General features: G+C 31.8%; 13 protein-coding genes and 1 pseudogene across 19 annotated transcripts; 8 read left to right on the forward strand and 6 right to left on the reverse strand.

Annotated features, from left to right (window-relative positions):
• Positions 1-1,992: 1,992 nt before the first annotated feature.
• LOC129944642 (protein phosphatase PTC7 homolog) lies at positions 1,993-32,720 on the reverse strand. Of its 2 annotated transcripts, XR_008781470.1 has the most exons (6): positions 32,090-32,720; positions 12,553-12,732; positions 4,203-4,519; positions 3,996-4,134; positions 3,742-3,914; positions 1,993-2,426 (listed from the first exon to the last, which is right to left on the reverse strand). XR_008781470.1 is itself a non-coding variant. In XM_056054208.1 (5 exons), the coding sequence occupies exons 1-5, from the start codon at positions 32,304-32,306 to the stop codon at positions 3,865-3,867; spliced, it is 903 nt and encodes a 300-aa protein (XP_055910183.1). In that variant the 5' UTR covers positions 32,307-32,720; the 3' UTR covers positions 1,993-3,864. The 2 variants fall into 2 exon arrangements, 1 of the variants encoding a protein (XP_055910183.1); XM_056054208.1 differs by having other exon boundaries at positions 1,993-3,914.
• Positions 32,721-36,298: 3,578 nt separating this feature from the next.
• LOC129945986 (uncharacterized) lies at positions 36,299-37,397 on the forward strand. The gene is made up of 4 exons (XM_056055983.1): positions 36,299-36,641; positions 36,702-36,874; positions 36,946-37,194; positions 37,258-37,397. Exons 1-4 carry the CDS (start codon positions 36,441-36,443, stop codon positions 37,334-37,336), a joined length of 702 nt encoding a protein of 233 aa, XP_055911958.1. The 5' UTR covers positions 36,299-36,440; the 3' UTR covers positions 37,337-37,397.
• Positions 37,394-39,650, reverse strand: LOC129945985 (transcription initiation factor TFIID subunit 5). Its single transcript, XM_056055982.1, has one exon. The coding sequence runs from the start codon at positions 39,466-39,468 to the stop codon at positions 37,471-37,473; it is 1,998 nt and encodes a 665-aa protein (XP_055911957.1). The 5' UTR covers positions 39,469-39,650; the 3' UTR covers positions 37,394-37,470.
• A 7,545-nt stretch (positions 39,651-47,195) lies between these two features.
• LOC129946807 (vesicle-associated membrane protein 7) lies at positions 47,196-62,170 on the forward strand. 3 transcript variants are annotated; one of them, XM_056057150.1, is made up of 5 exons: positions 47,196-47,516; positions 47,683-47,953; positions 48,022-48,250; positions 57,023-57,090; positions 57,153-57,924. In XM_056057150.1, exons 2-5 carry the CDS (start codon positions 47,750-47,752, stop codon positions 57,315-57,317), a joined length of 666 nt encoding a protein of 221 aa, XP_055913125.1. In that variant the 5' UTR covers positions 47,196-47,516; positions 47,683-47,749; the 3' UTR covers positions 57,318-57,924. The 3 variants fall into 3 exon arrangements, with proteins under 3 accessions (XP_055913125.1, XP_055913126.1, XP_055913124.1); XM_056057151.1 differs by lacking the exons at positions 57,023-57,090; positions 57,153-57,924 and adding exons at positions 61,693-61,760; positions 61,831-62,170 and having other exon boundaries at positions 47,197-47,516; positions 47,699-47,953; XM_056057149.1 differs by having other exon boundaries at positions 47,197-47,516; positions 47,699-47,953.
• Positions 62,171-68,760: 6,590 nt separating this feature from the next.
• Positions 68,761-70,336, forward strand: LOC129945407 (mitochondrial amidoxime-reducing component 1-like). Its single transcript, XM_056055144.1, has 4 exons — positions 68,761-68,918; positions 68,986-69,591; positions 69,658-69,947; positions 70,008-70,336. Exons 1-4 carry the CDS (start codon positions 68,916-68,918, stop codon positions 70,123-70,125), a joined length of 1,017 nt encoding a protein of 338 aa, XP_055911119.1. The 5' UTR covers positions 68,761-68,915; the 3' UTR covers positions 70,126-70,336.
• Positions 70,337-79,602: 9,266 nt separating this feature from the next.
• Positions 79,603-81,478, reverse strand: LOC129945764 (mitochondrial amidoxime reducing component 2-like). The gene is made up of 4 exons (XM_056055677.1): positions 81,150-81,478; positions 80,167-80,762; positions 79,820-80,103; positions 79,603-79,751 (listed from the first exon to the last, which is right to left on the reverse strand). Exons 1-4 carry the CDS (start codon positions 81,154-81,156, stop codon positions 79,631-79,633), a joined length of 1,008 nt encoding a protein of 335 aa, XP_055911652.1. The 5' UTR covers positions 81,157-81,478; the 3' UTR covers positions 79,603-79,630.
• A 7,009-nt stretch (positions 81,479-88,487) lies between these two features.
• Positions 88,488-90,065, reverse strand: LOC129945541 (mitochondrial amidoxime reducing component 2-like). Its single transcript, XM_056055350.1, has 4 exons — positions 89,939-90,065; positions 89,264-89,856; positions 88,920-89,200; positions 88,488-88,686 (listed from the first exon to the last, which is right to left on the reverse strand). Exons 1-4 carry the CDS (start codon positions 89,949-89,951, stop codon positions 88,569-88,571), a joined length of 1,005 nt encoding a protein of 334 aa, XP_055911325.1. The 5' UTR covers positions 89,952-90,065; the 3' UTR covers positions 88,488-88,568.
• A 3,982-nt stretch (positions 90,066-94,047) lies between these two features.
• LOC129946541 (mitochondrial amidoxime reducing component 2-like) lies at positions 94,048-95,248 on the forward strand. Its single transcript, XM_056056766.1, has 3 exons — positions 94,048-94,623; positions 94,678-94,952; positions 95,093-95,248. Exons 1-3 carry the CDS (start codon positions 94,048-94,050, stop codon positions 95,196-95,198), a joined length of 957 nt encoding a protein of 318 aa, XP_055912741.1. The 3' UTR covers positions 95,199-95,248.
• A 4,702-nt stretch (positions 95,249-99,950) lies between these two features.
• Positions 99,951-109,961, forward strand: LOC129948031 (mitochondrial amidoxime reducing component 2-like). The gene is made up of 5 exons (XM_056058840.1): positions 99,951-100,220; positions 108,602-108,851; positions 108,914-109,265; positions 109,329-109,534; positions 109,597-109,961. Exons 1-5 carry the CDS (start codon positions 100,214-100,216, stop codon positions 109,778-109,780), a joined length of 999 nt encoding a protein of 332 aa, XP_055914815.1. The 5' UTR covers positions 99,951-100,213; the 3' UTR covers positions 109,781-109,961.
• Positions 109,962-117,767: 7,806 nt separating this feature from the next.
• LOC129944291 (uncharacterized) lies at positions 117,768-142,249 on the reverse strand. Its single transcript, XM_056053638.1, has 7 exons — positions 141,923-142,249; positions 140,806-141,077; positions 125,544-125,642; positions 120,208-120,470; positions 120,047-120,137; positions 118,855-119,058; positions 117,768-118,789 (listed from the first exon to the last, which is right to left on the reverse strand). Exons 2-7 carry the CDS (start codon positions 140,926-140,928, stop codon positions 118,724-118,726), a joined length of 846 nt encoding a protein of 281 aa, XP_055909613.1. The 5' UTR covers positions 140,929-141,077; positions 141,923-142,249; the 3' UTR covers positions 117,768-118,723.
• A 4,385-nt stretch (positions 142,250-146,634) lies between these two features.
• LOC129944121 (ubiquitin-60S ribosomal protein L40-like) lies at positions 146,635-156,379 on the reverse strand (annotated as a pseudogene).
• Positions 156,380-156,981: 602 nt separating this feature from the next.
• LOC129946389 (uncharacterized) lies at positions 156,982-167,828 on the forward strand. 2 transcript variants are annotated; one of them, XR_008781574.1, is made up of 8 exons: positions 156,982-158,033; positions 158,099-158,197; positions 166,602-166,742; positions 166,812-166,880; positions 166,939-167,004; positions 167,066-167,143; positions 167,204-167,356; positions 167,428-167,568. XR_008781574.1 is itself a non-coding variant. In XM_056056552.1 (8 exons), the coding sequence occupies exons 1-8, from the start codon at positions 157,272-157,274 to the stop codon at positions 167,743-167,745; spliced, it is 1,593 nt and encodes a 530-aa protein (XP_055912527.1). In that variant the 5' UTR covers positions 156,984-157,271; the 3' UTR covers positions 167,746-167,828. The 2 variants fall into 2 exon arrangements, 1 of the variants encoding a protein (XP_055912527.1); XM_056056552.1 differs by having other exon boundaries at positions 156,984-158,033; positions 167,204-167,263; positions 167,428-167,828.
• Positions 167,829-168,405: 577 nt separating this feature from the next.
• On the forward strand, positions 168,406-202,448 carry LOC129948010 (uncharacterized). Of its 3 annotated transcripts, none has more exons than XM_056058811.1 (4): positions 168,406-168,818; positions 195,872-196,082; positions 201,365-201,457; positions 201,534-202,448. In XM_056058811.1, exons 2-4 carry the CDS (start codon positions 195,903-195,905, stop codon positions 201,891-201,893), a joined length of 633 nt encoding a protein of 210 aa, XP_055914786.1. In that variant the 5' UTR covers positions 168,406-168,818; positions 195,872-195,902; the 3' UTR covers positions 201,894-202,448. The 3 variants fall into 3 exon arrangements, with proteins under 3 accessions (XP_055914786.1, XP_055914787.1, XP_055914785.1); XM_056058812.1 differs by lacking the exon at positions 168,406-168,818 and adding an exon at positions 195,500-195,633; XM_056058810.1 differs by lacking the exon at positions 168,406-168,818 and adding an exon at positions 195,640-195,786.
• Positions 202,449-220,277: 17,829 nt separating this feature from the next.
• On the forward strand, positions 220,278-278,600 carry LOC129948331 (uncharacterized). The gene is made up of 5 exons (XM_056059288.1): positions 220,278-220,627; positions 277,318-277,513; positions 277,585-277,701; positions 277,768-277,896; positions 277,989-278,600. The coding sequence occupies exons 2-5, from the start codon at positions 277,355-277,357 to the stop codon at positions 278,148-278,150; spliced, it is 567 nt and encodes a 188-aa protein (XP_055915263.1). The 5' UTR covers positions 220,278-220,627; positions 277,318-277,354; the 3' UTR covers positions 278,151-278,600.
• Positions 278,601-288,358: the final 9,758 nt, after the last annotated feature.

The raw sequence follows: 288,358 nt of genomic DNA on the forward strand, positions 1-288,358 counted from the left end.
TATCCCCTTGCCATTATCCATAAAGGGCACTTGCATCGAGGAGACTGAACATCTCGATATTCTCGGTATGTGTATCACCAACCACTTTTTGATGAACAATCACATACATATGTGATGTTGCCAAATATGCCGCAAGGTGTTTGGGTTTTTTAAGGCGATGCAAGAAGTTTTTCTCCTCCTCTGATCTGGCTGTTATCTACAAAACTTATATACGTCCAAACTTTGAGAATAACTCCTGGGCTGGTGCTTCTGCAACTTATTTAAGCCGCTTGGACGGTATTGAACGTCGAGCATTTAGTTTGATTGGTGATATTACCATCATAAGATCATTTACGTAGCTTGAACATAGTCGAAATGTTTCTTTTCTCACCCACTTTTACCCTTATTTTAACGGTTTATGCTCTAGAGAAATAGCCAATTCGTTCCTCCCCTTAAACAGTTCAACCGTAATACACGCTCTTCTAAGAATGCTCATCAATATACCCTCGAGCCCAACTCCGGTCGTACTGTCAAGTGCATAGATTCGTTCTTTAGCCGTACTAAGCGAATGTGGAATGCCTTGCCACACTCTGTCCTTCCCAGCCATTGCAATATTCAGGAATTCAAAACCAATGTGCACCGACACCTCCTTTCAACCCCTCTCTCCCTTTCCTAGAGTTCACACTGTGTCTATATAATAAGGGTAGTATTATCTCCTTGAGTGTGCGCTTATTATTAAAAAAAGCTTTAGTTTCTTTAAATAAAAAATGGTTTTGTTTTAAAGGTATCTTGGAAGGGCTATAGGAAAGTATGTAAGTGGCCATACAATTATGACCGATTGAAAATTCCAACAATATTTTATTTTGACCCCTCAGAAAAAGCAAGGATCAATTTTTTACATTTAATTTTATTGTTTCAAAATATTTGTTTGAAAAGGGATCTAAACCATAACTTTCGTTAGAATTGTATGTATTCGCCTCGGACTTTTATAACTGCCTCTATTCTTCTCAATGGGGTTGACGTCTCGCCTGATGAATTCCTTGGCCAAGGCAGCACATTAAGTTTCAAAGAGTCCATCTTACATAAAAATACATACATTTATTCTTTCGTAACCTTAGACTACCCAATATAAACGCCCATCTACGAAATAAATTGCTCAAGGCCCTTTTACTCATATTTCGCTTCAAATCAATAATACTCAATGGATGTTTGACCTTGGGAGCCATGCAACAATTTAAAACCTGTATATTTATTTTACGGCGGACATTTATTTGACGGTTACTGCCCTTAAGCCGACTTTAATCGCTAAATATAACCTTCAAATACAAATATTTTTAAAAATGAGTTGGCTTGAGACAGATTCATACAAAAAAATGTAACGACTTAATTTAATGGAATTCACTTGCTCTAATATTTTGAAGGCATGTTTCTATGCATTTTAAACAGCTCTAAAAGTTTCACGCGCACATTTCGAAGCTTTGGCTTTTCAGCTGCCCGCCTACAAAAAATCTTAGATTCTTTTAAACGTCGGCCCACTGTTCTAACGCATATATTAATGCCAGATGCAATTCGACGTTTTAACCCTTTGTTGCAAAGGTGTCAATTAAATTTTGCACAAATGGATTTGATTTTCGTCATGAAAATTCTAGGAACATATTAGTAATGTAACAATTTTGTAGTTCCACATCGAAACCACAGTAACAGTAACAAAAGGTTAAACAGTATTTACTATTTTTATGTGTTATCGTCGTGTAGTTTTACTGGCGAATTTCGTTCGCGTTTATTCAAAGTGAAATTTTATTTACAACTGAATAATTTTACATTTCTGCTCTTTGGGCTATTTGTGCATAAGAGAAATTACACTTTTAAGCAAAATGTGAGCTTTCATCTTTAGAAGATACAATTTAAAACCCACAAAGAAAATAAAGAAAGAAAAAAAATATTACTCAAAAATAACTCTTACAACTGCTGAAAAAAGTCCTACTGTTGAATTAAAATGAAACACAAAAGTAATATTATTTTTAATTTGTTTTTATTTATTGTTTTTTCAATTTGATCTTTATTGTTATTTTCTATTTTAATGTATATATCTCATTGATCTAGCTAGCTTAACATGATCGCATTATAATAATTAATTAATAATCGTTTAAATTTGTTTTTCTTTAATACATAATTAGTTTTATTTTGTTTTTCTTAAATTTTAATCTTGTTTCCAATAATTTGTTGGGTATCAATCTGCATAATTTTATGTTGTGTGGTTTTCCGAAAAAAAATTATTCATAGGTCTATTTTTAAATTTAACAATGTTTTGAAAGTTATTTGATATAATTTATTATGGATTACTATTTTTTCTCGAATATCTCTGTTAATGATTTTTTTATTTAAACAACTGAACTACATACTCACATTCATTCAAACCGCATTTTTCTTCCTTGCAGGTGAAGTATCTTTGTGTAATTATAAACAAATAAAAAAAATAGCCACAAAAACACAAATCAGTATCAATATTATCAACAAAAACCTAAATATTAGGCAGACTGAATTATAATTATAAAAAAAAGAATAAAGAAGAACTAATAATAATTATTGACAGTCAAAAAATGAAACGAAATTTTATTTTAAGGTAGCTCTAATTGACAAAATAGTTACTTTCAGAAATGTTAAATTCATCATGAATTCAATCATCATAATCGAAAACTATTCCGAGTCACAGAAAAGCTATTTTTTGGGACTCGTAGTAAAAAGTTTCCAATCACAATGGAATTCGGGAGAAGGCTGATATCATGAAATACATAATGCAATGGAATGAAAAATACTCGTAAGATGATTTGAAAGTGAAGATTTCAATTGAGAGGAACAAATGAGTAAATTTATTGCATTGGCAAGTTGTTAAGCAAGAATACAAATTCTCTGTCATCCAAGCTTAAGTTAAGAATTCCATCATTCTAGAGCTAATTTTGTTCGGGAGTTTCCAAGATGAAAAAAAAAGCAAAAGGTTCAAGTTCTAGATTGAAAAAGTTCTTCGACTATCATCATGGAGAAATGATTCAAATCTCACAAAAAAAAAATAAAATAAAACATTTACTCACACATAATACAAACATAGTCTTAAATCAAATTTAAAAAAATACTTAAAGTTCTATTTTGCATGTATAGGAAGCAATTATTATAACCAAACTAAAATGATTTGAAAATAGCACTCGTTCGATTATATCAGCGTTACGGAACAACACGACGATGAAGACAGACGCTCCTCTGTCATCATCCTCATCATCATCATCATTATCATCACTTTTATAACTCGCTTATGAAACTAAGGTTTTTCTTTAATTTTCTAAATTCTAATTAATAACTATGCATATATGTTTTATTATTATGTTTGCCATTCTATAGCGAGCTTCGTTTTCTTTTGTTTTTGTTTACTTTTTTAAATGTATATTTATGTTCTGTGCTTGCGTTCAGTCCTTTAATTTGTGTATTTTTGTTTTTTTTTTTTTTAATTTATCGCTTCTACTTTTTGTTTTTTGTATATTTAAAGTTATATTTACTGCTACTAACTTATGAGCTAAAAAAAAAGAAAAATAATATACAACAGTGGGAGAAGGGGGGGAGGGGTTTAAGGGAAAGTAAGTAATAATGGAACAACAGTCGTTTGGTTATGAAAAAATCACAAAAATAAAGTAACAACGTTGAACCAAAGTTACTACGCTCGAAAAAAGAAAGCTTATGGATCTTTTTTTTTCACTTTTGCAAATCGATTACCACGAATTTAAGACGCTACGCCACGCCGGCCACATCGCCCCAGTTTTTCAGGTGGTGAATATTTTATCTTAATCAATTTGCCTTTTAAGAATATAAACTAGTAAGTGTTACAAAATATTATTTTCACATCGAAACGGTTGCTAGTACCACGGTGATATCGTCTGGCTTTCCACCTTTAAAATACAAATTTGAAGAAAAAAGTTGTTAGTAGTTTTTAAGAAAAGGTTTAAAGATTTTTGTAAGGTTTAACTAACCGGTTGCATTGATATTGTTTCGCCTTGCATTAATTGCAAAAGGCGACATAAATTCACTATCAAAAGACAAAGAGCGTGCCATTAACGCAAGTGAATTTGCAGTCATTTGAAGTTTCACGGGATCGGTAACCCCCTCGACCTTAAAAAGAAAGAAAATAGTTAACATCTTGATTAAGAGACTAGGATTTTTTTTAAAGGTTAACTTACATCTTTAAGGACATCAAGTATAAGCTTCTCGGGCACGTTATCAAAAACTCCATCAGTCGCCACAAGAATCACATCACCATCCTTCACTGGGAAGCTGAGGGTGTCTGCTGATTCAGGACTATCGCTTAGGACATTGTGTCCATGTCCGGGTGGTGGTAACGATAGTTGGAACGGTGTGTTGAAATAATGTTGTTGCTCTTCAGATTTATGAATAATTTCACCTTCACGAACAACAATAAAGCCACTATCACCAATATTAGCTGTGTAAACTGTGCTATTCTCCCGATTTAGTACCAAAACACAAGCTGTACTGCTTCCTAAAATTAACAATAAAAAAAAAAACAAAACAATGTTAAAAAACATTTGAAAATTAAAAAAACAAACAAATTTAAAAAAATGTTGGATTTATGCCAAAACAGTTGAGTTCATCTCCAGCTATTTTATTTTTGTATATTTTTATATAGACAAAATAAAAGTCCATTTGAAATATAAAGTTAAAAGTGTTTTGAATTATAAAAATAGAATTAAATTTGGGACATGCAAATGAGTCAGGCTAGAAAAAGATGATTTTTAGCGAACAATACTTTTATATAAGAAAGTCAAACGCAGGTACAAAATTTGTGATATTTTCAACGATGAGAATCAAAAGGGCTTAGAAAGGATTTCAGCATCAAATCCGATTTTGGGTTAATTTTCATACCTGTTCTGATTGAAAACAATAGGTACTTCTAACTAGCACTAATACAAACTAAACAGATTCAGGATAAGAAGGCAATGGAAAAGGAGATCAAAATAAATGAAGCTTGTACCGCGATTTGTCATACTACTTAATACTTTGATGTAAACAAAGCAAACAAAGGACTTTTTATACATGTTTAAGGATGTTAAGATTAGAATTCTTAATTATAGAGCAGCAGTTCTCACAAAGGCCATGCAAAGTGTTTTGACCTAATGATCGACATTATTCTATTTTTAGCTCACATGGAAATGTTTTGTATACCTTTGACATTCCAAAGACTCCCTACAAGCATGACGAACAAAGTAAAGGATTAAAAAGGAGGTGTCAGTCTACATTAGTTTTGAACTCTAAAATATGGCAATTGCAGGCAATTATATGGCAGGGCAATCCACATTCGCATATTAAGGCTAAAGAACGAATCTCTGTACTTCACAGCAGTGCCGAAGTAAGGCTCAAGGGTAAAATGATGGGCATTCCTAGACGCACGAATATTACGATTGAAAGCCCGTTCAAATAATGGTAAAAATAGGTTAAGCCAAGAAAATTAACGAAAATAATGATTGTCACAAATTATTTTGAAATCTCTTCTTTAAACAATTTCCAAGAGGCTAAAGTAAGTTTCTGGAGCATCAGACTAAATTTAATCGTTGCAGCTCAACATCCGAAGAGGAGGGATGTGAATCTGTAATAAAGTTTAGTGGATGATATTGAAATGAGAAAGAGTGTCGGAGACAGGAAAGAGCCATGAGACACACCAGCATTTATTTTGTGGTTTTCAGACTTAAATAAGTCCATAAATACTTGTTTTAAACGGTTCGAAAGAAAATTATTGATCAAACGATTTTCGATAAAATATTCTGATGACAAAATCTATCAAATGCTTTTTAAATATTAATAAAATAATCATACTTTCTCCAAAATGATGTAAAGATGTGTTCACTGCTCAGTGAGAACGACCATGAGATCAGCAGTAACCTGTACTGCCGATCAATATCAGAAGCTTTTGTTCATGAAGATAATTAATTTCCATAACATTGGAAAGAAGGGACGTAAGTCCTTTAACTGTAGACAGTTAAGAGGGGGGGGGGGTGGTTGTTCGCTTTTTTGGGAATGGGCTGGAGAAATTTCCATCTACTGGAAACGAGCCAAGAAGATTTATTAAAAAGATTACGCAGGAGATGAATCCGGGCCAGCGGATTTATGTACGTTGAAATCTAGTACAAAAAGTACAAACAAATTGGTTCCATATAATCATTAGAACAATAAAGAACTGGAGAAACTATTACACTATAAGGCAACGTTGTATTTGCGTCAAACTGCTTTCCAAACAATTTAGTTTTTTCAATGGAAATGAATAAAGGAGTGCCAATGAAAAGAAGGGGCCGAGAAAGCAATAATCAAGGCGAATAATATTTTCTGTCGTCGTAATTTTTGATCAAGCATAAATTTGTATCCCCGAGTGTGTGAGTTACAAGCCTTCAGGCTTCCTTGAACTTTTTCCGGTTTTCTTTAGTTGCAGAGAATTACTGAAATTTAGCTCTTTAGCTATAATAACCTCACACCTTTGCAGCTCAAAACTAAACCATGCGTTTTCTTTATAAAAGTTCTTATTCCCAAAAGAATAAACTTCTAATCCTATCAGCACTGGAGCTAACGTCACTATCGAGGAAGCATAATGATCTCTTAAAGATGCTGAAAAACTATTGACTCCATCCCAGTTGGCTCTCTCATATTGGCAAAGGGTTCTTTCAGAAGCGCTTTCTCTAACTAAATTGTTCATAGAGGCTTCAATACACTTTTTTTGGAAGGAACTTTCAGCTCCTTTGAACTGACATATTTGGGGAAAACTTAATTTTTTTTTGTAAATTATTGCAACAATTTTCAAATTTAAACAACATAAAACAGCACATAACTGGATTTGACTTTATCGAAAGCATGCAAAAAAGTACTTCATAAATAAAAACTAGTTTTATCAGACTAAAATGAGATTTAAGGTCGTGATAAGCTAACCATTATTACCCCCATGTAAAAAAAAAAACACTAAACAATGATATGGACTTTGTATCATAAAGTTAACAAACATCCACCTACGATGCTTTGGTTAGAGAAAACGAATGCATACACAAATTGATTAATTATAATTTAATTTGATTGAAAAACGTTATTGAGATGTGCATGAGATTGTTGAGTGCACTTTGGATTTCAACAACAACAACAATATACAAATATATAGAGATGCATGAAAGTTAAATGTTAAGCACACGAATCGGTTTAGACATTTTTAAGAGAGTTCTATTATATAATCTCAAAAGATTTACTACTGAATTCGTTCTGAACCAAAAGTGCGACAGAGTATATCAATTTCAAATCATATTAAACTAACATTTTTTATTCTTTGTAAGAAGCAAAATGCCCTGAACCAGAACCTACACCTTAACCACAGAACTATGATACTTGTGTGTGTTAACGTCTGGGGGCATGTGATCAAATTTCCTTTTTTTTTGATTTGATGCATCAAAAAAAAGTGCACTAAAAGAGCTAATAGTTGACATTTATATAAGAATGAATGTGATTTCGTTTACCTCCCACGGATTCAATGAAATTTTAACCACCACTTATACCCTTTAGAAGTATCGTTTTTGATAGATGCACTTTACTTTAAGAGAGGATTTAGGGGAAGAAGAAGAAACATGTGTTAAAAATTCATCAACATTTAGTTGGTCTGCTGGAAAACCCGAGTGGAAAATAAAATCTCTTTGAAGTGCTTATGATTTTAAGGAGTTTCATGTGTCTGTTTTATTATTGTTCAGATTATTTTTTAAGATTTGTAAACAAGGTAAATGGGATTTTATGAAATATGCATTGCAGTTGTTTTTAGATCTTTTTTCTTGAGAAAAACCACTTACTGTGAAAGGTAATGTTATCCTATGGACAATCTCGAGATCCGTTTTTAATCTTAGGTTATTCTACTTAAGCTGATGGATGATACAAAAATGTTTTTGGTTATGTTTCACAATTATAAAAGTTTGACCATAACCATTCTCAACTTTGGACATTTGGTTTCTGCTTCATTTTTATTCGATTTACTTTACTGTTGTTACTTCTATAGTGTGTTTTTTTTGTAACTGCATGCTGAGTTTTGATAGTTTGGCATTTAAGGATGTCTGTATTGATATTTTTGTTCAGCAAGAGGTTTATTTTGTTTAAGCTCAGAGCAAAGGATTGAGCTGTCAAAAAATGTCGTTGTTGCTTTTTAAGCTTAGACATATCAGATAGATCAAACTGTACTTCTTTTTTCAATCAGAACTAGCTCGAAACGCGCTCAATGAGCACTTAATAAAATAGTTAATGGAGATAAAAGCTTACCGCTGACTTTCAAGTTGATCACAAATTTTAAAGCATTTGACAGTTCAGCTCTACGTGAAACGTTTTTAGCTAGAGCAATGCTTCTACGCTTGTGAAAATTTACTTCGAACAAAATAAATCTGTGCACGAAGTTCTAAGAGAACTTTTTACATTACATACTACTCAGCGCTGTCATGTACAGAATAGAGACACTGCACCTTGAGCGGCTAGACTATATAAGGTGATAACTACATATACAAGACAGAATGACAGAGGAGAAAGAGCCCTTTCTTTGAACACTTATTTGTATTGACAAAGTTAATTTCTAGTTAAATGGTTCCGTCAATGAGCAAAATTGAAGTAAATAGAGGGCAAGCCATCAACGAATCACAATACCCGTGTTTTTGGCATTCTATAAATAGTATAGATAGGTAGATAGATAAGTTCTTTATTTTTTCAATTTTTTTTATAAGTACAATATTTCATGATAAAAGATATACAAAGCATGGCTATATAAGCCGTCTGCCGGGAAAAAAAACTAATTAAATAAACAACCAAAAAAAAAAAAAGTACAATTTGAGTAAAAAGAGAGAATATTTCACAAAATAAGTTTCATAGTTAAAAAAAAGAAAGTGTAAATATAAATATAAATATTAAAGAAAACAATTTTTTTTTTTAAATTATTATTTTTATAATGTGACTTTTAGTTTAGTCAAAACAAAAAAAAAAAGAAAACATTGAACCATATGAAATAATGTTCACCATTAAAGTATATTTTGATATATATATATAGTATAAAGCAAGCAATAACAGGTATTTATAAGTTTAATAAAAAATGTGACTTTTAGTTTAGTCAAAACAAAAAAATTAAGGAAAAAAGAAAAATATTGGTAATGGGCTTTTAGTTTAGCTAAAAACAGATAATGGTTTGTAAGTGAGAAAAAAAAAGCAAAAAGATAGGAAAAGAACTGTATATTTCTCAAGTTTTTTTTTTTTAATTTTAAGGACTTTTAATTTGGTTAAAAACAAAAAAAAAAGAAAGGAGAAGATACAATTACATTAACATCGTCTTACAACTCAAAACAAACTCAAACACTCGTTTCGATATTTTCGTGCATGTGAGACATAGCGTATAAGAGGCTTCCAGCCACGATCTCCGTTTAGTACACTGACACATTCCTCTTGAGAAAGAAAACTAGAATAAAAGTAGAGCCTTCGGATTTCCTGTAATATTGGACAAAGTGCTAAAAAATGCAAAACATCTTCGTTTTGACCAAGGTTGCAAAGAGAGCACACAGGGTTTAAGTCTGTTCTATGTGGTCTGTAATTCAAATCGAGCATTTCCGTTCTTATCTTGAAGATCAAGCTCATTTCAGAAACTGTAAACTCTTCTCTAAAATAGTTTCTTTCACCAAGTTTCAGATTAAGTTGTCTGTATATATTCCTCGATGTTGATGCAATCCCTCTCGCAACACAAAGCCTATACATCGAGTCATCTATAACAGAGATACATTCATATAATGCATTTTTTATTGCTTCCACATTGTCCACTGGCAATGATATTGAAAGGTTATGTGCTACAGCAAGATCATAACAATTTTTGACCGGACTATATCCACAACTAAAACAAATTTTAAGGAGTCTTTTTTGCAAGTTTTGGTCAGATCGCTTCATAACTCTGATCATAAAATCGGCGTTAGCCTTTAAGTTTTTCAAGAAAATTTGAGGTAAGCCTGTCTCTAGGTGGATAGCATAATTAGGAGTGTTAATAGGTAACCTAAAAATTCGCTTGAAAAAATACCTCTGTATATTTTCCATTTCCTCCAACTGTTCGAAACCATATACTTCATTACCATAGCAAAAACAAGTATTCACGGTGGCATTGAAGACTTTGAATTTTGAGATTGGATCTACGAGTTTATTTGCGAAGAACTGGGACCACATTGTATTTATTGCAATTTTTGCAGCGGTAGTTTTTTCTTTTATAAAGGTTTGAATTTTAAGATTATATGTCATTGTATACCCAAGATACTTAAATTCATTAACAACCTCAATTATCTCACCATCTAAAGTCCAATTCCGCCCATAGCCAGTTGATCTATTTCGAGATCTAAAAACCATTATTTTGGATTTGGTGGTATTTATTCTAAGATCCCATAGATCACAAAACTGTTTCAGCTTGTTTATCTGGAGCTGTAGAGTAAGCGGACTGTCTGATAAAATCACTAAATCATCAGCATAAAACAAGACTTTAAGTGTAATATCCCCGAACGAATAAATAGTATAGTAGAAAATTAAAAAGAAAACCCATCGACAATAGCCAGATTTTTGTATTCAAAACTGAAAGAAGACTTGTCAGAATAATAATAAAAACACAAATAGAAGAAAGTTTTGTTAAAATAAAACCTACCCTCAATACCCTACAAACGTATCAAAACAAAAAAATCTCTAACTACATCTGCTTAAGACTTGGTCATACCTCAGCAACTCACAACACCTTTTAAACAAAAACAATGCACCGATATGTTCCACCTGCAATACAACTCACCTCCTCGAAAACTGTCAATCATCGAAACCTGCTCTTTCATCAATCTTCAAAAATATATCGATGTATGACGTATTGAAAAACCCCACCAGCTCAATAATCGAAAATGTAAATAAATTTATTACAATCCTTAACTTAAATGTTTAACATTTTAATAACAAGCAGAGCCAATAGTCTTCGCAGCTAGGCTCTCTCCTTTTTTATGTATATTAACTTGTAATTTAAATTACTAGTTACACGGGTAATTTAAATTGACTGTTTAGTGCTATTTATACGCTTCGGCCATCATAGGACCTTAATTATTTTGAAATGAGGAAGGAGCTGTCATGCTGACTGATATTTTCTTTTCAAAAATTAATCAGTTAAACGAAGACGACAATCAAATGCAAATGAAGTGGTCCTGATAAGGGACCCTAACTAATTGGTTTATATCAATAACCTAGCAATTCTTGAAGCATTGGAAGCCACTATTTCAAGAAATTGTCAATGTCCAATACGAACACTTGGGAATTATGATATCCCCAGTAAATTCACAATTTCTACTGTTGAAATTGAAAATTGAGCACTAGGTCAAAAGAAAAAATATCTTATTAGTGGGCTTTTTAAAACTAAACGTTTTATTGGAAACCCCTATATTTCATCTTCTTGTGGAGTGGTGTAGGTTCAAAATTGAAACCTTACTCAAAAAGTAAAACTTAACTTAAGCGTGCAGTTTTATTAAGAACAATTAAAAGCATTTTCCCTATTTTTCTGATGAGATTAAAGAGATAGCATTTATAAACTATTTTTAGGTTTTGAAATTTCATTACCCTGCATAATATATTGGAATTGCATCTAATCTAATCCTTCATAGTGAGTTTTTCGCATTGTTTATACAAATATTGAACAACAAAATCAAACTAACTAAGTTCCTTATCTTTATTGTTTTTTTTTGTCTTTATTAAACTCAACTCAGTGTTATGAAATTATTAGGCTCTATTTACTTGTTTTGTTTTTCAAAAACAAATAGATTCCCATTTACCCTCATACTATCAACAATTTTATTAAAGATCATCAACGGAAAAGGTCAAACAATTCTGACGCCAATAGTCCACTGTCCGTGTCGAGATCCACCTCTCTTCTCTAACTTTCGTATATTTACTAAATAAAACATGTATGGAACAGTGTGTTGTGTATTAAATGAATGTTTAGAAAATGTAAACATACGCAAAACATTGATAAAAGAGACTGATCGTACTTTTCCCATTCGGGGTGTCTCTTGTTGTGTAAATAATGGAAACAAAAATCCACCAGACCAGACGTCAAGCAAACTTTGTGAAATGGTCAAATATAAGACAAGATGAAAGATACAAAAAAAGACCAAGTAAGTTCTTAAAGGAATCTTATTGTAGGCATCTACTTATATGTTTATAGCCTGCGCAATTAATTTTTTCTTTTATATTTGTTTAAATAATTTTTTTTAAGTGGACTGATATTTAATAAAACGTGATGTTATGTGAAACCTCTTATCTCACTTCAAAAGTTTCATATTCAAAATAATAAAAAAGATATAAGAGAGGAACAATAATAATTCATAACGTAACGACGACCGACGCCGCGCGCCGCCATCGTGTCGGTTCCCCAAGCCGCTTCAACGACCACCAACGACTAAATAAACTAAACTAAAAATGTGATTAGTGAGTAGATAAGACATAAATCCCAAGGAATGTTATACTACTTACCTAAGATAGGTTTTTTCTGTTCCAACAGCTCACAGTAACTATAAGCTAATAGGTTTACTGGTCGTTGTGGATTAAAATTAACACAATGGACTAGACGCTCGCAGGTTTTCATAAGGAAGGAGGAAAATTCACCTGGATCAATACCATAACTTCTCCATCCACCAACGCCATCAGCTACGCCTGTAAAATAGGAAACAAATATTCATTAGTCATTTGGAAAGGGGAAAGAAAATTAGACATAATGTTATCAAAAATAGAGCATGAAAATATCCGTATATTATGCAATGGAACTACTTTACTTTGTCCACATTTATCACGATGTTATTGATAGAAAATAAAATTTACTAAAAATACTTTAATAGCTGTGATGAGAGCACACTTTAGTTGAGGTAATAAATAAATAAAGAAATATTAAAAATAGGTACTTTTTTTACTTTGTGAAATATTACTGTCAACAGAATAATTATTATTCACCTAGAAGATAAAATCTTAGTTGTTATTGTTTTTTGTAACTATTATGATGGTCTAGCAGTCAGCCAGTAAAGTAATAAACTGGTGGATTCCAATTTCAATTAATTAAGGTCATTCACATTATTCCAGATTACACCGGTTTTTTACATGGATTGATGAAATAATTTTATCGAGTTTTATGCTGATTTACATCTTGTTTTGTTTGGGTAATTTATTTCAGAGTTGAAGAAAGGCGAGGATTATTTTTGAATAATGGGGTTTGGAAGTATCAATTAATTTTAGTTTTTTTTTTTTTTGGATTTTCTCTTTAATTATTATAAAACTATTCAAATTTTAAATGAGGTTTAAAGGTTTTCAAGACATTTTGTATGTTTACTTTGAAGACGAAATTTAAAATGTGTAGGATGATAAGGTAAAACAAGTCATTTTTGCCCTGTTTAGGCAATGTGTTAATGCTAATTTTTAATTTTTTGTTTAAATTTTATGGGGTTTTAATTTATTCCGCTTAGTTCAAGCTGCAAGTATAACTTAAATCTACAATTAAAACAACTTTGGAAATGGATGGGTCAAAAGGAGTTTGAGGTTTTAGTTGTTTTGATGTTAAAACTAAATGAATTTGGATTTGAATCGACCGAAGCATGCGAGTCAGAGGCTGGTTAAGACCATAGGTTGTGGGTGTTTTGGTAAATATAATAGGTGAATGTAAAGTGTATAAGTGTTGAAAGAAAGCGAAAAGGGAGCAGTCAACTGACCCAGAAAGAAGATTTGTATGAAAAAAAATGTCAGTAAATTCTCTACGTTACTGTAAGGAGCGGTCACGATATGGGGGTAAAATCAAAGGATTTTCCCAGAGAAGATGTTAAGTGCAAAACGAAGGAATCTTCATAGAGGCTGTTATTATTATAACTATGAGAAATTTTATCAAACGCTTCGCGGAAGTCAGTGGGGATATTATGAACTTTATGACTGTTTTCTAAAGCTCTTTGATTGAAGAACAAAGAGGATGTATACCCTCCTAAGTTTTCTACTGTGATTAACGAGTTAAAAGATGTATTTGGGATCGTTAATAAGGTTAGCTTGAATTTTAGGTAAAAATTCTTAGTAGAGAAGATTATACTGATCGGTGAAATGAATATAAGCACCAAGGTATTTCGAGTAGTCAGTGATTCAGAAAATATTGTAATTCTCATTCGTATGAGCAGCATGTCGAGAAAATGGAAAAACAGTACTATTAAAAGTGCCACATCAATTGGTCGAAAGTAAGTTCTTAGATATCAACAAATTTTTCTGTTTTTAGAATATTTTCCTCTTACCAAAAAACTTTATATAAAATAAGAAAAGAAGTCACAATCAAATCAGCTTTAAGGAGGCAGAAGATTTACTTTAGTTTAAGTCTTGAAGCCTTTGTGACATGTTTAATAAATTACTTTAAAAAAACTAAAGTCCCAGTTTCGGTTTTAAGTAAATTAGAAATAAATAATTTGAGAGAGGAAATAAGAATTTTCGTAAATCTATTTTTTTAATTATTGTAAACGGTCCCATAGAATTTCAAAAATTATATTTTTTCTAAAGTACATTATAGTTTTCTTTGTTTTGTAAGTTACGTTTGAACAACAAGACGAAGACAAATTTAAAGTCATATGAGGTCATTAATATAGGGATTTTAACTTGCATTTGACATCTCTCTGTCAAACTAAACTGTCATTTGAAGTGTCAAAATAGTATTTGAATGTTTTCCATTTGCTATTATTGATCGCTAAACAACCGAAAAATGCGTCGAAATTAATTAGATCTTACTAAAAATGTAATAGATTTAGATTAGATTTATTTTTTTAATGTTAAATATTCATGCATAACTATTACACATATACATATGTATATAGCATGGATGTTTGCCGTCTGCTTGATTTACAACTTTTTATTCTATAAACTTATGTATATGTCTTTTAACAATCTTTAAATATTTGTGTTAATAATTCTGTTTCTATATTCTAATACGATTTTACAATATTTATATAACAAGGGAGTATCTACTTCATTAAGATGATGACCGATCAGCTCTTCCGATAAAACATCGCTTTCAAAGACATTGCTTCTTGTTTTAAAAGTTAAAAAGTCATCTACCCATGATATAAAAAATGTTTAGTCTCTCTCCCATATTGCATAATTCGCACATCAAAGGTAAATCTCTATGGGGAATGAAATTTAGATTGAGCAGTTCTCCTCTAAGTCTAAATATCATAGATATTTGATCCGTTGTTAGGTCATCTTGGAAGTAATTCTTTTGATTAAGATTGTAGTCCAGCTTGCTGTAAGACATTCGGTAGATGGATTCTTTTGCTTCGGATGTGTACCTTAGTCTATATCGATCGTCTACTGCAGCAATTAATTGTTACAGAAGGGGTTTTCACCTAAGATAGTCTTCCGGTGCTAGATTTATACCTTCTACTTCAGCTAACTCTAGCCACTTTCTGAATCAACCTGATTTTCTCTGTATCACCTGCAGTGCTGTTTTTTCGGGAGACGCTCATCTGACATCAGAAGGACCTTTCAATTTCAGTGTTTTAATAAACAATGGAGAGATTTCTGTTTCCAGTATTAACATGTAGTTCGGTGCATTCGATGGTAATCGAAATAGCCTTTTTGTATAAAATCGGAGCAATTTCTCAACAGTTTCATATTTTTTGCTACCCCACACTTGAGTTGCATACGAGTACATTAACGTTGACTCCGCTAACGATTGAAATACTTTGTTTTTACTGCTGTGAGCTATATGCTTATTACTGAAGACGTTTTTACATGCAATATTTATAGTTTTCGCTTTTTGCTATTTATGTTTTTTAATGCTGTTCTTATTGTTTATATTGATGCCCAGATATTTATATTCCTTAACCACCTCTATTCTTTTATAATGGTAAGTATACCCTTCATGACTGCTTACTCTTTCTCCACCTTTTCGAAAAACCATTATCTTCGACTTCTCAAGACTAACCACTAATCTCCAGGTTTTACAGTAGATACATAGTTTATTAATCATGACTAGTAGCGATTCTGGTGAGTACGCAAACAACACTAAGTCATCCGCAAAAAAGAGAGCCTTGATGAGAATACCAGCATATTCTACTCCTCCTGGAAGACAATCCGTTATATCATCAATAAAGAGTGCAAATAAGCTTGGACTCAGCATACAACCTTGCCTTACTCCTGCCTTCGTTTCAAACCATGTCAAAATATTTTCTCCATCCCATACTGCAGCCTTTGTTTCCAGATAAAGATTCTGAAGTACCCGTCCGAACTTGTATGACATTCCTAATCCAAACATTTTGTAAATCAATGCATTGCGGTTGATCGTATCGAAAGCTGCCTTAAAATCGACGAAGAAAACTACAGCTTTTTGTTTCTTTTCAAATAGAAGTCAGCGATACTTCGTAGTACAAAGATGTTATCAATGGTGGAATATCCTTGTCTGATGCCAGCTTGAAATTCCTTCAATAGCTTGTGTTCGTCTATCCACATTTTAAGTCTACTATGCAAAATTGATTGAAATATTGTGTAGGATGTATTTAAGAAAGAAATTCCTCTATAGTTTGCAGGGTCCATTGTATTATCTTGTTTGTGGATTGGAAAAATAAGCGCTTCTTTGGATTATTGCGGTAAAAGGCCTGTATCCATGATGTTATAAAGTTATAATTCCAACGTTGTCAACGTAATTATGCACAAAGTTTAAGAGGGGTGTAGCGTTACTGATGTCGAAAGGGCTATTTTCCCTTGCTCGCAGCAATTAAACGTTTTGTAGATCACATCATCCTTGTAAAATTCAAATAAGCCAACAATTGAAGACTGCTGACCATTTGTAAATGTAACTCAATGATGAAGTCCGAACTTTATGTATAATAAAATACAATGTTCAACAAAGATGTATGGATGTGTATTTAATTTAGCTTCACATCCAAAATTCAAAAATGAAGAACCCTCTTTTATGGCTCGAATGTATGATTTGGAATCAAAAATCCACCGATTCAAATAGATCGTTTGTTAAAGAAGATCGCTGAGCAAAGAAATTTTAATGATATTCAATTTCCTAAAAATATATCTTTTTTAACAAGTAATGCAACTTTACGATATCTTCTTTTAAGTCATATTTATTTTGTATCAGTGGTGGCTGAAAATAGTACTGCAAAAGCAAATGCACAAGTCGGGATGGTAATATGGAACGCAGACCGCTAAAATACCCCACAATAGTTCAATACACTTATGTCATAATTCCAATACGATAAGGGGGTTACCCTATCCAAGTCGATATATTGTCCAGGTAACTTATTAGATCACTTTCACCTTGTGTGGGGGAGTATGTAATTGCATATTATACTAAAAACTAACAATTCCTACAGCTAACAACTTATACTCAGCTTATTATTAGCTCACTGCTTCCACGATTGCTTTCGTAATGAGACAATTGGATGTAAGTTGCATGTGTCTATTATATGCTATGTGATTTGCTCATGAAGCTCAAAAGCTTAGGACAGACAAAAAATTATAAATATTCTACCGGAGGGGCAGTGCGGCGGACGGGTAATTCAAGTGATAACCTTAACGTCATTCCCATATACTGTACTGCGCCACAAGTATTAAAATAATTCTAAACAAAACACTTATCATTTCATGTTTCGGCGGCGGCGGCGAAAACTTGTTTTATTTTTAACGCTTGAGTTTTTTATTTTATTTTTACATTCGATTACCTAAACAAGTGCAGCCTGTAAAATTACATGCCAGATGATTTTTATTATTTAAAGCCTTACTTTGCATAGACTTTGTGAAGTTCATTGACTACATTAGAAAGACACACCCTCTTTTTTATCGATACAAAAATTGATTATAGTGGCAAGTCATTCGATCTCTCCACGAGCTATCGACGGCGACAGAAGTTTTGAATTCTATTTTATCAACAAAAATCAAACAATAAGTAATTTGTCTAAATGAAAAAAAAAAGATTCTAGACAATTTGATATGACCGATCACCACACCATACTCGTATATACATACAAAAATTAATTTACCTTAAGGCTATATGAACAAGAATACAATTTGATTTTGATTTAATATTTTTTTTAAATATTTTTTTGTAGATTGTCTCAAGGCCAAGAAAAAGTAGCAGAAAACAAATAAATTAGAAAAAAAAAACAATCATCATCACATCATTAATCTACGCAGTTAATTCTTAACGAATTCTCAGCAATTTTGAATTTGGAAGTAGAGTTGAATTCGTTGTTGTTTAAAGTCAAACAAAATTAAACATTTTTTACACTGAGCTTTAAAAAGGTTTGAGATAGGCTTTTGAGTTATGTTTAAATCCAGTGGAACTAACAACATTAAATAATAATTTAAAATATTTATTTTGAGTTTAAATTCAGATCGTGATACTTTCCATCTCACATTAATATTTATGTGCATTGTTGCACAGATATAATAAACAATTTCAAATGTGGTATATATTTAAATAAACTACAGCTATGGCCAAAATAATAGGAACAAGGCTTAATCTTTGGTAATAACGTCTTTTAACACTTGTGTACGGCAACATTTTATTTGGTAAAAAGTTGTTAATAATTCAATTTTGTTTTTGTTATTAAAAAGAAAAATTCTAGAAACAATAAAATTCGGCAAAAATGTTTTTAGATTAGACTTTTCGACCAAAATAAATTTTACTTTTTTTAAAGTTTTAAGTCAAATCATATCTTGAAATTTGTTAAAAATATTAACCACTAAAAATAGTGTTTATAAAACACGACAGTTAGATAATGTTTTGCAAAGTACAAATTATTGTTTAGTGGAATACAATTTAAATCATTTTAGTATCTCAGTATTTTTTGGAAATTCTCATTAGACTTTTTATAAAGTATCGAGAATATTTGTGTTTAATGCTCTCATGGTTTTGAAAAATACGTTCTGCGTTTCTGAATCCGAACTCAATTAAAAAATACCCATTTTCAACAATATGTTTTTAATATATTACAAAAAATTTATTTAATAGCTTTGTTAGATGACGCGGAAAGCGCCAAAAGAAAAACAAACTTCTGTAGTGTGTTTGTTCTGAACATCCAGGACGGTAAATCAGTGCTAGAAAAAGAAAACATCGTGCAACGTAGCCGTTTCCAAAGTCCATAACATAACACGAAAAAATGATTCATAATGTCGGCGAAAAAACAAAATTTGATGTTCTAAAAGAACGAATACTTTTTAACTCAAACACTGTTCATAGAATAATTAAATTGTTTACACCTAATTCTGTTTCCCAATATCACAGCATTTGCATGTTTTTTATTTCTTCCCGAATTTTCTCGGTTCTTTTTAAACTCGTTTTTCATCAAAATTAAAGTAGGTGGAAAAGCAAATCAATTTTAAAACCTTTTTTTCGTCGGAATCTCCAAAAGTTGTTTTGAAAGAGACCAGGAACCAGATCACGTAAGATAATTAGATCGAATATTTCGTTTTGACTATTGTCCGACTTATCATTCCCAATAGATGTGGTAAAGAGAGCTAAAGTCAAGACGATAGTGGATTAATTAAATTTTCTTACGTGATCTAGGCCCAGTTCTCCGAATTATTGACCGAAATGGACGTTTAGCCGTTTGTACGCAGCAAGATTATAAATAAAGCTTTATTTACGGACGAAAGCAATTTTAACCTTAAAGGTTCAGATGGAAGAATATTCTTATGGCGGGAAGCAAATCAAGAATTATCTCATAAGCATACACGAACTACTGTGACTACTACTACTGTCAGTCATGATTCTGGTATTGGTAAATAAAATTTTGTGAAAGGTAAAATGTATCAAAAGGCTAATATCAATATTTTGAAACAACATTTGGACATATATCCAAATCACACATCTTATAAATCAATGTCGTTGTTTTTGTAACTGCCCTAAAGTACTTAAAACACACGCACAGTCAATTGACATGAATGCAATCAAGGCTATATGGGATGAACAGGGACGTCAAGCTGTGAAGATCTTAAGACGGGCCTCAAGAAGAATGCCAAAAATAATTCCTAAAGTATGCTAAAACTTTTCTCCTCACTACATCGATGCCTTAAGAACGATACAAAATGAAAGGATACACAACTAAGTAATAAGTGTCTAATTATGTGTGAGGTGTTAAATCTTAGAGTTGTTTAAAATTTTAATTTTGACTTATTTAAAATAAAAACGAATATAAATGTTATATCAAATGGATAAAAAGTTCTACACTCTACATACATTTTATTGGAGAAATTGCATTGCGAACATTTATATTGTATGTGTCCGATTAGTCGTGGGAATTATCGTATGTGTTTTTTTCGAACGTTAAAAAGTTATATCTCAAAAACCTGACATTATTTTGATTTAAGATTCGAATTTGAAGTTCATTAAAACCCTGGAAAAGTATGATTTGATTGCCAGGTTCAAAGCCCTACCAAAAAGTGTATTTAGTTGAAAATCATAACATTAATTTATTTTTTCATAAAGCCAGCTGGTATTAACATTTTTGTTGAGGAGTTGAATACCACATTTTACTGACAGTTCTCCTGAAGATTCGGTTTGTAAGAAGGCTTATGTATACACATTTTGGTCTTGCGCTTAACGAAAAGGTTTTCAATGAGATTCACTTTCAGTTATTGATAAGCTCACTCAAAAACATTAACTGTGTTTTTTTAAATTAGAGCTTCGTAAACATGAACATATGTAGAATTCGGGTCGGTATCCTGTCTGAAAATGCCATCTAAGGGACATGTTTTTATTAAAGCATTCAATATTATTTCAAAAAAAAAAATGTTTATAAATGTTGTAATCTCCAAATTCGAACATTGGGTTTATGAGATTCATTTTTTCAATCCATTCCAAATAAATACATTTTTCTTTAATCACTTAAAAGCGTATTTCGCCCTTCCCTTACATATTGAATGCATCATAGTTTATGTGGTTAATTTTAAATTAAAGTTTTTTTTTAAATTGCACCTTTTATGGAGATTGAGTGTTGAGGTAAGCATCCTGCAGGATACAAAAAAAATTCTCGAACTGAAATTTATGTCAAAATGCATTTCTTTTTACAGCAAAAATAAACTAGCGTTCGATTCTTTTACTAAAGTTTCTCTACCTTTAACAAAGTCATGTTAAGGAATATCTAATGATTTCTTTCGACTTTTTTTATTTGTATACAATTGTTTTTTAATTTTGCAGAACTACGGTATACTTTCAAGATGTCAACTATGAATATACCGTTGTAACTATTGCTAAATGACACATTTAAAGAAAACTTAGACATAATTTCAAAATCAATCATGGATTAAAAAATTCCAAAAAATTGAATTTTTAAACCATTTCGGAATATTTTATGAGAATTTACCTATTATTATGTAAATCTCAGTAAACGAAGTGAACTGCATGGAACACAACATTTGTGTACTCATTAAATTGAATTGAACTGAATTGATAGTTCAATATCATTTACTCAATTACAAAAAAAGTTAAACTCAAAAGTAAGAAATGTTCCTAATATATTGGCCATAGTAGTATTTAATCTAACACACCTCATACTCGTGAACTCTTAATTAGTGTTTATCAATATAAACCAGTTAGTACATACATATTTCCATTTGTAGACATCTGATTAAATTACTCTAACCAAACAGAACCGGCATCATCATCATTGTCATGATGTCATAAGAAAGAGCAACAATAATAAAATTATTCAAATTTTGTTAGTTAGACTTTGGACTGTTATTTATGCGATTTTAGATGATGTGATCTTTTGAACTTTTTCTCATTCACATAAGAATTCGCAGATCTTTAAAAATGAAATTACTCTAAATTCTATATAATTTAAATAATTGTTTACAAATCTACCACATCGTGCACATGGTCAAAATAATTACAAAAATGATTTAATTAATTACACATCATTAATGTAATTTTACTTTGTTTCAATATCAACAAATCGATCGATCGTTGAGTTTCAACGTTCTGCTTTTACTCATTCACTTCTTCTCTCTCTCTTTCCCTTTCTGGTTTTCGATCTTTGGTCTATTTGGAAATATTGTTTTATTTTTAATTCATTTACAACTTGTTGTTTGAAATAAATGTCTGAAAATTTATTTTTGGCAAATATTCAAACTCGTGATCAACCTTCCCAAAATTGTTTGTATATACAATAAGTTATTTACGGAGACAGAATTTTGTATGAGGGAGGTATTTAACAAACAAAAAATAAATATATATGCAAGTTCAGTGTACATTTGTATAATTATGATATTTTCTATTGTAACATTGTCGAAAATAAATATTTTATGTATGAAGGTAAAATAACAAAAATAAATGTTTATGTTAATTGTTTAAAAAATAAAGAAAACGTACATTTTTTTGAATAAAAAAATATGGTATTATGCACGACTGGACGCACAAATATTTGAAGAGCAAATCCATGGAAGTTTTTTTCTTATATATTTTTAAAAAGGGAATAATTCAAGTTTGGGGCACAATGTGAAATTCAAGTTATCCAAATTGTTGGCGTTACTTTTTAGTTATCATCCGCAAAAATATTGTTAGAAACTTAATTCTTAGCGGAGTGAGATATTTTATTCTGAATAGGAAACATCTATCAAGTCCGAGGAAAACTTATGGCTTGATTCAAATACGAAAAGACGTAAGTTTTCGATGTTATAGGTAGTTCAAACAACAAAGAAAGACCTGTTATGGTCATATTTGGTCATATTTGACGAACTTAATTCTTATATTGCGGAAAAAACTTCTACAATGTCCCAAAGGTCATTTGTAAAATATGTCATGAGCCTGTTTTTAAGACAGTACACGATTTAATTAGACGAGTTGGTAGAGTACTAAAATACATTGTCATTCAAGAATCCGATTGCCTAGATAATCTCTCCTATTGTTCTAAAGAGATGCTCTTCAACGCTAGCAACACCACTGCGTAAGCTTTCAAATCTGTCATACTGGAAAAAAGCAGGCCTGTCTCTAAAGAAGCACATGTTGTACATATGTTTAATTTTTTCGAGATTTAATGAAAGAGGAATTCATTTTCAGCTCAAGAAATATCTTGAAAAACAAAAGGTTCTTAATGGCCGACAATATGACTTTCGTAGCAATAGGTCTACTAGTGATCGAATGGTTTTTCTCACCGTACCATGGATTCAATCATAGGATAGGGTTATGTATGGAATAACACATCGGACAAATGGCCTCCACGGCTTTGCATGCACATGCGCACTCTTTTGTTGAAATTTTCCATGACCATTCTGCATAAATGTGGCTGAATTTCGTTAATGCAGCGTTGAATCTCCTCCTTTAATGCACGGGTGGTTGTGGGCTTGTTGACATAGACTTGTGATTTCAAATAACCCCATAAAAAGAAGTCTAATAGTGTTAAATCACACGATCTAGGAGGCCAATTTTGATCACCGAATCGAGAGAGTACACGACCTGGAAATGTCTCATGCAGTAATTCAATTGTTTCACGGGCTGTATGACATGTGGCACCGTCTTGTTGAAACCACATATTGGACACATCAATATCATCCAATTTTGGCAGAAAGAACTGTGTAATCATGTCGCGATATCGAGCACCAGTAACAGTCACTGCTTGACTAGCATCATTTTCAAAAAAATATGGCCCAATTATGCCTCCAGCCCAAAATCCACACCATACAGTCACGTGTTCTGGATGCATTTGTTTTTCGACAATCACATGTGGGTTCTCCGAACCCCAAATGCGGCAATTTTGGCGATTGACAAAGCCATCAAGATGAAAATGTGCTTCATCGCTTAGGATGATTTTGCTCGAAAAATCAGGTTCCATTTGTTGATGTTCAATAATCCATTCAACGAACTCTCTTCTCTGTCCATGGTCATTAGGCTTCAATTGTTGTGTTAATTGAATTTTGTAAGGATGAAGACACAGATCTTTGGTGAGTATACGCTGTAGAGAGGTTCTTGAAATTTGCAATTCTTGTCCACGACGTTGAATTGAGGTTCCTGGATTGTCAGCAACACTCTCACGCACTGCTTTGACATTCACATTTGAACGGCTTGTTTTTAGACCACCAGTGTGTTTGGCGTCTCCAACGGATCCAGTCTCTTTGAATTTTTCAATTAATCTCTTCACAGTTGACGAAGTTAAAACACTATTCCGACCATATTTTGTATGAAATTTTCGAACTGCAGCCGCCTAGCTTTCACTATTTTTGAAATATTCTTTAATAATGTAACGCTCCATTTTTAATAGCCCTATACTGTTAGCTGTCAAATTCCTTTTTTTCAGTGCTGCCAAGACTTCACTGCACAAATGGCGGCAAATTCATATCTTGCGTTAATTTTGGGACACCCTTTACTTGATATTTTAAACGCGATTGAAGAGTTTGGCATTTAAAGCTCTCGTATGGGAAATGAGTGCTTTTGGTAGCTACGAATGAATTCTAGTGGATAAGAAATTGCTTTTATTGTTTTCATGATTTCAAGTTTATGAAATTAACAAAATTAATGCTGGAGTTCAACCAGCAAAATCTCGCACTCTCTTCCTAAATTATCTCTTTTCTGCAGCTTCTAATGCATTAAAATCTTTCGTTGTACGTTTAGATTTTTATATTAATTTCTTTATTCCCAATTCAGTATTTCCTATGTTTAACTTATATGGCAACGGCTCATTAAATTCAGATCTCGACAGCATCCGGCCAATGGGAAATTATTAAACGTATAGAATTGAATGCTTCGAAAACTCAATTTTGTCTCGTCTCTTTCGTCAAAGGACAGAATACACAAAAAGGGATTTGATAATCGATAAAACTATAACCACCGGAATGCTTCATGTCTTTCGTTGTTTCATCTATGTTTTTGTGAGCAATGTTCTAGAGATTGTTTTTGAAGACCAAAATTTGGTCTTTGATTCAAAATCTAAAGATTGAAGCTGTGTGAAAGAAATTATGAACTTTTCCAAAACCGTCATACAATTTGGCTAGCATGAGTTTCTACACACTTTTAGAAAACCCTATCTTAAAATTAATCAGTCGTAGCGGTCTCCCTAAAGCTTCTGATTTTCTTTAATTTAACTTTTACTTTTAAGGCGTGCGAGTCCTTTAATTTGCATAAAATACTTTTTAATTACATTTAATTATAACATTTTGTATACAGCCAATAATCGTCGAAGATTTAAGCTTTGTATTTCTAATCATGGCTTAATTTTTCAATTTACGATTTTAACTAGTTGTAGATTATTTTGGATATTTTTCTTTGAAATAGTTTCAAAATCACAATTGAATAGACACCTTAACATTTTCTTCTGACAGACATTGTAGGTTTTAACATTTAGGACACGACCAAGTTGAAGAAAACAACCTTCCCCCTTCAACAGTTACTCAAAAACTCAAATATCTGAAAGAGCTAAACTTACAGAAAGAACTGTAAAATTAAGACCATGATCTATTTCTAGATGGGACACAATAGATCTTTAGTTCCTAGTGAAATTTTCCTGAAGTGGTACATTTTCGAGGTTGATTTTAAGATGCAATTTTAATCATCTACTCAATGCAACGCAAAAAACAGTAAGTCCCTGAGTTAATTTTAAAAGACACTACTTATAATATAAACATCAAGACTTTAGACAATAAATTTGCGAAAAAAAAAAACAATTATCTATCTTTAACATGAATAAAAATAAAACAGTCTAACTGCGTGTTTCCTCTATTTTGTCTATCGAATCCTTCCTTCTGTTTATTTTTATATTGTTAAAAAAAGAATTAGTATTCTATCGAAGAAGATACAACAAAAGTATAACATTTGTTTAAATTTTGTTTACAATGATAATAGACTATAATTATTTTGGCACATTTTTATGTATTAGTACTTGCAAGTTAATTTTTCGAACATATTTTGCATTTAATTAAATATCTCTTTAATTTAAAATCTAATATCAGTGAAGAAGTTTTGTCACGTTTTATGTTATTGGATTCCGGTACTTCTGCACATTTCATTTGTACTGCATTTGAAAGACATTTGGCTCGATGCCATAAATCACATATTTTTTTCTATGGTAAAACATTCGAGTACACTTTTCACACATAAGTGTAAATTGAAGAAAAACTAGCAGACAAACAAAAATAAAATTATCAACCAAAAAAAGGACTGGTGCTTGCATACAAAATAAAAAGCCGGAAAACACTCTCTGATGCATGAGTACACAGAAGATTGGAAAAGAAACTCAAATATAACAACTTTTTTGATATATTTACATACATACATACATAGATTGATGTTTCAAATAATGAAAATCGTGATTTAAAAAAAAATGTCGCATAGAGCAAAAGTGCTTCTTTTAAATTGTAGATTGTAACTGCATTCCGTGAACTTATTATAAATTTTGAAGGCCAACAAACCATCAAACGTTTTAATTCTTTCATTTTCATATGAACATGATTTAGATCCGTTCGTTCCAATCGTGTTCTTACCACTTCTTGTGTCTCTAAAGCTTGTAACTTAGGACTTCTTTTTTATATTTACAATAAAGCAAATAACAGACAACGACCTTTACCCATAGAGAATATAAGGCATCTTGACCATTTCTGTGACCGTGAACTCAAATTTCTTCTTAATATTGATGAAAGATGCCAGTTCTGAATTAGGTTTTGTTTAGCATTTGCGTTATCAGATCGTTTTACAAGACGTTTATATATCGTTTTGCAATTCAACATCTTCCTGAGAAAATCCTTTCGTTTTACTCCATATCGTGACTTCCTGTAACTTTTAAACCTTTAAAAAAATATTCATTCGAGGTGGACGAAATAATAAGACCAGGTGACTTCTGTTTGAATTTATGTTGAAATTATTGTGATTTATATAAAATATTCAATAAAACACCATTTTTGGAATAAAATAATTTTAAGAGAATTCACAAGAAAAAAGAAAAAATGGGTCGTGAAGTACTCTGCACTCAAACCATGAGGGAAATTATCCTCAACCTGGTACAAGATGGAAAGTCGCAGCGGGAAGTGTATAATGCACTACAGCTCAAAAAAACCAACGCAAAAACAGGCAGACCACAAAACTTGATGCTCAAATTAAACGTTTATCTAGGAAGGACCCGTTTAAGTCTTCTGGAGAAATTAAAAAGGTGCTAGATTTGCCTATCTGTGAAATAACAGTTAGAAGACAGTTTGAGGAGCAGCATCTCTTTGGAAGAAGTCCTAGGGAAGTACCACTTTTTACCAAAAGACACCGACAAAATAAAATTAATTTCGCCAAAGATCATTTAAATTGGGTATGCCCAGATAATGGACAGAAATGGGTAAACGTTTTATGATCCGACGAAACAAAAGTAAATTTAGTTGGATCAGACGGTAAGAGATGGGTACGACGTCCAAAAATATTGCACATTAACCTCGGTATACTAGGAAAACAGTAAAGCACGGAGGTGGAAACATCATGGTGTGGGGATGTTTTTCGTGGTACGTGGTAGGTCCAATTTGTCGGATCGAAAACAAAATGGACCAGCATCAGTACACAAAAATACTAGAGCAGGTAATGCTTCTGTATGCCGAGTATGAAATGTTGTTGTGGTGGAAGTTCATGCAAGACAACGACCCGAAGCATATATACATCTCGAGTCAAAAGCTGGATTGAAGAGAAAATGATCGATATAGTGTCCTGGCTTTCCCAATCTCCAGATTTAAATCCATTGGAAAACTTCTGGGCCATTGTAGAAAAATCACTCGCTGGCAAAAAATCAAGAAACAAGAAAGATTTGTGGAACAACTTTCAAAAAACTTGGTATGTAATACCAGAAAGTACCTGCAGTAAACTTGTGAATCAATGCCAAAAAGAATCCGAGATGTGATGCAAAACAAGGGTTATAGCACAAAATACTAACTGCCTAGTGTGAAAAGTGTAAAAATTCAAACAAAACAATTTATTCCATTAATGGTCCTATTGTTTTGTCCATTCACACATACCCTTTTTTTTATTTTATGTTTTAGTAAGGAAGTATACGTTCTGGAAATATTTAATGAAATAATTTACTCTTCACTCTTATAACAAATATCAAATAAAAAAAAATTGTTGATAAAACACAAAATATTTAAGTTTTTTGCGTTTTACTAAGAACTATAAAAATGGTCCTATTGTTTTGTCCATCACTGTAAGCTTGGATTTATGTAAGTAAGTTTTTAAGTTAGATTAGCTTAAATATAACGGAGTAAATAGGGGTAAAACTCCAACTAAAAATTAAAATTACAGGACTTTGGACAAAAATATTGTAGAAATTATAGCCAAAGAGCAAACAGAATTGTTTATGCTTTTTTGGATAACCTTTACTCCAGGTTGTTTTTCAAATACAAAACAATGTTACAAAATTCGAGTTTTTTTGGTCAACGGACCTTGAAACTCATTTAAATAACAACCACTAAAGAGCGACCGTTCGCAGGTATGAAATTCTTTATCTACCTGAAATATATCCTTAAATATGGTTTTTCTGGAAGTGAGGTTTTTCAGTTTTTCACATTGTAAATCCGATAAACTAGAAATTGAGACTGAGTACTTTTGAGTATATACATATATATTTTTTTTACTCTCTAAATACATACGTAGGACATTTTTCATTGTATGAAAATTGATGATTTGACATTGAAATACAAAAATTTGAAGATTAATAAAACAAAACTTTTTCTTAACAATGTCATTTGGTTATGATTTGTTTGAAAATCTAAGTTCATCAGACACCATTTTCTGTTAAACGAGTTGTTTAAAGATTCATCTAGAATCCGCAGTGAACAAGATTTGTTTTGCACCTTTCGAAGGTAGTAGCACAAGTCATTTATATTTCGGTTTTTCTACCTGAAAATATTATGGAATACAGATTCAAAATAACCAAATATATTTTCAAGTTCTCAAAAATTAAATTATTCTTAAATTTCTTCGAAAATAACTTAAATTTCCAGCGTTTGCATTGATACTGTTTCTTAGCACTTAAAACATCAGCACTCATTGTTAAACAACAGTCTGAGTATATAATTACCCAACATGATGAAATAGATGTTTAACATATTGAAATACACTGGCGAAGGTATGCGCAGCTACAATCTTTGCCTACAACAATAGAAACAAAACAAACAACAGCACGGTTTCGAAGTTAATACTACTATAAAAGAATAAAGGTTTTCTTTTCCCGTGTGCATATTTGCACGCTAGTCATAAGTGTTAAAATTCCTAAGAAAAATATTCCTAAATCCCGGTTCAGTTTTTATGCTGAGATTTGTCGCCATAATGGCGTCAACGACTTGACAGAGCGGAATGAAAGGAAATAGAAAACATCATAGAAGACCCATAAGTGCGGATCTGTTAAATTTGAGCCTACATCCATATAAAATTCTAATGAAAAACAAATAAACTATGTTATATGGTATTATCAGGGACGAAAGTATGAGTTTGTATATTGAGGTGGACGGGTAACCTAGCAAACAAACTGATTTTCTGAGTAAAGTAAACAATAAATACAGTCATTATTAAGGTGAACATAATTGAGAAGTGTTCGATTACAAATTCAGAGGTTTTGAACACCCTATAACTTTAGAATCATCAAACTTGGAACTCCAGATTTGCAACATTTACTATTTTCAGCTAAATAGCCAAAGTAGTTTTTGAGTTAAAATACCTCAGAAATCGCGAAAACCAAAACTGATCAATCGATCATCAAAATTATGAAGCACTTCCTAACTTCGTAGAATTTTGAAATTTCGTAGAAAGTTAGATCGCAGAAAAGAAAAAAATAAAGAATTGTGGTTTTCGATTAAATGGGTGTTGTATCCACCCACTTTTTTATTCATGGTATCACAGCATTGCAAGGAACTCTAGTGTATTTTTACTATCCAACATTGTGTTTCAAAACTTTGCGAGTAAACCCTTTAAATCTAAGAAACTAATCATTTAATAGCAAACATTTCATTTCATTTTCATTGTGTTGATATCACACTGCTAAATAAATTGATATTGGGTAGGTTCAGTCAATACAAGGGACTTTATTTGCATTCCTTGAACATACATTTTGACCAAGGCAATTATTTAAACTTCTAACTCGGAACTTAACTTCACTAACCTTCACTTTCAGTTGATCGTGGGAAAAATACCAAAAACATATATGTATGTCTTCAAAAAATTCCTCAGGCAAGCTACAAGTCTATCTCGACTTGTATTTGGTATTTTAAATTAATATTACTTAATCCTTTTTCAAATTAAAAAGGAACCCTTTTACACAAAAGATTAAACGGAAATGTGCAGAAATTAAATAAATCGTAGAGAAATAAAGGACAGCTTTCAATTAATAAAAAATCATGATCAATTGTCATTTTGGCATAAGTTGACTTGACTTGATAGTTAGGGCGATTTTTCTTGGCTAGCTTCAGTCCACTTTTCAATAAAGTTGTCTTATTTGGAAGGCAATTTTTTGTCAGCTGGCGATACAAGAAACTTGCCTTACTTTCAAGTCACTTATGTCGCCTGAACCTGCACATTGAACCACCTTCGTAAATTTAGAACTTGTCATCCTTTTAGATCGCATTGATTTTCAGTTTTTTTGTATGCAGCAGAACTACAACTTATGTTTTTGGGGTGCTTGACTTTTCGGTTCAGTTAAGTTTTCTTATCTTTTGTCTGAACAAACTGTGGGTTCTTTTCATTGCTTTCAATTGCTCCTTTGAAAAAGTGTCACTTTGCATATTTTGCTCAAAAATCTTATGTGCGAGAGTTTTCAATTCGATCTCACCTCTCTATATAATTAATTTGCGATAGACTAGCAGCTCTCGAAGCATTAGTAGTCAATATTCAAGCCTCCGTTGACGAAGTTATACCGTCAGATTTTTTGGAAAACATACTGAAAAATTGATATGATCGAATTGGGTATGTAACTCGTAGCTGCGGAGGACATATTTGAATAATAAATGTTATGAAATTTTCTGCCATATTACAAAATTCATTAAAAATATTCCAAACATTTTTATGATTCTTGTTTGCTTTTTCCATCAAAATTCACAAATAGAAAGGACTTCCGTGTGGAGAATTGTGTTTACATTAAATTCTCCTGCACTTGCAAACTTACTAGGTAAACAAAATTCTTGATGAGTTTTTGTTTAGAAATTAATCTTACCAAAATGACACCCACTCCAAAGGCATAAAATGTATAATTTGCAAAATATCACTTTAAAAACCCCCAAACCACATCCCAAACAGTGAGTGAATGAATAAAGCATTAAATTGAAATGTAAACAAAAAATAAATTGAATTTCAATAATACTTTGCCTTTCTCCATTGCACAGGCCACAGCTACACATAAAAATAAAATAAAAACCCCAATTGTACTTTGCCCCTTTTCGAGAACTGAGACAGAGCAAAGCTAATAATTCACTCATTTCAATAACTGACTGATTTCAAGTGACAACAAAATCACCATCTCCTCCTTCTCCTTCTACAAGTCCCCATTTAACTCTCGTAATTCACATAGCCTCAGGCTGAGGCTCTGATTTTGATTGTCATCATTCACGAGTGAGTGAACGACAAGCTAATGCAAATATATGTATATAAAATAAATAAATGAATTAATGCATTCCGCGTGACAAACTGGTTACCTACCAAATAAAACGCTTTAGAACTCATAATCACCTGCAACTTGTCCCCAATTCATGATAACATGGGAACAACACAGAAAAAAACAACCTCATTAAGTGCCTACCCAGTTCCAGAGCCTACGGAGACATCCGCATCCGTGGATATGAATTAAAGAAGACAGAACCTTCTCATACAAATTTTTGGGGAGAACTTCTACATAAAAGTAGGTACGCAACTTACTTAATGCGCAGAACTTTTCCATACAATAAAAAACCAAAAACGAAAGAAAAAATAGCAAAAATCCAAAAGAAGAAGAATAAATAAGAAAAAACTAGAGAACTCGATGTGTGATTACGAAATGAGTTTACTTTTCCAGATAAATCCTATTCTTTCTATGGAACACCAAAAGCAAATTAAAAAAAAAAAACTTACCTAAAACGTCTGCTGTGGATGTGGAAGCCTTAAACCAGGAATCTTCTCCGTATTTGCCGGGCTTATATTTAGATGTGAGGAAATCCTTTGGAAAACCACAAACGACCGAGACAAAGTGCGGTCGGGATTTGGTTGTCGTATTGGGCACTAATAAAGTCGAAAAACCACTGCGGAGCGCCCGTGAGATCAATCTCGATGTCCAGCTAAGCGAATGCATTTTATATTTTATTTTTTAATTATTTATGGAAACACAATTTGTTTGATTGTTCTTTTTTTTTAACTTTAAATTAACACAAAATCAATTCGTGGTCGATTGAGGGAGAAATGATTATGAATAAAAAATCCGTCGTGTCGAGGAAAAATTTGCTGGACATTTTCTTCTTTGCTTAAAATTGCTTTTTGACTTGAAATTGCGTTTTGAGTTGATTTAAAAAATTTATTGAGCACACTTTTTGTCGTTAATTTTAACTTCGAATTTGTTTTTTTGGGCGTTGAATAAACAATTATTTTTATTTCGATTTATTCGCTTGCTAACTAAACAGAGAATGATAACTACGAAATGAATTATAATTATTTTAAAAATCGACCTCCATCCAACAGAAGAAATATCTGTGAGTAAAGTGAAGTGAGTGGTGGACGGTGGTGGAAAATTTCATGAAAGAAATTAAGCTTGCTGAATGAGTTTTTTTTTGTGTTCTTTTAACGCAATTCAGCGGAGTGCCATGTGACTTTCTTGTAATTGGTTGTCAAATGTGAACTACATTGCCATGGTGGTAGGGTAGTTTCTGGAGAGTTTATGCCAAAAACACTCTAGTAAAGATATAAATCCTTCGTACGTATCACCCTCCAAAACCCATTTGTTTACATTGTTGTATTTGTAATGTGAACGAATTCAACGAGAAAAAATTGACGTGTTTTTACGCATACATAGACACACTTACTGAGTTTTTTGGGGAAATTTAATAAATTGGAGGAGAAATTACACGCACACTATGAAAAAGTTTATGAGGCTGATTTCCGGTTTAGCTTGTAGGCAAACCAAGATGTCTACCGGGGATTTATATCTTTATGTAGAGTGTTTTTGGTTTATGCGTTCAGGGTTGAAGAGCATTTATAAATGGTAAAAATGGTCGGCACATTAGTTCTTACTTAATTTTTACAGTTGGTTTACTATTTTTGGTTTTCAGTCATATAAACCAAATAAATTTTGGTATTTACTTATTGCTTCTAAGATATTCTTTTGAAAAAGTTTAATAGAAATAAATATAGTAGTTCTACGGCCCGTGGGTAACCAGGGCCTAGTAACTTTGAACTCTTTTCAATGACATCTTTGTTTATAAAACCTCTAGAACTAAAATCGGTGAAGCCAGCGCCACATGGTGTCTACAGCGAATGTAATAAAAACTAAAGGTATATACAAAAGGTGGCATAGGAAGATCTCTGATATGCAGTCTTCAGCACTAAATATCAAGAAAAGGATACTAGCTGCCTTTTACTATTGGAAATGACCTATAAAAGTTATCGTGAGAAATAAAACGATGTAGATCCAAGGTATTCAATTATTTCAAATTATCCACTAATCTGTTTTATGTAAAATTTTAACAAGAACTTTGGGTAATACTTAAAGCAAACAGTGAAAGTGTTTTTTTTTTTAATTGAGTTTGGCAAGAGACTTAAACATAAATGTCAGAATTCCTGCTACCAAGGGTGTTTTTCGTCAAAGCGGGACAGTTCACCTCCGCCGGTTTACCTCTGCCCATTGACATACTATCGAGCAACTTTTTAGTTTGTGTTTTGACACTCAAAATAATTGAGAGGTAAGATGACGATTTAAATCGATTAGAAATCCACGAACTGACTGACTGATTCTGAAATTAGATTTGTTTTCAGGGCTATATTACGCTTTGCGTACGATGACCTCGAGAGCTTCTATTCACGTTTTTTCTATCGGAAAGTTCGAGATTGCTGGAATCTCCGGTTTGTAGTGTCCTTGGGGCGGAGGTAACCCTCAAGGATCGTTGGACATTCGAGTTCACTGGAACAGAAACACGATGTCTAAACCTGGGGCCGTACAACTACTTGGGATTCGACACGGCCGAGGATCCCTGTGCCAAATAGTCTGAGCAGCGTTGCGAAAAATTTTATGTTAAAATTGAATTTTTGCTAGTTATGAAACGAACAGGTCAAAACAAAGAGAGCTTTAAACATGAAGAATCTTATAAACGACATCATCCGTATTCAAGGAACGATTCAGACTCCGAACCAAATTAGTTGGATGTGTAGCCATTCATTTTATTTTCTAAATTCTGATTTACATTTTATGTTAATTTATTGCATTAATAATTTGAATTTTTAATTAAAACGATATTTATTTGTTTTTGATATTGCTTTCCCCCACCTAGTATTTTTAAAAGTTATCAAAGGCTGTATCAAAAACAGAAGTTCATCAAAACTTCTGTCACTCATCCGCAAATAATTGAAGAACTTGCTTGGGTGGGATCGGAGGTCTAGATACATTTTTTGAAATCCTTTCACAAGGCGCTGTGAGTTCAACGGTTGAACCCAATATTGCCGTTTGGTTATAGGTTTATTCCGTCTTTTTATATGAAAGGCACATGTCAGTGTTAATCGTAAAAATCCATATCTAGAAGTTTTTATTGACTCTTTCAAAAAAACAAAAAATATATTTTATACAATTTTGTATTCCAACAATATATCTCCCTTTTTTTATAAGCAAAACAATAGGACAGATTTAAAACTATTTTGTTTCGTGTATATGAGATAGAAAATTAAATAAATGCTTCCTGTGTAGTAGTTTATTTCGTTGATTACTTATTGCTTATGTGCGCGATGTTTAATATTGGAAGATCAATTTGCAAAGAAAATCATGGATTTTCAATAAGCAAAATTACCACATTTGGGAGAATAATAATCCCAGAGTGATGCGGTTTATGGGCTACAATCATCATGGGGTCGTATTTTTTCCAACATAAGGCCGGTGAGGCAATTACTGTGAATGGTGTTCGCTATGTTGAGATAATAACGAACTTTGTATGGATCAAATTGGAAGATATGGATGCAGACGATTTAATGTCATTGTTTTCTCACGTGGTGACGATGTCAATTGGTATCCAAGGTCATTTAATTTGACACCATTGGACTTTTTCTGTAGTTGTTTTATTAAGTTAAAGTTAATTTTTTTTTAATTTTGTGTTAAATTATTTTGAAAAATGTTCAATTGTATAAACTTTCAAATATAAATGCTAAAAATACTATTGTGGAGCATATTTTTGTTTGCCAATTTAATTAAATGCCTTCGAAGTTAAGCTGATAGATTCTAAGAACTAAAAAATCCGTCTTCAGTAATTTTGCTTATGGGTGAAGTTTATTAACCAGAAATGAGTTTCATCACCAAAGACAATTTCTCGGATTTATTTGTTTTGTTTTCAAGTGAGTTTCCACAATTTGAAGCGTTAAATGATTGATGCTGAATTTCCAAACCTTACTGAAGAAAAATGTCAACACAATTTGACATTCTCAAATGTTAAACCATAGACAACAGCCATCGAAACTTCTGATGGAGTTAAAAAACACCTCATATTTAAGCCTAGTACATACTTGTGAACCATCTCGTGAACCCATACAAATTTCAGTTTTTGGTTCACTCGTGAACTTGCTTGTGAAGCTGAGTGGAGAACAAAGTGGAGAGTTTTCGTTCACGGGCAATTCACGTGCAAAATGTACGGGAACTGTTGGTGAAGCTTTGACATTTGGTTTGTTCATGTTCACAACGTGTACTAGGCTTAAAGCCTAGTACATACTTCCTCGTGAAGTGAACGTTCGCCAGTGGAGAAAGTGAACTTTTGACATTGCTCACTGGTACACACTTGTGAGTACACGTTGTGAACATGAACAAACCAAATGTCAAAGCTTCACCAACAGTTCCCGTACATTTTGCACGTGAATTGCCCGTGAACGAAAACTCTCCACTTTGTTCTCCACTCAGCTTCACGATCAAGTTCACTGGTGAACCAAAAACTGAAATTTGTATGGGTTCACGAGATGGTTCACAAGTATGTACTAGGCTTTAGCTTTAACATAAAGCAGCTTATATTAATCATTGGAGACTTACCGAGTGTACTAATAGCCTTATCCATACCAACATTCCTTTCAAATTGCCGGTAATGCAGTCAAACACATTTTGGTTGTCATTTTATAAATGACAGCTTTCTAAAAAAAACAAAACTACAAAATTTAACAAATTTCTATTAAATTCTTTTGTTTATAAAACATTTATTCAATTTTTCAAGTGTGTTTTTTAAATAAAATATCAACCCTGCAGGACTCAAGCATGTTAGACGGTTGGTATTGCCGTAGTTTGGCAAATGAACAGGCAGCTTCTTCGCAAAATCAAGACGAAGAAAATGATGGAAACGATAATGAATCTGGCTCCGAAGATAGCCAAGACGAGGGACAGGATAACTTTAATAATCCCGTCGATTATAAAACACAATCACGTTATTTAAAACGTAAATTAAAATTTCTCATATATGTAAGTTCTCATACTCAAACTCGCAAACCATAAAAATGAATCTTTCTTTTTTTGTTGAAGGAAAACGAATTCTTTCAAGACGCCCTTCGTTCGAGTCAACGTCGTTTGTTGAAAGTTTCACGCGATAGGTCATTTCTATTGGATCGCCTTTTGCAATATGAAAAACCAGAAATAACATCTTCCGAGAGTGAGGAAACTGAATCTTCAGATGACGAAGCCAAGGAAGCCAAAAAGTAAAAACATTTTTTGTCTTTTCTTTGTATTTTGATTCAAGTTAACGTTGATTTGCTTATTGTTGTTGCAGACGCAAGGCTGCAGAAGGCACTCCAGCAACTGGACCTGGTTCAGGTAGAGGCAGAAAAAAGAAAACCGGCCCAAAGGTCAAAACAGAGGCTCCCAAAAACAACACAAACAACCAACCCGAAGGTCATATGACTGCCGAGGAAGTCGAACGACATTTACAGTCGAGGCAATCTCTGGCAGAACTCGTACCCGAGAGAGCTCCTCCCACAGTTCCAACAGAGATGTTCAGCAATGAACCATCCCTGGATAGGTAGATTTTGAAGACCCTATTGCATAAACATTAATTTTCATGTTCCTTCCCTTCTCTTTTCAGCGAATCCAATGATCAAATGATTGAGACTTCCCCCAGTAACATAGGCGAAGAGTGCCTCAGCGTGGAATACAACAATTAAACCTTAAATCTTATAACTTTATCTTAAACTTCTCAATAAAAATTCATACAGTAAATCTTCAGTTACAATGCCTTCCCTTTATTGCTAAAAATACTTCATAATCAAAAGAAAATCCAAAAGAAAGATTAAATCTATTACTGGGCTTTAAAAACTCCCACGGCCAACAGAAGGTTCCTTCGGGTAAAGTGCAACGTCAAGAACGGAGACGATTTGGTTGGAAAAGCTCTCAGCAAATACTCTGTGCCATCGTTTATGTCCGGGTTGTGGGAGGCATGGTGTCCACTATTGGCGAGCTGGTAGTCTTCGGTTAGCTTCGAGAAATCCCACAGCGTGAGATAGCAGTCCAATCCTCCCACAGCAAGGATGTTTCCATCGCGACTAAACGACATCGTATGAATGGAGCCAGTGTGCTTGGACAGAGAGGCAACCAACTGACCGTGGGTTATGTCCCAAATGAGCACCTGATGGTCGGAAGATCCCGATGCCAGATATCGCCCGCAGATCGAGAATGCCAAACTGTAGACGGGTCCCTTGTGACCTGTCATTAAACGCACCAGCTGGCCATTGAGCACATCCCACAGACGAACAGTCCTATCGCTGGATCCGGTGGCAATGTAGTTGGAATTTGGATGGAACTGAACACAATCCACATCGGCCAGATGACCACAGAAGATCCTCAAAGGTTGGTTGCAGTCGGTGGCCCAGAGACGGGCACTTTTGTCGTAGGAACATGTCGCAAAGTAGTAGCCGTGTGGGGAGAAGCGCACATCCCACACGGGATAGAGGTGGCCCTTGTAGACGACGACGCATGTCCAAGTGTGTAGAGACCAAAGCCGAATGGTCGTATCCTCGGAGCAAGAGAGCAGAAGGTTCTTCTCTGGGGCGAATGCACATCTATACACCGGGCCGCTGTGTCCGAAGAAGGTGCGGGAAGTCTCTGCGGTTCTATCGTCCATCATGCGCACCAGGACATCTTCGGCGTCCTTGTCGATGTCCTTCAGCTGTTCAGCGGTCTTCATCTCACGTAACTTGGCCGGAGTCAAAGACCACACTTTGATGCTGGAGTCTGTGAAGCCAACGGCCACCATTGAGGAGTCCTCCGAAATTTCAGCGCACGTCACACTATTCGCTCCATTGAGGATTGTGTAGAAGCACACAGACGGGAAGGAGTCTTTCCCTAGAATGACCCTCTTCGAGGACTCACGCAGGGCTTTAAGTTTTTCCAATTTATCGGCGTCCTTCAGTTCTGGCAGAGGAATACGATCATGGGCGGGAGCGTTCGGATCGGATTTGGATTTCTTCGAGAACAGAGGGTCTTTTTTTGGTTTTTTCTTCTTGGGCCTGTCGGGAGCATCTGGATCATTCTCATCCTCCTCCTCGGCCGGTGGATTTGTGGTCGTAGTAGTAAGGCTCTGGAAGTCGACCTCTTTCAAAAGACCAAAGAAAACTCGAACTTTGTTGTCCTGGCGACGAGCTTCGCCAATTATTGCCCCAGCTGTGGCGTCACACTGAGCTTTGCTACGAGCTGTTCCTTCGTAGGTATCAATCAGGAGATACTTGGACACGATTTGAGACAGGATTTCCAGCTTCCTGTCCTGGATGTGTCTCTTGAAGAGCGAATGTGAGTCCCGAGACATCCGAATGATGAATTTGTCTTGCTCCATCGCCGTCACAAGATCGTTATTCTCCATTTGAGAGGGCTTCGTAATCAGCAGAATGTTCTGCAAGTCCTCCTGATAGTAATCATCTAGACCGGGTCCATATTTCTCGACGAACTTTCGCGCCTGAATTTCGTTCCCAGTTTGCACGAGTTTCAAATAGATTTGCACCAATATCGGGTACAAGACGAGTGACAACTCATGTTTGTAAATATCGAGGGATTCCTCAACGAAGTTTCTCAAATCATTGAATGCAATCTCGTAGAGTTCTTGGTCACCACCACTGCCCGAAGCCGGAGCGTGTTCGCCGTCCAAATCACCAACTAAAATATTACTCAAATCAGCGTCGTCAACAACGATATCATCTTTAATGTTGGCCTCCTTTCGCAAGAGGCCTTCGGTTTGCTTGAGATTGTACTTTTTGATGAGCTTGAGGATTGTTATGAGCTCGCGTTTATCCTGCGATAAACTCATTTTGGACAGCGGTGGAAAGATTTTCAATGATAAATTTGTTGAACTGATAGTTTATTGTTATGAATATTAGGAGAAATGTGATTTTAATTTAATTTTTTTATTTATAAACAATAAAACAATACAAAACTGCTGCAGCAGCCAAAACGATTTTTTCTCTTTTAGACACTTGACAGGACAACGAAAACGAAGCGTCAGATTAGGCTTTCGTTTGATTACTTGTAATTTGGCATTTACGGCATTGCCAGATGTGCACAAAATATGTTTGATTTTGTTTGGTACAGTTGTTAACAAAATAATTATTTCATTTTTATGAGATAATCGAATATAAATAACAATGAATTGAACTTAATTAAAGAGTTTTCCTGTTAATAAAGTTTTCTTTAAAAAAAGGTCGAAAAATAATTCAACAAAAGAATTAAATTGAATTTTTCCTGTGCAATTTGACGGTGAATTCCTATTTTTCTTTTTTAAGCAGATCTTGGAAGTGTCAAAAAAGCAAAACATTTTTACATTAATCTTAAAGAATATTCTCCGGATAAAAAGACCCAGAAAATCGAGTGAAATAAATTTCACTTATTTTTGTAGGGATTTGGATTAAAACTTTGAAATAATAACGCGAAGTCACAAGTCTACTTCCGTTTAACAACAAATTATTTTCAAACAAATGATGTTTGTGTTTTAGTGTCGAAAAAGATTCCAAATGACATTTAACAGCGTTCAATTGTATTTTTTTTAAATCCTAAATCTGAAATTTTGCCAAAGATACATTAATATCGTTTACAAGCAGAATCTCGGGTTGAAATAGGGTTCGATTTTCGGTTAAGGTTAAGGTTGAGTTGAATTGCTGTTGAAGTTATATTTAACGTCTCATGTATAATTTTAACGACATTTTATTAGATCGATAGGCGATAATAAGACGACGCGTAGCTGTCTCCAGTTTCACACGCCAAGTTTGTTGAGGTCTTCACCCACCTGCGTGCGCCACTTGAGTCACGGTCTTTCTCTCATGCGCCGTCCTTAGGGTTTGGATTCGACGACCTTCCGGGCTGAAGCGTTGATGTCCATTCGCTTTACATAACTAAGCCATCTAAGCCGTTAGACTTTAATTCTGCTAGCTAGGTCAGTGTTGCTGTACAGCCCGTACAGTTCGTCGTTATATCTTCTCCTCCATTCTCCATCTATGCGTACGGAACCAAAAATCACCCGAAGAACTTTTCTCTCGAAGTATCCTAAGACGCTCTCATCTTTCTTTGACATGGTCCAGGCCTCAGCGTCATAAATAAAAACCGGGATGATGAGTGTCCTATAGATGGTGATTTTAGATGAGGACTTTACTTCTCAATTGCCTCTAAGTCCAAAGAAGCAGCTATTTGCAAGAGTTATTCCTCGTTTGATTTCAGCGCTGGCGTCGTTGTCTATATTAATAGCGGTGCCTAGGTAGACAAAGTCCTTAACTACCTCGAAGTTAGCTGTCTATGATTACGTTTTGTCCAAGTCGTCGTTGTTCAATGATGTTTTTGATGACAGCATATACTTGGTCTTGCCCTCATTGACCATTAAATTAGCTTTTTTATTTTTTTATCGTTTCTCAGTTTATTTTTTAATGAAAGTTGTTATCAATTCGCAATTTGACAGTTCTCAATTTTGGTCCATATTCCTTTTGAGATCTGGATGAGAAATTTGACACTTTTCGGTTGAATTTTTGACATAAATCGAATTTTGTGGTTGAAAAATCCTCATAAGACGTTGCTCGAGGACTGATTACAATATGAGTTATTTTATGTTTTTATTGTACATATTTATATTGTTGCTTCCTTTTGTTTTCTTAAATAAATTTTTTTTATGAAACCAATAACTGCGCTTTGTAGCAAGTGCAAATATGGATGCATTTCTCAAATTGTAATTAACAGATTACTATCGGGATGTTTTGCCTTCTGTTTTCCTATGAACAAAAAGATTAAATAATTTTATTACTTACAATTATTAATTGTTTGGTTTCGATAATGGCAAAGGAGGTCATCAAGAAAACAAAACAACAACAAAAACAAAACAGTATTTTGCTTGATTTAAAAAAAAAATATTTTGAAGACAGTCTTTTGGAAAACATGATAGTAGGCTCGATTTAGTATTTACGAAGATTTTGTGGTAATTGGTCACTGATGTCCTTGATTTTTGAGAAAGAAATTTAAATAACAAGAAGCATATTTTAAATATTCAAGGTGCTAAAGTTTAAAAATAACATTAATTTAATCTAATAGAAGAAGACGAATCTATCAAAAGATTAACCTCACATTTTTCATAGTCTATAAAACTGCATGTTTTTTGAAATCATTGGACTCATTTAAATGAGTAACGACTACCTTAAAAAAAATTATCAATAAACGCACAGGAAAAAATTCAGATAAGCGACTTTGAAGCTGGATGCCGATGACCTTGGCCGTAAACTGTAGCTGCACCTTCCAAAAAAATATTTAAATCAAAATGAAAATCTTGTACAGTGTTATCTCTCTAGGAGACATCGTTCTCGCAGAATTCACCAAATGCACTGGGAATTTCGAAGAATTCTCAAAACAAATTATTCAAAAAATATCAGTGCTGGAAAATCATAGGAAAAGTTTTTCCCATGCCGAATACCTTATTCATTATATTTGTGAAAATAAAATAATTTATTTGTGCATAACTGACGGAGTAAGTTTAATTATTCCATCCATTATAAAAGTTTATATAATTTAAATAAATGTATTACTTTGTTAGGACTTAAAGCAGAAAAGGGCATTTATGTTTTTAGACTACATAAAACTGAAATTCACTCAGGCTTATGGCTCGATAGTGGAGAGCACAGTGGCTCCAGGAATGAGTTCGGACTTTAAAATAGTTCTTTCTACTCAAATGTTGTTCTTTAGTCGTTCAAAGGAAATTGATGCTCGCTTGTATATTGATGAGCTTAAAACAACCATGCTTGGATGTGTCGGTAAGTTTTTTCTATCCAAGTTTGATAAGTTTTAAGGGATAAAGTTTAGTTTTATTTAAGATTAATTATAGTAGACAGTTTTGAATTTTTTCTTTGGAAAGGGTGTTTAAGGTTTAGTTTGTTAAGAATAAGTTATATCTACATTATGAAAAATGTGGTTTTCATAAACAATTTAAAACTCAATTAAACATAAATATTAACTACTGTGAACAAACTGCAGTCCTCAAAAATTTGACCATGGCACACAATTTAGATCAAGAAAGAATTACAACTGCAAATAAATAGTTATTGAAAAAGAAGTCAGAATAAAACAAATTTCATATCTTGGGAAAATACCAAATTCAATAAACTTAAAAGCTGAATTTAAGTTTAAAATCATACATAATAAGGGTTAGTTATAAAAAAAACCGTTGAAAACCGGTAAGGAATTATCTCCTTATGGAAATTCAAGTAAAAAAAGAATGAAAAATAAACTTATCTCATCAAAAAACCATTTTTGTAAAGGGTATACGTAAGTGAGGGACGATTTTCATCTGATTCTAAAAATTAAGGGTTGTTTACGCTTTATCTTTTCTCTGCCATTCTTGGCATGTTCTTAAGTACAAATTTCAAAGAATGGAGTGAAAATATTTTGTCGTGAAAAAGTCTTTTTGACAGAGTTATCATTGCACTCTTTGCAGGTTACTCATTTTGAAATTTCATTATTTTAAATTTTTAAAAGCTGTTACTGTGAGAAATATTTAGACCAAAGGCTGAAAAAGGAATCTAATGTCACTTTTGACGTTTCTACTTTTTAAAAGAAGAGATAAATGATATTCACAAAAAATTACTCTTTGCTATTTGTTTACTTTTTCTTAGAATATTTAAAAGTTCTTCATTATCATGCAATAAAAGTTATTTGAAAATAAAATTATATCTTTCCAACTTAATGTTTATTTATCGAAATTGCAAACATTGGTCGTGTTTTATTTTCTCCGTAATCTAAATCATCTAGATCATCAACAAATCCTTCTTAATGCTTGCATCCATTTTTGGGATTTATAAATCAGTTTTTATATTTCACAACAGGTGCAAAACTTTAAACAATCTATTGCTAAGGGCTTAACATTTTACTCAGTACCAATTTTCTTAATATTTACCAATTAACTGAGCGGCTCCAAAACATTACACCTTTCTTTTTGTTCTGCTTACTACTTAATTGCTAATTTAATTTTATTAAAAAGCAGACATCCTAGGACTCGAAAATAAAAAAAAAAAACGAACAAACTGAATCGGAATTATTAATTGGTGTTTCCAACTGTAGGCTGGACCATTCCATTATGGCTCTTATAATGTTTATCAAATTCGCCATTCCTTAACTTTAACTAAATGTGAAGACAAAGTAACATGCAAAAATCGTTTAAAATTAACTAAAACTTAGTAAAGGGCGAGAAATAACTTATTTAATAATAACCGGTGATCTATAAAAGGATGTTGCTTTCTTGAGCTAGATCTTTTTTCCACACTTCTTTCTTTGAACTGTAATTTACAATATCTTATCATTTGCTATTGCCAAGCTGCTTGAAAAATGCAGACGGTTCCTGGACAAATTCAAGTAATGAATCGTTGAACTTACTATTGGAAACTCACTTTCCTGGTGGTTCTCTTACCGAAACTTGCAACAATTATATACGTTCAAGTTCAAATACAACATATCCACAAGGTCTGATTACAAGGAACAAGCTAAAATGGGCTCTCAACAGCTTCAAACCATTTAAATCGGAAGGACCAGATGGAATAATACCATTAACTCTCGTCTGGAACCTGGTGGTTAATGAAATCTTAACTGGTCTGGATGCGGAGGGCTTTAGAGTGATAGCTTATGCGGACGACGTTTCAGGAAAGCATCTTAATATCCTAAAAGAACTCTTTCGAAATGCCTTGGACAGACTAATACTTTGGGCTGATCGGTGTGGACAGGGTGTTAACCCACACAAACCCGATTTGGTCTTATTTTCGAGGAGATACAAAATTCCATTTGTCAACCCTCCCTATATTAAAGAATCCAATTAAAATTGTCAGACGAGGCTAAATACCTGGGTCTTGTCTAAGATAAAAACTTAATTGGAAACGCAACGAACAGGAAAGAGTCAAAAAAGCTCTCTTTTCTTGCAAAAATGATATTGGTAATAAATGGGGTTTACATCCCAGAATCACGCATTGGCTATACACATCGGTAATCAGACCGATTTCAATGAAAGGTTTTAAGTTAATAAAATTCTAACGTTCCGACTGAAATTAAGTCTATCATTCCGCCTTCCCAATCATTGTAGCGCGTTCCAGGCAGAACGTTTGACGAAAAAGGAAGCCTTGTCCTGGCTTAAAGAAAACGTGATATCAACATCTGATATCCGTATTTTCTCAGATAGCCAGGCAGCTATCAAATCTCTGTACTCTGTCTCTACAAACTCTATAACAGTCCATAACTGTCGATCATCTCTAATGGAGATAGCGCAACAGTTTAATATTCACCTTTGCTGGGTGCCGGGCCATAGAGACATTTAAGGTAACTGTAAGGCAGATGAACTTACCAGGAACGGTACAGTACAGCCCATCCTACCACTTTTGGCAAGTATTGGCATACCAATCGCTACTTGTAAAATGCTGCTAATGCAAAACGCTGTGAGGAGGGCAGGCACCTGGTGGAACCACGTGTCAAGTCACAAAAAACAACTGGCCAACACTGGATTTAAAACGTTCAAGGTGCTTGCTCTCTCTAGGCAGATCGCATATAAGCTCGATAATAGGCGTCTTAACCGGACACTGTCTAATAGGAAAGCACGCCACGAGACTAGGCGTATTCTCAAATGACTTTTGCAGAAGCTGTATCGACGAGGAAGAGGAAGAAACTCTTCATCTTCTCTGCACTTGCCCCGCTCTGGCTCGAAAACGCAAGAATTATCTAGGAGAATTCTTCTTTAACGATCTAAATTATATCGGTATAATCAGCCTCTCCCGTTTCGTAAGGGACTCAAGATGGTTCCATGAGCTTAGGAGGAAGCCTCAAGATTCATGTAGTATCGCAATGGGTCATTCAACTGGCCTAAGTGTGTCCGTTTCGATCATGGACAGCCACTTTAACCTAACATATCACTTGCTCACTTATTTTAAAACTTCTAAAACTAACCGAGACAAAATCAGAATTCAAAATAGTTGTTGTAACGTGTTCAAAAATAATCCAAAGGGTGATACAAAAACCTATAATGGATATTTTTGATAATAAAAAGTAACTAATCACATTGATTACAAAATCCAATGAAAAGACTTGTAAAGAAATGAAATGACAATTTTGACATATTCATATTAAAATTGACAAAATTTCACTTTAAAACCATCGGCAACCCGATCCAAACTTGACTGGCATACACGACCGTGACAGATGAGTTATTTTTATATTTTTCATTTTGAGCAGAATAATCAATCATAAAAAGAATTTTATAAATAAATTAAAAAATATCTATTAATTTGTTCAGATAATTATGTTAAAATCACGAAAAAATAGAATTTGGTAATCGAGGACCCAGAAAAAATAAAATAGAAAAGTGCCATTTAGGATTTGTTTTCTTATCGTAAGAGATAGACTGAGATAGCTAAATAGTTTGTATATGGTACGATAAAACTGCATGAACCAACAGAAATACTTGGCTCGTTGATTTCTCACACACAGTAGAGATGAACCTTGATTTTTGACTTAGGCGGCAGTTATAGCTATCATTGGTTTTCATCATTGAAAACAAACATTTTAATTTTGTTGATAGGTTGTTTATAGCTATCATTAAAAATTTCTGTCTATGAAAAAATATTTCCGGTTAAAATCCACCGACAAAGTTTTAGTGACAGAAATCGTGTAAAATTGGAACACAAATCAGCGGAACCATTTATTTTACTTTTGAACAAAAAAGTATGAGCTATTCAAGAAAATGAATTTCCGTCCGAAAAATAGAAAAATACATTTTAGAGAAAAATAAATGCGCAATAACACTTTTTTCTCAAATAAAATTCTTTGTGTGATTTCCGGTTGATCAGTATATAATTTTCATTTCTAATCAAAGGGAAACACCGTCAAATATCGATTCAAACATTTTTCCGGATCGATTTTAATGAAAGCTATAACTGACCCCTTAATCAAAATCCAAATGAATGGGCGGAGATTCGATTTTTTGATCGGCTGGGTTCCATTTGGTTCTTTATTCATTTATAGCTATCATTGAAATCAGTCCCGAAAATGTTTAAATGTAGTTATTTTTCTGTGTTTCTTTCTCATAAGATCTACATTAGTATGCATAAATAACAAATTATTCAAAGAATATTTTAGAGAGAAAAGTTTAATTACATAATTATAAACAACTGACTCTGTCTTGTCAAAAGATTAAACAAATTGTTGAACGGATTCGTGTCACAATTTATTATACATACTTCAAAAACCGATATGTTAAAAAAGTTTCAATAATTGGTTTCATAAGAATAAATAGTGTATTTTGTTTATATTTCATTCTTCAACTCTGCTGATAAAATTACAAAAACCTCAGATTGATAAACTTTTCTGTTGACTTTACTCCACTCACAAAGTGACATTCAATCGCATTAATCTCGTTTCAACTTGAAACACTTAGTTGAAAAGTCGAAGTAAACATTTGATTGTTCGTACTGTACGCGTACAGTTGGCACCAAAATAACATTTGAAAAGTCGTTCGTCGATGGAAGGAAAACCTACAAGTGAATTGTCATCTTACGTCTCTGTGCTCTGTGTGGCTCTGTTGACATTTTTCTTGGAAAAAAAGAAGAAAATTACTTTTTGTTTTTTTAAATGGTTGTCCATTTGTGTTGAAGAAAAAAATAATGTAAATTTGTAAATTCTATTCGAAAAGAAAACAAAACAAGTGAAAAATTCTAAGGGAAAATTCCCTCAATTGCCTTCCATCCAAAATTGTTGATTAAAAATCAAATAAAGCAAACAAATCCAAACAAAGAAAACGTTTAAAAAATTAAATTTATTACTTGTTTGTCTTCGATGCTTTAATTTGTCTCATTATTCTCGGTGAGTAATACCTACACTATACACTAGAAGCTCGAAGCTCGAAACTCCAGAGGCAGAGCTCCACATAAATATGATAAATATTATCAGTATCAGTGCGTTTAAATTATTCTCAATCTCAAGAGTCTCTGATTACACAAAAAAAAGTATAGCACAATAAAAATTATAGTCTTCATTTGTTTTAGACTAGAGACGAGATACCGTGTCAACAACGTACGTTATTATTTTAAGTCACGATGCCGATCTTGTACAGTGTTATCTCACGGGGAACGACCGTTCTGGCTAAGTTTGCAGAATGTGTTGGCAACTTTGCAGAAGTCACCGAACAAATTATATCCAAAATATCCCTCAAAAACGAGAAGCTCACATATTCCCATGGGAACTATTTGATTCATTATAATTGTGAAAATAAAATCATCTATATGTGCATTACGGACGATGTAAGTTTGGAAGAATAAAAACAAACCAACAGTTCTGACTTGTGACTTCGTTTTTATATATTTTTTAGGAGTTCGACAGGACAAGAGCATTCTTATTTTTGGGCGATATTAAACAGAAATTCATCCAGACTTATGGCTTGACTGTGGCTACGGCCATTGCCTATGCCATGAATTCAGAATTCTCCAAAGTTCTGGCAGAGCAAATGGTTTTCTTTAGTCAATCGCGAGAGGTTGATGCTATATCAAGGGTTCATGGACAGATTGATGAAATCAAACATATTATGGTGAAAAATATTGGTAAGTTTGGGAGAAGTAAATATACCTTAATTAGAAAGTCGCTTGTGGTGGGAAGTATACATATCCAGTCGCCAGAAGTCTGATCTATTTTCTTTAAATAAATCATTGAAACCACCACTACCACCATTGCAAAAAGTTTCAAGTTACTAGGAAACTATTTTGCGGTTGCATTTGACTGGTCACAAACATATTGGCTCTGTTTCGAGAAACAACAGTAGTTTCATTGTCATTGCGAGTTATGAGTTGAGATCGAGATGATGGCATAGGCAATTCAAGAATTTAAGAAATGAAAAAATTCCAATGTTGATAAGAGAGTAATCCAATTTTTAAAATGACCTGCAGTCGGTATTTGTTTCAGAATGATTTTCGTTGTTGTTAAGTAAATATTATGACTCACAACAATTTATTATCACATTAATGTGCCTAAATATTTGACCTTTTTTCCCAGATCTAAGATTACAGTTTGGGTGACGTTAGGAAAAATAAAAATCATAAGTATTTGCCTTTTTATTTATATTTTTAGTGAATGCGAAAAACTAAAATGATAACAAGGCTTTTAACTCTTCATAATTACTTCCGATAATTCTGAATGTCTGATGGTTTTAAATTATATTTGTTGTGATAGAAAAACAAAGATAAGGAATGAAAGGGCTAAAATTTAGTAAGAAATAATCATTTTTTAAAACATAAAAATGCAAACAACAGCTCGCAAATAAACTTGCAAATACGCGTTTGAAAGTTACACCTAAGAAATTTCAGAACATTTGCAATATTTTCCTAAACTAAAACAATCTTTAGCTCTTTCAACTCTAATATAAACTTTGATACTTTCGTCAGTGCAATTTACTAATGTGTGACTTAACTAAGCTCATTATTTAAAAATGCATAAATTAAACTTTAACTTTTAAACAATGCAAAGCTATAATCACAATTTAAATGGTAGCTTTTTATGGTTGTTTAATTCATACAAATCTAAAATTTAGTACAATAATAAATTCGAATTTATTATTAGCGTTTTATTAGCCGTAACAAATCAAAAACATTTCAAAACACAAAACAAGAAGCTTCAAATTTGTTGGAAGAACACAGTTGAAAAGGGAAGTTTAATTTTTCTTGGTACGATTTAAAAGTCAACACGATTTGTGTTCAGCACTAGATTTCGAGAGTTTTCAGTACCCTTAAACTTTTTTTTTAAGTTTTTTGTTTGAACTAGTTTAACGTAAACAAAATTTCGATCTGTAATTTTTTTGTTAGTAAGTTTATTTCCAACAATTTGATTTAAATGAAAACCAATGAAAATACAGTAAAAATCGGTTATAATGATATCGACGACAGTGACAAAAATAAAAAATTTTCATTTTGAAGTATTTTTTTGTCGTATTTCCTATTTTGTTTTTGAGAGTAACTCGAAGAGTGTTTTTAAAACTTAATATAAAATGTAGTAATTTTTACAATTTAAGAAATAGCTTAAATTATTTCAAAGCTTATATTCAAGGCACAGATTACATTGCACTTTGAGTTCGTTATAACCGGTTTTGAGTGTACTTGGCCAGTTTATATTTCTTAGTTTTCTAAGAACTTCAGTTAGGTGAATGAAATAAAATGAGATATCAATGCATTTATTTTCATCCTTTTTGAATTGTGCGATACTATATTCTTGAGAATTCAGGGAGGACCTGGGCCTCAACCAACATGCGTCTCAAGCCAGCTCAGTCCCAAGCTAGCTGTCTCCAGTTTCGCACGCCAAGTCGGTTGAGGTCTTCACCAACCTGAGTGCGCCACCTGAGTCGCGGTCTTCCTATACCGCGCCGTTCCTCGGGATTGAATTGGAAGACCTTCCGGGCTTGAGCGTTGATATCCATTCGCTCTACATAACCTAGCTATCTAAGCGTTTGGACTTTAATTCTGCGTACCTTCCCCTCTATTCTCCATCTATGCGTACGGGACCAAAAATCACCCGAAGAATTTTTCTCTCAAAGCATCCTAAGACGCTCTCATATTATTTTGACATGGTTCAGGCTTCAGCGCCATAAATGAGAACCGGGATGATGAGTGTCTTATAGATGGTGATTTTAGATGCTTGAGAGAGAACTTTACTTCTCAATTGTCTTCTAACTCCAAAGAAGCAGCGATTTGCAAGAGTTATTCTTCGTTTGATTTCAGCGCTGGCGTCGTTTTCTGTGTTAATAGCGGTGCCTAGGTAGACAAAGTCTTACACTACCTCAAAGTTTTAGCTGTCCATGGTGACGTTTTGTCCAAGACGTCTTTGTTCAATGTCCTTTTTAGATTACAGCATATATTTGGATTTGCTCTCATTGACCACTAAACCCACTTTTTCGCTTCCGTCGCAATACCCAAAAACGCTCCACTTACATCACGTTTTGATCTTCCAATTATGTCAATATCATCTGCGTATCCGAGTAATTGAATAGATCTTTGGAAGATTGTGCCTCTAGTGTTGACGGTTGAGTTTTGCACAATTTTTTCCAGAACGATATTGAAGAAGTCGCAGGACAGTGCATCGCCTTGTCTAAAACCTTTTTTTGATATCAAATGCATAGGTAAGATCTTTTTCGACCTTGATAGAGCAGCGTGCATTCTCCATCGTCATTCTGCACAAACGGATAAGTTTGACAGGGATGCCAAAACTAGACATTGCTCTGTAGAGCTCTCCCCTTTAGATGCTGTCGTACTCGGCTTTAAAATCGATAAAGAGATGGTGGGTATAAATTTGAAGCTAATGGGAAAGTGGACGGTCCTGGTCTGAAGCCACACTGATAAGGACGTATCAGGTTATTGACGAACGGCTTCAGACGTTCACATAATACGGCAGAAAGGATCTTATATACAATGTTAAGGAGACTGATGCCTCTGTAGTTGGTGCAATTTAGAAGGTTTCCTATTTTTTTTATCGGGCAAACTATGCTGAGATTCCACTCATGGGGTATGCTTTCTTCCAACCTTTCTTTTGCAGATGAGTTGGTGCATGCTCCCTACCAAGTCATCGCCTGTTGAAACCTAGCACTTCAGAAGCGGCATCTCTGATGGCTGGAAGGCAATGTTGCCACCGGTTTTTAATGCTTAATGCAGGCAGCCTGGGACTCCTTAAGAGGTTAATAGAGACTCGATCGGAAAAGGACATGGCAGTCTTGTAGCCGTCTAACGTCGAAACTTCTCACTGTACACAGAAGCGTTGCTCTAGTGTTAATAAATTGTCAAACCTTCCTGAACAGAAATACCAACACAGTTTGAAATATTCAACTGTAAAACCATTGACAACTTCTCATTTGTTGTTATTTTTATATTTAGACAATACGTTTTTGATGTGTCTCTTTTAATAGACGACATATTTAATAATTTATGTAATACTCATTTTTCAAGATTACTATTTTTAGAATGAGCCATATTATTGAAACATTTATAATTTTTATAATGAACCGGAAAGCTTTTCCCCTAATAGATTGTATCGATTTTCAAGGGTTGAGCTGCGTTCCTTCTCCAAATTTGCGACCACTTAAGTTTCTGTTTCTAGTACCACATCATCGCCAAATAAGAACAGACTAACTAAACAAATTCTTAAGAGTTTATTGCACTGATAAGGTTTATTGAAACAAATGTCTAACATAACGAGTTATTAAAAAGTAGTACATATTTACTTTTGCAGCTTATTTTCAGTTGAGAGATAAGTTACGTCATTTCAAGGAAGTATATTTCTTTGTATCTTATCCTGATAAGATCTTCTTCTTTTTTAAACAAACAGAGCTTAATATACTCTCGATAATCATCTCTGAATAATTCTTTTTTCATTACCGACATTCATGAATGTAAGCCGGGACGGAGGTAATATGATTCTTGGGACTCCCTAATATTCATCCAAGGCTTCAGAAAAAAATATTTAACCATTGATCACATACTTTCTCTGTCAAAGCGTTTCATGCCAGGAACAAAAAAGTTTACTCATTTTTTTTCGACCTGGTTAACAGAAATGCGCTCTTCTATAAGCTCTCACAACTTTGCATATCTTCCAACTTCATTAGGGTGATAAAAGAAATGTACACTAATACAAATGCAGCAGTTTGGGATGGCACATCCTATTCGGAATGTTTTAGACAAATACTGGCGTTAAACAAGGTTAGCTCCTCAGTTCATTGTTGTTTTCTCTGTTTATAAACGACGTAGTAGATAATGTTCCCGGAGGAGTAAGAATTGTAAGTACTACCATTAATTTGTTGTTATCTGCAGATAACATTGTCATACTCTCTGAATCACCAGAACATACGCAATTAATGATTAATCGCTTATCGTGTTACTACAAACGATGGGGACTAACAATTAATACAGAGAAGTCAAAAATGATGGTGTTTGCGCGATATCCAAGAGTTCACAATGAAAGGCAATGCACTTATGATGGTCATTTTCTAGAGACATCTAAAAGTGATCAAATATTTGGGAGTTAAACTAAAGCCGGTTTTAAATTTCAACAAACATCTAACCGAAAAAGCCAATAGCTCTTAAAGCTTGCTTAATCTATCATGTTTTCCAACAAAAGAATAATTTTATCTGCAAAATATAAGATATTCAATGCAGTAGTTAAATCAACCCTTTCCTATGCTTCTCAAGTTTGGGAGTCGTATGAGTACCAGGAAATTGAGAAATTCCATTTGATAAAAAAGCTCTTCAAACTACCCCAAAATACGCTTAGTTACGCTATATACTTGGAAAGCGGGCTACCAAACCTCTTGACAAATACACTCGAGTCACAAGCTGACTTCATAATAAAGGTATGCTGTCATTATGAGGAATCAAGGCTTTCAAAAAAAAAACAACTTTTGTTTAAGTTGAGGTGGTATGAAAGATGGCAATCTATTGGCAACGCTTGTGGGGAAACCTTACATATTGATGATTTATGAAAACTCTATTCGAGATGCCTTCATCGTTAAGGCTCGGAATTCTGAAAGTAGAATTTTATACAGTCAGCTTAATTTAAATCTAAACAAGAAAAACTACTTTCACGACTCACTAAGCTATGATAAAATATCCATGATATTCAAAGCAAGGTGTGAGCTCCTTTCATTAAATGGTAACCCTTATAATGGAAGCTTTAATCAATTCTGTACGCTTTGCAACCTAAAATCGAAAGAAGATTGCTTTCTTATCATAAGTATATGCCTAATATTGAAAGCGCAAAGGCAAATTTCCTTTGGAAAACAATCATTAACTATGCAGGAACTTCTAAACGAGTGTGACTGGAAAACCCTAAGCAATTTCTTAGAAACAGAAGTATAGGATGTTATTAATATCAGAATACGTTGAAACTTTAGTTCTTTTTTTGTTGATTATTGAAAGTTTAATCAAATTTTAAAATAAACATTTATAAACTTGCCAACCAGGCTGACTGCTTAGCCATAGCTCTTAAATTCATAATTTGTATTCTATTTTTTATATTGAAATTTAAATAAATGAATAATTTACTTACTTGCATCGAAGGTGAGAAACTATTTCATTCTCATTTTGTCCATTTACCTTAAGTAATTTCTCTACTTAGAGAAATTAGGTGCTTAAAACGCTTTACGTGAGTTTTTGGCTCGATATTTGTTTGTAAGACAGGTGGTGGTGTATGTCTACAATAATTCGTTTTTTAAATTCCTGTATTGAAGAATAAAACTAGTAAATTTTGTACGTGAACTTTGTAATTTTCGTATCTTCCGTTTTAATAGTCACGGTTATTGATCTTTTATACAAAAAAGTGTGAACTGCCTCAAACATTTGTACATGAAATTAAACATCATTTGAAAAATGGAAAAATGCCCGGACGTTGTTGGTTTTAACAAAACAGTGCACCATGCAAAATTGGTTATTAAACAACGTAGTGGCTTTATGAAAATTAACATAAAAAGTTAGGTTTTGACTTGAAATAAAATTACCCTTCACACTTGCGAATGAAAAGACAATAGCTGTTTTCTCTTTGTATTTGAGAAGCATGAATTGGCGAAGTAAATTTAACGCTGTAAAGACCTTCTTTGTAGACAACAGAATTATAAATCCAATAGTAATCGGTGATGTAAACATAAGATTAGGTGAACTGCACCAAAACATTGAAGATGTACATAAATCAGTTTTTCAAGCAGGGTTAGAAAAAAGACGGTCCAAAGATATCATTATAATTTCAAGAGTAAAAGAGTTTTTGGAGTTCTGCGAAGATAATGGCTTAATTATATTAAATGAAAGAACCAAATGTGACAAAGAAGGAAGCTTTACATTCATGAAAAATGTGGGTAACTCAGTGAATAATTTTTGTACTGTATCGCAAGAACGACTTAGTACCAAAATAAACTTATTTTTAATGTCAGCTTCTGAGTTTAGAACATATTATAGTTCACTTCTTAACCCAAATCAAATGGCAAATCAAATTTTCTATGCATTTCTGAATATGCCTATAACTGAAGATGAAATTTTAAGTATTCTAAACAAAGCACCAGGAGAGGACAGGATGACCTATGAATTCTTCATACAGTGCAACAAGACTACAGCATCAGCTAATAAAATACTTTTGAGGGAAAAATTGTTCTGGGTAAAGGAATTGAACAATCTTGGATATTGTTTTGGACTGTGTTGGGATGGAGATCTATTTCTCAAATTGATTGGATCCTAAAAGGCAATGATCTATTGCGGCTGTTGAAATCAGAGGGTCAACAATCTGAGAGCTGTACGCGCATCTACAAACATCTGGATCATTTAAGAAGACAGATTTACATTAACGATGGTTTCGAACTGAACAAGATCACCTGGATTTTTAAGGCAAGATGTGATTTAATCAAGCTTAATGGAAACGGATTTGGGCAGAACGAATCATCATTATGTAATGTGTGCAGGTTAGGTTAGGTTAGGTTAGGTTGGAGTGGCTGTCCAGATGTCATGGACGCACGTAGACCTCAAGGGTCTATTGTGATACCACTAATGGACTTAAACAAACCATTTTGTACTTTTAATAAAGTTAGAGAGACGTTTTGTGCCAATCGTTGCCAGTTCACTGGTATTATCGAAGAAGGGATTACCGAGAAAGTTATTCCTTCTAATGGAGAGTGCTGGACACGTACATAGAAGGTGTTGGACTTTTCCTCTTCCTCCTCGTCCATGCAGCTTCTACAAAAGTCATTTGTGTAGACAGTGTCCTGTTATTACTCCAATTGTAGAGCTTATACTTTGTCTGCTCAGGGATATCAAGCCTTTTGACTGTGTGCAGCTTAAGGGAGGGAGAAAACATCCAGCACTTCTTCGGCAGATGTTCGGGTTTAAAGGAATGTATGGTGGCCTTCCTTGGAAAAGTTTGGTTAACAGAAGCGGAAGTAAATCCACGTGCTCAATGGAGAAAACAGCACCAGTTTTGAAGGATTTTTTATCACTGTAGCCTTATCAAACCGAAATGAACTAGTGAGAGAATATAACCAGTAAAAAGTTTTCTTAAAATTATCACCAAATTTTGATTTCAAACTAATAATTGTTATAATATGTACGTAAATTCAACTATTCAACAGCCGACGTGTGTCAAGACGTAAATTTTGCATTTTTAACTTCAAAAGAAAATTAAAATCTTATTTGAAAATGTTAACTTTTAGATATTATGTTGGAAAAAAAACATTTTACTACTACTACTACACTTCATTCTAAGAGGGATAAAACGTAGAATCCAAAAAAAACACGCATTTGCAAATATTATTATGTTATAAGCAACTTTTAAAACCATACACTATTAAATCCAAGTCCCTCACCGGATCTCAACAAAAGCTTTCGAGTGTCCAATTCTTCCAGATCTTCCCGGAGTCATGAGTTATTTGTGGTAGACGAAGCGAATAACTCCTATACACAAGGATCTTTAAATCGATGACGGATTGGGTGGAGCGTATACTTCGACGAAATAAAATGTATGTTTCTCAATGTAGCTCCAGGCTGAACTTCTAGCCACCAAAGAAGTCCTTCATTGGCACATAGAAACGTGATATCCAATACCGATATACGCATCTTTCCCGACAGCCCAACTGCTATAAAATCATTAAGCTCTGTCTTTATAAATTCACTAACACTCCAAAATTATCGATCCACTCTGGTGGTGGTATAACAGCTCATTTTTAACCTTTGTGGTTGCCGGGTAAAGCTGAGAGACTTGCAGAAAATAAACTGCTTAATTTATTCTAAAGCATGACATCATAGAGAAAGAGAACTACTGAAAGTGTATCACCTCCAACAATCTATAAAAAAAACTAATATGGCCACACCTTGATGCTACCCTGACATTGCCTAATAGATAGCTAAAGATGCGTTTGATGAAATAGAGGCGGGTACATATTTTTAACTTCGATGATTATGTCTTGTACCATCACAACATTTCTCCTTAGGAGACTTCTATAGTAATGATTGCAGTGATCTGATCAAAATGTTTTTACAAAGATCCTTGATCCACCTGCTGTTTGTCTAGTTTGTAGTTTATTTTCGTTCGGTCCTTTTTTCTCGATTTGTTTTTCTTCTTAAATGATTTTTACGCTGCTCATAATTTCCAAATTTATAAAGCACAGTTTTTTCAAGTCAATAACCAAATTTTCTTGGAATGCAATCAATCCTCAAAAAGTAAATCTTAGACCTGTTTCAAGAACCTCTTGTTTATGTTAAAATGAATTTATTGTTTATTTAATTTTTTAATAAATGACTAAAAACAGCAATAAATTAAATTTAACATACAGTTTTTGACGCTTATATTACTGTTTATTTTCTATACAGACAGCCTTAAGGACCGAGGAGAAAAACTGGAACTTTTGGTCAATAAAGCCGAACACCTAGACAACAATGTAATTGTTTTATAAATATTTCAAGTTCTTCTTGTGCCTAATAAGCCTTATATTTTTTCTAGTCTGTATCATTCCGCAATGCATCACGTAATCTAGCTCGAAAGATGTTCTGGAAAAATATTCGACTTTACGTAATAGTTGGTCTTATTATTGTTTTTATTATCTACGTAATCATCAGCATGGCATGCGGTGGTCTTGCTTGGCAGACTTGCATCCACAACAACTAATTTTATTTTACAGATCGAATCTTCGAATGTCTGTTAAAAAAAAGTGATAAAACAAATTTTCTTCTTCTTCTCAACACAGGTTTGATTTTCCTGTTCTCTTTGTTGATAATGATCAAAAAATAAATACAAAAGTGTTCGAAAAAATTAAAGAAAAAGAGAAACAAAAACAAAAAAGAGACAACATCAAACTAATAATGTTATTCTAATTAGATTTAGTAAAAAAAGAAATCTTCTTTATGTAATTTTGATGATATCCAAATAATTTGGTAAAAGGACACATAAATATTTATTTGATTTTTGTATTATAATTTCAAAAAGACTTACGGAAATGGTAAAAAATATATATTTTATTTATTGTTCAGGTGTAATACATAAATAAATTTACAATGAACGTTTAAATAATAACAATAATAATCTAATCTTGTAAAACCTTAAAAAAACGAATTCTGAATTTAAACAAATAAAAATGTCTTAAAATATTATTAAATACTATAACGCGATTTATTTTTCGTACATAAATTATTCTTGCATCGAGATAAACATTAAAATCGATGCAAAGAAATATATTCGTAATATTAAATAAAATTTATTTACAAAAATTGTTTAATTCTTGTGTTTGAAGTTTTTTTTAAGTAAAACGAAACCTTTAGCTATTTTTTAAAGCCATTAGGATGTTGATTGATAATTCTAACATTTTCATGGTTTTGGTTCAAATGTCTTCAAGGAGTTTTAATGATTTAAAATTTGAGAACAATTAAAGTGGTGATTCTAATCGGCTTTGTTGATCTTTTTGATGTTTAAATGAAAACAGTTTTCATCTGATTTTTCCCAACGCTTCCCAAATTAATTTTTTTTTCTTAAATTAATTTTAATTCGAAAAGTTTTTTGTATACATAATAATACAAAAAGTGAATATTTTTCAAAAATTATTTATAAAATTACGGCCATTTCATTATTTTAAGTTAGGAAGTTTTCATAAACAGGATGTGTCTTAAATCTTAAGCAAAGAAATCACTTATTCTGAAAAAGCATAATTTTGTTTATTTGGTAATTTCCGAAAACTTGTAATTAAAGGATCGGAATTCAAAAGAAGCTGATGAAAAAGATCTGTATTGTAAACTTTTCTTGACATTTTTTTTGTATGATCTCATAGAAAAAGTTTGAAGTTTTTATTTGTAGCCTTTGCAGCCTCTTCAGATAGTTCTCCTACTGGTAAAAGAGCATGATTGATTATGTCTGATCCATGAATCAAGACTTTGTGAACTGAACTAGGGAGATTGTACCATCCATATTCTTGAATATGGATAGTACAATCTCCCTAGTTCAGTACAAAGTCCTAATTCAAGAGTAATGAGTCTGGCTGTTTCCAGTGCGAATATTTTAAATTGTTCTCAGTTAATATCGAATCCAGAAGATAAGGTGATCAGTATTGTGTGACATCGCTCAAGAATATTTTTATTGATTCCTGTAATTTCAGCAGAGATTGAAGCATTTGCGAAGAATTTTCGTGCCGTGTGTCCATCATTAGATGATCCACTTCCTCCACTTCGCGGTCTATCGATAATAAAACCCAGTTTCTGCGGAAACGTATCCTGAATGTATTTTTTTCATCCTTCAAAACTGGTTTTGTCTTCATCGGATCTCATTTGCCATTTTTGTATATGTAATCTGTACGATAAATGAGTGGAGTGGGGAAATACCGAATTCATATTATATTCATTAACTGGCTTCTCTAAACATTTTTCAATGTTATTCATTTCTTTTGGTGAAGCAACAAATATATAGCATTTGCTTGTTACAGTTTCACTTAAAGCACAACACACTTTTCCATCTACCATATATGTTATTCTAACCTGAATGTTCTCTTCTTCAAAAATAAATGGATTCAAATTCGAAATTCGGTTTTTAATATAAGATTCTTCTTGCAAAGAAAACTCTTTAGTTTTCTTTGCAAATCTGAAACGAATCGGCCTACAATATCGAGTGGATTAAGGGCGTGGATTTTTCTAGAAAACTTGATTAGATTTTTCACATATCAGCTGCAAAGGAACAAAGGATGTTAATAATAAGCTACTGTCATCATCGGAATTTTATTCTAAAAAGCTCTCAAACCCCTATTTCCCAAATAAAATCATATTAGAAAATACAGGTGAAAATTTCCAATACTTTATAATATGCATTTAGAATGTCATGTAAGGGCTTGGAAATGATATCTAATATTGAATGGGACTTATTTTTTTCGGTTCCATTAGCATTTAACCAATGCTGAAGCACAAACATTCTTGTAAATGAGACTTTAGTTAAATGCCCTGAAATACAAAAAATGAGACTTTAGGTGGCTCAAAAATTAATATAATTAATATACAACTTTGTGGGGGCGTAACGGGGCGTAACAGTTAAAAGTTTAAAACAAACAATATTAAGGTATTTTATTTTTATTTCTATTTTATTTAGACCCAATTTATTAACTCTTATGCTCAGTCGAAAAATGAATCATACAAAATAAATAAAAAATATCTTGCCTTCCACCAATATATCCATTGCAAAAAAAAATAACGTCGCAATTACTCTTAGAGCACTAAAACTCAAATGCCATGTGTTTGCAATTTGATTACTCTGAAGATAAAAATGTAACGGTTTTTCCTTTTCTATTTCTATTTAGTTTGGAATGATTTCAGCTCATTTTAACCGTTTAATGTAATAATCACTCCAGAAATTTTTTTATAATTTTGGCCTTCAATGGAACCACAGTGCATTGTTTTGAATATTACAAAAACATTAAAAAAAAAAACAATTTAAACGAATAAAATTTAAAGCGCTTCCGATTTTGAAGCGTTTGGATGTATGTTCCTCCGTTGCAAGAATTTGGACTCCTTCAAAATCTAGTTGATATCCAGTTTTGATGGTGTGGCTGTCTTTTCCGGTTTTTTTTTGGCGAATGTCTGATTTATGGTTAGCCATTATTTGTCGGAGGAGTTGTTTAGTTGTGCCAATGTAACAGAGATTGCATGGTTCGTCCGGTTTTCCTTTGCAGTTTATTTTGTAAACTACGTCTGAGCGGCGATCCTTGTCCGTTTTCGTCTTTAGGCATGTAAATAAAGATGCAACTGTCTGGTTTGAATTATATGCTAAGTTCACGTGAGGGTTGTTTTTGGCGACAACTTCTTTGAAATTTTCCGAGAGTTTGGAAACCTTCCCCACTTTTTGTAAACACCTTTCTTCTCTTCCAACTTATTTCCGGAAGAAACTTGATGTTTTTGACGAAGTATCAAGTTTCTTATGATTTTTATCGGAAAGCTATTGTCAATGAGTATTTGTGTGACTTTTTTCTCATTGGCGGAGTGGTATTTTAAGTCACTCAACGCAAAGACTTTATTTATGAGAGGAGTTTTGTCATCTCAATGAATTATTATACTTTGTGACGTTTCAAAAAACTTTTTCTGACAATTTTTGGTCCAAAATATTGCTAAAAACTACAATTTTCATAGATTTTCACAGATTTTTCAAACTGGGGCACAATTTTGCCGACATTTTCGAACCCTTGCTCAAAATTTAGTAAACTTTTCAGGATTATATTCTACTGACTGTGTTACTAACAAAATGAATAATGGTTAATTCGAAAACAAATTTTTTCATTAATTGTTCTTGTTTTCATAATATCACGTGTTTATTAGAGCTTATTTCAAAAGAAAACAATAATTTTTTAAAGGACTTAATTTGAATCGCATCTTATAATTTGTATGTCGCATCAGGTTTTTTAAATATGCTTCGTTTGAAATTTTGAAACAACCAAAAACTGTGTTTTTAAGGTTTACGTAAAGTACAACATCGAGACGAACAAATTGCTGCCTTCTAAGGTACAGTTTAAATCATTTTAGAATATTACTTAGTTTCAGGAAACAGTCATTAGTTATGAGTCTTCATTTGAATTTATTTTGAAAACAAAAAAAGCTTTATGAACGTTTAATACTTCAAAAACTTGACGTGATAGAGGGGTTCTGAAGTCGAATTTGAATTAAGGCTGTCAAACCCATCGAAAAAGTGAAATTTGATTGCCAGGACATAACCTTGCTGGCAATTAAAAAAGAGGATAGACATATTGTTAATCTTATTCCCTCTATATTTTCTCTTATCCTACGAGTTAGCAAATCCATTGGACCAGTCTAATTTTGAACTACTTTTTTTAAATAATTCAATATCAGTGGTAACATAGTCCCACAAAATTTAATCGAGAGGCATAAATTTAGACGAATGAGTTTGGTTACCAAATTAAAAACACCCTTTTTAAAGGAGAAAATCCATACACCATTATTCTCATACATATTGCTACTATGTACTTTGTTTTAAAAATGTGATATTTTGTATATTTAAACAGACATCCTGAGAGATCGAGGTGAAAAACTGGAACTTTTGGTTAATAAAACTGAGCGACTAGAAAACACGGTAAGTCATTCTATATTTAAATCTCAAAGCTTATTTATAAAACTAATTTTTATATTTTTTGAATTTCAAGTCCGTTGGTTTTAGACAACAATCACGAAATCTTGCACGACAAATGTTTTGGAAAAAGATGCGACTCTACGTTATTATGGGATTTATTGTTGTGATTCTTGTCTATTTTATCATCAGTATTTCATGTGGTGGACTTACTTGGCAAAAGTGTTTAAAATAGAAATTCATAATCACAAAGATAGAGTGTCTGAGAGGGTGTGATTATGAAAGTGATAAAGACCTTTGGATCTAACTTGTGTATTTTTCTTTTGTTAATATCTTAATACGAAGTTGCCTGTAATAATGTTATTTAATTGAATTAGTATAAACAAAAAATAAAAATACCCTACGAATAAATATAATATTCTGTTTTTATTTCATCTATGAATTGTGTGCTGTTCGAAAAAATTTGGTCAAATATGTTATGACCACTTTCAAGCACAGTTCTTAGAATTTTTATAGAACAAATCTATACAAAATTTACATCTAATATTTTGGGTCTGTTACTTCTCAACGTGACAACAAGTGAAATTTATTTATTTATTTATTTATTTATTTATTTATTTATTTATTTATTCACCTGGTCTAAGGAACATCTTAATTTGACCTAAGAAAAAAAGGATTCAGTTTCAGGCAAATCGATTTTAGGATTTGTATTTGAATATAATATATGTGTATATATTACATATATATATACATATTATTTCAACGGATAACAAAGAAAAACAATTAGTAACGTGACATCATAAAAAAAAATTCAATTTTATAACATCTTTATTTTGTAACTCCTTTTATCGGTATAATTGCGTCGTTATTTTTTCTTGTGTCAAATTAAGAATTACGGGTAGAGTTCGTTGGGGCGGCTTAGGTTCCCCAGGCCCCTGCCTGACGAGGTAGAGGCAACATTTTGCGTCCCCCTAGCTACCTATAGAGCTCTGTGGGTAGGTAGGATAAAAGGGGAATGTATACAGCCGTTTCATAAAAGGAAGACGGAATCGATTTCCGGGGAGAACAAGGTACAAGAACCATAAGTGTGCACTTGGTACAATACTTCCAAGGAGAAATTTTGTTGTTTTGCATTTTTAATTTAAACTATTTCAAATTTTCATTTTTTCTAATTTTCAAATATTCGAATTTCAATATAAATATTTATTTTTTTTTTAACGCAAGATTTGAATTTGCCGCTATGTGTGCAGTGAAGTGTTGGCAACCCTGAAAAAAAGCAATTTGACAGCTAACAGTATAGGGTTATTAAAAATGGAGCGTTACACGATAGAACAACGTGTCTTCATTATTAAAGAATATTTCAAAAATAGTGAAAGCTTGGCGGCTGCAGTTCGAAAATTTCATACAAAATCCAGGAAACTCAATTCGACGTCGTGGACAAGAATTGCAAATTTCAAGAACCTCTCTACAGCGTATACTCACAAAAAATCTGTGTCTTCATGCTTACAAAATTCAATTAACACAACAATTGAAGCCTAATGACCATGGACAGAGAAGAGAGTTCGTTGAATGGATTATTGAACATCAACAAATGGAACCTGATTTCTCGAGCAAAATCATCCTAAGCGATGAAGCACATTTTCATCTTGATGGCTTTGTCAATCGCCAAAATTGCCGCATTTGGGGTTCGAAGAACCCACATGTGATTGTCGAAAAACAAATGCATCCACAACGCGTGACTGTATGGTGTGGATTTTGGGCTGGAGGCATAATTGGGCCATATTTTTTTGAAAATGATGCTGGTCAAGCAGTGACTGTTACTGGTGCTCGATATCGCGACATGATTACACAGTTCTTTCTGCCAAAATTGGATGATTTTGATGTGTCCAATATGTGGTTTCAACAAGACGGTGCCACATGTCATACAGCCCGTGAAACAATTCAATTACTGCATGAGACATTTCCAGGTCGTGTACTCTCTCGTTTCGGTGATCAAAATTGGCCTCCTAGATCGTGTGATTTAACACCATTAGACTTCTTTTTATGGGGTTATTTGAAATCACAAGTCTATGTCAACAAGCCCACAACCACCCGTGCATTAAAGGAGGAGATTCAACGCTGCATCAACGAAATTCAGCCACATTTATGAATATAGAATGGTCATGGAAAATTTCAACAAAAGAGTGCGCATGTGCATACATAACCCTATCCTATGTACTTTACGAGTCAATAAAAATATAACTATCAAAAGACTAAAAACGGCGTTTTCTATTTAATTCAAATCTTGCGTTAATTTTGGGACACCCTTTAGGTCCGTTTGATTGATTTATAAGGTGTGAGGTGAGGGGTGAGGGGATTCATAGTTCACGAGAAAAGTAAAATGGTCCTCTTAAAAGACGCCGTTTATCTAGTAGTTTAAAAAAATGCGGTAAAGGACTTTTCGGTGTCATCCATTTCTAAACAGATTAGTTTCTAACAAAAGGACATCACATACAAATTATAAGCGCGAACTTGTTTTTTTTTTTTTAATATAAAGGCCCAGTATAAAGCTTTTAAATAAAGTAGGCATTTGATGACTATAGATAATGTTTGCTTTTTAACTTACCATAGGAAGTTATTGTTATGGGTCCGTTTATCAAATTGAAAATGTTGACATTTCTCGACGTTTCATGGTCCCTAGAGTCGACTAAACGCTACAGACTTGAATTAAATTGTATATAATATATTGTAACGTGATGTCAAACAAGTATATTTTTTGAAAAAAAAAAATTCAATTAAAGTTTTTTTATAAGTCAAAAAAACTGAAAACAAAAATTTGCCACTTATACAATTTTACGAATACAAAATGATTTGGTGATACCAAAACAATTTTGTGCAACGAAAAATAACGTTTTCATCTACATCTATTAAAGTTTTAAGAAAAATCGAATTGACAGTTTTTTTATTAAAAGAAATAAAAAAAAACATAACTCAAACTTGGTAAAAATTGATTTTCGACACAAATATCATTTCAAAAATTTGAGATTAAGGCTTTCAACTAATTTTAACTTATAAAAAATATTGTTCTCAACTTTCGACAAAATTTTGGAGAAAGACCGAATTGACAGTTTTTTTTACAAAAAATAAAAACCTAAACAAAAAAATTAATAGAAGTTGTTAAAAATTGATTTTCGACTCAAATATCTTTTCAAAACTTTGAGATATTGACTTTAAACTACTTTTATCTTTTAAAAAATATTGTTGTCAACATTCAGTAGAATAATTATAAGTTTTTTTTACAAAATAATTGAATAATAAATAATTGAAAGTTTTTTTTACAAAATATAAAACCTAAAAAAAAAACAGCAAAGCTTTTCAAAAATTAAAAATGTTGTCTTCAAAATTTTTTTATTTCATAGAAAATATTATGTTCGTTATTCAGTAGTTTTTTTATTTTATAAAAATCCAACAGTCCGTTTTTTCATAAAAAAAAAATAAAATTAACTAAAAATTTTACGCAAATTGGGTAAAAATTGACGATCGGTTCTTGATATCTCTCAAATTAATTTCATTCATCCAATTTGTAAAAATTTAAGAAATGCTACTAAAATTGGTAACTTTTTTTCGACGTAAAATCTATTGAGCAAAACTAGATTTTCAAACTAAACTTTTTCTTTTTTTGAAAAATATTGTTGGTAGTTTTAAAATGTTAAAGAATAATTCAACTTACAACTTTCTTAACCCATCACGAAAACCTACAAACTTTTAAGCAAGACAAATCGACAGACGGCATTTGAAGTTATCAGTGTGGGCATCCCAGCCTCTTTTTTTAATTTTTATATTAAACAGCACTTAAACTTGTAGTAGTGCTTGTGCTAGTAATGTGGATACTAGAACACCATCCCTGTTGGAATTTTCCATTTGTAAAATAAATCGATTTATTTTTGATCTAGATCTATGAAACGAATATTTCCCTTGTTTTTGCATTCCATTAGGTAAAACACATTGATTTATTTTTATTAAAGATAAAATTTGAAGATAGGATTTTATGGCACATTAACCCCTCTTTGCACTAATACTAAAACAATTTTTAGCTGTCAGCTTAACATTACAAGATTATTATTTAATTTGTAATTTATTTCGGTGGAAAATTTGCTATTAAACAAAACTTAAACAAAAAATTAAAAAAAATATTGGATCAATTTCACAGGAATTGGTATTTTCATCAAAAAAAAATATTTTACCGAAATTTGTATTTACCGACGGCTAACACCGTAAACTATTGTCTCGTCGTCAATGTGCACTGTGCAGCTGTGATACGTTAAAGCAATAAGAGGTCTAAAAAGAAATAATAAGTATTTTTGTAATACCTAAAACTTAGAACTGATTAGAGAACAAATACTCAATAAAAATGTATAGTTTTTGCGATAAATTTAAAACAAATTAAAAAAAGCTTGACAAACATTTTTGAATAGCATTGTTTTTTTTTTTATTTTACCACTAAAAATGTCAGAAATTTTAAAACAATAACTTATATTATATTGATGGTGTTTGATAAAAAAATTTCGGAGAAGTCTGCTTGTGCTAATTTATTTGAAAATTAGTTTTAAGAGACATTTACCATCTTTTAAACAATTAATTTGGGTTCACTTTAAAGGCTACAGACAATTAAAAAATTGCTCTTAATTTAATCCTACATTTGGAAAACCGGAATACCAGTATTTTTCAACTGCTTGTTTTGGCAAAAATGTCCACATTTTTTAGTTTCCATTCTATTTCTTGGACCCTAAAAAATCAAAATCCATTTCTTAATTAAAATTCAACATTGCTATGATAGAGCATGCAAAAGAGTGAACTCCACAATTCTTCTTCAAATTTTGACAACATTGTTAAGCTTCAAAGAACGCATGCAATTCCCTGAAAACAGTTCTGACAAGGGGCAGAATTAGTTAACATTTAACAATGATTAAAAATAAAATGCACTACTATTTTTAAATTTAAAAATATACCTCCAAAATAAGTTTAAATTAAAAAATGAAATTACATATAATTTATCTTAAGATATGTTTTTCTAAGTTAATTTTTTAAATATAAAATTTAAAAATTTGTTTGGGAATAACTTTGGTACACATGTAGTAATTAATTGCTTAAATTTAAATGTTTGCCTTACATTTTAATTTCGTTAAAAAATGTTGTCCCGTTTCTGAGGTATCAAATTTCAAAAAAAGTAAAAATTATTTAAAAAAAAGAAATAAATTGTGTTTACGTTGTTTATCACCAAATATTGTCAATACAACATAAGAACTGGGTTGGGAAATTCTTAAAATAAAAAAGAGGCTGGGATGCGACCCACACTGATAACTTCCCATCCCGTCTGTCGATTTGTCTTGCTTAAAAGTTTGTCTATATGTACTCGTATCAATTTTACCAAATTTGCGTACTACTTTTTGTAGATTTTATTTTTTATGAAAAAACGGACCGTTGGATTTTTATATAAAAATCATTGAATATTGAACACAATATTTTCTGTAAAATAAATAAGTTTGAGGCCAATATCTAAAATTTCTGAAAAGATATTTGAGTCGAAAATCAATTTTTACCAACTTTTATACAAATATATATATATTTCAAAGTTTTGAAAAGATATTTGAGTCGAAAATCAATTTTTACCAACTTTTGTTCGGTTTTGAATTTTTTGTAAAAAAACTGTCAATTCGATTTTTTTCAAAATTTTACTGAATGTTGAAAACAATATTTCTTATAAGATAAAATTAGTTTGAAGCCAATACCTACAATTCTTGAAAAGATATTGGAGTCGAAAATCAATTTTTACCAACTTTTATACATTTTTTTCGTTTTTATTTTTTGTAAAAAAGCTGTCGATTCGTTTTTTTTTCAAACTTTGTCCTAGTGTTGAAAACAATATTTCTTATAAGTAAAAATTAATATGATGCTATTATCTCAAATTTTCGAAAAGATATTTGCGTCGAAGATAATTTTTTACCAACTTTTGTTAATTTTTTTCCGGTTTTTAGTTTTTTGTAAGAAAACTGTCAATTCGATTTTTTTCAAAATGTTATACTGAATGTTGACAACAATATTTTTTGAAAGATAAAAGTAAATTAAAGCCAATATCTCAAAGTTTTTGAAAAGATATTTGAATCGATATTCAATTTTTACCAATTTTGAGTAATGTTTTTTTTGGATTTATATTTTTTTATAAAAAAACTGTCAATTCGATTTTTCTCAAAACTTTATCAGATGTCAAAAACATTATTCTTCGTTGCACAAAATTGTTTTGGAGATGAAATCATATTTTAGTCTTAAAATTTAGGAGGTGACACATTTTTGTTTTCAGTTTTTTTGATTTATAAAAGAAAACATTTAATGGAATTGTTCTAAAAAATATATTTGTTTGGTATATCGTTACAGTTTATTATATAAAATTTAATTCAAGTCTCTAGTGGTTTTGGTTCGTAAGATATTTAGGGTTAACCAAAATGTTCACCTTTTTTTCAAACTGCTATGGTAAAAAAAACCACCCACGCAATTTTCTTGAGAGCCCTTTCTGCATCTTTCTGCCTTATTATCTGTACAACAAAATTTATTTGACATCGATATCTCTTCTGGTTCTTGAGCTATGGACGATGAAAAAAACGTCGCGAAAGTACGGACGTACGAACGTACGTTCACACGCATGCTCAGACATCTTTCTAAATACCATTTATTTCGACTGTAGGGACCTTGAAACGTCGAGAAATGTCAAAATTTACAATTTGACAAATCGTACATATTACATTGAAATCCTATGGTTAGTTAAAAATACATTTCCTTAAAAAATTTAAAATAAAGTAAAGGTTCCATTGGGGTTGAATTTATAATTGCTGATCAAAGCATTTAGCCATAAAAAAAATAAAATAAAAAAAGCGACCAACGCGAATCTGCTTAACACCTTAATTTCCAAATTCGAACTCTACTACTACTTTTTTCTAAGTTCAACAAAAGAATAATACTAAAAACTAAGTCCCAGAACCACTTAGGTGGTAACCATGGCTGATATTAATAACAAAACTTTTCAAATTGCATCATTTTTGTATTTTTCATTTCAACCCAATCAGTATCGTGCTAGTGACTGTGCCAGCCGGTAATCAGAACAAACGTTGTTTAACGACACTCAGAGATATGGTAAGCTTTTAACTTCCAACACACGTGCTTCAACTTTTAATCTTGTTTTTATTTACTTTTTTTAAAGTCTCAAATCAGTCCACGCATATTGACCCTTGTTGGAGTTGGAATTGGGGTATCAATATTAACAGCAATATCCTCCTTCATCTACAAACGTCTTCGTTCTAAAAAAGAAGTAATACCAATAAAATGGAGAAAAGTCGGTACTCTTGATCAATTGTATTTTATTCCAATAAAATCATGTAGACCGATTGAGCTTGATGAAGCTTTTTGTGAGAACCTTGGTCTCCGAAAAGATGATATCAAAGATCGTGCTCTGATGGTGATTGAGAAAAGTGGACAAGTTATCACATCTCGAACTTATCCGAAAATGTTCAAAATTATTCCGAAAATTGTCAGTCGTTCGGAATTAGTTCTTTCTGCACCTGGAATGGAAGATACTCATTTTGATTATGCAGACTTGGATACAAAATCTAGTGTATCTACTATCAAGGCACTGATTTACGGATTCCATGCTGATGTCTTGGAATGTGGAGAGATTTATAATAAATGGTTTTCCCAGTACATTTTGGGTGAACCCGAGGGTTTGAGATTAGTTTACTATCCACATCAGAATGCAACAAGACCAATTGGTAGATTTTACAAGGAAGGAATTTATACTAAACAAGATACTGTAAGTAAACAAATGAAAAGAACTTAAGTCTTCATAATCTAATCTTGAATAATATAATTTTTTTAGGGTACATTTCAAGATATGTCAAGTTTTAATCTTATCAATAACGTTTCTGTTGATGAGTTGAACACTCGTTTGCGTGATGATGAGCAAGTACCTTTGTTACAATTCAGATCAAATTTTTATGTCAAAAACACTGGACCTGCTTTTGCCGAAGACAACTGGAAATGGGTTCGAATTGGAAATGAAGTTGTTTTTCGGAATATTGGACCTTGTTATAGGTGCATTGTACCTAATATTAATCCTTACACATCCGAACGTCATCCGGAGGGTGAACCATTGAAAACATTGAAAACGTATGAGATTTCTGGTATTTCTAGATTGATTTTAAAAATAATTGCTCATTTCTTTTTTAGCTACCGAGTTTTTCCAGGATCTAAATATGACTCTCCTGTGATGGGTATTCAATTGGGTTTGAGAAACAATGGAAGTGTTAGAAAAGGAGATTGTGTTTATGTTGAAGAAACTGAGTAACAAGATTGAGATTTGTTTTGGAATAATAAAAAGTGATGCTTCATTTATTTTGCTTATTTTAAGCGATACATAAAATAAATAACGATAATAGTTATTAAAAAGGTGGAAACAAAGAAAAAACAAACCAATTATAATAATACTGATAATAATAATTAAACTGGTCGGCAAAATTACGTCATACATGTTACAAATTTTGTCACCCAAACATTAATTCAAATCTTGTCTTAAAATTTTCCCATAACATTAGGTTTTTAAAAAAATTCTCTTTAAACATTTTTAAAACAACCAAAAATGGCAAAGGTGAAAATATTTCTTAACAATGAATTGTGTTATGATTTTGCAAAGTACTCATTTTTGTCTACAGTTGAAATCATTTTAGTATCTAACTTTGTGGCTCTTCTTTTGACTCTATTTCATATTTTGAGAAGCCTTAAATTTAATGCTTTAATAATTTAAGAAAAAAACGTTTTGTTGTTAATTTTTAGTGCTGACTTAGCAAATTATTTTTATATTTTTGAACGTATTTCAAAAACTTGATGAGAAAGCCTGTTTCAAAGAACGGATTCGTTACATAAACAAAAATTACTTTTAAACCGTTTTTTTCTCTGTTAAAAAAGCGAATGGTTCAGGTTTTTTAAAAAATTATGTTAAGCAGGTGAAATCTAACAACTAATTAAGATTTTTTGAAAATAGTATTAAGTACTTTAAATATTTTAACTGAGTATTGTAGATATTGATTATAGCTTTGGAAAACCATCACGAGTTTTATTGAAACAAATAACTTCATGAATTTAAATATCCTCAAAAAGTTTATTTTTTTTTTTAAGAGTTGCATTTCAAAAAACTGATGCGGTAGAGTGATTTTGGAATCGGATTTAAATGAAGACCATCAAAACCGAGGAATCAGGATAGTGCATTTAATTGTCATAAACATTGCCGTGTTATCAAGAGTTATTTTAATGCCGTCAGCACAAGGGTGGATCCAGACTTTTCATCAGAGTGGGGGGGGGGGGGGTGTTCACACACTTAGATGAGTCTTTACTCTCCGCTTAAAAATGTTCTTTAATGTTTTGTAAAGGAGGCTAATAAAATTTAAATAACATAATGTGTACGAGTATATTAACCTAACCTTTACACATTTTAATTCCTAAAATGATAAGTTTAGTTATCAAATTATTTTAGAACACTGTTGTCCAGCAAAGTATGGTCTAACTATTTAATGTGTATGACTCTCTACATATGAAAGCATGCCCAGATTCCAAAAGTTTTCTAAATATGCCATATTTAAGAGCTAAAACACAAAAGTTTAGAGTGTTTTTGCTGCATATCAAGCGGAAATGTAAGAAATTGTTTTAAAACGTAGCTTTTTTCCAAAAATAAAATATACGTCTCTTGTATCCATTTCTATTTATGCTAAGAACGCTGAAAAATTCAAAACCCAGAAAGTGAGAGAGCTTGACGTTAAGCTGGAAACGCCACACCTTTAGGTGCATAATTTCAAAAAATTGATGATGAGGGAATTTAGGGCTCTCTTTGGGCTCCTAAGTTAGCGAAACTCCAAATTAGTATCTCCACCTCTTACCCCCTAAAATGACTCGCAAAGTTGAAGTTTTTGGAGACTTTCTAAACCAAACAAAATTTTAAAAAACTTGTGATGGGGTCGTAGTACCCGTGGCATGATGGTTAGTGCGTTGGACTGTCATGCAAGGGGTCTTGGGTTCAATCCCTGCCTGTGCCACCTAAATCAAAAAAAAAAATAATTTTCGCGGGTACTGCCTCTTGCGAGGAATTGACAAATCCTTCAAGAGTAATTCTTGTCATGAAAAAGTGATTTCTCAAATTAGCCGTTCGGATTGGGCATATAAACTGTAGGTCCCCTCCATTCCTGACAACATTACTCGCACACAGGAATGGTTGAGAGTTGTAAGTCACTAGGCCCTGGTTCACAACGGACTGTTGCGCCACCCAATTTATTTATTTATTAAGCACTAAATAAAGAGCTTATATGTACATTTAAGATTCGTCAGCAAATGTTGATCCCTTTCAGAGATATCGAGTTTTGTGAACAAAATTAATATCTTTTTAAAAATAAAAAAAAACACATTTTTGATCATAAAAAATCATCATCGATTTGATCATCAAAAGAGCTTGCACAGAAAGAGAAGATTATTGAAATCGGTCCATTAGTTTTTTAGAAAAACAAAATAAAGGTTTTTGAGGGGTACTCTTCTGGAGCAATACCAAAATATATTTTTCTTGTAGAAAAGAGCTAAATTAAGAAACACAAAATTAAGAGAAAGTTTAAGAAAAATCACATGTTTTAACCAACAAATTTGTATGGAGACTGCTGTTATTTTCGTATTAATAAAATAAAAAAAAAAAGCCTTGCGTTAATCGGCTGAAAACCTTAATTTCAATCAACACAATTGTTTGGACTGTAGAAGCCAGGCAAGACAGACAGACGGACGGAATCATGGGCCTGATTATGAAGTTCGCGGCGGATCGTTTTCAATTCGACCTTTCAAATTCGACTCGCTTCGTATTTCCTTATTAACGAACTCGCGGCGAAGCGAAAGTAGTTCTTCCTATATTCCAGTGATTTGACACTTTGGTTTGACTTTTTCTCTCTATATTCCAGTGATTTGACACTTTTGGTTTGACAGCTTTCAACAAATGTTGTTTTGTTTTGATTGAATTTGTGAAATTTGCGGTGATTTATTTAATAAACAATATTAAAATTAAAAAATGGAACCAATTATGGTGTATATTTATTCTGAAAGTGAGGAATTTGAGGAATCCCAGGAATCCTCAAGATTACGGGTGTACGGGATATCATAGCTTAAATGTAATGGTGGCGAGTATATTTGTGACCACTAAATGAGGATAACTTGCGTTAATCCCAGTTACGGGGGAAGTTCTCATGACTCTGTTGTGTGGTCAATGAGTAAAGAGAGAGCCTTTATGGAAGAACAATTTAGACATGGGGATAGCAGCAAGATTCTCGGTAACAAATGAACTGAAACTCAATATTGTCAAACGTAAAATTTTTGTGTGATTTAGGTGACGCTGGTTATGCCTTAGAGCCATGGATGATGACACCGTACAGGGCAGCTGCAAGTGGAAGTCGTGAAGCGAATTTCAACACAGTTCACTCCAAGTGTTGAAACGTAATTGAACGATGTTTTGGCCTGCTGAAGGGAAGGTTTAGATGCCTTTTGCAATCTAGACAGTTGCATTATCGTCCGGAGAAGGCTGCCCGCATTGTATATGTATGTGCTATGTTGCACAATGTGTGTATCCAGCTTTCAACATTTTTTCAAGGGGGTCCTAGGCTATTTAAAACTTTTGAAATATTGTCCCACAGTTCATTTGTTTTAGCCCGATATTAAGGGCCGACGATTGCTCCCGATGCAATGCCCCTTTTTTTTCATAAGCTCGACGAGAGCCAAAAATTGATGTCGATTTGTTTGCTTGTTTTCATCGTTCCTTGAATGAATTATTCAATATTTCTTCTTAAGAACCTGAATATTTGCTGCTTTTATTAGAAACAATTTTCATGATAATAATTTAAAGCATGACTAATGTTTTTTTCAAGTTCTAAATTTAACGAAAATCAAAATTTGAGTTGTTTTTGACAGCAAACCACTTTTTGGTGAATGTCGTTAAATTACTAATAAATCATCTATAGATAGAAATCTTTATTTATACAACTTAACTGTATAAGCTTTATAGCTCATATGACACCCCTGGATCGTCAGTTGGTCAAAAGTTGATGAACTTGTGCTGCGCTTTTGGAAAAGGCTGAATTTCCTATTCATATTATATTTTCGGTTAAAAGTAGTACTTTTAGTAACAAAGTTTAAGAAAGTAAATACAAATGTTGTTTTGATATACAAAAAATAAATAATTTATAATATAATGGGGTTCATATCCATTGACGCAATGCGATTAGTTTTAAATTAAAGGGAATTCCTACGAAAAAGCAAACAAACTATCTCCCATTGCGTCAGCATAGATGGAGAAATTAGAAAAAAAAATAATGTTAATCATGTCGTTAATGACAAGTATAAATAGGATAGGACCTAAATAGCTACCCTGAGGAACCCCTGAGGACACAGAGATTGGCTCGATTCTAAAAACAACTCAATATGTACGGTGAAGATTAAATCTAATCGACAAGCAATGTTGCAAAATCAAGAGCTTTTAGTTTTGAATTGCTAATTTGCTACTTGATCGTGCCAAAGGTCGTACTAAGATCATATATTATATCACCAACTTACTGGCTTTTTTTAAAGAACAAGAAGTGTTTTAGGCAAGATTAGTCGTGTTTAACCATAAGAAGTGCTGAAATGGAGGAAATTACAGAATTGCAATGGTAGTGAAGAGAATCCTAAATGATACTTTCAAAGAGTTTGGATAAGGCAGATAGTTTTGAGATATCATTCTTAAAACTCTTTTTGGAAATAAGGAATATTAAATATTTGTTTTAAAGAGAGCGTGCAAAAATGAAGATTTTAGTAAGGGGTTTACAAAATATTTTAGAGATTTTTTGAGAAAGATTGCAGAGATTCCACCAGGGCCAATAGAAAAGGCATCATTCAGTGAGTTCAACATATCAGAAACGGAGGTAGAAATAATAGTAAGGGGGGGGGGGGGGCAGGAATGTTTGCAGAAATTGGATAGAAGTATTGTTACATAACTTTCTGAAAAAAGTATCAAGAAAATGAACGACTACTTTTGCATTCAGATGAGGCTGTGCCGAGGAAGTTGAGCTTTAAATTACTCATTTCGAAAAGGTATTGGAACCTTCAACATGTTATTGTTGTGGGTTAAAAAAGTCAGTGTAATTATTGGTAGGAAACATTTAAAGTTCAAATTTCTGGAATAAGTAAATTGTGGAAAACTGAAAAACGATCATAGAATTTAACAAGCAAAGTCAAACCGGAGGAATCAATGAAATAAACCGTTATTGCAATCTTGTACAAAATAAGATGAACATTTTCGGCTAAAAATTAATAACAAAAAAGGGGCTGGGATGCGACCCACACTGATGACTTTTCATCCCGTCTGTCTATTTGTCTTGCTTAAAAGTTTGTCTGTATGTACTCGTAACAATTTTAACCAAATTTGCGTACTATTTTTTGTAGATTTTATATTTTAGGAAAAAACGGACTGTTGGATTTTTATATGAAAATTACTGAATATCGAAAACAATATTTTCTGTAAAAAAAATTTTGAAAAGCTATTTGAGTCGAAAGTAAATTTTTACCAAGTTTTAGTATTGTTTTTTTTAGAGTTTTATTTTTTGTACAAAAATATCAATTCGATTTTGTTCAAAGTCTTTTTCAATGCTGACAACAATATTTTTTGAAAGATAAAAGTAAATTAAAGCCTATATTTCTCAAATTTTTGAAAAGATATTTGAGTCGAAAATCAATTTTTACCAGCTTATGTAATTTTTTTTTTCGGTTTCTAAGTTTTTGTAAAAAAACTGTGAATTCGAGTTTTTTCAAAATTTTACTGAATGTTGACAACAATATCTTGTGAAAGATAAAAGTAAGATCAAGCCAATATCTCAAAATTTTAAAAAGATATTTGAGTTTATAATCATTTTTTAACAACTTTTATTAATTTTTTTAGATTTTTATTTTTTATAAAAAAAACTATCAATTCGATTTTCTCAAAATTTTATCAGATTTCAAAAACATTATTCTCCGTTGCTCAAAATTGTTTTGGAGATGAAATCATATTTTAGTCGTTAAATTTTGGAGGCGACAATTTTTTTCAGTTTTTTTGATTTATAAAAAAAACGTTTGATAGATTTTTTTTCAAAAAAAATTACTTCTTTGAGATCACGTTCCAGTATATTATATAAAATTTAATCCAAGTCTCTAGCGTTTTTGGTTCGTAAGATATTAAGGCTTAACCAATATGTTCACCTTTATAACTTCCCATAGGAAGTCCCAAAGGCAGTAAAAATTTTTGGTCATTTGTAAAAAATATGAGGAATTCTTCCTCTTCCTCGGTTCCTACGCTCGTTGTGAATGACACTCCATTTGTTAGCTCCTTAGAGAAAGCAAATCTCTTTGCTAGGCAGTTCACCGCCAATTCAACTCTGCCAGTGAGTGTTATGACTCCGCCTGTACTTGAGCGAGTTAATGATTCTATGGGGCAAATCTTTTTTCGCACTCGTACCGTAGCGAGGGTCCTAAAAGATCTTAACATACACAAATCTGCTGGTCCGGATGGTATCCCCGCTATTGTTCTGAAGAGGTGTTCTTCATCGCTGGCAAAACCACTGCGTAAGCTTTTTCATCTGTCCTACTCCTCAGGTCTCGTTCCGAGCGGATGGAAAACCGCATTTGTCCAGCCTATTCCCAAAAAAGGCGAATCTTCCTTACCGTCTAACTATCGACCGATTGCACTTACGTCCCTTCTTTCCAAGGTCATGGAAACGCTGATTAATTATCAGCTCAAGAAATATCTTGAAGAACGGAAGCTTCTTAATGACCGACAGTATGGCTTTCGTAGCAATAGGTCCACTGGTGATCTCATGGTTCATCTCACCGAACAGTGGAACAAATCTTTACATAGCTTTGGAGAAAGTAAGATTATTGCACTAGATATTTCAAAAGCATTTGATAGGGTTTGGCATCAGGCTCTCTTATCGAAAATGCGTGCTTTCGGTTTGCACGAATCCCTCCTTCATTGGATTAGTAATTACCTTTCGAATCGTTCAATACAAGTTGTATTGGATGGATTCAAGTCTGAAAACCACAAAATAAATGCTGGTGTGCCCCAGGGCTCTGTTCTATCTCCAACACTCTTTCTCATTTTTATTAATGATCTCCTGTCTGCAACATCTAATCCAATACATTGTTTCGCTGACGATAGTACTCTTAGCTTTTCATATTCGTTTTCAGATTCACACCCCTCTTCTTCGGATGTGGAACTGCAACGACAAAATATTATAAGCTCATTAAATTCCTATGTAAACAGCATTGTACAATGGGGAATAAGAAACCGAGTGGAATTTAATGCTTCGAAAACGCAATGCTGTCTTGTATCGTTAAAGCGAAATATACCCCCCTGCCATTATTCATTAATGGCACTTGCATCGAGGAAACTGAACATCTGGATATTCTTGGTATGTGTATCACCAACCACCTTTTGTGGAACGATCACATACGAGATGTCGCCAAAAATGCCGCAAGATGTTTGGGTTTTCTAAGGCGATGCAAGAAGTTTTTCTCCCCCTCTGATCTGGCTGTTATTTACAAGACTTATATACGTCCAAAGCTTGAGTATAACTCCCATATCTGGGCCGTTGCTCCTACAACTTACTTAAGCCTCTTGGATAGTATTGAACGTAGAGCATTTAGATTGATTGGTGATATTACCATCATAAGATCATTTACGTCACTTGAACATCGTCGAAATGTTTCTTGTCTCACCCTGTTTTACCGTTATTTTAATGGTTTATGCTCTAGAGAAATAGCCAGCTGCATTCCTCCCCTTAAACAGTTCAACCGTAATACTCGCGCTTCTAGGAATGCTCATCAATATACCCTCGAGCCCATCTTCGGTCGTATTGTCAAATAAAGAGATTCGTTCTTTAGCCGTACTATGCGAATGTGGAATGCCTTATCACACTCTGTCTTTCCCAGCTATTGCAATATTCAGGAATTCAAAACCAATGTGCACCGACATCTCCTTTCAACCCCTCTCTCCCTTTCCTAGTGCTCACACTGTGTCTACATAATAAGGGTAATATATCCGCTTGAGTGTGCGCTTATTATAAAAAAAAAAAAAAAAAATTGTAATGGGTCCGATTTGTCAAATTGAAAATTTTGACATTTCTCGACGTTTCAAGGTCCCTAGAGTCGAAATAAAAGATTTTTAGAAAGATGTCTGTGCGTGCGTGTGTACGTACGTTTGTACGTCCGTACGTCCGTACGTCCGTACGTTCGCGACGTTTTTTTCGTTGTCCATAGCTCAAGAACCAGAAGAGATATCGACTTCAAATAAATTTTGTTATACAGATAATAAGGCAGAAGGATGCAGAAAGGGCTCTCAAGAATATTGCGTGGGTGGTTTTTTTACTATAGCAGTTTGAAAAAATGGTGAAAATTTTGGTTAACCCTAAATATCTTACGAACCAAAAACGCTAGAGACTTGAATTAAATTTTATATAATAGATTGTAACGTAATACCAAACAAGTATATTTTTTGAAAAAAATCAACATAACAGTTTTTTTTATAAATCAATAAAACTGAAAAAAAAAAATTTGTCACCTCCAAAATTTTACGACTGAAATATGATTTCACCTCCAAAACAATTTTGTGCAACGAATAATAATGTTTTTGATATCTGATAAAATTTTGAGAAAAATCTAATTGACAGATTTTTTATAAAAAATAAAAATCTAAAAAAAACATTACTCAAAGTCGGTAAAAATTGAATATCGATTCAAATATCTTTTCAAAATCTTAAAATTTAGGATTCAAACTTATTTTATCTTATAAGGAATATTGTTTTCAACATTTTGAAAAATTTTGAGAAAAATCGAATTGACAGTTTTCTTACAAAAAATAAAAACCTAAAAAAAATGAATAAAAGTTGGTAAAAATTGATTTTCGACTCAAATATCTTTTCAAAACTTTGAGATAATAGCTTCTAATTATTTTTTACTTATAAGAAATATTGTTTTCAACATTAGGACAAAATTTAAGAAATATCGAATTTACAGTTTTCTTACAAAAATTAAAAACATAAAAAAATGTATAAAAGTTGGTAAAAATTGATTTTCGACTCAAATAGCTTTTCAAAACTTAAAAATATTGGCTTGAAACTTATTTATTTTACAGAAAATATTGTTTTCAATATTCAGTAATTTGTATATATAAATCCAACAGTCCGTTTTTTCATTAAAACAAAATCTACAAAAAATAGTACGCAAATTTGGTAAAAATTGGTACGAGTATATATAGACAAACTTTGAAGCAAGAAAAATCGACAGACGGGATGGGAAGTTATCAGTGTGGGTCGCATCCCAGCCTCTTTTTTTTATAGCGATGGTAAAAAAAAACCACCCACACAATTTTCTCGAGAGGCCTTTCTGCATCTGTCTGCCTTTTTATCTGTATAACAAATATTATTTGAATTGAATTGATATCGCTTTTGGTTCTTGAGCTATGGACAACGAACTTTGCGAACGTACAGACGGAAGGACTTACGGACGTACGAACGTACGTACACACGCACGCACAGAAATCTTTCTAAAAGTCCTTTATTACGACTCTAGGGACTTTGAAATATCGTCGAGAAATATCAAAATTTTCAGTTTGACAAATCGGACCCATTTCAATAACTTCCTATGGGAAGTAAAAATTCAAGAAATATAGACAAGGATTACTCTTTTATGTTGTTACATGAATTTAATACTTATAATATTACTTTAACTGTTTGAAATGTTTACAACTCTTTTAACAAAAAAAAAAACAATTAATTCGATAAGTCTTCTACAAAAATACAGTCGCCTTTCCTAACAAGTCCTTGAGCTCTCAGTCCCATTTGGATACCTATGCCAGGGGACTTAGATTTAGCACCAGGAATAACACGATACCTTGAAAAAAAATAAAAGAAGCACTTCAATACCAAAGTATTCCAAAAACAATTAAAATATAATCTTACGTTTTTAAAGTTTTCAATGGTTCTGCTTCGGAATGACGAGTAGCTGTATAAGGATTGATATTTGGCAAAATGCATCTGTAACATGGTCCAATATTTCGAAATATTGAATCATTTCCAATTCGAATCCATTGCCAATTATCTTCCTCATAAGGTTGTCCGGTGGTTTTAATATTGAAATTCGCCCTAAATTGTGTGAATGGAACTGGTTCCTTTAAACGTGTATTCAATTCCTCAACAGAATTGTTATTGATCAAATGATAACTCGATATGTCTTGGAATGTACCCTAAAATTGTTAAAATAAGAGATTTATTTAAAGAAGTTTTAAGAGGTGTGTAAATGATCTTACAGTATCCTGTTTGGTAAAGACACCCTCTGAATAGTCCTTATCAATTGGCCTTGTTGGAAATGAGTATGGATAATAAACCAATCGCAAACCTTCTGATTCTCCCAAAATATACTCCGAAAGCCATTTATGATAAATCTCACCACAATCTAACACCGTGGCAGTGTATCCATAAATAAGAGCCTCCACATCCCCCCTTGAATTATCACCCAGAGCATGAAAGTCAAAATGTAGATCTTTCATTCCAGGCGCAGAGAAAATCAGTTTTGAATGACCGACAATTTTTGGGGAAATTTGAAACATCTTTGGGTAAGTTCGAGCAGTTATAACTTGTCCACTTTTTTCAATGATCATCAAAGATCTGTCTTTGATATCTCCTTTGCGAATTCCTAGATTTTCACAAACAGCTTCGTCCAACTCAACTGCCCCACAAGATTTTATGGGATACATATAGAGTTCGTCAAGTTCTCCAACTTGTCTCCATTTAGTGGGAATTACTTCCTTCTTGGTATATTTATAGTAGAGGAATGAGAGGCCGGATAAAACTGTCATACCGACACCAACGCCGATAGTTGCCATTACTTTTGAATGAGAAGAATCTGCAAGAATTAAACAAAAGTATTGAAGAGATTTTGAGAATTTAGTGAGTTGAAAAATTATACAATTATAAATTACACTTAATTTTATTTGAAAATAAAAAAATAGTAATTTAACTAGTAATTATTTTTTGTTCAATACAAAAAAAATACTTTTAAAATAAAAATATTAAAATCAGTGAAATATCAAGTTTTTCCAAGACTTATTCGTGATCTTTAAAAGAAATGAAGCCTTTCCTTCGAGTCTCAAGAGAACACAATTACTTATTTATATTAAAATTCATCTTATAATGATCAATTGTTTAAATTATTTTATTAACAATTAATCATTTATAATGGCGAAATTCCTCTTGGAGTGTTTCCAAGATAATACACTAAGTATGTACTTACTTGACATTTTGTTAAATTCACCCCCGGCTGTTACTGATAATAAACAAAAAGACTGAATAATTTAAATATTATTAAACAAAACACAACAATTATGATAATAATAATAATAAAAGCCTAGAATGCTTTTATTTTTAATAATCAAAGAAATATTTTGAACATTGTTCTATGCGATGAGACAAGTTCAAGGTCGGAGTGGTTGTTGATAATCCAGTGAAAATAGAACGACTTTAAAAAAGCATATTTAAGTAAATCAACAAGTAAGAGTAGAATAATTATTGGCACTTGTTTAATGACAGTTGTCAATGAAATAATGCAGTAAATAAACAAAACATTTTTGTAGAAAGAAAGAATGTTGGGAATGAACGTTCTATACCATATCATTCATTTATTGAAATAAATGGACTGTGTACTATTTTTGATTATGGAACAAATTGAGAAACTAAAAAGCATTTATCACATCACAACCACCATTGCTATGATTATGATTGGAATAATAAATTAAGAACAATTGGACATTGGACTTCAATAGGAATGTTTAGCTTTTATTAATATAGTCAGTAAAGTATCTATCAGATGGTATAAATATTTGAATTCACTTAAAAGACCGGAGTGTCGTTACAATTTTAGAAATGAGCTCAAATTAACAGATTTGAATGCACGATAGGAATCGCATGTAATTTATATTATAAGTTAATGTTCCAATTATAACCAGGGGCGGATCCAAACTTCAAGTCAGGGTTGGGGGGTTTGTCACACACTTAAAATAAATTGAATTTTTGAAATAACCAATCACAAATTTTGCGATGGTAACTAAATAAAATGTGACTTTTATTTAAATTAAATAATGCTAATCCATATTTTCCTTATTTACATATGACTAACTTTAAAAGCTTAACAGTGGCAGTTTCTGTTTATCTTAGATAATTGTTTTCCAGCAATACATGGTTTAAATATTTCTATAACTTCTTAAATATGAAAGTATCAATACTAGGGTATCTCCCTCAAACAAATCCAACAGTTTTTGAAACTTGGCAAATTTACTAAGGGATGTCTGGTGACGACGCACGTGAGCTCTAGTGGCAGTTAAGAAAAACATGGTGTCTGTTGCAGTTTTTCACGTTTATCTCGAAAGCTATTTGTCGTATAAAAAAATTTGTTTCCACAAAATTAAAGCTCATTAAATTTTATAAAAAAAAGCTTCCATGATTTTGTTCGTCTGTTATAGTTTATAAAATAACTCTAGCGGCAGTGAAGAGAATTATACGTTTTTTTCCGTTATTCGGGTTTATCTTGAAAACTATTTGTCGCATCAAAAAATAATCTTCTACAAAATTTAAGGCTTATTAAATTTTCAAAAGAAATATGATATTCATTTTTTTGTACTCTTTTAGTTTGTAAAATAACTCTATAGGCATTTACATGCGTCCCACTACATGTCTTATTGCCTTATTGCAAGAATAGCCATTTAAGCAAGTTACTTTAACATCTCCAACGATGCCACTCGCTATTGACATGATTTCATTTATGTAACTGGAAATGAACGATAACTTTGGAACCAATTTTACATCTTTGCAATGTCTGCATTATCCTTAATTTTACGTCCTTCCCCAAATTCTTCATGTTGCTGACTATAGTAGAAAAAAAAACGCCAGTGAATTCTTCCAGTGATAAGAAAATTTCATGAGTACCAGTCAGCCCTAGAACCCATTTGCTAAGTACACTATCAGTGATTCCACGCCTTGGTGTCAAGCCACCCATACCCTTTATTCCAAGCATTAAAGTTTGTTCAATCGTCTGGTCCGACCACACCCCAGTCCAAAATCGGTCGGTTCTTCTCATAGTAAAGTAACCCTCTTGCACAAAGTTTTTAAATTCATCTGGTGTCATCACAGAATGCAGTATTATATTCGGACGGTGAAAAGTTTATGGACGGAAAAGGAATGCTGTTTTTACGTGCATGTAGCCTTTCCATCCTGGAACATTGAAAATGCCAATAAACTTTGATGCCAACCAAAGAGTGTCATATGGTTTTGGCTGTAACATTTTTTCGGAACACGCATTCAAATTCTCAAAAACTGAATTTTTTAACCCGCCATCTGTTTTCTGAAATGTTTCCAGTTGATTTAGCTTTTTTCAGATTTTGACTTCGTGTGTCGGTTTCTTATTCCATCTAACATTTTGACATTAAAGTCCGCATTATTGAACTCAAATTGGTTAAATGAACCGCTGGAATTTGGTTGTGTGTGGCAATATATCTCCAACAACTGAGCTTCATAGCACGAAGAATAAAGCCCTAAGCTTGATATAAGGTTCACCAACTTCTTAGAACCAAGCTTTCTGTATATAAATAAGGCAAGGTTGCTTAGTATAGGAGACATACAAATGACGTACAAATGATATAATGCTATGCCCTATTCCTATTTTCTATCTTCGTTTTTTTTATTATAAGAGTTTCCGGAAATGTTTTTAGGGTTTAAGGTACACTATCGTTGTCAACGTGTTTGAAAAAATCATCACATACATGACTATAGAGTTATTTTACAAACTAAAAACTAATGAGCTTTAATTTTGTAGAAGATTATTTTTTGATGCGACAAATAGTTTTCAAGATAAACCCGAAAAACCGAAAAAAACGTATGTTTCTCTTCACTGCCGCTAGAGTTATTTTATAAAGTATAACAGATACAAACAAAGTCATACAAGTTTTTTTTTTTTTTTTTTAATATAATGAGCTTTAATATTGTGGAACGAAATTTTTTTGATACGACAAATGGCTTTTGAGGTAAACGTGAAAAAATTAAACAAACACCATGTTTCTCTTAACTGCCGCTAGAGCTCACGTTTGATTCTTGGGGACTTTTTTTTTGGGTCATCACCAGACATCCCTTAGTAAGTGTGCCAAGTTTCAAAACTGTTGGATTTTTTTGAGGTGAAGGCAATTTTTTTCGTTCATTGACTGAACTAATACATAAACAAATTAAATATAAAAAAAAAACGCTCTTACGATTTTCAAATTAAAATTTTAAAAAATTAACCTTTTTTGGGAAATGAAATGCCATTTTGAAATCTTTAATACAAGAAATATTTTTTAACAGACTCTTTGCCTACATGAGCAAGTTCGTACGATTCTGTCGTGCACTTTATTTTTGGATTGTTAAGGGGCTGTTATGACTTTGAGAAACTTATAAATGGTTTTCATCGTGACGGGTCAACAGCTAGTTTTTGTTTCAAATGGTAAGGTAGTGTGAACTGTAGTTGTGAGAAAAGGGACAGAAATTGTTGTGAAAGTAACACATAAGGAAAAAAGATATAGCTGCATGAAAGTTGTATTTCTTGGATCAAGATCTTTTTATTTTCTCAGGATCACCAGTTAATGATTTCTCTTTGGTTTAAAATGTCAGTAAAATTAAAAAATCTCATTGCACAAAAACGTACTTAAAGATATAGATAAAGCTTTCGAGCAGTCGGTTTTATATTATTAGACTTCTTCCATTTGGAGAGATATGGCCTTAACATTTTCACAAAAAATATGCGATGCCGAAAAATTAAAACAAATATTTTTTGTTGTGTTAAGCCCTTAACTTTATAGAAGCTCCTATTAATTATAGTTCTAAATAAAGTTACAACAATTTTTAACTAGTATCAGTTTAACGCATACGTCACCAAATTCAATTAATTCACAAGAAGTATGAATCGTTATCAATCATCGGCATAAAAAGGTAAAAGACTAAGATTTTTTCTTTCAGCAATGATTGTTTGATGTTTAGACTTGAGGTTGTACTAAAAACGAGTTCTTTGGGGTTGGAAATACATATTTAGTGCCCCTTTTAAAAAAATGTTAGCGTCTACAAAGACAAGCTCCAAACCGCTTGTTTTAAAATGTAGTGTAAAAACTTCATGTATACAAAATTTCAAAATTTTTATTATTGAATAGCACAAAAGAAAAATTCAGCCGACCAGCCTAAAAGAAAAATGCCATGAAATCTTTGGCCTGCATTTGCATGATTTTCAGTTTAACATTTTGGAATTCCAGAATTTTAAGAGCCTCAAAAGTAAAAGCTGGCTAAATATTTCAATTTTTTTGAGATTGTTATCAATGGAACTAGAACGCAATCTACTTCTTGAATTGGTGAATGACCAGGTTCCGAAAATTTTTGAATTATATATTTTACTGATGTTAATTTGTTAATTAAAATCATTAAAGCTGTTGACATCACTTTATTCTTGTTTTGGAGAAAGCATGAGTCACTCCAAAGAGTAATTATTTCAATGAAAGGATTATCAGAAATAATTTGATTCAATATTTTAAACATCGATCCTGCGATATAATTTTCAGAACGACCATTTTACCCTTTATTCCAAATAGCACAATATGTTAGTTTGGGTTTTGTGGCAGCAAAAGAGGAGCAGTCACGTTGAAAACAAAGTTTTCTCTTGTAAAAAAAAGATGAGGCATTTCCTTTCGGAAGACAAAAAACACTTTGTAAATCAAAACACACTCTTTTGTGTTTTGGATAAATGTTTTGTCTATCAAGGTCCCTCTCTCCTTTCATTGCTGCATTTTCATTTTTGTGCTGTTCAAGAACTTTGGTTTCCTCCAGTGTTGGATTTAGTTTATCTTTAAAAACCATAACAACGGTCGTACTGGTCTTTTGTTGGTCTCTAAAAGAAATTGTTGAACTTGTGATTGAATTCTCTTCTGTAAATATGTTCCTTTACAGGGTTTTCCGAGATTTCCGTACACATTTGATGAATGTTATTTCCACAATAATGGGAATCAATGGTTGGAAAACTTGATATATGATCGTGGACCTCATTAATACTTTCTGGATAAGTCACTTTCTTAACATTTGTTTCCTGTTTGTTTTCGAAGGGCAACCATTTTCGTCCAGTTGATCAAAAAATAGTAATTTCTTCTTTCACTTATTGACAAAGTATTAAGAAAAACATTTTGCATACACGTACGACAAAACAAAGTTTAGCAAAAAATAACGGAAACATGTATGGACATTTTATCGTATATCCAAAATATTGGCGTATACGAAAAAAGAACATAAAAAAACCTTGAAAATGATGATATATGACAAAGTTCACGCTTAGTATTTTAGCAATGGTAAGCGATAGAAAAATTCTGATGACAGCAATGAAAAGAGCACATTCGAAAACCTATATCTGCACCATTAGTTTAGAAACGACCAAGTTGGCGTTTAAAGCAAAACAATTCTGGAAATGTTTTTTGATTTAAAACAAAAACCATTAATTTTTTTGTTTTCAAAATTATTCTAGTTTGGTGATAAATTATATAATACAAAATTTAATTGAAGTCAAAAGCGTTGTTGGATGCTAAGATATTATGTTGTTTCAACCAGCCACTATTTGAAGTCGAAATTTCTCCTAGTTCTTGAGATATAGCTGACGACAAAGGTATCCCCAATCTACCGACATATATAAAATCTAGGAACCTTGAAACGCCGAGAAACGTCAAAAATTTCAACTCGATAAATCGGACCGATTACAATGGGCAGGTTCAGATGACACAAGAGACTTGAAAGTTAGGCAAAAAATGAACTTCCAATTAAGGCAACTTTAATGGAAAGTTGCCTGGAAAGCTAGTCAAGAAAAATCTTCCTGACTATTAAGTCAAGTCTACTTCTATCAAAATGACAGTTGATCATGTTATTTTATTCAACTGAACTTTATTACTCTGTGATTGATTTATTTTCTGCAGAACTTCATTTAATACATTCTGTAAATGGGTCCCTGTCATTTTGAAAAGAAGTAACTAATATTTCTTTACAAAAAAATACAAATCGTGATGGACTTGTAGCTTGCTTGAAGAGTGTTCTTTTGAAATGTAAATTGTGTACTGTAATGATATTGATAGATCTAGGCTGTTGTGTATTGATATTTATTTTTTTAAATGGAGGCTTCTGATAAAAAAGTACCTTTTGAAGTAAGAAAACTGATTTTTAAACTAAGAATTGACGGAAAAAGTTATGTTGGGATATCGTCAACTGTTGGTAGATCACGGTCTACAGTTCAATATTTATTAAAAATTATTTGAAAAATAACAGCTTTGAAGAGGCCCAAGGAAAAGGTCGAAAAAAATACTAGACGCTCATATGGATTAAAAAATTGAGCGAATGCTAAAGGCTGACCCCAAGTTTAGTACTCCTAAAATAGCTGCTGACATTCAAGCAAATGATGGAATATCGTTTAACCCTCAAACTGTTCGGAACTTTCTGCATTTAAAGGGATATAATGATCGCACGGTAAAAAAAACCTATATTTCAAAAGCAAACGTTTCAAAACGCTTTAACTATGGGAATGCATACGTTTCGAAACCAGATGATTTTTGGAAGAATGTGTTATTCCCTGACGAGAGGAAGTTTAATGTCTTTGGGTCGGTTGAGTGGACGAAACCAAACACAGCATTAGATTGAAGAAATTACAATCAACGCTGAAACATGGAGGCGGAAATGTTATGGTCTGGTGAGCTATGTGGTCCAATGGTGTAGGAATTTAGTTTTTATAGAAAAAACAATGGATAAACAAAAATTTGGCGAATTTGAAAGCCAGTGCTTTAAAAATTTAAGTTAAATCGCAATTGCCTCATTCTCCCCAATCCCCAGACTTTAATCCCATATGATATAGTGTAGTTGATTTCGGCAAAATGTATGTTCAAAGAATGAATTTGACTGCAAATAAAATTCTTTATGTTGCCTGAACCTGCCCAATAACTCTCAAGTCTCCATGGGAATTTATTGAAAATAAGGTTACTGGTTCCATGTTTCAAAAACAAGTGTTCTACAAGAGATTCAAAGTAAAATTTAAAATCAGCTATCGATTGATTGATTTATAAACATTGCAAATTTGGATTTAAAAAAATGTATATAAAAGTATGTATAAATATGCCGTTATAGCAGTTTGCAAAATTGATTTCATTTTATCATTCCATTGATAATTTTGAAGCAATAAGATCAAACATTGCAAACCCAAAAAATAAAATGTTGAAATATTTTGATACCGAACGACAAATCAGCAATAAACTTAACTGTGCAAAGAATTTTGAAAGGCAAGACTTTTCAATGCCTTTGTCATAGCCTTATATCAAAATTTAGAGGCATATACAAATACAGATAAGATAAAATACAATTTCGGCAACAGATTAAAACTGTTACATTAAATTTATATTTTTAATAACATTTTTAAGCATTGAATGTCGTCTGTTATGTACGTTGTATTTTACAATTATTTTGTTTTTGAATTCATTTCGGTCCTAAATGTTGTTTTCTTATCATATTCCCTTCTGCTCATACAATGAAAAACATACTCGTATTTGCTTTGTATAAATTATAAGACAGTTTATTTTTAAAACAAATGTTTAAATATATTCTTAAACCGTATCCAGTCTTTTTTTCATATGGCACCTTCAATAAAAACAGCATCTCCTTTCTTCACTCTCCCAACAGATCTTAAGCCCATTTGAATACCCATAACTGGGGATTTTAGAGGTGAATTGGGCTTCATGCGATACCTGTTATAATTTAAAACACATTTACAAAACCGATATAACCTTAATTTAAATAATTTCAAATATCGTCCTATTTCAACTTGAACCACGTATTTACAAAATTTAACTGCGTTTCAAAAATTATTCTAATTCGAAGAAGAACTCTCAACTTTAACTATTGATTATTATCAAAAACTCGAGTTCGAATATTTTTTTGATGTGAGGCTTAGGTAGAAACTGGGCGACATTTCACTTACTCCTTTAAAGTTCTGAGAGGTTGACCATCAGAATCCCTTTGAGCAGTAAATGGATTGATATTCGGCAGGATGCATCTATAACAAGGGGCAATATTTCGAAATACAGCTTCATTGCCAATTCGAATCCATTGCCAATTATCTTCACCAAAAGCTGACTCAGTATTGATATAAAAATTTGATCTAAATTGTCTTGCAAAGATCTCGTTTGTCAGACGGGAATTAAGATCTTTTATGGAGGCATTATTTATGAGATGGTAGCTGGAAACATCTTGGAAAGTTCCCTATGACAACAAAAAAAACAACTTAAAACTAATTTGACTAAAAAATTTAAAAAAATCTTATACCGTGTCCAATTTGGAAAAAATTCCATTTTGAAAAACTCCAGCAACTGGCCTAGTTGGATCAACATAAGGATAATAGACCAAAAGAAGACCTTCGGGCTGTCCCAAAATATATGTGGAAAACCAAGTATTGCACTCTTCTCCGCAGTCTTTGACCCTAGCAGAGTGACCGAAAATTTCTGCTTTTTTAAAGTTATCGATATCCACGAGTTTGGAATAATCAAAGTGCAAATCCTTCATTCCAGGTGCAGTTATAATCATTTTTGAAGGGCCAACAATTTTCGAAACTATTAGAAGCATCTTTGGATAGCCCCGAGCTGTTATCAAATTTCCATTCTTCTCAATTACCATTAAAGCTCTGTCTTTGATCTCATCACCAACTTGAATTCCAAGATTCTCACAAAAAGCTTCATCTAACTCAATAGCAGCACACGACTTAATCGGATAGAAATGCACTTCGTCGAGAGTACCAACTTGTTTCCATATGGTTGGTAGTACTTCATTTTTAGCATACTTGTACTTGTAATACAGATAAGACAGAATTGATGTACAAAGTCCAAGTCCCACAGCCCCCAATAGTCTAGTTTGTAGAGAATCTAAACAAAATATTAGAATTCAATTGAAATATTATCTTACTTGAGATAAAGCTATTTTAAGACCTGAATATTATGCACATACTTATACTTGCCATTAGGTGTGTTTCGCTCGTGTCGTTGCTGATTAGAGACTGAATTTATAGTCGATAGAATTGTTACGGAAGACCTCTAAGAGAAGTAAACAAAATTAAGTGTAAGACGTTTATGAGGAACAAGTTTTAAAATGAGCTTAATAATTATTTACTATATTAAAATATGCAGTTCATTGACAAAGTTTTTATATATATTACTTAAGTTTGTGAACTTAAATAATAACTTTTTTCAATGATTAAATATAAGAAATAATTACCTATTGTTAAAAAAGTTTGACAATAACTATGATTAATAGTATGAGACCGAACTAAATTTTTGAGTCCCTGTTTTTATTTGTTTACAAAAATATTGACACGATGTTTATCTGTCAATTTTTAATTTTAAGGGTTGCCAACCCTTGACTACTTATACAGACATGGACATTTAAAAATTTAATTTTTCATTGACTTAAAACGATTTTTTTTTTAAAGCTTGGTCTTCATTTTCTTATTTTTTTCTTTCAAACTTTAATTACCTATTTTTTTGTAGTTAAATTATAACTTAAAATATTTCAAATTCATAATTGTAAAAAAGGAACAAATTTGGTGGATATTAAAATAGTTACGAAGATTTAAAAACAATTAAATTAAATGCAAAGCTATTCTGGATTTAAAAATTATTTTAATATCTGGTAGCCAATTACTTAGCTTTAACTACAGTGTGACATCTACTGGACATTGAGTCAAAAAATCGGCGGCATCTGTCAATAGAAATATTGTACCACCCCTGTTGAAGCATCCTATACAGTTTGGTTTTATTTTTTGTTAAATGTTTCCTAACCGCGCATTTTAAATCTCCCCCAAAATGTTCTAAGAAGTTAAAGTCAGGCGATTGGGATGACCACTCCAGTACGCTGATTTTTTGGTCTTTAAAATACTTTTGAGCAGGTTTGGATGTATGCTTAGGGTCGTTGTCCTGCTGCAGAACACATCTGAGAGGCATTTCCATCCTTATAAGGCAGCATCGTATCCTTCATGATATTCGCCTTCATATTTTGACCCATTTTACCCTCAATCAAATGTATTGGTCCAACGCCCTACCAAACAAATTAACCTCAAGGTATGATACTGCCGCCACCATTCTTGACCGTTTTCTCGATGTATTTGGGATTTACTTACTACAGTCCGGGGCGGACCTGGGCCTCAACCAACAAGCGTCTCCAGCCAGCTCGGTCCCTAGCTAGCTGTTTCCAGTTTCGCACGCCAAGTTAGTTGAGGTCCTCTCCCACCTGGGTGCGCCACATGAGTCGCGGTCTTCCTCTACTGCGCCGTCTTCGGGATTGGATTCGAAGACCTTCCGGGCTGGAGCGTTGATGTCCATCCGCTCTACATGACCTAGCCATCTAAGCCGTTGGACTTTAATTCTGCTAACTAGGTCAGTGTCGCTGTACAGCCCGTATAGTTCGTCGTTCTATCTTCTCCTCCATTCTCCATCTATGCGTACGGAACCAAAAATCACCCGAAGAATTTTTCTCTCGAGGCATCCTAAGACGCTCTTATTTTTCTTTGACAGGGTCCAGGCCTCAGCGCCATAAATGAGAACCGGGATGATGAGTGTCTTATAGATGGTGATTTTACATGCTCGAGAGAGGACTTTACTTCTCAACTGCCTTCTAAGTCCAAAGAAGCAGCGATTTGCAAGAGTTATTCTTCGTTTGATTTCAGCGCTGGTGTCGTTGTCTATATTAATAGCGGTGCCTAGATAGACAAAGTCCTTAACTACCTCAAAGTTATAGCTGTCCATGGTGACGTTTTGTCCAAGACGTCGCGTCGTTCTTCAGTGTCCTTTTTTGATGACAGCATAAACTTGGTCTTGCCCTCATTGACCACTAAACCCATCTTCTTCGCTTCCGTCGCAATGCTCAAAAACGCTCCACTGACATCACGCCTTGATCTTAAAATTATGTCAATATCATCTGCGTATCCGAGTAATTGGATGGTCCTTTGGAAGATTGTGCCTCTAGTGTTGACGGTTAAGTTTTGCACAATTCTTTCCAGAACGATGTTGAAGAAGTCGCATGACAGTGCATCGCCTTGTCTAAAACCTTTTTTGACATCAAATGCATCGGTAAGATCTTTTCCGACCTTGATAGAGCAGCGTGCATTCTCCATCGTCATTCTGCACAAACGGATAAGTTTGACAGGGATGCCAAAACTAGACATTACTCGGTAGAGCTCTTCTCTATAGATGCTGTCATGCGTGGCTTAAAAATCGATAAAGAGATGGTGGGTATCGATTTGAAGCTCCTGGGTTTTTTCCAAGATCTGCCGTAGTGTGAATATTTGGTCGATAGTGGACTTTCCTGGTCTGAAGCCACACTGATAAGGACCAATCAGGTTGTTGACGAATGGCTTCAGACGTTCACATAATACGGCAGAGAGGATCTTATACGCAATGTTAAGGAGACTGATGCCTCTGTAGTTGGCACAATTTAGAGGGTCTCCTTTCTTATGTATCGGGCACACTATGCTGAGATTCCACTCATCGGGCATGCTTTCTTCCGACCAAATTTTGCAGATGAGTTGGTGCATGCTCCCTACCAAGTCATCGCCTGCTGCTTTGAATAGTTCGGCGGTGATGCCGTCAGCTCCAGCAGCTTTGTTTGACTTAAGTTTAGATATAGCTATCTTCACTTCGTCAAGGTCGGGTAGGCGGAATTGTTGATCTGCGTTGCCGAGGTTGAGTGGTTCTATCTCCCTTACAGCGGAATTCGGTTCGTCATCGCCGTTATATAATTTGGAGAAGTGATTTTTCCATATTCTCAGCATCGACTGCGGTTCTACTACGATGTTCCCCTGATCGTCTTTACAGGCTTCGGTTCGTGCCTGGTACCCTTGGGAGGTTTTTTTTTACCTTTTGGTAAAATTTACGAACCTCATTCCTGTTGTGACATCCCTCTATCTCCTCGATCGGGCGCTTCTCATGCTCTCTTTTTTCCATCTAAGAAGCCGGTGTTCCCTTTTCCTCTTCTGCTCGTAGAGCTCGCGAGCAGCTCTAGTCCTTTTGTGCAGCGCCGTTTTGTATGCCTCTTGTTTCACTGCGTGCGCTTGCCGGCATTCGTCGTCAAACCAGGGGTTTCGCTGTGTTGGCCGTGTGAAACCTAGCACTTCAGAGGCGGCATCTCTGATGGCTGCAAGGCAATGTTGCCACTGGTTTTCAATGAGTGGAATACAAGTACATTTTTTTTCTACAGAGATGAAGTGTCTCAATTTTTTAGGGTAGTATAATTGTACCCGTTTTCTCGTACCATCTTGACATTGACAAGTCTGCTTGTTAAAGAATATCTTGAACCTGGTTTGGGATGCCGGACGCTACGACATAGATATTATCGGCGAAAACTCTAATAAAATCGAAATTGTAAGTGGGTTGTGAAAGCTCAGTTATCAAGGATTCTATGCATGCGTTGTACAACACTACTGAACGTGGTGAACCTTGCGGTGTGCCATTGTCCAATTTCCTTGGAATAGATTCGTATCCATCCACGTTTACTTTAAAGGTTCTATTAGCCATAACAGATGTAACAATCTTAAGTATTTTCTTAGGTACACCCCATTTGTAAAGCTGCTCGATTACCGAAACCATTGTTACTCTGTCAAAAGCATTTTCTAAGTCCGATCACATAACTGTGCTTAGTTTTCGACAAATTTTCTGCAAGTTTATGTTCCAATAAATGCAAAAGCGTTGATACCCCTCTATTTGGCCTGTAAGCTTGTTGTTCGGTGCTAACCTTTTTCTCTAGTAACTAATTAATTCGTCTCGCAAAAGATGTTTTCGAAAATCTTGGAGAGAACGGGAAGAAGTTAGATCGGGCGGTATTCACCAAAATCATGTTTGTTTCTAGAGCTTTTAGGGATCAGTTTGAGTAACTATAATATAAAGAATACTTCAAAAACAGTGTAAAGAAGATCGCGAAATAATGGAAGGGAGGACAGAAACAAGAGAACATGTTCTCTTTAAAAGAGATACAATGAATTAAGCACATTTCAGTATTCATTATCAGCCTTGAAATTGAAACTCATGTTCCGTTTTTAAACAATTTCAGTTATTGATTTGTATCCGATGAAAGGTGTACAGTTAGTATTAGTTCTTGGAGGAGCTACTTTTGTTGGGGGATTTCTATATTTTTTCCACAAACGTCGTTCCCGTCGTCGTAGTCTTCGTGAGTTAAGCAAACCTCCAAAAGACAATTGGCAATATGTTGGAACTTTAGAAGAAATCATAATGTATCCAATTAAATCATGTGGTGGAATTGAACTTCAAGAGGTTTTGTGTGAAAAAAGTGGAATAAAATTTGGACATTTAAAAGATAGACAATTCATTTTAGTCAATGAAGATGATAAACCTATGTTTGCTGGAGCTCAGCCAGAAATGTTAAAAATAAAGCCAAAATTAATCAATGATGATGAAATAGAAGTCACTGCACCTGGAATGGATCCTTTGATCTTAAATGTTCATCAGCTCTCCGAAGGACGCAAGGAAGTTATCAAAGCTTTTGGGAAGTCTTCTACACGATTGGTTGAATGTGATTCGTATTTTGGAAATTGGTTTTCGAAGTTTCTGTTCAAAAAAGAAACTGCCGTAAAATTGTTCATGATGTCCAATAACTTGAAAAATATTCTATTTCGAAAGAATTGGGTAAGAAAAGTGTCAATATCTGCAAACACCTTATCATTTTCTTTATCTTCTTAGAAACCAAATCCATACATGGTCTTAGTCAATGAATCAATCATGGACTTAAAAGACCGTTTACCAAACACAATCCATCACTGGCAATTTCGTGGTAACTTTGTGATAAACAATTCTCAACTTCCCGCATTTTCCGAAGACAGCTGGAAATGGATGCGAATTGGAAATGAAGCTATTTTTCAATATAAAGCCCCATGTTACCGCTGTATTCTTGTCAATGTTGATCCCTTCACAGCCGAACGTAGTCCAGATTTTGAACCTCTGCGAACTCTTAAAAAGTAATTTAATCTTAAAAAAATCATAACAAAAATAAGAATGCAATAATCATACATATATTTTTTCATAAACAATTATTCACATGCTTTCAGAATATTATATATTTTTATTGTTAAACAAATGGAATTATTATCTTTTCTAGATATCGAATGAAACCAGGACAGATTGAGCCAGAGATGGGAATCTATTTTAATCTTTATAAAGAAGGTTCTGTGAAGTTGGGTGATGAAGTATTCGTTGTCATTTGAATACAAAGTAAAATAAATTATACTTTTTATCGAATAAATTTTGTTTATTATTTTTTTAATTCTCTTTTTCTCTTTAGGTTGTTTGCAGAAGAGCGTCTGCAAAGCAAAAAAAAAAAACAAATTTCAAACATAAACAGAATTTTATAGACACAACAATACCACTCAAATGTCATAAGAACTTCTGAGTGCCTCTCCAGGTTTTGTGTTGAGAGTTTCTTATGCGTGTTCATGGTTGCCAAAATAGTTTCCCCTGTGCATGTTTTGATCAAGCACAATTGCATTTTTACTTATAAGAAAATAAAAACAATTGATATTTTTTTACTTTTAGGCTTTGTTTAAAACTTAAAATCAATAGACAGAAAATATATGAACTCAACAGAAAGTTAATTAACAATTTTAGAAAATAGAAAAAAAAACATAAATTTACGAAAATTAAAATATTACCAAGTTTAAAAATCCTGGAAACAATAGCTTTTGAAACAATTTTAGCGTGATTTGTAACACTAAAATAAGAAGATGCTTGTCTGTAAAAAATTAAATTTTTTTCTTAAAAAGATCTACTGATACGAACCTTTCATTTCTATGAGATTCTGTACTTTGCGGGTTCGAAAATGGTTTACCGACTGATATTGTCTTTACAGATTTTGCAAAAGCTTTTGATAGAGTTAATCATAATATTCTAATTTTTAAGGTTTAAGAACTTGGTTTTCATTTTAATTTCATAAAATGGATTTCTTCCTATTTAAAAAATTGGGTTCAATTTGTAAAATTGGGAAAGTTTAAATCCAAAAGTAGAGTAGTAACTTCATTTGTTCCGCAAGGAAGTCATATTGGCCCTTTGTTATTTCTCATTTTTATAAATGACATTCCGGTAAATTTTAAACAGTCGAAGTATTTTATGTTTGCCGATGATGTCAAGATTTTCTGGCTCATAAAATCTTCTACAGACTGTCTGTATTTACAAGAGGATATCCAAAAACTAGCCAAATGGTGAGAAGTTAACAAGTTGTTCCTGAATGTTGCTAAATGTCAGAGCCTTACATGCCATAGAAAAAAAAACTGATTATACTATCAACAATACGAGTTTAAATAGGGTTACGGCAAAAAAGGATTTGGGAGTTATATTGGATGAAAAGCTTTTGTTTAATAAGCACATCGATTACATAGTCAGTAAAGCGAATGTGATGGTAGGGTTTATCAGAAGATACTCTAGGGATTTTTTCAACCCCTACACCCTAAAATCATTGCACTTCTTAGATCGGTTCTGGAATATTGCAGCATAGTTTGGAATCCCTATTATATCACTCATTCTTCTAGAATAGAAAAAATACAAAAAAATTTACTCTCTTTAATGAAATAAACTAAACTAAACTTAAAAAGATGAAGTGATTTTAAACCCTTAAGAAAAAGTTTAAAGCTTTAATATGGTCTATACTCATGATTTACAAGAAATATTTTCGATTAAAAAGCCGTAAAGATTTGTACACCTCGCTGAACCATTCAAAATTTCTAAATTAACTGTATTTTAGAGAAGACACTTTAGAGAAGACACTTTTTAGTTCGTCCCAGATGTGATACAAAGCTATAAAGTGATAATTATCAAAAGCGCTGTTGAAATACATACACAAGATTGATAAATCTGCTAGATGAGGAACATAGTGTTAGCTAAAAATTTCCAATCTTATTCGAAAAATTGTGATTTTAACTTTTAAAGGAAATTTCGCAAATAACTTATCCAAACTATCTAAATTTGATTCAGAAATATCCAACCCGAGGCCATGCTTTTTTCCAAGAGCTATCTATTTCTTTAATGGTGATGATTTCGTTCGGAAAAGGTTAGTCTTAATTGACTTGTGGAGACGAATATCAGAGGTGCCAGCATAACTTGATACTATCGAGGATTGTCGATCGTCGATTTACTCGAAACAAATTATTTTTGACTGCACGTAATTCGAGACGAGTTCCATTCTGACTTTTACTTAAAAAAGTCATCGTGAACTAAAAAATTAAATGTCAAATGAGTTTTCTTTGAAATTATTCCATTTTATTTTCAATTTTAAGTTTTCTTCCAAATATTTTTTTTTTTTGAGAGTGAAACTGAAGGGGAAAAAGTGTCCTGTGCTTAAATCAAAAAAAGATATTTGAGTCCCATTAGAATTTAGGGAAAATGAGTAAATATTCAAAAAGAAAAGAAAGATCGTGTATAAAATTTGTAAAACATTTTTTTTTAGCTTTGTGCATCAGTTTAGAGTCAACAAGGAATGTTTTTACATGATACTTAGCTCGTTAGATCTTCCAGAAGACAGAAGAAGAACATCAGTTCCACCAGTTCTACAGCTTTGTGCAACATTAAATATCCTAGCCAGTGGGAGTTACCAAACCAATGTTGGAACAAATGTGTTGCTAAGTATGGCACATAAAACAGTTTCCAAGTTCTTTCGCCGAACGTTGAGTCTCCTGGAAAGTAAGTTTTGTTCGCAATGGATTAAATTTAATAGCTCTAAATTTGGAGACAGCAATAAGTATTATTATAGGAAATTTAAACTACCGGGAATAGTGGGCTGCGTTGATGGTACTCATATTCCTATTTTAAGACTTAAAGAAAAGGAACATCTATTTAAATTGAAAAAGGTTTCATAGCTTGAATGTATTTACTCAATATGTATGTATGTATGTACCTATTATCAACCTAGTTTTTCCAAACTTTAAGATGTTTTTGTGGAGGACCCTCTGTGTTTAGGGATTCAATCAGTTTTCCCCACAGCATATTGCTGGCTTGGGCTGGCTGTTTTTAGAATTCCGCTCGCTAAATCAACGTAAGAACTCATAAAATTTGTCGAAATATCAGTCTGTTTTTGATTTATTGACATATTATTTTGTTTTTCCATTTTTCTTATACAAAAATCACAGCCGACGATAACTTTTTTTTTTTGTGTTTGGGTGCTGCCAAATCTGGCGAAACAATCGAGGGCACAACCAAAATGTGTGTTGCCAATGCTCGATTGTATCGACTAAACGCGGTTGTATCAAGTTACGTGCTGGCACCCCAGGCTTGATCATGGTCTTTCAGAATCAGAAAATCGAATTAGGCCATTAGATTTCTAATTTTATTTTGAGCAACATCGGACTCAACGTGGACATTATGTGTTCGGTTAGCGAAATTAAACGTTCAATTTTTGGATCACTTCGAATCCTTCAAAACATTTATTACAAGAAATTATAGATATTTCAAAAACAAGGCATTCGGACCTCAAGTCTAAAATTTTGTTTTTCCAAAAGATTTGAACACTGATTGCAATTATGGCTTCCTTACACTTCTCTTGCACGTGCTTAAAAGACATACAAATTCCCAAATACCTCAATTCTTGTACTGCTTCTAGACGCTCGCTAGCCATAAACCAGCTTTTGTACACATTTGTCATTTTCCATATCCGAGCTTCGAATCCTATCATTTTTTTCAAGAGTTTATCTTTAGATCCCAGGTGTTGCAGTATCTTTCAAGCCTGTTAATTTGGAGTTGAAGAGAAGAAAGATCAGTAGAGCAGTACTTTGATAAAAGTGTCGGAAATACTGAGATCCGACAAGCAATAACTAATGTGGTCGATAAGAAGAGCAAGAGCGTTCGGCTGCCATGCAAGGGGTCTTGGGTTCAATCCACTACTGGGCCACCTTAATTAAAAAAAAATGTATAATTTTCCCGGGTACTGCTTCTTGCGAGGAATTGACAAATCCTCCAAGAGTAATTTTTGTCATAAAAAAGTGCTTTCTCAAATTAGCCGTTCGGATTCGGCCTAAAATTGTAGGTCCCTTCCAGTCCTGACAACAGTACTCGCACACAGGAATCTTTGAGAGTTGTAAGTCACTAGGCCCTGGTTCCCAACGGACTGTTGCGCCACCCAATTTATTTATAATGTTAATGATTAATTAAATAAAATTTTATAGGGATGCATATAAAGATGTGTGTGCAAAATTCTTCTTACACTTCTATCAAACAATCGAAGGGCAGCTGCATTTTTAAGTGCTGAACGCCTTGCAGATTGCTGGATAGACGCGCTTACACGTACGTTCCACATTATTCTGCGTTGTTGCAATTAAAGGTTAGCCAGACGATTTTCTCTTTAGCGCAGAACTCGTTGCTCTAAAGTTTGATAACCAAACTTGAATTGTTTTTCCATCCAAAACAGGGTTCTGTCGTCCAAGTTGAAATCGAATGCGAAATGCTCGCTGAGTAGTAATCGCAGAACCACCATTACGGATATATTCCTCTACGACAAATGCGCGATGCTCACCGTGCCACGCCATTATGATTACTAAAAACGGCACGTAGACGTTTATCTATCTATACCCGGAATACCATTTTATCTATAGCTTTAAATATAAACGTCTAAAAATACGGGCATTTTAAGGTATAATTGATAACGATTTTTTCATATAATATGTAGTTTTTAATTTAATTAAAAAAGATTAAAGTTCGCTTGATTTTTAAAGTTATCGATGTTTTTAATGGTAAAAATGCTTTAAATTTTATAAATTTCGTCACTTAAAAAAAATGTTAAAATTCTTAAAGAAATACAAAATAATAGATTTTTAACGACGATCAATCTTTTCTATTCCATATTTTCACTTTTTATTTAAAAATAAACATTTTATTAGAATTCTTCCCAAGTGGTAAGCTTGTTGTCACGACAATATCTACATCAGAACCTGGACAACTTGAATGAGGAACAACTTGCATTTGCTTTAGAGGTTCAACTTTTAGTGTTAGTTCAAAGAAAAGAGTGCCGGCTGTCGGAACTACAAGTACGAGCATTCCGGTCTTAAAATAATCCAAAATCTCAGACGAAATTTATTTATCAATAAAAGAAAAGCAGACCGGCTGCGGGTGTGGTTTTAACAAAGTTTTATTATTACATTAAACTAATAAATATTTTTTTTTTTGAAAGTTGTGTAACTTCAAGTCACACGTCCTACAGAATTATTTCAATAAAAATTCATCTCCATCGCATCGTTTCGTAATGACATGTGAGTGCGATAACGTGACAAGTAGTTATGTCCATAAAAATATTGAAAAATTCAATTGATTTAATCTAAATATATTTTTTAAATACATATCAAAGGGTGTAAGAAGCTTTTATTTGAAAAGACGTCTAACTTACAATAGGTACAAGCCATAGACTTCAGACTGTGATGATGTGGGGAATCAAGAGTTCTCCATAGGCGATTGACACATTGTTTTGTGTTTAGTGACATGCGCTTTAGATTTATTTAAAATATTTTGCTTTTTATTAGATTCAATGCATCTTTCAAAATTATAGAAGAAAATGTCTAATGTTTTGATTAGGCAGCGTATCATTGAAAAGTAAATAAGCAAATATAACGCGAGACGTGTTAATTTTTTAACTCAATAAAGGTTTGTTTAGTGATTCTAATTGAGTGTGTTTTTAGTTTTTACTGAAAAACAAACAAACCCAGAGAGTGTTTTTCATAAGTTCGAATTTTGTTATAAAAGGCGATCGAAAATAAAAGTTTTTCAATCTGGAATCTGAAATGTGGTGGTGTCGCAAGGAAATTTATTTTCAATGCATAATTAAAAAAATTAAAGAGAAAATATAAATGACATTACAACATAATTGACCCTTACCTTCCCTGTGACAAGTAATGTTCTCTTTATGTTGATAAGATTTGACATTGGAATTATGAATTGCAAAGAGAAAACAACATGTGCGTGGGGTTCAGTGTTGCCCTCTTCATTAGTTTTAAAAATGAAAAATTAAGAAATTAAGTGGAAAAGCACGAAAATAGTGATATTAAAACTTTAACGATACCATTATAAAAATTGGTAATGCTAGAATAACATAATTTTTAACTTCACATTGGAAGTTATTGTAATAGGTCCGATTTGTCAAATTGAAAATGTTGACATTTCTCGTAGTTTCAAATTCCCTAGAGTCGAAATAAAAGATTTTTAGAAAGATGTCTGTGCGTGCGTGTGTACGTACGTTCGTACGTCCGTACGTTCGCGACGTTTTTTTCGTCGTCCATAGCTCAAGAACCAGAAGAGATATCGATTTCAAATAAATTTTGTTATACAAATAATAAGGCAGAAAGATGAAGAAAGGGCTCTCAAGAAAATTGCGTGGGTGGTTTTTTACCATAGAAGTTTAAAAAAAGGTGAACATTTTGGTTAACCCTAAATATCTTACAAACCAAAAACGCTAGAGACTTGAATTAAATTGTATATAATATATTATAACGTGATACCAAACAGGCATATTTTTTGAAAAAAAAAAATCAATATAACGTTTTTTTTTTAAATCAATAAAACTGAAAAAAAAAATTGTCAGCTCCAAAATTTTACGACTGAAATATGATTTCATCTCTAAAACAATTTTGTGCAAAGAAGAATAATGTTTTTGACATCTGATAACATTTGGCAAAAATCGAATTGACAGTTTTTTTTCCAAAAAATAAAAATCTAAAAAAACACTACTCAAAGTTGGTAAAAATTGAATAACGATTCAAATATCTATTCAAAAACTTAAAATTTAGGCTTCAAACTTATTTAATCTTATAAAAAATATTGTTTTCAACATTCTGAAAAATGTTTAGAAAAATCCAATGGACTGTTATTTTACAAAAAATAAAAACCTTAAAAAATAGAAAAAAATGATTTTGGACTTAAATATCTTTTCAAAAATTTGAGATAATAGCTTTCTACTAATTTTTACTTATAAGAAATATTGTTGTCAACATTCGGTAAAATTTTGAAAAAAATCGAATCAACAGTTTTTTTACAAAAATATAAAAACCTACAAAAAAAATTTGTAAAAGTTGGTAAAAATTGATTTTCGACTCAAATATCTTTTCAAAAATTTGAAATATTGGCTTCAAACTAATTTTATCTTATAAGAAATATTGTTTTCAACATTCGATAAAATTAAAAAAAAAAAATGGAATAGACAGTTTTTTTACAAAAAATAAAACTAAAAATAAAACAATAATAAAACTTGGTAAAAATTTACTTTCGACTCAAATAGCTTTTTAAAAATTAAAAATATTGGCTTCAAACTTATTTTATTTCAAAGAAAAAGTTGTTTTCGATATTCGGTAATTTTTATATTAAAATCCAACAGTCCGTTTTTTCATAAAAAATAAAATCTACAAAAAATAGTACGCAAATTTGGTAAAAATTGATACGAGTACATATAGACAAACTTTTAAGCAAGACAAATCGACAGACGGGATGGGAAGTTATCAGTGTGGGTCGCATCCCAGCCTCTTTTTATAATTTATTTTTGGCATCTTTACACTTTTATTAATTTTTTTTATTTTGTACGATTTTATGAAAAACCAAAATCATATTTGGGAGTGTAAAAAATTATTCTTGATGCTGAAATTAATACAAAGGGCGTTCAAACTTTTGTGTGCACATTAAGAAAACTGAAAAGATATATGTGTTTCGCAAAGCATGTTTTGGTGGGCAAATAAAACTGAGATCATTGCTTGTGTAGCCCGTAGTGTTGCTGAAAACCCAACTTGTTGGTCTCCTCATCGATCTTCGGAATTATGAATTCTAAAAACGACATAATACCTTAATGTCCGCATAAATTCTAAGGTTTTAAGGCTTTTAAACACGGTTATGACAGGACTTCATGATTTTTCATCACCAGTTATGTCCTATTTTCGTTGATTGAGTTTTTGAAATGTATCAAAATGATCCAGAGTTTTATCGAAAAAACACCCTTAGTCACGGCACGATGTTCTTCTTCACCTGACGGTTTTTTCGATGAGGTTATTACAATTCGACATCAAGATCTTGAGATTTTGGGTTTTAAGACTTTTTACTTGAGAATTGCAAGAACTATTAATGTTTTTGTAAAAAAATTCGAACACGGGATTTTAATTAAACATGACATGAAAGATGTCGGAAAAGTGTCGCCCTTATATCCTTAACCATTAGATAGACTAAGGCAAAACTTAAAACTTATGGCTTTAAGAAGATATGCGTAAAAATAACAGTGATTCCAATCAGGGCCTCATTAAGGGGTCAAGAGGCTTCGGGGCAATAAAGGAGCGGAGGCCCCCTTGCCCCAAATTATTTTCAAAATAAAGTAAACCATTTTTTTCACTCGAGTTTTCAATAAACTATTTACTGTTGAACCAAGTAGATTCCTTTAGATTCCTTTAAATATGAACGGAAAAAAGAATTATTTGAAATTAAAATTTAGGGTTAAGGAACAGAATCTTTCGAGTTTTTTTCGCTGAAAAATCATTGATTATTTTGTTGAAACCCAGTTATCGGAGTAAATCGCTTTCAATGCTCAGGAGAGATAGCTTCAATAGACGGTTTTGTCCCATCGTGGTTCGAAGCCTATTTTTTATAATTTTCATTTTAGAAATGAGCGCTCTCCAGTGCGATTTGTTACCATCAAAACCAAACACATTCTCAATGTAATTTTGAGGTTTGGGAATGTAGCTCTGAAATTTTGATTTTCGAGAATTTGGTAGTAAAATAGTTCTGGTGATTGATCTGTTCCATAGTGGTTTTCATTTTTGTATGAGTCAATCAAAGACACAAATTGAACCAACTCATTACCAAGACTAGGCTCTAAATCATCCGGATACACTTTAACCAATGCCTCTGCTGCAACGTGCAAATTTTCAGCATCCATCTTCTCGAGATGATTCAGGAATCCAAATCTCGAATGCTTCATAGGAATGCAATCTTTCAGTAAGAGAAACGGATAGATGGTCAATCACTGGGATGAAGGCGGATACTTTGTATTTTTCCTTGGATGACAGATTTGCGTCTTGTGCTTTCCCGTAATCGAGCGGATTCAACCTCACATTTCTCGTTCTGGTGCTGGTGCGTGATTGTACACATTCAGCTTCCTCGTATTTATTAAAATAATTTCGTTTGGATTCCACGAATGATTTCAATGATTCAAGTACACGCATTGCCGATTCAAGAATCATTTTCGGGTCTTGCAACATCTTGTTTGTAGCGTTCAATCGATCCAAGATATCGTTCCAAAATGGTGCAAAAAAACGGTTTCGAAACCACTCTTCTGTAGAAGGTGAGTTGCTTCATTAATCACGATGTCTTTTTGCTTTTTATTGAAAGATATCCTGGATAAAGCTTCTTCGATTTCCAAATATCAGTTGACAAAGGCTTTTGTTGCTTTAGTTCGACAAGACCAACGAGTGTCACTGAGCTTTTTCAAGACTAAAAACTGGCCACTTTTCATCTCCGATAATTTCTCAATCAAAATTCGGTACCGCTCTGTACTGGCTGTGAAAAACGTGTACAAATTCTGCACGAGATGAAAGAATTGACAAGCCGATGGACAAGAGTTAGTTGTCATATGATTGGCCGTGGCAATCCATGAAGTCTAATTGATGGTTACCTACAAATTTAGCAATTCCAAAATGATTAGGAAATTTCCATTGGTGAGCCAACAGCAATGAATGTAATGGTACGAACGATAATTCTCAGGATTTTTCGCCAGTACTAGATTTGTTGAGCCTCTTGCATCGCTAGATTTAGATCGATGCATCCTGTGACTTTTCCCCGTTGCACTAAACTTATTACTGATTCCAAATGAGTTTTCAAAATCTCATATTCATAGAGACGATCGGATGCATGCTTCCAGTCACTGAAACCTTCTCCACTAAGTTTGTTGTTTTGAGGCGACATCAATTTGCCCGCATAAGAATATATTTCCACCGTAGTTGGAGAAAAGGAAAGCCAGAATGGATTAAGGGTCTTTTGATTTTTATTGAGGCGTGTAAACTTGTTCTTCATACATTTCCAAACTAAGTTGGAATTATCTCGCTGCTGATCTGAATGATGAACTGAATTTTTCAGAGATACTTGATCGCAGTTTTAAAGTTCTGTGGAACCTTTTTTCCGTTTTCCTTCTGCCTGGTTGCCCTCCCCTAAATCAGGCCAATCCAATTTTTTTTGTCAAAATTCGAATTTTCTCAAAAGCGAACTGATAGATTTTTTTTAAATTTATGCTAAGTTTTTCACTTCCCATAGGAAGTTATTGTAATGGGCCCGATTTGTCAAATTGAAAATTTTGACATTACTCGACGTTTCAAGGTCCCTAGAGTCGGAATAAAAGATTTTTAGAAAGATGTCTGTGCGTGCGTGTGTACGTACGTTCGCGACGTTTTTTTCGTCGTCCATAGCTCAAGAACCAGAAGAGATATCGACTTCAAATAAATTTTGTTATACAGATAATAAGGCAGAAAGATGCAGAAAGGGCTCTCAAGAAAATTGCGAGGGTGGTTTTTTTACCTTAGCAGTTTGAAAAAAAGGTGAAAATTTTGGTTAACCTTAAAAATCTTACGAACCAAAAACGCTAGAGACTTTAATTAAATTTTATATAATATATGGTAACGTGATACCAAACAGGTATATTTTTTGAAAAAAATCAATATAACGTTTTTTTTATAAATCAATAAAACTGAAAAAAAAAAAAATTTGTCACCTCCAAAATTTTACGACTGAAATATGATTTCATCTCTAAACCAATTTTGTGCAACGAAAAATAATGTTTTTGACATCTGATAAAATTTTGAAAAAAATCGAATTGACAGTTTTTTTTACAAAAAATAAAAACCTAAAAAAAATGTATAAAAGTTGGTAAAAATTGATTTTCGACTCAAATATCTTTTCAAAACTTTGAGATATTGGCTTTAATTTACTTTTATCTCTTAAAACATCTTGTTGTCAACATTCAGTTAAACTTTGAAAAAAATCGATTTGACAGTTTTTGTACAAAAAATTAAAAACCGAAAAAAAATTAACAAAAGTTCGTAAAAAATGATTTTCGACTCAAATATCTTTTAAAAACTTTGAGATAATAGGTTTTAACTAATTTTTTCTTATAAGAAATATTGTTTTCAACATTAGACCAAATTTTGAGAAAAATCGAATTGACAGTTTTTTTTAACAAAATTTAAAAACCTGAAAAAAATGTATAAAAGTTGGTAAAAATTGATTTTCGACTCAAATATCTCTTCGAAAATTTTAAATATTGGCTTCAAACTAATTTTATCTTATAAGAAATATTGTTTTCAACATTTGGTAAAATTTTTAAAAAATTCGAATTGACAGTTTTTTTACAAAAAATAAAACTCTAAAAAAAAAACAATACTAAAACTTGGTAAAAATTTACATTCGGCTCAAATAGCTTTTAAAAAATTAAATATATTGGCTTCAAACTTATTTTATTTCAGAGAAAATATTGTTTTCAATATTCAGTAATTTTTATATAAAAATCCAACAGTCCATTTTTTTTTCATAAAAAATAAAATCTACAAAAAATAGTGCGGAAATTTGGTAAAAATACATATAGACAAACTTTTAAGCAAGACAAATCGACAGACGGGATGGGAAGTTATCAGTGTGGGTCGCATCCCAGCCTCTTTTTTTTTTTTTAATTTGGCTTCTTTCAATAAAAAAAATATAGAACCATTATTTTGTTTTTGAGTTTTCTGAAGAACTAATGAACCTAATTGTATAATGTTTTTTCTGCACAAGCTCTTATACTGTATCAATAATATTTGATGATCAAATATGTCATTGCTTTTATTTTTGATTCTGATTCTGGTTTTGAATGTATCATTAAAAAGTCATACTTAAAACGTATATTAAGATGCTCTTAATACTTGCGTGATATAAATATTTGTAAACTCAATAAAAATAAAATTTATATATCAAAAAGTAATTTAAAAAATGGCTCTAACGATTTTCAAATACAATTTTGGAAAGACTAAGGTTGTTTTGAGAAATCAAATGGCATTTAAATTTTTGTTGAGCAGTTGAGCAATTTTTGTCAATCAAGCATGTGTAGTATTGATTTATAAGGATCGAAATTTTAAGGAAGTTTAGGTCTTTAGAATGGGTCTTTGATTTAAAATATTTTGATTTTTTTCTACCAAGTGAAAAACTAAAAGAAGCCAATGTCTTTTAGAATATATATTTCCCAAACTTTAATGGCTGAATCACAAACACGCCTCAGCTTCGGGTTCGTCTGCTTTACGGTGGGCGTGTTTCGAGGTCGCTTTGAATAACATTTCTGTTATTTCATCCCTCCAAAGAGAAAATATTTTGTTTGTTGATATTTTTTTTTACAGCTGTTGAGCTGTCAGATAAAGCAAATGTTTAGATAATTGAACTAAAGCTTCCGTTTAGAGTAACATTACGTTCCTTTCCTTACGTTTGTCAAACGAAACGTGAGGTCAAAGCTCCATTGTGATAGCATGCAATTAATTAATATGGCTGAACTTGTAAACGTCAGGCGAAGCCGAAGCTGAAGCGTGTTTGTGATTCAGCCATAATGTTTTGCAATAATAGTTAGGGAAATAGTGAAATCACCAAAGAGGGGCTAACTTCAATTTTTTTCGCCAAAGAGGGGCTAACTTCAATTTTTTTTTCGACATAATGACCGAAACTGATTTGTTGAGGTTAATCCAGGGCTTTTTTCATGAAGTTAACATTAAGAAATGTTTTCCAGATCTTCGTTTATAACTAACAACAGAACAGTATCTGGCAAAAGACGGTGGGCCAAGAATTGTGTCCTGAGATACACTACGTGAAGCTGGAAGAAGATAAGAGTGAAGGTTTGACGTTTGAAGTTGGACCCACTTTTTACGACCTTTAAATAGGAAGTGTTAAAGTTTAAAAGCAGTATTTAAAAAAAATTAAGGGTTCGATAAAGTTTTTGACACAAAAATAGAATAGAACAAGGAAGCTTACATTTTTTTGTATCCAAGGCCTGAAAATGTCTTTAATAACAGTAATGTTAAGCAATACTGTCTAGGTCTTATTTTTAATAAGACACTGGCTTATAATTTTAGTTAATTGAAGTATGAAGGTTTTATCTTAAATGTTTTGTAAGTCTTTAGTTAGCTGTGTTTACTTCAACTTTAAATGATTTCTATGATTATTTATCTTTTTGCAAACTCTATAAACCTGAAAAATCTTTTTGTATTTAATTAAATGTTAATATTTAATTAAATTTACTGTGACAATTTTTTTGTTCATTCAGTTTTTTTGTTGCTGTTTGGCCAACTTTGTTACAACATATCAAATTAACCCTTAAACACAAATTTGAGGGCCTTATCTTAAGTGCTCCACTGGACAAAAACTCTAATGATCCAATAATTTTCCTGATTATATTAAAAGTTGAAAAAATTGTATAGCAATTATTTGAGTATCAAAAAGATCAACAAATTCCTTAAGTTAGTGGCGATTCAATAAAAATAAAATCAGCTTCTAAATTATTTTAGGGTTTGAAGTTTCAAAGATATGATGTGACAGAGTAGTTTTTCTTTAAATAAATTTAATTACTCTAGTTTTGATAAAATGATAATATTTTCTGTTTCGATAGCTTTAATTCAAGGAGCTGACAAAACCCGCCTTTCAATTTACATTGCGGCTGGAGTTGGGGTTGTTACAGCTTCTAGCTTAGCATATTTCTACAAACGTTATCGAGACAATTACATTCCGCCAAAAGAATGGAAGAAAGTAGGAGAGCTAACCGATCTTATCTGTTACCCTGTCAAGTCTTGTGGCCCAGTCCGGGTCAATTCAATACACTGCTCAAAAATTGGACTTGAAAGCAACCTGATGCGTGATAGGTACATACATAGTTTAACTTCCACTTTCAACAATATCAAGAAAATGCTTATTTCCATTCCAGAATATTCATGGTTGTTAGAACAGATGGTGAATTCATCACAGGAAGGCAACACCCGAAAATGGTTCTAGTCCAACCAAGTTTTCAAGGTAATATCATGAAACTATCAGCACCTGGAATGATTGATGTAGAAGTCGATGTGGAAAGACTCAAGAAACTTTCCCCGATTACCACACGAGTATGGGATCAACCCGTGAAGACCGTTGATTGCGGCGAAGAAGTTGCTCGATGGTTTTCACGCTACATTCTAGCTGAAGATTTTGGTCTTCGATTGATGTATTATCCCCACGATGAAGCTACGCGAGATGTCAAGCCTGTCAATAAAATGTATAGCTCAATGCTAAAAGAAGACACAGTAAAAAATAATACCATTTCTGTTATAAAGTTTTTGAAATAATTTGTTTTACATTGAATATAGGGAGCCCTTCATGATGCAACCAGCTTTATGCTCTTAAATGAGAGCTCAATAGCTGATTTAAATACCCGTTTGCAAAATCCAGTGTCAGTTTTGAATTTCCGACCAAATTTCCTAGTCAAGGGTCCAGCGGCATTCGAGGAGGACAACTGGAAATGGGTGAAGATTGGTGAAGAAGTCATCTTCAGATGTAACAAACCATGTACAAGGTTAGACTTTTGAATTTACACTAACAAAATTAAAACTTCAAACAAAATGTTTATGTTTTCAGATGCATCTTTACGAATGTTGACCCAGAAACAGCTAAAAGAAGCCCTGATGGTAATCCTTTGAGTACACTTAAAGGTTATAGACAATTTTCTAGACTCGGTAAAACCCCGGTCATGGGTGTTCATTTAGGATTACGCCAATCCGGAATCATGTCCCTTGGTGATTTTGTCTACATTGGTGTTTGAAAATAAGACATCATTTAACACAATTTGCTTGAGCAGAATTGGGGAACAAAATACAACATTTAAAAATTAAAAATTCAAACATAAATCAGGGCTTATGCATCAAAAGTTTTAATAAACATATTATGTAGCATTTTTATACCTATACGAAAGTCGTAATAAACTTGTTTAAAAAGAAAAAAAAAGAATAACTTATGTACATTTTTGAATTGTCATGATTGGCTAAGCACAATGGAGCGGGAGCTGCAGCTGCAATTGGACAAAGTCGTAATAGCTTTCAACCGGAACTTGGGGAATTTTCCAACTCTAAATTCCATGTGTTTTCAAATTAGAAAAAAAACTTAATGCATCAGTTGAGTTGTGGTAAATTTGTTGATTCAGATTTCTTATCACTTAGCTGCTATTGAAATATCTGTTTAACTCCGAGCAGCTTATCAAAACCTTTTTTTTTGGATGGGCTGGCCTACAAGCGGTATTTTTTAAAAGCCTTTTTGCCAAAAACACAATGCGAGCATTAGTTAAGGGAGATAGTTTTGAATTCCTTAATGACTGGAAAAAGCGAGTGTGCCAAAGCATTTCATATTCGAGAAGTACGGCTAAGGAACGAATCTCTGTCCTTGAAACTCGACATTACTACCGAAGCTGGGTATACCGATGACGATGAGTATTCATTAAGGCACTACTATTACGGTTAGATGGAATGAGTACAGGAATACATAACAGCCAGATCAGAAGGGAGACACAATTATTATTTTTTGTATTGCCTGAGGGAACTCAAACATTTTGTAGCATTTTTAATCACATTGAGATGCCTCCAAAGAAGATTCTGAGAAGTTCATGATGTGCAATTTCTTTGTTGAATGTGCCACTTATGGGTAGTGGTCAAGGTGGTAAATTACTCTTTTCTCTAACGACTCTAGACAGCATTGAGTTTTGAAGGCATTAAATTCTACTCGATTTTGTATTAACCATTCAATGTCAAATTAAATGACCTTATCATACATTGCCGTTGAGGATTCTCATTTGGAGAGCAGGGTTGGGAATCTAAAAAATATTAAAAATTAACAATACTATCGGTAGTAAAGCAGTTAAGGAAATTACAATTTTCATACAGGAGATCATTAATAAAAATGAAAAAGACAGGACAGAACCATGTGGCACACCAGAAATTCATACGTGATTTTTAGACTTGAATTCCTTGTACTAAACAATTGGAAAGTTTATTTCTAATCCACGAATATTGATAGTAGAATATGAATTGCTTTTGAAATATAAAACGCAATAATATTATTTTCTTCTGTGATGTGTCCTTAGCCTCGGTGAGATGAACGGTGGGATAAACAGTGGGTCTACTTCTGCCGGTGATTAGGAGCCTACGGCATTAGATAAGATAAAAGAACCTTTTTTTAGCGAGGGTTGGATACTTGTATTTTTTTTTAAACTATTCCGAACGAGCTCAAAAGAAAAGGACAGATGAAAAAGCTTACGCAAGGGTTTTTCTAGCCTTAAAGGACGTCTTTTAAGAAAAGCGTGAACGAGTGGACTTATGTATGTTAACATCTTTAAAAAAATTAATGATCCCATAGAATCAAGAACTGGTCGAGTAATGAGACTACCGTCTGTTATGGTGGAATTTACGGCGAAACGCCTTACAAATAGGTTAGATTTTTCAATAGACCTAACTAAAGGAGTATCACTGACATTAAGCGTAGAGACCGAGGAAGAGTGCCTCATGTTTTTTACAAATCACCAAATATTTTTACCGTTTTAAGAAGATCTAAGAAAGTGGGCGTTGCGGGCCTTTCTAGCTTCTGAATATTTTTCTCAGTTCGATTGGCCTTATAACAAGTGATTCTAATTATTTTAATCTCAAAAACCTTATTAAAGCTCGCATCAAACCATGTGTTTTCCTTATGTCTGATGCTTTTAAACCTTTCCTAAAAAAACAAAAATTGATATGATTTAGAACTCTTAGACTATAAGTTCATGGTGACGGTAATTTACAGGCTTCAATTTGATTGTTTCCGAAACAATCAATTTATTTTAATACTTTGACTTCAGCTTTTTATCTCCCTTAAGTATATAGCTTGATCTGATTTGAATGAGCCCCCTATACCAGGGATGGTATAATCTGTAATGTTTTTCCAATTTTTAAAGAGTGATAGGTCTGTTTTAAGAGGGTTAATTGTCAAGCTGGAGTTATTTGCCAATATAACATAAGGTTTGGTTCAATTGTTTGCTAATAGTGGGTGGGAATTTTTCCCTTCGCTAGTAGAGCTACATCATTGGCATAAGCTACCAATTTAACTCCACTGTATTCAAGCTTGAATTTCATTCGTGGACAGAATGACAAAGGAGTGGTAAAAAAAATCCCAGTTTTAATCTCTATACTAAATAGCTTGCTGTTGATCTGTCTCTGTTTTAACATACAAATGATCCATTTTATGATAGATGATTCTATTCGAAATGTGTAAGAACTTTTTACTGCACTGTTTCCTACGTTTTTGAAAGAACCTTCAATATGTACGAAGGCAGTCAGTCTACTGTATATGGAGTGTTTTTACTGTTATCCTAACACGTGTAATGCAGTTTCTACCCTCTTGCTTTTGGAGTAAATATGTTGTGTAGAAAATATAATTTCTGGTCTAAGATTGCTTCGGATGTGAATATTTGAATGTCTTTCGAAAGTTGGGTTTACAAGCTTTCCGAATAAAAACTACTCTAACCTTACTGAACAATTCAGGGACATATCCACTCCACAAAAGAAAAGATGCCGTCAGGACCTTGCAATTTGAATGGCGAAAAGGAGCTTACATCCAATTTATTTCTACCAATCAGAACTATGTTTTTGGAGTAAGTTGTTCACTCTGATTCGCTATTTACGTGGTTGCTGTCCAGAAAGTGAGTTCTAAACTTTCCCGACATTATTCTATCTATAAACCATTTGGTTTTAAAATTGGGATAGGTTCTTTGGCTAGAATTTTCCTAAGTTTTTCTTCGAGATGGGACACCATAGGCAATCATCGGCCAGATAAGCAAATCGCCTTCACCCTGCTGTCTTGCAGATTTGTTTCACTGGATATCAGAAACAAAATTAGACGCAGCATGAATAGTGTCATGTCCCGCCTTAAAGCCGAACTGATTATCCGGAATTATTTTGTTGTTCTCAGCCCACTTGGACAGAGCTCTATTTCTAACCTTCTCGAATACCTTACTGATACTTGGCAGCAGACTTATCGGCCGGATTGGAGTTGTCCTTTCGGGAGAGGATGTACCACAGCTGTTTTCCAACGGGCCGGATAATATGCATTATTCAGAACGTTGTTAAACAGAGTGGTATAAATGTCGTAGTGGAATGTTGGATATACCATCGACACCTGCTGACTTCTTTTTCTTTAATGAATCGAAGATGTGCTGGAGCTCTATCTTCGTGACTAATAGGGTATTAGTCCCGTTTTGCCCGGCGATGATGGCATTCGCCAAGTTTTCGTTATTGAAACTGGTAAAACTGAGGTTCTCGGATCACCATTGCGTTATGTCATTACGCAGGTAGAAGTGGTGCTGCAGGGCTCTATTCTATTCTCCGCTTTGCTGCAGGGCTAATGCTAGGATTTACCTTGTACTTGCTGGAAAGCAGCCCCCACGGCCTCTGCTTTCTCCTGCTGATCTTCGACAACAAAGAAGTCATCGTCCAAGACGGCGTCTGCTGGATCTATTCCTGCTGTCAGAAGTACGTCTCTGTTCTCTGTCTTCCTCTGAAGCTCAAAACAAGGAAGGTCGTTTTAATCATTCCTCCTAAAGATCTTATTAATTTGGGGAAACATACTCGGGTCACAGTACTAATAATATCAATAAATCAATATAGTCAATAAATCTTCGGTACAAACGTTCAATCCTTGTTAGAAATATACTTTTGTGTCTTTGCAGTGCGTTTGTAGTCGCGTTACGGTACAAGTTCGTAGTGTCTCTTTCCTTGTATTTCGGTATAGTTTTTTCCTGGTTCGTTGGATTGTCTCGTCCATTTGTTGAAAATATCCGTCAATCTCGGTATTTGTCAAATTCCTCTCGATTTTGGGGATATGTTTCTAGACCGAAGTTCTCTCGCGTTGGCGAAGCGCGGCCAGTGCGTCTTACTATAATGGTAAGAATGCACTGGCACATACTCCCCCAACTCCACAAGCTCGTTTGGAAGCCGTATTACGGCGGTGAGTCCGCAGTGGGCACTGTCGTACTCGATCGTCCGTAAACAGTTTCTTGGTCTTTGACTCACAGTGTCAGATATTATCAGTCTTGTGTCCATTAACAAATGTTCCAGATAGGCACCGCTCCTTGGAAATTTATTTATTTATTTATTTCACCTACAAGTAACAAGATCCACAGATTACTTTAGAATTATTTAGGTAAATAAATTTAACATTAAACAATAAAGAAATTACATTCTTATAAATAAGTGCAATAATTTTTTAATTTTATTCTGGAAAATGAAAGATCAAGATGTCCATTTATTTCATTGAACTCCCTAACTCACCTTGAAATTGGTTCATTCATTCCGTAGTTTGTTCTATGACTAGGTTGAAAAAGAAGACCTCAACGGTCTTGTTGGAGCATAAATAAATATTAAGTAACACATAATATCACGCAAAAAAATTAATTATATCATAAATAGTTCTTCGAGATTTAAGCATCTGTAGACCTAGAAGGCTTTGCCTGGCTAGGGAGTTTGGACAGAAATTCCAATGCATTTTATAAAAACATACCTTGTAAAACTATTTTGGATCTTTAGAATCTTATAGGAGAATAGTTGTTGGTGAGGGTTCCAGATGACATCAGCTTTGGCGACAATGGCATTAAGATGATGAACAAAAGAAAATTTGCGATCGAATGTAACCCCTAGATCTTTAACTTTAAAAATTCTTTAAAGGTGGTTGGATCCTATAGAGAATAAGGAAACTCGTAAATAAAATGTTTCTTGGAGATAGAAATAACAAAGCATTTGTTAACGTTAAGGTTGAGGCTGTTTGACTAACACCAACAGGATAAGTTATCTAAATCCATTTGAAATTTAGTGCAGTCGTAGTCGCTTGTTACTTTCAAAAATGGTTTAATGTCATCAGCATACATTAAACATTGGCTAAAATTAATATGGTTGACAATATCATCAATAAATATTATAAACAGCAAAGGACCAAGATGACTACCTTGAGGGACACCTGAAGTACATCTAATAAGCCTTGAAGTATATTCCTCTATTTTTACTTCTTGTACTCTACCAATTAGGAATGAGCCGATGCACTGAAGTAGACTTGAGTGTATGCCGAATACTTGAAGCTTACGAAGCAATATATTGTGACAAACAGAATCGAAGGCTTTGCTGAAGTCAGTATAAATAGCATCAACTTTGCTTTGGGTTTCAATAGATTCAACCACGAAAGAAGAAAAGCAAGCTTAATTAGTAACGGTCGATCTTCCAGAAATAAGTCAGTGTTGGGCACTACTAACATGTTCCTTCACAAGAAAATCAAGTTTTATTTTAATTAAACATTCTAAAAGTTAGGGATTGGCAGATAACTTACAAATTCCCCAATAGTTTTCAACGTTGTTTTTAGATCCCGATTAAAAAATAGGAATCAAGAAAGATGATTTCCATTCTTCCAGAAATATTCCGGAAGACAAAGAACGGTTAAAAACAATAAGACAATCTAAGGAATGCCATCCACAAGCTTGAGACTTTGTAATCCTTCAATATACGAGTACACTTTGGGCTGATCTTTAGAATAAGGAATGAAAGCATATCCCTGAGCGTGACAGCCAGGCCGCTATCAAATCTCTGGACTCTGTCTCTACAAACTCTATAACAGTCCATAACTGTCTATCATCTCTAATGGAGATGGCGCAGCAGTTTAATATTCACCTATGCTGGGTGCCGGGCCATAGAGACATTCCAGGTAACTGTAAGGCAGATGAACTCGAAAGGAACGGTACAGTACAGCCCATCCTACCACGTTTGGCAAGTACTGGCATACTAATCGCTACTTGTAAACTGCTACTAATGCAAGACGCTGCGAGGAGGGCAGGCACCAGGTGGACCAACATCACCACGTGTCAAGCCACAAAAAACATCTGGCCAACACTGGATTTAAAACGTTCAAGGTGCTTGCTCTCTCTAAGCAGATCGCATATAAGCTCGATAATAGGTGTCATAACCGGACACTGTCTAATAGGAAAGCACGCCAAGAGACTAGGCGTATTCTCAAATGACTTTTGCAGAAGCTGTATGGACGAGGAAGAGGAAGAAACGGTTCTTCATCTTCTCTGCACATGCCATGCTCTAGCTCGAAAACGCAAGAATTACCTAGGAGAATTCTTCTTTAACGATCTAAACGATCTAAATCATATCAGTATAATCAGCCTCTCACGTTTCGTAAGGGACTCTAACTGGTTCCATTGAGCTTAGGAGGAAGCCTCAAGATTCATGTGGTATCACAATGGGCCGTTAAACTGGCCTAAGTGTGTCCGTTTCCATCTTGGACAGCCACTATAACCTAACATAACCTATATCCCTGAGCGTTAGAGTATACGGAAAAAGTTCAAGTATACTTTATATACTAAGTAGATTCTTCACCTTTAAAATTCATAGAGTTAGGGATCCCAATTGATTTCCGTTTAGAATTGATGAAAGACCAGAATCGCTTTGGGTCGCATTTTAAGTTCACTTCAGCATTCATGACATAATTCTTGTGCGAGAATTTACTGAGACAATGAGATCTTTACGAAGCTTACAAAATTGGATTTTGTCATTCAAATCGTTGGATTTCTTAAACTTGGCAAAATATTTGTTTTTTAGGTTTTTAAAGTGAGCCAGCCTCCTATTATACCACGGATGCTTTGAGACATTCTTTTTCAATCTAGCTGGAACAAATAAATTGAAAGCATTATGTAAAAAGCCCGAGAAATGATTAAACATATTCTTCAAGTTTAAATAATTAAGTTATCCAGTCGATAACTTTAAAGGATTCACTGAGTTATGAAGAGATATCTTTAAAGCAAGATGTGAAGTTCTCAAATTAAATGGTTGTATTTATAATGGTTGTTTTAACCAATTCTGTACGCTGTGGAACTTAAAATCAAAAGAAAATTATCTACATTTCATTGTTATCTGTCCAATATTCAAAACTCAAAGGCGCAACTTTTTCGGGAAAATACTCTTACCCTTCAAGAGACTAAATATAAACAACCTTAACGAGGAAAACAATAAGTACATTTTTTTAATATATTTACAACTTTAGATTGTTATTAATAACAGGATTCTATTGAATTCGAAAAATACATAAATTTAAATATTCTTAATTTTTTTTCAACTTGGCTGACGGCATAGCCAAAATATTGTATAAATGAATTACTTACTTACAATTGAGACTCTGAAGGTTTTTGAATTACTGGTTATATATTTAAATCAAGCACATCTAAGAAATTCCCCCTATTTGATACTGATTGATATTTTAAACCTGACCTTTATCAATCTAAAAAAACATCTTCCCGATGAAAAAAAGAATACAAAAATTAATTTTAATTATTTATTTACAATTGATCTTTAAATCTTATAACAATTTAATAAGATAAAAATAGTATTTCGTTTTTTTTTTTTGATTTCCTAAATTCTTTCCTTATATTCGTTTAGTTCTTTTCGTTTTTACTTAAAATAAGTTGAGTGTAAAATGATGTTATATTTTTTTTAAATCATATTTTGTGTGAGTTTCGCTTTTTCGTGATTTTTTCCATTTTTACCAAAATAAAAATATTTAAAAATAAAACCATTCACATCTTAAGAATATAAAAGCCCGCAGGAATGATGCACATGCAAATAAATATCATACAGGGATATTTTTGTTTTATTTTTATATAAGAAAGGATAAAGAAAAAATTATAGACAAATTCAAATTGAAATAAAAAGAAAAAATAAAAATAAGAAAAAAAAAACAAACAACAACAATTGGTATAAAATTAATATACAATTTTGTATTTTAATCCACATTGTTAAAAACTAAAACTTAAATATTATTTATATAAAACATGTATAAAATAATAATTTCACATTTTTCCATTTTTTTAAATTTTTTGTTTTTTGTTTTTATGTTTATCATTTAACTTAATGCTCCATTAAAATAAAACAAACAAAAAAATAATAAAGAAATAATATTATAAACATTTACATATAATAATGTAGGTAACAGACCTCTCCGACGAAATAAGCAAGGATCAGCTCTCTCTGTCTCTTTCTAACAAGTATTTTTATTTTTATTTTTATTTTAATAACAAAAAACAATTTTCTTTTTTTTATACATATTTATAATTTTTTTTTAGTGACTTTGACTACCATCAGAGATTATTGAGAAGGGAAAAAAATACAGGGGTCTTAAACCAGCCTCAATAAGTTTAAATATAAAAATATATTATTAAAAAATAAAACAACAAATAAAAGAAATACACCACAGTCATTAAAAAATATTTACAATTGTTTGTAGATACTGTAGAAAAAGAGGTGAAGAAGAAGAAAAGTTGAAGATGTTATATAAAATGAGTATTAAGCTGGATTAAGTCTAAAGCTTTTATAAGTTGAGATAGTTTATCAATTTTGCCATATTTAATCTCAAAAGTGGTACATTTTTTAATGAAGAGTTTTAGGTTAAGCAAGAGGAAGAAAAGATATAAAGAATAATATGTATAGCTAAACAACGAATTTGTTATAAATAAATTAGTTTTTTTTTTTGATTTTGTTTTTTTAAAGTATTTCCGAGTATTTATATATTAAAGAATGTATAAACGTTTTTCGTTGTAGAGTTTTTTTTATCATATTTCTGAATTTTTAAAAATTAGAATTGGCACGATAGGACATATGCCGTTTATCAGTTTGGTTTTAAAAACGCCAGACAATTTCATAATACCGACTTAAATTAGAGCAGTGATAAGTCGTGCCTTGAAGTTCACTAAACGTTCGCTTGTTGCAGCAATGCGCTATAAAATAAAAAGAAATTACATATTGTAATGTGGTAAGAGCTTTTATGTGATTTTTAACTTACGAGAATCAAGTCTTGAATAAGATTGGCCAGACCACGATTGGCAAGAACAACCAATCTTGTTACAGGTCCGGGAATACCTTCGGAGTAGCCATCGGCAGTTCTTGAACCCTCAGTGTCATTGCTGTCGGTAGAGTCATCTGAACTGCTGCTTGGTGCATTGGCTGCTTGATCACCAGTTTGTGTTTGTACACTTCCTCCAAATAACTGTTAGATACAAAATAAAACAACAGTCTATTAGAAAAAATTAAAATCACAAAAATGATTAACCTAACAAATCTTTACTCGGGCGCCATTTAACGTCATATTAATTTGTTGAAACGCAGATCTATCGAGTTTTAAATATCAGACAATTTCATTATTCTGTTTAACGTAGTAAGCAAAGGAATCAGGTCATAAATTGAGTAACAAAGAAAATGAGAATTACTTCATCCGGGCGCCATTTAATGAATGTGTAGAAACCTACACATTTGCTTGTAAGAATTGTTGGAAAGAAAGAACATACAATTTTCTTCCATAATAATCAATACTGACATATCTAAAATGATGACTAACATAAGACAGCACTATTTACAGAAAAAGTTATTCTTTTACACGGGCGACATTTAACGGGATATCTCCAAATAAACTCAGATTTGTATGCTCTTAAATTTCAGGAAACGACCATTATTTGTAAAATATTGGAATATTTTTAGAATGTAATCTTCTATAAAAAATGCACTCATTGAACTTCCGTAAAGATTGGTACTTGAAACTTTGCATCACCAATAACTTGACCTTCAAAAGGCTGGAATCTTTGCATTGATTGAAGGGATTTTTACTTGGGCGCCATTTAGTAACTTCAAAATTGAAAAGCAGTATGGCCTTTTGATGGGTACAATTTTTAGGATATGGTGAACTTCGAGCTTAAATATAGTTTAGATGATTGTTTGGCAAACTTTACTCGGGCGCCATTTAACAGCCTATGTGTATTTATGGTTCTGATCTTTAGATTTGTTTATCTTTTATCGGGGTTTCATTACACAGTTTTCGCTCTAATACCAGTGCTAATAGCTAAATTTATTAAAACAATTTTTGGTTTGACAAACTTTGACTCGGGCGCCACTTAACTAACTTTCGTTTATTTCACTTTTAGATTAATATATAAAAAAAACAGTATATTAGTAATAATGCGAACAAAAATTGATCTACTTACTCTTACGATGTCAAACAAGAAACTTCCGGAGTTTCCCTTGTTACCAGGATCACCTCCAGCGACATTTGCTTGTCCTCCAAAAGCCAAAAATCTATAACAATTAAGAACAGAACAAAATATTTTCAAATACCATTTTGACATTGAACAATTTAATAACCTACCTCTTATTACGATCATCAATATCGACGGCATCTTCATTCGAGTCCAAACTAAGGTCATCAATAGCTGGTGACTTTGATTCAGCTGTCTGTTGATCATTGCTAACGCTGCTCGTTTGAACTTCATTGGTAGATGTCAACTTTTGTTCTGCATCGGCGCCAGCACCTTCAGCTGCTGCTGCATTAGCTTGACGTGCAACACGAATTGTCTCCTCCAATTGCTTATTTAACAGTTCTAAATCAAACGACGCTCCGTCACCAGATTGCTGTTGTTTTTATTTGTTTGTTTGTTTACATTTATCACCGACAGGGGGAGGTGTCAATCATGCGTTGTTTTTTTTTGTTTTATATTTATTTTTCGTTTTGTTTTAAAGTTTAAGGATTTTGTGTTTAATGAATTTACAAAATTATGGACGATCAAAAAATAAAAAAGTGATGGTGTATACAAAATAGTGTGTGGTGGGAAATAAAATGTGAAAGGTGAAAAATTGTTTTGAGTTTATTCGGATGGGATATGAATTAAAAAAAAAAAAAAAAACAAAGTAAAACGAAAAGGAATGTGATAGCAAAAATAGTGTCATCAGGAATTATTATTTAATTTGTGCAAAATGAGTTTTTGATTTATTTTCAAAATTCATAAACGTTTTTTGTTCCGATTTTTTTTTTGTTTATTATGTGGTAAACAGTGGAAATAGAAAGAAAGAAAAAAATAAAAAATAAAGCATGATATTAATGAATTTTGCCAATTGTTGTAATATTATTTTTGTTTTTTTGTTTAACTTAAATTTAGTATAATCTTTTTCAAATGATGGAAAAAGTCATATTATGAAAATGTCAAAAAATACTGTATTTTTTTGTTAGTTTTGAAGTTTTGTTTTACTTGAGAAATTCATACAAATTACATTTTTTGACATTTCCATTAAAAATATTGATTTTTGTCATGATTGTCCTAACATTGGTTTTAATTTAATAATAATGTTTGAAAATCGAGACTAATAAAACTTTCCCCTAAATCAACACAAGAAAACTTCACAACTCAAATAACAATTTAAATGACTATCATTGATCAGCTGTCAGTGTCAAATAAAATTTGATTTTTTGACAGTTCACCAATGTGAAACCAATAAACTGTTATATGACTTGTGTTGCAACTTGTCAGTTCGATGCGTAAAATGTCAGTTAGTTACGCACAATTCTGTATAATAAATGCAGAATCTACAAACATACACATAATTATGGTTTTGTTAAAATAAAAAAATTGTAAAATATATAAAATGTATAATGAAAATCGTTAACACAAAAAACTGATGAAAGAGAGAAAGATCGCAAAAATATGAAACAAAATGTACCCAGAGAACCAGAAACAACATACATGAAACTGCATAGAAGTAGTTACACATAATTAAAAATGACAGGAGTAAACAAAACATGCAACATGAAGACAAAAGAACTGTCAAAATGCAATCTTACACAAACTGTCAAAATCATGCAAGTATAGAATAACCCAATGACAGAAGTTGTTGATAACAGAAATTGGATGGAAATTAAAACAAAGGGAAGAAACAAAAAGCGAAATAGAGAGTTTTATTTTTCAAAAACAATGTTTTGACAGATGACGTTTTTGGCAGTGTTTTATTTTTTTTTTGTTTAAATCGAAACAATGGCAATTTATTGAGTCGGCGGCGTTATTTTGTTCTTTCTTAATTTGTAATTTTATATTTGCTGATCCTCTTCGATTTCTTTAGGTATACGCTTGTTTGTCTGTTGTGTAAATGTTGTTATTGTTGTTCGGGTGTGTTCAGAAATAATGGAGCAGAGTTGTTGTTGTTGTTGTTGTAGTTGATGATTGATGGTGTAGCGGTGTTATTTCTACTTGTAATGAAATAATTTGTAGAATTAAGTATACGATTAATATTTTCGATTATTGAGATGATCTGCTCATCATTAACACCTAACGGCTGCGAAGTAGAAGAAGAAGACGTCAACAACGCTGCCGGAAGTGTTGATGATTCGATCGCAGACAATGTGACATTATTCCACAGCGATGTTGAACTCACATTGTCATCATTAGTAGAGCTGCTGCTGCTGCTGCTCGATGATGGTGTTGAAGTATCGGTATCTTCACTGCTATCTTCGGGGCTAAATGTGGGTAATTCAATTGAAACCTTTGTACCCGAAGAGGAACTACTGCTGCTTGAACTGGAACTACTATCATCATCGTCATCATCAAAGTCGGCATCAAAATCACTACGTGCCCGGTTGGCACTGTTGCCTTGAATGGCCGTACGTAATACTGTTGGCCCAAGGGCACGTAGAAGTTTCGAAATAATACGATTTGCTTGATCGTCGATTTGCTATACGAAAAAGTTAGCAGCGATTTCAATTTTTTTAGCATGGAGTTGGATATTTTTATTGTTTCAATTTTGATTTTTGATTTGATTTTGAGTTAAGAATGAGTGTTATGCAATATGAGGATTTTTGAAATCAAATTAGTCAACTTTTATATAAATGGCAGGCGTTTTGAGTCAAAAATAAAACAAATCATGCAAATGAAAACAATATTTTTGTAGATTTAAATGAAATTTTCATGCTGATGCAGTTATTTTTGTTCCTTTTAAAATTGTTTTATTCGATTAAGGAGTTTAAATACTTTCGGTTTTATTTCTGATTTGTTTTGAAATAGGGTCTGTTTGTTTAGTTTATTTACAGAAACCTGATGCTCTAACACAAAATGGCTACCTCTCTACCGGAAGTTGTTCTAAATTGACGTTCAAAGTTGACAGTTCAACTTTTTGGCTAGGAAGAATTCTAATAAACAACTAAAGGTATGAAACATGAGAAATAGGAAACATTTTAGGTCAATAAGAAGGTTTTTGGTTAGTTTCACATCTAACCAGGCTTGACGTATGAGTCTTAGTTCACTTTGAAGAAGATTTACAGAGCTAGTGGAAAATCATTTTGTAATATTTGTTGTCAAAATGACACAAACAAAATGAATGTATTATTTAACCCAGTAACTAACAGCTGATGGTTGATTTGACATTTCGGAACACAAAAGTTCCACTGAAAGTGTTTCATTTTCTTTGTATTCCCATCTGTCAGTTTTTCTTTCAATGAAAATCCTTAACCTCAAACTCTTGAATTGCATCATAAAATTTTGTTTCAATGCCACAAATTTTCAATGATAGCTACGGTCTGTCTACAAATTTCAATGATTAGTTTCAATGACTTAAAGTAATGGTAGCTGTAACTGGGCCCTTAGAAATTTTTGACATAAACTCGAAGAAGTAAACACAAACAAATCTAAATTATTTAATTTTTGGTCAACCGTCTTACTGTCAATTTCAGGCATCTAAATGGGTTTTTTTGAAGCCTTTGATTCATCAGGTGTTCTGTTAACTACTATTTCTTAAGGTAATAACCAAGCATCATATACACATGCAGAAGAAAAATCAAATGAGTTTGACATGAGTCATTACCATTCACATGTCAAAATGTCATATTATTAAAAACAATTTAAAAACTATAAGAGTCGTCTCAGTGTTGACCTTCTGTCTGAATTCTGGAACTACAATGCATTTTATTTTCATTGGTAATTTACATGCGTATGCAAAACAGAAAATCATATGTCACTTACGTAGCGGATTAAAGTGACAGTTCAATGCGTAGCCATTTTGGTTGTCTCGCTTTGCCTTTGAGTTTTTTTTTTAAATAAAATTTAAAGAAATTAATTCAGAAAACAAAATTAAAACCATAAATGTTGCACAAACAAATATGAGGAGGTTGTTAAGTTTAATGCTCTCGCTATTTTTAATAAATGCAGAAAATTATAGCACGCAACGAGTGCATAAGGTAGATATAACAATTACACTGTCGTGCCAATTCTCTCAGGTGTCATAAAAGTGTCAGATTTTAAATGTTTAAATGGTCTAAAGAGTCGACACACTTTCGTTTGACTTCTTCTTGGATATACCTTTTTTGTTTGTTGGTTGTTTGGTTGATTGTTGCCTTGCAGGTTTAATTTGCGGGGAAGATATAACATGACAGAAGTGGCAGTGGACTGCGGACGATGACGTTTATAACGTAATAATTATTGTTATGCCATATGAATGATACTCACTCTTGATGACCAACCGGTATAGGTAAAGGTAATCTAAGATGTTGCGTGCAATAAATTACCATCGTAATCGTAACGTGGTAGCAAACAAACATGTGCATTGCAAGGCGAGCAACCTTTTACTTTTTTGCAAAATTATAAAAAAACAAATCCGAAACCAAAATTGAAATTGATCTCAGAACGAAGATCGTTGGAATGCCTTTATAGATGAAGTAGAGCATGCGGTTTTCAAAACAATTAAGGGGTGGCTTGGATTTTATAGACGCATTTTTATTTGTTAAGAATAAATGAAAGTTATGCACTTTGAATTACTAATTTTATTATATCGCAATGTTATATGTCTAGTTTATGCATCACTTTGAAGTTTGGAATGTTTTATATAGGAACTATAATGCTGGATGTAAACTATACCTAAAAGCAGCTACGTATCAGTGACAGACAATCACAATTTTGACATCTTATATCTGATGTGAATAAGAATTCTATAAACGAGGATGTGAGTGAGTAACTATGTTTGAACGATATGTTAAAACTAATGCCCGGTTTCATAATGGCCAGTTTAAAATACAAACATGCATGTGATGTGAAATTCAAAAACCAAACTTTGAACTGATTTTATGAACTTTAAACGTTCTTAGAATCTTAAATTTTATCATGCAAATACCCGTTTTATAATTAAAGTATTGAATTTGCATTCTTGACATTTTGTAACGTCAAAAAGGTGAATTTGTTTTTGTATTTAAGAGAAACTGTCAAAACAATCTTTTATTCCAAATTTGAAACAATGGAAACTTATTTAATAAATAAGGAAAAAGAACTTTAGGACTTTATAAGGATGACAGAATAGATAGTGTTTTAAAATATAGTTTTAACTAGTTTTTTGTATAAACCGGGCATTAAAATAAATAAAACATTTAACAAAATTATAGCAGATGAATAATAAAATAAAATGTTTGTTATTTTTTTTCGTTTTGAATTTCATTTTGTTTTATCTACTCATTTAGAATATTAATACAAAACAAAAAGCATAATGTTCAAAAATATACCTTTAAAGGTGATTTGCGAAATTACCTAATTAAGTATTCAATGAGAGATTCTTTTTTGTTCAAAATTTAGTTATTTTTTTTTAGCTTAACATATTCATATATATTATGTATGTATGCTATGCTACTTAAATATGCAATAAATGTTATAAAAATGTTTTGTTTAAGGAATTTATTACCTTTGTGATGTCTGGGAAGAGATCTCTCAATAATCCAACCGTTCTCTTATTTCTTTCAGCTAATTCTTCAGCAGTTCCTAATGTGAGTACATCTAATTCCTGAAAAAATATAAAATTTAAGAAAATGCTAAAATTTAATAATGAATTCTTGAAAAAAGTTTGTTATAATATAGGCAAGAAAATCAATTAAGAGGAACGAAATCTACATAAAGAAACAATAAGCTTTTCAAATAGACGTCTTTTTGATTGTGCACTAGATTCTTGATAAATTCAGAATTTTGTTTCCAAATTCAGATTCAACAAAAGGAATTCCATAGGGTGTTTTTTCAGCTGCATAAATGGGAAGTTTCAATGGTTGTTGTCTATGGTTGAAAATGTCAGACTGTGTTGATATTTCTGTTCAGTAAGGCTATAGGAGAAAAACTCAGACCAACTTCCTGTTGTTGTACAATACAACTTTAAACTAAGAATGATGAGAAAAGAACCGGCTATTGCCCAAACTGAAATGGAAAGAGGATAAGGCTCAGGAGTATCGACGATCTCTAGACTTGCAATTCCAATCACTTTAAATCGAGAACTTTTCCCTTTTAGAACGGATTGTGGAAGCCTCATACCCACAAAAAGGACTCAACCAAAAGAAAGAAAATACAAAAAAAGAACCCTGAATAGACGAAGAATGTCTAAAAGCTCGTAAAACATCATTTGCGTGGTAGAGGATCTTCCGTAACTGCACCCAAGGATTATTTAAGGGTTTTTATATAATGGCCAATAAGAAGTTTAAAGAACTTTGTAAGACTGAAAAAGTTGTGCACTGAAAAGCAAGCAGACCAATTAGCATCTTGTAAGAGCTCCGCTGATTTTTGGAAACTGGCTAGGGAGCTGAATGGAAAACGTTTTACTATCCCCACAAAATTGTCTTCAAGTGTAATGCTTTCTCATTTCAAGGATCTTTTAAATCCTGTTATAACGCTGGCAAAGTCTCAATTGGCAGCATCTGAATTCGTAGTCGACAGTGCATTTAAATAAAGCGAGTTGGAAGAAACGTTGAAGACGCTTAAAGACGGAAAAGCAGCCGGATCAATAGGTATTCCAGTGAAATTTTTTAAATATGGGACTGTCATGCTCAAAGAACACCTTATAAAACTTTGTAATACTGTTTTGGAGGGAGAATTGTCACCAGATGAGTTTCGAGATATTTTCAATCCACAAAAAAATATCATTATTTGATGCAGGTAACTACAGACTGATTTCCTTTTTAAATGCATCTTACAATATATTTACAACGATAATGCATAAGCGTCTTGTTAGTTGGATTGACACCGGAATCAGTTCCAGGCTGGATTTAGACCAGGATATTCAGCAATAGATAACGATAAGGAAAAAGCTGTATGTATTTTTTATCGATTTTAAAGCAGCTTTTGATACAATCGATAGACGTGCACTATTCTATAAGCTTAAGTTTGGTCGCGTTTTTGAGCAACTATATAGCGCAACAAGGGTTTGAAACCTCATCGGGAGTGAGACAAGGTTGTACATTAAGCCCTACCTTGTTTGCATTATTCATTGATGACATTTTAGACTACCTGATGGGTGGAGTGAGTTTTGCAGGAATGCGGATTAAGGCACTTCTGTTCGCAGATGATAAAGTCATGTTTGCGCAATCACCGGAAATTCGGCAGCTCATGATTAACAGGGTTTACCAGTATTGTCAGCTTTGGAATTTAATAGTAGATATAGATAAATCCTAGGTTATGCTTGTTAAAAGTTGTGTTGGACGTATTGCATCAAATGTGCGAGAATATAAATACCTTGGCATTACTGTAACAAATAATTCAAATATGGATAAACACTTGAATGAAAAATTGTTTAAGGCAAAAACTGCTATTAATATGACCTGGAAACAATGCTTCATGAATAAGTGTATAGCACATCGTAGCAAGTTTAAAGTATTTGAAGCAGTAGCTTGGAGCATACTTTTATATGGATATGCAGGTATGTGGATGTAAAAATCACAATTCGGTTAAAAAACTCCTAACGCACTTTATAAAAAGAATATTTCATTTGCCGAAAAAAACGCCAAACTACGTAATAATGCTGGAAACTGGTCTCTCTCCTTTGTTTATAAAAACACTGAAGTCGAAGCCAACTTCTTGTTTAACGTTTTTAAAATGAATGATTTACGGGTCGTGAAAAAAATGGCCATATAAGATCAAAGCAGTTGGTATCGAGAGTGGCAAGATCTTGCTGAGGAATGTCAAATTAATTTTAATTTACCCATCGAGGATTTAACGACCGCTAAAAACATCTTGTATGAAGTCATTTTAAAGGCTGATGCGTCTTATTCCTTCTACAGAACAACTCACAGCAGATTAAATCGTAACCTTGCAGAGAACAACTATTTTAAGGATTCCAATAATGTCCGTGTGATTTCTATGATGGTCAGACTACGTAGTGAACTGATAAATTTAAATTTCATTCCACACAGAACTGACTTACCCTTAGAGTGTAATATGTGCAACCTATCAGAAAAAGAGGGTATTGTCTACTTCTTGGGAAAATGCCCCATTCTCAGAGAAATCAGAAGGAATGTATTTAGAAAAGACTTTCTATCGGAAGATCAAGTGAAAAGTTCATTGAATGAAATGGATGTAGTCAATCCTTACGAATTTTGAAAAACTGCGCTTAGATATAGAATAGAAGTGCTATCATGAACGAAGATTTTTGATTGTGTTTTTATTCACTGTTTTTTAAATTACTTGTAATCTATCATGAACTGTTTTTAGTTAAACAATTATAAATACGTTTTTTAATATTTAAAAGTAATTATATTGAGGGCTTTTTACATTCATTGTGTTTTGTTGTCAATCTGACAGACGGAAATTGCCATGCTTTAATAATTTGTGTAAACATTTTTGGTGTGTAATGTTAATTTTACTTTAATTCAATAAAATCTTTATCTATATAAAATTTAAACAAATGTTATTAATTAATTGCATGTATGATTTTTAATTAACATATTGTTTAGTTAGTTTTAACACGAAAAACCACAAATATCATTGCACTTCAATGTTGCAATTGGTTTTAACATGAATAAATCATGTAATTTTATACATAATGTAGTCTTTTTAAGGTAAGCATTTTTTTTTAAAGATTTAAGAGTTTGCCTTTGGTTAAATATTTAAAATTATACATTCCATTAATTTAGCTTATTTAACGACAATTAATTCAAACTTTTCATACAATTTTTGACTTATGATAAATGATCTAATGAATGAAAATAAAAAAATCGAGTTTTGTTATCAGCTCTTTTGTTTGATAAGTAAATTGCGTGAACTATTTACAAAAATAAGGCATAAGTCTCCCTCAACCGTGTAACGTGTAGTGTAATAGTATAACGCGAAAGTCTGTTTTCATAATAAATCATCATTAAGCAAAAATAGTTTTCTTTTGTTCGCACATTTTGCCAATAAGGTCAGTGCGCTTTTCAATAATGCATAAATAAATATAATTCATTCCGGTTTCCTTTCTCCAAAATAAATTTAACCTGTGTTGTACTTTATTTAAAATAAAATATAGGTAGGAATACCTTTTGCTGATATAACCGCCTACCTTTTTGACCGAAAAATAAAACAACAACCAGACTGATGTAATACCATATACCAGCAGAGCTACAATGTTGGATATGCACAGTTATAGTGATGGAGAGGCGCAGGTAAACTCAAATTACTAACAATTACTTAACTTTTCAGCACAGTAACAGCAAAATAATATAACAATACTAAAATAACAACAAAAAAATAAAGTGTAACAGAGCCCAAAACACAAATGAGGCAACTCAAAAAAAAAAAAAAATAAGACTCGTTCCGTCAACATCACACAACTTATACTTAGTGTTTCTTCTTTCATTTCCCGCATTCGAAATGTTTTGTTGCTATCAACTTAAGTTATAGGACAGATGACTGATCACGCATCCATGCTGCAAGTGGCAAGTTGCATATGCCTCTAGTACTCGTATTCGTTCGTTCGTACAGTTATAGACCGAAGCCAATGAGATTTTTTTTTTTTTTTTTTCAAAAAACACATCTCTCGGAGAAGCCATAAAATTGCAAGTGAATCTGAACACCATCATTATCATCATCCAACATCAGGCGTGCGCTTGGATAAGGCTTCCAAAGGCTTGAAATTAAGCTTTATAGTAGCCCAGCTTAAAACCATCATCATGATTACACAATTATACCATAGAGTGTGCTCTATCAGCTCAATGATGTTGATGATGATGGTAATGATGAATGAGATAATGTCCATCACTTTGTTGTGATGGTTGATGATGATAATCAAGAGTGAATCATTTAAGGTGTAAGAGCTGTCCAGTCTATCCACGTGCCTTATCATTACAATCCAACATTAAGTACTTTCACTCTGATGATGTTTTTCGTCACTAGTGTTGCTACTTTATGACTCAAAGTGAACATACCTTTGCTCATACCTTACCTACCTACGTTTTGGTTGAAGGAAGTTAGTCGATGGTCTCTGAACTTTAAAGCTTTTTAAATTTAATTATATACGTATATGATGATTATATTGTTTGCTTAGGGTCTACCGAGGTTAAACAATTATTTCCTTATAATTTTTTTGATCTAACATTTTTAATGACATGAGTAGAGTAGATCAAGTCATGTGGGTTTTTTTTTGATTGTTGATTTAATTTCATTATAAAAATATTTCAAAAAGAAAATCAATTTAAATGCATTCAAAATAAACTAACGGGGTTGTGATTGAAGAACCAGTTTTAAGATAAAAATGTAAATAAATACATAAAACATCTGGTACAAGGTTAATAAATAATTAAATATTTAGGGGTTTATACAAAAATCAAGTTATTTTGTTTTTTGAATGAAATAAATTCGGTAAATTGTTCAAATGCAAATTATATTTTTTTAAATGGTCATAAAATTAACAGTAATTGACAGCAAAACAACAGTACAAAGTAACTGTAATTCTTATACTGTTGTTTTTTTATTTCTTCAAGTTTTTAAGAACTACTTCTAGTACAAATCTAGCAAAAGTTTCTGTACTTTTAAAACCAACCAACGTGAATTTATAAAAGCAATTTACTTCATAATTCATTATAAGAAACTATTACTCGAGTGCTTGAAGTATTGTTTAAAAAATGGAAGTACTTTAAGTACTTGTTACAATCCTTTTAGTACTTTGCAAGTACTTCCAAATCAACAATTAATTTTTAAGAGAAATTCAATTTGTAGTTCATTACAAGAAAGAACTGCTTGATTACTTGAAATATGAGTACTTCAAATACTTGAACAGTTCCTTTGAGTATTTTTCAAATACTTTTAAATTAATGTCAACTTTTAAAAGAAATTTAATCTGTTATTTATCAAGAGTTGGAAGAATGGTTTAAAAATATGAAGTACTTTGAGTACTTTGAGTACTTAAATAATTTTAAAGTTAAGAAGTATTTATTATTCAGAATACCTTAGAAAAAAAAGAATCCAAATGAATTTAAACATCCGATAAAAATTTATAAACTCTATCAATGCTTAATCAATTATAATAAATAAATTATTATAAATAAAGTCATTCAACTTAACAACTATTTATGTTAGGTTGTATATTTCAGGGCCTCAACATAAAAAAAAATTGGTAAGAGAATTGTCACTGATCTTGTACCACTTTTCTGGGTTATTTCCCCATTCCGGTTCCGATGCGAGGAACTGTACATATACACATGAACATAAGTACCGACTTCCACTCAGATTCATGGTCATGGTAAAGTAGTTCCTCCTCGAGAGGCAATTCAAAACCCGGAAGAATAGCATCACTCCATCCAACAGCAGTATGACTTCCAACACGTTCATTCGTTATCGTTGTCGTTTTGTCAAATCAACGTACGAATCCCTCTCCTCTTTTATCTCTTTATCTTTATCTTGAGAGTTAAAGAAAAATAAATAAAAATGACTTTGCAAAATTTCTCCTCATTATCACGCCATTCGCTGACAAACGTCAAACGCAAACAACATAAACTGCACATAACATTGCACAGTGTCTCCATTTTGTAACAGTTTTTCGATAATAGATAGTTTAATGATCTATCGATTGATTCGTTTTTTTTTTTTTTAAGTTTTTAAAAGTCAATCGATATTTTTGAATGAATATTTTATTGAATATTCTCTTGTTAATTTTTTTTCTTTTATTTTATACCAAAATATTTTCAAAAGATTATGAAATTTAAGTCGGTTAAGGTCAAGCATTTTAATGAACTCGTTGGATTTTTTTTTAATTTTATTTCTATCGATAATTTTGTGATTCCATTCACAACAACAAATAATGATGTGATTTTAGAGTGTGAATTAATTTGTATAGCTATTAGGTATGTGGAATTCATTAAACATAACTATAGATATTTTTTTGGATTGATGTGCCAACCTTATTCAAGAAAATACACTACTAGTCATTTCGATAGGTAAAATCAACTTTTGTTTTTTTTTTTTGTTTCAAAGCGGTTGAGCTTGTTTGATTGATAATTTTCTATTATGTCAGATTATTGGTTTTGGGTTGACCCCATTTTGATTATGTTTATCATATGTTTTATGATAATTTAATTATAACAAACAAATGTTTTTGCAACTTTTCAAAACACCATCAGTTTAGTTAATTGTTAAAAAAATTGATTTGTGTTTACACTTGGTCAATGACTCAGCTCCAGTTGTAAATGGTGAAATGAAAAAAACGTCAAAAACGTTGTCAAATTTAAACTTCAAATTTTGAAGGTACAAAAATGTGAAAGAAAACTTTTAAACGTCAAATGTCAATTAGTTTCCTCGTGCAGAAGTAGCTTAAGAGTGTTTATGTAAAGTGTTGTCACTTTTTAAGTTTAAATTGTCATTAAACACAATCTTATTTAAATACTTTGTTTTTGTATTACTGCTGATACGCTATAATTAAATATAAGATTATTCGTGGCAATTTTAATCATTGTCAACTTTGTTAATATCGTGATTTTCCCTTCGTAGTGAAACTAATAAGTGTATAGAGAGTAATTATTACTAAGAAACCTCTTGATATTTAATTGATCTTTAATTTAATGACGTAAGATGGTAATTTTGAAATATTGTTTTTGGTCATATAATTTTTTAGTACTTACTTAATCTACAAAACAAAAAAGTAAACAGATTGATGTAAATTTATTTTGCAAACTTTTTGCGGCACTGAAATCAATTCGCATGCACGTAAATTTATTTTTTGATGTTGTTTGATTTTATCGCTTTTGTGAAGTTCAAAATATTTAGATAAATAATTCAACAAACACAAAGTATGATGAGAGTCGTCATGGTTTATGACAGCTGACGGAATCACAATGTATTTTGATTTTATAACAATATTGCACTAAGGGTGCGGATTCAATAAGCTTTTAAGGAACTAATAGCCTGCTAAGGTCAATTACTAGTCTTGATGATCTGATAAATCGATGAACTCTGCTTATTCATTTTTACTTTAACAAAAACATCTCATTGTTTTGATATACATTGGTGCAGTCTATATTTATATAAAAACACGATGCAACCTTCATAAATCATCATATTATTAATACTTTTGACAGTTGTTTGACAGCTGGCTTTGGTGTTAATGAATGCATTCACCGCACGATGCAAATGAACAATAGTTTTCAATAAAGACACATTCATAGTTAAGTGCTTTTGAAAAAGAGACCTAACTTGAGTGATAGTTGAAAGTTGCGAATTGTGAAGCTATTATGGATTATAAGTCTTTAATGGACTATTGATTTTTTTTTGAAACATCATTGGATCGTAGTTGATGCGCAAGGTGCCTTAAAGACGAAATTGTGCAAGCCTTAAACTTAAGTAGAGTCAGAATTTTATGACTGTTCTGTTTTTGTGGCTGTAAGTTTCTATCGATAAATTCAATAACGATTCAAAAAATCACTTGCCTTTTGACAGTGTTAATGAATGCATCCAGAGATACAAAGTTTTTAATAAAATACAAACATTGCTAAGTGCTTTGAAATGGGAAGTAAACTAGTTGATTTTTTGAAGTTGCGTATAATGAAGGTAAATTCAATTTTATTGAACAGATGCTATGGTAGATCTTCTTTGACATCTTAAGATCTTAAACTTATTTAAGGTCTACAAGTTTTGAGTATTCTTTTTTTTTGTAAAATTATGTTACTGATTTTGAATTCACACTACTTTTTCACTTTACGATAGAAAAAATCGCTCAATATAAACTTTAACATATATATTTTTCGTTTAGGAAATGTAAACCCTAAGTTAATTGTAACGCTTGTCAAATAATACAACAATACAAAGCAAAACTAATATTATAAAAAAAGACGTTAAGTAATTTGTTGTTTATGTACTCGCAGACATTCCAAATTTCGTTTCCCCAAGAAACACGTCTAAAAGCAATAAACCAAAAAAAATCACCTTCTAACAACTAACTTCGGCCTTTTTTAATGAATGTTGTGCTGTCTTGAATGTATATTAACTTATTACAATTATTGTACACAAGTAAACTTTTGCAGACTGGGTGGTTTGATTTATATGACAACGGACAAAAGACAAGAGACAAAAACCAGCGAACAAATTATTGAGATATTTCGTTTCTCTGTTGTCTATATGATTTTTAAACTTTACTTGTACGTACGGGCCCTGTAAAACTTCATGTCTTAATTAACTTCAGTTACGCAATGTCTAAGACACCACGAACTTTATTAAATATATAATTGGCACTGAAACAACTTATATACTATTTAAGTATAAGGATGTACGTCCAGCGCCATAACGCGGTTAATGGCGCCAAATCGAATTATTTATAGATTTCATGATGTTTTATTTTTGTTATTGCAAACATTCTATGAAGTCTATGAACCTTTTACAAGTGAGTCATTTTCTGACTTTTAATGTCACTTAGTTATAAGAACGATAAAGAAAGAAAGGAATGACGTCAAGAGAAAAATCCGCCAAGTCATTGCAGGAATAATAATTTGGCTTGATATCGATTACGCACTTTTTCATGCTCAGAACTATTGAACGAAAAAACAACATGGACGTGGACGCCATTACTAAACAAAATGGAGTTCCCATGAAAGTTATCGATAACATGAATTGAATTTAAGCAGATAATGCAGTTTTTGGTTCTTAATTGAAATACAGGTATTTGCCGACATAGTTGGGATAAAACATCAGCTGTCAAATTGTATTTTCATTTAATTACGGTTGAACACACTTTTTTCACAATAATTGGTGGCAAAAAATCAAATACATAGCAAACTATTCGATATTCGATAAAAGTCCAACTTAATAGTACTGCATTCATACACAAATCCCGTTTGCATTGAAATCCAATCAAATCATAAAATATGATAACATTTTTTTTTATTGAAGTTGTAAAATCAATTTTAAACTTTTAACCGCCCACTTAGCACAAATATATTGTAGGCCTCTTTCAATAAATCTAATAAGATTTTTAATTTAAAATACTTTGTTTGTAGTATTTTTGCCTCTAAAAGTTCAAATGGCTTTATTTTAAACCACAAGTCGAAAAAAAATAGAAAAACCAAACAATAATCATTAAATTTACTTTTATTTAAACTCATCATCAACACGCAACAGCAATATACTATAACTTATCCAATTTGTCTACCGCATAAAATAATACCTATACGGGTGTGAAGGAATGTGGTGCAATCGATTTGATTTTTAATTAGATAGCATAGGTTAGGTATATTATATACATTTTCGTATATAGATACCTGCATGTATCTAGTAGATATTTCGTAAATTAAATTAAACCTTCACCTGTTTAATTGTTATAATTGCTATTTTGCTTAGCGAGAGAGTGAGAAAGATTTTATTCAAAATAAATATCTACTTTATTTATCCTTAGATTAGCTGTTTTATTAAATTCAAAGCCAGTTATCTGAAACTTAACTTAACCTTAACCCTATTTTATTCACATTGGGTCGATCAAAATCAGATCAGTTAACAAGAAATTAAAAAAAAAAGTAAAGGACTTCCCTCACTTTTGATTTCTGACATTTAAATTCATTTTATCTCACAAATAACTTCCTTTAAAGGCTTCACAGTGAGTATAAGATATGCCTTAGTGGCACATAAAGATCTTGCTAAGCAAGGTATAAGCATAAACATTTAAAACCTGACCAAAAAGTGTGATTAAGAGATAACTTGTTTTGCAAATAGTTGGCATAAACTCGAAGCAGAGTCTTACTTAAATGTATCGCGTTGTACGAAAATTCGTAATGAAATATTTACGCACATTACCGTTAAAGTATCGAAGCGACGCGACGGTTGATAGAGATACCTTCCATATAAACTAATTTAATTTGTTTAAAACTGTTATTGTGGACCAGGGACGGACTTAAAAGTCTGTGGTTTAAAGTTCATCGATGTTGCTCACTTACATCAAACAAAAATTCCTCTAGATTGGTTCAAATTGAAAACGAAAAAAAGGTGAGGATCTAACATAGAGCCTTGTGGGATACCATCTTCAATTGTTTTTTTTTTTTTATTTTTTAATTTATACAGATACAGATTCCAGACATTAAGGGAAACTAGAAAAAGTTGCGGATCTACAATAGAGCCTTGTGGGATATCATTCAAATTTGATTTGTTAAGGACTTCGTACAGATTCAGCACCCTAGATTTCGAAAAAAAACTAGTAAAAGTTGTGGACTTAAAGTAGAGCCTTGTGGGATACCATCAAAAATAATATTTTTTTAGGAATTCATACATAGGAAACAACCCAAATATTTACAAGAACTAGAAAAAGCTACGCATTTAAAGTAGAGCCTTCTGGAATACCATCTTAATTAGTTCTCCTGGAAATTTGATTAACATACAGCGCCTTAGACATCTGCAACTTTAGCAATTTTATAGTCCGCATGTGTTTCGCAAATAATATTTGCTTGCTGTTTCGTGTTATATGTTTGATATTTTTATGTCAGACTTTCACTTGTGGCCGGCAGCAGCAGCTACAGAAACAGCAACAGCAGCGTGTTGCTATGTTTATAAGACAGCAACGAAAAAAAAAGATAGCCAATTGTGCAATTTCGTAACGTGTGCGGCGCGTTGCTGGCGTTAAGTGGGGTGGTGACTGGTGAAAAAATGCAGTATGGAAGACTATTTTTCAGGGGTATGTCCACAACACAACATGGCCACCACCAACTGGTGGCGACGCGACAGTGCAGGGATGTGTTTGTCTATGTATCTTTCCTTCCATTTTGTTTGATGTTTAGGCGTAAGCATATCCGGTTTAGGAAGTTAACTTGTAATGGAAAAATAAACGTTTACTGACTCACATTATAGAGGAAAACTCAAAAACACTGACACAAAACTTAAATTGGTAAATTTTCCGTTGTTTTTTTTTTCATTTTGCATTATTTTAAAACCAGTCAGCAAATCGGATATTGGTCTATATCACTTTTGCTGTTTTAGTACTCACCAAACAACTAGTGAACTGCCTTACCAAAAACAAACAAATTCAAAAAAAGTATTGCAGCTGACCGTTATGTAAGTGCGATCAGAAAGACCTGATCGTAACAATGATTCATAATCACTAAAAGCTATCACTGCTGTAGGTTTTGTATAATGATTTTTTAGCTGCTCTTAGCTTAGTGTTGTTGGTGATGTTTTTGAGGTCTTTCGTTTATTGGTTTGTTGTTGTTGCGTTTTTGGTATTATTTTTAAAGTAAAAGTGGTCTGATCCAGGTGACCTAGAAGGTGATTATAACACAAATTTTGACAAAAGAGTTTAACGTCCGAACTCAAAACAGACAGAAGACGTGTTGTAATGTAAGTCATCAAACCAATATCAACCCAAAGAAGACAGGTTTATAATTCTTCTTCATATAACGTGACATGGTGATGTGATTTGATGTAATGTGATGTGATGTTGATATGATGTGAAAGGAAGACACGAAAGGTCGTGGGACTTTTGAAATAATGAATGTCTTTTTTATGTATGATTTATTAAGGAAATTGATTGGTTTTTTAGGTTCAAAAGTTTAATATTTTAACCTCTGGGTTCGTTTCAAAATGAAACCATCCAGTTTGTCATGTTTTTTTGAACTGTGTTGTTCTAGAAAACAAGTGGAAAATGATCACTCTGTCAAGATAAGAAAAACAAGGGTAAAGTAAGAGAATGAATCAATTAAAAAAGGGGAAACCTTGAATTAAAAAAAAATCAGAGCAGAACTACCTTTTATTATTTCACAATAAAATCTTTGCTCTTAAGACAAAAAACTTGAACCTTGTTTTGTTTACTTTGACTTAATTTTATAATCCGGTTAATTTATTTATATTAAAAAGGTTTATTTTATTTCTCTTTCTTCACTAATTAACTTGTTTATGTTTATAGCCTTGAATATATGGAAAAGTTTTTAAATATTTCATTTCATATTCACTTAAGAGTCCTTGATGATGAACCACTAGAAGTACTAAAATTAGTTCAGAATAAAGGTAAGGTAGTGTTGAAAAGTAGAAGAACTCGTGTTATCGCTAAGAGATATGTAAAACCCAATTTAACAAGACAACAAAAGGTGTCAATTATGACGAAGGTCAGATCCCGGCATTCATATGATCTTGAGAAGAAATGAAGACATTTTTGGTAACCTTCGAAAAGATATCAATTCCTTTTTCTAGTACTATAAATATTTTCCGAATTTTGGAACTATCTTCGAAAAGTAGAATAATTGAACAATTGAAATCCGAATAATCCAGGTAGTGTCGGATCTCAACTGTCAAATTTAAATATTTGGACGTAGGATTTTGAATATCTAGATATCAGTTTTATGTTGTGATTCCAAAATGATATATGTTTCTACAATAATTCAAGCTTGTTCGAGTTTAAAACCTCTGCTATTGTGTAATAATACAGATTTGAGATTTGAAAACACATTGAATATTTTGAACAGCAAAATTAGAGGTTTTCAACAGAAATTTCGGATAGATTTGTGAGTGTTCGAATTATATAGGTCTTGAGATAAGGAAGAAGACCTATTTTAAGGTACTTTCGTGAGGAGACTTCCTAAGATTCCAAAACTGTATTCCGTTATGTAAAATTTTACAATGAATAAATAGCGATTTTTATTTAAAACACATTTAACAAAAAAAATCAATCTTAAAAAATCTTAAGAAACAGAAAAAAGGGTAGTAGACTGAGTGATACCTTGAGGTTATTGTAATATTCTTTGTAAATTTAAGACCCCTACCAAAACTGTTAAAAGCTAATCTCAAAATTATTTTCTTAGTTGAATAAAAAAAAGTTAAGACTTATTCAAAAAGAATTTTGTATATAATTCAGAGTTGATCTGAAAAAGAGTGTAGGACACAGAGTGGAGCTCTGAGGCGTCCCAAATTGTATTTTTTGAATTTAAGATTTGTAGAAAAACTATGCAAAGTTTATCCAAAAGTATTTTCTAATGGAAACACTTGAAAGGGTTTTTATAATTTATCACTGATCTGATCTTAAAAAAGCATAGGTTACAAAGTCGAGCCCTGAGGTAAACCAAATATCATGTGCTGAACCTTAAAGTTTGCCATTATTTTGTATGTTTTTGATTTTAAAAGAACACAATGGAGGTAAAAATTCAAAAACCATTGGAAACAGAATTTTGTATTGTGAGTTTTAGACGTTTTCAGAATTAGTAAGATCTTGAGATAGAAAAGTATTTCAAAGGTACCTTGCTGAAAAGATTGCAATCACAATTGTAAAGTTTAACATCCTAATCTATAAAGTATTTAAATAAAAATTAAAAATTACTTCAGTTAACTATCTAAAAAACAAACAATTATAGGAGACAGAAGGAAACCCTGAGGTTAACCAACTCGTGAATAATGGAATTGTAGAAAAATATATAATTTCATCCAAATGTATTTTCCAAGTTGATTAAAAATACTTAAAGTTGGATCACTATTCCAACTAGACCCACATTTCCTCACACGAAAAAGTATAGGATGCAAAAGCGATCCCTGAGGTAAACCAGAACATATCTTGTGGTTTTAGACTTGAAGATTATAAAATGATTTTTAAGTTAACTCAGAAAAGAATTACGATAAACAAAGTGGAACCCTGAGGTACTTAGATTTAGGGGCAATTACTCTGAAAATTTAAGATTTGAAAACAAATAAATTAAAGTTGAACAAATTGAAAATAAAGAGCAGTCTTGAGGTATATAGGCTATTATGGATTTTGCAAATTTGCATAAAATTGAAAATTGACCTTAAGAAGTATGTTCTAAATCTTTTACTGAAACTGGTTCAAAATCAATTTTATTCAGAGTTCTAAAGAGCCACATGAAAGCTAATACCTCAAAAACAACCTTTAAGATTCTTCTAAACGTCTTTTGTAGACTTATGAATCTCAGGTAAATGGCAACATAAAGCTACTTTTTACCTTTTTTTTTAATAAGAATCTTCATTAAACACTATGACTTTTCAATAAAATTGAGATCAAGGTTTGCAAAAAATGTATAATCTATTGACAGCGGTAGTAATGTAGTAAAAAATAAAATGTATAATCAAAAAAGAAATAAAATTATGATAAATAAATTCAAACAACCAGTTTATCATGAATAAATAAATATTTTACTAAACCGGGTCGTCTTAAGATCAACTTAATCTTAAATTAAATAAAAAAAGAAAAATAAAAAAGAAAGAAAGAGAAGAAAAAAAAAAACGAAATACAAGAAAATCTTGTTTAGTTTGATGGTAAATTGATTGTAAACTAAGAACAACTTCCGTTATTCAAACAACTTTCAAGGTTTTTGTTTTTTGAAGTTTTTGACTGTCATAACTCAATTTGAATTAAAATTTGATTTTAGTTACAGAAAAAAAGACAAAAGTGATTTAAATTGTTTTACTAATTAAAGAGAATATAATTAAATTGTCTTAAGAAAATAGTATTATCATAAAATGGCAACACTAATGCGACTACTCTGGATTAATCAAGTTTTCTGGTGAGGAGCCCTGGAATATCTATCACTTCTATGAAGAGGGTTGAAGTTAAACAACAATCGTGAATTATTGAGGGTTTTGACCTTCAAAGTTTTCCAAAACTCAAAAGTATTGAAAACAAAACTACTTAAATACACAGGAATGAAGTAGATTTCTGAACATTGACATTTCGAGACGTTTTCCTTCTCAAGGTTTACTTTTTTTAATTTCACCACGAATGATTTTGTTAATTATATTAAATTATTACTTACCTTTCCATTACTAAGTGGAATTTGCAGCACATCCAGTTCCTGATTACTGGCAGGCAGAGGTACGGCTGATACAATGGCAATAGTACTGCATAGGCAGGCAAATAAAACTGTGTGTTGTCTCATTTTGTTTTCTGTTTTGATTTGTTTTGAATGATGATGTTTTTGGTATGTTTGTTGTTAATTGGTGTTATTTTTTGTTTTTTAAAAACAAAGAAAAAAACACAATTTAAATGAAATCCAAAATTCTTCTTTACAAACAACTAATTGCCACTCTGCAAAGAAAAATGAAGAAAACAAAAATGGTATTACGTTATTTGGATAAATCTTTGAGAAACTAAATTGTAAAAATAAATTATGTAAATACATCATCGATAGATATATAATTAACAATCTCCGCGATCCATAAAATTATAAATTTTTCAAATACCGGCTTTTTTTTTCTTTCTGAGTCTTTTGGTATAGACGTTCTATGACCTTCGTTATAAACTAAAACAGACCTTGGCCAAGAAATTCAAAAATCTTTTCACTTTTTATTATTTTTTACTGTCAGCCAAAGATAGAAACAACAAAAGATATAAAAAGTATCTTTTTTTAATGTATGGCACACTTAAGTATATGAATTATTTTCAGCCAAATTAGGGTCTTTTTAGTGATTAGCGCAATCGAGTGAGGTATTGAATTATGCAAACATTTAGATTGGCACATCACTACACTCGTATTCTCTTTACGAATCGAATCGAATGATTTCACGGTTTTTCCCGCACGAACTACATACGTACTAAGACTTCAAATCGTTCCTATTTGCTTGGACTTTAGATTGTTTGTCCATTAAAGTTTAAGTAGCGCTACGCTGTCTTACATCAGAAGATTCTTCACAAATTTTCATCTAAATTTTTATGTAAGTGAAAGGCTTTCGTAAGAGATATGTAAACAAATCACTGCGTCTGCCGTACCGACAATAGAAGTTTATAAATCGTTGAACAAATATTTAGACTGCAATCGATTAACGTAGTAACGAGTTTATCGTTATCGAGTCTAGGTACAATCAAAATGTTTTGGCACTTTAATCAATGATGGCAAACAAACTACAAACAGGAAAATAAAGTAACAAACGTACAATATCTGTCGTCAGGTATCGGCTCCGATGAAAAGATGTCACAGGTTTCGAGATGGATGGAGGGAACAACAGCTATAATCCGTACGCTTCGGCCAACTACTGATTACTAGTGATATTTTATCACACAACGTTCACAAAAATAGAAGAAAACAAAATTTGGTTGGTGCTGTAAGGTCTTGAGAGCTGAGAGTTGCAAACTTTTGAAACAACGACGACAAACAACGGCTTCTGGGGGCGCCAAGATACGACTTGGATTAAGTTTGATTGTTGTGTGTGTTTGAACGTTTGTCTACCTTGTTCGACACTTCAACTGGGAATGCTCACACCAGACGGTAGAGGTTCGTTGGAAACTTTACCATCAACCGCTGCGCACCACTCCACGCCTCACCTTGCCAAATGGGTGGTGTAATCGAGGTGTTCGGCAGGTAGGTTAGAGGTATTGCGAGTGAAGACAGACAGACCGAACAAAAAACTCGTTTAAGCTGTTTTCAAAAGTTTGGAGAGACAACGGAAGCTGGTGTTGTGCTCATTGAAATCGAAAGCTTTATTTTTTCCTCGATCCGCGATCTTACAACGAGGTCTGAAGGTGGCGGCAGTGGCTGCGGCGACGGTGGATGAAATCGAAAGTGAGTTTGAGAGTGAGATTGAAAGCTTAAGTGAGTTACTGCCACTTACACTCGTTGGCTTATACCTACTTCCATCAGGTTTCACCTCTTTTTGGTGGTGGCATACAAAATAAAGTTGTTGGTATAGGAGGAGGGTTGATAATTATTGAGGTAGGATCAATGTGCGATCTGGAAATTGGATCGGACCCAATGTGTGCTAGATGCTTGGGGACTTGTTTATTGAGCAAAAGTAAGGCAAAAGGCTTTTGTACTGTATAGATTTTCCTTACTATAGATTCTGTATTATTTGTGATATTGTTGCAAACTTAAACAAAATTGGAAACTGGTTTAAATAGACTCGACTTTGTATGATAATAATAATGATTGAGCTATGTTACGCGAATACTCGAAAGAAATTAAATGCAAAATAAGAAAAGTAAAAAGATGCATAAGTTTGTGGCATGCGAACAATAAACGAACGAATATGGGTGTTAAGAAGGGCTTATTAGGGTTAATGATAGTAATAATTTTTTAAATAAATTAAAAATTAAATTTATGTAATGGTTTTGGGAAATACAAACTTAAATTCGATGAAAGAAAAATCAGTATTTCAAAAAATGCTAAAATTGAGTTTTGATTTTAATGAATTTAAAGTCTGCCAAAATCGAGGTCATAATATCATCCTTATGGGCATTTGTCCGTATAATGATGTCTTGTCATAATTCTAATTAGCTTCTTTAAATTTATGCAAAGTATTAAGTTCTTCTATGAAAATTTGCATTACGGAAATTTAGTTGTGTTTGAAGATATCAAAATAATATACCTACAGACAAAGAATGTGCTTGAGGGCTATTATCGATTTTAAGCTCATGAGAAACATGTGTTAATTATAATTTCTTAAACTAGGGATTAATTTAGTAGACATAAGAATCGAATTAAATGAATTACAAAAATTGTTCACTGTGACGTATACGTAATATTTTGATATACGTTTTTGAAAAGATGCTAGGATGCGATTCACACTGATAATTGCCATTTAAATTGTTTGAATAGTATTTTTCTAAGAAGCCTATTTTTTTTTTTGAAGAAATTGAAAGATTTTCGAGCTAAAAATCAATTTCCACCAGTTTTTTATTTTTTAAGGTTTCCTTTTTTTTTTTAAAAAAAAGGTTAATTTTTATCTTGTTGTAATTGATCTTTTTTTATCTAACTGAAATATAACACTTATTATTAATAATAAAAAGGTTCCTAGAATCTAACGCAAACATTTTTTTGTCAACAAAATTACGTTTTTTAACTTCCCATAGGAAGTTATTGTAATGATTTGTCAAATTGAAAATTTTGACATTTCTCGACGTTTCAAGGGTCGAAATAAAAGATTTTTAGAAAGATGTCTGTGCATGTGTAAGTACGTTCGTACGTCCGTACGTCCGTACGTTCGCGACGTTTTTTTCGTCGTCCATAGCTCAAGAACCAGAAGAGATATCGATTTCAAATATATTTTGTTATACAGATAATATGACAGAAAGATGCAGAAAGGGCTCTCAAAAAGTTGCGTTGGTGGTTTTTTTACCATAGCAGTTTAAAAAAAAGGTGAAAATTTTGGTTAACCCTAAATATCTTACGAACCAAAAAAGCTAGAGACTTAAATTAAATTTAATATAATAAGTTCTAACGTGATACTGAATAAGTATATATTTTGAAAAAAAAAAAATCGAATTAACGGGTTTTTTTTACAAATCAGAAAAACTGAACAAAAATATTCACCTCGAAAATTTTACAAATACAAAATGATTTTATCTCCAAAACAATTCTGTGCAGCAAAAAATAACGTTTTAAACATCTGGTAAAATTGACAGTTTTTTTTATAAAAAATGAAAACCTAAAAAAACATTACTCAAAGTTCGTATGAATTGAATTTGGACTCAAATATCTTTTTAAAAATTTAAGATTATGGCTTCCAACTAATTTTCCCTTATAACAAATATTGTTTCAATATTCGGAAAAATTTTGTAAAAAATCGAATAGATATTTGTCTTACATAAAATAAAAACCGAAGCAAGAAAATTAATAAAAGTTGGTAAAACATTGATTTTTGGCTCAAATATCTTTTCAAAAATTTAAGATAATAACTTTAAACTACTTTTATTTTTTAAAAAATATTGTTACTTGCATTCAGTAAAATTTTGAGAAATGTCTTATTTACAGTTTTTTATATAAAATAAAAACCTAAAAAAAAAAACAATGCTAAAACTTTTGACCTTAATAGCTTTTCAATAATAAAAAATAATGTCTTCAAACTTTTTTAATTCCACAGAAAATATTGTTTTCAATATTTAGTGTTTTTTTTTATAAAAAATCAACAGTCTGTTTTTTCATAAAAAAAAAAGATCTTCAAAAAATAGCACGCAAGTTTGGAAAAATTGATGTTCTGTTCTTGATATCTCTCAAACTAATTTCATTCATAAAATTGGTAAAAATTTAAGAAATGCTACTAAAATTTAGAAAAATTTGTTTTCGAATAAAAATCTATTTAACAAAACTAGATTTTCAAACTAAACTATTTCTTTATATGAAAAATATTGTTGGTCATTTTAAAATTGTGAAGAATAATTCAATTAACAACTTTTTTAACCCAAAACAAATCGACAGACGGGATAGGAAGTAATCAGTGTGGGTCGCATCCCAGCCTCTTTTTATTAATTTGTATGATTGTATGTATGAGAGTTTAACACGGGTGATTTCTTTTTGAGGATAAGATTTTCAACCAGAAAACTTGAGTCCTTTCCGCAGAATTATCGTAAGCGCCAACATAAATTTTAGCGTAAACGACAAATCAAAAACTTACTGCTGGTCCATGAAACCACTTAAGCCTTAAGTCAGTATTGGACATTATTAATAGTGCTTAAGCGAATATAATATGACAATCAAGGCAAATTTCAATTATTTGATTTTCTTTGTAGTTGAAAACATCGCTTATGACAAAATTGCGAAATGGCACGATTTTTTCTTTTTAAATAAATATTGGATATTTGTTTTTTTTTTTTAAGTACATATTTAGTTCCCCTAAATTCAATTCTTACTTTAAAATTTGACTCTTTAAAAATGTTAAATACAACGAACAACATTATTTAAAGGGTAGTTTGAGACACAATATAGTTAATAAAACTAAAATGTACAATGATTTAGCAAAATAAAAATCTTTAGATACAGTTTAGATCGTTTTTAATATCTTATTTTGTTTCTGACAATTCTCTTAAGTCAAAAACCTTGAATTTGACGTTTTAGGGTTCTGGAAGATTTTACGTTCAATTTTTCAACATTATTTATATATTTTTTTATAAACATGTTTTTTAAAGCATGATGTGATAAATTTGTTAAGACTTTTATATGTTTTTGCATTTTTGCTGATAAAACTCATTTTTGAATAAATTGTTCAGCATTTCTTAAGGATTAATATGAAAATGGTGAAATCTAACAACTTCTAAAAATTTTTGAAAAATTGTGTGACGATTTTGAAATTAAAACAAATGAGGCTGGAATGTGACCCTCAATTGTAACTTCCGATCCCTGACCGTCTGTTGATTTGTCTAAAAATTCAACAAAACATTAATAACAACATTTTGTGTGAGATGAAAAAATTTTAAGTCAATAACTTTTTTTGTTCTCATAATGCTTTAGTCGAAACACATTTCTTATAAGTTTTTTTTGTAGATTTTCTTGTTTTGTTAAAAAGTGGACAATGGAAAATCTTTTGTTTACGAGATTTTTACTCAAAAGCTTATTTTTACCAATAAAATTAGAATTTTGTGAACGTTTTTATTTCTTAAATTTAGCACAAAATTAAATCATTTTGAAGTCACTACCTGCATTTATTTTCGAGATATCGAGAATCTTATATCAATTTTTTATGAGAAAACTGAGTGTTGGATTTTTATAAACATTGCACTTAATGTCAAAAATAGTATTTTGTATAAGATAAATTAGTTTGAAATTATTTTACAAAAAAAATTTCTGCAACTCCACATGGAAGAAGGTGTTTGGGTGTCTTCTCCAATGTAAGACTATAGAAAAAAGAAAGCAGCAAGCAGACACAATTCCAGTCGTCTACTTCAACTTCTTCTTGGGACGCAAGTTATTAATGTGTCCACACTTCTTCTTGCGGCAATTTGTGCAACGTGGCGTAGCACTTGCGGCAAATCATCTTATCGCAATTGAATTTTCGAGCCAAAATACGTAGAAATGGTTCAATGATATCACCACGCAGACGGGGTACCAAATGGAGGGTAGACTCCTGGATGTTGTAGACGGACAAACTACGACTATCTTCCAATGACATTCTCGATTGTGTCAGAGGGTTCAACCTCCAAGGTAATCGTCTTTCCAGTAAGTGTCTTAACAAAGAGCTGCAATTTGGATTTGTTTCTTTAAAACGTGCACCAAATGCCAATCACAAATTGAAAAGCCTACTATACTTATTTTTTTGGTACAAAAATTTGCACTTCGATATTTCTTAAAAATTAACTACATGTCAGACACTTTATTTATTTAAGCATGTTTTTGATGTAATATCATTGAGAACTAAATTTTTGAAGTGGCAAATATCTTTTTTTCATTTCTCGATTTATAAAAAAACGTTTATTAATTTTTTTTTAAATAAACTAATTTGGTATGACGTCACGTTGTATTACATAAATGAATCCACTGGTTCTTAAGATATAAATAGATGTATTTAGGTACAACACGCACCACATACAGACATCTCTTTAAAAACTGATATACATCTAGTGACCTTGAAACTTTGAGAAAAACGTCAAAAGGAAGGAATTTAATTAATTATTTATAGTGGGTGCTTTTTTAATAACTGATACTACTCAAAAATTAGTAAAAAAATTAATTTTCGACAAAAAAAAAAACTCGGGAACAAAAGAGAATATTGAAACCAAATTTATCTTACCATATGCAAAATATTTTTGTTAACATTTTATTTAATTTTTTTAAGAAATCCTATTTACAATTTCATTTACTTCAAATTTTTCAATTATTATTTTAATTTTAAAGACAGGGTGCCACCGTCATCTTAAGCACCGTCCCTGATATAACCTACTAATCAAAACTTAAATTATTTTCATTAACTAATATAGGCCTATAAAAACATCCGAAAGCTATTAGTCTATTCACCAAAGTATTTCATTTTTCATTTTTAAATTGAACTGTCATTATAAAAAATGTTATTAAACGTTTTAAAGTTATTATTGTATTGTATTTTAAATATTTTTGTTAAACAAACATTTTTGTTATATTGTAGACACAATTTATTAATTGATTCATGGTTGGGATAGCGATAGTTTTTATTATTTTATTTTTATGTCACATTCCATTAAAATAAGTCATGGTACCGTAAATATCTTGGTCTCTGGTTTATATATATGAGCCGGGGCTTGCTACATTGTTGACATCACAAACAAGTTTAATATTAATCCAAAACGCAATCTAATTATGTAATTCGAACCGAATGTCTGAGTTTCTTATTGTTGACAAGAAAGATTGTATAATTAAATGAAGTACCTTTTACTTTTTAATTTTGATGTGTTGAAGAATGTTGAGGATTGTTTTTCTGCAAAAAAATACTAAATTTTGTTTAAAATTCACACCAAAATCGTTAACAAGTTGATTTAAAGATCCTGAGATGATAAAAATATGTTAATCCACGTCAATTAATCTTAGTCCTTGACAACTTTTCACACTTAAGACAACAAAAAAAAACTAGAACGGATGGTCAACTCTGTGACATGTCAGCCTTGGTGTCTCGCTGTTTCGCGGTATCAAAAAGATATTGGCTTACAACAAGATTTATTTAACCTTTCGATTTGATAGCAAATTTACTAGGCCATAATTATGAATGTTGTTAAATAAAACAAAACAAAAACTCGGCGCCAGTAAATGTATACAATTTTAACTCTACTCTTAAACATAATTAAGGGTAATCAAAGTATGTCTACAAGAATAATTAAAACAATAATTTAATTGTCCAGTGTATGTTTTAAAAATTTACAACAGGTTCTATTGCTTTTTGCTTTGACTTATGTGAAATTATTCGTCTTAATTTGTAATGGTTTTATCAATGAAATGTAACTTTCAGGTTTGAAGACTTAAAGTAAAGTTTTTTTTTTTAATAGTAGATTCATACCAAATGCTCAAGACTGTTTATCTTTGAAAGTGCAGCTCAAATTTTGATGCCTTTTCGTATTAAGTGATTATTTTCATTATCTAACTAGCTGACCCGGGCAGGAGTTATTAAATGCAATTGATAAGTCAAACAAGAAGACTTGGTGAATTCGAAAGCCCGTACGTTCGGGAAATAAAATGTATCTTTAAAAATTGTATTGTAATTTAGTTTCTCAAAAAACCATTAATTTATTAATTTTCAATAGGATGTATTGTAATATATACGATCTGTGGAAATTTTAAAATTTGAAGATGAACCAGAGCGTCCGTAAGCTAGTAATTTAAATTAAATTCTGTGTAATAAATGCGAAAAAAATGAATAGTTTTCTCATAAGTAGAAAAAAAATGTTTTACCTCGAATATTGTGTGACCAAAAATGATGATACATCCAAAATAATTGTATGCATCAATACATAACGTTTTTAACGAATCTGGTAAAATTTGAAAAAAATCAAAGACACAGTTTTTTTTTACAAAAATAAAATCTAAGAAAGTATTCCTTAAAAGCTTTGACTCTAATATCTTGGAAAAAATTTAAGAAATTGCCTTCTAACTAATTATGAAAATATATTTTTTACATTTAAATTTTTTTAACAAAACAATATGTGCAGACAATATAAGAGCTTTTTCAGAAAAAAAATTGAAACAAAATAAAGGTTTTGTAGAGGTTACCCCTTTGGAGAAAAACGAAAAAAGCCATGAAGTCAATAGTTTTGTTAGAAGAGATGGAGGTAGCTGTTAGGAATCACTGGAACTAGTTTTTTTAAACTCTTTACCACTGTAATGTCTTGTTTTGATTTAAATCTGGAGTGTAAAATTTGTAAGGAATGCAATAATTGCCATATATAAAAATAAATCTCAATTTCCGCTGCATCAAATATCATAACCATTCTCTGATGGGGCCAATCAATAGTCGCTAAAATACAAACTTAACAGATTTCCGGAGTTAATTACTAGCGGTGTAGATTTTTTGTAAACATAACCAATTATTACTATAAAATAAAGTACTTGATTCTAGAAGAACAAACATTTAATTCAAAAACTATTTATCTATTCATCTATTCTCAGCCTCAATAATTGACTTAAAAACTCACCCATCAAGTTAAACCAATTTATGACTTAATTACTTACACCTTAAGTGTAAACCAATAATTTAGCATTAGTCATAATATTTCTGTGTGAGAACTTCTATTCAGAAGTTTAAATAATAATTATACCTTCATTCATTCGATCCTAACTCCCTTGATCTGTTAATAAAATAAAATAAAAAAAAGTAGAGATCATAATTCCATTGCTGACATTTTGACACGAATTGTTCTACTTTAAATGAGCTCGTGTGTAATTATTACCAATAACTTGTTACTTCTAACAAGGCTACCAATTACGTAGACTTTATATATTTTTTTATCGAAGTATAGTTCTGGTTAAATTCATCGTCATATTTTATACCTTGGAATAATTAAATTCCATTTCCCAGTGACATACAACTTAAAATTAAATTAAATACAAACAAAAAACTAACCGAAAAATTTTATGTGTCATGTGTGACATTCCGAGGAAGTTTAAACAAATAATTTAAACTCAAACCCTTAACCTTTCAACTCAAAATTAAAAAATAAAATAAAACAATAAAACGCATAAAGTTATGCCAAATTTATTTCCGCTCGACAGATTAATTAAATCACAGATTTTATTGACTTAAAATTAAAAAAAAAAAACTTATCAAAAATATGTTCAGTTCAATGTAAACAAGATGTCTCTAAGCTTAAAAGAAGCATACATTTTTTTGTGAGTTTGTTTAGTTTTAATTTTAATTAAAATAAATAATAGAAGAATATAAAAAAACAAACACGAAAAAGATTTGGATGGGTCAGGGTTGGGTTAATGGAACTCGTCATTGCTGAGCCATAAAACAGCTAATATTTTATTGTAAATCTTATAAAAGTGTCTGCTACTATTAATAGAAAGAAATTAATTGCATTTGTTACTTGTTTTTTCCCTCAAGAAGTGTAGAAAAGGTGGATTAATTAAAAACATTTCGAAAATAATTTTACTTGAGTTAACCGCTTTTCTGTCCTTGAATGCTTTTTAACTCATTTAGTAGTTTATTTAAAGTGCTTTCAATAAACTCCCGCCCAGGTTAAGTTTGTAGTCTTGACTTATGTACTCGTATAAGGTGCCATCACTCTTGTGTGCTTCTCATTGTTTTTGACTGTTTCGATATAAAGTCAAGTGAAAAAAGTAGATGATAGCTTCCAATCGGTGATCACTTAAGACGTGTAAATGCTTTTCTTTGCAATTGTCAATTATTATAATTGTCAATTTTATATATTAAAAAACTATGAAGAGTAAAAGCTAATTTCTGTTGAAATATATTTAAAAAATTAAATCAATAAAGAAAGAAACTCTAGGTGCGTTTCTCTGGTAAAAATATCCGAAGTTAAGTATCATTTTACATGTATTATAAATACAAACTCTTCACGGCAGAAGAAGTATTCAAGTGCATATACATTTTGGATGTTTGCTTGGGTCTGGAATATAATTTCTCGAGTTTTGGACTCCTTCAAATAAGCACAACATGCCTTAACAAAATCGCTTAAGGATTGAATATTGAGCTTGGCATTTTTTTCAATACCTAACAAAACATGTTACAAAATTCAACTTTTTGGTTTGAAAAAATATTTGTATTAACTAATTTCTTATTATTTTTGCAATAAATCTTTGTTATACATTCATTTAAAAAATCCAAAATTTGTAAATACATCCATATTAATTTATAATTGATTTTTTTTTTAATTATTATCAAACAAACTAAACAAAGAACTAACAAATATAATTATTCATCTACATATTCATGACATCTGTATCAATTTAATCAATTATGTCCGATTATGTGGTCCTAACAAATTTTTTGAACGCGTTTGTTTTTAATTTATTATATCATTTTAACCACACACTTTTATCCAAAAGCTAACACAATTTTTGTTTTTATTATGATTGCATTAGCCTTGAAAATTTGCACTAAATAAACATCAAGACAAAAAATAAAAACAAAACTATCTTCAAGATGTAAGTGAAAGTATAAACAAAAGGTGCAATCTTTTGATCTGAATGGCCCAAACTTCAACTCACCCATGAAATATTGTTGTGATCAAAACGATATCATTATTATAATTGGCGATATATCATATGTAATGTACTGTACACATGTAGGTACAAAAATTCAACTTGTGTTCAATATAAGAGTAGTGTAAATTATTTTGACACCTTCTGGTGGTCCAAAAATTTGACCTGATTTAACAAAGATTTAATATGGGTATATTTGTGTAGCATACAGTGAAAAAATGACCTTCGAAATCAATTTTGTGGTCATTTTTAACCATGAATGAGCAAAACAAAAATTTGCAAAACTATCGAAATTGGAAAAGAAAAATATATATTCATGATTAATTTATATTTACTTTCGAATTATAAATACAAATGATTCAGTCCCCAGGTACTTTTTAAAAACAAAATAATTAAAAGCATTCATTAAAATCTGTTTAATGAAAAATATTTAAGTTCCATTTCTTAGGGCTTATTTTATCGAAAATGCAAATTTTTATTATTTTATCATTATTATTCATCCTTAATCAAGATTCAAATTTTCGATTTTTAACATAAACATGTTCAACGGGATAACTGATATTTTGATCTTGACTTTAAAAATATAAGATACGCCTAAAGTTAGTCTTTTAGAACTTTCCAAATTTAAACAAATACGTTAGACCCAATTGTTAAAGCTGTAGGGGTGAGGACAGACGGATGGACGGAATCGTCAGGCCTAATTTTTTGACTTCTATACCATCGCGTTCGAAATTTTTTACGACTGCAATTACTTTTGGAGCATTTGTTAATTTCTCGCAAGAAGCAGTACTTTTGAAAAACTGTTGGTCGCACAGACATGAATTGAGCCCAAGGCTTAGGGCTAAATCACAAACACGCTTCAGCTTCAACTTCGTCTGCGTTACGGTGGGCCTGCTTCGAGGTTGCTTTAAATGGCATTTCTATTATTTCATCCTTCCAAAGAGCAAATATTTTGTTTGTTGATATTTTGTATAGCTGTTGAGCTGTCAGATAAAGCAAATGTCCAGATAATTGAACTAGAGCTTTCGTTTGGAGTCCCATTACGTTACATTACGTTCTTTTACTTACGATTGTCAAACGAAACGTGAGTTCGAAGCTCCATTGTGATAGCATGCATTGAATTCCTATGGCTGAACTCGTAAACGTCAGGTGAAGACGAAGCTAAAGCTTGTTTGTGATTCTGCCATTATAGCGTGACATTCTTAAGTATTAACCATCATGCAATAAGTAAAGTACTGGTAGTTAATTTGTAATGCTTTTTTGTACAATTCTGAGTTAGATTCGTTAGCGGTAATGGTTCTTCCTAAAGAAAGGACAAATCAAACTCCGATTTGTAACCACGTCATTTAGTGACGTGAATTTTAGAAGAAGTGGTCGGTGGAACAAACAGGTTTGAGTTCAGGTCGTACCCCTGGCAGAAAGCCAAAAGATAATCGGTGCTTTGTCTCGCGGTGACAAGATATATCTGTGACGTCTTTAGAAGAAGGAAGCCACGGAATAATGAGTTGAGAGAGAAGCTCCTTATCCTTAAAAGAAGTTGATGATGGAATAAAGGGGGGTTGATTTCATAAAAGAAGACTTGTCCTGGCTTAAGGAAAACGTGATATCAAAATCTGATATCCACATTTTGTCTGTCTCTACAAACTCTATAACAGGCCATAACTGTCAATTATGTCTAATGGGAAACAAACACAACGGTTTAATATTCCCATTTGCTGAGTGCCGGGACATAGAACCATTTCAGGAAATTCTAAGGCAAATGATCTCACCAGAAATTGTTCTTTACAACAAATTCTACCACGTTTGGCTAATGCTGGCATACCATCGGGCAACTGTCTAATACTCTTATAGGAAACCACGCCTCGTGGCGTATTCACAAATGGCTTTTGCAAAAGCTGTATTGATGATGAAGGGGAGGAAAAAGTTCTTCACCTCCTCTGTTCTAGATAAAAAAAGCAAGAATTGCCTAGGACAATTTTTCTATAACGATCTTAATCAAATTAACATAATCAGTCTCTAAAGTTTTGTAAGGGACTTAACTGGTTCATTGAGCTTAGAAGAAATCTTCAAGATTCATTTGGTATCACAATGAGCTACTAAACTCGCCTGAGTTTGTCCTAATCTAATCGTGAACAGTGATAACTAGGGCTAGGATTTTCATGCACTTAAACGCAAAATATGCATTTAAAATCATATATTGAACCTTGTATCTCCCTCTTTTCAATGAACTCAAAAAAAAACTTAGTATACAGTTTTTATAAAGAAAATCAGTCTTTTATTTTATCATTTAAAGGAACTAAAAAACAAGTAGGTACATTAAAAAATACACACAACATAAACAATACAAAAAAATTACATCAACATAAGAAAAAGACATCCATTTGAATAACATTTTTTTTTTTCAAAATAAAATAAACAATAGAAAAATTGACATTGATCATGAAATTCTTCTTAAAGTTTTTTAGAAATAAAGCTTTAGAGATTGAAACTTTGAGACCTCTTATACATCGAAAAGGAACGTTCTACGTCAATTGAAGTAGAACGTAAGTATTGTATTCTTAAATGCAAAAATTTCATCGGTTGTAAAGTTTCTCAAATAATTTTCATAACTGCAACTTTATGTAAATGCCTTGCGTATATTTTTCATTGTTAAAAACCCTTCATTTTTAACTAGAACATTCTCAAGCTTCTTTCGTATGGCTGGAGCAAGAGATCCTTAACAGGAGTTGCTTTTTACAACAGCATCTTCAATTAAATCAATTCGATTTTTTAATGAGTCCTTCCCTTAAACTTTGTTATGGTATCACAAGGAAAACTGTAGTTAGAGCTAAGAAATATTACTTGGCTTTTAAGTATAAGCTGGTTTAATATCTTTTCTGCATTTTTTATTGGAACAGCATCAGAATCATCGAAATTATTAACCACATTCTCAAAGTGCTTTACGTGTTGGGCAATGCTTGTAGCTAGGTTCCTCACCTGCTAACAATAGGATGTAGTGGAAGAGATGGTGCCCTTAAAAATGTTTGTTTTCAATTTAACACCAATAAATCTGCATTTTTAAAACTAATTCGTATCTCATCTGCAACTCGATGCAGTGCATAAGCTGAACACGTTACATGTATCAACTTCGCGTTCGGATATAAGAGTTCTAACCTGCCTTAACCATGTATGACACTTATGATTGAATGCCATTTTAAAGGAAAGTGAATGATTCGTAAAGATAATTTGCTCGCTTGCTTCTAAAGTTTGTCAAAAAAATATGGATTTTGCATGGAAATTCCAGGTCTATTGATGACTGTGGGAACTCTTTTCTTTGGTGACTCTAAGTTCACATTTTACTTCCCTATATGAGAAATTTTGTAAAAAGGAATTGTGAATTGAAAGCAGGTGAATGGCAAAACCTATGTACCATATATATTTTGTCGGCATCTTTCTATGCTATGGTCGTGCCTGCTGCATCGGCTAATATTATGTTCTATTGCCTCAAATTGAAGTTTCCTTAAAGATTTTAAGGTATTTACTTTTATTCGTCGCGGTTACAAAGTCCATTACATCAGCCGAATTTTTCACTATTTGGGCCCTTAAACATAAAATAGTTTGTCGGGATGATTCCATGGCTTTACTCGTAAATATCTGCAACGGAGAGTTAACGAACATGAGTTAACTTTTGTTAATAAAATTGTCCTCAAATTGATTTTGCAATACATTGATGGTTAAGTCCGTTTGTTTTGAATGCGTTTGCCATTCGTCGTAACGAAAGCTCCTCTTTCATTTAAAAAGGAATAAGGACCTACATATGAAACCCGTACCAAAATTTCGATGAATGTAAATATACGGCATTTTTTTTTATTCATGACGCCATTTACAAATGGATGTAATATCTTTGAACATACTGCCTTTTTTTGAATAAATTTCCAAAATTTGGCATCATTGTTGTGGAGGCTTTGAACGATTCAGAATGAATTGCAAAACCTTCGTTAACAGAGATATCAACACCGTTTGAATTTTTGAACTGCAAAAATATACAACGACCATCGAAATTTCTCATGCAACTTAAAAGACACCCTTTGTAACTACTGAAATTTAAAAATAAAATAATATCAAAACAAAAAACAGATTCTAAGTTAGACGTTGTAGCATTGTATTGTGATTTTGGTTAAATTTAAAATTGTTAAAGGCTAAGTATGATTTTTGATATTTGGGACTCATTTGTTGATTGTAAACAAAAGAACCAATTTTTCAAATTGTGTTCGAAGGTATTTTCCGAACTGCAAAATGTCACATTTATAATCTCTGAAACTTAAAAACTTAATGAGCTATACACGTTTTGTGAAAAGAAACCTAAATATAGAAGAATACAATGAAAACCCATGAATCTTAGAACTTCTTAATAACAATTTCTTGGAAATTGACAAATAAGGTACACTACTTTAACCTTCTACTTTGTCCCATAGCCAGCGGCAACTAAAGGTCTTATTACCTGTAATGCTCGAATCATTAAGTTATAATTCTCATAAAGAAAAAATATTGCGGAAGTGTAATAAATCATATATTTAGGTTCTTAAAAAGTAAGACTCAAGAACACTTGTTCCATGTTGTAGAAGAAACAATTGATTTGTTCTATTGTTCTAAAAGATTTATGGCTCTGTTCTTTAATATCTTAAGATTTATTTGAGGTTTTTAGATTTTAAAAGATCATAATAACAGAGGTTTAAGCTCTAAAGCATATCTCTTTTAGTCAGAGTTAAGTACAGCCATTTAACCGCACCTGCATTGTATTGTAGGCATAAGTTGCCTTGTTTTTGATTCTAATATTCAAAACTTAAACGTTGTTGTTGTATCTGCATTATCTACATATATAAACACATATGTACAAAAGTATACTTCAATAGAAATATGATTTAAATAATAAAAAAAAAACAATGAACAAAACTGAATGAAAATTAAGTGAAACTGAAAAATTTATTCGACCATAACCGATTATAGTTTCATTAGATTTCATATATAAAAGTCTTTTCCGCTTAAGTGACGTTACAAAATATTATTTCTCAGACTCATTTTTAACTTCTTTTCTTTTTTTTATTTTAAAGATCTGTAATGAATGAAGTTCAGCGAACCGGTGCGGCGCTGCACTATATTAGAGTACTAAAATAGTGACTTAAACTTTTCATCTTAACACAACTCTTAATTTGCATTTACAAATTAAGCAATATTATATCAGTGTTTATTTCATTTACATCAACTGAAAAAACGGATTTATTCCTTTAGTTGACATTTAAAAAAAATATCACAATAACTTCTTGAAGAAAAAATCCCACATATGAAGATAGAAACATGCATGGAAACGCCTATTTTCAGATTTCCAAATCGATCAATTGGAAAATTGGAAAATGTCACATAAGCAAAGACCATCAGGCATAAAATGTGTAATATATTGGATGACAACGAAGATGGCCAGCTTAGTGGCCGAAGGTCTTTTCAAGAGGATGAATCAAACGGTCTTGAGATTCATTTTACTATTCGGATTAATGAATTTCCTTATCGAGGCGGCAGCACCGCGACGATCAAGCAGGATCAAAATCGACCCGAATTACCTAAAAGCTTTGTTAGCTTATAAAAAACTTGAACCGAAAATGACGCGACGCGAGTTAAAAACCATAACCACAATCGGAATACTAAATGGAGCCTTGAAAGCTGAGAAGGAGATGGAAAAACATCTGACAACTTTAGTCACAGATTTGATTCTCAACACGAATATATCGGATAAGTCGGCAGCACTTCCAAAAGTAACGAAAATCGAGGATACAATTGAACGGGACAGAAATGCTGTACGAATTTTGACAGGTGCCATGGATTTGGCAACACAATCGTTGAGTGTTAAGGATTACAAGAGAGAGCTCCAGAAGACTTTGGATGAACATAAAAGCAAAAAGCGGGAAATTAAAAATCAGAAATCAGATAAAAAGGATATCGATATGCCAAGATTAAAAGCAGCTATTTTGGATCATGTCCTTAACATACAGAGACAAGTCATGAAGAAAATCGATGGAACTTTAAAGTATTTGGAGAAAAATAAGGAACTCGATATGATCAAAGTTAATAAGAAGCGAGATACTGAACAGGATAACAATTTGAAGGACTTTTTTGCAGAGGTGAATTTTCGAGAAATGATTTATGCTTGTATGGTTTTTGAGAATATTTGATTTTCTATTTTAAGGATAAAGTGGAGAATAATTTGATAGACAACGAAAATAGCACAGAGCAGGAAACTGGAAGAATAATGAACAATCCTTCGGGTATTGATCCAAATAATGAAGTGAGTGAATATTGTTTGTTTTTTGTTTGTATTAAAAACAGAATGTGCTAACTTTTATTAATGTTTTCATAAAAGTAAAAAAGATAAATCTGAGAGTCGTTTAAGAAAAGGACATTAAGTTATTCGAACATTTATTTTAAATTTATATTTTACATTGAATATTGAAAAAGCTGAATTTTATTTTTTGAGAGATGCAATAAAAATTGACATCCTTGACAAAAACCACACTGTTTGTAAAGTTCAAGTTTCAATTATGTTAAATATAACGATGAAAAAGAATACAAAAAAGTGTATTCAACTTTTAATGGAAACAATTTTTTGTTTTTTAATATTTTCGTTAATAACATAACTGATTTTGTACAGGAATCCCTTAAGAGTTGTCAAAGATAAAATATTTATATTTTTATATCGGAAAACAAGTTTAAAAACAGTGTTCAGAATGAAAAACAAAATTAAAGTCAAAAGCATTTAAACAAATACTAAGGGGTCTTTTCAAAAGTTTGGACTAGAACTTCCAAATTATTGAAGTAAAAAATATTGAAATTACTATGTGCGTATTTTTAAAGAAAAATTGAATGGCCTACAATTAAATGAAAATGTTATCAAGTTTCAAATACAGGTTTTTGTTATTTGATCTCATTTTTAAACCTTAAGATTCTAAAAACAATTATTTAAATTTGATTATATTAAAGTTTAACTTAGGAATTAAATTTGAATTTTTAACGTCGATAGCCCAATTTTTCCCACTTAATGCAACAAATTTATAAAAAATGTAGGAAAGATTTGTTTTACTTGCAAAATAAGTTAACTTTATTACACAAAATTTCGACCAAAGATATGAGTAGTCGGCACAAATTTCGTTTGGCCAAAAATGGAAAATATGAACGTCTTTATATATTTTTGTTGAAATTGATCTGAATTTAATTTTCCTTCACATTGTTTCTTTTAATATGAAAAACATATTTTTGTATTTCTCCTGGAACTAACTCCTATAGAACCGTAATTTTCAATTGTCTTAATAATAATTGGAGATCGAAAAGGTATAGTTTTTTTATTTTACATTTTTAAATTTCCAATCTCTTAATTTAAAAAAAACCGTTTAGCGAAAATTAGTTAATTTTGTTTTGAGAAATTAAATAGCATTTAAATTTTTGCAAATCTAAATAAAATACTTTTAAAGATATATTTTTGGGTGCGTCTGTTCGTCCGTATGTTTGGAAACCTTTTTGTCAGTCTTAGGAATCTTTTACTATATTAATTTAAGAAACAGTTAACAATTTTGAACTTGTAGCGACTTCAATCAAAATTTTTAATTTATTTTTTGGAGTGATACCAAATTTGTATAAACTTGAAATACATTTCATTAACGTTCCTTTTATAAATAAAAAAAACTGAATACAAAATATTCATAACCTCGAATATTGTGTGAACAAAAAGTGTTATAACATCTAAAATAATTAGTTGCATGTATCAAAGAATAAGGTTTTAGATACCTTTTTCCATATAAAATTTTTGTTTTCAAAATTTTGTTGTTAAGGAAAAATAAAGTTTTTGGAAAAGTTTCAAAAAAATACTTCTTATAGTGGTGAACATCTGTTTCCGCCTTAAAATCTCGGGAACAAATCAATCAAAACAAATTAAAATCAAACATATTTATCATATGCATAGTATTTTTGTAAACTTTAAGTTCAGTTTTTTTAAATAAAAAGCCAATTTTCAAAATTTGCTACAAATTAAGAAACTTACAAAAACAACAAATTCAATAAATACTCAATTTGATTTTGAAATTCCTTATTATGTTTTAGAAAATAGTTTGAATTTGCATATCAAAATAAAATCCACAAAGAAAGTTATTCATACAAAATTCTGTGTATTTTTAAGATCATTTAAAGTAACGATGTTTAAACTTAAATTGTTTACATTTATTTTGACGATACAATTCTTGTATCAATACTTTTTTCGAAATTATGATAGTTGTTAAAAAAATTATTTAGTTTGGTCTTTTTAAGGCTTTTATTAAATAACACTTCAAACTACTTTAAATAAAAGAACATGTTGATGCAATTTGAGAAGTAATTTTTTTTTAATCTGGCAATCTACAAATAATTATAAATATTTGTCAAACTTAAATGTTATCTTCATGAGAATTTAGTTAATTGTTTCCATTTTTATATTATTTAATTGTTAATTGTTGAACACACATGAAAACCTCAGAAAGCTTGAAAATAACCATGCGAAACGAAGGGCTTAAAATGAATATTTATATTGAAACTGTTTTAAACAATTACAAACATCTTCTTATGCTCTTTAAACCGTATGAGCTCATTTAAACATGTAATTTATCAAAATTAAAACAAAATGAAAAAACTTAGACTAAAAAGAGTTATTCATTGTAATGGATGTGGATTTGCTTTACCTTACGGAACTTATTTACTATGGGAAATATAAATCTAACATAAAATTAAATGCACGACTGAATCGTATGAACTTGCTTTTGTTGTTCAAGGCTGTTATGTGGTTAAGCTTACTTCCAAGTATAGGCAAACAAAAAAATGAAAAAACATTGTTGGGTCTTATGTTTTGTTTCTTAAAAGTGCATTGAAAACGTGCTTAAAAAATAAAAACAATATTACTTTTAATTATTTTAAATTGCAGATACAAGTAATAAACAAAGAGACACTTCATCAATGACTTGAAAAAAAATTGCCTAAAAGAAGATACCCATAAATATTTCATAGTTTTGTTAACTGAAAATAAATGTTTAAGTAGAATCTGTCAAATAGAAAAATTATTTATTTTATAAATTGCTTTAGAAAATATTTATTAAGAATCATGTTTTTGTTTCTTACCAGGCAAATGAATCTTAAAGCTATCATGTAAAATTTTGGTGTAAGTTTTAAAAAGCAAAGTTTTGGTTTTGAACATAAATTTAATAATCGTGTGAAATTTTTTACACCTAGATGATTTCATTTTTCTTAATAACATTGTATAAAAACTTAGCTAGTGATGTTTTTAATTGTGGTGTAACTTAAGGTTCAATCGTTGCTAACAACTTGTTACAAACCTTACAGTTATAATCTTTGTTATTTCATTTATTAATTTCCCAATCATTATATTCATATTTACGATTAATTTAATTTTTTATTTTAAGTAATTTAAAAAAATTCCTTCTACCTCTTAAGTGAGTCAAATAGACTCCTTTCTTAGCAAAAATGTTTGTTTTTGATAAAACAATATATAGTTATACATTTTGAAGTTTCGTATTTTCTTTTGTCAAACTTGAACATTTTATGAGTTAAAAGGATTTTGTTTATGACTTACAAAACAAAATGCAAAGTTCACGAACCTGCTAATGTATCCAAAAAATCTGTTTTTTTTGCAAAATAATTTCATCTTCAAAAATTAAAATATCATTTAGTTTCTCAAAAAATCACTTAATTTATTAATTTCAATTTTCAACGATCTGTACATCCTTTTTACTTACGATATATAGAAACTACTGTCAGACTTCTTTATAACGAACCTTCAAGGGAACAAAAAAATGTTTTATAAAAAATTCGTTATATAGAAAACATATTTTTTAACACTGCAAGTGTTCTTTTTCATTTTAAAGAAATGTATATCTTTTTATTTTTTTATAAAAAAAACATATCAATTTTCAATTGCAGCTCATTCATTCTTTAAAATTCTCGACAATATACTTAACGATACACAAAATTTGTATGCTACATCTTTTTTGTTTTCTCCCGTTTTAACTTTTTCAATCATCGATAGAGAAATAGCTTTGAACTTCGAAACTTTGGCAACAATTCTCCAACTTAAAATGGGCACCTTAAACAATTAATCTGTTGATATGCGTAACATTTCTACTACACATTCATGTCATTCACTTTAAGGACATTCTTCGCAAAACGGGAATACAAATCGTAGTAAACTTTGTTTTCAAATTTGAAAATTGACATTTCGTTATAAAGAAACCACTTTGTTTTCGGATCACAAAACTAGCTCCTTATAAATAAAATTTCGTTATAAAAAAACCTATTTCGTATGGGATATTTTTTAAGGGGCAGGGGAACAAAATGCAATTCGCTATAGAGAGATACTTTATAAGGAAGTTCGTTATAAAGAAGTTTGACTGTATATGGCAAGTTTTGCATTCGTGCAAAATTTGGAACTCGAGATTTTACATACAAATTTTTGTCAAAAAACGAAAATTCGAATTTTCTGAAAAACAAACCGATAGATTTTTTTCAAATTTTCTCTAAAATTTTATTTTTTACTTGGCTTTTTTTAAGAAAAAGTTACGGGAAAGGTACCGCTCATAGAACCGTTATGTTGTTTTTTTATTTTCACAGCAACTTATGAACTGATTTCAATCATTTTTTTAATGAGCTCTTATATTGCCTTAACAATATTTGATTATCAAAAGTGCAATTTTTTATTGTTTCGATTTTTAAAAATATATTGATTTTTTTTTAAAATTCTATATCTTGAAAACGGTTCAACATTTTTTAATGAAATTCAAACGTAGAGTGTATATTTACAATCACTAAATAACTGCATAGCAAATATATTTTTAGAACAAAATTGAGAAATTTTATACATACAAAATTAATTTAAAAAAAAAACCGATCTAAAGATTTTCAAAAAAAAAACTTTGAAAAATCAAAGGTTTTTTTGATTTACAAATTGACATTTAAATTTTTAAAGACAAACTTATTTTTCAGGAAAAATTTTTTATTTTTACAACTATAAATATTGTAAATAGCAACGATGGCCGTGTAGCGCCACTGCATCGGATTAACGAATATGATATATTTAATCAACAATCTATTTTAAAGTGTCTATCATGAAGTATTATCTTGGTACCTTTTAATTTATGATTTTAAAATATTATTCTTTAAGAATAAAGTTGTTTCACACATATTTAACTTGCCCTTGCCTATATAAAAGAATAAGTACTTAGTAAGTATAGTAGTAAAGAAACGTACAGCCTCTACAACTGCTGCTTACGTGTCCCTTCATAACTAAAATCCAAAACGCTCAAGAGCCTCCCTGTAAACAACACATGAATAGCAATTTCTTGTACCTGTTCGTATGCTTGTTTTTTTTTTTAACTTTAAGGAACAAATTAAACTGAACGTAATAACTCCATGTTTAAGCTGAAAACTTGTAGGAAAGAAGGAGTGTGATTGCTTGTAGTAAGTACCTTCTAAATACCAATATCTATTATTTATCTATCTATCCGCATAAAGCAGAGCTGATCACGTCAATTAACTATTCTTTATTCATTTTAAACACATACCTAACTACTCGACCAATATGCGATCGCTTTACAATTTAAACACACATGTTCTCCCTCTTTCTTATCTTCAGATAATTTATGTTCCATCCTGGTTCTTCCAATATAAAATTAAAAAAAAGGCTTGGATGCGACCCCCACTGATAACTTCCCATCCCGTCTGTCGATTTGTCTGGCTTTAAAGTTTGTCTATATGTACTCGTATCAATTTTTACAAAATTTGCGTACTATTTTTTGTAGATTTTATTTTTTATGAAAAAACGGACTAATGGATTTTTATATAAAAATTACTGAATATTGAGAACAATATATTCTGTGGAATAAAATAAGTTTGAAGCCAATATTTTTAATTTTTGAAAAGCTATTTAAGTCGAAAGTAAATTTTTACCAAGTTTTAGTATTGTTTTTTTTTTTAGAGTTTTATTTTTTGTAAAAAAACTGTTAATTCGATTTTTCTCAAAATTTGTCCTAATGTTGAAAACAATTTTTCTTATTAGTGAAAAATTAGTTAAAATTTTTGAAAAGATGTTTGAGTCGAAAATCATTTTTTACCAACTTTTGTTAATTTTGTTTAGGTTTTAATTTTTTGTTAAGAAACTGTCAATTCGATTGTTCTCAACATTTTTCAGAATGTTGAAAACAATATGTTTTATGAGATAAAATAAGTTTGAAGCCTTAACTCCAAGTTTTTGAAAAGATATTTCAATCGATATTCAATTTTTACAAACTTTGAGTTATGTTTTTTTTTTGTAAAAAAAAACTGTCAAAACGATTTTTCTCAAATTCTATCAGATGTCAAAAACATTATTTTTCGTTGCACAAAATTGGTTTGGAGATGAAATCGTATTTTAGTCGTAAAATTTTGGAGGTGACAAATTTTTATTTGACTTATATAGGATTTTTTTTTCAAAAAATATACTTGTTTGGCATCACGTTACAATATATGATATACAATTTAATTTAAGTCTCTAGCGTTTTTGGTTCGTAAGATATTTAGGGTTAACCAAAATTTTTACCTTTTTTAAAAACTGCTATGCTTTCATGAAAGCCCTTTCTGCATCTCTTTGCATCATTATCTGTATAAACAAATTTATTTGAAGTCGATATTGCTTCTGGTTCTTGAGCTATGGACGACGAAAAAAACGTCGCGAACGTACGTACACACGCACGCACAGTCACCTTTCTAAAAATCTTTTATTTCGACTCTTGGGACCTTGAAACGTCGAGAAATGTCAAAATTTTCAATTTGACAAATCGGACCCATTACAATATCTTCCTATGGGAAGTTAATAAAGCTAGCCAAAGGAAAAAGCTTTGAACAAACAAGTTGAATACCAGTACAATTGTTTTCGTTAAGTATGCTTACGTATGAGTTGTGTCTTGCGAGATTCATCACATGTTTTTGAACAAATCAAATGGTGTTTATATCTTTGAAGACAAACTTATTTTACAGGTATATTTTTTAATCTCATATAGGTACTTTTTTAAACAGACTGTTTGCAAGTTCGCAGGATCCAGCCGTGCATTTTTTTTAAATTAATTTTGTTCATACAACATTTTTCATTAATTTTACAAATATATTTTGCATGAAGTTATATACTGAGTATAAATAAACGTTTTTTATTTGATTTTCGTTAATATATTGAACCATTTTTGAGACATTGAATTTTGAAACAAAAATGTATTAGACATATTATTCTAAAAATATAAAAACGCATTAAAAAAAGAGACTTATTACTAAAAACATAGCGAGCCAGTCTGTTAACTTTCCAAACATGTCTGTCTGTTGATGTTTCCAAAACTTTAACATAATAATGAATTATAAAATTTCGTTTAAGATACAAAGTTGTAAGTCAATATCTTTCTTTGTTCTCATAATATTTGAGTCGAAACCATCTCCTATCAATTGTTTTTTTAGTTTTTCGTGTTTTATAAAAAAAGTTGTTGATTTGATTTTACTAAAAAATAACTTAAAGTAAGAAAAAATATTTTAAATATGGTAAGATGAGTTTTATTTCAATATTTTTAGTATTATTCTCGACATTTTTAGTCACAAACTAATTTTTAAGAACTTAAATCGAATTTTATAAAATTTTGTATTTATCATACAATAAAATACCCATTGACTTTTTGTAACAACAAAATTAAACAATAAAAACTAAATTTAGTATAAAATGGAATAATTTGAAGTATCTTCATCTATTTTTGACATTTAAATTAAATTTATTTTTTGATAAAAACTTATTACTTCGATTCGTCTTAAAATTTTACTAGATGTCAAAAACGTTTCTTGTTACATAAAATTATTTTGGAGACAAATATTTTTTTAAGTTTTTTATTTCATTTACGAAATAACCGTTTCTTGCTTTTTTTTAAATTTAAATTAACAAGCTTGGTATAACGTCAGTAAATATGCAATCACAATTGATTAAAGTCGTTTGTTAAAACTTTGGATCAACCAAAAATTTTACATCTTTTGAAGTCGATATCTTTACTGGTTGTTGAGATATGGAACGAAAAATGGTATTTCGAACGTATGGGCAGAAGCACACATCTCTCGAAAAATCATTGGTTTAGATTCTATTGACCTTTTAAAGTTGAGGAATTAAAAAAAGTTCAATTCCACAAAAAAGGACCATTGTAATTGGGAAGTTAGAAATTTGGTTATACGACTCCAATCGTTCGATTATTTTAGAACACCTTTTATTTATTGCTTCTTCAATCAGTATACATTTTAAAATTAATTTTCAGTAAATCAATTAACTTAGTAGATAATTAAATGGACACATTTTAATTTATTCTTCCAATTATTATTTAATTATGTATTTCATTGATTATTTTTACGTATCCACTAATTAATTTTTAGATTCTATAATTATGGAATACTATATTTTCGTTTGGTTTTTGTGTTTAATTATTTTTGTTGTTCATAATTTTGTTTAACAATTTATTCATACTAAAATTAATTTATTATAAATTTAACCTTGAAATTAGTAAATTTAAAATAGTTTGTGACTCTTCAGATTTATCTGCTTTCAAACTGTACATAGATTCTATGTTCTATAAACTTTTTTTATTCACAAACAAAACAAAAATTGAAAGAATTTCGAGTTCAATACAAACGACGAGGACGATGGTAATAAAACAGCAAACCAAGTTGAAGGAGCATCTGATGAAGACGTGGATGATGACGGCGGTGGAGTATCTGGAGGACTTGTTGGTCTTATAGCAAGTTTAAGTGGTGTAAGGAACTTTACTGATTTTCTATCTTCAAAGTAAACCAAAATCAATTTGCTTTTGTTTTTTTTTAAGGGTGAAGGAGGTTCAGATGTTGGAGCATTAGTTGGAGCCCTAACCGGTGTCATAGCACAGATTTTTGGGGTAAAACATAATTTTCATAACTGTTAAGAAAGATATCATATAAATCATACAATTTCAGCCTGGGGGATTGGACATAGAATCTCTCATCAGTACAGGAACATCATTAATTTCAGGACTACTTTCTGTAAGTTCTTCAAAAACTAAAGGAAATCATAGAAAGTTGTAAAATAAGTTTCTTTTTTAAGGGTGACAAAAATTTCGGAACTGTTTTAGGTGAATACGTTGGCACAGCATTTGATGGACTCTCAGGAGGTGGTGGAGCAGTAAGTATGCTCAGGACCATGATCAAAATTTTTGATGTCATTTTTCTTTGTTAATTTCAGGTAAACAATGGAAAATTCATTGGAAATCTTCTGGGAACAATCGTCGCATCCCTTAGCGCTGTACATATAAATTCTTATCCTAATATTTGATATTCTCAAACTTCCGTTAACAGTACTAATTTCTTTAAAGCACGAGTACTTTTTGGCTTGATGGTTGCACGTAGACTCTTTTACATTTTTAAGAAGTTCGATTATAATGAAGGGTTTTTAAAATTTTTCTTTAGGATCCTGAGGACGATGATCTTCCACCAAAACCCTTTGTTTTTCTTCAAACTCTGCTGAGAACTTTCCAAGAAGCTAAAAATCGTGCTGGCACTGCTGGCGAAGAAGGTGGTGAAGCGGCTATGCCTGCACATCCCATGGGCGGATCAGACTCATTCGGCTTCATCAAACAGATTGTATCAGCTTTGGTGGGTGGGGTAACAAGTTTGGTGTTAAATGCTGCTCTAGGTGCATCTGGAGGCTCATCGCAGGCCTCAACATCTGCTCTAACAAGTTCTTCACACCCTCATCCACCACCGGCTCACAAACCAACATGGTAGAGTTTTAGGTTTATGTATTGTTATATAGTTCATCAGTTTACTGTTAAAACTTTTACTCTTAAGCTTATAAAGTGTAAATATTTATTCAACTTATTTTTTTGGGTGTTTTGTGTTTTGTTGTTTTATTGATTTCTGTTGCATTTTTCGAAGAAAACGAAATAGACAAAAACAAAACAACAACAAAAAAATTGTTCAGCGAAAGAAGAAGAATACGATCAAGAAAAGACGCAATGAAGCAAGTGAAACTCAGAGAAGAAGAAGCTACAACAATAGCATACCTACCTTTTCCGATCAGAGCGTGCGTTTTGTTTTTATTGCTCGTGTAATTTTTGTATTGGAAACCATGAAATCTCGCTCTGACGTAGGTTCAGGTGCTGGTAGTAAATTCAGACGCAACTATACTACGCCTCTTCTTCAATATACTGGTGTTTACTATATCGATTTAATTTTTGTATTTACTTTTAGTACAAGCAACGTAAATAGTCTTCGTATCGTCACACACTCTGCCGCATATTATGTGCACGTAAAACTTTCGATTTCAAACTATAATGACCACGAAGCGCCGCCGTTGATCGTCCCTCCTCATCATCATCATTATCATTGACACTGACCAGGGTCTTGGGTAACAGTAAAATTTCGAGGCTTACACTGTTTCTGAGTCAGTTTCGGAACGCGGTCTTTCTCAATAAGTGTTGTTGGTTGCATCTTCAAATTATTATATTGTTCATCAGAAACGAAGACGAAAAAAAACACGCTAAAATTATTATGTGGCAATATTGAATTTGAATTTTTTGTTTTTGAAAGTCATAAATTATATTATTAGTTTTTATATTCGTAATCTTAAAGTTGTGCGTTATTGATCTATGAAGTTCAATTTGGTTTTGTTGACAGTGTAGAGTTTTTTGTTGTTGTTTTTAATTCTATGTAATTCCGTGGGTGTTGTTTCATGTTTTGTTTTTGTTTTACGTGTGGTTTTTCTAGATTTGGTGCAACTTGTTTTATTTCGGTTCGTAAAACATAAAAGACTAAGTGAGAAACACTAAAGTACAGACATTGAAAGAGATTCAAATAAGGTGAGTTAAAGTTTCGGTGGAGAATTGTTGCACAATTTTTTTTTTTGGAGAAAAAACAGAAATGCGGAAGTTTATCTTTTCTCTATTTGAATATGCAAGCTTATTTCAGGTATTGAGCTTTTTAGTGGAATTTAATTTGTACTTTGTATCATTGAAAATTATTATATTCACATTTACTCCAAAACCTTTGGTCAATTTTAAATATGTTCCTTCTAAAACAAAAGAGCTGAAGTGCAAACCTTAAAATTTGAATTATTCGATTTTAACATGAATTAGCAATTAGCAAAAGTCAATGTTAAACGTGATTTTTTTAAAAGACGGGCAAGGTTCGTACTTAATTTGCATTATGGACAGACAATAAAGAAAGCACAAGAATAAACATTATAGCGAAAAAATAAATTTTAAAATGCAGACATAAATAATTGTTGGAAGTAATAAAATTTAATTGAAGACAAGAATTACTGATTTTTTTTAAATTTTGTTGGTTGTTAATTTCAGGAGTGTTTGCTATATTTTGGTTTATCTGATTGTTTGATCATGTGCATGTTATTATTTTTATTGCGGTTTTTGTTGTTGTTCATTTTTGAAAGAAACAAATTGAAACGTCCAGATTTGAGAGGGTAATATTTTTCAGAGTGGAAATTTATGTTCTACGGGCCCAGCAAAAAAACCTCCCGTATTTTTAGACTTTTATATTTAACGATATTTATAGATAAAATTGTATTCCGGGTATAGATGGATAGAGGTATACGAGCCGGTTTTAGTAATCATAATTGCGTGGCACGTTGATCATCGCGCATCTGTTGCAGAGGAATATATCCGTAATGCTGGTTCTGCAGAGTTGTTTGTGAAGACATTCTTCAAAACATTCACGTTTATGCTGTTTTAATTACATCTGACGAGACCCATTTCCATTTATCATGTACTGTAAATAAACTAAATTTTCAATATTGGGCAACTCTTAATTCATCAACGACCAATTCACAGCCCTTATGTGATAGTTTGGTGTGCTGTTGCTAAATTTTGTGTGTTAGGTCCGTATTTTTTCAAAGAAAATGTCACATGATTGAGACCTTCCTCCAACCAAACTTAAATCAGTTTACTAGGAATCAAAAAGAAGTCTGGTTCCAACAAGATGGATATGGGAAATCTTTTTGCCTAACCCTGTATGTGCTTAATTTATAAAAGTCTTTTTGTATATTTTTGGAAAGAGATAAATAGATTTGTTTTTAGTGAGAAGATTTGGGATTGAAAAAGGTTATGTTTTAAGATCTGAAACTTTTAATCTGTTTTCCATGTTATGCATTTTCAAAAATGAAACAAGAGATTTGACATTAGAAATATTAAGAGATATCCTAAATTAAAAAAATAGCATTAAAATAGTAAAAGATTTATTACTGAAGATGTTTGTTAACTTCCCATATTGAAAGTGTTGACATTTTTGATGTTTAAAGGTCTCAATAAAAGATTTTTACTTAAGTATCAAAGAACCACTATAAACACCGAATTCAAATAAATTTTATTTAACATAACATCAAAAGATGCAGAAACTACTTCCAAAAAAATTGAGTGCGTTATTTTCTTACTATAACAACTTTGAAGTAAAGTGAACATTTTTGTTGACGCTAAATATCTTATAAACCCGTAGATCTAGAAATTATTTTAGTACAAGATGAGATAAGATTATGAAAATCATTTTGATGCTAAACCAATAAAAGGAAGTTAAGAAAGAAAATGCCTTCAAATTGTGTATTATTATGGTATTGCTGACGGTGTCTCAACTAAATCTCTAATGGCCCTCGATTGTCGATCGTCTCTTATGGAGATGCAACAGCAATTTAACATTCCCATTTGTTGGGTGCTACAGAAACATCACAGGCAATTGTAGAGCCGATGAACTCACTAAAAATGGAACCGTCATACCTATTTCACCTGAAAGGGAGAAAAAAGGGTATACTGATAGCTGCATGTAAACTCATGCTAAAAGAAACAGCTTTTGCGATAACATCTAGGTGGCACAATTTACCAACATGTGCAGCCAAAAAACTCATATGGCCTTCACTGGACCTAAAGCGCTCTAAAGACTTGTTATCTCAAAGCAGACTTCATATTAGCTCCCTAATTGGTGTCCTTACGGGACGTTGTCTTATAAACAGACACGCAATGCGACTTGGTGTAGCCTGAAAAGACTTCTGCAGGAGCTGTATGGACGAGGAAGAAGAGGAAACAATCTCTCACCTGCCCTGCTCTTTCACTTCGACGCAAACTTCATCTGTTAAAATACTTTTTTGATAATCCCAGTGAAGGATAAAAAGGATATCAAATATCTCCTTCGCTTTTTAGAAAGCTCAAAATGGTTCGACTAGTGGGAAGTAACTCTCTAGATTCATGTGGTATCACAATGAGCCTCTTCTTTAGGCCTAAGCGTGTGGATTATTAATTAACAGCCACTTTAACCTTACCTAACCTATGGTTTTGCTGATAATTTTGGCCATTTTTAATCTTATTTGGTACAGATGTAAAACTTAAACACTAAATTTAAGTCTTTTGTATGTCACTGTGTCTTAAAACAAATAAAGCTAATTTTAATTCAAATTATCGATTAACTCCAGGAGATTGTTTGAGTCATGAAAGCTTTATCAGTTTCATTTACTGGTCTATTGTTATTAAGTTTTTATGAAATCTTAAATTTTCGAAATAAATATCAAAATAGATTAAATTTATTTCACACGCAATATTAAAGCGTTCGAAAATCGATTTTTGGCATTGGTAACATACTTACTTAAGGTGGCGCTACAGCCGTCCTCTGGGTGTGGATTCGAAGACTTTCCGGGCCGGAGCATTGTTTTCCATGCGCTCTACGTAACCCAGCCATCTTAGTCGTTGGACTTTTACCCTTCTGGCTACGTCTACGTCGCTGTACAGCCCGTACAGTTCCTCGTTCCATTTTCTTCTCTACTCCCCTTCGATGCATACGGGACCGTAGATCACACGAAGAACTTTTCTGTCGAAACAACCCAACAAGCTTTCATCCTCTTTTGTCATGGTCCATGCTTCTGCACCGTCTTATATTGCGACACTTTGGTCTTTTGAGGGAGAACTTTACCACTCAATTGCTATCTTAACCCAAAGAAACAGCGGTTAGCAAGAGTTATTCTTCGTTAGATCTCAGCGCTGGTGTTATTTTCTGCGTTTACACAAAGTCCTCGACTACCTCAAAATTACGTCTGTCGATGGTGACGTTTTGACCAAGACATCGGTGTTGTAGGCCCTTTCTTGACGACAGCATGTACTTTATTTTCCCCTAATTTTTTGGCATTAAAACATTTAAATATATCATTCATTAAATGTCATAGATTTGGTTGAAAAATGGTCGTTTAAATATCTTTTTAGGTTTAAGGTTAATCAATTACTGAAATTTATTGAGTGTTAAAGAATCTCTCAAGTACATATTTAATTATTTGGTAATCAATTCAATCATTTTATGAAGATCTTTAAATTCTAGCTCAAAATTTTCCTCAGATTTTTATCTTCAAGAAACAAAGAATTCATTAAAACTGCCATTCGAGAATTAATTTAAGGCTCATATAATTGAAATACTTAATAATCTTCTAATTGTTGACCTTAGCAATCTTTTAAAATAAATGATTCTTACGACCAATTACTGAACTTCTAAGTTATGTGTTTTCTTATTTGTTTTAATTGAATATTACTTATTTCTACATACAACTTTTTTCAACAAAAATTTTATTTGCGAGAAGTCTTTTGTGAATTATTATGTTTTTTTTCCAATAAGAGGTTCCATTTTCATTTTAAACTGATATCTTTTGGCATTTAACAAACAAATACAACGTCATAGTAAAAGTAATAGATCGTGTTCTTTTTCGAGATCCCGCGATTTTATCTTGAGCTCTGTGGTACGTATCTCCATCCTGTTGGTACCATATGTCTTCTTTGTTCATATCTGGCCGCAAGAAGTTGGTGAACATCAACTTATAGCGATCGTTATTGATGGTGATGGCTCCGATAGCATATTTTTCGAAGAAATACGGACCGATGACCTGTCTAGCGAAAAATTCATACAAATATTAACTTCATTTAGATGCATTGGCACTTCGTGAATGTCGCGTAGATTGGTGTTGTCCCAAATTCAGAAATTTTGCATATACACTTACCCATTTATTCAAAAATGGGCCAAACGCTAATGATTTTTCGACTAAAACTGGTATCAATTTCCAACTGATCAAAAATCCAATATGGTTGTTTGTTAAGCTTCTGCGTTCAGTTGAATTTTTTAACTGGTGTAGCCTCAAACCACGATACCAAATTTATCATGTTGTGGTTTGAGACATGGGTGATGTTTTTCGCAGATCATGCGTTTTGTTGACGAATGGGCTCGTATTAGCTAACACACGTAGAATAGTCGACTTGAAAGGATTTGTCTATAGTGACTGAATAAAACAAAGAAAGTGCAAGAAACGATATGGACGCCACGAACTGTAAAAATCATTCTGTGCCCTTTTAAAATGTGTAATTTATAGATCATGAATAAATTTAAACTGTTTGAGGTTAATTGAAGAATGTTCCCAATGTAACAAACTAGGTCTAGATAAAAGAAGCTGTTGGTATCGTGATACACCATCAAATTAATTATTATTTCTTTAAAAAGCCCTTCAAAGCACATAAAATGAACACACTTAATATTATCAGAGTTAATTCTCTTCAAACATTTGAAGGCAAGGCCCCTTGGCGCCTATATTTCTTTTTATAAATACTATGTTAGAGCTTCCATATTTTCATAAGTATAATTTAGTACGGTTTTATTGAACTTTTAACTATAAGCCTTTTGAAATTGGAATAAATATTTTTTTTTCATTTGTAAGAGTAGAAAGGACAGAAAAGTGATTAAAATACAAATGTGTTTTTTAAAATATCAAAACTGAGAGATTTTATAAGAATCGGATTTGGGATTTTAAGATACTTGAGCAGTAACCAAAACCTTTGGATATAAAATAAAAATCTCTTGTTAAAACAAATTTCAGTCAAGAAATTAAATGTTAGAAACCCTGTTCAACATTTTTTTGTAAAAAACAAAATTGTTACAGGAGTAATTTTAACACAAATCCAATACCAAGAACTTAATATCGGTAAGAATTTTCCGTCATTATAATGTTGATTAATCAAGGCCATTTTTAATCTTAGTAAAAACAAACTTTCCAAGAATATTCCTTAATTCCATTTAAACCTCGCATCCATATATCCCACTATTTTCCGAAAAAATGAATGAGAAACATGATGTACTTCTTGAACTCTTAATGTACGTGCATTAATCAAAATTATCAAAATTATTTGTATACGTGTCATGTAGTAAAAATGTTCACATTGTTGCATAATTCATCTGTCCAATATGATTTGAAGTCCAACTGCTCAGCAGGTGATATTAAGTTAGACATTAGACATTATACTCGTTGATGGTTTAAAAACTAACTTGCTAACGAGATAAGATTTAATATGCCTTGAGCAATTAGTTGTTGCACATTTCTTACATTCATTTCTAAGTTGATGTTGATGGTAGGTTTTATAGGCCTTAACATTTACAGCATTAATAAATTAAATTTATACACATTTTTGTCTGATTACATGCGCTGGCTATGGTTTTAATGTTTGAACTCGACTGGCGTACTAGAAAAATGTATATTAGATATAATTAAATGTGAGACATGTTGCATTCTTTCATTGAACACAACAAATCGATTCTAACCTTGCCAATAAAATCTATACAAAGTTTTGGTCCAAGATTAAAATAAACATTAAATAAAAAAATACTGAAAGAAGAGGTTTAAGAATGAAATTTACATTACAGTTCAAGATCATAATAAATAATTTGACATTTCGGTGGTTATCACTTGCGATTCTCGAGTTTTCCTTGACAACTACATTTCTATCAAGAATTCAAAAAGAAAAAAGTGTTTGTTTCTTTGGTGAGAGATTGCTCCTTTCATAATGTTTTATGAATCTTACCAAATGCTTACGAACAAAATTTCGAAAGGTATACAAATTATGAACCAGCTTAGAGATGATTTGCAAATCCCAATATAATATTGCAAAAGATAGCAATCAAACAATAATAAAAAAACTATGGTCCCATTTATTTATGTTGTTCGTTAATCTTAAATTGATAGTTGGTATGAACTTCGCATCATATCTACTAATTAATCACAAATTAGGTGTATTTTGAATTAATTGCTTTAATAATTCAGATGTTTGAATTTAAAAGTTATAGCAAAGTTTTGCATCATAAAAATGTACATTTATATCAATGTTTGAAAATTCAATAACTGGTATTTTTTCATAAACAGAATTAAGCGTTCAATAAGAGTTTTCAGGTTCAATGTGTATATGGTTTTCTATTAGCAAGTTTTTATTTTAATATTACAAAAAAAAAAAAACAAGTATGAATTTCCTACTTAAAGTTATTGAATGATTTTGTCCTTTGTAAAAATAGGCTTTTCATAGCTTTGTTTCTAAGAATTTGAACAGTATAAAGTTGAAGCATAATTCGTAGAAAAAAGGCTTGTTTATTTAAATAACAAAAAAAAACAAGGCATACAAGATATTTCGTAGTCCCAATAACGATTATCCTTTCATCTAATTTTAGCCGCATTCAAAATAAATATGGAGTCTTTGAAAAATTCTTATACAAAAATCATAAAATTTATACAGGCGAGTTTAAAGCCTAATACTTATTACATCTGTAGCTAAATTATTGAAAAAAGAACACCTCATGGTATTCCAAATCAAATATTTTGTTTCCAATTACTTTGCTTTTCCCAATTCATTAATGCTACATGCGACCGTCCGCTGCCTTCGGTTCATGGCTGTTCGAATAGCGCCTTGAAAATTGGAACTTTTAATTTATGTGTTTGTAGTCTGAGTATTGAGAAGCAATCAGAGGTCCATTTTATTAAACACTTTTCACTTTGTAAATTTTGAATGCTAATGTTTCTAAAGATTTCTCATAATTTGCTTTCTTTTTCATGAGCTCCATTCATAGCCTAATGAGTGTACACAAAATGTTTTTCAAGAGACTTAAACACATTTAAGTCTCTTTAAGCTATTGAATTTAACTTTATTTAAAATTTTAGACGACACATATGCGATGGTATTTTCTTTTTATTCGACAACTCTATTATTACGAACAAACATTTCCGATATCGAAGTATAATAATTTCATTACTCTTGAAAACAATTTTTTTTAGATGCATCAAAGCGTAAATCCTAAACTTCAAAATTCTTGTTTGGTTAATTCGTCAAAATTAAAAAATTGCATATGCCCGTTGTCTTGTTAACTACTATTTATTTTCAAAGCGGTTAATTTATTAACTTTCCATAGAAAGCTATTGTAATTGGTCCGATTTGTCAAATTGAAAATTTTGAAATTTTTCGACGTTTCCAGGTCCTCGGAATCGAAATAAAAGATTTTTAGAAAGATGTCTGTGTGGCGTGTGTTCGACTTTCGTACGTCCGTACGTACGTATGTTCACTACGTTTTTTCGTCATCCATAGCTCAGGAACCAGAAGAGATATTGACTTCAAAAAAGAGGCTGGGATGCGACCCACACTGATAACTTCCCATCCCGTCTGTCTATTCGTCCTGCTTAAAACTTTGTAAGGTTTCGTGTTGGGTTAAGAAAGATATCATTTGAATTATTCGTATAAAATTTTAAAATTACCAACAGTATTTTTCATATAAAGAAATAGGGTAGTTTAAAAAACGGTGAAAATTTTCGTTAACCCTAAATATCTCGCAAACCAATACCGTAAGAGACTTGAATTAAATTTTATATTGTATATTGTAACGTGATACCAAACAAATATATTTTTTTTATCCAGATAACTATTTTTGTATAAATCAAAAAACTGAAAAAAAATTTGTCACCTCAAAAATTTTACTAAAAAAAAATTATTTCATCTTCAAAACATTTTTGTGCAACGAAAAATAACGTTTTGGCTTCATTTTGAGAAAAATCGAATTGAATTTTTTTTTTATAAAAAATGAAAACCTAAACAAAAAAAATAATAAAAGTTGATAAAAATTGATTTTCGCCCCAAATATCTTTTCAAAACCTTGAGATATTGGGTTTAAATTACTTTTATCTTTTAAAAATATTATTGTCAACATTCAGGAAAATTTTGAGAAAAATCGAATTGATAGTTTTTAAAAAAAAAATAAAATATTTGACAAAAGTTGGTAAAAATTTATTTTCGACTAAAAATCTATTTAACAAAACTAGATTTTCAAATTAAACTGTTTCTTTATATGCAAAATGTTGTTGGTAATTTTATAATTTTGAAGAATAATTCAACTAACCTTTTTTTTTGCCCAACACGAAAACCTACAAACTTTTAAGCAAGACAAATCGTCAGACGGGATGGGAAGTTATCAGTATGGGTCGCATACTATCTTCGTTTTTTTTTTTGGTTTCAATAACTTTTCGAAAAAAAAAATAAACAAAATAAAACTGTCTTTGAATAATACTGAAAACTTTTGAAAGTTGCGTTTTGAAACATTGCTTTGAATACAATGAATAATAACAAAACTTTTCGCTTTCCAGAAAAGACTTTGCACTTAACAAATTTTCAAATTTGTAAAAGTGCAAAGCTGCGAAGGGAATTGTGAAAAGTGTTTAGTGAAATAGGACCTAGATCCTGATAAAATATCAGCGTATATCTTAAAATGTGCTCATGTTCTCTCTGTGCATCTTTAGCACTTTTATTTAATACTTCACTTAAGAATGATGGATTTTTAAACTGTAAGAAAATTAATTTTATAATTCTTATTCATAAATCTGGACCTAAATTAACGTCTTTAGTGGCTTTGTTACTAGTAAATCAACATCAAAGTTACCTGTTTTGAACCTGGGTCGGAATGTGAAGTTATTTGCACCAACCGACACGTGACGTGTCGTCGTCAAAGCCTTCGGTCAAGTTAACCGCAAAGTTGCAAAGTTCGTAGTTTTTGTTGTTTTTTGATCTCATTTAATACGTTAATTTAAATAATGTCAAGTCGAACCAAATTCACATTTCCTTTTGTATTCCTCAAGGAAGCTACCTGGGACCACTTTTATTTCTGATTTTAATAAATGACATTCACTTACAGCCTCTTGAGAGGAATTGGCAAATCCTCCAAGAATAATTCGTGTCATCGAAAGTGCTTTGTCAAATTAGCCGTTCGGATTCAGCTTTGATTTTTGTTTCTCTTCCATTCCTTATAACATTACTCGCATCAGGACCGGTTGAGAGTTGTAAGTCACAAGGCCGTAGTTCTCAACGGACTGTTGCGCCACCTTATTTATTTATATTTCACTTATGTGTATTGGAAAAATTAGGTTTTCCTTCGGCTTTTTTGGTCACTTTGATCGTTGCAATGAAACAAGGTTGTTACATTAGCTTTTCCCGACGTTTCGGCAGGGGTTGCTGCCTTCCTCAGGGGAACTTTATTACACATGAAATATAAAACACATAGTACAATATTGTGGACAACAAGAATAAGAAAAAACTTACAATTTAACAATTAAATTTTAAAACATTGCATAAAAAACACTTCTAATTAAGAAGTTCAGTCTATAACTACAAAAAACAAAGAGAAAACTCTTATGAGGAAACAAGTGAGCAGTATACAGATGTCTTGCTTGCGATTCATATTGTTTTTGTTGTTCAGGATGTGGAGCGTTTCGAGAGCATATCGCTTAGAGGTATGTTTTTGCGTTTGAAGAACTTTAACACCATCGAAATCCGGAGAATGACCTTTGTCTATTGAATGGGCCGCCAATGCGGTTTTAGCCAGGTTATTGTTTTTGATGTCAGATTTGTGGTTGGACAATCTTTGGCGCAAGAATTGTTTGGGGGTTCCGATGTAGCAAAGGTTACATGTTTCGTCAGGTTTACCTTTGCAGTTTATTTTATAAATGACGTCAGTTCGTTTATCTCTGTCTATTTTGGTCTTTACTTTGGTGAAAAGGTGTGTAATTGTCTGGTTAGATTTGAAAGCCAATCGGACATCTTGGATGTTTTTGGTGACAACTTGCTTAAAACTCTCAGCCAGTTTTTGAACGTAAACAATGCTTTTGAAGTATCCTTTGTTGTTATCCTCATTTTTTTGTTTAGCTCGTCTGCATTGTTGTTGTAAAATTAAGCCACGAATAATTGCTGGCGGGAAACCGTTGTCGCTTCAAATTTTGGTCACTTTGATGGTATTTGAATGGTGGAATCTTTCGTCGGGGTCGATTAACGTGAAAACTTTGTTAATTAAATTGGAAGCTGTGTTGAAGATTATGTGTTTGGCTTGGTTGGACCGGAAGAAGTCGGCCAGAGATAAGTACACTCATTTGTCATCGTATATTCCTGATTTCTTCCTCCTTCAAGAAGACTTAGCTATTTATTTTTTAATATGTTTAAAATACCAATTTATGTTATGTTGGAAGCAGTTTTCCAATTTTCATTAATAAAATGTATTTTACACATTTCAGTGTTGCTAAAGTTAATTCTATGCTGCATGCACTTTGTATTCTCTTTTTAATGCCTTTTTGCGATCTGTTTTGTAATATGGAGCAACCATCTACAAGACAAGTTCGGAAAGGAATAAAAATATTCAAAAACGTTTAACAAGATTGATTGTTAATGGTTTCAACTCGAATGCCCTCTGATCATTCAAGACTCTTACTTAAGATATCAGATCGTCCTAAATAATTTGCAATTGTCTTTATATGGGATTTGTTATGTATGATACATATGATATCAATTGTCCTTTCTTGATCAAATAGACTTCTGTGCAGCTGTAGGTCCTCGATAACTTTCCAAATTTTATCATTAAGATTTGGAAGCAATTGTGGATATTTTAATTGAACTCAGTGATTATTTATTTGAGAAATAACACGGTCATGATACTTTTCTTGTTAAATATTTATAGTAATAGTTCTTTTTTGAAAATAAACGTTTTTCATATAAATAGCTTTCAATTCTTATAATTCCATTATTGATGGCTGCTGAGAAGGGAAGAACAAACCCCGAAAAAGCTTTAGTTTTGCGAACTGTGAATGCAAAGTTTTAACAATTATTGTTGTAATTCTTGACAATTTTAAAGCGTTGTTGAAGATTTTTTAGTTTTAACATGTGAAAACGGGGCTTCTAAAATGAAATTTCATATTGGAAAATCAATTTAAATTCTTAATGCTTAAATGCAGACTGACATCACGATTAATATTGTTTATTTTATAACTTTATAAAAATGTTATTTCACTTTAAGTTTAAATAAGAAGAGAAAATTTTAATTTTAGTTTGCTTTGAATAATTTATTATAAATCTTAATTAATATTATTTATATTTCACAAATAAATATTTAGAATTATTTTTTTAAGAAAAAGTAAAAAAAAGTCAATTCGAAAAATGAAACGTTAATGGATTGTCCAAATTTAATATCTTAAAAGATTGTTTTTTAATTTTTTTTAAACAATTAGATGACTAAAAGTTACGTTCAATAAATAGCAAAAACAAAATATACTTTTATTTTTATTTTATGGTATTCTTTTTGGACGACAAATTATTATTTCTAGCTAAATTCAAGGTCAATAATTGTTGTTGATTTTTGTCAGTCAAACATTAACCTAAATAAATCACTTTGACATTTATATCTTAACCTAGCAAAAGCATTTAAAAGTAATTACCTACTAAGATTATCGCTTAAAAACTTTGACAGGAAAAAAAATGCACACAAAAAAAAAGAAGACAAATTATCTAACTTTTCGGTAATAAATTATATCGACTAATTTTATTGTTAAAAATAAATGACACTTCTTGCGCAATTCACTTGAAATTTATTCAAATTTAATTCAATTGGAGCAAAATCTTAATGCCTCAATCTTTATTTGGAATTGGCTTTGTAATTTTATTTCTGCAATGATGAAATAAAATTTTGTGTCAAATTAAATTATCCTCACTGACAGAAACTAAAAATAAACTGAGAAGAAATTTTGCGCAAAAAACAATCACTATTAATCACAATTTTCAACACAATATAGAGACGACACAAAACCAAACTAAATACTCGTATGTAATAATTTAAAATTTGTGTTATGTGTTTCGGTCATTAAACCTTATTTGAAAAAAATAAATCGAATATCGGCCTCAATATAATTTAAAATATTATTCAGTCTAACCTTGAATCTATGTTTGGTCATAAATTAATTTTTAAAATAACAATTATTGACAATGCTGTCACAAGTAACTATTTCTATGCAAATTTTACATTTGTCAACAGAGAAACACTTTTAATTTTCTGACCGCAAAAAAAATCATAATGATGTTTTAGCAAAACATTTAAATATTTGAAAAGAGAGCACCATTAAAAATGTAAATTTAAATCTACTTTTTTGTTAAAAAAAAGTTAACAAATATATTCTGCATGTTTATTACTATTTTACAATAAATGTTAGGCAAAACCTGCTTCTATCGATTGATGGCGTTTATCTGTCATCATTTTCTTCGGCGATTAAAAAACCCAAATACGAGTAGGACAAAATATCAATCGATGATGATGAAGCAGAAATTTTAGATGCTTTATACTTATATAGTTATACAATAACCAGTATTATTTTTGTTACAAGTCTACATTGTACCAAGTGCTCAATACCGTTGGGGCCTTTGAATACATCCGCACCATGCCGTACACGGAAGGGAAAACAATTTCCATATACTTCAATGGAAAAGATCACATAATACTATGCAAAAAACATTTGGGTTTGAGGTCTGCTTCTGGACAAACGTCATTCCACAGCTTGGAGCTATTTACAATGCGGAAGAATTTTCAATTTCATTTCGAATTGGCCCCCGAAAAGTTGCTAGAGAGAACAAAAAAACAAGTTCATGGAAAGGTACAATATTGTATATGTCTTATAAAGAAGCAAACAGTAAAATAAATATCTTTGAAACATGAACTTAAACCAATGTTTCTAAATAATATGACAAGTTTCTTGCTTCCATCGAATTAAAGCCACATTTAAGAAAAATAATTCCTTAGACATTTCTTAACACAGGCTCTGAAAATATATTGTATGCAATTATTTTTACAAACATTTTAAGTATGTAATTTTTTGCAACTTGATCCACTGTTTGGCAGTGCAATGATGACAGAGGTTTACATATAATGTGAGACGGGTCAACCTCGTGATTTTAGTGCGCTTTTCTTTAGATAACAACTTAACAGAAACACAAAGTGTTGCTTTGAGGTTCAAAAGACTCAATTTGCATGACTTCTTTATCTTCAAATTTCAGTTTATTCACTTAACTAACATCAAGGAGTAAATTGTATTTAACTTTTGTACACAATTTATCCAATTAGTGACATAAGTGTTAAGCGTGTGCATAGATGTATTTTCACGCGAAATTTCAAATGAACTCTCTGTTATCTTCATAATGTACAACGTATAAAAATGTCAACACACATAAAATAAATAAAACAAAAACTTAAAAATACAATATTCTGTTGAACATAAAAATGAATGAAATTTGAACAAGTTTATGACAAATTTTTGTTTTGTTGGTCAAATACTTAATTTAATTATGCAGATTTAATTTTGCAAAACCTTGGTTAATAATAAAAGATTGAAATTATACTGAATTAAGATGTATTACGTTTGCGTATGTGGGTATACGGAGTTATGCAAAAATTAAGAGATAATAAAAGATGTTTTTTTTTTCAAAAATTCAAGAGAAAAAGAAAAGTGGTATAACAAAAGTAAATATACAATAAAAGTATTGCAACAAAACAAAAGAGCTGGACAGCGAACTCGAAAATTTAAAATTACGAGATGATTATGCATTCTGTGGAACTGAGGCAAAATCTGGTACATACATTTTTTTCAATATTTGGAACCTAAATAAATACATATTAAAATACTCAGAGGATAGTGGTAAATAAGGTTAAATTTTAACAATGCTAAATTTTAAGGTTGTATTATTCGTGACGTTAATGTGATGTTAGATATCTGTATTCAAACCTTGCCTAAAAGAGTCTTTTTTACAAGCACCATCCAAGAATAATTTTATCATTACTAAGTGCTTCTTTAATTACCCGTTTAAATTTTTAAGATAAATTGTACGTCCCCTTTATTCCTGACATAAGATTAGTATGTCAATAGATTTTCTAAGCGTTTAAGTGACACCAAATTTATTTATTTTATTTGGTTTAAAGTTTTCATTACGCTGGTCCTGTCATAAGTAGACCATAGATAAAAAAAGGTTCTGTGTCACATCAACATACCGTTAAAGCACTGATGTAGAATGCTTTCCGACGATGGTGTTTCAAAGGTTTTGTTTTTAGATAATATTTTAATTGATTCAGTGCCTGCTCTTCAATATTATTTAATGATAAAACTTTATCATCAAAATGGTTGTTCTCCAGTAGCAACGATGCGCGCCTTGCGTTTCGTGACCGAATTCGAGTCCACAGACTGAATAATCAGCCAAAAACCGAAAACATAGCCGATCTTCGTGAAAGTGTGCATCAGAATCTAGAGGCAGTCAATACCGCATCGTTCACATGAACTTGGCCGGTAACAGAAGATAACATGGCAAATTTTGAGTCTTTTGTTTACAAAATCCAACTCAGGGTTGTGTTTACTAATTATGGTCATCTTTAACGATGAAGCCCATTTTTGGATGGATGGGTACTTGTAAAAGCAAATTGTGAGATTTGAGATGCCAAAAATTCAAACGATTACAGAATGGGAATGCATTCGAGTAAAGTTACTGTTCGATGTGGATTTGGGGCTGGAGGCGTCATCGATCTAAACTTCTTCAAAAATAAAAAATGTCAATGTCGATAGCTATAGTTTGATGATCACTAATTAGTTGGATGATAAGAAAACCAAATACATACGCTTTCAACAGGATGGCACTGCGTGCCACACAGCTTAAGACGAAATCAATATTCTGCGCGAGTGGATTCGTGGCATGGTTATCTTGCCCCCTTTCAACTTGAATTTGACACCAAAGTGTAGTGATTTGACTACTTTCGATTTTTTCTTGGGGTGCTTTTTTAATTTGCAGGTCTCTGTGAATAACCCGCACACCTTCGTGGCCCTCTAAGACAACACGCTATCAGACAAATTAGGCCAGAATTAATTATGGTCTTAAAGTGGACGTTAGGAATGCACGAGAAGCCATTTAAACGATGTTCTATTTGCAACATTATATCATTGGGACTAATCAAATTAAGTAGGAACCCTATAGATATTGACTAAAGCCTAATGATAAAAACGATCACAGGTCCAAAGGTAGGAAGTACCTAATAATATGCTACGTAGTGGTGTAGTCTAAGAAAAATATAGCGTATATCTAATCATAAATGTGATTGGCGTATCTGCCCAAATGAACTGAGAATTATATGTTGCACCGAGTTAAAAATTGGTTCAAAACACTCTCAATACTCGTATCTACCTCCACTCAAAAAATTGTGAATTACTTAGCTCCGTTGCGGCGTGAACGACAGACAAACAAACAAACTGAATAACCCATTTATAATAACTAACGTAGGATTTCTAAAACTATATTTTTACTAATTTTAAAACCATCGTTAATTTCGGAATACTTTTTAGAAACTTTTAATAAAAATATGGTTTATTTCTGTATGTTTCTGTCCTTAATACAATAGTCTAGTCTTACATTCTTAAGATTTTCTATCATTGTAATTATTACCCACCGTTAACACCAATCCTAGATTTTCGAATTGCATTTTTAACATTGAGATAACATAATTTTAGTTTTAGCCTTAGTAAAAATTTAACAGTCGTTTTTATAGCTTTATAATTCAATGCTACGACAAACTTTAAAAATTTAAATTTAAACCGAACTTTGATATCGAGAAATCAAAAGACATTAAAAATCTTCTACAATGCAGTTGACCTTTTCAACTTCTGCACACATTTAAATTTGTTAATACCAAAAAGCAATTAAATTTCAATACAATGTAACATTTCTTAAAAAAAAGACCAACACATAAAATACACTGTTTAAACTCTGCTGAAGTCAGAGGTAGGCTAATCAACTTTAAACTATATAGTAGTTTAAACAATTAGCTTCTGAGTCATGTTTAATTCTACTTCTTGTCCCAAGAATACAAAAAAACAAAAAAACAAACAAATTACTAAGCCAATCACATTTTATGTTCTGCAAATCACTGATTTGCATAATTCTGAAGCCCATATGTACAGATACATGAGCCTGAGCAAAGGCAACATATGTACATAAACCTAAGCTGAATTATCGAATTACATTTTAGATTTATTTTCCAAATTTATTTTTTCCTTTTTTTAGTCTAAACGCATTGCCAACAACTCGAGTGCGTTGTCTGCTGAAATTACATTGCGCTCATTTTTCATACGCACTCATGCAGTACGTCTCGATGCACGACTTGATTATTGTGCTGCATGGTGCTGCTTTTAGACCATGGTTAAGAACGGGTTTGTCTGCGTAACATAAAAGTGGTCGAATATTGGCCTGGCCTGGTCTGGCCCACTTTTTGCTTTTTTTTTTTTTTGATAATAGAGTTAGAACAAGAATTCAATGATATCACCCATTGAACTCGACTTCATAAAATCCAATGATCATAGCTAGTTAAGTTTTTTGATCACTGAACACACTCATCGAGTAAGCACACGGCGGCGAGGTGGAGTGGCAATCGTCTAAATCAATTGAAACTTAATTATTAATTTACAGACCATGGGATTGGAAGTCAACTTTTTAAAACAAAGCCATTAGGCAAATTAGATCAGGTGTGATCCGTCAAGGTTTCAAATCAAATTTCCTGCCATTTATAATCCACGTACTTACAAAATGTTGGACTTTCAAATTAAATTTAAAACAAAAACAATCACAAAACTTCTAACTTCTAACTTTGTTGCCATTTTAATTGGTAGCATGGCTTACACTTGTTCTTTTGTTTTTTGATTTTTAACACACAAAGACTTAACATAAATTATGTAAGTCGAAGTCAATAAAAACTAAGAACTAGATTGAGTGATCTGGAAAATGACCGACTTGGAGTTGGCAAGCTGCCAAGGGTCAGTGTGGGGTTGGGGTTAAACGTTGCAACAAATGCAACACCACCGTAATATTTATATCATTCCATCACACTTACCATATATAATTTACTTCGTCTGTCTTAAAACTCAAAATCAGCAGCAATAATAAAAAAAATGCTGAAGACATAATCTCAAACTCAAACTCAGACCGTTGCGGTTTGTATGGGGTAATTAAAATGGAAATTAGTTGCAAATGTAAATCCTTGGCCGCGATCGACCGCTTGAATGTTATCGAGTTTTTGGTTCAGCCAGGTGATTGTATTCCGATTTTTAAGTCTTTTTACTTTTTGTATTTCTTGCAACGAACATACATCGGCAGCAAAAAAACCAAAGTCTCTGAGTGTGCCTCACATAAGTTTGCAAAAAACTTATACACACATATATAAAAGATTGAAAAACAAGAATTGGATGATATATGTATGATTTGAAAGGCGTTACCGGTTCTATTACAATCGACAATCGGAAAGATTGCTTTACTTACCACCACAATATTTTACTTATGAAATATGTAGGTTCAAAAGGTGTTATGACTTTTATAGTGTCATGTTTAAGACTTGAAATTTCGTACAAAAGGGCTTCTGGCTGGATATTATTTAATTTGTTCATTAGCTTGGGGAACGTAAAAGTGACGAGACTTTATTGCATATTAGTGACTAATTGAGGACCATAAACATGAGAAAGTCATAAAAATGGTGTGGTGTAAACATATGGAAACAAGAATTTAAAATTGTATGCGTTGCATCACAATAATTGAAGAAGCTATTCAAAAAGGTTAAAGTTTAAACAAAGAGAGGTGAGTTAGGCGCCTTTCTTATTCATTTATATCATTTGGAAAAGGAGATTGTTTGAAAATTGTGCTTTAGTAGATGGTATCAGAAAATTAGAATGTTATCGATATTTCTGCTATGAAAAGAGAAGGGTTATAGAGGAGCTAACAGCTTACGTGACGTGGAAATAATTTAGCTATAGAACAAATAAATAAGGCTGGTTGTGCAACAAGTCGTGAGATCGATTGTGCGTGGAAAACATTTAGACAGGAATGAAGGCACTTGTATAGTTTAAGAAATAGATACAATATTTAAGGATGCAAAAGAAAGAAATCTTTTTGAATGTGAGTGACATGAAAGTAAATAAATTAGGTGGCACAACAGTCCGTTGAGAACTAGGACATAGTGACTAACAAGTCTCATACCTGGGTACGAGTACTATTGTCCAGTATGGAGGGGACCTGCAGTTTGAAACCGAATCCAAACGGCTAATTTAAGAAAGTACTTTTCATGACAAGAACTTTTCTTGGAGAATTTGCCAATTCCTCGCAAGGACTAGTACCCTTAAAAAAAACTTTAAATTGAACAAGCAGGAATTGAATCCAAGACCTTTGGCATGACAGTCCATCCCAATAACCATCATGCCACGGGTACTATTAAGCTCAAATATTACCTAATACGTCTTCATCGATGAAATTTGATTTCAATTGGATTTTATTATTATCAATAGAATTTGCTTCAAGTGAAACTTTTAAAGTTTTAAGGTACTCAAAATCAAAATGTGCAGAAAGGGCTTTTCGTCCTTTTTGTTTTTATAAAACCAATATAAAATAAAAAGTCTGGTTGATTACCTTTAATACTATCGACTTTAATTGCAGTTCAACTAATTTTATTACGAAGAAAGACATTTTTGATGTTTGGTAAAATTAAAGAAATCCAATCGATACTTAAAGAAAAATAAAAACCTCAGTATGAGTTCTTAATATTGGTAAATAAAAATTTTCGACAAAGATATCTTAGGCACAAAAATAATGTAATAGTTTCAAATTTATAATTTTGGGTAACATTTTTTTAAAACAGAGCTTAAACTCCAATTTTTGTATTGCATCGAAAAAAATACTATTCGCAAATTCTGTACGGGTTACAATGGCGTGTTTTCCCTTACCAGTCTTTTTTCACTTGGGATTTGACATTTTATCCAAACATGACATTTCAATAGAAGATAAATAAAAATAATTTTCCGCCAATTTCTTCCGTCTGTCCTCACCCTATAGCCAAAATCATTATGTCAATTGAGTCCAAACATGGAAATTAGGGCTTGAAGCAGGCTAGCCAAATTTTCTTGAAAGCGCCCCATAGTTTTTATAAATATGTTTATTGGGTCTTAGCTTGGCTTCTTTTAATATACAAAATATATTTTTGCATTTCTCCAGGTGAACCCAACAAATTTTTCCATCTAGCTCGGTCACTAGCTGGATGTCTCCAGTTTCACGCTCCAAGTTGGGTGAGGTCACTTTCCACTTGTGCGCGCCACCTGATCCGCAGTCTTCCTCTACTGCGCTGTCCTGTGGGTGCGGATTCGAAGACTATCCGATCCGGAGCATTGATTTCCATGTGTTCTACGTGAATCAGACATCTTAGTCGTTGGACTTTTACCCTTCCTGCTAAGTTTACGTCCTTGACTACCTCAAAGTTACGTCTGTCGATGGTGACGTTTTAACCAAGACGACGGTGTTGTATGTCATGTCAGCAGCATATGCTAGTAATTGGACAGACTTTTGAAAGATAGTGCCTCTAGTTTTGACGTGTGAGCTTTGCACTATTCTTTCAAGCACGATGTTAAAAAAATCGCATGACAGCGCATCACCTTTTTGACATCGATAGGTTCTGTTAAGTTGTTTCCAACCTTTATGCAGCAGCGTGAATTCTCCATTCACAAACGGACGAGTTTGGCAGCGATGCCAAAACTAGACATGGCTCTATACAGCTCGTCCCTGTAGATGCTGTCATTTGCGGCCTTGAAATCGATGGAACGATAATGGGTGTCGATTTGGTGTTCTTGGGTTTTTTCTATTATATGTGCCGTAATGTGAATATCTAACCAAACTCGTAAGGACCTACCAGGTTGTTGACGATGGGCTTTAGACGTTCACATATTACGGCAGAGAAGATTTTATAGGCGATGTTAAGTAGACTTATTCCTCTATAGTTGGTGCAGTTTAGAGGGTCTCCTTTTTTCAGGATCGGGCAAACAATACTGAGGTTCCATTCATCGGGCATGTTTTCTTCCGACCATATCTTACAGATAAGTTGGTGCATGCTCCTAACCAACTTATCTCCAGCTGCTTTAAAGAGCTCGGCATTCAAGCCATCTGCTCCAGCGGCTTTATAAGACTTCAACTTAGATATGGAAATCTTTACTTCGTCTAAGTCGGGAGGACGGGATTGTTGGCTTTCGTCGTCTATATTGAATGGATCATCCTGCCTGACAGCGGAATTCAGTTCTTCGTCGCCGTACAGTCTGCAGAAGTGGTCCTTCCATATCCTCAGCATTGACTGCGGTTCACTATGATGTTTCCACTTTTGTCTTTGCAGCCTTCGGTTCTAGTTTTATGTACCTGTGAATTTCGTTTTCCCTGTTCATAAAACTTTCAAACTTCATTAATGCTTTTAAACCTCTCAACATCTTCGACCGCACGCTTCTCATGCCCTCTCTTTTTCCTTCTGAGAAGTCGGCGTTCCTCTCGCCTCTTCTGCTCATAGAGCTCACGAGCAGCTCTCGTCGTTTTATGCAGCGCCGCTTTGCGTGCCTGTTGTTTGGCTGCATTTGCTTTCCGACAATCCTCATCAAACCAGGGGTTCCTTGTTGATGGCTGTTGTAAATCCAGCACATCAGAGGCGGCTTCTCTGATTGCATCTTGGCAATGTTGCCACTGGTTTTCGATACATTGCGGCAAAAAACTTCGACAGAGGTTACTGGTAACTCGAACGGAAAAGGATTTGGCAATCTCTGGCGATTGTAGCCGTTTGACGTTGTACCTTCTCCCAGCACCTCCCTGTTTTACCTTCGGTCTGGAAATCCGAAGTGCTACCTTGGCTACAACGAGTTAGTGGTCCAAGTCGATGTTAGCTCCTCGGAAAGTTCGTACATCCATGATGCTGGAAGTGTGACTGGCGTCGATCGCAATATGGTCAATCTGGTTGACGGTTGATTGATCTGGAGAAGTCCGAGTTCCTTTGTGGATGACGCGTACTGGAGTTTCGCCCCAAAGCAAAATCTGTAAGCCTGAATCCGTTGTCGGAAGTCTTGCCATGTCGGCTGTTCTTCCCGATTATTCCACCAAAGATTTCTTCCCTTCCTAGCTTGGTATTAAAATCGCCCAGGACTATTTTAATATCGTAGCTAGGGCACTGCTCATATGTTTTGTCTAGGAGCTCGAAGAACATATCTTTGTTGTTGTAGTCTTTCTCTTCTGTAGGGGCGTGCACGCATATCAGGCTAATGTTGCCGAATTTAGCCTTGATGCGTATGGTCATGAGGCGCTCATTGATGCACCTATAGCTCAAGACTTTTTGCCTAAGTCTGGCTCCAATGAAGAAGCCGAATCCAAATAAGCACTGTTGGTTTTCGTAGTAGTAGTCAGCATAGTAAATATCGCAGTTTTTCATCCTCTTTTTGCCCGCCCCGTCCCATCGTATTTCCTGGATGGCGGTGATATCTGCTTTATATCGTTCTAGGGCCTCCGCTTATGACGGCACAACCCCCAACCTGGAAGCCTGGATTCTAAGTATAACTCCAAGGATGGGGAGCAGGATAAAACCGCTCCTTATACGCACGGGCTCCGAATAAGTCTAAGAAGCCCTATAAGGTGTTCACTAAGTATAGTTCAACCTTACTGGAACTGTAGACGCCACCGTTGATTCCATCTCGGGAATTCCTCCCCTGCCGTCTGGATAAGGAGAGGTGCCTTAATGGAAACACCTCTCCCCACCTCTCTCGTTCACTGCCCCCAACAACTTTCCACTGGGGTTGGAACCCAATCTCCAGTTGAGGTACTAGGCACCCGATGTTCATCACGGGGAGGTGAGAGTAGGAGTTGATAGACAGAGGTTGGTTTTCAGAAAAACCTGTGTACGCTTGTGTCCTCTTGAATGCACATGTCTACCATTTGAACATCCTTCAAATGATCTACAGGAGAAAAAACCAACTTATTATCGAAAAGAAGTTCTTTTCTATTTTCACGGTGCAAAAGTTTGCTTAATTATTATTTTTTGTCAAAATATTCATAACAATATTTTGCGTGGCATAATTGAAGGCAAGATCTTTCTTTGTTCTCCTAGGACTTGATACGGAACCATTTCTTAGCAGTTTTTTTTTGTCTAGTTGAATTTATTTACAAAATTACCTTAAAACACCAAGAATATTTTAAATATAATAGAATTATTTTCAGAATATATTTCTTGTCAACGAAATTTTAAGTCGGAAACCAATTTTTACCAATTTTAGTAGCAGCTCTTGAGAAATTTGTATTTTTTATATAAGGTTTTTCAACAAACCATAAGTGAGGTATTAACAATATTATATACTATTTGAAAGGTGTATGTATGCCATTAAGTGTGAAATATAATATCATTCAAATGCCCGCCTCGACTTCTTACGGTGGCACAGATCCGAGTGGTCCAAATTTCAATGATTCTTCCGCATAGATCCGGCTGAATTTGAGCGATGGCCTGCCTGTTCGCCTTTACGGGCGTTGGCTGATTGTTTAATGAACTGATCGTCTCAAATTGACCACCAAACGTTGAAGAGTCGACTGTGAAGGCCCACCACGTCTAACGCTACGTTTGCGTTAACAAACACTCTTTTTTATCATTTGAACGTGTTTTTTAATCGTGTAACTTGCCATAATGATTTGGCATAGAGAACCGAATAATAAACACAAGATTTGACAAGTGTCACCGAAACAAAATGGCTGCTACGGGGCGCAAAAATCTATCCGCACCAATTTAAACAAATACGGATTTCTTCAAGAAAATTTAGCACAAAAAAGAGGCTGGGATGCGACCCACACTGATAACTTCTCATCCCGTCTGTCGATCTGTTGTGCTTAAAAGTTTGTCTATATGTACTCGTTTCAATTTTTACGAAATTTGCGTACTATTTTTTGTAGATTATTTTTTATGAAAAAACGGACTGTTGGATTTTTATATAAAAACTACTGAATATCGAAAACAATATTTTCTGTGAAATAAAATAAGTCTGAAGCCAATATTTTAAATTTTTGAAAAGATATTTGAGTCGAAATTCAATTTTTACCAACTTTTATAAATTTTTTTAGGTTTTTATTTTTTGTAAAAAAACTGTTGATTCGATTTTTCTCAACATTTTTCAGAATGTTTAAAACAACATTTTTTTATAAAATAAAATAAGTTTGAAGCCTAAATTTCAAGTTTTTGAAAAGATATTTGAATCGATATTAAATTTTTACCAACTTTGAGTAATGTTTTTTTTAGATTTTTATTTTTTATAAAAAAACTGTCAATTTGATTTTCCTCAAAATTTTATCAGATGTCAAAAACTTTATTCTTAGTTGCACAAAATTGTTTTGGAGATGAAATCATATTTCAGTCGTAAAATTTTGGAGATGAAATCATATTTCAGTCGTAAAATTTTGGAGGTGTACATTTTTTTTCAGTTTTTTTTTTTTTATTTATAAAAAAACTGTTAAATGGATTTTTTTCAAAAAATATATTTCTTGGATATCACGTTACAATATATTATATAAAATTTAATTCAATTCTCTAGCGCTTTTGGTTCGTAAAATATTAACCAAAATTTTCACCTTTTTTCAAACTGCTATGGTAAAAAAACCACAAACGCAATTTTCTTGAGATCCCTTTCTGAATCTTTCTGCTTTATTATCTGTATAACAAAATTTATTTGAAAACGATATCTTTTCTGGTTCTTGAGCTATAGACGATAAACAAAAAACTTCACGAACGTACGTACACACGCACGTACAGGCATCTTTCTAAAAATCTTTTATTTCGACTCTAGGGACCTTGAAACGTCGAGAAATGTCAAAATTTTCAATTTGACAAATCGGACCCATTACAAAAGTCCTATGGGATGTTAAAAAGAAATCATTTTAAAGTCAATACCTTCATTTATTCACGAGATATTGAGTATGGAACATCAATTTTTAAAAATTTTGCGTAGGTACTATTTTTTGTAGATTTTAGTTTTTATGAGACAAATTTCTTGTCGAATGTCGAATAAAATATTTTCTATAAGATAAAATTAGTTCGAAGCCAATATCCTTAATTTTCCTAAAAGATATGTGAGTAGCAATTCATTTTTAACCATTTTTAAGTAATTATTTTATTTTTTGTAAAAAAAACTCTCACCTCGATTTTTCTAAAAATTTTACAGATGTTAAAAACTTTATTTAATTCAAGTCGCCAGCACTGCTGGTTCGTGAGATATTTTCGGTTAACCAAAATGTTCAATTGCTTGAAGAGTCCTTTCTGCATTATTATCTGTATAACAAATTTTATTTGAAGGCGATATCTCCACTGTTTCTTGAGATATGAACGAAGAAAAAAGTTTTGGGAGTATGAAATACGTAAACAGCCACGCACAGGAAACTCTCTAAAAATCTTTTACTTAGACTCTAGCGTCCTTGAAACGTTGAGATATATCAACATTTTCAACTCGACAAATCAGACCGATTACACTAACTTCCTATGAAATGTTAAAAATAATGGCGTCTAAAAGAATTAATTCAACAATGCATATGAAAACATAAGTTTCTGTTTATTTTACCAACATTTTAGTCTGAACCAAATTTGTAACAGTTTTAGCAGCATTTTTTTTTAAGTTTCTTAGTAAATTATTGTAACAGTTTTAGCAGCATTTTTTTTTAAGTTTCTTAGTAAATTATCCTGCGTTAACAACTAAATTATTTTGTTCTTGACATTCAGTTTTTTTTCCAATTTTGTGGTTCTTATTTTTTATTAAAAAAAACTGATTATCGTTTTTTCTAAAAAATTCACCAAATGTTAAAAAAAAGTATAATATTCAATGTTTTCTTTTACTGTTACTTCAATTTTTCCTAAAATTTTACCAGATGTCAAAAACGTTGCGTACATTTTTTTTTGAGGTATCATAATTTTTTTTCTAGAATATACGAGTTGACAAAATTTAAAATTACACAATCCGGACCGATTACAATAACTTTCTACTTTCCTTTTGAAAATGATAAACCACTCGTATTTTAAAGATCTTCATCTGTTTTGTAACTATTTGTTCAAAAATTCGTTAAAATCCTAACATTTTTGTTTGCACAATTTGAAAGAATTCTATCTTCCCACAAAAGAAATTGTTAAACTGCTGATAAAACTGTTAAAAATTTGTTGATGATAACCTTGCTCAAACTTAATGAACTAATTCTTTTAAACTAGTCTTCTTGTTCTAAATTCCTTTGTATTCCAAACTTAAGAATTAGCATTATTTTTAAATTTGGATTCAACTTTGAAGTTTTCTTTCTACTGCTCTATTTTCTATTTTTAAATTGCTTAACAAGGTGTCTGAAATAAATAATTCAGAACAATTAAAATAGTTATGCCTTCACCTTCAATCTTCAACAATCCGTTATAGAAAAAAAACATGGCGTTACTATCAAAAGTACCCATCATCATCTACATTTGGTTAACAAACCGTTTTATCATCTAAACAAACAAAAACCCCAAAAACAAATGTTTACACATTATTTTAGATTTCAATTTTAAAATAGTTTTTTATTTTTCAAATTCCTCCAGCAGTTCAAGGCTATAGACCTACAATCACTTGAAAATCTAAAATAACTATTCATAAGAGTGTTTAAATGATTCTTTAGAGTTTCAAAAACACATTTTATGTTTATTTCAAAGTCGGATCTTAACCAAAATTACAACAACAAATTTGTTACGAATAAAATTAATTCATAATAATTACAGTGACAGTCTGATCTTTTTTTTCTATTTCTATTGAGCAAAAACTTATATTGTCTGTACTTAATTAACTGTTAAATGATGTATAATTGTGCATGTCGGACTAAATTTTGTGTGTTGTTGTTGTTTGTCTAATAAATCCAAGCTCAAAGAAGTTTGAAATCAACCTAAAAAAATGTACTCGTACCTATTTACTTCTTATTTCAAGTTTCAAACCACACATTTAATTATACTTCTTAAGGTATCTATGGTGAACCAAATGTATCTATAAGGCTTAATTCTTCAACAGGTCGCTAACGTATATGTACCAAAAAGTTAAACGCCTTTAAAACCTCCATAAGACCACCTTGGTTATTACCCGCTGTACCTCTGTATATAGCCAAAGTTGCTTAAATTACAATTGCAGTTCAGACAATTGAACCCAAATCCAAACTTCAATCTACATTCTCTAAAAGATACCAAAAATTAGATAGAGGGGGCTAAAGCCGAGAGAGAGAAAGAGAGTGGGAGAGAAAAAAGCGAGTCGAATTTTTATGATGCAAAAGTTGCAACTTGAGCTTTTTTTGGCACAACATTCTTTGAGATGTTCGGTTTTCTTAGGCCTCATAACCGCAAATTCCCCACAAAACTACATAAAATCTTACCTTACCTTAAAGACACAAGAAAAAAAGCTGCTACGCTTACCTTACCGTTGTTCGTCAAACGGCCTTCCTCACCTCGAATAAGTCGATGAGTGGCGTGAAGTGGAGTGGAGTGGAGTGAAGTGAAGGTATGGTATTGGTTAAGCCACAATATAACTTTTGGCTGCATCAAGTTTGGCTGCTGACGCTTGAATTTTGTTGTTGTTGGTGCGTTGGAGCCACACTTGAGAGCTTGAGACCGAGACCGAGCAGCGAACACTTTAAGTGCGGCATGTAGGTAGGTACCCCCTAAATCGTACCCAACACTGTAGTTTATAATCATTTGGTTGGAGGTTGTTAACGCGTTTGTATCGCTGAGCTCCTTGTTTTTTGTTTCTTACATTCGGTGTAGTTACTTGATCAATTTTTTAAAACCCGACGCAAGACTACGGTTGGTTTTTTTTTTTATTTACAAAGACTTTCGAGACATTTGAAGGCGGCTTAAAAAAAATTCATCTCATCATTTCTCCTTGCAGATAAACACTACATATCAGAAACTCTATAAACATGCATCCGAGAAGTAGTATTTGTGTCCTGGTTATCCTGATGGCTGCCCTTATCTGCGATCAAACAACAGCCCTGCCCAGCACCAGGGCGAAGAGGCAAGCTGCTGCTTCGGTATCAGCTGCTGCCACAACATCTCTAGAGGGACCAAAATCCAACGACTTGAACCCTATTGACTCACAGGTAAATTATATGTTTTTTTTTTTGGTTTTCTTTTGTGTATATGCATTTTATTTTGATGAAGAGATTTTCCGCTTTTCCATTGCGCAATAATGGAAAATCGTATATCCATGCAAAGCTCTGAGGCAGGGGAAGGTTTTAGCTGAATTTTAACCTGCTGGTGGTTTTGGTCGGGAAGCCTTTCCAGGCGAAAGTAGTTTTTCGCGCATATAACTACTTTATACGAGACGTATTGTGTTTTTTTTGTTGTTGTTTTGTTTAAGTCTCGAATATCTTTTGTGTAAATAAATTTCGTGATCAATGTTGCAACCAGTTTTTTTGAGCTGCGAGAAAGATATTTAACAACAAAATCATACCTATGGCCACTCTTAATGCATAACACCTTCGAGGTTGTGAAAAGCTTAAAAAAAGAAAAAAAAATACCAAAAAATAAAACAGACGTTCAGACTTAAGGTATGAACCGCTTTTGGGGAATTTTATAACCAATTTTACTTAACATCTATTGTAGCGCGTATTTTTGTATTTTTGGTATTTCATATCTTTTGTGGTTTATTGAGTCTTAATTAATTATATTATCAAGCAAATAGCTTGGAGGTGACTAAGAAATGGTATGTTGGCCTTAATATTTGGACTTACTCACATAAAAATGTCCAATAGTGGATTGTCTTGACGAACACCAAATGACCTTGAAGTGTTGAGAGTCTTAATTATTATTTTTGTTTAAATGCGGTGGCTTAGATTATTTTTTGGTTTGTTTAATGTTGAATAAAATTATTATGTCAGATTGACGGTACGGTGGCGATGGCGCGCAGTTTAATCGATTTAATTTATTACACAATCCAACGCGTAAAGTCTGCGATGAGAAGGTTTGATGGTGATAACGTGATAAATATGCAAAGCAGTATATCTCTTCATGGTGGTTTGTCGTTTATTTTTGTTTTGTTTTTAGTTTTAGTTATTTTTGATTTAATTTATTGATTTTTTATTTCAAGAACATTGCTTAGACCATAAATGGGGTGGGCCTTGATAAAGACTTTTAAACAATAGCAATAAAATAATTTCAAAGATATGTTTGAGTTGATAGTTAGACGAATAAAATATTGGTAATATTTGTTTTCGTTGTTTTTAAATTCAAAAACAAACCTTGTTGAATTTTATTTTTATGTTGAAAGTGATTTGAGTCATATTTGTGTCAAATATATCTTAAGAGTTAGTTTGAAGTATTTAGTCAAAAAAAGTTATTAATAATGTTGTTGGCACATTTGCATGCTAATAGCCGGTTTATTATGTAAACCAAATGATCTTCGAGGTCATGGGTCCTATAATATAATCGTATACAGAGACTTGGGTTATGTGACCATATGTTAACATTCCCATTTAACTGATGTTTTTTTTTTTGAATTTACACGTGTTAAATCATTTTGGTTTTTTATTTTTGTAAATAATTTATTTTTAATTTATTTTTTTTAATCTCTTGTGTTTTTTGTATAAACTTTTGAAAGTTCAGAACTTAGTTTAGGGGATGTTCTTGAAGTCAGCGGCCAATTCCTCAATCAGACATTTATTTAGTCTTAGAGAAAAGTTGTCAAATTTGACAGAAATCGATAGTAATTGTTCTCAATGTCAATATGTAAAACAAAATATTATTCAAATCTGGATGAATGAATGTTCAAATCTCATTTGTTACAAAAGTGACCTTCATAAAAATCACTTACTTAGATTTACATATCTGCGAAAATTTTATGTGAGTATGTTAAATAAAAAAAATAGAAAAAAAATTGGTAAAACGTCTTATAAATGCAAATAATATTTATTTTTATAATGTAAGAGGGTGAATTCAGGTATTGTAAGAAGTGGTTCAAAACAATGTGTTTCACATTATGATCTCCAGATTTCTTTCAGTTTTTCTGTTTCTTTTCACTTGTGGAAAATTAAGTTTATATCGAAATTTGTTTGATATTTTCTAACGATTCCCTTTAAGATATCTTCAGATGTTTGTATTTGCAAAGAAAATTACTAAATTATTAACGCCCGACAAGTTTTATTTTAAAACAAGTTTGGTTAAAAAAAAAAGTTTATAGTGAGCCAACTTAAACAGATATGGAAAATATTAAAGGGGAACATTTCTGTCATACAATCCTTTAGCAAACTTTCAACCGTTTCAGCAGCTAACGCACTTAAAGCTCTCAAATCAGAAAAAACTTTTTTTTTTCTGGCGTGATTTATATATTTGTATGTATAAATTCTCTTCAATAAATGGGCTATCTTACACTGAAATAATTTTTAAAATCAGACCTGTAGTTCCAAAGATTAGCGCCATCAAACATACAAACAAACAAACGAAGCTTTTGGTTGAAGGATGTAAAAGACATGTGCAACATAAGTACTCACAGTCTTTTATTCAGCACTTTTTTCGTATTCTAATCTTCGAAAATGTTGATAAATAAAACAAGAAAAATAATAGATTTTTTAACAATGTGGATTAAGATTTCGATAGACATTCACATTTATGATCTCCAGAAACTTCATTCAAACGCATCAAAAACATTCTTCAGATGTATTATATTAGCATAGATTCCATTTAAAATTTATCAAAGTGAGAATGATTTGGGGACCAAATAGCTTAAAATTTTTAATAGTAGTCATTTTGTGCATTCTCGTATTTCATGTCCTTCCACTAAGAAAATTAAAAAATCTAGCAATATTTATCAAAAACTGTTTGAAGCTTATGTCATACATCAGAAAAGTCAAAATGTACACATTTGAAATAAACCTTCCTTTCTTATACCTGGTTTATGTAATTTTAATATCATTTCTTTAAGTGAATCGTTTATTTATTTAAATTACTTAAGGGTCTCTCAGAAAGCTAAAATAAGTTTGTATAAGCTTTGTTTCTCGGAACTAGATTTGTTCGCTTAAAAATGGGAAAATTCTTAGGTAATTGACTCTAAAATGCGTTTTTCAAAATATTTCCAAGGATTTTTCACATAACCGATCCTTACTTTTTCTTGATTTGATGAAAGAAATTTAAATAATTTACAAATATTTTGCTTCTGATTAAAAATAATCCTGAGTATATCTTTTAACCCTAATTTTGTTGTACTATCAAGTGTTGCGATTCATTTTTTAACCGTACTATGCGAATGTTAAGTGTGAATGTTTAAAACCTCTATCTTTATTTGTCTTATTAATATTCAGGAAATAAAAATCAACGTGCATTGATAGTTAATTGCAAGGACACATACGAACTATATTTTCAGTATTGCATTCGTTAAAAATATTGAAGTCGAGAATTTCATTAAATCTAACGATGTTAAGGAAAGTCTAAGAAATGTCTGGTCCTCACTTCTGCAGGCTTAAAGGTTGGGGCAATTAAGTTCAAACTTGAAAATTAATTTTTTTAAACTAAATTGTGTTGGGTGTTTATTTTTTTAGGACCAAAAATAGAAATAGTCTCAAAAAAATTTTTGGTCAAAAATTGAAATTTCGAAAAAACTAGAAAATGGTAAGATTAATTCTTTTGAAATGGTTTTATTTTTTTTTTCTTATCTTGGCTAATTTTATTTTGGTTTTTATTTTTCTCAAGAACTAAAAATTGATTGATACAAAATGAATTAAAAAAAAAACACTCTTACAATCTAAAAAATAAGTAAAGTTTTTTTGGAGAAATAAATAGAATTTAAGTTTTTGAGGTAAAATTATTTTGCACATTCTTAAACCTTCATAAAGATTCTAAATAGACTTCTATGAGGGATCAAGTGATACAGTCTTTTTATTTTAGGACATCGTATGTCAAATAAATTGTAATGTAAATCTTAGGCTATTTTTGAAAAGGCTTAAATTTAAAATTATGTGTTTCCAAAAGTATGTAATTTAAATGTACAACAAGCCAGTATCAAAGATAAAACAATTTTAATCTAACCAAAACAATCAAAAACACTTAAGTCAAATACTTTATTTGATAATACTTAAAAATTAAGTAAAATCGTTTTTTAAACTTATTGACATACAGATCTTATAAAAAGCGTTTAAAAATTCCCTACAAAACAATTTTGTTTTGGGATGTTCAACTAGATAAAACTCGTTCAAAAGACAAAGATTGATATCATAACTTTAAAAATGAATATAATAATGTTTACCATTTACAAAAATGGTTATAATTTATTTTTTATAAAAGTAAAGTCAAAAAGATCATATCATTTAATAAAATAATGGCTTATTGTTTGTTAGATGTATAATTTTCAATACGTAATTAAATGTTTTCAAAAATTCACAGTTAAACTCAAATTTTATGAATTTTGTTTGTTAATAAAGTATTAAAAATAATTTCACAGGGTTACAAAAAAAGATGATTTTTAAAAGTATTAAAGAAAAATCACACAAGTAGTTTTCAGTAGAGTTTTTTTTAATTTTAGCCTTTTAAAACAATGTCTGTCTTTTCCTTGATTGTAATGTTTCTGCCGTTATAAAAATCGTTATTTTTCCCAAAACCACAACAAGAAACTTATTTAACATTTTAAAATATATTTTAAAAAACATTTCTCTTTTTTCTTATTCTAAATATTTCGAGTACTAAACGCAAAAATATTCTAACCGCCATAAAAAAAAATTTGTATTGATTTCTACCAATTGGACCCCTTTTGATGTAAATGTCGCTTCAAATAAAATATTGTTCAATTTGTTAAAGAAGCCTTAAGTTCACAAAAATGTGACCAATATCATTTTAAACCGTAATTCTGTGTTCATTTTTTTGAAAATCTAAATTAATTTAGTGGCCTTAATATCCTTAAATGGAAAAACTGCATTTTATGCCGGACTCAAACTTGTTTTTATAAATTCTAAAAATGGCACTGAATCTATGATATCATTTGAACACTTCACGCTAATGATGAAAAATAAAAATTAGTGCATATAATATTAACATTCATTAAACAATTCAATGAATTATTGGACAAAATCAAATAGAAAGGACGAATAGTGAGATAGTTAATAATATTTAAAAAATTTAAATTATATAAGAAAATAGATCAGTTAGTATATTTTAATTTTTATAAATAAGTCATTATTTTTCGTGCTTTCACAAAAAATATCAAAGAACTCGGGAAATATTTTGTTGACATATTATATACATGTCCGTAAAAACTTGAAACAGCAAAAAAATAGTCACCTTCTCAGTTTTTTCTTCTATTGTTTTACTGCACGCACACTGTCTCACTGTTCGCACTTTTTCACTTCATATTTTGATCCGAAATAAAAAACAAAAAATTCTTAATACAAATTTCCAGGAAGGAGACCTTAGTGATGTTGATAGAAATAAGAGAAAAGTACCAGACGCTGCTTTTGAGGCTAAAAACGCTGTTCTTGGATTTGTCTTTGGCGTAAGTTGGCTTGAATTATTTTTCCTTCTATTTCTATTTCCTACTTCAACATACTTTCTCTTTATCTTCTCTATAGAAAATCGACAGTCTTTTGGACACCAAGACCCGATTACTCGACCAACTCGATAAGACCAACGTAGAAAAGAACAGGGAATACAACATTCAATCCCCAGTACCAATTCGTGATTTCCAAACCCTCGTCTCAGCTGTTGTCTCACCCAAAATCCGAGCTGTTGGCAATCTAGCCAATGACCTTACAACCGGAGTCCTTACCACATTCACCGCCTTCAGTGGCGGTTCATCAGGAAATGGAAACGCCCAAGCCGGTCTTGGTAATATCGTTACGAAAATCTTAGGTTTCTCCGGACCTATCCTCCAAGGATCATCAGGATCAACGACGGAAGTCGTCCCAGACTCCGAAGAAGATAACTATTAGACAAAAAAAAAGAAAAAGGGAATTAATTTAAAAATTTAAAAACGCGGTTATAAATTATATACCCTCGTGGTTGTGTATGATAATTATATAAATATTTTATATAGAATTTCGATTTTGTACCTAAATTTACTTTTTGTTAGTAGATTGTTTATAATTATGTGTACTATAATTATTATGCTTATGTATTGAATTTATTATTTTTTGTGTTTGCTTTGTTTTATGTTTTAATTTTTGTTTTGTTAATTTAAAAATGAAAAAGAAAACACATTGTAAATTTTTAAGAAGACTACAAAAAGACTCCTAGAAACATATAAATGATGATTGTTTTCCTAGCTTAAGAATAATCCAAATCCAAATCCACATATCCCCATGTGAAATTTTGTAAAAACTAATGGTGGAAAGTTAATATCAAAAATACAACATTCAACATACACACATTACATTTTCATTGTAAAAACATAATTAAATCAAAAAATCATTTTGTTGGCTAATTTTATGCTAAAACATTTATCTAATAGTTTTAATAAACGAAAAGGATTCAAATTTAAAAAAAAAAATAATAACTCTTTCTTTTTATTTCGAAATTTAAAATTATGAGGTTATCAAGCTTTTGTATTTCCTGCCCAGAGTTTTGCATTTGAAAAAGTTTCTTTTTTTCTTTGTTTAAGAAACAAAATAGGAAAACAACAATTTTTGACATTTATTTTTATAAAAACCTTTTCAGAAAACGGAAACAGTTAGAAGTGGAAGGGCTATAGAAGTTAATAAGAAGGATGACGATGTTCCCGAATTCAATAGAGAAAGAGTTTCATTGGACATTCCTGATCGACTTTTCTCACAGTCGTTTACAACATTGACGAGTGTGTCAAAAGTTGCATCAAACTTCATAATGGTAAAGTATTCTTTGTTATTTTTGGAACAAGCCATGTGTAGGAAATGTTGAGTAAGCAAAATTTAAGAAAACAAAGTTTTCCGTCATGATAATTTTGATTACAAAGCACATATTTTTAAGAACTCAAAAATATTGTGTGTGAGGTTAGAAACGTCATTTTCAATTCCCTTAAGTTAGGAGCAATATTTAATTTACCAATGTGTTTATGGGAAATGACAATTTATTCATTGCTTGCAATGCTCTTTTTCATGAAGTTTTTTATATGTTGCTAGTTTATAGGCATTATTTAATTTTGATTACGGTACCTGAAATAGAATATAATTTTTTAAATGTTTGCTTTAACATTTTTTTCTTGCATTACACATACACATTATTATTGGACTAAATCATACAAAGCAATAGTAGATCTCTTATATTTGGACAGGTACCCCTTTAACCAGTTAAAGTCCTGTGGACAATACACCATAAAGAGTGTTCAAAATGATTGGTGATATAACTGAAACCAAAACTTTAACATATTCATTTCTTTGGATGTTTTATTGATATGTTAATAACATATGCAAACAATTCTGCAGTAATGATCGAAGAAATCCAAGTCCTCGTACGTATTGTCAAGTATAGAGATTCTTTTTTCAACTACACTTCAAGAATGTAGAATACATAACCCAAATCTTTGTTTCCCCTTTAATTTTATATTTAAATCTTAAGACCAAATTACATGTTAATTATATAAACAAATTCAAGAAATTCTTGCAAAGCTGAACATATGCGTTGATTGAGAGTGGAACTTAGGACACTGCCTAAAAATTACATTATCTAAATTTGAATTTTTACGTTTTAATATCTTCTTTACATCCCTTTTTATTGCAAGGATTTAGATTTCTTGAACGACAAATCTGACATATTCGTATACGTACAATTTGTTATCAATATAGACAAATTTTTTTTGAATTAATCGTGGCCGTAAGAAAGTACGAATAATGCTCTATTTTCTTATTTACAAAATATTTTAGCTTTAAAGATGCTCCTAACCTTAAAATGTAAGGTCAAAAATAGGTTTTTGTGTATTTTTTTTCAAAAACACTACAAAATATATTGAGAATACAAAAAAGGGATTGTATTATGAATATCAGTGAATGGCTACATTAATTTTTGCATTCAAAAATGGCGGGTATAAAACATTCCATTCCACATAATTAGATGTCTTATGTAGTAACAGCTATTGAAACCTTCTGAAGTTATTTTTTTTTTTTAAAGTACGTTGAATTTTTGCGATTTATTTATTTTTTGGGATACAACTTTGGATAAATAAACCCTATGTTGACAAAATAATGAACTTTGAATCCTTTTATATAAAAGTTAAGGGACGTAGAGGGTCGCTTATGTGTTTTTATTTGTAGTTAAATTATTGTACTATCTATTAAAATATATCTAAAATTCTTGGGAGTTACTAAAGAAAAAAATCATGGTGGGATGACATTGTTACAAAACTACTCTAAAATATAATTTTTTTTATAGAAAACATTTTTCCAAAGTTATTAAAACAAATCTCCCAAATCTCGAAAACATAATTTTATTAAATTCCTTACACCAATTTTTCGACGTCCCAACATTGTCTATCGTTTTCTTCAAAATCATTGAACTATATGAAAAAAAGTATTGCTACCTTTAGGGTGTACTATTAAATACAATGTGTATCTAAATCTGGTTTCAAGAACAACTCATGGGTATTTTAAATACAACTTTTAAAATTCCTTATAGCACTTAGGATTCGAGGTTTGTTTAAAAGGTTGTTAGAGATAAAAATAGGAATTCTTTAAAAGTGCGGCCAATTACTTGTATTTGACTGCATTTTTTATTATACTCTTGTCTTATTAAAAATATTATTTTTCAAAACTTTTGTTTTTAAAGCTTTAATTTAGTTTGGAAATTTGATCAAACAAAGGGTTGTTAATTTTTACTTATAATCGTTTAAAATACCGTCATATTTTAAAGTTAGTTAGGTGTTCTTTTGGCGTTCTTAACTTAAATAGGTTCAACTTTGCCAAATTGCTAAAAATTATTTATTTATTTCCAGTTCTATTAAAAGTTATACAAATTTAGACTCATTAAACAAAGAATAGCATACAAAATCATAAAAACAATTATATTTTTTCGACTTCAAACGAGCTCAGGCATACATTTTCTTCAGGATTCTATACTGTAGTTTGAGAACAAGTTTTGCTTGTTTCCGTAAGCTTTCTAATTTTTGTTCAATTTCAAAAACAAAACCTTTATACCAAAGTGATGCTTTGAAATTCGGATCGTAATATTTCAAGTGGAACAATATTGCTAATTTTATAACAAACATTGAATGTAATTAGAAAAGTTTTAACGTTTTACGTTTTCAAAAATGTATTTAAATAGTTGTAGTTTTGGAAGCTCTGGTGCAAGTCAAAGCTTTTATAGGTTCGTGCCTGGGATACATTTGAGTAAAAATGCTTTCATCTTCTGAGAATGAAAATTCGTTGTATCTGATTCTTCTGTTTTCGAAATTTATTTTGAATCATACAGAAAACACAAATGTTATTTTGTAATTATAATAAAATAGCTGAATTTTAAATTCTAACAAGAAGTGATATCATTTAAAAATTCTTTTTCATTTTAAAATCTTTCATAAGAAGAACTGAAGCTTTTTTAAATTTACTTTTCTTCAATTATGACAAGAAACGTTAAGATTTAATTTTTGCCTTTATTTTTTTTTAAATTTCAGAATACTGCAAGACGTTATGCTAAATTCATGTTATTTTTCAAGCCACTTTTTGGAGATTCACTAAAAATTGAAGGATATAATGCACCGCCTTCAACAACAGAAACACCTTAAAATTCTAAAGGACTGAATTTAATTTTTTGTATTTTATAAGATTAAGCTACATAATGTTATTGATTTTTGTTGGTTATATTTAATTTTGTATTTTATATATATATTTAAATAAAACAAAAGTATTTATTTTTAAAAATAAAATCAAATAAAATAAAATAAAAACAATGATGCAAATATTCCTTAGGTAAAAATTAAAAAAAAAATCGGAATCACAAACACAAATATTCATGCATATGTGGCATCTTACGAGTAAGTTAAGAAAAATTTCTTGGAAAGCAGTGGGATTAAAAATGTTAAAGAGACGATAAATTATATATATGGTTTAAATTTTCATTTTCTAGTTCAAACAATATTGTTTCTTTTTGATTTATGGAAACGCGAGTTTTAATATTTTTTTATATTTAAGTATTTTTATGATGACAGAAAGAACTTTCCTTAAATTTGTAGAAATATTCACTTACTGCAATATCAACTTTTAAGATTACTTGATTTATTGAAAATACATATGACGTTTTTAAATAAGTTTGAAAACATTTTGTCACGGGATTGAGCCAAAATTTTGCAAATTTATCCTTATGGAATAAAAAACAAACAAGGAAATAGTTTAATGAACATTTTCTGGAAACGGTTCTAACGATTTTAATGGATTTTTCCGAATGTGTTCACATACAAAAAAGGAAAATGGTTTAGTTCTTAAACTTGGTTGAAGTTGTTGGTTCTTTATTTGTTTTCTTGAATAGGTAATTTCTTTCACGATTTCGAAGATAACGCTAAAGAATGACTAGAGTTGGAAAGTAGATGTCAGTACACAGACAAACTGACATCCATACAAATTTTTAAAGCTCTTCGTTCAATACTTTCCAAGAGGCTAAAGTAATTTACTTGAGAGATGGGAAATTTATTTAAGCCTTTGACGTATATTTGTTTCATAGATTATAGTGAGATCACAAGGAGAGACAAAATTCTTACTTTGTCTTCAAAAACCCAAACATCTTCCGGCATTGTTGGTGACATCTCGTATGTGATCGTCACACATGATTAAGTTGGCTATATTTTGCAGTGACACTTTCACATCCGATGAAGAGGGACGTAAGCCTGAAAACAAATATAAAAAGCAAAGAGTATTCTCACCAGTAAAATAATTAATTGGATTAGAGGAGATTATTACTAAAAATATGAAAGAATGTTGGAGACAAAATAGAGCCTTGAGGCACACCAGCTTTTATTTTGTAGATTTCAGACCTTGAACCATTCAAAACTTCTTCTATTAAACGGTCCAAAAATAATTTATAATTCAATTAATATTATAATTAAACTTTTGATGTCATATCATATTAGCACTCGAGTCAACTTCACTTTCGAAGTAGCATAGTGACCAGTTAAAGATAATGAAATAATTGTTGAGACCGCTGAGATTCGGTTCGCTTTCTCGTATTATCAAACGGTTCTCCTAGGAGCTCTTTCTTTAACTGACAGATTATAAAGAACAAGTCAAGAGTGTTTTGGGCACGTTGACAAGCTCAGCAAAAAGTTTGAACACAGCAAAAATTTCAGCACACACTAGTTCTGCTAATATCTTACCCGAATGTAGAAACCAAGAAGAATTTCATTTGACAGTTCTAAATTTCAGAAACATTTAACTTGACCCACGGAAAAATGTACAATTGACCAACGCTCAAAATTTATTCCACTTATTAAGAAAATGGGAGTTCAAATCAAAATACATATTGTGCACATGTTTTTTTTTGGTCTATTTAATCGTCCAAACTACAATCGGAAAAATTTGAGCTAACCCAGTCTGTAGAGGATGTGAAAACATCAGGGCTCGTACAAATCTTATTGCAGAAAATATTGCAGCTGTTCGCGATAGTATGGTTGAAAAGCAGCCCCTCAAACAACTCGAAGTCGGGCCCAAACATTTCAAATTTATATATTTATATAAGACTTGCATTTACACGCTTACAAGGTGCAATTGACTGAAAAACTAAACCCTCTTGACCATTTCAAGCATCAGAATGGCGGCAAGAAATGGTGGCAGTCGATGAACAATTTTCGTGGGAAATCATCTTCAGTGATGAGGCACACTTTCACCTCAGTGGAATCCTCAATAAGCAGATTTCAGATAATCCAAGAGTGATTATTGAAAAACCTATGAACCCATAAAGAGTGACTGTTTGATGCTGTTTATAGGCTAGCGGCATGGAGCCGTATTTTCTTTCCAAAATGTGGCCGGTCAATTACTGTAAATGGTGTTGACTATCGTAAGGAACTTCTCATATGCTTGCCACCAAGATAAAATGATTTGACACAGTTGGACTTCTTTCTTTTCGGTTTCTTAAAACAAAAGGTGAATGTCATCCATAAACAAATTAAGAGCTTAAGGATAAGATAATTCGGTATATAAGCGGCATAGAACCTCAGCGTCATCGAAAATTTGGACAATCGAAAGAAGGTGTGCCGCCTAGGTCTTGGCGGACATTTGGCTGATATATTGTTCTATACATAATTGAACTATACCAATATTATCATAATAATATAAAGAAATTACAATATTTTTTTAAATAATGAGTGTTTAATTTAAAATCAGCATGGGCCCTTAAAATTTAACCACCTTTCAATTGAAAAAAGACTTTCTAATGTATATTCAAGGCCAAGATGGGAAAAGAATACTGGTTCCAAGCTATACCCATGGATACACAATTCATCAAAAGTGTAATCCTCATGTACTTGGCTTTCGCACTAAGTACGGTGCTAGTAAATTCGCTCTTAACCTATGAATATTACAATATTAAACTCAAATTGACGAATATTTTAAAATAAATGTTAAAATATCCTAAAATTAATTAAAAAACCACAATTTCAGTTTTAAACAAATATACGTATCATAATTTAATTTTGTGTTTTATTTTTCAAAGCATACATATAGGCGCAGTGTTAAATCAACTTGTTTGGAGCTTTAAAAGCTCTCTCTTTCAATCTCAAAACTATCTATCTACATAATTCTTTTATAATAATTCGAATAAATTTGATTCATTCATAAGCAGTCCAAATAAACAAAAAACTATGTGCTTTTATGTTAAGGCACTCAGTTAGAAAATCTGTTGCGCCTCACCACATTTTCGAGCTTAGAAAACATAAAATGGAACGTGATTTCGTTAATGTTATGTAATCCAGAATACCATTTGAAAATATTACTTCCACTCTATATACCTATCAGCACATATCATATATCATCAAAAACTGTTGTACTATTTCCTTAGAATTACATTTTAAATAATTTTGTTAGTTTAAGGTTAAGTGATGTGACATATAGAACACCATTTCATTCCATCAGCATTGCCATCACCATCACCATGACCAAGACCAAGACCAAGACCAATACCATCATCACCGCCATCAATTATTATCGTCATCATTTTTGTCAGGACTTTCATTACTATTTGCATTATGCATTTTATAATCCCATTGTTATGCAGACGCATTTCTGTGACCTCCTGGTCGTTATCCGCGTTTTGCTCTTTCGCATTTACCACACGCCCGATTCTCCGCCGCCGCTGCCGCAAAAGAGATCAAAAACACCATCGGCATCAGGATACAATGGCGGCGGCTGCAGCGGCTTGACCCACCAATTCGATGATGACCTGATGGCAGATATGGACTTATAGGTAGTAGTGTACTTTATGGACAAAGTGGTCAAATATCACGTGTCAAATATGCGTTTATCAATGCGAATTGTGGCAACAGTAAGTTTCATCACGTTTTCTCGGCTGCATTTTATGTTGGTTCGATATTTCGATTTAAATGTGCTAAATGATTAAAAAGAAATCATACAACAAAAAAATAAAAATCAACCAACAATTATGATAATTTTATAGGCACGCATATGACATTAAGTCAGAAAATGAGACCACCGCATCTCTTGATAAATAATTCGGAATTCAAAAAGGAATCGTTCAGCAGTGAAAAATAAAAAAGATAAATTATTTAAGTTGGTTTTCTTTTTTCAAAAATTCGTGTTCGGTTCTTTATGCGTGTCATAAATGGGAAATCAATTTGTCATTTAAAAGTTTCAGCGTTCAGAGAGAAAGAACAATTAAATTTATTAATTAATTTATAAGTTTATTGTCAAGTAAAAATAAAAATAATATACTTTAATGTGCATCGATGATTACACTCATTGTAAAGTGGTCAAGTTAACAAGCTTCTTGCCTTCGACCTTATATATTTCTATGTATGAGGAAACGATACAAAATTTGAGAATTATTTCGTAACAATTTAATTAAATAAAAAGAGGCTGGGATGCGACCACCACTGATAACTCCCATCCTGTCTGTCGATTTGTTATGCTTAAAAGTTTGTAGGTTTTCGTGTTTTGTTAAAAGGTTGTCACTTGAGTTATTCTTAAAAAAATTTGACAACAATATTTTGCATATAATGAAATAGCTTGATTTTTAAATCTATTTTTGTTAACGAGATTCGTATTCGAAAACCAATTCCTACCAATTTTAGAAGGATTTTTTAAACGTTTTTATTGTTTATGTAACAAATAAAAATTGGATAAATGAAATTAATTTGTAGTCAATACCTTCTATTGTTCATGAGATATCCAGAACCAAACATCAATTCTTACCAATTTTGCGTACTACTTTTTGTAGATTTTATTTTTTTTAAGAATAAACTGACTGTTAGATTTTTAAAAATATGTACTGAATGTCGAAAAAAATATTTTCTGAGACATCAAATAATTTTGAAGCCGATATTTTTAATTTTTGAGCACAAAATCAATTTTTACCAATTTTCGGTAATTTTTGTTTAGGTTTTCATTTTTTGTAAGAAAACAGTAAATTCAATTTTTTCAAAATTGTACTGAATGTTGAAAGCAATATTTGTTAAAAGATAAAATAAGTTTAAAGCCAATATCTCAAATTTTTGAAAAGATATTTAGTCGAAAATCAATTTTTACCAACTTTTGTTAATTTTTTTTAGGTTTTTAATTTTTTTGTAAAAAAAACAACTGTCCATTGGATTTTTCTCAAAATTTTACCAGAAGTTAAAATCTTTTTTTTTTCGCTGCACAAAACTGTTTTGGACATTCACACATTTTTGTTCATAACATTTTTAAGGTGATAAATATTTTTTTTTAGTTTTTTTGAATCATAAAAAAACGTTAATTGGACTTTTTTCCATTGGACATCTTCCTGCGTCGATTCAGTTTAAACTTAGAAATTAAGGTTCTTATCAGATTCACAGGTCGGCTTTTTTTTATTTTTTTTTTAGATTAAAAATAACACTAGTTCCCATACATAATGTTTGGGCAAAAATTCGAATGTTCTCAAAAACGATCCGATAGATTTTTATTAAATTTTCTCTAATTTTTTTTATTGAGAGGTCATTTAATTGATTTTATTTGAATGATTCAACATTTTCGGATTGCTGCAGAATGATACCCAGAATACTGTCTGAATGATGACCAAAATTAAAAAAAAAGAGGCTGGGATGCGACCCACACTGATAACTTCCCATCCCGTCTGTCGATTTGTCTTGCTTAAAAGTTTGTCTATATGTACTCGTATCAATTCTTAGCAAATTTGCGTACTATTTTTTGTAGATTTATTTTTTTATAAAAAAACACGGACTGTTGGATTTTTATATAAAAATTACTGAATATTGAAAACAATATTTTCTGTGAAATAAAGTAAGTTTGAAGCCAGTATTTTTAATTTTTGAAAAGCTATTTGAGCCGAAAGTAAATTTTTACCAAGTTTTAGTATTGTTTTTTTTACAGTTTTTTTTTGTAAAAGATCTGTCAACTCGAATTTTTAAAAATTTTACCAAATGTTGAAAACAATATTTTTTATAAGATAAAATTAGTTTGAAGCCAATATTTAAAATTTTTGAAAAGATATTTTAGTCGAAAATCAATTTTTACCAACTTTTATACTTTTTTTTTAGGTTTTTATTTTTTGTAAAAAAACTGTCAATTAGATTTTTCTAAAAATTTTATCAGATGTCAAAAACATTATTCGTCATTACACAAAATTGTTTAAGAGATGAAATCATATTTCAGTCGTAAAATTTTGGAGGTTACAATTTTTTTTTTAGTTTTTTTGATTTATAAAAAAAACCGTGGTATTGATTTTTTTCAAAAAATATACCTGTTTTGTATCACGTTACAATATATTATATAAAATTTAATTCAAGTCTCTAGCGTTTTTGGTTCGCAAGATATTTAGGGTTAACCAAAATATTCACCTATTTTTTAAACTGCTTTGGTAAAAAAACCACCCACGCAATTTTCTTGAAAACCCTTTCTGCATCTTTCTGCCTTATTATCTATATAACAAAATTTATTTGAAGTCGATATCTCTTCTGGTTCTTGAGCTATCTTTCTAAAAATCTTTTATTTCGACTCTGGGGACCTTGAAACGTCGAGAAATGTCAAAATTTTCAATTTGACAAATCGGACCCATTACAATAACTTCCTATGGGAAGTTAAAAATAGTTATGGATTTAAAAAAAATATATTTTTTTGGATAGAGAGTAAATTTCTGCGGCCAAGTCATGTATTTTGTTAACTTCCCATAGGAAGTTATTGTAATGGGTCCGATTTGTCAAATTGAAAATTTTGACATTTCTCGACGTTTCAAGGTCCCCAGAGTCGACATAAAAGATTTTTAGAAAGATGTCTGTGCGTGCGATGTTTTTTTCGTCGTCCATAGCTCAAGAATCAGAAGAGATATCGACTTCAAATAAATTTTGTTATACAGATAATAGGGCAGAAAGATGCAGAAAGGGTTCTCAAGAAAATTTCGTGGTTGTTTTTTTTTACCATAACATTTTAATAAAAGGTAATAATTTTGGTTAACCCTAAAAATCTCATGAATCAATGACGCTAGAGACTTGAATTAAATTTAATATTATGTATTGTAACGTAATACAAAACAAGTATTTAAAAAAAAAATTAAATTAACGGTTTTTTTATAAACCAAAAATACTAAAAAAAAAATTGTCACCTCGAAAAATTTACGAGCAAAATATGATTTTATCTCCAAAATAATTTTGTGCAACGAAGAATAATGTTTTTGACATCTGATAAAGTTTTGAAAAAAATCTAAGTGACAGTTTTTTTTTATAAAAAATAAAAACGTAAAAAAAATTACTCAAAGTTGGTAAAAACTGAATTTCCACTCAAATATCTTTTCAAAAATTTAACATTATGGCTCCAAACTTATTTTATGTTGTAAGAAATATTGTTTTCAACATTCAGAAAATTTTTGAAAAAAATCGAGTTGAAAGTTTATTTTAAAAAATTAAAAAACATTTTGAGAAAAATCGGATTGGACAGCTTTTTTACAAAAAATATAAACCTAAACAAAAAAATTAATAAAAATTGGTAAAAATTGATTTTCGGCTCAAATACCTTTTGAAAACTTTTAGATAATGGCTTTAAACTACTTTTATCTTTAAAAAAATGTTGCTGTCAACATTCAGCTAAATTTTGAGAAAAATTTAATGGACATTTTTTTTACAAAAAATAAGAACCTAAAAAAAACAATACTAAAACTTGGTAAAAATTTACTTTCGAACCAAAAAGCTTTTCAAAAATTAAAAATATTGTCTTCAAACTTTTTTTATTTCACAGAAACTATTATTTTCAATACTCAGTAGTTTTTTTATAAAAATCCAACAGTCCGTTTTTTCATAAAATAATAAAATCTACAAAAAATAGGGCTCCCGGAAATTACTCCAGAATTTTTTTTTTGAAAAAAGGCCAGAAAATTCTTTACACAAAATTCTGGCTTTTTTTCCTAAAAATTTTCTGTCGTTTTTTCCAATTACAGAAATTTAAAAAAGGCAAACAAAATATTTTGAAAAACAGCCAGAAATAAAATTTCTGGTGTTTTTTCCTTTTCACGTTAAGGAAAAACCGCCAGAAAACTGTATTTTGTATAAATTGTTGTAATAAATAAACAGTTTTACTACAGATTCTTCGTCTCTATCATCTATTGTAAGAATTATTGTTGAGTTGCTTTTGCGAATTTATAATTGACACTTGACGTTGTAAAAAAAACATGCAAAGTTCTGAGTACGAAATTGTCTGTGGAAAGCAAAAAAGCAAACGTTGTGTTGTTGCCGTGCAGACATATGAAAATATGCTCGGAGTGCAACTTTAAGTTGCAAGCTCAAGCAGTTGCAGATTCAAACGAAAATTACAAATGTTCATGCTGCCGGGAAATCGTAGCAGACATTATTCAAGTTTACATTTAGTAAAAATATTTTGTTCTTTTCTATTTTTTTAAATAAATTGTTACAAATAAAAAAATTATTGAAAACTTTAGTAATTTTTGCGTGGCATCCACGCCGTAACTGCGCCGGCCCGTGCCGGCCCGCGTCCGCGACCGCGCCGCACTGCGCCACGTCCGAAACGTCCGCAATGCCGCGCCAGCAACCCCCCCCCCCCCGGGTGCATGTCAGGAGCTGTTTTTTCCTGTTGTGATAAAATGTCTATAATATTTACCTAGTAGCAACGTTTAAAATGCAAAACAATTTCTGGCTTTTTTTCCAAATTGATATTAGGAAATTAGGCCAAAATATATCAATTGGTTTTCTGGCTTAATTTCCATTTTGGTATCTGTTTTTTTTTATTTCTGTCTGGCACAATTTCCAATGTTTCTGGCTTATTTCCCACAAAAAATTCTGCTTCTTTTCCCAATTTGAAGCAGAAAACATTTTCTGGCGTTTTTTTCAAAAAAAATTCTGGCGTAATTTCCGGAAGCCAAAAAATAGTACGCAAATTTGGTAAGAATTGATGTTCGGTTCTTGATATCTCTTAAATTAATTTCATTCATCCAATTTGTAAAAATTAAAAAAATGCTACTAAAATTGGTAAACATTTGTTTTCGACTAAAAATCTCGTTAATAAAACTAGGTTTTTTAATTTATTCGTATATATTTGATTATATGTAAAATATTGTTGGTAATTTTAAAATTTCTAAGAATAATTCAAGTAAAAACTTTTTTAACCTAACACGAAAATCTACAAACTTTTAAGCAAGAGAATTCGACAGATGGGATATGAAGTTATCAGTGTGGGTCGCATCCCATCTTTTTTTTATATTTATTTAGTCTATTCTTGAACGTTAATAAAAAACAACAAAAAAAAAGGATTAATAAAATTTGCCCTTGACGAGTCGTTGAATGCACTACTACTGGTGCGATGGAGTAAAACGGTTGTACGATATCTCAGCTTGTTCCTAGACTTAGCGAGATGTTTTTTTGAATAAGTAACGCATTACAGATTTAAGATAACTTCTATAGTTTATCATGGCAACAAATTTGAAAGACACTACTTTTGAAAAAATGCGTTTAAAGATAAATGTTACAATGTAAATAGGCAGGGCAGGACCGGATTTGAGGCTCGATATCTCGATAACCAGCATTCTTTCGATATAATCCTTCACAGGGCATGTTTTAGTTATGTATACATTATGAATATGCAAACAAAAATGTTTTCAAACCAGACTAAATTTTTAAAATTTGGACAAAATGTAAACATAAAAAAGGAATGGTATTTGAAAAGAAAGTAATTACACAAGTTTATTGCACCTAGAAAAAAAGTAAATGCAAACTCAAAATAAGTTAGAATTCAAAAATGTTTTTTTTAATTTCCTATAGTATTTTTATGATTCTTTTTTTTTCAAATAATTAATGAATTAATGTATTACTTAATTATTTAATAAAGCATACCCGTTTTTCGAATTCTTTGGGTTAAACAACTTCATTTTTGAAACGCAAATCAGATGTTTTGTAATTGATAAAGAAAACTTAATTATTATATTATCAAGTAGGATACATATTTTTTCTTTTTTATCCAAAACCGTAAAGTAGTTTTTTTTTTTTAATTAGGAAGAAACTCTGTAAATATTTTGAAATGTTTACAATACTCGTATTAAGCTCATTACTTAGACAAATATTTTGTTTAATATAGAAAAAATTGCAAGTGATAAAATCGGGTAGGAATAATGCTTTCCGCAATTCCTGTGGGTCAAAATCTTGCTTCTTATACAAATTATTTGGACTCACATTCACGTTTGCCAAAAATTATATTTAAAATTTGTGTTAATACAAAATTTCAAAATATAGAATTTTCTATTCACAAAACTTTTCTTTTGTTAAATTATTTTTTGGAATATTCTTAAATTAAATAGACACAACCATTTTAAATTCTTAACACAGAATTTTAGTTAAGCAATTTTTGTTTCAACCAGAAATATAAAAAAAAAAAAGAATTTTGATTCTCAGATTTCTGCAAAAAGAATAAAAAAATCCAACTCAGTAGGTAAAATATAAAATTTTGAAAATTCGAGACGTTTTAGGCTCCTTTGAATCTAAATTCATAGTTTTTAGAACGATGTGTTTGCATGCGTACGTGCGTCTTTGTGCAGTACGTTTTTCGGTATTCATTTTTCAACGGTTCTACCTGGAAAACCAACATGGATTTCGAATTGAAATAATTATGTTATATCTAACTTTAAATATTAAATTTAATTTTAAATAAATTGTAAAATCTGGTTGATTCCAAAGGTCTCACAAAAATGTGACGCATTCAACTTAAATTGGATATTATGCATTTGTGAAGTCTTATTATTGCGATGAAACTCAACAAAAATATTTATAACCTCAAATAGTATAAGGAAGACAAATTATTTGATGTGTAAAATTTGAATCGACAGTTTTGAAACAACTTGTTTTGAAATTGATTGGTGCCTTTTAATTTAAAAAAAAAACAAAACTGACCCTCTCAATATAAAACTTTTTGTGTGCAATAAATATGCTTCTAAATATAAAAAAAAATAAATTTCTCACTTGTATTCATAAACACAAGTATGTATAAGTATTAAAATATTAAGACTTAATAATTGTACAAATAAAATGCGTTCATAAGGGTGCTGATAATTTCCTGATCCGAAAATATCTAAAAAAAAACAAAACAAAGTTTTATAATAATATTGATAACTAACAATGGCTTCTCAACTTGAATATGAATACATTTTAAAGCTCTTAAAATGACGTGCAAAAAAGGTCGGTATGCGAACTACATTGATAACATATTAAAAAATTGTCAATTTTTTTATAAAATTGTCAATTTTTTTATAAATTAACAAAAATTCAACAACAATATTTTTCAAATGATAAATACCAATTTTACCAACCTTTTTTTAATGTTTTTATTTCTTAAAAATACTGTTTTGGGTTTATTTTACATTAAGAACAACATTTTTCATGGGATAAAATAATTTTGAATTCAATATCTTCATTTGTTTTCGAGACATTCGAATCGAACATAATTTCTTACCAACTTTTTGTAGATAGTTTTCTTTTTCACACATTTTTGTTTACTAAAAAAAATGTTACCTAAAAACTTTACTGAATGTTTAACAAAATTTTGTGAAATAAAATTAGTTTGAAGGCAATACATTTAATTATTGCTAAGATTTTAAAGTCCAAACCAACTTTTAGAAATATGCATTCTTTTTATTTTTTTAATGGTTCCGATTTTTATAAAAATCTTACCAGATATCGAATGCGGTATCTCTGATGCACGGAAGAAGAGGTGACATTTTTTTTAAGTTTTTCGATTTATGAAAAAATTTTAAAAACGGGAATATTTTTTTTACATTCTATTAATTTTCCGAAATATTTTCTTTTTAAATATTTAAAAATATTTTTACAACCCGGAATATTTTATACGAAAAGTGCTAAGGTTATTTTTTAAAACCTAAGAGCATAGCTCTAATAACATACAAAAACATTATTTCTTAGCCCTTTTTAACAAAAAAAAAAACTTTGTTAAATATGAACTAAGCTTCGTTTTTACTAAACACTAAAATTTAAATTCGAAGTCAAATTATTTATTATTCACGATTTAAATTTAAAAAACACACGTGACTGTAGTACCTTTGTTACTTAATAAAATGTAGGTCATTCAAGGCCGAACAACTTAGCCCAAAAAGAAACAGATCAACTTGTACCTTATTTGTGTTTCCCCCAAACAACTTGATAAGTGAACGATCAACTTCCAGTTCCATTGATGCATTTTAAAGATACACATTATAGCTACAGACTTCATTTAATATTTCCATTGGAAATGCACAGAGCAAACAAGAAACAAAAGTGAGTTTACTCTACTAGCCTCTATATTGCAAAACTTTTGCATCTTGAGCTAACTAAGTAAGTCATCGTCATCACCGAGCACCAAGCTCCAAACACCCCTCTCACAGACATGAAGCACTTTAGCCATAGTGAATTCAGGTGAAAAAGTCTCCTCTTCGGTGCCATCATGAGCCATCGTCGTCGTGGCCGTCGTCGATGGAAACGTGGTTTGTCTACTTCACTTTATACGTGCAAAAGTTCAATTTACCAAATCTTCCTAAATAAAAACTAAAACTACCAAAGCTATAGTCAAAGTTGCATATATCCAAGAAATTAAAATTCACCTGAAGCATGACATGACGTAGCATCAACTACAAAAAATAGTTCTGCCAAAATTTCTGGAAATATATTTACAGTACAAAGTGTACATAGAGGAGTACTCCACCAGTGTAAAAGACTCAGGTATGAGCCTTAAGTGCGGCTGTTGATATCACGTCACATTGGATTTCATTACTTTTTGGGCTTCCCAAGTGAGTAGCTTCGACTTCGACTTCGACCTCACTATCAGTGTCTGTGATCGAAGTTGAACACAAAAAAAAAATAAAGTTGGGCAAATACAAAAATATAACTCATATCGGTGGCAATACTGTTTGGATTCGGTGGTGGTGCAAATATTATGCAACATCGTATTCCAGCGTCGATTGGAATAGCTTGTATCAGCTTCAGCTGAGCTTCGTCAACACAACACCGCACCGTAAGCCGAGTGTTGGTATCTCAAGAAAAACATACACTACAGAGAGGTGCAACGGATTTTTCCTTTTAAAAAAATGTTCAACAAAAGTTCATTGGTACATAGTTATGTAATTGCCTAACCATTGAGTCTTTGACTCCAAGCCTCAAAATTAAGGTTTCAAAACAAATTAGCGTTAGGCATTTATTCGTGTGAAAAATACTGTTTTTTTGCTCAAAAATCGAAAATAAATTCGAATTTTGTCAAAAACTCACTGATAGGTTTTTACGATTTTTTTCTTTACACTGTCATTATGTTGAACATTTCAGGGGTTAATGAACCGCTTTAAATATTTTCTAAATGCTATCTTTTATTGCTTTTATAATAATTTACGAAAAAAATGTTATTTTAAAATTCTATATAAAAATGGGTGAACATTTTTTAACAAAATTAAAACCTAAAACAGACTCATTGGAGCAAATACAGGATATTTTATTTCACCGTGAAATCGTGAGTGGAAAATTTAGTGTAATTTACGACTGAGTTTATTTCAACTTTACTACAACTTAACAAATAATGTTTTGTCACCGAAACTAAGGACTTATGTGGAAATATGCTAAATTCACGTGACAATTGATAAAAATTCGCATTAGTTCACTAGGACAATGGTTGGCTCTACCGATTGGAATAGTGGAAAATATTTAATACAAAAACAATCCAAGGACCTGCTTCAATCAATTTTGTATTTCGTTTTTCAAATCTGATATTAGATATATTTATAAAATTTTTGAGTTGGCGTGAAGAGAAACTTAATCAATTGTAAATTATAAATTTCTAATTTTGTATTTCTGTGATGCGACCTCTGATAATAACCAATTGAACAAAATTCATTCATGAAATGTAATATTGCAAAGTGAAAAATCTAAAAAATTATACAAATCTTAAACTTTTCTTTAATTTTACATAAATATAATTTAGTAGTTAAAATCGTATTCAACCATATTTTGTTTTTCTTGAGTGAAATTCATCGTGAATAATTTTAACAAAAAAAATTCAAAGTTAAAATTTCTTTATTCTTAATTTTCATGCGAAGTTTGTCGTGAAAAAACATTAAAAAAAATAGGTGGCGCAACATTCCATGAAAAACCAGGACCTAGTGACATACAGATCTTAACCATTCCTGTGTGCAAGTAAAGTGTCAAAGATTTAAGGGACCTACAATTTAAATGCCGAATCCGAACGGCTAATTTGAGCAAACACTTTTTCATGACAAGAATTACTCTTGAAGGATTTTTCAATTCTTCGCAAGAGGCAGTACCCGTGAAAAATGTTAGGTGGCACAGGGAGGGATTAAACCCAATATCCCTTGCATGACAGTTCAACGGACTAACCATCACGCTACAGTTATTATTTTTACATTCACTTTAGCATAAAATTAAGGAAATGAAATTTAAACTTTTTTTTTGTAAATTTTCAGTGATGTTCTTTAACTAAATTTTTCAGAACCGACAAAAAATGAAATCAAGCGTGAAAATCCAGTTTTATATTCATCGATGTACAAAATGAAATTTTCTTCATTTCACGTGCGAATTTAAGACCTCAAAAAATTGATTTGAAAGCTGCTGAAGAAAAAAAATTTAATATATATTTTTGCACATCACTGTACGGTGTCTACCTATTATACTCAAAGCTATTTAGACTTGCATACATGAGCTTGAGTGTGCGGCTTGTTTAACAGATCTTCAGAATGGCTTACGATTCGTACATGGGCTATCGCCTTCGCTAGACGTACTCTAATATTTAGTTTTTCAATTTTGTGTTCCAGTTTTGTTGGTTTCAAACTATCGCCGGACTACTGAAACGAATGAACCTTCAAGAGTGCTTTGACCAATCGCCCATATCATTGTTCTTTTGTTTCCTTATAAGTGCGAAAGTTTTCGTGGAAGTGAAGTGTTTTATTCCAAATATTCAATTGGATATGTTCTTAAATTACCAAATAAATTAATTTCAATGTGGACATAATTTGGGATTACCTATTCAACCTCCTTTTTTTGGATTTCAAAAAATACTAATACCTAGTTTAAAGGTCTAGCAAGGTATGTAAAGTGAATGTGAAGTTTTTGAATTTTGTTTGTGTCAATAAACGGAAGCAATTCCTTCTGTCACAATAGTTTGATAATTCGTATTCTAAAAACGTTTTTCTTTACCAAAATAAAAACTAAGTACCTATAACCCTAAGTCATGAAGTGTGGCCTTTCTTGGTGGAATTCGTTTTAGTTAGTTTCGTCTACCATCTATAAGCTTCATAGTCATAAGTATATTGGAATGCAGCAGTGTACCTATACAATATTTGGAATGAAATATCGTGTGGCGGAAAATTATGTGTTTTGTAATTGATTCTGTCTTTTGTGATACGTGATTGAAAGTGTTTGTTTTTTTGTTTACACTTTCTTTTATTAATAATAAAATTAAAAAAAAAAAAAAAAACAATTTAAAATCAAACGAAAACAATTTTAAAATTATCTTTATAAAACTCAAAATTAAAGCTAATTTAAAAAAAAAAACACCTTGATCATTTTCATCAGCCTGTCGATTCAAAATATGTATCAAAATACTAATAATAATATTTTACAATATTCTTTGTTCTCATAATACTTGAGTCAAAAAAAGTTTCTTATCAGTTTTGTAGGTTTTCGTATTTAAAAAAGTTGTAAATAGAATTTTTCTAAAAAATTAACTTAAATTCAGAAACATAAGATAAAATAAGTCGTATTTTGTATTTCTTATAAAAAATACCAATTTTTTAATTTTTTAAGAACATTATCGTACTTAACAACATTTTTTTTCATAAAATTAAATCAAAACCAATATTCTAATCGATCATCAGTTTTTACCAATTTTTTTTGTATGTAACGAATGAATTCAAAAAGTAATGGAAATATCTTAATATTTTTTTTTCATTAGAAAGCAATATTATCACTGAGTAATATAGGCTATATATAGTACTAGCTGACCGTCCCTGCTTCGCACGGGTAGACATAAATAGGTACAACTCTAATGTCCTCAACACTGCTTTAAATGTACTTATTTACCGGTCCTTCAAATAATGTTTGTCCTAGGGACAACCTTTTCCATAGTTGGTATCGCCTTAAAGAAAGAGTGCTTTTCATACGGGCAATTGTATTAGGGTCTTTCTCTAGTAGGATCTTTTGAATATCAATACGTTTTGTTGCCACCTACAAATACCACATCCAACGTAGTGGGAGACTTTAAGATAAGCATACAATTTTGTTCTAATTTAGTGATTCATGGTCGTTTTAACTAGCATGCTTATAACTTAAATATCTGTACCTATTTATGTCTACCCTTGCGAAGCCGGGACGGGCCGCTAGTTTTCTATAAATTTAAGTAGATATCAAAAACACTATTCTCTGATGCATACAGTTATTTTGGATTTAATACCATTTTTCTTTTTAACATATTGTTTTAAGATTAATATACAATTTATTTCAAGTCGCTAGCTTAATTGGTTCAAAAAGCTTTTAATTTTTTTTTATTATAATTTAAAAAAAGACCTCAATTTTTGAAAAACCCTTTAAACATCTTTTGATATCGTTATCTGTAAAACTAAATTTATTTGAAGCCGATAATTCTGCTGGTTTTTGAGATATTGCCGACAAATAGCAACATTAGCATTTCTATGAAAACCTTTTAGGAACCTTCAAACGTTAAGTAATGTCAACATTTTCAATTCGACAAATCGGACCAATTACAAAATCTTCCTAAAAAGTATAAAAATAAGCCGCTTGTTCAGAGATTCGTTATTTAAAATATATTTTACAACTGAGAATGTTATAATTACGTTCAAAAGATTCCTGAGACAGTTCCCAATCATTTAATTTCATTACATTTCTATGTTAATATTTCATCTGCCAAGCTTTTAAATGCCAGTAAATGTTATTTACTTCCAAGAAATGAAATAAATTATATGATAATGTCAATTTTAGAATTTCTGTAGAATTTTCCAATTTTAATCTCGCTATAAAGTGTTTTGGATTGCTATATTTTAATATCAAAAATTGTTGAAGAACTATTAAAAGTTTTTAATCACGTAATGATTTTATTGGTTTTTCTCAGAAACAAATAATTATTTGTAATGAAATTTCAATATTTTCTATTGGGCCATCATGAATTAACGAGAATAAAAATAAATTACTTTTCAATTTCTAATTTCTATCATACATTTCTTTCGATAAAATAAACGATTTTTCTATTAAATACTGACTACTGAATCAACACTACTAAAAAATTATGGAATTGAAAAAAATGCATTATGAAATTCGATTACTTAGGATAGGAAATGAAAAAAATGCATAAATGGTAGATTTAATAAATAGAAGAATTAGAATTACAAAGGGTCTTGGAATAATAGGATTAGTTTTGATATTAAAGAAAAACTACTATATTATAATAGATAATAATAGATTTTTATTACAGTTTAAGGTGAAGGCCTTGAAAAATGGTAAAACGATATTAGGAAAAAAGTAGACACGGGTAGGGTTGATGGACCATATCCTTTTTATGAATTTTTCAATGACCAATTCGCACAATCCATCTTTAAATTCTTGAACTAATAGCATAGATATAGACCTTTACCCGTATTTATAAAGAAAACATAGTTTAAATTAATTATTTCAGATCCCGTGTTTAGGAAAATTACACAACGGATGACAAATATTGCGGACTCATATAGAACGGTAGACTTCTGCCTTTAGTTTGAGTTTGGAAAATTCTTATTCCTTGGTGTAGTTTTCCTAAACACGAAAGCTGAAATAACTAATTTTAACTATATTTTCTTTATAAATGCCTTAACACGATCAGAAGCATTTTCATGAAGAAACCTTGAATTATTAAGTAAATTTGTATCATTTCTTAGATAAACCTAAACCTCAAAATTGCCTTAAATCTAGTTTTGCCGTAAAATAAGTTTTAAAGAAACTCAGTAATGTGGTCGTAAGCTTTATCAAAAATATGCGCTTTATCAAAGTTATACTTTTGCACAAAATATTTTGTAAGAGATATTTTCCTCAAATTCAATATTCACAAAAATTAAGGGATATGAGAAAAAAAATCAAGTTTTAATATTTATTTCTAAGTGGGTGATCCTCAAATAGTTTTAATTAAAACAAATAATGGAAAATAGTAGCCTTGAGTGTTTTGTTTTTTAATCTAAGCCGTAAAAAGCTCTGAGTAAGGAGGATTAGTTTCCAAATAATTTTCTTGCTATTTTTTCGTAAGAAACATGAGGAATTCTTCTTCTTCTTCTTGTCAATGATACTGCATTTGTTAACTCTTATTGTTTTTAAGAGATGTAATTCAACGCTTACAAAACCAAACAATTGCATAAGCTTTCTGACTGGATGCAAAACGGCAGTTGTCAGGTCTATACCCAAAATAAGCGAATCCTCCTCCCCCTGGAATCATAAACCGATCGCACTTACGTATGTTTTTTCTAAGGTCATGGAAATGCTGATTAATAATCAGTTTGAGAAATATTTCGAACACCGAAGGCTTTTCAATGACCTGAAATTTGACATTCGTATCAATAGATCCACTGAAGATCTTATGATTTATGTTACCAAACTCGAGCAGTGGAGCAAGTCTACATCGTTTTGGAGAAAGTAAGATTATTGCGCTTGAAATTTCAGAAACATTGGATAGAGTTTGGCATCAGACTCTCTTAACGAAAATGAAAGCTTACGAATTTGACATATCCTTCCTTCGTTGGATTAGAAGTAACCTTTCGGACCAATCAAAACAAGTATTTCTACCCGTGTTTTTTGGAATTCTATAAATAGTATAGTAGAAAATTTTCAAGAAATACCATCGGCAGTAGCCCAGTTTTTTTAATTAAAAAATTGGTACAACTGAAAGAACATCAGAATAATTTAAAAAACAAAAATACAATACATTTTTGTGAAAATCAAAAGTTAAAATCAACTTCAGCAAAAAAACTAACTTAAACTAATAAAATGGACAATTTACATGTAGAAATGGGAAGAAAACATCTGGAAATTGATATTCTATACAAATTGCATTTAACCATTACTTCAAATAGGGGGTTTGCTCATAGACTATTAAGTTACCTAAATCGAGTTAAAAATGAGCTTGATTCGACTCGATTCCGGTCAGGGATCAGAGTCGAGTCAAAATTTCTGAAGAAAAACCTGTGTGGAGGAGTTGGTTTTACAGATAATACATTATTGTCTAATTTGCATGTTTGTAGTTTTGTTTTAATAAAAAAAAAAACATATTCTCATATGATGCTGAACTAATCAGTTCTTCATTGTTTAACACGAATCAAACTATCTCATCGAAACACTATTTGCATTTTTGAAAGTGCTGTCAAACTTAATCATTTTTAAATCTTCTTGTGCGGTGGAAACACCAAAAAGATTTATTTAATCTAAACTGAAATAAAGTTTTAGTGGAAAAATAGCAAAACTTAATTATCTTTTCTATTGTTTTCTTTTGAAAAGTAAGCCCAGTTAGTCTATTTTTAATAATAGATTGATTTGTTCCCCCAATTTAAATCACATGATTCCAAATGCACAACCACTCAACGAACACAGCCATCGATACACAATAAAATATCAATCGTACCAACATTTGAGAATGAGATCACATAAGATCCATTCGAGACTCGTATAAATGTCCAAAACCCATCCGTAGTAAGATTCTACTTAAACTTTTATCGGTAGTAGATATTCATTCTGCGGATATTGGTTTTGTTATTCGTGTAAAATCTTACTATACTATTGATAGATTTTAAAACAAAACAGGCGTTTTGTATAGACTCAAGTCTGAGAAACAAAAAATAACTGCTGGTGTTCCGCAAGGCTTTGTTTTGTCGCCTACACTCTTTTTCATGGATATTAATGTTCTACTGTTGAAACTTTGAATAAACTCACTGACTAAGTACCCTTAGCTTTTTATATTCGTTTCACTATTTGCAACCCTGCTGTTTGGATGTGGATCATTAGATCCTAGATAGCATTTTTAAAATTGAGTAAAATTTAATGCATCTAAGACTCATTGTTGCCTTCCATCGTTCAAATAAGAAATGTAATACTTTTAAACATACGTGATGTCACCAAAAACGCTGCTAGATGTTGTGGTTTCCTTAGGATTATGTAGTTTTTAACTATTAGACTTATATATGTCTAAAGCTCAAGTATAATTCTAAGCTTTGGGTAGGTGCTACCACTTAAATCTCTTGGACAGCTTTGAACGAAGAACATTTAAATGGATTTGTGATGATAGCATCGTTGAATAATTAACATCGCATGATCACCGTGGTTAAGTTTAATGTCTCATCCGTTCTTTAACTGGATTATGCTCTAGTGAAATAGCCAGTTATATCCCTAATTTCCATCAATTCAACCGTAATACTCGTGCCTCCAAGAAGGATCATCAGTACACCTTCGAGCCTAAGTTAAAACGTACTGTTAAGTATATAGATCGTGTAGCCGTACTACGCAAATGTGGAGTTTTTTGACACACTCCGTCTTTAACAGTTGTTGCATTATTCAGGAATTCAAAAGCAATGTACTTTGACGACCCCTTTAAAACACTTTCTCTAGGATATTTGAGTAATTTTTTGTAACTTTGAATATAATCAATAAACAAAAGATAACTTCAGTAATTTCTTAAACTTGAAGTATCCTAAAAATAAACTCCAAAATAAAATAGTTTTTTTTTCAAGTGCTGCAAGGCGTCAAAACTTCTATTTTCACCAAAAACCATCAATATGAACAAATTTTATATACCCATCTATTTTTCCAATACAAAATTTGATTCCAAAATCAGACCAAATCTATCTGTTAATTAATGTGACTTGTATTTGAATATCAGGAATTTTGAAAGTTTTCTCTATATTTTCACGACACCATATGACGAAAATTTTGCGACGAAATTTTAAACTGATTTTTCAAGTGCTCATTTGGGTGACGAAAAGTTACAAATAGTTCAAAGTGTCAACAAAATGGTTTGAGAAGTTTGTTTTTCTGTCCTTTTTTCCAGTTTGGTTATGCAATTCTAAGCTATTCCTATGTTTTCCAGTTTCAAGTTGAACCAAAACTTCTAATTTGAAAATCACATTTTCCTGATTGTGGTAACAGAATTTGCCAGTTCTTATTGCAACTGCCATAAAAAACATAGTTAGTTAAGTTCGCAATTGAACCTTCAAGTATTTGTATATACGTTTGAAAGCTTGTATTAATTAGTAGAAGGTTAAAGAAGATCTCATGTGAAACGCCGTGTGAAATATGAATTTCTCAGAAAATAAATGCTCTGATTATTATTATTATATCAATTGAGTTTGATTTTGTATTTAATTAACCTAATTCATCAATATTCAATATTAAATTGAAATCTATTTATTATTAAGCTATTAAAAGATTATTTTATTCAATTTCATTCAAAAGTTTATCGCCCGGAATAACCAAACCAATAAACATAAAAAAACTCACGCAATCTTTCAACCAAAAACTTTGTCTTACATTTTAGAGGAGGTATTCATTTTTTTTTGTTGGTTAAAGGTAAAGGTAGTCATCTGCGTGGCCTTGAAAAATTGTGTTTATGTAGCGCTCTCGTTCCCTTCTCTACCTCTACTGCGCCACCGGTATCGTGTGGCTGTGCTGCTACAATACCATCAGTAAAACGTTTAGTGTTGTTCGTGGCCGGCAGTGGCAAGATATGACACCATTAACCCAATTAGAAAGGCCCGATCGCCTTCGATGATAACGAGTATGATCAACAGCAGAGCGAAGGTTGTTGATATTTTTATTTGTATTTTGAATTTCATTTTACGTTTTGTTTGACTAAAGAATTAGTGGAATTTACTATTAAGGAGAAAAAAATGGTATTTTGTTTAAATTAGTAGTTTAAGGTGCATTCACGAACAATTTTTTCCGTATAGTTTTTTAAGAATGAAAAGTTTTGAGATGCAATTTGAGGCAAAATTTCTTATATAAAAGAAGATTTGCTAAACACAATTAAATTTAAGAAGTTTTAGGCTTTCTGCGACATAGTTCAAAAATCTCTCGTGCTAAATGTCAATCCTGAGTATTAGACATTAAAAATTGCTGTTCATTTGACCTGGTGTCTTAATATGAGAAAGAATCACAGCAAAACATAAAACCAAAAACTAAAAATGAGATTTCAAAAAAATACCATATCTGCCATTCTGACCAAATAGAATTTTTATCATTAACGCGAAAAAAGAATATATTCAGTTCGAAAAATACCATATTTAGGACTCGTTTTAGAAGTTGTAAAGAACACTACAAAAAAGTATAAGAGCATTATTTAAAAGAAATCCAAGCATTCAAAAAAGTATTTTTATTTTAGGATTTAAAAATATACCTGCAAAATATGTTATCTTCAAATATTTAAATACCATTTAATTTTTAAAACAAAACATAATTTGCTGGTTATCTGTTCGAAAATCGTTAGAGGTTTTTTTTTTATTTATTAATACTTCGTAACATAGTTTTTCAATATTTCTTAACTTCAAAAGGCTTTTAACGAGATGTTAAAGTCTTTGTACGATCGTTCGTTCTGGACCCTTTTGTCGTCGGCCATATCTCAAAAACCGTTGCAGATGTCGACTTTAAATAATTTGTGTAACATATTTTAATGACATCAAAAGATGTAGAAAGGACTTCAAAGAAAATTAGGTGGGTGTTTTTTAGTTTTTGCTCTAACAGTTCAAATGAAATTTATATTAAACATTATGACGTGATTCCAAATTGGCAAATATTCGAAAAAATGCAAACACAGGTATTTTTATGAATCAAAAATGTGAACAAAATATTTACCAACTCGAATAATTAAAATAGTTTTATTCATCAAAAAATGAACTTTTTGGCATGAGGTAAAATTTGTACAAAAATTTTATTGAAAAAAAAAATAACAAAATCCTTAAAAACAACAAAATTTAAAGTTAGTAAAATTTAATTTCCGACCAAAAAATCTTCGCAAAAATTTAAAAAATACATTCAAACTTATAAAAAAATATTAGTTTTACAAATTACATTATATTTTTACAAAAATTCAATACTTACTTTAAGAAAAATATAAGAATCTACAAGAAATACTATACAAAGTTGGTGAAAACTGATGTTTGGTTCGAATATCTCGATTGATAAATGAAGGCATTGAATTTTTTAATTCAATGCAAAATATTGTTCACATAAAATTTTTTAAGGAAAATATGAATTTTATTTAATAAGAAATAAAAACATTCTAAAAATGCTACTAAAATTGTTAAAAATTGAAGTTCGATTCAAAATATAGGGCTAAAACAGATATTGAAATTAAACTTATTATGCAACAATTAACATGCATTGTAAGTTAATTGTTTTAGAAAAATTGAATTGACAGTTTTTGTGTACAAAACAAACGGTTTTGGACTCAAACAACGGTTTTGGATGAAAACAAAGAAAAATATTGAGTGGGTTTTTTTTCTTCTTACACAAATTGTTTTGAATACTTTATAAAACTCTTTAAAATGCTTATCGGTTTTGAGATAAAAAATGTTATTTGAACAATATAATAGCTTGTTGAGAGAAAATAGGTTCATTAGCTATGGACAAGATTTAGATTTTCTTGTTGGGTTAAAAAAGTTGTCAGTTGAATTATTCTGAAAAAATTTAAAACTACCAATAATATTTTCCATAAAAGGAAATAGTAAAGTTTGAAAATCTAATTTTGTTAAACAAACTTTTTGTCGAAAACAAATTTGTACCAATGTAGATTGTAGATTTTTTTTATGAAAAAACGGACTACTGGATTTTTAACAAAAAAACTACTGAATATCGAAAACAATATTTTCTGTGAAATAAAAAAAGTTTAAAGACAACGTTTTTAATTTTTGAAAAGATATTTGAGTCCAAAGTAAATTTTTAGCAAGTCTAAGAATTGTTTTTTTTTTATAGGTTTTTATTTTTTGTAAGAAAACTGTCAGTTAGATTTTTCTCAAAAATTTCCAAATGTTGAACACAATATTTTTTACAAGAAAAAATAAGTTTTAAGCCAAAATCTCAAGTTTTTGAAAAGATATTTGAGTCGAATTTCCACTTTTACCAACTTTGAGTAATAGTTTTTTAGGTTTTTATTTTTTGAAAAAAAAACTGTGTATACGATTTTTTAAGAATTTAAGTAAATGTTAACAACAATATTTTTCAAAGATGAAAGTATTTTCAAGCCAATATCTCAAAGTTTTGAAAAGATATTTGATTCGAAAATTAATTTTTACCAATTTTTGTTAAATTTTAATTTTAGTTTTTATTTTTTGTATAAAAAACTGTCAATCCAATTTTTCTCTAAATGCTATCGAATGTTGAACACAATATTTCTCATAAAGAAAAATAAGTTTAAATCCAAAATCTCAAGTTTTTGAAAAGATATTTGAGTCGAAATTCAATTTTTACCAACTTTGAGTAATGTTTTTTTTTTTAGATTTTTGTCAATTTGATTTTTCCCAAAAATTTTACAAGATGTTAAAAAATTTGTTTGGATATGAAAACATTTTTTATTCGTAAAACTTTCGAGGTAACGATTTTTTTTTTTTCCAGTTTTTTTTATTTATGGAATTATGGGATTTTTTTTCCAAAAACAGTTTATTGGATTTTTTGTCAAAAATATGCTGGTTTGGTATCACGTTACAATATATAATATAAAATTTAATTCAAGTCTCCAGCTTAAGTGGTTCGTTTGATATCCACAATCGGTTACTTTTTTTAAATTGCTAGGGTAAACAAACTGCCCACGCAATTTTCTTGAAAGCCCTTTCTGCATCTTTCTGCATTATTATATGTATAACAAAATTTATTTGAAGTCGATATCGCTTCTGGTTCTTGAGCTATGGATAACGAAAAAAACTTCGCGAACGTACGAAAGTACGAACGTTCGTACACACGCATGCACAGACATCTTTCTAAAAATATTTTATTTTGACTCTATTGACCCTGAAACGTAGAGAAATGTCACAAATTTCAATTCGACAAATCGGCCCAATTACAATAACTTCCTATCGGAAGATAATAAGGGTTTTACAAAAAGATATGGTCTTTACTAAAAGATGCCAAATTAAGAAAAAAATATAACCTGATAACTTTCCATCCCATCGGTTTGTCTTGCAAAACTTTAACAAAATATTCAGAATAATATTTTGCGTGACATAAATAATTTTAACTCTACATCTTTCTTTGTTCTCCTACTATTTGAGTTGAAAGTCATTTCTTATCTATTTTTTTGTTGTTTTTGTAGGTTTTCCTGTTTTGTTTTTAGTTAATTTTTTTAAAACACTAACTAAAAATGAACAAAAATATGTTGCATATGATGAAATAGTTGGATTTCAAAATATATTGTTAACGAAATTTTAAGTCGAAAGCCAATTTTTACCAATTTCAGAAGCAAGTCTTGAAAATTTGTGTTTCTATGGAAACAAATGTAGACTCGATTATGTTAAGAACAATATTTAAAGTTAACACCAACATTTAGCACAGAATGAAATCATTTTGAAGTCGATACTCGCATTAATTCATTAGATATCGAGAATCGTATATCAGTTTTTACCAAGTTTGTGTACCAATTTTGTGGATTTTATTTTTTATTAAAACAAACTGATTGTTGAAGTTTTACACACATTTTAATGAAAGTCGAAAAAAATATTTTCTAAAAGATGAAATTAGTTTGAAGCCAATATGTTTAATTTTTGAAAAATGTGTTTAGGTCGAAAAGTAATGTTTCTTATGTGTTTTTATATTTTGTACAACAATAACAATTAACAATACCTATATTGTCGTTTCCTTAACACAGATACAACAGATACGAGATACAATGTCTTATAAGCTAGTGAAAAGCTATTATTACATATAAGTATTTTTATAAGTAGTATAAAAGATAATTTAAAGAAGTTTCAATTTATTCTATTACAAAGAAAAATAAGAAGAAAACTAATTAAATTAATTCTAATCCTAATTAATGCTCAAACATTTAAAGACGATAGATGATTTCTTGTTTCTATCTTCATCCTTCGCGGATCTTCAATACTCCTAATATGGCGTGGAAGACTATTCCAAAGACGAATACTATTTAAAAAAGAGGCTGGGATGAGACCCACACTGATAACTTCCCATCCCGTCTGTCGATTTATCTTGCTTAAAAGTTTGTCTATATGTACTTACTTACTTACTTACTTAAGATGGCGCTACAGTCCGGGGCGGACCTGGGCCTCAACCAACAAGCGACTCCAGCCAGCTCGGTCCCTAGCTAGCTGTCTCCAGTTTCGCACGCCAAGTTGGTTGAGGTCCTCTCCCACCTGGGTGCGCCACCTGAGTCGCGGTCTTCCTCTACTGCGCCGTCTCTCGGGATTGGATTCGAAGACCTTTCGGGCTGGAGCGTTGATGTCCAACCGCTCTACATGACCTAGCCATCTAAGCCGTTGGACTTTGATTCTGCTAACTAGGTCAGTGTCGCTGTACAGCCCGTACAGCTCGTCGTTATATCTTCTCCTCCATTCTCCATCTATGCGTACGGGACCAAAAATCGCCCGAAGAATTTTTCTCTCGAAGCATCCTAAGACGCTCTCATCTTTCTTTGACAGGGTCCAGGCCTCAGCGCCATAAATGAGAACCGGGATGATGAGTGTCTTATAGATGGTGATTTTACATGCTCGAGAGAGGACTTTACTTCTCAATTGCCTTCTAAGTCCAAAGAAGCAGCGATTTGCAAGAGTTATTCTTCGTTTGATTTCAGCGCTGATGTCGTTGTCTGCATTAATAGTGGTCCTTAACTACCTCAAAGTTATAGCTGTCCATGGTGACGTTTTGTCCAAGACGTCGTCGTTCAGTGTCCTTTTTTGATGCCAGCATATACTTGGTCTTGCCCTCATTGACCACTAAACCCATCTTCTTCGCTTCCGTCGCAATGCTCAAAAACGCTCCACTGACATCACGCTTTGATCTTCCAATTATGTCAATATCATCTGCGTATCCGAGTAATTGGATGGATCTTTGGAAGATTGTGCCTCTAGTGTTGACGGTTGAGTTTTGCACAATTCTTTCCAGAACGATGTTGAAGAAGTCGCATGACAGTGCATCGCCTTGTCTAAAACCTTTTTTGACATCAAATGCATCGGTAAGATCTTTTCCGACCTTGATAGAGCAGCGTGCATTCTCCATCGTCATTCTGCACAAACGGATAAGTTTGACAGGGATGCCAAAACTAGACATTGCTCGGTAGAGCTCTTCCCTATAGATGCTGTCATACGAGGCTTTAAAATCGATAAAGAGATGGTGGGTATCGATTTGAAGATCCTGGGTTTTTTCCAAGATCTGCCGTAGTGTGAATATTTGGTCGATAGTGGACTTTCCTGGTCTGAAGCCACACTGATAAGGACCAATCAGGTTGTTGACGAATGGCTTCAGACGTTCACATAATACTGCAGAAGTATCTTATACGCAATGTTACGGAGACTGATGCCTCTGTAGTTGGCGCAGTTTAGAGGGTCTCCTTTTATATGTATCGGGCACACTATGCTGAGATTCCACTCATCGGGCATGCTTTCTTCTGACCAAATTTTGCAGATGAGTTGGTGCATGCTCCCTACCAAGTCATCGCCTGCTGCTTTGAATAGTTCGGCGGTGATGCCGTCAGCTCCAGCAGCTTTGTTTGACTTAAGTTTAGATATAGCTATCTTCACTTCGTCAAGGTCTAGTAGGCGGAATTGTTGATCTGGGTCGCCGAGGTTGAGTGGTTCTATCTCCCTTACAGCGGAATTGGGTTCGTCATCGCCGTTATATAATTTGGAGAAGTGATCTTTCCATATTCTCAGCATCGACTGAGGTTCAACTACGATGTTCCCCTGATCGTCTTTACAGGCTTCGGTTCTTGGCTGGTACCCTTGGCAGGTTTTTTTTACCTATATGTATTTTTACCAAATTTGCGCACTATTTTTTGTAGATTTTATTTTTATGAAAAAACGGACTGTTGGATTTTTATATAAAAATTATTGAATATTGAAAACAACATTTTCTCTGAAATGAAATAAGTTTGAAGCCAATATTTTTAATTTTTGAAAAGCTATTTGAGCCGAAAGTAAATTTTTACCAAGTTTTAGTAGGTATTGTTTTTTTTTTGAGTTTTATTTTTTTGTAAAAAAACTGTCAATTCGATTTTCTCAAAATGTGTCCTAATGTTGAAAACAATATTTCTTATAAGAAAAAATTAGTTAGAACCTATTATCTCAAAGTTTTTAAAAGATATTTAAGTCGAAAATCATTTTTTATGAACTTTTGTTAATTTTTTAATTTTTTGTACAAAAACTGTCGAATCTATTTTTTTTCAAACTTTAACTGAATGTTGACAACAAGATGTTTTAAAAGATAAAAGTAAATTAAAGCCAATATCTCAAAGTTTTGAAAAGATATTTGAGTCGAAAATCAATTTTTACCAACTTTTATAAATTTTTTTTTAAGGTTTTTATTTTTTGTAAAAAAAACTGTCTATTAGATTTTTCTCAAAATTGTATCAAATATCAAAAACATTATTCTTCGTTGCACAATATTGTTTTAGAGATGAAATCATATTTCAGTCGTAAGATTTTGGAGGTGACACGTTTTTTTTCAGTTTTATTGATTTATAAAAAAAACCGTTATATTGATTTTTTTTAAAAAATATACCTGTTTGGTATCACGTTACAATATATTATATAAAATTTAATTCAAGTCTATAGCGTTTTTGGTTCGTAAGATATTTAAGGTTAACCAAAATTTTTCACCTTTTTTTCAAACTGCTATGGTAAAAAAACCACCCACGCAATTTTCTTGAGAGCCCTTTCTGCATCTTTCTGCTTTATTATCTGTATAAAAAAATTTATTTGAAGTCGATATCTTCACTGGTTCTTGAGCTATGGACGACGAAAAAAACGTCGTGAACGTACGGACGTACAAACGTACGTACACACGCACGCATTTTCTAAAAAAATTTTATTTCGACTCTAGTCAAAATTTTCAATTTGACAAATCGGACCCATTACAATAACTTCCTATGGGAAGTTAAAAAATGGCGCTCCGATGTTAAGGATGAGTACCGCGGATGAATGAATTGTCCGGATGTACTCGAAGTAGGTGTTCGTATTCTTTCAAACAAAAAGCGGGGTTCATGCGTTAGTAAAACGTCAGAAAACAAAATTAGAGTACGAAGCTCCAGGAAACTGTTCAAAGCTACATTTAATTTACGCTTGCTTTCAAAACTGCACGAACTATATATTTCACACCCATAAATGAGAATTGGCACTATTAATGTCAAAAATGTCAATTTTATTTTTCTCAAAATTTTACCAGATACAAAAACGTTATTCTTCATTTCATACAATTATGTTATTTTTAGTTTTTTTGATTTATAATAACTTATTATTTGTATATCCATTTTTTTTACTTTACAAAAAAGCTTCCTGAACGTCCGCACCCGTCAGCATTTCTCCAAAAGTCTTTTATTTAAATTCAAAAGATCTTGAAATGTCAACATTTTCAATTCGACAAATTCGACCGATTATTAAATATAATTATAAATTAAAGAAATTTTCATAAACATCTATCGGCTTGAATTTTCGTTTTTTTAACTATAACATTATATTTTGGCGACACCTGTTATTTTTCGTCTTTAGAAAATACAAAAAACGCCATACTCAAAACCTTGATTTCGAAGTTTGATCTCAATAGACCCAATAGTCTAGAATGTAGGGGAAAGGACAATTAGACAGAAAGACGAACAGAATCCCGGACCCGTTTGTGTTCAACTTCTATATGTAGTTCTTATATGTATTATTAATAAATTTAATTTCAAGCCGTTTTAGACATGAGTTCAAACATTGAAAATTTTAAACTTACAAGATTAATATATGAAAATTTTGAAACACTTACAAGTTCGTTTTTTGGTCAACACATTTTAACACGCTTAAAACATGATTTGATTTGTGAATAAAAGAACTGTTGGGTATGAATTCCAAGAGCAATTTCTTGCGACTTATTAGCGCTTTTAACTCTGTAAACTAATTATTTCTAATTAACTTGGTGCATTTGCATCCCTAACACAATAAATCCCAATCATAATTAAATGAAATCTCTGTAATTTTTGTATATTAACCCACTGACTGGCTCATGGTCTTTTGCAATAATAATCTCCAGTGCAAATAAAATGGGATTCAAGCTGTCAATCTTTGAGATTATACCTATAAACTTTACCATGTGAAGCCCCACCGCGCCGGCCGTGCCGTCAAAGCCATGCAAACCATATACTCATTCAAACTCCAGTGTGAATGGCTGATTGAGGTCAACAACACCTGTTGGTTGGTTAGTTGATTTGATTGTTAGTTGTTGGCATAATAAGCTCTAACCAGACTCTTTATGATGTCTTTGGATCTATTGACTCGCTTAGGTTCGTCGTATGTACTAGTGCTCTACCCTACAGAAGATTGAAGCTGAATGCTTAAACAATATTGCTATATCGACTTATTTGCTTTTAGACCAACCGACCACGACCATGTGCGCGTCTTAGCGATGCGATGGTAAACAAATAATATTGTGTAATATAATTATAATGTTGACAAACGACGACGATTGACGATGAGTCTTGTTGGGTTTTGGAATTTTATGTGTTTTTATTTTTAGTTCGATCCCATGGATGAAGTTAACACACATATTCGTCACACACATATTGTTTCTCCATATTTTTGGATTTGTATTTATTTATGTTTCTTAAAGTTGGGTCATTTTTTTCAGCAATATAATGGATTTGGATTTGAGTCTTGAGTCAAGGTCAAATCATGTGGTAGATACCTGATGCATAGTAAGGTTTGTGGTGAGGAAAGAATGTTACACCTATTTTTCAAATGAAGATATTTTTTGGAAGAAGAGACAGCAAATGTGATTCACAAGATGACCTTTTAAGTTCTTTGTGAAATTTTAGTTTTAGGAAATTTGTACTTGGGGACATCTACTTCTACATATAGTTCGATTCAAACTAGTCTGGTTTTCATATTGAAGTCAATTTCAAGATATTGTTAATTGAATGACTCGTTTGTTAACTTGACTAATAGAGTCCCTTTCAATCCCGTTCTGCTCCAGTTATTTCTTCAAAAATTTCAATAAGTTGACCTGACTGGAATACAACATCCAATATGCAGAAATGCTAAAGTTCTGAAATCCCTTATTCAAAAAAATATGAAAGCTCAAGTGAGGCAAGGTCTAAAGAAGTCGGAAGTTTATTTTTATATTTGAATGTCAAATAATTTATAGAATGTGAAAGTTTAATCGAAATATCTTGAAGAATTCAGGTTTTGTTTAATGTTTAACTTTAGTCATGAAATTTAAGCAAAAGGTGTTTTTAAGTTCTTAAAGTAGTTGGATTTGCTAAAATATCAAATTTAAGACTAGGTTGAGAGCTTATATGTATATAAAAATGAGAATGAAAGAGCATGGGAATTTGGTATTCAAAAATCTGTCCGTCTCAGTGCACATTAGTTAAATTCAATGTGTCTTGAGAAATGTTGTTTTTGTTAACTGAAAACTCGACTTATGTTAACTTAACATTCCCGATTTGTCGAATTGAAAATGTTGGCATTTCTCGACGTTTCAAGGTCCTCAGAGTCGAAATAAATTTTTTTAGAAAGATGTCTGTGAATATGTCTGTGCGTACGTTCGTAATTCCGTACGTTCGCGACGTTTTTTTCGTTATCCATAGCGCAAGAACCAGAAGCGATATCGACTTCAAATAAATTTTGTTATACATATAATGATGCAGAAGGATGCAGAAAGGGCTTTCAAGAAAATTGCGTGGGCAGTTTTTTTTCCATGGCAGTTTAAAAAAAAGATGAAAATTTTGGTTAACACTAAATATCTCACGAACCAATGTCACCAGAGACTTGAATTAATTTGTATATTATATACTGTAACGTGATATCAAACTAGTATTTTTTTGGAAAAAAAATCCAATTAAGGGTTATTTTTATAAATAAAAACAATGAAAAAAATGTATCACCTCGACATTTTGTTTCGTGTCCAAAACAATTTTTTGCAACGAAAATTAACGTTTTTAACATCTTGTTAAATTTTGAGAAAAATCAAATTGACAAATACTTAAAAAAAAACATTACTCAAAGTTGGTAAAAATTGATTTTTGACTCAAATATCTTTTTAAAACTTTGAGATACTGGCTTTTAAATTCTTTTATCTTTTAAATAATATTGTTGTGAACATTCAGTTAAATTTTGAGACAAATCTAATAGACAGACTAAAAACCTAAAAAAAATTGACAAAACTTGAAAGTTTTTTTTCATCCAATTTGTAAAAATTTAAGAAATGCTACTAAAATTGGTAAAAATTTGTTTTTGACTAAAAATCTATTTAACAAAACTATATTTTCAAACTAAACTGTTACTTGAAAAATATTGTTGGTAATTTAAAAATTTTAGAGAATAACTCAACTGACAACTTTTTTATCTCAACACGAAAGCTTACAAACTTTTAAGCAAGACAAATCGACAAACGGGATGGGAAGTTATCAGTGTGGGTCGCAATCCCAGGGTGTTTTTTTGTTTGCAATAAGCGAAATTGTCATTTAAGGTACTTTAAGAAGTATGCACTTGTTAAATGGAGTTTAAACAATTTTTTTGCGGAAATATTCGGGATGTGAAATAATATCATTTTTTGTTTGTAAAATATTCGAGGTGGAAAATATTTGGTAAGTTTTTTTTATTTTTAAAACAAGCTATGAATTGTTTTTTTCTTAAGTTCATAAGAATTTAAAAGAATTGAAGTCGATAGCGTTAATGGTTCGATTTTCGGAACAAAGTTTATCCGAAATCAAGATCTCAATATTTTCAATTTGGCAAATATGACCAATTTTTAATTGGAATTGTTAACTATTGGGAGAGATGGAGGCTATCAGCCAAATATTGATTTTTAACCGATCTCTGAAAATACAGCAAGATAAAAAGTGGAACTTAAATAGCCATCCTCCTGGAAAAAGTTAAGTTAAGGAGGTTAAATATTTGCGAGTTATTTTGAATAAAATACTAAATTGCAGTCAACACTTTACAGAAAAAGCAGAAAACCATTAACAAAGGGTGATTTTTTAGCTATTATCTTTTTGGCAACACTTTTTTAACAGCTGACGTACGTTTCGTGTACGTTCATCGCGCGCTTCTTCCATTTTTTACCGAAAAATTGTGTTTAGCGACGAAGCTCATTTTTGGCTCAATGGGTTCGTAAATAAGCAGAATTGTCGATTTTAGAGTGAATAGAACGCTCCACTGACATCACGCTTTGATCTTCCAATTATGTCAATATCATCTGCGTATCCGAGTAATTGGATGGATCTTTGGAAGATTGTGCCTCTAGTGTTGACGGTTGAGTTTTGCACAATTCTTTCCAGAACGATGTTGAAGAAGTCGCATGACAGTGCATCGCCTTGTCTAAAACCTTTTTTGACATCAAATGCATCGGTAAGATCTTTTCCGACCTTGATAGAGCAGCGTGCATTCTCCATCGTCATTCTGCACAAACGGATAAGTTTGACAGGGATGCCAAAACTAGACATTGCTCGGTAGAGCTCTTCCCTATAGATGCTGTCATACGAGGCTTTAAAATCGATAAAGAGATGGTGGGTATCGATTTGAAGATCCTGGGTTTTTTCCAAGATCTGCCGTAGTGTGAATATTTGGTCGATAGTGGACTTTCCTGGTCTGAAGCCACACTGATAAGGACCAATCAGGTTGTTGACGAATGGCTTCAGACGTTCACATAATACTGCAGAAGTATCTTATACGCAATGTTACGGAGACTGATGCCTCTGTAGTTGGCGCAGTTTAGAGGGTCTCCTTTTATATGTATCGGGCACACTATGCTGAGATTCCACTCATCGGGCATGCTTTCTTCTGACCAAATTTTGCAGATGAGTTGGTGCATGCTCCCTACCAAGTCATCGCCTGCTGCTTTGAATAGTTCGGCGGTGATGCCGTCAGCTCCAGCAGCTTTGTTTGACTTAAGTTTAGATATAGCTATCTTCACTTCGTCAAGGTCTAGTAGGCGGAATTGTTGATCTGGGTCGCCGAGGTTGAGTGGTTCTATCTCCCTTACAGCGGAATTGGGTTCGTCATCGCCGTTATATAATTTGGAGAAGTGATCTTTCCATATTCTCAGCATCGACTGAGGTTCAACTACGATGTTCCCCTGATCGTCTTTACAGGCTTCGGTTCTTGGCTGGTACCCTTGGCAGGTTTTTTTTACCTATATGTATTTTTACCAAATTTGCGCACTATTTTTTGTAGATTTTATTTTTATGAAAAAACGGACCGTTGGATTTTTATATAAAAATTATTGAATATTGAAAACAACATTTTCTCTGAAATGAAATAAGTTTGAAGCCAATATTTTTAATTTTTGAAAAGCTATTTGAGCCGAAAGTAAATTTTTACCAAGTTTTAGTAGGTATTGTTTTTTTTTGAGTTTTATTTTTTTGTAAAAAAACTGTCAATTCGATTTTCTCAAAATGTGTCCTAATGTTGAAAACAATATTTCTTATAAGAAAAAATTAGTTAGAACCTATTATCTCAAAGTTTTTAAAAGATATTTAAGTCGAAAATCATTTTTTATGAACTTTTGTTAATTTTTTAATTTTTTGTACAAAAACTGTCGAATCTATTTTTTTTCAAACTTTAACTGAATGTTGACAACAAGATGTTTTAAAAGATAAAAGTAAATTAAAGCCAATATCTCAAAGTTTTGAAAAGATATTTGAGTCGAAAATCAATTTTTACCAACTTTTATAAATTTTTTTTTAAGGTTTTTATTTTTTGTAAAAAAAACTGTCTATTAGATTTTTCTCAAAATTGTATCAAATATCAAAAACATTATTCTTCGTTGCACAATATTGTTTTTGAGATGAAATCATATTTCAGTCGTAAGATTTTGGAGGTGACACGTTTTTTTTTCAGTTTTATTGATTTATAAAAAAAACCGTTATATTGATTTTTTTTAAAAAATATACCTGTTTGGTATCACGTTACAATATATTATATAAAATTTAATTCAAGTCTATAGCGTTTTTGGTTCGTAAGATATTTAAGGTTAACCAAAATTTTTCACCTTTTTTTCAAACTGCTATGGTAAAAAAACCACCCACGCAATTTTCTTGAGAGCCCTTTCTGCATCTTTCTGCTTTATTATCTGTATAAAAAAATTTATTTGAAGTCGATATCTTCACTGGTTCTTGAGCTATGGACGACGAAAAAAACGTCGTGAACGTACGGACGTACAAACGTACGTACACACGCACGCATTTTCTAAAAAAATTTTATTTCGACTCTAGTCAAAATTTTCAATTTGACAAATCGGACCCATTACAATAACTTCCTATGGGAAGTTAAAAAATGGCGCTCCGATGTTAAGGATGAGTACCGCGGATGAATGAATTGTCCGGATGTACTCGAAGTAGGTGTTCGTATTCTTTCAAACAAAAAGCGGGGTTCATGCGTTAGTAAAACGTCAGAAAACAAAATTAGAGTACGAAGCTCCAGGAAACTGTTCAAAGCTACATTTAATTTACGCTTGCTTTCAAAACTGCACGAACTATATATTTCACACCCATAAATGAGAATTGGCACTATTAATGTCAAAAATGTCAATTTTATTTTTCTCAAAATTTTACCAGATACAAAAACGTTATTCTTCATTTCATACAATTATGTTATTTTTAGTTTTTTTGATTTATAATAACTTATTATTTGTATATCCATTTTTTTTACTTTACAAAAAAGCTTCCTGAACGTCCGCACCCGTCAGCATTTCTCCAAAAGTCTTTTATTTAAATTCAAAAGATCTTGAAATGTCAACATTTTCAATTCGACAAATTCGACCGATTATTAAATATAATTATAAATTAAAGAAATTTTCATAAACATCTATCGGCTTGAATTTTCGTTTTTTTAACTATAACATTATATTTTGGCGACACCTGTTATTTTTCGTCTTTAGAAAATACAAAAAACGCCATACTCAAAACCTTGATTTCGAAGTTTGATCTCAATAGACCCAATAGTCTAGAATGTAGGGGAAAGGACAATTAGACAGAAAGACGAACAGAATCCCGGACCCGTTTGTGTTCAACTTCTATATGTAGTTCTTATATGTATTATTAATAAATTTAATTTCAAGCCGTTTTAGACATGAGTTCAAACATTGAAAATTTTAAACTTACAAGATTAATATATGAAAATTTTGAAACACTTACAAGTTCGTTTTTTGGTCAACACATTTTAACACGCTTAAAACATGATTTGATTTGTGAATAAAAGAACTGTTGGGTATGAATTCCAAGAGCAATTTCTTGCGACTTATTAGCGCTTTTAACTCTGTAAACTAATTATTTCTAATTAACTTGGTGCATTTGCATCCCTAACACAATAAATCCCAATCATAATTAAATGAAATCTCTGTAATTTTTGTATATTAACCCACTGACTGGCTCATGGTCTTTTGCAATAATAATCTCCAGTGCAAATAAAATGGGATTCAAGCTGTCAATCTTTGAGATTATACCTATAAACTTTACCATGTGAAGCCCCACCGCGCCGGCCGTGCCGTCAAAGCCATGCAAACCATATACTCATTCAAACTCCAGTGTGAATGGCTGATTGAGGTCAACAACACCTGTTGGTTGGTTAGTTGATTTGATTGTTAGTTGTTGGCATAATAAGCTCTAACCAGACTCTTTATGATGTCTTTGGATCTATTGACTCGCTTAGGTTCGTCGTATGTACTAGTGCTCTACCCTACAGAAGATTGAAGCTGAATGCTTAAACAATATTGCTATATCGACTTATTTGCTTTTAGACCAACCGACCACGACCATGTGCGCGTCTTAGCGATGCGATGGTAAACAAATAATATTGTGTAATATAATTATAATGTTGACAAACGACGACGATTGACGATGAGTCTTGTTGGGTTTTGGAATTTTATGTGTTTTTATTTTTAGTTCGATCCCATGGATGAAGTTAACACACATATTCGTCACACACATATTGTTTCTCCATATTTTTGGATTTGTATTTATTTATGTTTCTTAAAGTTGGGTCATTTTTTTCAGCAATATAATGGATTTGGATTTGAGTCTTGAGTCAAGGTCAAATCATGTGGTAGATACCTGATGCATAGTAAGGTTTGTGGTGAGGAAAGAATGTTACACCTATTTTTCAAATGAAGATATTTTTTGGAAGAAGAGACAGCAAATGTGATTCACAAGATGACCTTTTAAGTTCTTTGTGAAATTTTAGTTTTAGGAAATTTGTACTTGGGGACATCTACTTCTACATATAGTTCGATTCAAACTAGTCTGGTTTTCATATTGAAGTCAATTTCAAGATATTGTTAATTGAATGACTCGTTTGTTAACTTGACTAATAGAGTCCCTTTCAATCCCGTTCTGCTCCAGTTATTTCTTCAAAAATTTCAATAAGTTGACCTGACTGGAATACAACATCCAATATGCAGAAATGCTAAAGTTCTGAAATCCCTTATTCAAAAAAATATGAAAGCTCAAGTGAGGCAAGGTCTAAAGAAGTCGGAAGTTTATTTTTATATTTGAATGTCAAATAATTTATAGAATGTGAAAGTTTAATCGAAATATCTTGAAGAATTCAGGTTTTGTTTAATGTTTAACTTTAGTCATGAAATTTAAGCAAAAGGTGTTTTTAAGTTCTTAAAGTAGTTGGATTTGCTAAAATATCAAATTTAAGACTAGGTTGAGAGCTTATATGTATATAAAAATGAGAATGAAAGAGCATGGGAATTTGGTATTCAAAAATCTGTCCGTCTCAGTGCACATTAGTTAAATTCAATGTGTCTTGAGAAATGTTGTTTTTGTTAACTGAAAACTCGACTTATGTTAACTTAACATTCCCGATTTGTCGAATTGAAAATGTTGGCATTTCTCGACGTTTCAAGGTCCTCAGAGTCGAAATAAATTTTTTTAGAAAGATGTCTGTGAATATGTCTGTGCGTACGTTCGTAATTCCGTACGTTCGCGACGTTTTTTTCGTTATCCATAGCGCAAGAACCAGAAGCGATATCGACTTCAAATAAATTTTGTTATACATATAATGATGCAGAAGGATGCAGAAAGGGCTTTCAAGAAAATTGCGTGGGCAGTTTTTTTTCCATGGCAGTTTAAAAAAAAGATGAAAATTTTGGTTAACACTAAATATCTCACGAACCAATGTCACCAGAGACTTGAATTAATTTGTATATTATATACTGTAACGTGATATCAAACTAGTATTTTTTTGGAAAAAAAATCCAATTAAGGGTTATTTTTATAAATAAAAACAATGAAAAAAATGTATCACCTCGACATTTTGTTTCGTGTCCAAAACAATTTTTTGCAACGAAAATTAACGTTTTTAACATCTTGTTAAATTTTGAGAAAAATCAAATTGACAAATACTTAAAAAAAAACATTACTCAAAGTTGGTAAAAATTGATTTTTGACTCAAATATCTTTTTAAAACTTTGAGATACTGGCTTTTAAATTCTTTTATCTTTTAAATAATATTGTTGTGAACATTCAGTTAAATTTTGAGACAAATCTAATAGACAGACTAAAAACCTAAAAAAAATTGACAAAACTTGAAAGTTTTTTTTCATCCAATTTGTAAAAATTTAAGAAATGCTACTAAAATTGGTAAAAATTTGTTTTTGACTAAAAATCTATTTAACAAAACTATATTTTCAAACTAAACTGTTACTTGAAAAATATTGTTGGTAATTTAAAAATTTTAGAGAATAACTCAACTGACAACTTTTTTATCTCAACACGAAAGCTTACAAACTTTTAAGCAAGACAAATCGACAAACGGGATGGGAAGTTATCAGTGTGGGTCGCAATCCCAGGGTGTTTTTTTGTTTGCAATAAGCGAAATTGTCATTTAAGGTACTTTAAGAAGTATGCACTTGTTAAATGGAGTTTAAACAATTTTTTTGCGGAAATATTCGGGATGTGAAATAATATCATTTTTTGTTTGTAAAATATTCGAGGTGGAAAATATTTGGTAAGTTTTTTTTATTTTTAAAACAAGCTATGAATTGTTTTTTTCTTAAGTTCATAAGAATTTAAAAGAATTGAAGTCGATAGCGTTAATGGTTCGATTTTCGGAACAAAGTTTATCCGAAATCAAGATCTCAATATTTTCAATTTGGCAAATATGACCAATTTTTAATTGGAATTGTTAACTATTGGGAGAGATGGAGGCTATCAGCCAAATATTGATTTTTAACCGATCTCTGAAAATACAGCAAGATAAAAAGTGGAACTTAAATAGCCATCCTCCTGGAAAAAGTTAAGTTAAGGAGGTTAAATATTTGCGAGTTATTTTGAATAAAATACTAAATTGCAGTCAACACTTTACAGAAAAAGCAGAAAACCATTAACAAAGGGTGATTTTTTAGCTATTATCTTTTTGGCAACACTTTTTTAACAGCTGACGTACGTTTCGTGTACGTTCATCGCGCGCTTCTTCCATTTTTTACCGAAAAATTGTGTTTAGCGACGAAGCTCATTTTTGGCTCAATGGGTTCGTAAATAAGCAGAATTGTCGATTTTAGAGTGAATATCAGCTAGAAGCATTGCAAGATTTACCAATGTATCCACACAAAGTAGCAGTTTGGTGAAGTTTATGGGCTGGTGACATCAATGGGCCGTACTTCTTCAAAGATGATGCGTATCGTAAGGTAACCAGAGATGATATCTAACTTTTTTTGCCCAAAATGCAAGAGCCATGCCACACAGCACGCGCAACAATGGACTTATAAAGAGTTGAGTTCGGAGAACATTTTATTTCACGTTTGGGACCGGTCAATTGGCCGCCTAGATCGTGCGATTTAACGTCTTTAAACTATTTTTAGTGGAGCTTTGTTAAAACTCATTTCTATACAGATAAGCCCGCTTAAATTTATGCATTTAAAGCATTTATTCGGGAGATACCGGCCGAAATGTTGCCAAAATTGGACTAAGTGGATGGACCATTTGAGGCGCAGTCAAGGACAACATTTGCATAAAATAATTTTTAAAAAATAAAATTATATGGAACGTACTATCGATTTAAATAAAGATTTTATGAATTTTTCTGAATTTCATGTTTTTTTTTGAAAATTTGTCCTATAGCTTTTAAAAAATTACCCTTTACATAGTCTCTCGTGAAAAAATAAGTTTTCTAAGAAGTAAGTCGTTCTTTCTTCATTGTCCAAAATGTTTAATGGAGTTGTTAAATCAAGTTTAATAACGAAGAAATTAAAACGTCCAGGGACGTTATCAAATAAATAATTAGGATTTGTAGTCATTACGATGGCTCAAGAATTTGCTAAAACTTATTTTTGAACGAGTGAAAAACGGGTGGTATACTAGGTGACAAAACATTAGTAACTCTTGTCGAGGAATCTAAGACATGAGCAACCTTTGTTAATTGATAAACCAATAATACACAGAACGTCATCATATTGACTATTTTGGTAGTCAATTATGATCATTTGATAGTAAATTTTCAGCCGATAACAGCGAAAGCCAATACAAAAATTTTTGGTTGTCAATTTTGCGATCATATTTTTTATTTTTACAAATTGGTAATCAATATGACAACTTTTTTTGAAGGAAATTAAAAATACGGTTGTCATATTCACTAATGTGGTAGTCAATAGGACAGCTGCGGTAGTCAATATAACAATTTCGATAGTCAATTTTAGTAGTCAATATGGTAACCAAATTATCATATTGACTACCGAAGTTCTTCTTTTGACTACTCTTGTCATATTGACCCAAAATTGACAATCTAAAATTGTTCTATTGACTATTCAGTAGTAAATTTTTTAAAATAAGGTTGTTATATTGACTATTTTGGTGGTCAATGCGACAATTTGGCTGAATTTTAAGTTGACTATCGACTATTGTTAATATGAAAACCACAAGACCTAACCTCGAGCTCTTAAACAAAGAAACTGCTTTCATAGTTCGCTTTACTATGATGAAACTTCTTTGGTATTCAAACCAAGATGTGAAGATATATCATAACAAGGAAACCCTTATTCCAAAAAGTTTGCCAAATTCTACACACTTCTTAACAACCTACACTCGAAAGAAGGTCGCTTTTACTCTAATAAGTATAACCTATATATTCAAACCACAAATGATAATTAACTTTGGAAAAACATGACATCAACAATACTCGAGACCATGAGTTAAGAGATTTTTGATGCAACAAGTAATGATATATTTTTTTTATCGAAACCGTCTTAGTTGTTTTCAAGAAAAATACGATAAAAAGGTAGCTTTCTACCTTTTTTATATATTTAAGTCTTTGAAAATTTGATGAATTTAAATAGTTTCTCAAACTAAACGAAAAGTTTAAGTAGATTAACCTTAATCTATTCACAGTAACTTTTATTTTTGAAAGCTATAGTAGTTTATTAGATTCTTCGTGAATCAAAAGTTGAATTTGTAATTCTTTAATTCCAAAAATAGATAAATTCCACACACATCTTCTATTTTGATAAATCTCCCTCGAACAAAATATAAAACTATAATTTATTTTTATTAATCCATACCACCAAATAATAACCATAAGGAAAAACAATTCAAGCTGAATATAAATATTTTAAGTGCATCTTTTATCCATGGCTAAACTTCTGCATATTATCATTCGTTTCCCGCCATCATTCCAAGGAGAGAAGAGTGGTAAAACTTACTTGTTTTCTTTTTATTTATATTCACATTCGAAAAAGCTATGAACTAAGTTTTGAAATATTTTTGTTTTCAGTATTTTTAGTTGTATTTTTTATTTTTTATGAAAAACTAATAAAAGGATTGGCCACCAAAGGTGTGTAAATAAACACGTAAAGCCAAAAGTGTAAACTAAAAACTTTGACTAGTGCACTCTGGGAAAACGAGTTCAACTTTCGTCTTCGTCTTAGTCTTCGACAACTTTAACTATACGATATCAAACGGTACAACTACGCTTCGTTAAAGTGCAGTGCCTCTATTGAAGTTGGGACTTGGATGTCTGTGGAATGCCTTACAAATGGATTTGAGGACGAGGAGAGAAACATTGAAGCATGTGCAGTAAAGGAAGCTAGGAGTAAACTTTATTATATGAATGCTTCAGACATCAACGCTTAAGGACATTACACAGAGTTGAAGTTGGAGTGGGAGTGTATATGCATCAGAATTGTACCTACTATGTGCAGCTTGAAAGTCAAGAAAGTACCTATACTCTATACACAGTGCCCCAATATGACTCAGTTTGTGTATAAAAACATCATTAAAAAGTTAAAATTACATTTTTATGAGGTGAAAATTACAGTTAGAATATCTTGAGATGCACATGATTATTTTGCAGTTCCTTTGATGATGGGGTTTATATTTTTGTTTGGTATTGATTGTCAATGTGGGAATTTATATCCATAAATACTCAAAGAAAAAGAAGTTTAAGGCCTTGTTGAATCGAAGATGTTCTTAAAGAACTGGTATTCTGTTGGGGATAAAAGGTTGAAGCTTCTTAAATGAAGTTCTGGGGTATGATAAATACAAATTAAAACCAACTGTTTGGGTAAGTGAGAATCATTGATGTAGGAGTTATACAAATTATTTTTAATAGAACAATTGAAAATATGGCGAAATCAGAACTTTGCTGTTATTTTTGAAGTTGAAGTTTACAGTATTTTCTCGAATTTGGTTCGAAAACGTATGTGAATTCAATGTTACCCATAATTCAGCGACTAATATTTTGAAAAGCATACATTTTAGAGCCAGTTTTTTTTTGTTGGGGTCTTAGTTACTTACTAAAGATAACCCTGGACTGTAGAGACCTGGGCAGACTTGGGCCTCAACCAACATGCGTTTTCAACCAGCTCAGTCTCTAGCTAGCAATATCATCGGCGTGTACTGGTAATGGGATGGACCTTTGGAAGATTGTGCCTTTAGTATTGACGGTTGAGTTTTGCACAATTCTTTTTTTAGAGCGATGTTGAAGAACTCGCATGACATTCTATCGCCTTGTCTAAAACGTTTCTTGCACCATAGATAAGTTTGACAAAGGTGCCAAAACTAGAAATTTCTCTGTAGAGATCTTTCCTGTAGATGCTTTCTTACTTGGCTTTAAAATCGATAAGGAGATTGTGGATATCGATTTGAAGTCACAACTTTTTTTTAAGATCTGCTGGAATGTGAATATTTGATCAATGTGGTCTTTCCTGGTCTGAAACTATACTGATAAGGACCCATTGGGTAGTTGACGAACATGTTGAGACTTTTACATAAATCAGCATAAATAATCTTTTTCTAAGGCATTGAATTTCTTATAAGATATTGGCACATTTTTTTATCTGAGTCTTGTCATTTTTGAGTTAGTGGCAGAAAAATTAGAAATTCTTGAAAAGTTAGTAAAAGTTTAACTTTTGTAGAACTTTCAATTTTGAAAAAAGTCAATAGGTGAGATAGTACTACAAAATAAAAAGGAGCTATAGAAATTTGAATGAGAATCTATAATTGTACACCTATTTTATATGAAACAAATTAAAACTTTATATTATGGGCTCAATTTTTGAGGAAATTGTTTGTTGACATTTCAATGAAATTCCCACTATCAGCAAAATTTGAATGCTTATTTTAAATTCCTGATAGAGGATATTCAAAGAAAAACAAATTTAAGATGAGACATTCACTTTTGATCTTTTGGTCTTTATTTACTTCAAAGATATTTTGCAAGTCTTAAAAGGCTCCAAAAGCCAGCATTGTATAAACATTATAAGGTAAAAAATAGTGTATTTTTTAAAATTCTGAATAAGCTGAGACTTTAATTACATTTTATTAGAACATACATGCATTTTTATTGCAGTCTTGTGTGTCTGCAGTCTTTCTTAGAAAATCATTTATGGATTTTAACTCAAAGGTTAAAAGTGAATGAAGAAAATTTTATTTATAATCAACTAGCTTTTACATGCGACTGTGTCCGCATTAGACAGTTTTTTTTTTGATAGTAGAATGAAAAACTCTGAGCTGTACTTTTTTGTACGTATGTTTCAATTGTGCCAAGATGAGATGAGGCCATACTAAGTGTGATTGTTTTAGGTTAAGTTAGGATATGTTAAAACATTTTAAGAAGAAGATAGGTTACTGCAATTCATTTTTGTATACGACTTTTTTATTTTTCCTTCTTTGGCCAGAACGTACAGATTTTGTAGGTTTGAGACTCGTGAGCACGCTAAATAATTATTGTCCATGGGAAAACCTTTTTTTTTTATTTACACCTGCAACTTTCAGCGTTTGCACCTAAAATTTGTTTATTGTTATTGCAAATGCTGTTTTCAGACGAAACATCACTCTTTTAAACTGAAACTGCAAATCGGTTTGAATTATCGGAATGCGGGGAAAAACATTAAAACATTTTTCCTTTTGCTATTGCAGTCATGATTATAGCTTTTTTAATATTTCGTCCTAGGTCAGTAATCTGTAGCCGTGTATACCATTACACAAATTTGGTGCGTCAAGATTTCTCATTAACAGGATTAAAACACCAACCTTCAATCTCAACTTATGAGAAGGCAACCCTGATAATTCCAAAGAATTAAGAAACTCTATGGGGTATGATGTTACTTACTCCGTGTCCATAACGTTGTCTACTGAGAGGTACTCCCTCCACGTCCAACATAATTTGTTCGTTTATCTGGCTACCATTGCTAACATTGCCCTCTCACACAACCACTCCCGATTGTCAATATTGATATGCAGGTTTTGCATTACTTTTAAATTCATCTGTGCTATAACCAATTTGACAGAATTCATGACTTAACGTAATTGAGTCATTACAGTCTGTTGGCATACAATCTTCTCCGGTCATCATTGTGTAGCTGACAAAACTTTTTTACATGTACTAATAACACAGATGCTTTCTAACGTTGAGGGCTTGAGGCACGTAGCTCGTGAAGCCCTTGTTAATTTACGTGTATGATAAGCTTAACATGTTCGACAACTTATTTCATAAGGGTTGGGAATGCCTTGTTTTCCCGTGATACCAATGCGTTGTTTTTCCGAGGTCAAAAGTAACTTATGTTTGTTATTTCTTAAGTCTGGAACAATCTTCTTACCAAATTTCATTTAAATCTGTTCAGTAGTTTAGGCGTAAAAGCGATCAGCCCACCACAATTTTCCCATGGGAATGCGTCATGTTCCCGGGTTAAAAAATAGCCAATGTCCTTTCTCGGGTATCAAAATATCTATATACCAAATTTCATGCAAATTGGTTCAGTAGTTTAGGCGTGATTGCGTAACAGACAGACAGACAGATTTACTTTCACATTTATAATATTAGTATGCATTCATTGCTGTCAAAAGATTGGGGAAAAAAAATCATCATGTCATGTTTTTAAGATTAAATGATTTGTGATAGAAACATTTGAAGTCCTAGTCTTTCGAGAACGCAATCTTTAAATTTACGTCATAAGAGATTGTGTTCGCAAACGTTGGAACATTTACAAACGTTAATTCAAATTTTTCTAAGGACGATTTTAAACTGAAGAAAAATGTATTAAAAAAAATGTCTTCGATTTCAAGGCTATTAAAAATGCCTAAAAAAAGTCCAACTCATGAAACAAAGTGTCCAAGGAACTTTGAATACAAAGACTCTATTTGCAAATATTACCTATAAAATTACTATTTCTTCAAAAATTTGAATGCAGTTTTTTTTAATTGAAAATAAAAAACCTTGACGTATTAATTTCTTTTTCAAAAACCGTTGTAGCGTTTTTTAAATTAATTTTGTATTTATATATACTCGTAAAATATATCAATTTTATTTTAAAATTATTCTTACTATACAGTTATTTAGAGCTTATTATCAAACGTTTCACATTTCGAGACGGCAAATTTTGAAAAATCCTAAATTCTTTCTTAAAAATCCAAAAAATAAACTATTCCATTTTTGATTTATTATTATGGCAGTGCAAGGGCTTGTGCAGAATTATCGGTGCATTAGTTTTTTGAGAAAACTTATTAATAAAGTAACGGTTCAATACAATATGTTTTTTTTTATTGAAAGAAAACAAGTTAAGAAATAAATTTTCGGTTTTGAGAAAATTAGAATTTCAACACTTTTCATATGTATTATTACGGGGCATCATATAATAATTATTTGATAAAATTTTTAACAATCTAAAAATATAATAAAATTAGCTGGTTTACCTGGCTTCACCCTGGAAGTATTTAAGTATTTTATATAAAAAATGAAGATGAAAAAACTACCAGTTTATTATATTGTACCTTTTTTATTTATTAATATATATTTTATTTCTGTACATATTTCTATTACGGTCATAATACTCCTTTGATAACAATATTTTTCGTTCTTTGGTGAGGCGCATATACCTATAGATTTTTTGCCAAGCTGACACGGGAGCAAGCAACATAAAATTGTTCGTGGATAAAACAGGGATTTGTGATGTCAAGGCCTGCAACCTTCAGTTTCTGTCTCTGTGCCTTATTGATATAGACATAGCAAAGCAAAGCCTTATAGGAAATTATACTCGTTGCAAATTGAACGGGTATTCGTTAGTAATCATCGATATCCTGGGAATGAAAACGACTACGGCTAAGCCGGAAGGAATTTAACTTCAATTAGGTTCCTCTGCATATAGTTAAAATCCGTAATCTAGTACCATTGCATAATTTCGGTGCATTTGAATTCCTCATAAGTATTATTGGAGCCCCAATTTTCAAGTCCAGTTTATGCGGAGGAAGTCCTGATGTATTCAAAGAATTCAAAAATTCAATTCGAATATCAATAGCATTATCTTGATCAGTTAGATTTATCAATAGAAAGATAAGTTTCTTGATGGACCTGAAACATTGAAAGAATTGTATTATTAATACTTGTAACAGAATCGTTCTAAGGTGATAAAATCGTTCGTTTGCGTAACCAATCATCCGTTTTCTTTGAAATTTTGCCGACTTGTGGTTAAACTTAGCTATTAACTCGTCTTGTCCAGTGACGCTAGTTAGAAATGTTGGTTCTATTATTACTTCACCATCTTTATTTAAAATATTTCCATTTCCTATACACAAAAGAGTTTTTGAAAATTGTGCTGCATTATTATTGGTTAATCTTATAAGTTTGACATAAGCCCTCAAAAACGACGATTTTAGGCAAGCATTTATTTCATCACATTTTGTTCCTCTTGGCACAACTGAAAATGTTTGCCGAAAATCACCAGCGAACAGTATCACAACACCTCCCATCGGACGCTCATCAGTTCTAAAATCTGTAAGTGTACGATCCAGAGCCTCAGATCCACCTTTATTACGATAGTCGACTCGGTCCACACAACAAACGTCGTTTCTTTAAGCACTTTAGCTAGTGAGCTTTGTTTCGCGATACTACCAAATGGAAGCTCTTGGCTTTGCAAATCTAAAGGCAATTTGAAAGTTGAGTGAGTGGTTTTTCCATTCTGTAGTAATATTGCAGCAATCCCAGATGGTGCTACTGCTAATGCAATTTTTCCTTGCATTCTTCTAAAAGTTGATCTTCAACCAATATTAATGCCCCATACAAAATTTGTGGCATGATTTCTAATTCCCGGTTGTTTAAATTATGCCTGTGTTGTTGCAATATACCAGATGCCATATTTTCTTTGTGTTTATTCCATAATTCATTCAAACACTTATCATGTTTACAAAAAGTTCGCGTAAATGTGATGCAGAGTTGAAAAGAGCTGTTTCTGTTCTGTCAGAATCTGAGTTCTTGATTTCTTGTCATGAAACCAACTTGTCTTGTAGTTTTGTTACATTTTTTTTCTGTGAGTTATTATGATTATCACCCAAGTTATTACTCCATATTTCCTATCAGCTGATCAAAGTTACAAATGATTGTTGACATCAGATTTTTCATTTATGTAAAGATTTATAGTTGACAGAAAGTGACTAAAAACGATCAAATATTATGTTTTACAACATTTTAAACTCTAAACATCATCATTTTATAAATTTAAAATTATATTGATATTTCTAAAATCCTTCATCAGTATTTTATACTAAGGTTAAAAATTTCAATCTTTAAAATCGTAATTTGCATTATCATTATATTAAACATCACAAACCACCTTCTAAATATCCACAAAGTTCTTTTTCAAAAAGAAGAAAGAAAATCTAACCTTGGAAAAAAACAACAAGGGCCGAATTTCTTTTAAGAAAACGAGAAATTATCCATTGAACCACTTTTCTTTCAATGAGTATTCCTTCGTTAAGACTTGAAATTTTTACAGTCAAATACGTCAAAAGAACAATCCAGCAAATCACAACCTTGAGTATATTAATCTTAAAGGTCTCCACGACTGAATGACTAAACTTAAAACAGACATAAAATGACTTGATTATTTTTTTTAATTATTTTCTTGACCTTTGAAAAATTCTTTGAAAATATTTAATTTTTTCTTTCCTTTCCTTTACTTCACTTCACCGTTTATTTAAAAAGAAAATTATAATAACTAACACTGTCATCGACCTCCATTCAACTTGAAATCCCGTAATTATAATAAGAAAATATCTTTCGTGCTACGCCAACGATGATGATGATGATGATGGTCCAGTACTTCCTCTAACCTTAACCTTGACCGCCTATCTTCAATATAAAACCTCAACATTAAAAAAAAAACAAGCTCCAAGCAAGCGTCACAAACGAAACGAAAAAAAAGAATACAAAAAATTAAATTTTCTCGGAAACCAATTTCACTAGACTCATTTTTTTTCTTCAAAATTCGTGTGAAATTTAAGACTTCCTCTGCTCTCAAGACAGTTTTGTCATCATTAACCTGGTGGATACTTTACCTGCCTTAGTTTTCTTTATAATGACAATGTATAGGTATGGGAAGCTCGAAGGTATATATTTTATCTAATTTCATGGTCAAGTCTCTTAAACAATAAACCCATTTAAGTTTCAGTGTTTTCGAAAATGCCATGGGCTACTCAAGTCTCCACTTTTGGACAGAAGCCTCCTCAAGATTCCAATTTCATTTTGGGGAGAGGCGCACTTAAGGTGCACGTAAGACGATCGTTTTCTATGCACCTGCAAAGTAGAGTGCTCTGCATCCGGGGTCAGTTTTTCATCTTCTCAAGGTATCAAGGTATATATAGGTACAGAGGTACATTCCAACCTCAAACATGAAAATTTAGATACTTGAAAGTTCTCCCTTGAGATAGTTACGGTTTGTCTATATGCTGGTGGTGCATTCAACAAACAATAATAGAACACCACAGACATTTCAAATGATATTGGAAATTTTAAGTGATGAAGAAGAAAACAAAAGGATAAAGGATACGCATAGCTATACCCACTGCTACTTCTTCCCGTAATAGACACTTGAACTTTTGCAAAAACTCATCAGGAATTCCCAGATCGAAAATTATTTCTTTCTTTTTCTTTTGTTTTCCTTATTGTTTTGGTTTTATTCTTTTTGTTGATGAGTTATACCATTCGATACTTGGAAGACATTTTAATTATAATTTTTTGTGAGAAAAAGTTTACCATCAAAAAACAGGAAAATATTCGTCCTTGAAAGTATTTTTATAAATTTTTTTGCTGAGAATTGCAAACCAGGAACTTTTGTTTCTGGTCTCAAATAAAAAAAAAGGAAAAGGACTAACATCATACCTAAGAGTCTATACAGGACATTCCTTGGTTCGGTACATATATGGAGACACGTCCGTTGAATTAACTAAGTCTAAACGTCATTTAGTCATATCATATCCTTGACACAGGATGCTTATATGGGCGATAAATATTTTTGACATCAAGTGCGAATATACACTAACCATGCATAAGACTTATGCATATAATTTCGAGCGAAATATTTGAATGAATTTCACCAGCAAGATTTTTGATCTTTTATTTCTTGTAGGAGTTATTCAGATTAAACAACTTTTGATGGGAAAACTTAACGCATAACTTTTAATGTCAAAATATATATTTTTCGTTAAAAATCGTCAGTTTAAGGTGAAGTATTCTAATATTTTTATTCAGTAAATGCGAAGATTAAAAGAAGAGGACCTAAGTGACTGCCTTAAGGTATGCCAGAGATAGCAAGAAAGAGTAAAGAGAAAGACGGCATCTGAAGCGAAAATTGTAACCGAGGGTTTTTAAAAAATACAAAATCTGTCAACAAATCCTATTAAAAAAAAATTAGAAAGTTTAAAGAGTATTAGTCAATAGAGTATTTTTTCAAAAATGAGTTGATAAAATCAGTGGAGACAACGTCAGCTTTGTTTTCCAGTAGGAGAAGAATTCTATGTAATGGCTTAAAGCAAAGCTGAAGGCAAGAGAGTGGAATAGTACCTTTTGACAGTTGATAATAAGAAAGGACAAAGTCTTACTGTGTAGTTATTCATGACTTCGACATTATGGGAAGAACCAATTGAGTTAGAAGTTCGTTAGTTAGACTATTTTATTCTCTATTCTGAAGCGAACAAAATGGCTTTTGTCAGTAAAAAGGGCCTAACGAATGGAACTCTTTCTGATCGCTGTTACTTTGGACTCAGTTAGTAACTGATAAATAAGGCCCTATCGCGAAGAATTAAGGAAACTTTTTAGAGAACCCTCATCATCCCGATCTGTTGTATGGTGCAGAAGCATGAACCCTCTTTTAGGCGGATGAAGTCTTTCTTAGAATTTTCGAGGGGAAGGCTCTACGTACGATTTATGGACTGATTTGCGCCAAATGGCAAAATAAAACTTGATGGAGACGATACAATCAAGAATTGAGAATTGAGCTGTACAGCGAATAAAAAATGCCTGTTCTAAAATTGGTAAGAGCAAGTTGAGTGAATTAATATCGAAAGGAAAAGGTTGCTCGTCAGCTTTTAAAATATTAAACTTCAAGGTAAAGTTAATAGGTAGCAGAAGGAGACCTCATTTCAGATTAAACGACTAGGTTGAGTCATATTGTTATTAAATGCTGGAATCAGAAAGCTGGAGATCGATTAAGTTGTCGGAATCTATTTATTAAGGTCCGAAAGCACCTCGTACTGTAGGGGTAGCAAAAGTAAAGAAGTATTGACGAGGAAGAAGAAAAACAGTGCCTCATCCTACTTGCTCTGCTTTAACTTTAAAGCCCTAGAGAATTCTACTATAATGATCCTTATCTTATTTAAGGAACTTGATTGTAATAGCTGCGGTGTGCCGTTTTGGTGAGCATAAACCTTCTTCAGAATCATCTTTCCATGTGTATCAAACCATAGCTTAAATTTCACTAAATGACGTTTCAGAATTGTGTTAAGTTGTTAAAATTAGCTCGGTGGAATTATTCAGCAGCAACTTCAACCAAACTATGGCAACAAGCTGGATGTCATCGTTCAAGCCAAATGATCCTAGAGCCAATATTAACAACAATTCTTAACAAACAAGGTCGGAGACATCCTTCGAACTATTAAAACAACCTTCTTACATCATCAGTAGCTGCATGTTAAACATTAAATGTAAATAAATGAGAAATAAAATCGGACCTAAACCAGAACCTTGAGGTACTCTTACATTAAAGAAAACCACAATTCTCATACAATTTTCAATTTTTACTTTATAAAACCTGATTCTAAGAAATGACCATTGCAAATGAGACAATGAAAACCAGTGACTTTAAGTTTTGTAACCTTTTCTAATCAAAAATCAAATCAAATGGGGTGGCGCAACAGTCCGTTGTGAACCAGGGCCTAGTGACTTACAACTCTCAACCATTCCTGTGTGCGAGAACTGTTGTCAGGAATGGAAGGGACCTACAATTTTAGGCCGAATCCGAACGGCTAGTTTGAGAAAGCACTTTTTCATGACAAGAGTTACTATTGAAGGATTTGTCAATTCCTCGCAAGAGGCAGTACCCGCGATTTTTTTTTTTTTTTTTTAATTCAGGTGGCACAGGCAGGGATTGAACCCAAGACCCCTTGCATGACAGCCCAACGCACTAACCATCATGCCACGGGTACTACCTAACCTTTTCTAATCGAGGTTAGGAAAAATGCCAGCTCAAAATTACAATACTCGTAAGTCATTCTCGGATAATTTTTGAATTGGAACATGCCTAAGAATTCAGAATCATTTATGAGTAACTTATTATGATTTTTACGGCGATGCCCTATATTTAAAGACTAACTATTTATAATCAACGATTTTCATAAATGTACGCAGTGCCTTGTGAATGCAATCTTTACGAATCATTCATTGATTTAATTTAAACGACTGCATTCATTGAATTCACTTTGAAAATAAAAAGATTGCCATTAATTTTTCCACACCAAATTCATATAAATTAATTAATTGTATTCGTTTGCATCGCTTAATGTCTTTGGCATTCATTTAAAGTGAACTCAATGAATGCAATCTTTTAATTAAATTAATTGAAGATTGAAATCACAAAAGATTGTGTTTCGGAACGAAAAAGGAAAATTTTAAATTTTCGGTGATTATTTTTAATTTGAGTGTATCAAATTTCATTGGAGTCTGTAGAAATTCGTCGAAAATAATAATTTGCAATATTTTTTGGGGGGATTGTGCTTCACCTTTGCAAGTAGATTTATGGCTTCGTCCATGATCACGTACCGTAAACGTACCGTACACTGTGTACTGTATACAGCCAGCAGTAGCAGTATAGTCTCCTACCCGTTTCTCCCTTCGCTCTCAACACAATGTTAATATTAATAATTGTGAATAAGAGTGTGTACTATCATGAAATTTATATATACAGGGTGGGTCAAAAGTGTCTTTTTCTATCTTCCATCTTTCGTTGTATTATGGAAAATGCTCTAGAAAATTTCTGTCTCTTTGAGCAAGCAAGCAAGCTGCCAATAACTGACGTTAAAAACATTGTGTTACATACAGTAAGCCCAAAAATAATACTTTGCGGTTCCTGAGTAAATCTTTAATACTATTTTAAAACTGAAACTTGTTTGTTTTTTTGAACGCGCTAATCTCACGAACTACTTATCCGATTTTTAAAAAAATCAGTATTAGATAGTCAATTTGAGAAAGGCTACAATACGATTAGGCTTATACGAGTGGATAATAAATTAATTAAGAAGGTATCAAAATCAGGAAGTTTCTTTTTTCCTTTTAAGAGCTTCCACTGCGTACGGTGCGAAAACGGTCAAAGTTTTCCCAGAATAATGTATGAGGGATTGGTTCCCTTTTTATCGTTTAAAAAAAAGTCCACGACGACATACATCTATCTCACAAAGTTGGTTCACAATTACCTTTTTTATGCTAACCAAATTTATTTTAAAATAAAGAGATTGTTAATTATAATGAAAAAACTAAATCTATAAAAGTCGATTTTGACCCACCCTGTTAATATAAAGATGGTTTTGGTGTATTGTATATGGATCATAACACAGTCTTTATACTCTTCAATAGCCCCCTTCTCCCTAAACATATCCCCCACACCACCCTCTTCAACCTAAGCAAGGCTAATGGAATCATGTTAGCCAGGGTCTCACATACACGCCATAAAGCATATTAACATTCATTATTCAGGTCTCGGGCATTTATGATATATGAACAAACACACCATCTAACGTCAGAGGATATGGCAATAATTGGTAGTCATTCAAGCAAGCCAACATGGCTGCCTGCCGCTGCTGCCTGGCTGCTTGGCTGCCATTGCCATTCTCCACAAAGGAAACCCGGATCCTTCGCATCTCTCATTTGCTATAGGGATGCGGATGGTTGTTGGCAGGAGCTGGAACTGAAGCTGAAGCTTGCGTTGGGGCTGGATGGTTTGTTAGTTGGGTCGGTCGGTTTGGTCGTCATCAGTGGGTGGCTCTGAAGGCGCAAAGTTGAAACAGGGGGTAGGTTGGGATATGGCAGTTCATGTGTCGAGGTTTCTCCAGGTTTATGAGTGCGTGTATCTTACATTTGGTTGATTCAGATTTAATGGAGTTAATGTGGGTAAATGTGCAGGTTCAAAAGGAAAGGAAATTGTAATACAAAACAGTGTCAATGGACCAACAGGTTACCAGGCGGAAGGATATACCTTATAACATGTAAATATATATGAAGGTATGATACGTATATACAGTTAAGGTACACATACATACGTCTATACTTATGCGTATAAATGACAGGGTTTATCCTTTTAAGTGCCTGTCTTGTTGCAGAAATCAAATAAGGTTGGTAAATTGGAAAGGCAAAGGATTAATGTAATTAAGAGTGAAGAAAGATCTAATGACCTTGAAATGATACATACTAGTATCTTGTTGTATATATGAGTATGTTGTATGTTTGAATTAAGGATTTTTGGATTGTATATGTTACGAATTAGGTACCTGTGATATGTGTAGGTACATATATTGGTTTGATGAAAAGTGAATCTTGAGGTGAAATGAATATTTGAATATAAGAATCATGATATGAGATTTGGTCATACTGTTTATGATTCACATCTCTTTTTTTACCTTTTTAATGGATTTTTCTTATAAGTCCTGGAATAAGGAAGAATTATACGACTATTCTATAACAAGTTTCTCGAATTTTTATTCTATGACTTTTTTCTGTGTATTTTAGAGCACACTAGTTGTACAAAAAAATCAATTTATTTTGATTTAATCCTGATTTCGAATGTGAAACTTCAATGTCATTTTATTTACAGATTAATGTTATTTTATTATCATAATATAAATTTGTATGAATCTGCATTTGTAATCTCAATAAGATGGGTTACTTCTGTTGTTATTTTTATGTATAAAGTAAACAATTTACCGAAATTCAGCTTTGAACTAATTTAATGCTTTGTCCGACTCCATTCAAAGAATTGTTGCCCATTATCTTGACATGAGCGATTTAAATGTACTGTTCACAATTCTTTCCTGGGCAGACACCATCTGAGTTAAGGTATGCTGCTGTTAGATCAATCAAATCAGTTTGTCGAATACCTGAAGTTGGGTAAGTCGTTAAAACCATAGACGTGTTTTTTTTTACCTCTGACTCTTATAAATATGCAATCAATGTATTACAGCCTCTGGGCACATAAGACCATTGTATTGAATCTTAAAAAAAAAAAAACAGTTACAGAAAAGCTCCTACGAGAACCATTTGACAATATGATAAAGCTAACTGAGGCAGTCTTCTTATCAAATCCAAGTTCTTATCAAATCCAAAGACAACTCACGGTCATTTGTAAAAAACGTTCGAAACACAACGTGATACTCGATTTTTATGCTTGTTCACAGTTACACTCCCTATTTAAGCTCGACTGATAAGGCCAATTTGCTTGGAGCACAGTTTCCTGTTAATTCGACGCAAACTGTCCTTGAGAGTGGAAACGATTTTATGAGAGGAATCTACTTTCACACTCGTTAAATTGCAAGAGTTCTGAAAGACCTTGGCATACATCCACAAATCCGGGTATTGTTCCAAAGAAATTTTCTTAAGGCTTTGCCATCTTTTCTACTCCACAGGTTTCTTTCCGAGTGGATGGAAAACATAATTTTTTCAGCCTGTTCCTAAAAACGGCAAATAGCCCAATTTCACTTTATCCCTTCTTTCCAAGGAAACGCTTAACAATTTTCAGCTTAAAAAATCATCTCGAAGAACTATAGTTTTTTTTTTTTAAAACTGGTCCACCGGTGATTTAGTGAGTGTCTAACTGAATAGTGGAACAAGTTTTGGAGAATGTAAACGATGTCTTTTGTCGATAATGCTTAACCGATGCCGCTGTCCATGAGTGGAACTTGCATCCAAGATACTATGTTCTGTGGCATTAGCTAGTTGTTTCTCCCCTCCCGACAATTCAGCAAAAGTAATCTCACTTCCAGAAATGATCATCAGTTTGCATTTATGCTCAATTTCGGACACATTGTTAAGTTTAGAGGTTCTTTTTTTAACCGCACATCGAGAATGTGGAATACTTTACCCAACTCTGTCTTCCCCTTCTACATTGATATTTAATACATTAAGACTTATGTACAGCGGTATTACCTTTTAAATCCTTTTCTATTTTTTTTCATGCTCGTAATTTGATTTAATGTGAACATGTTAAGGAGGGTTTTAGTAACTCCCTAAGTGCCTCTAAATTATAAAAATAAAAAAAAAAGTAGAGAATCCTTAGAATTCTTAATTTGTTCTTGAGAAGCTAGAAAATGCTAAGATCCACAGTTCATTCCGATTTCTAAACCATACATTTGGACTGTCATGGCAGAGGTCTTGGGTTCGATCCCTGTTTGTGCAATCTAATGTTTTTTTTTCATGGATATTGCCTCTTGCAAGGAATAAAAAGTCATGAAAAGTGCTTTCTCATAAGTTATCCGTACGGATTCGGCTTAAAACTGTGGGTCCCCCTCCTTCCCTGACAACAGTACTCGCACACAGGTTATGTTAGGGAGTTGTGAGTCCCCAGGCCATAGTTCTCAACGGACTGTTGCACCAACCAATTAATTTATATTATTTGAAGAATTTTCCACCAGCAGTCTGCACAATTAGCTAAAAACATGAGCTTATTTATGAAAAATATGCAAACAAATTAAACAAAAAAGCACCTAATTTAATAGTAATTAGATTTGCCTTTTCTGTTTGATTTGAATAAAATTTATTTTTCCCAGGTTTGTAATAACAATAAACATTAATTTATAGACAAATACCAGGTGCATATTAGTACAAAAATAGCTTATAACATGATTCAACCAATTACAATAGAAATTTAAAACCTATAAGCCTTTTGAATGAATTAGCAATCAATACCTTGCCTTTTGAAATTGGAATTGCTTACCAATTTTATTGCTTATTCAACCTTTCAAAAATATATATTCACTATAATAATATCATATTTCTAATGCTATAATACTGAGTATGCGAGTTTGCTGCCAATGCTGCCAATTGCTGTGGAATGAGAATTTCTATAGGTTACCTATTATATGAAATAGATCCTTTATAAGCCGACTTTATATGCCAAAAAAAGGTAATTCTCGCTTATTTGCATAGAACATATACATATATTCTAACTGTATGTAGGTGCATATAATAATAAACGTTTGGTTCGATGCGCGTTATGTGTTACGGTAGTATCGGGCTTAGAATTTCTGGTCTAATTATTTTCATCATCGCATAACGAATGGCGCAATATTACCTTTTACCTGTTATCTAATGCATTGCATATTGGCATATGTACGTATATGTACATCTATGGCCAAAATATTAAGGACACTTGTTCCTTACCCGAGTCGAAATTAATGATGATGTTGTCTACTCAAAGATGATTTTTCCAATGGTCCTGATACTTTGCCTGCAATATTACTTAAAAAAATGTGCTCACTCTCTATGTAAACCACTTTTACCACGGTTTCGTCTTTCAATTTCTCAAGCCATGTTTACAAAACTTTGGAAAGATATCTTTCTTTAACCTATTCATAAAACAGGAGACAAAAATTTACGCACTGGCTGGGTAACATATTAATTTTTTAAAGGCATTTCAACTACAACCAATCTTTCGAAATTTGTTTTGTATGCAAATTTAAACCAAATGAACAGAAATGAAGTGGACTTTAATACCTCAGATCTTAATAAGGCCTTTGATACAATAAGCCACCAAATTATTTATCTTAAACTTAAAGCTTTTGATTCTTCGCTTATTTTCATGGTTGAAATCATATCTAGAGGAAGTGAACCAATAATAAAGACTTAAGTTCAGGTTGTCTTTGCTTAATGTGGAGACCCTCAATCTCATGGGATCCTTTTAGGTCCTATGATATTCGTCCCGACAATCTAGGACGTTATCAATATCATTAATGATTCAATTACCTCTTTCAACCCTAATGACAATATTAAAATATTCTACTTAGGACATTTCGAATGCCTCTGACTCTTACTTAAACAAGACTTTCGACAAATGTTATTCTAAGGAATTCTGAAACCGTTTTTAAATACTCGAGACAAATAAGATTTTTTCGATTTGCACTACGGAGAAGATCGTTTAAGACCCATTAATCTGCAATTTTTTTTCCAAAAGATTGCGATTTTACTGATGTTCTCTTTCTGCGTCAGCATCAACAGAGACAAAAAACTCACCATTTCTTCTAGAAAAGATTTCCATTCCAGAAGACCAACATTTTACAAATATCTAAAATTATGAGTTTAAAATGACTTCTAGATACAAAGCTTCATTAATAAGAAATGCTAAAGGTAACCATTTTATGCAATCAAAAACTCTGCACAGCGATTTTGACATGTAAGTTAGCTTTAAAAAGGTTTTTCGTGCAAATTATAAGCTTCATAAGATATAAAGAATTTAAGGATCGTTTACTTCTACAGGCGGAATACAATTTAAAGTGTTGACACAAATATTAATTTATCTGGAATAAATTGAAAATGTTTGTCCTTTACCGACCATTTTGAGAAGCATTTAACCTCAAGCTTATAAACAAATAGTCAAAGTTTCCAGGTTTTTAACAGAAATTCAGTTTTAGATAAATGTACTTTTTTCCGAAAAGAAAATTCTTTAATTTTAAAAAGTTCTATACATTTTAGTCTTTATGAATATTATCATGAAATAGGATTGTTAATTTCTTAGTTATATTTTATTTAAATACATTGATTTCTGTTAAAATACTTTTGAGCACTTGCTCCACTGTTAAAATTGTAGAGATGTTCTGTGAAATGTCAGACGAATGGATCAATTCAGGAACAAAACCTAAGTGAGAAGTTACATGGGCTTTTTCTTCTATTTTTATTATCTAATTGGCTCTATTTGTTCATCATCATCACCCACACCGCCTTTTTTCCATGGAATTTTTTTTTCATAAAAAAAATTCAAAAATTGTGATTTTCACCTTAATCTGGGACCTTTATTGACAGCTTCTTCTGTTGGGTGATAGTATGTCCAATCTTTGTTATGAAAGGAACTAATTTAAAAAAGTTTTTATGTTGAATTACCATAAATTGTTTCCTATACAAATTTGAACCTATGATAGCGTTTTCATTAGAAGAACGACCTCAACTATACTGTAATGGGCGTTTTCCTTTTTTAAGCTCAGAGCCTGATCTGTCTATTTTGAGCTCAGAATAAAATATCTGAGCAAACCGAGTTGAATTCTGAACACAAGCATTTGACAGGACGGTAAAATTGAAAGAAAGGCTAAATATTTACACTAATTTAGATATGTTTAAAAAACAATTCTGAACTCTCAGAATACGATCCATTCCAAGGATATTTAATGTATTTTCGGATCATGCTCGATATGCTCGGACTATTTTAAAACTCTTCTTTGAGCTAGAATAGATTTCGCAAAATATTAACGAAGATCTGAATTTTTGAGTTGTTTTCTTAATAACTTTAAATTTTCGATTCAGCGCTGTATTAAAGAGAGAAATCGAATTCCCACTGAAATCTCAAAACTCAATGTCAGTATTTGGTTGGCTTTCTGATAAAAAGAAACAAAGACAAAGTTGACTTTTTTAAAGATTTTTGATGGCTTCAATTCAAATAAAATTAGAGTCGCTCCATAACACAAGTTTTTGAGTTATTAACTTCCCATAGGAAGTTATTGTAATCGGTCCGATTTTTCGAATTGAAATTTTGACATTTCTAGAAGTTTCAAGGTATTCAAGTCGAAATGAACGATTTTTAAAGTAAGTATATATTTTTATATACTTGAGTTTGTACGTAGTGCGTTGGAATGTCATGCCAGATGTCTTGGGTTCGATCCCTGCTTATGCCATCTAGTGTTTTTTTCACGGGTACTGCCTCTTGCGAGAATTGACTAATTCTCCAAGAGCAACTTAGCCGTTCGGATTGAGCATATAAATTGTAGGTCCCCTCCATCTCTGCAAATACTCGCACACGTGAATGGTGGAGAATTGTAAGTCACTAGGCCCTAGTTCACAATGGACTGCTGCGCCACCCAATTTATTAACTTCCCATAGGAAGTTATTGTAATGGGTCCGATTTGTCAAATTGAAAATTTTGACATTTCTCGACGTTTCAAGGTCCCTAGAGTCGAAATAAAAGATTTTTAGAATGATGTTTGTGCGTGCGTGTGTGCGTACGTCCGTACGTCCGTACGACTTTTTTTTTCGTTGTCCATTGCTCAAGAACCAGAAGAGATATCGATTTCAAATAAATTTTGTCATACAGATAATAAGGCAGAAGGATGCCGAAAGGGCTCTCAAGAAAATTGCGTAAGTGGTTTTTTTACCATAGCAGTTTGAAAAAAGCTGAAAATTTTGGTTAACCCTAAATATCTTACGAGCTAAGAACGCTAGAGACTTGAATTAAATTTTATAAAATATATTGTAACTTGATACCAAAGAAATATATATATATTTTTTTAAATCCATTTAACGGTTTTTATAAATCAAAAAAACTGAAAAAAAATGTGTCACCCCCAAAATTTTACGACTTAAATATTATTTCATCTCAAAAACAATTTTGTGCAACGAAAAATAATGTTTTTGACATCGAATCGAATTTTTTTTATAAAAAATAAAAATCTTAAAAAACATTACAAAAAGGTGAAACAAATTGAATATCGATTCAAATTTCTTTTCAAAAACTTGAAATTTAGGCTTTAAACTAATTTTACATCATAAGAAATATTGTTGTCAACATTCTAAAAAATGTTAATAAAATCGAATTGACAGTTTTTTTACAAAAAATAAAAACCTAAAAAAACAATACTAAAACTTGGTAAAAATGTACTTTCCACTCAAATTGCTTTCCAAAAATTAAAAATATTGGCTGTAAAACTTATTTTATTTCACACAAAATATTGTTTTCGATATTCAGTAATTTTTATATAAAAATCCAACAGACAAATCGACAGACGGGATGGGAAGTTATCAGTGCGGGTCGCATCCCAGCCTCTTTTTTCGTTAGCTCAAGAACCAGTAAATGTATCGACTTCAAATACATTTTATGGTGCAGAAAGGACTCTCAAAAAAATTTAGTGAGTTTTTTTTTTACTATAGCAATTTAAAATAAAAGTGAAAATTTGGGTTTACCCTAAATATCTCAAGAACCAATAACGCTAGAGAGTTGAATTAGATTTTATATTATATAATGAAACGCTATACTAGACAAATATATGTTTGGAAAAAAAATTAAAAACAAATAAAAATGAAATCAGGACTTTCAACATTGAATTTTAAAAACCATCAAAGTCTCAAAATTAATTCGTCTGAAAACTTTATAAAGAGTCAAACGATGACTCATTACTAAGGAGAGGTTGCAGAATCTAAGTAAAATATTAAAAGCTGCATTGAGGCAAAAGTGCCTCAAAAATACCATAAAAATACCAGACAAATTAAACAGTATTCAGTATTCAAGTCGCGATTACTCGGCAAACATGTCGAGCAGAGAATTTTTAGTTTTATTTGTGCTTCGGCAATAAAATAGTTTTTTTTATAAGTTTTTTGTTTTTGTTTTAATTTTTTTTGATAATAACCTTCAAAACATTACAAAATTAATCTATTTTTATATATTTTTTTGTTAATTAATTTGTTCTAAATAATTTTTGATTTTATAAACAAACAAAAATAACAATAATTTACCATAACAAAAAAATAAACATAAATTAATAATAGTGGTTCCAAAAAAAACAACAAAAAAAAACAATAGTGCAACCCCATAATAAAATAACATAAAAATCACGCCACTCAAAAAACAACAAAAACACACCAAAAACAAAAAATGATAAGCCACTCAGCACAGCACTTCACAGTGAGTACCATCCCATCCTTACTTTCCCCTTCTTCCACAGTTGCACAGTCTAGTTTATGTATCAATTACAATTGGCACCAGCTGTTTTGGCACTAAGTGAAACCCAAGTAGGTGAGGATTCCGATCCTGCTGAATTTTTTATTCATGGGTATAGCTTGGTGCCTTTATTCTTTTCCCACCATGGCCTCGCCATATACATTAGGAATGATGTTGCTTATCAGCTCTTACCACAATATGGTCTTTGCACCAATTCCTTTTTTAATTATATGTGGTTTAAATTCTCCGTGAATAAGCAAATCATTCACTACTGCTTCCTTTATCGATGCCCAAATTTAGACAGAGTATCAACTTCTCGTGAATTTGATGCTTTGTCTGATTCCATCCAAAGAATTGTTTCGTCCTATCCTCGCACTGAAATCGTTGTTACGGGCGATTTCAATGTACACAATTCTTCATGGCTTCAACATTCAGGCCAGACAACACCCGATGGAGTGTGTGCAGAAATCTTCGCTGAGTTGAACCACCTAACTCAGCTTGTCAACGAGCCCCGAATATCGGACGTTGAAGGTCGAGCAGAAAACACTCTTGACTTGTTTCTTACCTCTACACTGTTAGTGTTCTATCTCCTCTAGGCACATCTGACCATTGTGTTATATCAGCAAATTTCTCGTGTCAAAACTGTTCAGTTAAAGAAAGAGCTCCTATGAGAACCGTTTGGCAATACGAGAAAGCCAACTGGGACGGCCTCAATAATTACTTCAGGATCTTTAACTGGTCACTATGCTTCCTCGATAGTGACGTTGACGCCAGCGCTGATATGATCACAAGTTTAATTCTCCTGGGAATGAGAACTTTTATACCAAACAGGGTTAAAAGTATCAGACCCAAGGGAACGCTTGGTTTGATGCGAGCTGTAAAGAGGTTATTAGGGCCAAAGAGGTTAGTTTCCGTTGCTATAAAGCCAACCGTACTGAGGAAAGCCGGAAAAAGTTCAGACCCAAGGGAAACGCTTGGTTTGATGCGAGCTGTAAAGAGGTTATTAGGGCCAAAGAGGTTAGTTTCCGTTGCTATAAAGCCAACCGTACTGAGGAAAGCCGGAAAAAGTTCAAACAAGCCAGGAAGGCCTGCAACGCCCATATTCGACGGACCAAATTTTTACATGACCAAAATTTACGGCAAAAAATACTGCAATGTCCCAAAGGCAGTAAAAATTTTTGGTCATTTGTAAAAAACATGAGGAATTCTTCCTCTTCTTCGGTTCCTACGCTCGTTGATAATGACACTCCTTTTGTTAGCTCTTTAGAGAAAGCTAATCTCTTTGCTAGGCAGTTCGCCGCCAATTCTACGCTGCCAGTGAGTGTTATGACTCCGCCTGTACTTGAGCGAGTTAGTGATTCTATGGGACCAATCTTTATTCGCACTCGTACTGTGGCAAGAGTCCTAAGAGATCTAAACACACATAAATCCGCTGGTCCGGATGGTATCCCCGCTATTGTTCTGAAGAGGTGTTCTTCAACGCTGGCAAAACCACTGCGTAAGCTTTTTCATCTGTCCTACTCCTCAGGTCTCGTTCCGAGCGGATGGAAAATGGCATTTGTCCAGCCTATTCCCAAAAAAGGCGAATCTTCCTCACCCTCTAACTACCGACCGATTGCACTTACGTCCCTTCTTTCCAAGGTCATGGAAACGCTGATTAATTATCAGCTCAAGAAATATCTTGAAGATCGAAAGCTTCTTAATGACCAGCAATACGGCTTTCGTAGCAATAGGTCCACTGGTGATCTCATGGTTAATCTCACCGAACAGTGGAGCAAATCTTTACATCGTTTTGGAGAAAGTAAGATTATTGCACTTGATATTTCAAAAGCATTTGATAGGGTTTGGCATCAGGCTCTCTTATCGAAAATGCGTGCATTCGGTTTTCATGAATCCCTGCTTCATTGGATTAGTAATTACCTTTCGGATCGTTCAATACAAGTAGTATTGGATGGATTCAAGTCTGAAAGCCATAAAATAAATGCTGGTGTGCCCCAGGGCTCTGTTTTATCTCCAACACTCTTTTTCATTTTTATTTATGATCTTCTGTCTGCAACATCTAATCCAATACATTGTTTCGCTGACGATAGTACTCTTAGATTTTCATATTCGTTTTCAGACTCACATCCCTCTTCTTCGGATGTGGAACTGCAACGACAAAATATGATAAACTCATTAAATTCAGATCTAAACAGCATTGTTCAATGGGGATTAAAAAACCGCGTGGAATTTAATGCTTCGAAAACCCAATGCTGTCTTGTATCGTTAAAGCGAGATATACCCCCATTGCCATTATCCATAAATGGCACTTGCATCAATGAGACTGAACACCTCGATATTCTCTGTATGTGTGTCACCAACCACCTCTTATGGAATGATCACATACGCGATGTCGCCAAAAATGCCGCAAGGTGTTTGGGTTTTCTTAGGCGATGCAAGAAATGTTTCACCCCTTCTGATCTGGCTGTTATCTACAAGACTTACATACGTCCAAAGCTTGAGTATAACTCCCATCTCTGGGCTGGTGCTCCTGCAACTTACTTAAGCCTCTTGGATAGTATTGAACGTAGAGCATTTAAATTGATAGGTGATAATATCATCATAAGTTCATTTACTTCGCTTGAACATCGTCGTAAGGTCTCTTGTCTGACCCTTTTTACCGTTATTTTAACGGCTTATGCTCTAGTGAAATAGCCAGTTGCATTCCTCCCGTTAAACAGTTCAACCGTAATACTCGCGCTTCTAGGAATGCTCATCAGTATACCCTCGAGCCCAACTTCGGTCGTACTGTCAAATACAGAGATTCGTTCTTTAGCCGTACTACGCGAATGTGGAATGCCTTACCACACTCTGTCTTTCCTAGTCATTGCAATATTCAGGAATTCAAAACCAATGTGCACCGACATCTCCTTTTAAACCCTCTCTCCTCTTCCTAGTGCTCACACTGTGCATCTGCATAATAAGGGTAGTAATATCCCCTTGAGTGTGTGTTTATTATAAAAAAAAAAACAAAAAAAACACAAGATTAAAATTTAGGACAGCTTAATACCTTAAAAGATGATTGCTTTATTCCTGCGAAAAACTAAGAACTTAGTTTATTATCAAAATGTATTGTTTATTGAAACGAAACGTGAACGAACTCCACAAGTTCCACAAACAATTTTAATTTTCAACAATCAGAAATTAAAAAACATAACATAAATATTTACCATTGAAAGAAATAGTTAAATTTAACACTCTGAGCTTTATAAAAGTGCTTAAGTAAGCAGTGTTAGTATTATTTTGGCCATAACTATAAAAAGGTATAGAATATTTTATAAATTACAGGATGTGTGCATGGAATTTGCTATAGACCTATACATAAATGCAGACAAATCTATAAACATACATTAAATTATGCGTTTATTTGTTGTTGGTGCGTTTCTGTCTCGTAACGTCCGTCGTCGACGTGCGTCGTCATCGTTGTTCATCCTTCGCCGTCCACGGTTCAAATTCTAACTATACCGAACTGATACTCGTAACTATGGTCATTCCTGATGGCTACTGGATAATTTATTGAAATGCACAATCCGGTGATTCATATTCCTTCCACAGAAATACACATTCTATTCGAGGACCTATCTCTCTATTTAAATACCTTTACGTGAGCACTTTGAGTCTGAATATACCGAGTGCTCCATATTGATTTTGTATTTACGATGAAAATATGTTGAAAAAAAACACACAACTTACATAAAATTATACAAAATAAAAAATAAAAACAAAGAACGATTTCGTAGGTAAAAGCATTGAACAGGATTCATACGTATTTTCTAAAAATAGACTTTTATTTTAAAAAACAAATAAAATAAGAAGGAACAAATTCATAGAAGTTTAAAAAAATATGTAACAATCGGTGTTATTCAAAAGCTATTTAAAATATATTTGTAACATCGGATAGCGCAAGGATTTAAATATTAAATCGGTTTTATCGATGTTTTAAAATAATCGGCAGGTTTTTGAACTCAAAAATGGAAGTTCATATTTTTTGTACATATTTATTTTTAATTTCGACAAAACCAGTATTAAAAATTAAGTTAAATTCTTCGAGTGCAACTTATTTCAATACCGAAATTAAGATGTCAGCTTAAATAACCGCTGTGATAATGTAAGAGTTCAAATAATTTGTAAATTCAATGTATTCCAGAACCTTGACGAATTAAACAGTAAATCAAATATATTCAAGTTTTTAACTAATTATACACACTGCTTGTGAAACATTCTAAAACTATGGTTTTAAAATATAACCAAATTTGTATTATATTAATCCACTTCCAAAGTCAATACTAAAAGCAATTTTTCCATTTTAAGAATTTTTTTACATTATTTTATTTTATTTTGTTTATTTAATTTAATTTTATTTTATTTCGTTTTATTTTATTTTATTCTATTTTATTTTATTTTATTTTATGAGTTTTTATTTTTGGTTTTCGTTTTTTGTTAAAAACGTGGACTGTTCTTAAAGTAAACTACATTTGCGTAGATAAATTGGCACATTGAATATAAAAATGAGAGAGTAAGAAAGAGTTGAGTAAAGCATTTCACATTCTTGATGTGCTGAATTGTTGGAATGGAGAAATGCAACTTTTCACCCAAATTTAAAATTTCAAAGAGCGCAAAACAATTCTGTTGTTGTACGGTTTTAGAAACATCAATAAACCTTAGGGTGTTCAAACTTTGTTGGGTTTAATTGAATTTCAAAAAAGAGGCTAGGATGCGACCCACACTTACAACTTTCTATCCCGTCTGTCGATTTGTCTTGGCAAAAGGTTTGTTGGTTGAATTATTCTTAAAAATTTTAAAATTACCAATAGTATTTTGCATATAACAAAATAGTTTGATTTTTAAATCTATTGTCGTTAACGAGGTTTTTAGTCGACAACCAATTTTTACCAAGTTTAGTGCCATCTCTTAAACATTTTTTTTCCTAGAAACAAATTCAAATTGGATGAATGAAATTAATTTGAACTCAATGTTTTCTATTGTTCACTAGATATCCAAAATCGAATATCAATTTTGACTATAGTTGCGTTTTTTGTAAATTATCTTTTTTATGAAAAAACGGACATTTGAATTTTTATACAAAATTTACAGATTGTCAAAAACAATATTTTCTATGAGATACAAATATTTTAAAATTTTGAATAGATATTTGAGTCCAAAGTCAATTTTTACCAAGTTTTGGTACTGTTTTTTTTTTTAGGTTTTAATTTTTTGTAAAAAAAACTATCAATTCGATTTTTCTCAAAATAGTATTTTTATAATTGAATGTTGAAAACAATATTTTTAATGAAAAAAAAACTAGTTTAAAAACAATATTTTTAGTTTTTAAAAATGTATTTGAGTAGAAAATCAATCTTTAACTACCTTTATTAATTTTGGTTTGGTTTGGTTTTCTATTTTTTGTAAAAAAAAACCATGAATTGAATTTTTCTTAAAATTTTGTTGAAGGTTGGCAACAATATTTTTAACTTCCCATAGGAAGTTATTGTAATGGGTCCGATTTGTCAAATTGAAAATTTTGACATTCTCTACGTTTCTCGACGTTTCAATGTCTGTGCGTGCGTGTGTACGTACGTTCGTACGTCCGTACGTTTGCGACGTTTTTTTTTGTCGTCCATAGCTCAAGAACCAGAAGCGATATCGACTTCAAATAATTTTTTTTATACAGACAATAAGGCAGAAAGATGCAGAAAGGGCTTTCAAGAAAATTGCGTGGGTGGTTTTTTTTACCATAGCAGTTTGAAAAAAAGGTGACAATTTTGGTTAACCCTAAATATCTTACGAGCTAAGAACGCTAGAGACTTGAATCAAATTTTATATAACATATTGTAACGTAATATCAAAGAAGTTTTTTATTGAAAAAATCCATTCAACGTTTTTTTTTATAAATCAAAAAAACTGAAAAAAAAATTTGTCGTCTCCAAAATTTTACGACTAAAATATGATTTCATCTCCAAAACAATTTTGTGCAACGAAGAATAATGTTTTTGACATCTGATAAAATTTTGAGAAAAATCGAATTGACAGTTTTTTTTTATAAAAAATAAAATTCTAAAAAAATCATTACACAAAGTTGGTAAAAATTGAATATCGATTTAAATATCTTTTCAAAACCTTGAAATTTAGGCTTAAGACTTATTTTATCTTATAAGAAATATTGATTTCAACATTCTGAAAAATGTTGAGAAAAATCGAATTGAAAGTTTTTTTACAAAAAATAAAACCTCAAAAAAAATTAATAAGAGTTGTTATAAATTGATTTTCGACTCAAATATCTTTTCAAAAATTTGAAATATTAGCTTCAAACTAATTTTATTAATAAGAAATATCGTTTTCAACATTCAATAAATTTTTAAAAAGAATCGGATTGACAGTTTTTTTTACAAAAAATAAAACTCTAAAAAAAAACAATACTAAAACTTGGTTAAAATTTAATTTCGACTCAAATAGCTTTTCAGAAATTAAAAATATTGGCTTCAAACTTATTTCATTTCACAAAAATATTGTTTTCGATATTCAGTTATTTGTATATAAAAATCCAACAGTCCGTTTTTTCATAAAAAATAAAATCTACAAAATTTGGTAGAAATTGATACGAGTACATATAGACAAACTTTTAAGCAAGACAAATCGGTAGACGTGATGAGAAATTATCAGTGTGGGTCACATCTCAGCCTCTTTTTTTTATTTATAAAAAAAAACAGTTAATAAGATTTTTTCCAAAAAATATATTTGTTTGGTATCACGTTACAATATATAATATAAAATTTAATTCAAGGCTCTAGCGTCATTGGTTCGTAAGATATTTAGGGTTAGCCAAAATTTTCACATTGTTTTTAATAGTTATGGTAAAAAAAACACCCACTCAAATTTTTTGACAGTCTTTTCTGCATCTTTCTGCATTATTATCCTGAATAGCAAAATTTATTTGAAAATTTATTTGAAGTCGATATCTTTACTGGTTCTTGAGCTATGGACGACGCTAAAACACGCACAAACATCTCTCTAAAAATCTTTTAATTTGACTCTAGGGACCTTGAAACTTCGAAAAATGTTCAATTTGACAAATCAGACCGTTCACAGTGATTTCAAAATTGTTTCAATATGATTCTTTAAGTAGAGTTTCTTTCATTACAAAAATCAAGATTTTAGCTTAAATTACCGCTGTTACAATGGATGCTTTATTTTATTTCATTTAATTTTAATTTATTTTATTTTTTTATGTTATATATTTCATTTTATTGTATTTAATTTAACTTTATTTTTTGTTTTTTTTTTTTGAATAATTTTGTTATATTTTATTTTATGAGTTTTTATTTCTGTTGGTTTCCGTTTTTGCAAAAAAAGTGGACTTTTCTTAATACAACTACATTTTGCATTATGATAAGATAAGTTTGATTTCAAAATCTTTTTTCGTTGCCGAGATTTTAAAGTATTGAGTATAAAATTGAGAGCGGAAGAAAAAGGTGGGTGAAGCATTCCACGTTCTTGATGTGCGGTTAAGAACAGAATCTCTATATTTGACAGTGCATCCGAAATTTTGCCTAAAAATTAAACTAATAAGAATTCCTTGAGATGTGTCTTTCCACCCAAAAACATATTGCCCAGATTCGAAAAGTCACAGCGCCCAAAACAGTTTGATCCAAAATTAAACAATTAAAACCTTAAAAATCATTTGGTCTTGATGGTATGAGCAACAGGTTGCTTAAAGATTACAAACCATATTGAGATTGCAAACATATACCCTAATGAACAGTTCGGCTTTAGAGCCTTAATTCAAAATTATCGACTGGTCTGGTACTTTTGGACATTGAAAAAGCCTTTGACACTGTTTGGCACGACGGGTTGATTATGATGGTTGGTTTTCCGACGTATCTTATTTAATTAATAAAAATTATTTTACAAAACAGAAATTTTCTGTATACGCAGGCAGTGTAAACTTTATTCTTTATGGTAAAGTTAGTAGAGTTCCACAGGGATCTGTGCTGGGGCCCATACTTTTCAACGTTTATGTGTCCGACATACCATATTTGGACGCAAACACTAAATTTGCTACGTTTGCTGACGACCCAGCACTTTTTTCGTCTAGCCTATTGCCTCAATGTGCTCTCAGTAGTCTACAATGCTCACTTGTTATATTACAAAACTATTTTCATAAGAGGAAAATCAAGGTCAATGCTCAAAATCACTATACGGTTTTGTCGGCACAGAAAATCAGATTTTTTGCCACAAACTTCGTTACAGCCAAACTCTGTCGATATTACTTGGTCTGAAAACTGCAAATACCTAGGGGTAACCCTTGACAAACATATTGCCAACACAATTAACAAAACTAATCTTTTAGTACGAATTTTATACCCGTTCATAAACCACAAATCAGGTCAGGTGCATAATAAAATTTTGATATCCAAAAGTATTTTCGAGAATATACTTACTTATGGTGCTCCATTGTGGTTTGACTGCTCTGAAACCTACTTAAAACAGAGGTTCATATGCGACCCACACTGATAACTTCCCATCCCGTCTGTCGATTTGTCTTGCTTAAAAGTTTATCTATATGTAATCGTATCAATTTTTACCAAATTTGCGTACTATTTTTCGTAGATTTTATTTTTTATGAAAAAAACGGACTGTTGGATTTTTATATAAAAATTACTGAATATCGAAAACAAAATTTTCTGTGAAATAAAATAAGTTTGAAGCCAATATTTTTAATTTTTGAAAAGCTATTTGAGTCGAAAGCAAATTTTTACCAACTTTTGTAATTTTTTTTTAGGTTTTTCATTTTTTGTACAAAAACTGTCAATTCGATTTTTTTTAAAAATTTATTGAATGTTAACAGCAATATTTGTTAAAAGATAAAAGTAGTTTTAAGCCAATATCTACAATTTTTGAAAAGATATTTGAGTCGAAACTTTATTTTTACCAACTTTTATACATTTTTTTTAGGTTTTTGTTTTTGTGTAAAAAAAACTGTCAATTAGATTTTCTTCAACATTTTTCAGAACGTTGAAAACAACATTTCTTATAAGATAAAATGAGTTCGAATTCTAAATTTCAAGTTTTTGAATAGATATTTGAATCGATATTCAATTTTTACCAACTTTGAGTAATGTTTTTTTTAGATTTTTATTTTGTATAAAAAAAACTTTCAATTCGATTTTTCTCAAAAATTTAACAGATGTCAAAAACTTTATTTTTCGTTGCACAAAATTTTTTGGAGATGAAATCATATTTTAGTCGTAAAATTTTGGAGGTGACGCATTTTTTTTCAGTTTTTTTGATTTAAAAAAAAACACTGTTAATGGACGACGACAAAAACGTCGCGAACGTACGGACGTACGTTCACACGCACGCACAGACATCTTTCTAAAAATCTTTTATATATACTCTAGGGACCTTGAAACGTTGAGAAATTTCAAAAATTTCAATTTGACAAATCGGACCCATTACAATAACTTCCTATGAGAAGTTAATAAGATATTAAAAGTTTTTCTTAACAAATATTTATGTTTCTTGACATTTTCTTTTTTGATAAATTGAATTTTTATGATGTTGTTTTAAAATATTAACAAATCAATTTGTGAAATGATTTGAATAATTTATGTTTAGTTAACTTGACGCACCTTTTCTCGTAAAATGCATTTAGTTATCTGTAACGAATTTCTATGAATACATTTTGACCCAAAATCATCATAAAACATTTTAATTTCTTGTTATGGCTTTCAAACGCCTTCAAAAATTTACATTTACAACTAATTTGATATTTTGATACAAGTTCATTATGAATAAAGTTACAATAAATTCTTATGTATGTTGCAATTTTATGAATAATTAATTTATGTTTTTATTTATTTCAGGCAAGTTTAACAACTTCTTCAACAACAAAAGAGAAAAATGTCATTAAAGTTTTGCTTGTTTCTTGTGCTGGTGATATCAGTGACATCGAACAACATCGACGATAAACACGAAACCAAAGTGAAAACTCGTGCGAAACGTGGAGCATTTTTGGATTTTTTCCAGAAAATAGCAATTACCACAAATCTTGCTGTTGACGTGAGTCCAAAAAAAACTTTATAACTTGTTAAAGAAATTGAAAATTTTGAATATCTTTATTTGAAAAACAGCAATATACGGATACGAAAAATACGTTAACCGATATATATGACTTGATATCGGATACCTTTACGGATTCAAAGCCTAAACAAACTCGAACGACTACAACAACCACAACTCCAAGTCCGGTAAAAGAAAAACCTTCTTCTTCTCATAGTCCGTGAATATTTTTGTGATAATTATTTCAATTCCAGGATGAAGATGGCGATGCAACGACAACAGAAAAGTATCGTATATCCCGCTACGAGTTAGGACGAATCCTCGGACGTAACTTCCGTGGCTTGAACCGTCTTCTCAAAATTGAAATTAACGATGCACTTAATGTAAGGCTATAAGCGATACTCTTGAAGCAGTTTTTAATTTTGAAATTATTAATTTTATAAATCACCCTTCTTTTTGTTTTTGTTCTTTGCAGCAAAGTCATTACAATATTGCAGAATACCAGCGGGAGGCGAAAATGCAATTTTCCAACAGCATAATTGCTGAGAAGAAAGCAGCCTTAAAGGGAATCCCTATAACGAGAAATAATACGACTTCAACTACAAATTCAACTTCAAACGCAGCAACGACGACGTAGCGCTGCGTTTCTGAAATGATTGGATGTTAAATCTTCTTTAAAAATAAACTTACAACACACAAGAAGTCGTAGATGCCAAAAGAGGAAGCGACAAAATCACTAAACTGCCAATATTAGCTATATTAAGTTTTGTTTTGATGTGATGTACGATTTTGAAAAATCAAAACTTTTCGTATGTACGATAGGGTGGGGTTTTAAGGGGTTAAATGGGGGTATTTATTATTTTTGAAATGCAAGTCCTATCAACTTATTAAGGAATTGTATACAGGAAAAGAGTGTTTTTACCTAGACGTTAAGGAATTTCTAAGTATCAAGAGGGCAACTATAAAGAAAGTTATATTAAGTTTATTTATTAAGTTTTTTTATTTAAATTTAATTTTATTTGATGAATTAAATTATTCTTTTTTATTTTTGTAAATAATGTAAAATAAAAACACGTAATAGTTTAAACTTAGTACCTTTAAGAATTACTAAGCAATTTTCAAGAAGGAACTTCATTCTCTAAGATGACAACATTTTTGCAATGACTTAGTATTTTAAGAATTTGATAATAAGTATTTTTTAATATTTGATTAATTGGGTTAAAAACGTTTAAAAAAGATGCACAAAAAATTGATGGGTTTCTTATAAGGTTTTGTAGAACACTTTTTATATTATGATCAAAGTTACATTCCACATTCCAAATAATATGAAATCCCGGGAAGCTAATTTGTCACTTTTTATGTTATGTGCACACTGAAGGGGACATAAATACCCTCATGATGATAAAACACAATGCGAGCAATTAGAAAGGGAGGTAAGGATTGATTGAAAAAGCGATGCCGATGAACACTTTTGAATGTCTGCCCATTGCAATGAGAGGAAATATTGTGTCTGGTAAAGCATTCAACATTCGTGAAGGTCGGCTAAAGAAAGAATCTCTATACTTTACAGTACGCCCGAAGTTTGAGGGGAGGAATGCAACTGGCTATTTCATTTGAGTGTTGGTTATAAAAGTTGCGATAAAATAATGACAGGCATGAATCTTTACGACAGTGCTCGAGAGATAAGAAAGTTTCAGTTAGGCAACTTTCACCTATCATTTTTAGGTCTGTCTTTTGAATTATGTCTAAGATACTCAAGTGGGTTATAGGAACACATGCCCAGATATGGTAATTGTACTTGAGTTTTGGATTAATATAGACTTTATAGATTATAGCCAGATCAGAAGGGGTAAAGAACTTCTTGCATCCTAGGAAAAAACCTAAGCGCTTAGAAGCATTTTTGACGATGTCAAATATGTGATCACTCCGAAATAAGTGGTTTGTAAAGCACATACCTAGGACTGAAAGCTGTTAAGTCTCCTCGATGCAAGTGCCACTCATGGATAGTGGCATTGCGGGAGAGTTACGCTTAAGCGACAGTAGACAGCATTGTCTTTTCCCAGTATTAAATTCTACACGGTTTTTTATTCCCCCTTGGGCAATGCTGTCAAGATCAGAATCTAATGAGCTTATCATACACTGTCGTTGGAAGTCCACATCCGTCAACATCTCTCAAGAATGAGAATCCAAAACGAATATGATAAGCTGAAGGTACTGTTATCAGTGAAACAATTTAGTAGGTCAGAAGTTTCAGACATAAGATCATTTATAAAAATAAGTGAAGAGCGTCGGAGAAAAAACGGAGCCATTGGAAACACCAGCGTTTATTTTGTGGATACCAGATTTAAGTATGTAAGATACTACTTACTACTTGATTTGAATGCTCCGAAAGGTAATTTCTTACCCAACAAAAAAGAGATTCATCAATACCAAAATGAAAAAAATTACTTTGGGACGTAAGTGGGATTGAACGATATTTAGAGGATGAAGAGGATTTGCCTTTTTTAGGGACAGGCTGTAGATTACAGATGATAAAGCTTACGCAGTGGTTTTTCAAGCGTTGAAGAACACGTCTTTTTTTAAGAACTCCAGCAACTAACCGTGTGTGAAAGAAGATTCGTCCCATAGAATCGTTAACTCTTTTGATTACACTCCTCGTGTCAATCATTGGCAGCATCGAATTAACAGCAAACTGTGATGCAAGAAAATTGGCTTTATCAATCGAGCTTACAAAAATAGAGTCATTAGAAACGAGAGCACATTTTTCGCAAAGGACCAGACATTTTTACTTCCTTTTTACCATTGTAGTATTTTTTGCCGTAATTTATGGTCATGCAAAAATTTAACGCGTCGAATATGTCCGTTACAATTAGTTTTTCTAGCTTCTTTGAACTAATTGCAGTTTTTCTCAGTTAGGTTGGTTTTATAAATCCGGAAACATACATACAATAACCACTTTACAGCTCAAATCCAACCATTAGTTATCTTTCGGTTTGATAGATTTTATTCGGGATAAAATTCCTTATTCCATAAAGGATTCAATTTGTTACCATATCTACGCTTGAATCCAAGTTACTATCGTGGAAGTGTAGTGACCAGTTTAAGTTACTGAAAAAGTCGTTGAGACCGTCTCAGTTGGCTTTCTCATATCGCCAAACGGTTCTCGTAGGGTATTTAACTTCAACAGGGATTCAAACTTGGCCTACATCTCTAGCTTAAGCATGGTCTGCCAAGCGTAAGCTTACTATAAGATGAACTGCAAATAACTTTCGGGATATTTATCGCTTAAGCGAGCGTGTCCAGCCTAAACGGAGTCTACATTGCTTAAACGATATCTGCTTCCAGGTAGATTGCATGCAGTTCATGACTGCAGTCTCTCCGGAATAGCCCTTCTTCACATAAGTGGGCAACTATTCTCCGTAAGACTTTCCTCTCAAAAGTGCCCAAGAGTTCAAAGTGCCTTTTACTTTAAGCGTTCAGGACTTGGATCCATATGTGAGCACTGACTGAATTATAGTCCATACCATTTTAGAAGTTAGAGTAAGATTTCTGGATTCATAAAAGCTTTGACAGACTGAAAAGTAGGCTTTGTTGGCTTTGAGAAACCGCCCGTGTATTTCATCTTCTATGTTGTTATGGGTCATACTAATATTAACTCAAGCTATTTGAAAAAATACCTCTATTGTTGGATCAAATGTTTTTCTCGCAGTCCTTCAATAATATTCAGACCCAGATTTTGTGCCATCTCTAGCTGGATCTGGATAAAAGAATATTGTACCTACAGCTTGTTCAAGTCTTGCGATGATATCTATTTTGTCTGCGTGAACCAGTATCTGACTGGACCTGGTGACGGTGGTCCCTCTTGTCTCATGAATTGCTCTATGTAAAGCTGGCATATTTGACTTTTATGAACCGAAAAACAAAATTTAAATAAGAACACTAGAAGCTATGTAGTATCTTAACCTGAAAAAGCAACACTAGTACGTGCGGCGCTTAGGCCAAAAGGCTTTGAACCTTACGGCATGATTTTATCTAAGTAAAATTTCGTGGATGTGAACATGGTACTAAAGCTCCATTTTTAAAACTAAAATAAGTTATAGTTACGTAAGTGGTCTTAGCACCCCATTACGTTTCTCCACATGACAAGAAATGCTCATGGTAGGTTGCCACTTGCCTATCGAATTATATAGACCCGAGACCCATATTAAAGTGATCTTGAGATGCTTTGAGCCTCTTGGAATGGAATTTTGTTCGGTTTTTGTTTGATATGCCTATTTGAAAATAGGCAACAGTTAATTTTCAAATTGAAAGCTTACTTTTGATAAATTATAATAAAAGCTTTAACCTGAGTTTTATTTACCGCCCGAAAGTATGCAACCTTTCAAACGTATACTTACTCGTGTATACCTGCCCTTATCAATATTTTTTTTTTCTCTATTTGATAGAAATAGCCACTCGGAAAGAAACGGTTCTGGATTTGAATAATCGAAGTTTCGACAAATGAATAGATTGGTCAATGTTTTTTTTAAATTAACCACTCATTGTTCAAAACTTCATGTTTATCCCTTTTACTTTCTTGTTGATGTACTTTTTCCATTTAAGCATTGCATTTAAAGAAAGATTGGATTCCAAGGTAGCCCTCGCAATGGATATATCTGGCAACAATAGTGCGGTACTATCAGTAAAGGTGACCATATAGCATCGGTATCCACTGTCATATCTCTTGTACATACAAGTTACATTGTTGCCTCTAAGGCACTTTCTTGCTGTACGCCGGTTTTTATTTTGTTAAGTTCCGAGTAAATTTGGTAGCTAATGAATCTATTCGTAACATAGGCCTTCAATACTTCCTAGTACTGAATGAGTTAGGGACCCTATGCAGTTTGAACTCAAGTCTCAAGTGTCATACCTTGTCAAAGGCTTGAGAAACATCTAAGAATATAGCCGATCAGAATAATTTTTCTTCAAGTGCCTCTTCCACCACATCTATAATTCGATGTACCTGGTCTATTGTGGAATGTTTATTTCTAAATCGAAATTAATGTTTCGCAAGTAGTTTTCCTTGCTGAGTCTTTTCAATAGTATTTTTCCAAAATTTTTTGAATCTGTACCCGTATTTGCTGAAAATGGTTTAAAAGCATTCGCGAAATGTTCAGCAGCTTTTTGTTTCCGGTTTCCAATCCATTTACCATCTTGAGATTCTTTTTGAAATCACTGATTATTTTTTTCTTAGACCGTTGTTTCGATGGTTAAAGACTGTATTATCATTTTTAAAATTAGTTGATTGTCATTTTCTGAGCTCTTCTTTTTTTTTTCAAAATCAACTCTTTTATTTCGGCAGGAAATTGTATTTTTGTTTCTTTTAAGTTCGAAATAGTTGGAGTATCCTTTCTTCGCAGCCAGAATAATGAACAACTATTAATGCAAAACCAAATTAATTCTTTTACAAGTGTTCCTACTATTCGAGATGAAGGTCAAAGGAAGCAAGAAGTATATAGCTTAAAAGATAGAGGTTATACATATATATATATTATTAAGCATCCATAACGCGGAATGAAGTAAGGTTTTATTAGTAGTGTTAGAATTTCTGATTTAAGTCCTTTCGCTGGTAATGCAAAAATTCATTAGGTCAATACTTATTTATAAAAGCTGTTGAAATCATTTTGTACCAGTTTTCTTAGACAGACTTGAATTAACTGTCTAAATAAAAAAAGGATTGAGTAAAATCATGAAATAACATAATGAGTAGTATGAGAACCTCCTTCTAAAAGACTGCTTAGACGATTGTGATTATCAAAGAAAAATTAAGTAAACAATCTTTATCTGATATATGTACATCCATTCCCTATTATCCTCAAACTAGTCATATCAAAATGTACATCCTGACGTGTATACCTCTTTTTTAAATTTGTTTATAAAATTTCAGTACAAATATGTATGAAAATGTCCAACATATCCTTTAACTGGCTGTCAAGTGAAATGCCAACAAAAATATATAAATATAAAAAATAATAATTGCAAAGGATCTATGACAATCGTAATCAAAACAAACGAGGGGCTCTAAGGAACAAACGCTGACTCCTGACTCTTTATACAAAGTCGTCTCCTTTAAGAAAGGTTCATAGCTAGCTATCCACACAAACACAAAGTTGCTGACAAAAAAATGTACCTAGATAAACCCGACGACGTCACCATCGTCGTCGTCACCGTCTTCGTTGTTGTCAAAATATTTGTAGACGACCGCCCTCAATTTCAATTCGTATGCCATGCATGTTGAGCCCATTTGAAAGACGACTCTAGAAAGAAAAAACGCAAGGACACACATCAACTAATAAAAATAAAATAATGAAATCCCGAAAAATAAATAGCTCTGAATAAAAAGGAATATACTCATGTATGTAGAATAGAGAAACAGAAAGTTTAACCCGAACATAACAAGCAGAACCGAATCCTGGAGCCTGGAACCCGTTAAATTAAAATAGGAGCACAACTACTCATGTACAGTTCATGCGAATAGCTGTTGCCGACAAATAACATAGACGTTAGACGTAGACACAGGTCCCAGGACTCAGGACGCACATTTTGTCCTCATATCGTATCGTCGACGTCTCTCGACTTAAAAAGGATAAAAATGGTGTCATACACACAAACTAAAACGAAAAGCATGCACAGCAATGAGCAAAGCAGGAGCACACACTACACATTGTACCTACCTACCTTCCTACCAAACAAACATCATCCACTCCACCCCACTCCAAGCCAGAGTTCGGCAAGGGAGCACCAGCATCCAGAACAGTACCGAATCGGGAGAAAAAAGCACATCACAGACAACAAAAAGGATAATCGTCGTCATGTCAGTAAATTTATTTATTTGTTCCTTTCACTTAAATTCCTTTGTCGAAAAAGCTGAAGCAGGACTCGAACAAGGATGTCACAACACCAACCCCTCAAAAACTCACTCCTTAATACACCTTAGCTATACGTTTGCTGATAAAGGAGGTAAAAAGGACATAGGATGATGGCCAAGTTATCTGACACAACCCTCAATTTAGTCCCACAAAAAAAATCTTCTAGAAGGGGTGAATGTGGCGAGATCAAATGTCACAACACTCATTCAAATCTTCTAACTTGGTGTACGCTGAGAGTTTTGATGAAACATTAAGACAAAGTACCAAAAGGACGAAAAAAAGAAAGATCTCAGCATTTGAGCAATTTCATTGAAAGGATGTGAAAAAAAAGAAAAGGGTAAAAAAGCTGAGACGATGGGATGGGATGGGATGGCTCTTTCTCTTCATCTCCGTGCCATGACCATGTGTGAAGGACGAAGGACTTTGTATACGCAATAAATCGAGTGTATCATCAATGAACTGAAGGGTGAAAGTTGGAAAAGAGGTTATCTTATTTTCTTTGCAAATTTGTAGTTCATCAGCTTTACTTTACGATTTGTATACGACGACGACGAGTAATTCTTGAACTTGATTAAACTGAATATGATGAAAAGCTAAGCTAACTGATGCTAAACCAGGATTGTGTTTGGCATAATAAAACCAAAAAAAGGTACCGTGATGAAGCTTGAAATGTTGTTGTTGTTTTTTTGTTGTATGGGTCTATAAAATGGAAGTAGATATGGATCTTTTGGATACCAATTTATTTCCAATTTTATATATAAATTTGATGTAAAAGGTATCTTGTCTATGTCCTTTATACTTCTCGGTCCACACTAGTACAACAATCGTATGAATCATGAATGTAACAGTTCTAGTGATGTGATGAATATTGGTGTTGATTCAACTTCAATTTTCATGCTTGCATAGTTTTGTATGCATTTAAATAAAATTTTCTCCTAATAGGAACTGATTCTAGAAAGTTTCAAGTTAAATTTAACTATGAGTGCCAAAGGACTGAAACAGTTTTGGAAAAGTTGGCTAACTACCTTTTGAATGATGAATTTTTGATGATTGTCGAGGTATTGATGTGCACAGCAAAATTAAAAATTGGAAAAAACTAAGACTTTGAAGCCAAAAAAAAGTCTGCCCGCTAATAATTTTCAAACCATGTTTCTTGTAACAAGACAATTTTGGTATTTAAAAAAATAGAGCAGGTCATCAAACATTTAAGTCTCATTCCCTTATTTTAAATCAAAGACATATTTTAAATCTAAAAAGCACTTAACAGTGAAACACGCACTTTCCGAAATGCAAAATTCACAAACTTTTTCATACTTGTTCTGGGGCTCACTAAATTGATTCGGTTCTTAAATTTAATGTAAAATATGACTTATTTATAAGAAAGTCTATCCCGCTTTTTTATTCAAACATATTTAAAATTGAAATTGAAAATTTAAAAGGCATATATGTAGGGTTTTGTATAGGGATAATTTTCCGAAATTAAGTAAATAGGCGACACCCAAGTTACTTTTTGTTTAAAGTTTATTGAAAAGTATTTAGTTTATAATTATAATTAAAAATAAATGGAAATGATGCGTAACGCCTGGCCAACTGAACTCTATGCGCACAAGGACAACGTAAGACTGAATAACTATTCAATGTGGGTATGGAAAAGAAAATGAAAGGGGACGCTCGTTCTCTTTTGTTATGTCTGTCCGTTTGTCAATGTAAAGTGGTCGGTTCTGTCTTGTTCGTCTGTTGGAGTAGGGTGATGTGTCGAGGTTTGGCCAATCCCACTGTTGCAATTTATTTTACTTTAAATTTAATAAAAATAAAGAAATTAAACTTTAAGACAAAACACCCGCGCGAAATATTAAAGTATGAGAAATGAATTATGCCGAACTGTCAAACAACAGCGGCGAATAAGCGAAGAGGCAAAATTGCAACAAGCAGCAAATTAAGTGCTGCCACCACGACGAGCTCAGTGAGGGGTGGGTTCAGCAATTAACAATCAATCGATGAATCGATTGATAAAGTTGCGTGGAAATGTGATATCACTTTGATATCAAAATTATTACTTTTATTATAAATTGCCACAGGGGCGGTCTTACGTTTCGTAAGAAAAAGGGGCGCCAGCAATTTTTTTTGTTCCTGCAATAAAAGAAAAGGAAATTGCAAACCTTTTTTTTTTTTTTTTTTTTAAACACAAACCAAGAGAAGAAAAGAACCAATAAAACAGTACAAACCAGAAAAGAAAACAAAATGGCTATCTTTTAGGACACTTTATTTTTACGATGTGCCTGAGAAACCTTGCAAAAGCAGGATAAAAACTCAGGATCTTTTCAAAAACAACGACAAGTTTTATGGATAATGGACCGTTAAGGTCTTAATTCCCACAAGTAAAATTGGGACAAAACGAATAAACAAGTTTAACAGAAATAAACAAAATTTTACTTATCTTTTTTTTTCTCTGCAGAACCCCAAATCGATATTTCTCCTTTCCTTTCCTTCCTTTCTTTTTTTTTTCTTTTTCACTTTTCCTTTTTTTTTTTTATTAAAACGACACTATTAATTTTTCTGGGTTATTCTCAATTTTTGTTTCTGTCTAAGTCCGAAAGTTATCTTTACGGTTTCAAAGCTCAAAAAGAATTGACGGCCAGATTCCAAGATCTGTCCTATCTCTTCCTTTCCATCTCCCAACATTGTAGCTTTCAGCCAATATGGAGTGGCGGATTTCAATCACTTCATCAACAGCCAATCGGAGATCGGCTTGTTGATCTCAACTTGTGATGAAATTCTCGCGATCCCGCTTACTCGCTCTTCTCTCACAGCTAAATGCAAGTCATCCTGGAATTCGCCGTCCGCTGGATTCACTTCCAGGTAACTTCGATTCCAGGAGCTGCATTCAGCCACCCCCACTTTCTTTTTCGATATCGGACAAAGACCGAGAAATTAAAAATCGAGAAAAACCTTTAAAGCAATCAACTAAACTTTAATTTTGACTTTAAGACCGCGCGAAAGGAAGGGAAAAATAACTATACTTTAAAATCTGTTACTCTACCCCCGAGTTAAGTTGCCCGCAACTTAACCGTCCATAAGTCCATAAAACTTGTCCCGTATTACATTATTTTCAAAATATTATTATATTACAATTAATCGTGAAACAAAAAAATTAACTCTAAAAAGACAAGAATTTTACCAAAAAGATTACAAAATTTACAATTTTAAGAATTATGTTGGGCCGTGGGCCATTCTCCAGTTGGAGTAACTTCTGATGAAACTTTACGTATCAACCAGACCGTCCATCTGGTTTGGTTTCACTTCCATGGAAACCATCCTTCTTTTGAAACCTGAAACGAGACTTGGTATTTTTTTCCTCACGAAAATGACAGAGAGAACCATGGTCAGAAGGACTATGGCCGTCCCGCTCTCTCTCATCCTCGTGTAGAAGGAATATGACAAGTGTCAAATCGAAAGTTGTAAACAAAACACAAGTGGGAAAGTGGATGCAAAATGCATCATTTTTATTAATTAAAATTAAATGTGGAAAGACATTGTTGCGTTCATTTATAACGCAACAAATCCCACCCTTTCTTCCTTGAAAAGGTGTTTGTTCATAACACAAACAAGATTACAAAAAAAACTCTTTCGTTTAAAAATCACGAGATGGAAAGACTACTTACAAAGGGACTTCCAATATTCATTCATTCTCCAACAACGACGTAAACGGCTTCAGATCTTTAATGTGCCAAGTGCCACGATCTTTACCGGTGTCATCTACAAGAACATAAGTCCAGGGAGATAACTTTCTAGATATTTTAAAAGGGCCGACAAACTTTGGTGCCAATTTAGCTGCGTAATAATTTGCAGCATCGGACAACACAAAATTTCTTCGCCATACGAGGTCATTCGGGAGATATTGATTATCTCTCCTCCTGAGATTGTATGTCTCGGCGGA

Source organism: Eupeodes corollae, chromosome 2, assembly GCF_945859685.1.
Source record: "Eupeodes corollae chromosome 2, idEupCoro1.1, whole genome shotgun sequence".
In the NCBI taxonomy this organism is placed as follows: domain Eukaryota; kingdom Metazoa; phylum Arthropoda; class Insecta; order Diptera; family Syrphidae; genus Eupeodes; species Eupeodes corollae.

What these genes read in the sequence shown, in the direction of transcription:
- LOC129944642 (XM_056054208.1), bottom strand. Translation starts at nt 32,306, where the DNA reads ATGCATTCGCTTAGCTGGACATCGAGATTGATCTCACGGGCGCTCCGC. An exon ending in ACAGAAAAAACCTATCTTAG is followed by an intron (nt 4,520 to 12,552) that starts GTAAGTAGTATA and finishes TGTTAATTTTAG; the next exon opens with GAAGCAGTACAGCTTGTGTT. An exon ending in AAACAATATCAATGCAACCG is followed by an intron (nt 3,915 to 3,995) that starts GTTAGTTAAACC and finishes TGTATTTTAAAG; the next exon opens with GTGGAAAGCCAGACGATATC.
- LOC129945986 (XM_056055983.1), top strand. Translation starts at nt 36,441, where the DNA reads ATGTTAGACGGTTGGTATTGCCGTAGTTTGGCAAATGAACAGGCAGCT. An exon ending in AATTAAAATTTCTCATATAT is followed by an intron (nt 36,642 to 36,701) that starts GTAAGTTCTCAT and finishes TTTTTGTTGAAG; the next exon opens with GAAAACGAATTCTTTCAAGA. An exon ending in AATGAACCATCCCTGGATAG is followed by an intron (nt 37,195 to 37,257) that starts GTAGATTTTGAA and finishes TTCTCTTTTCAG; the next exon opens with CGAATCCAATGATCAAATGA.
- LOC129945985 (XM_056055982.1), bottom strand. Translation starts at nt 39,468, where the DNA reads ATGAGTTTATCGCAGGATAAACGCGAGCTCATAACAATCCTCAAGCTC.
- LOC129946807 (XM_056057150.1), top strand. Translation starts at nt 47,750, where the DNA reads ATGCCGATCTTGTACAGTGTTATCTCACGGGGAACGACCGTTCTGGCT. An exon ending in TATTATGGTGAAAAATATTG is followed by an intron (nt 48,251 to 57,022) that starts GTAAGTTTGGGA and finishes TTTTCTATACAG; the next exon opens with ACAGCCTTAAGGACCGAGGA. An exon ending in CCGAACACCTAGACAACAAT is followed by an intron (nt 57,091 to 57,152) that starts GTAATTGTTTTA and finishes TATTTTTTCTAG; the next exon opens with TCTGTATCATTCCGCAATGC.
- LOC129945407 (XM_056055144.1), top strand. An exon ending in TTTATACTAAACAAGATACT is followed by an intron (nt 69,592 to 69,657) that starts GTAAGTAAACAA and finishes TAATTTTTTTAG; the next exon opens with GGTACATTTCAAGATATGTC. An exon ending in CCATTGAAAACATTGAAAAC is followed by an intron (nt 69,948 to 70,007) that starts GTATGAGATTTC and finishes TTTCTTTTTTAG; the next exon opens with CTACCGAGTTTTTCCAGGAT.
- LOC129945764 (XM_056055677.1), bottom strand. An exon ending in TCTTTACCAAACAGGATACT is followed by an intron (nt 80,104 to 80,166) that starts GTAAGATCATTT and finishes TAACAATTTTAG; the next exon opens with GGTACATTCCAAGACATATC. An exon ending in CCATTGAAAACTTTAAAAAC is followed by an intron (nt 79,752 to 79,819) that starts GTAAGATTATAT and finishes TTTTTTTTCAAG; the next exon opens with GTATCGTGTTATTCCTGGTG.
- LOC129945541 (XM_056055350.1), bottom strand. An exon ending in TTTTTTCCAAATTGGACACG is followed by an intron (nt 89,201 to 89,263) that starts GTATAAGATTTT and finishes TTGTTGTCATAG; the next exon opens with GGAACTTTCCAAGATGTTTC. An exon ending in CCTCTCAGAACTTTAAAGGA is followed by an intron (nt 88,687 to 88,919) that starts GTAAGTGAAATG and finishes AAATTATAACAG; the next exon opens with GTATCGCATGAAGCCCAATT.
- LOC129946541 (XM_056056766.1), top strand. Translation starts at nt 94,048, where the DNA reads ATGAAAGGTGTACAGTTAGTATTAGTTCTTGGAGGAGCTACTTTTGTT. An exon ending in TTCTATTTCGAAAGAATTGG is followed by an intron (nt 94,624 to 94,677) that starts GTAAGAAAAGTG and finishes TTATCTTCTTAG; the next exon opens with AAACCAAATCCATACATGGT. An exon ending in CCTCTGCGAACTCTTAAAAA is followed by an intron (nt 94,953 to 95,092) that starts GTAATTTAATCT and finishes TATCTTTTCTAG; the next exon opens with ATATCGAATGAAACCAGGAC.
- LOC129948031 (XM_056058840.1), top strand. An exon ending in AGCAACCTGATGCGTGATAG is followed by an intron (nt 108,852 to 108,913) that starts GTACATACATAG and finishes TTTCCATTCCAG; the next exon opens with AATATTCATGGTTGTTAGAA. An exon ending in TGTAACAAACCATGTACAAG is followed by an intron (nt 109,535 to 109,596) that starts GTTAGACTTTTG and finishes TTATGTTTTCAG; the next exon opens with ATGCATCTTTACGAATGTTG.
- LOC129944291 (XM_056053638.1), bottom strand. Translation starts at nt 140,928, where the DNA reads ATGAGACAACACACAGTTTTATTTGCCTGCCTATGCAGTACTATTGCC. An exon ending in TTCCACTTAGTAATGGAAAG is followed by an intron (nt 125,643 to 140,805) that starts GTAAGTAATAAT and finishes ATATTTTTTCAG; the next exon opens with GAATTAGATGTACTCACATT. An exon ending in TCTTGTTTGACATCGTAAGA is followed by an intron (nt 119,059 to 120,046) that starts GTAAGTAGATCA and finishes TGTATCTAACAG; the next exon opens with TTATTTGGAGGAAGTGTACA.
- LOC129946389 (XM_056056552.1), top strand. Translation starts at nt 157,272, where the DNA reads ATGTCACATAAGCAAAGACCATCAGGCATAAAATGTGTAATATATTGG. An exon ending in TCATAGCACAGATTTTTGGG is followed by an intron (nt 166,881 to 166,938) that starts GTAAAACATAAT and finishes ATACAATTTCAG; the next exon opens with CCTGGGGGATTGGACATAGA. An exon ending in TAATTTCAGGACTACTTTCT is followed by an intron (nt 167,005 to 167,065) that starts GTAAGTTCTTCA and finishes TTCTTTTTTAAG; the next exon opens with GGTGACAAAAATTTCGGAAC.
- LOC129948010 (XM_056058811.1), top strand. Translation starts at nt 195,903, where the DNA reads ATGCATCCGAGAAGTAGTATTTGTGTCCTGGTTATCCTGATGGCTGCC. An exon ending in TGAACCCTATTGACTCACAG is followed by an intron (nt 196,083 to 201,364) that starts GTAAATTATATG and finishes ACAAATTTCCAG; the next exon opens with GAAGGAGACCTTAGTGATGT. An exon ending in TTCTTGGATTTGTCTTTGGC is followed by an intron (nt 201,458 to 201,533) that starts GTAAGTTGGCTT and finishes TCTTCTCTATAG; the next exon opens with AAAATCGACAGTCTTTTGGA.
- LOC129948331 (XM_056059288.1), top strand. Translation starts at nt 277,355, where the DNA reads ATGTCATTAAAGTTTTGCTTGTTTCTTGTGCTGGTGATATCAGTGACA. An exon ending in CCACAAATCTTGCTGTTGAC is followed by an intron (nt 277,514 to 277,584) that starts GTGAGTCCAAAA and finishes TTTGAAAAACAG; the next exon opens with CAATATACGGATACGAAAAA. An exon ending in AAATTAACGATGCACTTAAT is followed by an intron (nt 277,897 to 277,988) that starts GTAAGGCTATAA and finishes TGTTCTTTGCAG; the next exon opens with CAAAGTCATTACAATATTGC.